Genomic DNA, 252,526 nt, shown 5'->3' on the forward strand with positions numbered 1-252,526 from the left:
GCTCTTTTGCTGTCCGTCCACACCAGGCTGTTTCGGGTGCATCTTCTGTTGACCATCCTTTTTCTCGGATTTCTGCTCGCCCTCCTCACTGGGCTGATCCGGTTGGTTCTTCAGCTTAGCACCTCTCTTTTCAGCCTTCTGCTCGGTGTTTTTCTGCTCACCTTCCTTGCGAGGCTGCTCCGGTTCTTTCTTCTGCTCGATCTTTCCCTTCTCTTCAAGCTCCTCCACGATCTGCTTGACCGCATCCTCAACTTCCCTCATGCTCAACACGCTCCTGCCACCGTCGTTTGTGACCCTTGCTCTAGTTTTGCACCTCAAAACCTCTCTTCCCAACCTCCTGACGATGGGCTCACCGTCCACAGCGCCCTCGTGGACCCTGACTACACCACTTGGACAAAAGACCAAGCACTCGCCGACGCCCATCTGAACAATTTCGTCGAAGAGCTCGGATGAGCTCTTCATGACGCCATCTTCTTCAACACGGGACACCATTCCCTTTTTGGCAGCTCCACCACCAGCCGCCAAGTGTTTGCTCAGGACGTCCATCCACGCCGGGCTGCTGAAACGATGAACGACGGTCAGACTGCAGAGGTCCAGCAGCCGCGTATCGACGCTCGGCTCTTGCGTCGCAATGACGATACGCATGCCCACGTGGCGCTGCAGCCGGATAGCCGCGAGAAGAGATGAGGTGAAGCGGCCGGCGGCTGCAGATGACGCCGTCTCGGAGGACGTCGACATGTACTTGTGGGCTTCGTCTAGGGCGATGACACGGCCGGTAGACGACCCGTGTTCAAGAAACAGCGAGAGCGACAAGTCGAAGAGCGTACAGGCGCTCGAGGGGTCGATGAATGGATCTGACAGATCGACGATGGTGAGAGTGCCGGGCTCGGTGGCGAAAAGGCTTGTGGCGCCCTTGGGAGCACCCATCGCAGGCAAGTACATTAGGCTTTCCAGAAGCTGCAGGCGCAAGTTCAGCGGTCCTCGCTGGTCGGGGGTGAAGCGCTCGGCGTCCAGGATCTGCTTGAACAGTGTGTAATTGAAGCCAGAGCGGCCCTGAGCGGCGGCGCCCATGTCGCGGAGGATGCGGTGAATAACCTACTCATGACACAGGGAGCAGTTAGCAGCAGCCATCATCGACGAGCAAAAGGGATCAGAAACTCGTACCTCCATGTAGAGCGGCACCTTGCCCTCGTGCCCATCAAACGCCATCAAAGTCAGCATCCTTTTGGCGCTCAAATCCGCTTCACTGAGCTTCAAGACGCCAACCTCGACCCTTCCGCCCCGAACCTCCTTGCGATATGCTCTCTCCAGTGCCCAGTAGTTGCTTGGGCTGGCCAAAACCCGCACCTTGATGCCCTGGGACGCGAGATGGGCCGCCTCGCAGATACCGCCGCCGCCACTCCAAGCGTCATAGTGGAAAACGATGGCCTCCAGCGGCTGGGACAGGCGTCCGATGGCGGCGGCGTCGGGCTCGCGAAGAAGACAGCCCTCGAGGATGCACGACAGCGTGTGTGATTTGCCCGAGCCCTGCGAGCCGCAGAGGAAGACGGAGAAAGGAGCGTTGGTGTTCAAGAAGAGCGGTTCAAGATCACTAGCAGGAGGAGCAGCAGCTTCCTCCCCACCGTGGCCATTCGCTTCACCATCGTCGTCGTCGTTGTGGTGGTCGGCAGTCTGTTGTTGCTGGCGACGCGCCGCCACCCTCTCGTGTCCAAGAAGCGCGTATTGCGTGAACGCTGCCGGCGTGCCGGAGAGCGCGCGCCTGACGCTCCAGGAGAAGAGCGGCGCGTTCAGAAGATCTTCGGTCAGTCCGCTGCCGCTCTTGGAGGAGGATGACTCCAGGAGGGTGCGGTAGCGAGCGAGCTCGGCGTCGCTGTTGCGGTGGGTGTGTTTGGGCGGCATTTTTGTCCCGAGAGCCCGTGTCAACAGACTGACAGACGGCCAGGACAGAAAGGGTGGTGCGGGAGGTAGGTTGGAGTGGTGGAGAGTAGGAGAGAGGTCTTCTGAAAGAGAGTTGGCAAGGGACAGAGGTAAGCAGAGTGTCGACGGGGCGACACGACGATCACGGTGAGTGGAAAGACAAACGCGTCTCTAAAGAATCAGGGAGAAGATGCGCGCGGGTCGTGTGTGCCGCCATGCTCATGAACCTTCCATCCATCCAGTCACCTGTCAACGCACTCACCTGCGAGGCTTGCAAGCAAAAGTCATTGCATACACAATCACATCTTCTCCCTATAGCTCTACGAAATTGGTTCAGTGAAGGTTAGTAGTGAGTGCCCAAGACACGTGAATGATCCCTAGATGCTTACATTGCAGAGAAGTTGTCTCCTCCTCCATAGCCCACTCCCTCTCGACTATTATCTTTTGTTCGGGCACTGGTGTGCGCTACGACTTTTGAGTGTTAGGCTTCGCTGCCTTCCCCTAGGCATGGCAACAGACAGAAAGCATTGGAACACCAAACAACAAACAACCTGAAGATAACCCTGTCCAGCCACTTCCTTGGACTTCCCCAAGAAGAGAAAAGGTCGAGAGAGGACTGGAAGGATAACCACGACAGGAAGACAAATATCATCACTGTGTGGACTGGAGTCGTACAAAAATAAGTCGGATAAGAGACATTGTGATTAGATGGGTTGCGTCAACGTTGACGCATCGTGCCACCAGCATTCTGAAGGACTGCAGAAACCACCCTTGCGCACGAGGCTAGACTAGGTATCCTCTGCTCACTGATTGGCCAAGAAAGTAGAAACACAAAATCAAGGGACTAAAGAATCCAAAGAACGGAAAGAAGAGAAGAGAAAGTCCTCCAGCTATTTCAAGCTCCGCGTTTGCATAACTATACTGGTATTGGTATTGGTATCATAATCATCGTGAAAAAAAAGGAGTTCAGACCGTCCCTTTCAATGTAGCCGCGAGCTATTGCAACGGGCATTGGTGTGAAGACATGCCGCGGAAGCTCAGAATACCACTCCCTTCAGCGTGTTCGGCAATTCAGTCCATCGCCCCATCATTATCCAAACACATTACTTCCCTGGTCCATTAAGGCTTGCCATACCCGTTGGTGAGCATCACCAAGGTTGGCGTTTTTTAGGTCCTCCTCACATGACCACTGTGCTTGCGTTCGTCCTCTCCGTCTCCCTCTCCACCTCCGAGATTGGGTACGGCGGCTGTGCTCTGGTATTCTCACTTCCACCGCTCGTGCTCCTTCCCTTTGACCTCAGCGCCGGGTGCAAGTCCGACTCCGTCTCAGTTCCCACGGTGCTGCCACCCTGGACCTGAGAGTAGTCGTCCCTGACCGGGCCACCGTACTCCGACTGTGCTTGCTGTGGGGGTGCTCCTGTGCCTAGCCCGCCGACACCCAAACGGCCGCCGGCCGCCATGCTCATGACTTCTTCCCAACTTGGGCGCCAGGCCCTGAGCTCATCCTCGGCGTCGTTGAGAACTTCGCGGGCGGCGTCGGGCGTGTTTGACGAGGCATAAGGCGGGTGCGACTCGCCGGGTACGATGGGCGAATCGTCAAGAAGATTGATGAGCCGTCGCGCATGCTTGGCCAGGAGCGCTTGCTTTTCGGCGCGTTCGATGACGGCCGCGAAATGTGTCGAATACGCCTCTTTGAACTTTTGGCGAGTCTGTGTCGATGTTAGATGGAAAGTGGGGGAGGGGCAAGCGGTGGACGCACAATGTTGGTGAGTTGCGCCTCGGCCACCAGGGACTGAGCTTCAGCGCGGACCAGCTCTTGCTCTAGCTGTACGATTTTGGTGCTTTGCGGCTCCTTGTACTTGAGTTTGGCAATTTCATCAGACACCTGCCTAACGCGTTAGCACATGTTTCGTTTGCGCCTCAAACACTACGCCTCACTCAATGCTTGAGCCGCGGCACCTTTGCAAACATACCTTCATCTTGTGGTCTCTGCTTGGCTGAACGCTGCTCTCGGTGTTGCGAATCTGCTTCAACACGCCACGGTACTCTTCCAGACCCTGAGTAAACAGGTCTTCTTGCTCCGCAATTTCCGCCATGAGCACGCCCAACTTGTCGCTGATATCTGACACGGCGTCGTCGCTCGTGGCCTCGCCCCACTCGCTCAGCTGTGCAGCAATGCTGGCGCGCTCTCTTCCCGCCGTCTCGTGGGCGCTGATGGCGTGGTTCTCCGACTTGATGAGCTTGTAAAGGCGCTTCGAGAGCTCGGGCTGCTGCATTCCGCGAAGCGACGTGATGGTGAAGCGGTGCTTGGGCAGCGGCTTGGACGAGGGCGTGCCCTCGCTGCCATCCCGGTTTCGCGCAGAGCGAATCGAGAGGGAGCGGTTCCTGGAGCGCATGGGGAGGACGGTGAGCGAGCGGGAACGAGAAGGCGCGCGTGAAAGAAACGCTGGAGGGGGGTTGTAGGGCGGAGGAGGTGGAGGAGGGTGAGGAGGGTACGCGTAAATAGCCATTGCGAAGTAAGAGCGGAAACAAAGTTGGTATGGTGGTGATCGTGCAGGTAGGTAGAGGAAGCGATGGAGCAGGAAGCAGACAAAACAAAAGGCAATGGGAATTCTTTTGGGACGAGAGCAAAGATTGAAGACCAGCTTACATTTTGGAAAGGGCAGGAGTGGGAGCCAACTTTTGTAGGTGACTACAAGCCAGCGGCTAAAGTTGGAAGTGGTTTGAGCGGGCGCTAAAGGAGTTGACGTGCATGCATGAGGTGGGGAGGGATCTCGCAGGTGCCGGGCGCTTAGGCGAAATGGAGCGAGGAAACGTGCAGATGGTCGGAAGATGTTTGCATGGAAAAGGAGAACGAAGAGTCAAAGAAGTGGTCGCAAAGACGGCCGGGAGTTATGGTGTTTTAACATGTTTGATGACAGGTGCGGCGGGGAGGAGCCATTGGCCATGACTTCCCTGTCCTCCGCCTTCAGACGTCATGGCGCCAATCGTCATTGATTTGACCGTCTATTTACAACCATTCGTCCGGACTCAACACCACCATTCCACCTCAGTTCCCTATAACCTGCTCCCGCTTGCCCCTCCTGGCCCTCCCCGCGGTACCTTCTTGTCCAGCCCAAGCGTCTCCAAATCCTTCATTTTGTGGTAATGCGGCGCCACCTCGTTCAGCCACGCGGGGTTCGGGATCGGCATGACATTACGCATGTACTCTTTGCTCGTGAGCACCAGCTCGTAGTAGCACACAAACTTGGGCGGACTGTCGCCAGTCTTGGTCAACACCGAGCTGGGATGCAGATAAGTCGTCATGCCGTTCTTGACCGTCCGGTAGCTGTCGCCGCCGCGTTGCAGCCTCGCTGCGTTGGGGAAGAAGCCTGCCAGCAGAGACTTTAGAATCGGAACGTGGTCGTTGGCTCCGCTGCTCTCGATCGTCACCTCGACGCGGTCGCAAAGCCGGGCGAGCTGGTCGCGCACGTCACGGGCCCGATTGAGTGACTTTTGTTGCAGGAAGTTCTCCTTGGCCCACACGTAGCTAAAGTCAGCATCAACCCACTGGTTCCAGATGTTGAGCAGCGACAAATGGTCGCCTCCCTCCTTCATCGTAAACCGTGCTCGGGCCGAATCGGCATGAATCTTTTGTTGCTTGGGGCGGAAAAAAAGTGCGGCTGACTCGCCCAGCATAGACACAATGCTGAGGACCTCCTCGACACATTTGAGCTGATCTGCTTTGAGGATGGCAGCCGACACCATGGGATCCACGGGGAATTCGGCCATTTGACGACCCCTTTTGGTCAATTCGCCCTTGTCATTCAAAGCCCCCAGTGCATATAGCAGCTCCAATGACCGGATCAGTGTGTCTGCCGGCGGCGCATCCATAAAGTCGAATCCGACCAAGTCGTTTATTCCCAAACTCTTCAGTAGCAGCACAGTACTCGACAGATTTGTCCGTTGGATTTCCGGGGTCGTATTGGCCTCCAGCTCGTTGTAGTAGGCCCACTTGGTGTAAAGTCGGAAACAGTGACCAGGCCCCACTCTACCTGCGCGACCAGCTCTCTGGTTGGCCGACGCCCTGCTGCAAGGCGTAACCACGAGTGACTCCATTCCAGTCCTGGGGTTGTACACATTTTCCTTGACATAGCCAGGGTCAATGACGTAGACAATGCCATCAATCGTAAGTGACGTCTCGGCAATGTTGGTGGCCAATACGACCTTTCTGCACTTTCCTGGCGGCGTGGGTTCAAAGATCTTGGCCTGTTCTTCTTGCGGCAGGTTGGCATAGATGGGACAGATGATGAGTTCTGGCGCTGCCGAGCCCAGTTTGCGCGACGTTTCCGCCAAATCTTCTGCCATTTTTTCGATCTCGTCCTGGCCAGTTAAGAAGACGAGGACGTCTCCTCTTGGCTGGGACATGTGGATTTGGAACACGGTCGTGACGGCTGCTGAGAGGTAATTGGCCTCAGGCTGTGAATCGAGATTAGCAATCATAGTCAAGTAAAGCAAGAGTTTACGTACCTGTGGCGTGTAGTAGACATTGACGGGAAACCGCCTGCCAGGAACGTTGAAGATGGGAGCGTCGTCAAAGTATTCACTAAACTTTTGCGCATCGACCGTAGCCGACGAGATGATGAGCTTCAGTTCCGGCCGAAATCTAGCAATGTCCTTGAGCAGGCCAAATAGAATATCAGTCGCCAACGTGCGCTCGTGCGCCTCGTCAAGGATAATGGCGCTGTAATTCTCCAGACTTGGGTCCGTGAGAAATTCTCGCAGCAGCATACCATCCGTCATGAACTTGACAATCGTGTTCTTGAGGTCTGTGTTGTCCTCGAAACGAATCGAGTAGCCCACCTCCTTTCCCAGCTTGACACCCATTTCCTCGCTCACACGCGCCGCAACCGACATGGCAGCTACACGTCTGGGCTGCGTGCAGGCGACCATCTTCTTTGGCTCGCCGTTCTCACCCTTGGACGTGTAGCCCGCCTCGTGCAGGAATTGCGGAATCTGCGTCGTCTTTCCTGAACCAGTCTCGGCCACCACGACGACACATTGGAATTGCGATATCGCATCCATGAGTTGATCCTTCCAGGAATAGATTGGGAGACTCTTGCGCGTCTCCTCAATCGACTTGGCCTTTGCTTCTGCAGCGGTGATTTGCTTGGCCAGCGCCTGTTGCTCTTTGCTTAGTCTCTGGCCAGGCAGCGCCTGGTCCATGATGAAGTTGATCTTTTGCGAATCGTCAAAGACGTACTCATAATCGCCCTCATTGACGCGCTCGGGACGAGCGATCTGTGCCTTTGCCTTGGCTGTTTGCTCCCTCTCCCACTCCTCTTGCTCTGTGACGAAGCGCTCGCGGCCATACTCGTCGCGGTCGACGTAGCGTTTGTAAAGCGCCTCCTCCTTTTTCTTCCGCGAGATCTTTCCCTTTTCTGTGATGTAGTCTTCAGGGAGAGCGTAGCCGTCGGTATGTTCATCCACACGCAAACGCTCCTCTGCAAGCTGCAGCGTCTCTCTGTTTCTCCTGAACGAGTCGAGCTCCGCTTGTGTCAGCTCGCCCGGAGCAGCCCGACGCTCCTCTTCCTCTTCCTCTGCAACCTGTTTTCGCAACAGAGCAAGCTGCTCTGCCTCTCGCTTCTTCAGGTATTCTTGCCGTGATCGCAGTCTCAAATCGGACAGGGCAGCTTCTCTCGCTTCTGCATCATCGGCCAAGGCTCTCCGCCGCGCAGCATCTTTTTGAGTGCGATCCTCAACGACCTTTTTTGTGGACTTGTCATCCTTTTCCCGCAGCCTCTTCTCGAACGCCTCCCTTTCCCTTCGATCCCTCTCTTCCTCGTCCAACTCTTCTTCCGGCTCGTCTTCGTCTTTGCCTCTTCCGCGCGGCCGAGGACTCGCAGACCCATCGTCCAGGCGGGCCCTCTTTGGGCTTGATCCCTCATATCCGTCCTCTTCTGCTTCTTCCTCTACGAATTCTTCATCGCCCCATCTGCCGTCAAAGTCATTGACGTCCTTGCGCCGCAATTTCTTCGACCGATGCCTGTCCCTATCCCTGTCGCGATCTTCCCGATCACGACTCCGCTCGCGCTTCCGCTCCCTCTTCTCCCTTCGCCTCTCACTCCTCTCTTTATCGTCCCTGGCTGATGGTGCTGGCGGCGGCGGCATCGTCATGGCATCCTCCTCCATATCCAGAAGCGCGTACTTTTTCCGCTGGCTCTTGCCACCACTCTCGCTGTCCTTCGCACCCGCACCGCTCTTCGCCTCGGCGCCGCGCTTCCCCACCTTCGCAAACAGCGCGTCGGCAAAGCCGCGCAAGTCGCCCGCGTCATCGTCCAGGAAGCTGCCCAACTTGTCCGCCAGCGCCGGCGCAGACTTGGCGCTCGAAGCTGTCGCTGCTACAAAGTCGACGACGGTGGGGTCTGAAAGACCGGCCAGCCGCAGCAGGTTGTCGCTGATCCAGACGCGGGTTTCGGCGGGGAGCGACATGGCGGGTGCGTTGGGACGGCGGAGGCAGACTTTGAGAGCTGGTGGCGCGATGGCGTGCGCGAGAAGCAGTCTTGCACGAGGTGGATGGAAATCGGTAGGCGAGCACGCAGTGGCGTTGCTATGTGTGCGGCATGTGAGGATAATCTGTTTCGTGGAGGACTCGTGCGTTGATGGAGTAGAGGACGTTGAAATTGGCTGCGGCTAGGCGCGCTTCGGCGATTGCTTGGCTCTCGTATTGAATCCAGTGGGTTGGTGGGGTGGACGCGGTGTGCGGGGCGTGAGGAAGAAAGTTGGTGTTTGGAGCTGGGATGACCTCTCTTGCCATGATGCAGCCTGCGTAGTACGACCGTGCTGCGCACACACGTGATATTGATTTCCGAATCGGGGAGCATTTGTAAATTGAAGTCTGATCAAGCACTCATGATGTTGCGCAAGTAGAGAAACCCTTGATTTTTTTCTGGCTAGTCTATTTATGCCCTCAGTACCATGCCTCTAAAGTCGCTTGTAAATAGACGGCGCAACCGACGATGCATTGGCTGCTCCAATGCGATATGCAGCTTTGAGCGTCAAGGCGGCATCGTCGGCCTGCTGTTCAGTCTGGGCATGTACATATCCAATGGGATGCTCAGCATCTGCCACTTCGCCCGGAAAAGCCAGCTTCGTAAAGCCAACGGCGGGATCCACAGCGTCCGATGGCCGCTTTCGACCTCCACCAAGAGCAACCACGGCCAGACCAACGGACCTGGTGTCCACCTCATTGACCACACCTTGTTGATCCGCGAAGATTGGCTTTACGACTGGGGCCTTGGGCGCGTAGTACTCGTACTTTGAGGTGAAGTCGGCGGGACCGCCCAGAGCAGTAATCATCTGCTGGAAGCGGTCGAGCGCAGCGCCGCTCTTCCAAGCGTCCAACAGACTCTTGCGAGCCTCTTCCTTGGACGACGCAATGCGTGCCTCGACGAGCGTCTCTTCGGCGATTGCCAGTGTAATCTCCCACAGCCTCTCGCTTCTGACCTCGCCCTTGAGCAATGCCACCGCCTCTTCAACCTCAACAGCGTTGCCTGCACTCCTCGCTAGAGGCTGTCCCATATCCGTGACCAGTGCCCTCGTCCTGACTCCCGCGCCATTGGCAACCAGCACAATGCTTTCTGCCAAGTTCTCCGCCTCTTCCAGCTTCGCCATGAAAGCGCCATTGCCTGTCTTCACATCCATAACTAACACGTCCAAGCCCGCCGCAAGCTTCTTTCCCAGGATACTCGCAGTGATGAGGTCGATTGATTCGACTGTTGCCGTCACGTCCCGAATGGCGTATAGCTTCTTGTCCGCAGGCGCCAGGTCCGCCGTCTGGCCGATGATAGCGCAGCCAACCTCGCGCACGACGTCTCGAAACTTGTCCGGGCTGGGGAAGACGTTGTAACCAGGCACGCTCTCCAGCTTGTCCAGAGTGCCGCCAGTGTGTCCGAGGCCGCGCCCGCTGATCATGGGGACGTAGCAGCCCGTGGCGGCCAACAGCGGTGCCAACGGCAGGCTGATGAAATCGCCAACGCCGCCCGTGCTGTGCTTGTCGACCACCGGGCCTGGCAGCTCCCAGCGCAGCACCTGTCCGCTGTCACGCACGGCTGCTGTGAAGGCAATGCGTTCTTCGAGCGCCATGCCCCGCATGAAAACAGCCATGGCGAAGGCGGCTATCTGTCCCTCGGAAAGCGTGTTGTCGGTGATGCCGGCCACAAAGCGCTGGATGTCGGTACTGCTAAGCGCAAAGCCATCGCGTTTGCGGCGAATCACTTCTTGGGGGAGCCAGGTATCCATGGCGGTGGGATGGGGGGTCGTTCGGAAGGTAGCTTGGAGCTTGGAGCTTCGCAGGACGAAGGAGATATTGTTCAAGGAGAGGAAGATGTGATTGTCACAGGAGGGGAGTGTTCACAAATAAAGTGGTCTGAGAGGCGGTAAGTCGTGTCAGCGTGGTACTTGATCGTGGATGGATCGTTTATGCACCTTGTGGTCTTGGAGCTTCGGAGGAATTCCTGGGGCTGACGCTTCCCCGTGACACATGTCGAGGTCGCTACTGGTCATGAATACGATCGGCAACTACATCCGAGTTATCAATCCTCAGATCCATCGTCGGAGGCTGCCGGAGGTGGCAGAAGGCCATTGTTATGTCATTGTCAGGCAAGGGCTAGCTGTACAAGCTTATATGCAACGGTAAATTGTCGGCACGCGCATCTTTGACCATTTTTGAGAGCATCCATGGTTTCTATAGAGATCATACAACCATGTCAGTTCGAAGAGTTACGCCTGTCACAACTGAATTAGGCACAATTTAAGACTACGAGATGCATTTCAGCAAAATGATTCTATCCACCTACCCCCAAACCTACCCACCATCCAGACTCCAAGGCAAAGACAGGTAAAAACAATCGCCTAGTTCCTCCCCACGGCCAACTTGAACGGGAATGAAGTTCATTGAGAAAAGAAAAATAAGAGAGAAAATTACAAACGGCAAAACACTAAAGCCTTCTACTGGGAGAAGACTCCACAATGGATTCCCAGTGTGAGAGCTATTCGTGTGTTGTGGAGCCCGCAGGAGCCCTCGATGAAAACAGGATCCGGACGCCTCCCTCTTGACCCGTGACCAAAAGACGCATCTTTCGCCCAGAGTGAACGAATGAGCAGGAGTGGAAGCGACAGAAGTGAGAAGGTTTGATAAGAAAAGGCACATGTCGAGACGCGAGCGATGCTCTCCAATGCTGTACAACGCCTCATCACACCAATGAGAGAGGAAGCGAAAAATGAAAGATAGGTTTGCACCTCACAAAACTCTTGAAAGCCCATCGGATCCACTGCCATATCCTCCCTTGGCTGTTCCGAACCAGTTTTGGCCTCTACCGTTTGTTTTATCCCAATCGATTCCCTCCTTCCATCTGACGAAGCTGTGACCATGACCTCCAAAAGAACTTGCAGAGCTTATAAAAGAGATACTAACTTAAAAATCATGGACGAAAATATGTCCTACCTTGACCCCCGTCGTCTCAATCCCCTGTCTTCTGACATCATCTCTCTGATCAATTTGAGGCTCGCTTCGTCTTGCTCAGGGCTCTCGACCTGGCTTAGCGAGCGCTGCTTTGGTTCGCCATTCGCGGTCTTCTTCCCCCCACTACCTGGCGCTGTTTCCACAAACTCCACGACAGCATTACTGCCCCTTCTTTGCCTCGCCGGAGTGGAGATGTTGGGCGTCTTGACGCTGTTTCCGCTGATGCTAGGACTTTTCGCAGGCGCAGGAGTTCTAGAAGAAGTACGACGTGACTTGGGCGGTTGCGATTGGCGGGACGGGACTGCCGTCTCAGAATATCTCTCTACCGGCCTCGATGCGCGCATGGAATGCCGGCGGTCAAGGGGCGAATCGAGTGCAGGGTCGATGGGCATCTCCATCCGTGACTGCTCAGGAGTCACGGAATTGCCGAGCTCCGTCAAGGGCGACGATTGTTGGACACCGTTAGGAGCGTGAGGAGAGACTGGATGAGACGGGCCGGCACCTAGCGCAGAGTGCTGCTCTGTGGAAGCCATTGGTGCCATCGGTGCCATGGGAGCCATGGGAGCCATAGGAGCCATGTGTGTCTCATGAACGTGTTCCGTGGTTGGGAGAGCAACATCTCCCGAGACAGGCGCGTGCACTTCCGAAGTTTCAGGGAGGTCTACGGGGTAGGTACCGTTTACCTGAATTTGATCAACTTCTTCATCGACGGTCCCTTGAGTATAGCTCTCGAGCATTGGATCGATGACACTACTCATGGCATCAAGTGACGGTTGAGGTTCTGGCTGAGTCTCGACAGGAGCATCGACCATCGCAATGTCGGAAGGCTCTTCTGGTCGCAGCTGAGGATACACATCAGGCGCCATCATTCCATGATGATCAGAAGCAAACTCGTGCTCTGGCGGCGGGTACACTCCTGACTGTTCGAAATTGAGACCGCTTTCAAGCCTTGATGTCTTGGGACCGTCAGCCTCATCTCCGCCACTCACACGCCGTCTGCCTCGCGGGACTGGTTGTTCTTGAGCCTTGACTGGATCCACGTTCCCGTTCTCGTCATGGATACAACGTCGCTTTACAAGTCGTCAGTATGTGCACTCTAGGCCACAATGTTGGAAGCTTACCTTGCTCCGCCTGCAGTCTAAGCAAGCCTTGCTTCTCCGCCTGATTTCGGGGATCTCAGTAGAATGAGGAATTTCCGACACGATGGGTGCAGGAAGATGTCCGTTGACATTCTGCGGATGAATTCCATTGAGCGGAGTTGCTGTCTCGGCGCTCAGTGGAACGGGCATCATGACAGGAACGATTGGGGCGCTTGGACGGCGCTCGCTGCTTGCTTTTGTGGCGACGGGGGACATGACCTCATCCTTGTGTTTGCACCTGATCCTTCGCTTGCGGCATGCATCACATGCGATGCGCTTAGGACCAAGCACGGAGGTCTTGGGCGAACTCATGTGCTTAACGGGAGACATGTTTTCGGCGCCGTCGCCCTCCAATGCCTTCGTCCGCAGTCGAGCCGACTGAGCGCGCTCCGGGGCTGCGCGATAGTTCTCGATGAAAGTTTGGCGTTCCAACTGCTTCAGAGCCGCGTTGCTGAGCTTCTTCAACCCCGTTGCTCCAGTATCGGGAAGCTCTGCATCCGGGTGTGCCCATTGAGGGATATCCTCATTGCCTCGCTTCCAAGCTACCCACACGGCAAACGACTTGATAATGTCGATTGGTTTGCCGTGGCCCTTGGGGATTGACTTGGTGACGGCGTTGCGCACTTCTAGAGTGATGCCTTCAACGCAGCCATGCGAAATCATAACAGTCCGGAAAATGTAACTGACAAGATCTGGCAAGCCATCAAGCTCACTTTTGGAGTAGTAGCGAGCGTGGTAATTCTCCGGTCCTGGATCTGAATTATGGCCAAATTTGTCCGGTTCAAAGCAGATGGGGGTGCTGCGAGAGAATTGCTTGCCTTCGCTGAATTGTTGCAACACCGAGGGAGGTAGTGGATCATGCTGGAGGTATTGGAGAACCGTATACCAAAGCACCTTTTGGAAGTGGGGGAACCGGAATTTCCTGGCGATTTTGGTATTCTTTTCCACTTCAGCAACACGGATTTGCATCCCATAATTCAAGCGAGTAAGGAAGTTTCCGCCGATGACGAGGCTGTTCGCGGGCGTCCAAACAGCATGTATCCATCCAGACGGAATCAGCATCGTGTCGCCGGCAGAAAGATCGACCCGGTAGCATTCTTTGGTCTCGTGCGCGAGCCATGTATGATTCTGGGCTGGTGTTTGACACCATGCTTCGTACTTCTTCAAGTGTTGCTTTGTCGGAGGGATGAAGAAAAAGGTCTTCTTTCCCTTGATGATATGGTAAAACACGGACGACCCTCCAAAGTCGATGTGGAAATCGGTGTAGCTGTCGGCAACTGACATCAGACAATAGAATTGGACCTTTGGAAAAATGCCCCTGGCCGCTTCCTCCTGTGGCCAGACCGAGTCTTGCAGATCGAGATCCCGGACAACTTTTGGCCGCCGTACCAAACGTCCGAGTCTGCTGTTAGAAAATTCCAGGCTGATGACATTGCGGACAGGCTTTTCGCCATCTTCCTCGTAGTAATCTGCCCACTTGGCCATGGTCCACTTATTGTCACTACCTTGAGACTTGACGTCAATGACTTCGATCTTTTCCTCGGGGCCGTACAGCTCAGCCACTTTTCGAACAGTAAGACCGGCCGGAATGACCATGTCCAGGAGATCTTGCCCATGATCGGGCGCCATCTCGTATTCCACTCCATCGTAGAATTCATCGTGCCCGTCATTCTCTGCGGCGGAAGTTGCGTCGGTCATCTCGACATCCGCGCCCGGTGGATTAGGTCGTGAGTTCCAACACGCCGGAATGACTATGGGTTCCCTAAACCCACCACTCTTTTCCAAGTATTCCGCGGTGACGAGCTCAGGGCGCATGCGAGCAAAGGTTTCGGGTTGGAAGGTAAAGGTCCCGTCTTTGATCGGTCGGATGTAGTGGTGCTCGTACTCGTCTTCTGAGGTTCGAAGGACGCCCTCGTTTAGGCCAGCGTAATCGACCGCCGTATGTGCACGTTTAGATTTGCGCACGTCTGAACACATTAGCAATTGGCTTTGATGCGCCAAGTCAGGACTTACAGGTCGTTGGACCACAGGTGGGCTTGCAGCTTCGGCAATGGAACTTGTCGATGTCGTTCACTTCCTTTGCGTTTCGAAAGCCCGCGCAGGCAAAATGATACCAATTCTGGCATCCGTTGCACCCAATCCACTGATCATTCTGACCTGGGGACGGACCTCGAGAGAAGTTGCATCCAGCGCAGATTATCTCTTCTTCGACAGGGGCAACGGGCAACTTCGGAGCTGAATCGCAGAGCGCAGCTGGGTCTGGAGATGATGAACCTTTTATGAGCATGCTGTTATCAGGAGGCACGGAAGCTGCTCTGGACATCGACAGCCTTTCCTTGGTGGTATCCGCAGTATCAGGGCCGTGGGAGTCAGGAAAGGAGTTGCGTCGCTTGCCCGTAGTCGTGGTCGTCTGTACCGGGATAGGTCGGTGCGGGATCTCTGGCTCTTGTTTTGGAGGCGGAATCTCTTTTCTTTCCGTAGACGCGCTACCAGGTGGAACCTCGTTGAGACTTTGGGGGGACTGTAGCTGGTCAATACCCTGTTCCTTCGGGGGACTGCCACTAGCTCTGCAGCCTTGTTGGCGGCTTTTGCAGTTTTCTTGTTTGCCCCCTTGTTGCGAGGACCACGCGGCTTTCCCTTGGGCCAGCCTTGATGTGATTTACCCTTCTTTCCTTCGACCGGAGGAGGTTCCTCGACAGAATTGGCTGTGTTGACAAGATCAGGTACGTCTTCTGGTGGAGTATGTGTCTGCATTTTCGGAAGAGCTTGAGAAGTAGGAGTTGCTTCAACGGCATCGACGACTGGATGGTGCGGTTCGGGTTGATAGGTCGTAATGGAATGGCGGTGCGGCCTCGCCTGATGCCCATCAACCAGACCGACATCTTGAAAAGAGCTCTGTATCAGTTGAGCGGGGACCTCGCGCCGTCTCGGTAAGCCGTCTCGGGAAACCTGGTTTTCTGGTGCAGCAATCGATCTCCGAGCACCATGACTCTGGTCTATGCTCCCGCTCCTGAGCGCGACAAGTGCTTGAGCAATGTCAAAGACTTCGGCATTGACGGCCGGCGAAGGGTACGCAGCGTGGACGCCACTGGGTATGGGTTCAACGGAGTTGTAGGACCAGTTGCCGCTCAGGTTGTGGCTAGTTGCAGGTCTTACGGTGCCATGGTATTGTTGAGAGTACCCGGCGTCAGAGCGAGCGCGCTTAGATGGCCGCTCTCCAAGGTCGTTTCCATCAGCATATCCATGATTATAACCCTGGGTAGACCAGTAGCCTTGACCGTCCGATGCCGTGTAGCCGTGGTGCGGGCCGTTGGCAAACGGGCGCGTTGTTGGTCGCGGGGAGGCGTGTGGCTGCAGAGCATTGGTAGCCGGCTGCGCAAAGCCTTGACTCGGTGCCAGCGACGATGCAATGACTGCAAGCTCATCTATGGAGGAGCCGCGAGAGGAGCCGCGATTCTGTCTAGTGTGGGTATGACGCGACGGGTGAGCAGGCCTTTCAATGTTGTTTTGTTCCCTCTCCGGGCCCTTCACTTTTCCTCCCCGACCATTGATGAGAGTAGAGGTATGCCTCGGGGCAGCAGAGGCGACAGCCGTGTATTCGTTGGCGGCGGACAATGGCCCATCTTTGTGTGCGGTGGGGTACGTCGGCGTCAGAGGTTCGACCAGGTGGTGGATTGGAGAAGGTGTCCGCGGGGGTAGAGGGATGTCGGAAGGAGTTTTCTTGAAGCTACGAAGCTTCATTTTGGCGGGAATTGTCGTCTTGGAGGAGAGAAGTTGGGGTGGTTTCGGGGGTGGAGGACCTCCGCAGGTCCGCAACTAAGAGGACCACCACGGCGCGCCGACAGGCAGAGTTGAGCGCAAAAGGTGTAGGACACTCATTCCTGAGTGGAACAGATGAGGATATCGCTCGGCGGATAGCAGACCGCGTGCGTTGTCGAGGGCGTGGACTGCGGAGGTTGGAGGGGAACTCGAAGTTGGTGGTGGGTGAGAAGAGGTACGGAAGCTAGCGCTGGCGGAGTTGTCGACTGTCGACCGCACCGCAAAAGCGCGCCCTCTGAACACAAGACTAACGCATGCGCTGGGCCAACGAAACGGCGACGCAGCCCACAAAGGCGAGACCATTATCACTCTGATTTGCATGCGCATGGTTCGCACTTTCTTGCAAAATCCATAAGATACAGCGTCTGTCCTAGGCTGCCGAACGCGCAGAACGATGATTGTTCGCCGGCAGAGACACGACGACTACTCTTTAGATACATGTGTACAAGGCATTGCCGCGAAGGTAATAGCAATTAATTCTCAATGCGCTCGAGTCTCCTGGGCCGTTGTCGAGTCTCTGCGCGACACCTCAGTCCCGTCGCGAAAGTCGAGGGCGGATTTCCATGTGCCAGAAACGGACTGGAATCTGCGCTGCCGCATCGTCGTGGGTCCTGGTCAAGTCGCGCATCTTGCAATTCCGCTCCATGCATATCCCAGCCCGTACACATCAGCGAAAGACTTGGTCGCTTTGCTCCGATTTGAAAAAATAAATGCATCCCCGGTGCAACCGTGAAAGTCAACATTAAGTTCTTCCGGTTGGAAGTGGAAGCCTTCCCTCCGCCGCCAAGCACCACGTGATGAGCTTGGCACTGGCGTTCGACATCCATCGCTCCGCATCCGTACAACCAACATCCTTTACATCCACCACTCTTCGGAGTACCACCTTTTTCAAGCGCCCATCAACACTCTCACCACTACAACCTTAGCCAAGCTATGAGTCGCGGCGGAAAGCTTGCCCCCGAAGTCAACCGGTTAGCCACTCCTCGTTGCTCTGACTCGCTACTTGCGCGACTCCATCTCCAACCTCAAAACCATGCTAACCATCATGTCCACGCAGAGCTCTCTTCGTGAAAAACCTGAGGTACGAACATACGCTCCCGCGAGACTATTCCAAGCATTTCAATGCTGACCCCCCACTAGCTACAACGTCTCCCCCGAGGAGCTCTTCGACCTGTTCGGCAAGTTCGGTCCTGTTCGGTATGTCGCAATCTCGCTCGCCAGATACCTTCTACAAGTCTTGGACGCATTTCTGACATTGGGGGCAAAGTCAAATTCGCCAGGGAATTGCGAACAACACCAAGGGAACCGCCTTCGTTGTCTATGAGGACGTAATGGACGCCAAGCAAGCTTGCGATAAGCTAAACGGTTTCAACTTTCAGAACCGCTATCTCGTCGGTATGTTGCCTCTAAAGCGACTCTAAAAAGTCCATTACTAACATCGTCATCAGTGCTATACCACCAGCCAGAAAAGATGAACCGAAGAGAAGAGAGCCTCGAGGCTCGCCAGCAAAAGTTAGATGCTGCCAAGCGCGAACACGGTATCGAGTAGCATGAGGCGAGATCCACGGGAACTACTTCTTGCGACAGCCAGACACCCCAGACAATACTTGCGCAGGAACCCGTGGATCTCACGCCTACGAGGACGAACAAGCCCGCGTCTCACACGGTCCGATTCAGCGGCGATGACAACGACTTACGGCACAGCATCTCGACGCTAGCGGCTGTTCTTCGTCGCTCAACTGCTAGCTCGGCATCATCATCTTCTTCTGGCGCATCATCAAGCTCCAGCCGACGACGGTCTGGGGTGCAGCAGCCCCCTGCCAAAAGCAGGAGGGTTACTCGCCACGAGCAGCGGCCCAAACTTTCCAAGCAAGGCTCGGGCTGGGATTCTGCTCACAAGCTTTTTACACGATTTACTTGGTCGGCGTTGATGGGTTCTCATCAGGCTCAGGCGGTTCATGCATGAAAGAGTGTTCATGAACAAGGTCCTCGAATAGCTCTGGTTGATTGATCACAAGGAAAGGGATACGGAGACTTTCGAAACTACGGAATTATTCCCCGGGCTGCTTGCTGATGCTTTCTTTCCTTTGTCGGGAAATGAACTAAGGGCCAGCCCCTTTTGGTTGGCTGCGGCTCTCTCTCTTCTTTCTCCTCTTTTTTTCTACTTTTGTCCGTCAGTCAGCGTACTACTACTACTCTTTGCGAGACCAACAGGAATTCAGACTTGCCACAAAGTACGCGGCACATCAACACACCCCTTTGCTTTTCCCCTTTCTCTGAAGAAGACTGTCATTCTAGCTGCTAGCATCATGGTAGCGTGCGCGTCCTTTGGCGTTGGCGGTTTAGATCAGCGTTGTCGACTGACTGTAGCGTCTACTACTAGCTAGGCAGCAGTCTAGCAGCGAACTAACCAACCATCCGTGTCAGGACGCGGGTCCGCTTGGGTTGCATGCTTGCTCGCTTTTATGCTTGTCTGCGTGCTCGCTTGCGTGCTGCACGGTGTATCTACTGTACGTATACCTCCGGGATCTGTTCAGTTTGTGCTTGCTAACTGCTTTGGGGGAGTCTTGTTTTTTCCAATCTTTCTTCAATCGAGTCACAATCAATGGACGATGTATTTGACAATTACACCTCGTCTGATTCTGTCGTGGACTGCTGAAATGTGATGACTTGGTCGTCGCATCTACGCACCATTCCTTTCGTCTACTCCGCGCTCCTGACCCCCTTTGTCTGCTATTCGCCATGCGAATCGAACTACTACGAAATGTCTCTCTCTCGTCCAGATTATCACGCAGGTATGCGTAGCGGAAACGAGCAGTTTTTGCTGGGGAAGTTGGAGAAGGCCGATATCGGTCGACATGTCTGACTGTAAGAAGCATGCGAGGCCTGGTAGCAAAAGTCGTGGCACATACAGGAGCTTGGCCAAGAGAAAGCAGCACAGTAGAAGCGGCCGTAGAGCAGTAGAAAGTTTTCATGTCAAAAGGTACGTATACAGGGAGCATTCAAGCACCTTCCGCATTTGATGTTGGAATTCCCCAAGTCCTTTGCGTAGAGCTACAGGGAGCAGTCGTCACTACGTGTGCTACGGCTTTTGCTGCCAGAGCTCGTTCCCTTTGTACTTCGCAGTTGCGGCGAGCCGGAAGCAATGGGGAAGTGCAGGCCCATTGAGGCAAGAGCGAGTCGCCCACCCGGTACGGCCAGCCACGCGGCTCTTCAACTCGATCCTTCCTTCTTCATCTCACTCCTCTCCATTCCAACTCCACCAATTCTCAGAGCTCTCTACCACTTGTTCGTACATCAAGATCTTGAACTGTCCCTAAAAAGTGAGTTCCTGCTTGCATACATGAGCCTTTGAGCTGACTGGTCGCAAGGGAGAACGAAAAAATCGGTTCGCTTGATCAGCAACAATTTTCACTTGGGAGACAAAGCCCGGATGAACTCCATCACACCCGCTCCGGAAGACGCCCCCATCGCCCCGGGAGTCAAAGTCCACACGAACTCCAATACGCTCGCTGCCCTCGCGGTGGAAGGCGATGTCCGCGAAAATTTGACAACACCAAGCAACTCATTCGCACATGGATGTGGGGGGCCAGAAAACTCTTAAGATCAGCTACAGGACGGGCCTTCGGAAGGGTATCCGAATCGAGGCAAAGCGCGCCAAAGTTGAAGCCAATACTGCTATACTCCAGCGTCAGCGCGAGCTTGAGCAAGAACTGGATACGCACCGGAAGGATACGACCAAGGCTCTCAATGCCATTGCAATCATGTGCAAGCAGGGAAAAGAGCAGTCCGCCAAGGACCACAAGGAAGTCAAATCCATGCTTCAAGCTCTGGTGAAGGTCATAGCCCCTGCAGCCTCCACTCTGGACGACGCTACTCCCGTCGCGCCGGAAGGCAACATCGCGACAGACACCTCTGCTCCCGTCGCACCGGAGTCCTCTGCTCCCATCGCTGCGGAAGGCGACGTCCGCAAAGATTTGGCCACACCAAGCCCGGTACGGAGCACCTCGCCGAACAAGGAAGCAACCCCCGCCGCATCAAACACGATCGTCCGCTCGGACACCGTCGCCCTCTCAGACATAGCCATCCCCTCCGTTGAGGAGTCCTACTCGCAACCACCAAGATACGTGCCGGACATCATGGAACAAATGGCCCAGCAGATGTTTTCGAACTCCACTCCGTACCGGAACGGCTACCAAACCTTTGGCGACAATGGGATGCTCCCAGGTGGTGGGGCCAGCTATCCAATGACCGGCATGTTTCCAAGTGGGCAGTTCCCTCAAGCAACGTGGCCGCAACAAGCTCCGGCCCCAAGCTTCCAGGCTGGATCAATGGCAGTGCCACTGTCTAGTACAGAACCCAGTGGTCTTCAGTATCCACGCGGAAACCGGGTCGGCGAGGCCCCAGCCCAGCCCAAGCCTTCCGCCCTGGAGAAGCAGAGTGAGGCAGACACAGCGCCCGCCAAGCAGGCACGGAAGCGCCTGCCCCGCTGCAAGGTTGCTAAGTCCATGGCGGACGATTTCAATGTTGTGAAGAGGCAAGGCACGACGACCATCTACACACACAAGACAGAGAGCATCACGCTGGATGCACGGACATTTACCATCCCATACCCTGAAGCCAAAAACCAATACCTGAAGATCAGGAGGGAAGACATGTGGGTGAACGCGAAAGGCCTGAAGAGATTCACCACGGACGCAAAAATCGCCGAAAAGATCGAAGACCTGGTGAACAATTACGCGACGGATTACCTTGGCGAGGCCATAGCACCCGCGAACCCTCTGGTCTACTATATTCCGTGGGATGCTTTCCTTGATATCAAGGCCAGATCAGGGTTCGGAGCGAGCGACCCTAAGATTGATGCGGCCCTTGATATTATCAAACGCTCCCAGGATGAGTGTGATGGAGAATAAGGCAGCCAGAAAACCAACTAAGCCCTCTAACACTCTATCTTCGCCATTGCATCCCACCAGGGTGCCACGTCCTCGACCACTCATCGACGCCTGAGCCTGCCCGTATCCCTCATCATATCTGCTCGCGCCACGCCGCCGACGGGAGTGACTACTCCACTCGGGTGCCATGTCCTCGACCAATCCGCGACACCTGAGCCTGCCCTGCCAGCTGCTACCGCTTCCAGGACGAATGCGAGGGAAAGTGAGGCCTCCAGAGTCTTACACATGGTCCTTCGGGCCGAATATTCGACAAACTCGCCTTTGTGTCCACCTTTCTTCAGTTCTTTGCTCTACATTCCCGTTGTGTGGTCCCGAAAGACGGAGAATCTACAGATCTACAACAGACTGTTCACGATTCTCTTTGCCAACACGGATGGGCAGTACCTCAAAATCAAGAGGGAGGACAGGTCTCTCTCTCAACGTGAAAGACCTGGAAAGATTTACGGAGGGTGTGAAAGTTGCCAACAAAATCGAGGAGACTACCAACAAATATGGGACGGTACCTTGATGGCGAGACCGCGACAGTCCGGCCGGCTTTGGTGAGGAAAACTTCGAGCTCGTAGGATATTGCGGGGGAAATGAAACAGCACGACATCTCAGTCAGCATGAGGTGGTCTGCAGATTCAAGGGTCTGCCAGCTTGCTTTTTGCAGCTATAGCGTTGTCATACCTACTCATCACAAGGTACAATCCAAGGCTGCCTTTGACAAAGCAATGCTGAGCAAAAAAGCCGTGAAACCTACCAATCAATCCCCAAGCCGCACCTGAAGAACTGTTGCACAATGCAACTGCGATCACATAATCTTACACCACGACTCCACCACACACACACACACACACAGCAGGGTCGGCTGTGTCACCCTGCAGCTGTAAACTCTGCTCGTCACCTCTCATTTGCCCCCAAACAACAAAATTGTTGATCACAACCCAAGAAGGTCAATGGATTGCCACTACTCTGCATAGCACCATGCCACACCACGGGCTGCCAATCACCATTGTCTTCTCGGCATCTCGCTGTTCTATGGACTGAGCCCTAAATCAACGTCGCAACTTGTTGCCTACCTGGTTTCCGTGCTTACACTTAAGTCGACTACCTCCCTACTTTTCTGTGATACCTGGCTATGATGGCATTGCATTGAATTCTTCGGCTTCTCTTTTATCGACCTTCTGCTTGGGGATTGATCGACTGTTGTGAGGGATCGATCCGAACCGCATTCGATCCGATCCGATTCAGCTGGTCCATTGTTGCATTCGCCGCCCCCCGAAAAGGCATCTTCCCCCATTCCCCCTCGCACCCCAGCTGAGTGGGCAGATTCGCTTACTGAACCCTCTGACCAACATATCCATCACTTTCGTCCAAGAGCCTCCTTTTGCAGCCTTGTTCGACATTGCCTCTCCACCACCGTTCCTTTCCACGTCCCTGGTTTCCTCGCCGGTTCACCATCTCTCTCCATCCACCATGACCATCTCCACCGACGGCACATGTTGGTATCCAGACGGCAAGACGATACCAGACGACGTGCCCTGCAACACCACGGCCGGGGAAAACGGCGACGCGACGGCGTGCTGCGGCAAAGACGCCCTCTGCATGGCCAACGGCTTGTGTCTCAACTGGGGCATCCTGTCGCGCGGCAGCTGTACGGATAACAGTTGGGGCAAGGGTTGTCCGCAAGTGTGCAAAGACAGTGAGTTTGTTTGGGGTTTTCAGATTTTCCCTCTTCTCTGGGTGTGGTCTCGTTTGGGTCGGCGAGGCGCGGCGGCGAGCCTGAGCTCGTTTGCCGTCGCCCCCTGGATTGACCAGGCGGGAGTGTATCCTGGCCCCCACCCCCGCCTCCCCCTTGCTAGCCCCCCTCTTTCTCCTGCCCCTTCTCTCTTTCATCCATCCCACCTCCCTTCCCGCCCACAACGCGCCCACGAAACCACGCACGCACCATCGACCCCCAACCCCCCTATATACCATCCAACCAACCCAAACGAAGCCCAACCGGCTAACCAGCCCGCCCACTCTTCGCAGCAAAGCAAAGCACAGGCGTGCGCCTCCTCTCCTGCTCGGTCAACAGCAACGACATAACGCGGGACACGTGGGCGTGCGACGGCGACGGCGGCTGCGACGACCCCGGCGCCGCCACGACGACGCTGACGTCCAACGTGCTGGTGCTCGCGCGGCCCACGCAGCTGGCCAGCCTGGCCGCCGACGTGGGCGCCGAGGTTGTCACCACAAGGGGCGCGGGTGCAAGCGGCACTGCGACGGCGGCGGCCACGGCCACGGGCGCCTCCTGTTCGGCCGACGACGGTGGCGGAACATACTCGAGCGGCGACATGGCGGGCGTGGGTCTCGGCGTGGGCGTGCCGTTGCTGCTGGCGCTGTTGGCGGCGATTTGGCTGTGGAGGAGGGAGGCGAGGAGCGCCAGGAAGGGCATGAGGATGGATGGGGTGCAGTGGGGTGGTGGTGGTGGTGGCAGCGGCGGGGGCAATATACAGCTGATGGACCAGCCGCAACCCATGTACGCGCAGCAGAAAGTGTTCCATCATGACCTCCACCAGCAGAGTCCGCAGCAGGTGTATCAGGAGATCGGGACGGATGGGGAGAGGGCTGAGTTGCCTCCGAAATGAGGGGCCCGTTTGAGGGTTTTCAGACTATTTGGCCACACGACTGCTTATGTGATTTAATGAGGAGCATGCGTTGGTGTTCCCCTTCGTGGCAATTTGTGACGCTGATTCCATGAACGGTGCAATGGACTCGACTCACATGTCCAAGATGAACGACGAAAAGAGGTGACAAACCTACTAACTCGATACTTGCATATGAAGTGCCAAAGCATCGCCTAATTAACGTGGAAAATGCGGCAACAGCAAAGAATTAAAACAGCATAACAAGAATCAAGGGGGTCAGACCACTAGACATGGGGAGAAGACCAGGCTGTTTATCGGTTGGCGCATCGCTCTGTTGCTTCATCAGATAAAGGAAAGAAGGGACGAGGAGAAGTGGTTGCAATTGAGTCCACGAGATTGAGAGCAAAGCGCTTAGATATTTGGTTGTTGATCTGGGGAAGCTTGCGCAGGTCAAAATCTGCCAGCCTGCCCTGTCTATTGTTCCGTCTTGTGTTTCTTGCAAAGCTCAACATCTTAGCCAGCCAGCCGAGCTGTCACTTGTCCGTCCTTTAGTCGTCCTGGGGTATAGAAAAAGAAGATGATGAAAACAAAAGACCGCCTGTGCTCCGATATATCATGTGATGCAACACTTTCCCGCCGCCATCCGTCTTCAGAAACTGAAAGGGGAGGTCGCTGCGTTTATAGGTCTGATAATGAAGGGTGAAAAGACGGGGCTCTACGAAGAGCGATGGAGGTGTTGAGACGAAGAGACCCATCCGCCAGTGCAATTCGAACAATGCCAACCAAGCAAGTCAACAAAATTTGGCGGTGTCGATTGAGAATTTCAAATGCCGAAGCTCGCGACTCGAAAATGACCATCATCACTCTCTGTGATACGTCAGTCACCAATAATTCGTGCCAGAAAACAGCAAAAGGAAGCAATGCTAATGTAGGAGACATGGGGGCAATGAATGGCAAGGCAGAAAGGATGTGCATTACGCACCTTGTGGTCGGCAACGCCGGTAAAGGACGATTGAGGTCGACATTCATCGGACGAGAGCGACGTGGTGACTGGAGTTCAATGGCGCGCTGGTGTTGGTACCCGTCGCTCCGTGCTCGGCTGCGGCGACCATGCGCATGTGATGTCTGAGATCCAGGTGCCTGCGCCCGCGAACCACTGCGTGCAGATTGCGGAGTCGCAGGAGAAGTTGTTGCAGTTGTGGTGCGATCCTCCGCTGCAGCTCCGCCATTGTCGTCGCTGCGACCAGCGTCAGACGACAAGCGGCTCTCGCGTCTCCCTTCTCTCTGACTGCCGACTCGACCCATCGAGGCGAAGCTGGACCTCACGCCGGCAACGCCGTTGCGTAGGCGGGAGTTCAGGCGGCGGATGCGCTCCTGGCGGGCCAAGCGGCGGGCTTCGCGCAGATCGTCTTCCCACTCTTGTGCCATGACGAAGAACTCGTGGTCGATTGTCGCCTCTTCGTCGTCTGGTGGGATGTCATGGCGAGGTTGGTGAGGTCGTGTACTCAGCTCGCGCTCTTCTGGCGTCAGGCGGATGCGGCGGTATCTGCGTGGGCCGGGGCCAGAGTAGGGAACGAACTGGAGGTTGGTGTGTTAGTGAGCCTGATACGCTGCAGCGAGACGTTGAGGTGAAGCGCCGTGGTGAATTTGATGTTCGAGTCACCACCTCAATTCGGTTGTTGCACTTACATCGCCGCTGAGGGTGAGGAAGCCAAAGTACCAGAGCAGGACCATCGGGACCATGACAAACAAGTCCCATACGACAATGACCCAGGCGTAGTCGAAAGGGGTGGCTCTTGTTGGGTCGTGCGAAGCAGCAGCGTCATCCATGACAGAGATGGTGTGAACACTAAGATCAAGAAATTGGACAGGCGGAGGAAGAGGTGGGGAAAAGAAGTCGTCTGGCTCGCCCAAGATGGAAGTTGTAAAAGTTGGAAGGCACGGATGCGAACCGCCAGCGCGGTGCAGATGACGAAACTTGACGACCAATCCTACAGAAAATTGACATGTCGAGTGTGAGTGTTAAAAAATTAGAGAAGATTGGAGAATTCCTTGAACCGCTCAATGTGCCCGCCTGACCAAGTAGAATCAGAAACTGGATATTTACAGTACAGACCGAGCGGTGCCCTCCAACGCCGCGCCCGAATTACTTTAACACGGACCATGCATAGACAACGTTTTCTCATATGGGCCATTCAGATAGCCGTCATGCTTATGCTCCATTCTTCTCCCAAGGCAGGCTAAAGGTACCCACCCAGTCCTCAACCTCCTTGCGCAGCTGGATAATGTCTGTGACATTTTCACCCTCGCCAAGGTACTCCTTGAAAGCGTTGACGCTGGTAGGGTTCTTCCGGCCCTTGGATTCGGCACTCTCCTTTGCCTCCTTGTCCAGCTTCTGGGTGATGGTGACGGCGCGGTGCACAATGTCGGCAACGCGGCGGAAGTCGTCAGGACCAAAGCCACGAGTGGTCATGGCTGGAGTTCCCATGCGCAGACCACCAGGCTTCATGGCGGACTTGTCACCGGGGACGGTGTTCTTGTTGCTTGCTACGCCGACAAGCTCCAGCACACGCTCAACACGCGCGCCGTCGACACCCTTGTCCTTGAGGTCAATAAGAACAAGGTGGTTGTCAGTACCACCACTGACAATGTTGTATCCAAGGCCGCCCTTATCCTTGGAGTTTCCGAGCCTCTCAGCCAGCGCCTTGGCGTTGGTGAGCACAGTACGCTGGTACTGCTGGAACTCGGGCGTTTGAGCTTGCTGCAGAGCAACCGCGAGCGCGGTGATGGTGTGGTTGTGCGGGCCTCCCTGGTGACCGGGGAAGACGGAGGCGTTAATAGGGCCCTCCAAGTCCCACTTTTCCTCGACGCCCTTCTTATCAACCCTCCGGACGCCCTTGCGGTAAAAGATCATTGCACCGCGGGGACCGCGAAGAGACTTGTGGGTGGTGGTCGTCACAACATCAGCCTTGGTAAAAGGAGAGGGAATGACACCGGCGGCAACGAGACCAGAAATGTGGGCCATGTCAGCAAACAGGTATGCGCCAGACTTGTCGGCAATGGCGCGGAAGCGCTCGTAGTCGAGGAGCCTGCTGTAGGCCGAGGTACCGGCCACGATGACCTTTGGACGGTACAGCATGGCCAACTCCTCCAGCTTATCGTAGTCAATCAGGCCCGTTTGCTCGTTCAGCCTGTATGGGAGCGTCTCGAAGTACTTGGAAATAGCAGAAATCTTCTTGGAGGGAATTTGGTAGCCGTGGGACAAGTGACCGCCGTGGGGAAGGTCGAGACCCATGATGCGGTCGTGGGTGTTTGCGACGGCAGAGTAGGCATAGAGGTTGGCGGGCGATCCGGAGAGAGCTGCCTCGAGTCAGATGGGAAACCAGCCTCGGAGCCAGACGACCTACGCTGGACGTTGACTCCCCATTCGCTCTCCTTGAGACCAAACGTCTGAAGAGCTCTTTGTTGGCAGAGCTTCTCGGCCTCGTCAATGTGCTCGTTTCCTCCGTAGTAACGTGCGCCAGGGTAACCCTCCGAGTACTTGTCTGCCAGTGGCTCAGTATACGATTGCGCGGCAATTGGAAGTGGCTGTACTTTGCATAACACTTCCCAGAGCATCGAGAACAGCCTGGGAAGTGAAGTTCTCCGAGGGAATGAGGTTAATAAAGTGCTTTTGCCGCCTCTTCTCCTACAACGGGCAACCGGCGTCAGCGTGGCGGGCAGATTTGCGCCGGGAGACTGACCTTTTCGATAATGTCGTAGACTATGGGGTCATTTTCGGAGAGGCCTGTGGAGAGCAGCTGGGCAGGGTCAGCACAATTGCGCATTGTTCAAAAGAGCACCTGTCATGTACCTTGTGCTGGCTGTCGGGAGACACAGCAGCATAGTTGCGGGCGAAGGCGGATTGCAGGCGCCTGGGTGCCGCAGGACGGCGGCAGACGTGAGAAAGAAGGGAACGAGAAGCCCGGGAGCTGCTCGCAAAGGACGACATGATTGTCGGGAGTGGTGGTGAAGTACCTGTAGCGAAGAAGCGCGAGTGGTGCGATATGGATGATGCGCCGGGATCAACTCGACGCGCTGGGTCCTCGGCTCGCGAGCTCCGCTAGCGGTCTTGGCAACAAATATTTTCGGCTGCGCGTCGCCCGCCCCGTCTCTTCTCCTCTTCAACAACTAATTCCTACATGATGAGACGGTATAAGGCACGACACTCATCCGGCTTGCTGGCGTGTGGTGATGTTGACATGTCCCGCACCATTCACCACCTTTCGAGGGGCAATTTGAAACGTCTGATAGGATGCAGTTGTGTCTCTACAGCTCCGATTCAACAACGAAGGGCACGCCGCGACATCGGCTTGGGGGCGAGGCTTGAGCTCAGCGTCCCATGTCTGACGAGAGCTCTTGGCTGTCTGCCTGCCTGCGAGTCAGGATGGATGCGATGGATGGCCATGATCACAGATACAATGAGTACATGTAGCCAGATACAAATGCAATACCACTCACTCCACTCCACTCCACTCCACTCCACTCCACTTCACTCTGGATGCCTATGCTGACTTGAAAAAGACCCGCCGTGATGCAAAGGAACTGTCGGCGCCGCATTGGAGCCTGGAGACGTGGACATGTTGATGGCGGATCTTCAATAGCACTGGACCTCAAGCATCATCAGCACGCAGAATGACATGGCGCGTAACGTAGGTGATGCCTCGACGTTAGGCCGACGTGTGCTTGGGTTGCTCCTTCCCTACGGACTTCTCGCCTGCCTGATGCGCCAGCGCCGGTCATCTTCGCGCCGTGGCAGCGCGAGTGGCACATATGTTGCCATTGCCGCCTCGACCTTTGCCTCAACACCAAACAACCTTCATCTACGTCTCGACAAAATGGCAAACCGCAAGGGCAAGCCGCGTCCTCGCGACTCCGCCGCCCCCAGAGCAAAAAGTGAGGAGCTCGGCGAAGGCGACCTCGCAACCAAGCGCAACCCTCGTACTGGACGGCCTATTCGTGAATCTGCTGGAAAGAGGCAGTCTGACTCTGTCTTTGTCAACTCTCTTGATGCCGTCGACGACGACGAGGATGATCCCTTTTTCTACGGACCCGAGGACAACGAAGGCAACGCGAAGAAGAGAAAGCGCACACCATCGCCTCCGCCTCCGGGCCTGGACAATGTGGCTATCGACGAGTTCAAAAGATATCGCGATGATCCACGAGAACTCGACTCTGCGCGTTCGCCCACGCCCGATCCGACTTTTGAATCGTACCGACCCTTGAGTGTGGATGCAGGCGACAAGCAGCCCGAGCCCGAGACCATCAACGTCACCCTCAACATTCCGCCAGGATTCTCTGGACCGGTCCACCTCAGCATCGACAGGAACATGCTCCACGCAGCCAAGAGGCAGCGCCAGAACTCAGACCAACCGCGCATGAGCCCAAGAGGCAAAACAAGTCCAGCCCAGACCAAGTCAAAGAGCAAAGACGAGGCTTCGGCCGCTCAACCCGCGAAAGAAAACTTGATTCTGAAGCTTCCACCCGAGTTGCGAATCAAAATAATGAAGAATCTGTTTGTCGTCAAGGGAAATACCTGTTTACTCGACACGTCCAACTTTTCGCGTTCCAGCGCCTTCCTTCGGACCTGCAAGAAGATTCATGACGAAGGATGTGAGCTTCTCTATGGATCCAATCACTTTTGGTTTTACCGCAACACCGACCACCGCACTCCACTTTGGTCCAGCACCAAGAAGGAAGTTGGCTACCATGACTTCCGCTTGTGGCTTCACACTATTGGGCCCGTCAACATCGCTGTAAGTCTCTCGTTGCCAGATCTCAGTGTCTTGCTTACCTTTGTAGCGCATCAGGTCCATCAGCCTCTGCTTCATGGATGCCTATCCCTCCGCGAGGGGCATTGGTATGTTCTCCCTCTCCCTTATAACATACTTCTTTCCAAAAGCTGACGCAGCCCAAGAAGAACGCCGCTTTGTTCGAGACGAGCATCTCATTCTGGGCCTGCGCCTGCTCGCCCAGTATGGCGAGCTCCATAATGTCGAACTGAAGTTCATGGGTCGCAGGGCTGTTCCTCGCACCGAGTTCCGCTTCATGGATGCCCTCCGCCGTGTCAAATGCGACGACCTGACGTTCACCTGGGACCATTATTCGATGCGTTACGCCAACCAAGACATCTGCGATGTTCTGAACAGGAACATGGTCCGGTGCAAGCAAGATGCCGAAGACTGAAGCGAATCGGCAACCATCACTCCCGGGCTACCTGCTGGTCGACTTTGACAAGTACCCGCACAACTCCCTCTACACTTTAAAGTGGTCGTCTTTCAGCTACACGACAACGATTCCCGCAGCACAATTACGAAGCATCAGACAGCATCGTGTATGAACAAACACTTTCGGATTCGGCATCAGCATTGCATTTCACAGGCGCTCTGGCCCGATGGACTTTACGGCGACTGGCAGACATGGCTTCTGCGTTGCATTAGGTATGGGAAGCTCTCTTTTTCTTCGACTGACAATTGGTGGAAGAGGCGCAAAAAGGGCGCTCAAAATTCGGTGGGTTCGGATATTAATGCGCTTTGCTTTTCTCCCTTTGCTGCCTCGGGGATAGGGCTTATGCATTGCATTGTATATTAGCGATTTGCTTTTACTGCTGCTGCTCGATACTCTTGCTCCTCCAATGTAGGACTCCATATTCAAAAGCCCGTGGCCTGCGCGTTGCGTGACTTGTGTGGCCTGCTGAGACATGATGGCTACCGGTATTAGCTTCTGTCTTCCGAGCGCAGCAGCGTCAAAGTGATGACACACAACGACGGCCGAGATGGTCCCGCATTATTTTTCCCGTTTAAGACATAAAGGCGGATGAGCACTACCTCTGTGTCTTGATGAAGGCACGAGCCCTCCCCATCCTCTCATATCTTGAGCGCTCGTGCGATGGGCCTTCTGCATGCCATGCGTCGACTCGGGTTGGTCGATTGACACCTTGATGCCTGAAACGAATCGCCGGACGGACGTACGGACGCTGGCTGCCACTCCATGCACCACCGCAATCCGCGCGTGAGCCTCAGGCTTACTTACATGTACTTAGGCTCTCATTCCAATGCCACCCATCAATCCAACCTCACACCTCTCACACCTTCGGCCACTGTCGTCAAGCTGCTGCTTCTCAAATAACTCGCACAGAACGACCCGTTTGCCTCCTCCTCCTCCTCCTCCTCCTTCGAGCATGTGAAGGCATCTGCCGCAAATACCTATGTAGGTAGCGGACCAACAAACGATGTGATAGGCAGGCAGCCAGCCAGCCAGCCAGTCTGCACACAGGCTGAGTACGAGCAAGTACGAAGCGCGACGGACGACGCAGCTGCGTCGCGCACCGCGACGTTCAATGTCATGGCAGCGGGCGGCGCTTTGCTTGTTTGGGGCTAGTGGACGAGTGGTTCGGGGGGTTGATTGGTTGGTGCGAGGGCGGGTGGGAGGGATGTGGTCGTGGTTGTGCGAGGTGTAAGTAGATGTTTTGCGAGGGGATTGAGTACATATGTGGTGGATAGGAGTGGATGGGGAAGGGGAAGGGGAAGAGGGGAGAGGATATCTTGGATGGAGAGGTGTTGAGTGGATGCGCATGGCTTGGGATGGGACTCCTTCTGGATGTCGTTCTGCTCTTGGTTCTCTGGCGGGGGGAGGAGCTACGTCAGGTAAGGTAGTTGGAGAGAGAGCGTTCGGTAAAGGAGGAAGAGAGACTTCTCGCTGCTGCCTGCCTGCGTCCCTCATTGCAATCAATACCAACATGGGCAGCCGACTGGACATCAGCAGAATCTCAGGACAGAAGCGGATGTTGCAGCTCTTGCTCCCTCTCTCCTTCCATCTCTCTCATCACGTCGCTCGTCTTCCGTTTCGCCTGCACTGCACTGCGCCCCCAGTGCCTGGTTCCTAGAATTAGGCATGGAACCGGACAGAGAATGAGAATCACTGACGTAACTTGCGTTGCATCGTGGCTGGCTACAGGTATGGAGAGAGTAGCGCGGCGGGTCGTACCAGGTAGCCTCAGGCACGACGGGCGACGACAGGGAGCAGACACCGACAGCCGATATTGACGAATGTGCTGGCGGCGGCCGGGCACTCGCAGGACGGCAGTTGTGCAGCCGCCGCCAGTGTCAGCATAGATATTGCGCCAGCGCTGGCGCCGTCCGTGTCTCATTAATGAAGAGGGGGTTAAACGCAGGAACTTGTTGGACCTGCGTCGATGGGCTTGGATAAGTGCGTGAAGATGCAGTTGGGCTTCTGAGAGATCAATGTCGCGGCCAACCTAGACAGTTGGTCGGCTACGTAGCTCGAACAGGCTGGTCTGGCCACGACCGGACATCCTTGATGCCTACCTATCTGTGCAAGACATGTCCCCAACATGAGCAGAGCACCATGAACGGGAGCAGCAGCTACTCACGCGACCTCCACCGACTTCAGCACCAACAAACCCGAACTCCGCCCCAATCCCTCTCCCACACGCCTTGGCGCGGTGAAGAGATGACCACGCATCGGCATCCATCCACCAGCAACCAAGCGGGCGGTAGGGGTCCAGGATCGAAATTGCACACGACGGCCGCGGAGCGGCGGCAGGCTGCCGGCTGGCTGGCGTCGACAAGCAGCTTCCCTGCTGATAGCGGGGAAAGATTTTCTTTTTTTCCTACTTGTCAGGCAGACGGGTGCAGAAAACTCTGTGCCTGACCGGTGCCTGGATCCGCGGGGATGATTGCTTTCTTTGCCGGGTTGCGCTGGGATCATTGACTTGTTGCGCGTGCTCAGTAGGGATGCATCTTTCGCGTCGATGAAATTTGCGTTGTGCACAAGGGGGAGTGCGCGATACTCTGTCCTTTCTGGTGGCAGATGGTGCGTGAGATTGAGGGGGGTGGTGGGTTGCAGCCGGTCGAGAACATGTAGTCTCGAGGAGAGAAACTGTGAGGATCAAATGCCGTCGTCCAAGAAAGAAGCTTGATTTGCAAACCTGCGCCGTATTTACACCATCTCTTTACAACCCCTTCCTCTTTTTGAATTCTGCAATCCACTCTTGCGCCCTCGCCTTGGGCACAACATTTACCGTTACCAGCCCATCTACCACCTCAACAGTCCCACCAGCTAGGAGCTTGACCAGGGGCACCTTCTTGCCAGCCTTGATCAAGCCGCCTTTTGCCGTCTCGATGTAGCACTCGGTGTCTACTTGTGTGTACTCTCCAGATTCATCCCACGGCAGGGGCAGGATATATTCCAGATGCTGCCCCACACTGTCTGTCTCGGCGCACGCCTGGATAAAATCACTCTGCGCGTGCAGCGGGTACAGCAATATAACCGGGAACGAGAGGATCGACGAGGGGTCGAGTGGGTCCTGCAGCTTGATCTTGGAATCTCCCATGTCTGGCTGCTCTCCAGTTTCCCGCGTCTTGATGTTCCGCGCCTTGAATGCAAGCCTCATCGCATTCTCCTCGGCTCGTTGTCGTTCCTCGCGCTCGCGCCGTTTGCGCTCCATCTCTTCCAAATGGGCTTTGCGCTTGGCAATCTTTGTGCTGAGGGTCTGGAGGGCGGCATTCTTGGGGTCGATTGCCAGTCCCCGTGAACACGAGTCTTCGGCTTCGGGGATCTTGTCAAGAGCCAGAAGGGCTGTTGCGCTCCGGTACCACGCTTTTACGTTGGAGGGGTTAATGAGGAGAGTCGCTTTGCAGTCATTTATGCAGGAGCGGTAGTTTTCTGTGTGAAATCGTCAGCATTTCAAGGCCACTGCAGGGGCGAGCAATAGCCGACTGACTCATTTCCAAGTTGCACAGTGCCCGGTTGACATAGGATGCCTCCTCGATCGCCTTCTCCTTTCTGGCCTCCTCTTCTGGATCCAGCTCTTGATCTTCTGCCAGGTCCATGTCAGGCTCACCCTCCTCTTGACTCTGCGCCGGCCGGTCTGGTCCATGAAGAACGTCAATTGCCTGCGTGTAAAAGCCACGCGCGTCGCTCCACTGTTTTGCTTTGGCACACTCGTTGCCCTGCTCCCTGAAGTTGCCTGCACATTCGGCCTTGGTGCCTTCGTATGCCATGGCTTTCAAAGCTTCCAGCGCATCATTGCCTCCACCGGCTCCGTCTGTTTCGTCGAGGGAAGTCATGAATAGAGGAGTGCGGTTCAGCTCAGCAAGGACCTCGTCGGCGGTCTTGCCCTGGACCTGCTCCATTGCTGGAGGCTTCGGAGCCGAGGGTTGTGATGAAGTGCCATTGTTGGAGGGTGGTACACCTTTGCCTGCTACGGCGTCGTTGATGAGGGATTCGAGCGAGGGTACATTCGAAGGACCGGGGCCGCTGGGCAGATCTTGGGCGGGGTTCGTCTTATTCGGGGCTGTCTTGTTCAGGTTGAGCGACTCGTCAAAGTCATCGGGGAGCTCTTCGACCTTGCCCATTGTGTTTGTGGAATGTAAAGATGATGTCGGTGGGGCAGCGGATTCGCGGCGGATAAAATTCCTTATCGATAGACCCCAACTTTTCCACGACAGGGATATTCGTCTTGCGGACACTGCTTACCTCAACCACGACTCAGCGAGAGCACAGCATCGGCCTCTCCTCACGACCTGACGACGATCGACGCTGACGCATCTTGAGATGCACGAGAAAATTCCGATGACCGTCACGACATATGCTGTGTGATGGCGGCGAGGGCCGAGAAGGTGATCAACACCAGCACAAGGACGGCAATTCCGCGAGGTCGACATGGATGCTCCCGCACGAGCTTTCGGATGCTCTGTCGCCCTAGGCCGGCCGACAGCTGTCCCGCCTCCAAGACGACCGTTTCCTGTACGTGGCTGACGGCGCGGTTGACGGGCGACGCTATTATGCAACAATGGCTTGCACCAAGTCGAGAATCGCAAGGCGCAACGGCGTTTGAATTATTCAGTCGTCCGGACGTCCTTTTGATAGCACCACGTGGGTGTCGATCATGACGATTGCAATTGCACGCAGGGTCCTCGGGCTGCGCCGCATGCGACATGTTGATGGAGATGGACTTGCCCAGTTGTCCTCCCAGCATTCTGAGAGGGAACGCCAAGCACTACAGCGGAAGGCGCGGCGGACGGAGCGCGTATAGTACGGTACACCTGGATCCTTCCCAGCGGGCCAGCGGCGAGGGACCCGCGTCAGTTCCAGCATACGGAGTGAGATAGTGACAGTGATGTGACAATCACAGGCCGGCGCGCAGTAACAAGTGGAACGGCCGTTGCGGCGTTGCGGAGTCGACTCGCCGTCGCAATAACCACCGTACCGCTGCAGCGGTGTGCCCCAGATTACCAGATGGTCGCGACCCCCTGAGCCGCCATCAGAGCACCAACGCCTCTACCGGTCGGCCGGGCTCGTGGACAGACACGATATCAGGACACGGTGCAACGCGTGTACACGTACAAGTCTAGCCCGAATCCCGAGGCTGCAAGGCCGTCTACGCCCCAACGGCGTGAAGCCATTTTATATTTTGTCCGTTAATTGCTATCCCGGCCTTACCCCTGTCCCCGACCCTCTCTGCTCCCCGGCCGTCCTAGCGCCAACTCCAGCAGCCGGGGTTCATCTGCACCTCGTCTGCATCGTCTCCTGGCCCGCTGCTGCTTGTCGAGCCGTTCGTCTGCTCGTGCCCGTCTTTTCCTCACGGCTTTTGCATGCCATTCTTTAACCCAATCGCCTGCCGTTCTCTCGTTTGGCCTTCTCCACCGTGATTCCCTTCTCTCGCCGCTCCCTCTCCTTTCGTCAGGCCTCTCATTGCGCTTCCCGCCGTATTCGTGTGCGCGAGGAGTCCCTCTCACCACCCACATTGCAGACGATATTTCCCAAGCTGCGGATGACAGCGGACCACAGCAGACCTGTACAACCCGTGCGACATTGGAAACGAGAATCACGCCCTCTTCTTCGTCAGCCGACACGCGCCGCCAGATTCAGATCCATCAGACCCAGGCACTCCCTTTTTTCTAAAAAACAGTAACCGATAACGTCTCTTGGGCTTTCCGTGCTGGTTGTTTCATCTTGCATAACAGGACTCGTCCCGCGCAACGACACAATAAGCTCGCCCTTGAAAAGTATGTACTCTGGCGCTATTGGCCGAGCACAAGATGCCAGGCATTCCTTGCCGCATCGGTCGGATCGGACACGCTAACCTTACGCGCAGTCATGCTTGATGCTCCAGCGCTTCTAACTGCCTGGGATCTCCAGTCTTAGCATCCATCTGGGCGAGCACCAATTGCCCTGGTTTCAAAAGTTTTAGGGCTCCTAGCGCCGCCGCCTAGCCGTTGTCTCAATTCTTTCCACCACATATCATGGCTTCTGGCAACTCCTCCGACCATGAATTCAAAGCGCCGCCGTCGCGCCAAACATCCTCAGAAACAATCTTCATGACCCCACAGCCCTCGTCTCCTGCACGCTCCTCTCGCCATGGAACTCCGTCAACCCCTGGCGATCCAGAATCATCGCCTCCTCCACTTCATTCAGAGTCGTCTCCTGACTCTCTGGGTGATAATTCCTTTTCTTTCGATCCACGTCGCCTGACGCCGACGCTTCAAGCCAATCTCGTTGCCGAAATTCTCAACCTGCGGAGAGAGATAGACTCTAAAAACCGCATCATTGAAGACTTGGAGACAAGCTTGGAATCCTCCCAAAACGAGACTCAAGACTTGCACGAACGTCTGTCTGCCAGCCAGAGCGAGAACCGGGCCGCCAAACGCCATGTCAAGACTCTAGAGTCGGACACTTTTACGACCCTTGAGGAGTTGGCCCATGAGCGAGATGAAGCCAAAGCCGAGACTGAGATGCTCCGAAACAGGCTGGAGGATTCTCGCAGAAAGGCCAAAAACGAGGGAGAAGTGTCAGATCGCACCCAAGATCTTTGGCAAAAGGACAAGGACGCCTGGGATGCAGAAAAGCGGTCTATGGAGCGTCGCATTCATGTAAGCGAAACTCGTTTGAAAGCTGTCTTGGAGGAACTGGCTGCCCAGCAAGCCGCTGCGCAGGAGTGTTTCGAAGCCGAAACGGATGAAAACATTCGGGACAGCGGCTTTGCCATGGAGAGCGATGGAGTCAGTCTTCCATCTCAGAGTCTGTCAAACTCTCCCAAGCGCACGCTCAGCCACAGGAGCAGGCACGAGCGCAACCATAGCGGTGGTAGCATGCGAAGTTTCCGCAGGAACAGAGCATCGGTCTTGACCGTCGGTTCTGAGTTGCAGCAAAAGCTGAGTGGCCCCAGTCTTGCTGACGAATTGGCGCTGGATGAAGAAGACGAAGAAGAAGAGATAGAGGAAGAAGCAGAGAATGACGATGGGCTTGATTCTGAAGACTATTCCGAGAATGAGCTTCGCGCCAGGCGAGCCTTGGAACTGAGGCAATCCCAGCTTCCCGACGGCAAAGCCAGGAAAATGCTCGGACTGGAGACCGACGGCAAGATGGCAACCTCCGAGCATGAGAGCGATACCAAGGAAAACAAACAATCCGCTGAAAATGCGTCCAGTCATCGGCGCAGCCTGGAAAGACCGGCAACTGCAAAATCCAAAGAGGTTCCTCAGCCCAAGCATGACTACGTCGACACGGGCGTGCAACCATCCCCTCCTCCTTCTCCCAAACTTGCTCCCCAAGTCATGGCAGCAGCAAGAAACAGCGGCCATATTGTCAGCGCCATGGTCAATTTGGAAACGAATCAGAGGAAAAAGCCTATCTCAGATCAACATACAGGGTCTGAGATTTCGCATCACAAGACCCGCCCAATGGTTTCTTCTTCATGCCAAACTTTAAACCATCCACCAAGTCCTCCAGAAACACCAACAGTTATGTTTCATCAAAGTCCAGTTGCTTCCTCTCCATCGACAAATTCGCGGCCAAAAATGACGTCGGCATCGACTCAGACCCAAATGAAAGTATCTGAAACGAGCAACCTTGACGTTCCGCCTACTCCGACTCGGGCCCCACCGCCAGCGACCATTTCCGTGCCACAAATAACCATAGAACCACCTGGTTCGTGCCCCACCTCGCCGAGTCGTGCTGTGCTCCCGCCTGGAACAAAAAGTGTCTCTTCGCAGACTACACCAGACATGTTCCCCGATGTTTGCTCACGAGCCATGCAAACCGATCCAATCATGGTGACCAGGCTGGGGAAGCTGCCTGCTCATCTGCTTCCATCCTCGATAGCGTCGTCGTTTACTTCTCCTGATAAGAAAGACTCCACTGAGACCAAGCCAGTCCTCGCCAAGCCATTTGAGGAAAAGGGCAAGAGTCCCTTGCGTGCAACACAGGCGGCGCAGGCGGCACTCAAATCAATGCGACATAAATCGATCGAGGCGACCGAAGACAAGTACCCTGGCCACAATGACGACGGTCCATTGACAACCGAGAGCACTGATGGTATACGCCGGCCATTCAGATCTAGCAGTCTTTTTGCAGGATTCGACGAGGAGGCCATTGCCGATGAGAGCGACGACGATCATCGAAAAGAACCATCGACGTACGACCGGATGATGAAGTACCACCCCCGTCTTGCCAAACCGCCAACTCCTGTGCCCGAAGAGAAGGAACCGCCTTCACGTCCAAGGTCCTCTTGTTCAGCAAAGGTTGAAAAGAGCCCATCGATTCGACGGCAATCTAGCCAGCGTCGGTCTAATATGAGTCCGACTAGAGTTTCTCAGGGACTCGGTGAGTCGAGCAAACTTGCTTCTGCACGGCCTCCTTTCCCCGTGCCTATCCGGTCCAGCTCGAGGAAAGTACCGTTAAGCAGAAGTGAAGGTTCGCAAAGCCCACCCATCCGCAACAATATGCTTGCCAACCGACGTTCGCGCAAGGACTCGACGGCTCGTCAAGACAGCCTACGCAAGGTTCGCTCGGCAGCCGTCATACGAAGAAGCGATCGCTTCCAAGGCAGATCGCCGCCTCCCCCGAAGACCTCCTTAACGTCGCCGACTGGAAGCCAGACCCAGTCGCCAATTGGTCAAGACCGAGTATCGACGCCCAAGCAATCCCGATCCGAGGGCCGTGGCCACAAGAGCCAAAACTCTCGCAGCACACCTGTTCCGGACAGCAAGAGCTCTCCAGACTCCCTGTCCCAATCAATAAGCGTCGTCGATGCTATCGCCATCACCATGGTCGGAGAGTGGATGTGGAAATACGTCCGTGGGCGCAAGTCCTTCGGTGTTGCCGATGCAGTGAGTCCTGATTTCAAGGATGATGGTACTGGAAATGCTGGTATCAACGGTGTCCGGCACAAGCGTTGGGTTTGGATCTCTCCCTACGAAAGATCAATACTGTGGAGTAGCAAGCAGCCTACAAACAACGCGGGCTTGATGGGCAAGCCAGGGCGCAAACGTAAGAGCCTCACCCTGACCCGATGATATTCTACTAACCTCTGCAGTCGTTGTCCAATCGGTTCTTGATGTCAAGGACGACGGTCCGCCTCCGAAGGGCAGTGGATCACAGCCCGTATTCAATCGTTCTATCCTCGTTCTCACTCCAGCTCGCGCTCTCAAGTTCACGGCCATGAGTGCCGAACGTCACTACATCTGGCTCACTGCGCTCTCATTCCTTGCGCACTCTTCACAGTCACTCCCAGACTTGAGCAAACTGCCAACTCCGACACCTCAGCCTCCGGAGCCTAGCAAGAAGAGACTGGGCCCTTTGACAACCCGAAAGAGCAGCAGCTCGATTCGCGCCACCAAGGAGGCCCAAGCTAGCAAACAGCCCAGCCAAACCGAATCCCCTCGTGAAGGTCAAGCAGCTCAGTCTCCCGCATCCGAAGGTTTCAGCCCTCCTGCCATACCACGTTATCACGGCCGGAAGAGAAGCGTTTCCTCTCCACGTCAAACTGCTTTCCGAACCCCTATGCCGCACCACTTCTTTGGCAGAAGCTTTTCTAGCAACCAAGCCTCTGCAAATGTCCCGCCCGTTCCCGCTATTCCAAAGGCGATCCAGTCGAGCACGACTCCTTCAGCTGGCACGAGCGAAGTCCAAAGTCCGACGAGCCCCAACGTCCCTCCATCCGTTCCATCAAGCATCTACAACCCGTCGGCGAGCCGCCGGACTTCAGCTTCGTCCAGCGCTGCAACCCACTCCACCCAGCGACGCGAGTTCTTCGACGCGGTCGCTGGTATGATGAGAATGGAAGCATTTGTGGAAACGCAGAGGAACGATTCCAAACACTCTGATAGCGGATACTCGGACTTGAGGATATCAGCAAGCTCTAGGAACCTCGCTGCCAAACAGATGAGATCCAGCTCAGCTAGCCACAGGGCAGCAAGCATGACCAACAGTCGTGCCCCAACCTCGGCAAGCACACGCAGTCCTACTGTGGAGCATGGAGGCGACTTTTTCAAGGAGTTTTGATTTGCAAGCCGCAGCTCCTTTCACAATTCCACCATCGCCAAACCGGCAGGTTCCTTTGAATCAACGCGCAAATGTTTTACGAGCAACTTAAAGTACGCTCTAGATGGCGATCTTCGATCCAATGATTTATTACGCGGTCGAAACAGTTACAGGTTTTCCAGAAGTCCACGAGGGTCCTTCGTTATCAACTATACAGGCGATGTCTTTCACGCGCACTTTCACCATTAGCGTTCACAGCCTCGGGAACACGAGCAACGGAACACGGCAATCCACATTCGCTTTGATACTAGCCCCTGTTTACTTTTATCGTAACGGCCCAAACCCTGCATTCAAACCCTGCACGCATCATGCTTTGGAACATGCATGTCGCTGTAAAAACGCTCTAAAGGCGTCCACACAAACGCCCAGCAAGGAACGGACGAAACGGTTTATGCGCATCACTTTCGCTGCATTGCGTGTCTTTTCTCCCTCTCCGTCAGGGCTCTTTGATTGGTCACATACTTCTCCGGTTGCGCAACCCGCGCTATTTCTTTTGCCCCTGCTTCGCAAAGCCCCGACGATGGGCTGGCTGCGGTTGACTGCCACATGCATTCATCTTGGACACTCGGCAACTTTGCGCTGCCATTGATCTGTCCGTCGTCATGGATGGGGTCTCTTCACAGTCGTTTTGTAATGTCTGATTCTCCAACAACTCTTCTTCTACTTTAGCTTTCCAAAGGACATTGCGCTCGCTCTCCGACTCTAATTCTTCTTGTATACCCTTTTATTCCTCCATTACTGTACCAGCGTCCAAAACAAAAAGTTATCGCGCTGTGTTTCCTTGCATCAGGCGCATTGGGATTGGTCTTTATCTTCATCGGCCTGCGGGCAACCTTTTCTACATTACAACCACGTCCAGGGTCGTTCTTCGAACAAGAAAAAAAGTCTGGGCGGGGGACATGAGCGGAACTAACTTCCTCTCTTTTTCGATTGAGAACGGGGAGGGCCGCCTAAGAAGTAGAAATACGAATTTTCTCTATAATAATACTTGGACTTCCCGTCCCCCGGCAAGAACGTGTCTCCCAACATACCCCAGGGAACCTGACCTGTCGTCCATCCACGTCTCTGCAAAGTGATGCCTTGGAAGGCGCAAAGCCGTTCGTAGCAGCTAGCCCTAAAGTCAGGCAACGGGTCACCGGCCGGCATTTCGGTTTTTTCGATGCCTTACTCTGCTTCCGCTTTAATGTTGTAGGTAGGTTCCCGGTCGTCCCGGAACGTTTTTCCCTCTCTCCTTCCGAACTGCTTTCGGCAGCACCGCCGAAACTCTGTTGTTCCCGACTGCACTCTGTTATATCAATCTGCGCCTGGACCTGGATTCTTCTTTGTTGATTGCTCGGCATTTGATTTTTGATTTTTTGATCTTTTTTTCTGTTTGCCTTGCACGGAGTTCCCCTTTTCGGACGGCTTGCTTATCCGCCTGACGGTTGTCTGCCGACCGCCATAGGCACGTCCATTTTCTATTCATTCATCCACTGGACAGTCCGCGAGCGCCAATCTTTGCAATCGCACAAAAAGGGCCCACGTCAACTCACGCTCCGTCTCCTGTCCCTCGTCAGCCATGTAGCCCTCGCTCTCTACCTACATATACTCTCCACGGGTCCATCGGAAATCCAACCCCTCGCACAACACCCAAACCACTCTACCTGAGGAGCCGAGCGAGCAAACCCCAGACAACGCAATAATGCAACGCCACGCCACGCTGCGACGCCGTGGCGCCCACGCGCGCGCGCACCTCCCACCCTCTCGCCCATGCGAACGAGAAGCTTCAGACTAAATTCGGCTGCCTGCCGGCCGTCCCGTGGGCGGCGGGCGGACGGGTTGGCAACGGTTTCCGCTCCGTCGCGTCGCGTCGCGTCGCGGTGCGTCAAGCCGAGTCGAGTCGAGTCGAGGCTTTTTGGGGGTGGTTCGAGCGCGCAACGGTCGTGAGCTTGTTGCGTTTGTGGCTTGGTGGTCGCGTGGTGCGTGTCTGTCAGGGTCATTAGGTGGGTAAGTAGGTTCGAGAGACATTTTGCATGGTGCTGGGATAGAGACGAGTGGACGAAAAAGGGGATGATGGTGGTGGTGGTGGTGGTAATAGTACATGGAAGGAGGGGGGTTTGTCGATGGATGGACTCTGTGATAAATCTCACCAGCCGTCGTACGCGTTCTTTGCGTTCTGGAATTTGATTTCCTTGGTCAAAAACATGCTTGCTGTTGAGTGTTCGGTGCCCTGCTGCATCAGGATCGTGTGCGCACGTATCCTTCACCAACGGTTCAAAGCAAGACTTCATAGAAGAAAATGCGTCCAAGCCGGCTCGCCCAGCAAAGCCTCCGACACGACAGGCTAGCAGCTTCAACCACGTACCCGCTGAGTGGCGTGGCAAAGTATCGAGTTGCTGGAAATGTGGCAGGAGCAAAGTGTGGCATCCAGGGGGAAGGAAGGGGGCTGCCAAGCCCAAGGGGACTGGACCGGATCCTACCCCTTTTCTTGCTCTCTTCCTACCAAGATCGCGTTGCAGACAACTCCTCCAACAGCTGTGCTCTGTTAAATCAGCGCGCCCGTCGACTGGTTGACATCCTTGTCGCGAGTTTTCGGTTTACTGATGCCTGCCTGTATGAAGTGCACTAATACTGCTGCTACTGCCACAAAGCAAGCACCAAGACAGCAGGAAAATGGGAGAATCTACAGCACTGCAGAGCATCAGCACAGATACCAAGCGCAAAAGCAGGTCGGACATCAGTCATGACAATGCAAACAACTTCCTCCTCCTGCATCACTCAAGTCACAACCGCTCCCGACCCCCCTGCACTCCAGCCCCGCTTCAACAACATCTTTCATATGCTCGATTACTCCACAAACAAATGCTGTACATCTCGAATGGGCCCTCATCCGCTCTCTCTCCTCAAGATCAGCCAGTTTCCCATGTCGCCGCACTCGTCCATTTGTGTGTGCCTTGATACCTGCTACTCCGCCGTAACAATGACGCGGCAGAGCACCACGTACGCATGTCTGCAGTATTTCATTAACATTGCGGGCCATGCACATCTTTTGGATGCCTTTCAAGAAAAAATTGGAGAATGAGTAGGGAGAGAGATTTGACATTTTACAAACTGCAACGATAACTAGTGCATGCAACAATCAACGCGATTGATACGCGTGATCGAAAAATCTCCCAGCGCCAGTCCTTTGCATGTTTCTATTTTCGAAAAAAGAAGAAGACCGGATCAAGACGAGAAGAGATGGGCATATGTGTGTTCTATCGCCTGCCTGCCTACGCCAACAAGGGAAGCGGGATGGGGGAGGGGAAAACATTTAACCGGAAACGTCGTCATTCGTTTTCGCGCCGTCTCTTCTACACTCCGCTCCCTCTTTCTGCTTGCTTTGCTTCGACGGTCGCCTCGTCCCCATCCAACAGCAGCGCACAGAATAATCGGAAAGAAAAGGACAGCCAGCAGAGCAGGAGCAGCCAAAAACATGCAGGCTGCGCGCTTTGCAAGCAGACGGTGGGCAAATTCAGAGTCTGATTGGCTCAAAATGCATGCATGCTTTCTGTTTTACAAGTAGGTACTCTGGGGGTGGGGGTTGGTGCCTGCTGTGCTTTGGTGCTGCTCTTGGTGCTGAAAATGTGGGCGAAAAAACAATGGATGATGGTAATGATACGATGGACGGCTTTCTCTATCTTAATTACAATTCTCCCCTGCAGCACCAGCCCCTCACTGCTGCTGCTGCTGCTGCTACGACCAGCTCAACCTTCCCCGCTTCTCTATGTCAGGTGGTCTAGTAGTGGATAGCCTTGTCGTACGTGTTGAGCGCCGCCTCCTTGAACTGTAGATGATTGCGTTAGCACTAAACTTGCGATTTGAAATAAAGCAGGAGGTACTTACAGCTTCGCTAAGGGTGGGGTGAGCGTGACACACGCGGGCAACGTCCTCCGACGACGCGCCGTACTCAATGGCAAGGCCGGCCTCGGCAATCATCTCGCCGGCGTTGGGGCCGACAATGTGGACGCCCAGGATGCGGTCCGTCTCCTTGTCGGCCAGGAACTTGACGATGCCCTCGGTGTCGAGGTTGGTCTTGGCGCGCGAGTTTGCCGAGAAGGGGAAGGTGCCGACCTTGTAGTTGATGCCGGCCGACTTGAGTTCGGCCTCGTTCTGGCCAACCCATGCGACCTCCGGGTGCGTGTACATGACCGAGGGGATGACGCCGTAGTTGACGTGGCCGTAGTTCTTGGTGATGTACTCAATGGCGGCGACGGCCTCCTCCTCGGCCTTGTGCGCCAGCATGGGACCAAACGTGCAGTCGCCAATCACCCGGACGTGCGGCAGCTTGGTGCGGTACTCGTGGTCAATGACCAGGCGGCCCCTCTCGTCCGTCTCAATGCCAACGTTCTCGATGCCCAGACCCTGAGTGTAGGGGCGACGACCAATGGCGACGAGGACGACGTCAGCGTCGAGCTGCCGAGCCAGTCAGCAAAAATTCCAAATCTGGGGAAAGTGGAGATGCTCATACCGTCTCCTCCTTGCCACCCTTGGCAGACTCGACGGCGACCTTGACGCCAGAGGCGTGGACGTCACCGCTGGAGACCTTGGTGCCAGTCTTGAACTTGATGCCCTGCTTCTTGAGAATCTTCTCGATGTTCTTGGAGATTTCAGCGTCCATGCCGGGACCGCCAATCTGGCCCAGGAATTCGACGACGGTGACTTCGGCGCCCAGTCTCGACCATACGGAAGCCTACTGCACAGTTACTATTTTGCTTTTTCTCCCCGCAATGCACTTTTTTTTCTCTCCCCCCGGTTGTACCCACCATTTCGAGACCAATGATTCCACCGCCAATGACGACCATCTTGTTGGGAACCTGCTTGAGGGCAATCGCGCCGGTGCTGGTGATGACCTTTTCCTCGTCAATGGTCATGCCGGGGAAGGGCGTGGCCTCGGAGCCGGTGGCAATGATGATGTTCTTGCCGCGCACGGCGGTCTCGCCACCCTCGAGCAGGTTGACCTTGACCGTGTGCTCGTCCTGGAACGCGCCGGTGCCCTTGATGTACTCGACATTGTTCTTCTTGAACAGGAACTCGATGCCCTTGGTCAGGCCCGAGACGGACTGCTCCTTGGCCTTCATCATCTGCTCGAGGTTGAGCTTGACCTCGCCGACCTCAATGCCGCGGTGCTTGCTGTCGTGCAGGATCTGGTGGTAGAGGTGCGAGTTGTTGAGCAGCGACTTTGACGGTATGCAGCCCACGTTCAGACAGGTGCCGCCCAGGGCACCACGCTTCTCGATACAAGCAACCGACAGGCCAGCCTGGCCGGCCTTGATGGCAGCGACGTATCCAGCGACACCTCCTCCGATGATGACGAGGTCCTTTTCGGGCGCCTCGGTGGCATAACCTCGTTTTGACCGGTCGACGAGGAAGAATGTTGAGCTCGTCTGGCGGAAAGCGCTGCGGGGCGCCGCGAGGGGGCGGGCGAACGACCTCGTGGTCGTCTTGGGTATTAAGTGCTTGAACATGGCGGCCGACGAGGGGTGGAATCGGGGCAGGCGGAGGTGGGGGAGAAAAAGAGAGTCAAAGACTGGGTGAGTGACGGCTGACGGGCAGCTTCGGTATGGGCGAAAACGACATGGAGCCTCTCGGAGCATCGGGGCGGGAGCGGCTGTCAGCGCGGACGCGGCAGAATGCGGCCTTGGCACGCTGGGTGATATAACGACGACATGTATGGACAATCCTGGCCCTCCCCACAGCCTCCCCAAACTACATTGTCTATTTCCCTCAGTCCGATTCAGCCTCGATTCGCTGCGTTGCGAGCACCGTGAGCCCGTCAGACGCAACTCCAGCTCCCCACCGAATCGCATCCCGCTCGGCCTTGTTTGCGCCCACCTCTGCCTTGCTCACCACCTTTTTGAAAAAGTACTGCAAGCCCCTCGCCATCTGGGGCGCATCTTTGGAGACCATGACAATGTCGAGCAGTGCCTTTTCGTCTCTGGAACCAGCCTTTTGTGACCGCAAAATCACCGTTGACAGCAAGACTTCGACAAAAGCTTCAGTCTTGGGCCGCAGGTAAGCGAAATTCAGCGTCTGCGGCATTGGTCAGCTTCCGCAACATCGCCACCAAAAAGAAGAACGTACCTTGAGGACCGTGATGGGCTGTCCACCCCCCGCTATCAGTGTGCCAAACATCTTGCCCAGATTGACAATCTTCCTCGTCGTGAGCGTCTCCCCTCCATCCTCCTCGTCAAGATCCATGTCGTCTCCTTCTTCGCCCTCGCCCATGCGCTTGAACAGATCCCATAGGCTAAACTGGAAAGCCTTTTTCAGCTGTTTCTCAGAGCACAGGCGCCTGGCAATCAGGGTGTAGTACGGGTTGTAGGCCTGCTCTGCGCCGGCACAGTGGATCAGAACCTTTGGAATCTCCAGCTCTTGCGACTTTTTCAGCCGAAGCTTCATCAGACGCAGGTGTGCGTCCTTGAAGTCGGACGCGGACATTATGGACATGAAAATGGCACGGCGGATGTCGGTATTCATCCGCTGTTCCTTGGCAAGCTGCAGAAGGTCTGTGGTACCGCTTTCGATGATTTCTTCGGGGTCCACCTTGGCCGACTTTTGCTTCTCCTTGGGCGTCTTGTCTTCGCTGGCATTCTGCTCCGTCTCATTTCGCCAGCTCGCTCCGACCAGCCACCACTTGCCCTTCTTCTCCGTATCCATAATGTCTTTGAGACCAATCCGGAGCGGCTCACTGCCCTTGAGATTGCGGGTATTCAAAGAACCCAGCGTCTTCTTCATGCGTGTGAGGTGCTCGGAAGTAATGGCAGATGCGGCCACACCCGTCTTCATGCGGTTGTTTTTGAGGTTGTTGATGGTCTCGACCATGAACTTTGTGCGGACAGACAGATTCGACTCTCCAGCCTTGGCCACGGCTTTCTGCAGGAGAATGACAATGTCTTTCAGCGCCGAAGGATCATCCTGACGCAGTTGAGGTCCAGACAATCTGACGAGTCGAAGAAGAAGTTCTGTGTTGACTTCTTTCAACTCTTCGAGGAACAAACGAATGTAATCAAACACCAGATTGCTTCCAATGACTTGAAAGTTGTACATTTCGGCCATCAGCGACATGAGGTTGGTCGTTTCTTTGCCGCTAGTCTCGTCGTTGAAGTCGCGGTACTGCTTGTCGAATTCGGAGACGAAGCGCTCAACCAATTGCGCTCCAAAGTCTGTGCCAATAACCTTGTAGACTGCTGCAATGAAACCAGCATGGAGGATAAGAAACGTATCTTGCAAGCTTGTCCGGTCGCAAATCAGCCCCAAGAGGATATCGATGAGTGTGGAGGTGACGTATTGGCGCGGGTTGTTCAGATAGAGCTGCTCGACATCTTTGAGAATGCTGAGCAGATTTGCCTCGGACAGACGGTTGAGTAGACCTTGCGTCTGCCTCCGTAACCGGGTCATCAACTCGGCGTCCGACGTTGGCGGGCCCCGCATCGAGGGTGGTATGTACTTTCCGGCAGGTTTTGCCTCTGCAGGCACGGGAGGAAGATAGGGGTTTTCTCGAACTTTTGGCTGTTCCTCCTCTTCCGACTCTTCGTCGTCGTCGAAATCCTCGGCCCCTTCATCATCCTCAGGTTCTTCGCCATCGGAGTCATCGTCGTCTTCCCCTGAGAAGCCTGCAAAGTCGTCTTCCTCCCCATCCCCTTCTGATTCCTCGCCGTCGTCTTCAGAGTCGCTCAGATCCTCTTCCAGACCATTGTCGAGCTCCTCGCCATCCTCATCCTCCCAACCGTCGTCTTCCGAATCGTCATCACTCACAGACTCCTCGCGGGTCAGAACGCCGGCCTTCCTCCTCTTACTCTTCAGCCACTCGTCATCTGCCGCCGACCTCTTCCTCTTCCCGGTGACAGCAAAGTCCAATTCGTCGTCGATTCCGTCGAGCAGGTCGGCCAACCCGTCCTCTTCAAAGTCCTTCGGCATCTTCTTCTTGCCCTTCAGCCCCAGTTTCTTCTCCAGCGCCGCAATCTCGGCCTCATCCTCGTCGAGCCTCTCCTGGACGCGTTTCGACACCTTTTTCGCGGGCGGCGGGGGCGAGTCGTCGCGCTCTCTCTTGCCCTCCTTCGAGTCTCTGGTTGTCTCTTTTTGCTTGCTGGCCCTCTTCTTGTCCGCCGAAGACTCGGGCTGCCTCAAGCTCGATTTGAGGGGCGTCTGGTCCGCATTTTGCGCCGCCGATTCCGATTTCTTCCTCTTCGGCGGCGGCGGAGAGTCGTCCTCGTCGTCACTTTGCGATTCTTCGGCAGGTCGAGAGAAGCGAGCGCCCCGCGGTTGCTGCGGTGGTGGTCGATGCGGCGGCTGCTTCTTCAGCTGGCGCTCCGCCTTGCGACGGTCTTTGCGGCTCGTCACAGCATTGCGTCGGCGCCCATTGCCATTCGACGAATCTATGCGACGGCGTTAGCGAATTTTCTTTGGCACAGAATGATGTCAACAGGGCACGGCGTACCTCCCAGTTGATCGCGAAGCTCCTTGGGCAATTTCGGACCGCCGTGGTTGCGAGGGCGCATGCTGGAGTTGTGGGAGAGAGACAGAAATTTGGAAGAGGCGGCGGTCCCTCTGCTCGACAACGGCACCGCGCTGCGTTCGGCACGGACCGAGAAGATCCCTGGCGGCCGGCGTTAGGTTGGCCGCTCACCGCCCGCACGACCACCCGGGGTTGCCGCTCGACGTCAGTCCGAAATGCGCTGCTCCCCGTCTCAACATGCTCCAGCGCTAGCTACCAGCACAACTGGCTGCGCTCCTCCCGCCATGGCACAAAATCCGCACATCAGCAACGATGAGGTACGACGACAAACAGATTAGAGAAAAAACTAAAAGGGCAAAGCTGACGGGAGGCGTTTTTGTGTGTCCGCGCAGTTCTTCGACAAACTCACCGACCTCTTCAACTCGCGCCGCGCAAAGGACCACGGCAGCATCTACCTGACGCAGAAGCGCTGTACGTGTGGCCTCGACTGCCTCGTCTCCTCTCCTCTCCCCATCGTCCACCATGAACACGTCTCTGGCAGCCGCCCAACTAACCGACCCCCGCCAACCCAGTAACCTACGACGCGCTCACCTCCTCCTCTTCCACCTCCACCCAAGACGCCGTGCAGCGCGACCCGCTGTGGGACACGCACCCACCATCGCCGCTCCCGGTCATCGTGCGCGCGACGGACGGCAAGTCGAAGCCGCGGCGCGGCGACAAGGTCAAGCTGAGCACGCTGGTGCAGCCCGACGCCCTCGACGCCTTCTACGCCCGCTACGCCGACGTCTGCAAGGCCGGCATGACGGCCCTCAAGCCCCGCGACCGCTCCAAGCGCAAGACCCAGCTCAAGAAGCGCAGGAAGGCTGGTGCCGGTGCCGCGGCGGCGGGGCCCGCCGAGGGTAAGAGTTGAGCGGAGTGTAGGGGATGGTGGGGTGAGGGAAGAGGGAAGGGGAATGCGGGTTTGCGTGGGTCGCCCTCGTCACTGCGTCCAGAATTCGAAGCGGCATCAGCGATGATTTGCTACCGCACGGCAACTTCCAAAAAACCAGCAAAAAGTGAGAGTGGATGATATTTGGGATATGGGAAAGCCACACGAATGAATACCAGCCGAATGGAGTATGCTTGAAGAAGTATGTAGGGGCAGAGTCTCAGGAAAATCAAATACAAAAAGTGACATTTGGGCCAAAATCCCAGTTTTCGTCACCGTTGGTTTGGAGAAGACACTGAAGATGGCGCCTTGAGGCGAAGGGAATCCACAGCAAGAAAAGTACAAGGTAAAAATTTGCAAATGTTCTGATATGCAATGCTTCACTTGGAAGGTGTACGAGTTGTCCGTCCATCCGCAATAACAGCATCTCGCATGTGCCAAGAAAATTTGTCGGACATGGTAAGTACAGTTGTCCGGTGCGTCGTCAACAGCCAGCTTGACAGCATTTGCATTTTTCCTGGCCACATCCAGCTTGTGCTCATGCTCAAAACGTTCTCTCCTTTGCAAAACGCAGGTGAGAACTAAAGAAGAGTCGTGCCGAATCCACCATCGTCATCGTCATCCAACTCGTCATTTTGCTGTTGAGATATATAAATACACGCCCTAGAGGGAAATCCAAGAGGACGGGATGAAGGAGAAAAAGGGGGTGAATACGAAAGGAAAAGAAATGAAAAAGCCGCACCACCTAGCGCCATGCCCGTCACCCGCCGGCCAAATTCCACCATCGCTAATCGTCACCGCAGAAGGAGGAGGAGCAGGAGCAGAGCGTCCTCCAAGCAATCAACTCCCGCACAGCCGACTTTTTTCTCTCTCGAGGTCCCGTATATAAGCAAAAAGGAAGAAAGGCGCCCTTGATCGCGGATGCTAGGCCAAAAAAAGGGAGACAGGGAGAAGTATGAAAAGAAGCAGCCAGTGGCGTCCAAACTTTGGCTTCCCCCTGGACGCGCAGCAGCATGGAGCAAAGATCAGAGTAGAGTGTTGTTGTGTACAGCAGCCGAACAAGGGCCTTTTGAATGGGTATATTTTGAGCAAATTCACCCGTTGCTGGTTCAACCCAGGGATCCTTGCGGTTGGCCTCCGCCGCCGGGCGAGCCCTGTGCCATTTGTTGGTGCTGCTGCTGCAGCGCTTGCAGCTGTTGCTGGCGCGCCATTTGCATTTGATGCTGCTGCTGTTGCTGTTGCGCAGCGGCGGGTCCTTGTCCTTGGGCGCCCTGCGCGGCCGCGGCGCCGCCCATGGCAGGGTTCAGCGGCGCGCCGGTCCAGCCCGGAAACAGAGTCTGCAGTCTCGTGTACATGTCTGCCAGACCGGCGGGAAAGGGCGGCGACGAGGGCGTGCTCATGATGGCGGGGCCGGGGAAGGGATTCGCCTTGCGCTCGTACGTCGTCGCGAGGTAGGATAGGTTGGCTTGGAGGCGCCGCATGACGCTGTGCGGTTGTACCTGTTAGCGCGCGCCGGACGGAGGGGAGTCTTTTTTTTCTTGGTACGACAGAGAAGGAACCAGACTTTGCGGCTACTCACTCGCTCATGTAAATTTTGGTCTCAGGGTCCTTCAGACCGTCGGCCGCCTTTGATCCTTGCTCTTTGACCTTGACGACCTCGAGAAGCAGCTCCTTGTTGATTTCGAGCAGCATGGAAATGCGCTCGTGGTCGCGGGCCTGGGTGCCGGGAGACGAGGGCGGATGTTGGGCGGGTTTGGTGGGCGTCTGAACCTTTTGCTGGGCGGGGGCGCCGTGGGAAGGCAGGCTCACCGGAGCTGCCATTGACTGCGAGTGTTCGGGGTGGGTAGCAGTAGCGGCAGCATACGGCGAGACGTGACGGGGCGGCGAGATGGTGGTCCTGCTGAGATGGGCAAAGGGGGTCTGGAAGGACTGGGAGACTGTTGGGCAGTGAGCGAGTGGACTGCAGTAGTGAGGTGAGACAGGGCAGACGGGAGTCGGGGTTAGGTGAAAAGGTTCCACTCAACTCACCTCGCGGCGACTGCTGCATCATGGAGGCGCCTCCCGGCATGGTCGAGAGGGCGGCGGCGCCATGGAACTGGAAGTGAGCTTGCTGCTGTGGCTGGCCGAGTGCGGGGGTGGACTGGGGTGAGGCGGTGCTTCCTAGCTGAAGGCCGGGCTGGTTGAAAAAGGGCGGCGGATTAAAAGAGTCCATCTGCTGATTCATGCCGGCGCTGCGAGGGCTGCGTCCGGGTGGTGTCAAGCCTTGGGAACGGTAGAGATGAGATCTTCGTTGCCTTTGCGCTAACTATAAACCCTCTCGCCCCGAGAAGGACCGCGTCTGCCTTCAGCCTTCAGCATCTTCCACCACCATCCACCAATTCTCCATCATGGACATGTGTAGGCTTGCAATGGAGCAATACAACAGCTCTACAATTCTCCCCGTACATGACCAGCCAGACAGCAGCCCGCCCATGGCACGCACGCCCCACGGCCAGGGCAACGTGGGCCGGGATCTCGGTGACACGCTTGGCCCACTCCTTGTCTCGTCCTCGGACTCGACCGTCTTTGTTAGATGACTATTATGTACCTACCGACGGCACAAAGGGCACACATGGGTCATTCCTGTCAGCTTTCCATCCAGTCTCCGCATCTCTGCATTTTGATCCACGCTCCGTACTGTACACTCACTGTTCATGCAAGTAACCGCATGCTTGACCGACGTCCTACGACTGTCGACGGTCCGAAGCGAAGTGGAGCATTCCACGCAGCATCCTGGACATGTGTACGGAGTATCCGTAAAGAAATGCTCTTCAAAGCATGAGCTTCGAGGCCTGCGCCAATCATTGCCATCTCTTCAGGTCCTTGACTTGGTCTAAAATGCTGTGCCCTTGTTATGCTCTCGCTTGGCTGACAAGGCCCGAGTGTGCAAGAATTGTCTTTTGTCTGGTTTCACTATTTGAATATGACTGTACATGACTTTGTTCGATTACATAGCTGTGTACACACCCAATGGCTCTTGCTCAAACCAAACTCCATTGTTGCCTGATTGGGGTTGACGTCCCAGCTGGTGACCCTGAGTCAGCCAATCAGCGAAGTGAGACACAACTTCAAACGTAGGACACGGTAAGAAAAGTCGAATGTTGGATCGGCCGGGAATTCAATCCTATCAATTCAACCTTTTGTAGCGGCCTGACGCAAGTTCCCGGCCAAACCACCATGTAAACGTGTGACAGGGCGCTCTCACTACGGCCGGCCAACCAAACCTCCGCCGCAGCGAGAGGAGGAGCCCTGTGCCTGTCCGCCCACGCCGCCCCATCTCCGCTAGGCCCCGGAGCCCCGCTGGGCAGTTAGCTGCGTCGATCTCACTGCATCTCTCAACCGTCACCACAACCACTCGCACAACCGCGCTGCTTTCCAGGACCGCTGCAAACCTCAGTCAGCATTCACGATGGTCCTTTCCTTCATCCTGATCCAGAATCGGCAGTATGATGTTTCCATCCCCCTTGCGCAGCCTTGAAATGATCGATTGACGCCATGCGCACTTTCGCAGGGGCAAGACTCGCCTTGCCAAGTGGTATGCGCCGTATAGTGTACGTGAGCTCTTTGCGCACCGAGGGCTGAGAGATCACCAAGCAGTCAAGCTAACCCGACTCTGATGCGTAGGACGAAGAGAAAGTCAAACTCAAAGGCGAAGTACGTCGTCGACGCAGCCGACCCCCGTCCATGCGACCCTCCGCCCACCACCACAACCACCACCACACAACTCACGATCCAACCATCTAACCAACCGCTCCTCCGTCTCCTCCCTGCAGGTCCACCGCCTGATCGCGCCGCGCGACCAAAAGCACCAGTCCAACTTTGTCGAGTTCCGCAACACGTCCAAGATCGTCTACCGCCGGTACGCGGGCCTCTTCTTCTGCGCCTGCGTCGACATCAACGACAACGAGCTGGCCTACCTCGAGGCCATTCACTTTTTCGTCGAGGTGCTCGACGCCTTTTTCGGCAACGTCTGCGAGCTCGACTTGGTCTTCAACTTTTACAAGGTGCGTCGTCGTCTTGTTGGCAGCCAGGGCGCGGTGGATGATGGAATGAGGTGTTTGTGGGCAAAAAGGGGGAAAGTGATGAGGATGCAACGAGCAGAGAAGGAGGAGAGGAGGAATAGAGGTCCAGGGGCTACGCGAGTTCAAGCTGACGTACAGGCGCAGGTCTACGCCATTCTAGACGAAGTCTTCCTGGCCGGCGAGATTGAAGAGACGAGCAAGCAGGTCGTCTTGACGCGGCTGGAGCATCTGGACAAGTTGGAGTAGTACAGCTCATGGGCGTCTGGGTATGTCGGCTAGCTTTGCATCGTGCGCGGCGTTTGGCGTTGGTCAAGAGGATCGCGGAGATACCTCCTTCCATCGGTTTCAGGGGTAAATTGGCTTTTTGGAGGGAACTTGAGTTCCTCGTGTGCGGAACACTCACACGGGCAAGAATTGTTGACATTGTGTTTTTCCATTTTGGATTGCTCTTTATTCAGCGATCAGTCGAGAGAAAAAAATGAAGCTTTCCCCTTCCATACTCCGGCGCCCACATTTCCAAAGCCACCCACTTCTATCCTCCATCTTCGCTTTTTTCGCAACAAGAAGAAAGAATACCACCAACCACCGGGCCATTCTGCCGACTAACCATAGTTGAAGGGGTTCCTGCACAAGGGACAGCTGCTGCCATTGCTGCTCTTGAACCACTTGAACAAGCAGCTGGAATGGAAGAGGTTCTTGCAGGTCAAGCAGCGCTTGCTGGGCAGCTGCTTGTCGGCGCTGATGATGGAGTAGCAGATGGCGCACTCGGACTGGCCGCGGAGGGCGCCGACGACGTTGCGGCGCCACGCGACGAGGCCGTCGACCAGGTTGCCGTTGCTAAACACCACGACGCCCTGCGCCGCGCGCAGCCAGCTCTGCCACTTGTGCTCCGACACGGCCACCCGGTTGATGCCCTCGACCGTCACTGATGCCAGCGGGTACGTCGCCGGCAGCCGCATCGCCATGGTCATGAATTGCTCGTCCACCTCGTACCCCGCCACCACCTCCTTGGCCCGCCCGTTGACCTTGACCGTCAGCGCCGCGTCGCCGTCGCTCGCGTTGTCCGTCGTCGCCCACGCGCTGACTGCCGCCAGCGCCCCGCCGATGATGTGCGGCGAGATGAAGCGCTCCGTCCATGACTCGACGGCTAGCACCGTCTGCCGCGACTTGCAGTCGATCCACCAGCTCTTGGCCAGCGACGGCAGGTGGTTGAAGACGAGGAAGTACAGGTGCGAGGCGAGGTGGCGCGCGTCGGCCAGCGGCGTGTCGGCTGCGGCTGTGGCCGCGTCGTACGTCGTCACGTCAACCTTTGAAATGTCGGCCGGCTTGCCTTTGCTGTGACCGAGGAACTCGACGAGGAAGTCGAGGAGCGCGGGCACGTGGCCTTCGCTCTGGAGGTGCTCGATGTAGTCGGTCTTGACTTTGTACGACTGTGGGCTGTGTCAGTGGCTCTTCTGAGTTGACACGGGACATGGACTTACCGAGTTGGTGAAGTGGTCGAAGATGAGGAGCCAGCTGAAGAGGTAGCCCCGCAGGCTCAGGGGCATCGCTCGCTGAAAGTCCCACGACGCAATGGCTTCCTTGGGAGGTGCCTCGAGGATCAACGAGAGCAACTCGTCCGGCAATCTTGCAGCCTTCTTGTCAAGCGCCGCGTCGATGGAGATTTGCTCCTGGGCGGCAGGAATGGCTTTGTGGAGGAGGTCAAACGCTGCTTGTTGCACAGAACCCGACTCGGTCAGCAGAAGAGGGTATAGCTAGCGCTCGGGTCAGTAAGGTTGCATAGATACTTTGGGATGGAAACTTGCCTCTGTCGGGTTGTCGACCTGTGTGAGTGGAAGCTGGTTGATTTGCCGGGAGAGAAGCTCATTCACAATCTTGAACGGCTGATGGTGATAGTCGTCCAGGCCTGGAAGAGTCAGCATCAACAGCACAATCCCAGGTTCATTGCTCAACTGACCTTCAGATTGCTTGAGAAGGTTGACGAGACCGTTTGCCGCCGCGTGCTCTTGCGCTTTCCAGGCGTCGACAAGGTCGTCGTTGGGATCCTCGTCAGACTTGAGAGATCTGAGCGTGGCGTAGAGCTTCAGAGAAGCGTGAATGGCAGGCAATGCTCTGAACACTGTTAGCCTCTGGGCTGCAATCACGGAGAAACGAAACTCATACTCCTCAAATCCGAGCTGCGTCTCCTTGAAAGACTCGGCCGATCCCCAAAATGACGTGAGAGACTGCAGAACCTGCTCCCAGTGGTCTCCATAGATATCACTCATCTGAGGAAGCAGAACGACGAGAGCGCGATAAGCTTCTGCCCGCAGTGGAAGACCAAGGGTAGACTCGGGGTCCAGCCATTCAATGACGTGCTTGACAAAGAAAATCAATCTTTGCTTTGCAATCATTTCGACGACACCCTCCTGGTTGTGGATGATGAGGTTCAGAATAGCGAGCAGTCGAAGACCCTCTTGTGAATTTTCGGCAATGTCGTGACCCGTCAACTGTGCCACGAGCTCATTGCAAAGTCGCGAGGCAGAGCCCGAGGCAGCCAAAGGAGCGCTATTGCCAACAAGGAACGCGGCGACCAGGAGAGTCTCGTCGGTCTTCTTGACGGCATTCAAGCTCAACTCCATCTGCGGAGCCTTCTTGCCCTGCCAGCCCTGCAGTGATATGATCTCGGCCGTCACATCGCTGTATGCTACAGCGTTGTAGAAGCCTCGAGGCGACACTTCTTCTGAAGATTTACGGAAGAACTCCAGTGTCGAATGCACAAAGTAGTAAGCCGAAGCTTCGTCTCGAGATGACTTCTCAAGCCAGCTTGTCATGAGCCTCTGGGCATCTGAGATTATTTCCAGAGCATCGTTTTCGGTTTGCGGGTTGTAGCGGCTCCAAATGTTGTTTGATGTTGCTCGGCTAAGATTGTCGTTAGCCAGCAAGATGGTGAGCAAAAGCTGCTCGTAAATCTGGGCACGACGCTCGGCCGGTAGCACATCGAACACAGATGTCTCGTTGAAGAGCTTGACCGTGTAGGCTGCCATGCGCAGAGCAGGAGAGAAGCCGGCGGCATCTCGCGCAACCTTTGGTGGAGACACGTGCTGTTTCCCGACCAGGTAAACGACTCCGCCCAGCTGGTTTGTAATGGCAAAGGTAGGATGAGGGGGAATGGAAAGGAAAGGCTCCAGAGCAGTTTTCCAAGCCGAAAATGACGGGAGCAAGCCTTCAACGAGATCTAAATTTTTCAGATCGGATCCCTGAATCAAATCCTTTCCAAGATCGACGAGCGTGGTTGGGGATACAGAGTTGGCCGAGGCATCGACGAGGCCTCTGGCGATGACGTCTGCAATGGAGTTCTTAAGCGCTCCTCTGCTCTGCTCGTCGGACAATGTTTCCTTCAGGCGTTTCTCCAGAATGGTTGCTTGTTCGGCGACCTCGTCATTTGGATTCTCGGTGATGGAAACTAGCTTCTGTAAAAGTTCGGAGCCTTGTGCTGTGGGAACATATCTCTTGACGAGATCTGGGTTGTATTGGACAATGTTGGACAATCCCTGTAGAGCATATGTTGCCTTGTTCGAAACGGACAGAGATTGAGTCAGGTCGGCTAGCACAGTGTCGACGGTCTCATCTGAGAGCGCAGAAGTCGAGTGCTGCAAGATTCGATTGACAAAATCCCAATTTGTTGAACCCTCGCCTGCCGAGCGGAAGTTTTCCAGGATAAAGGCCTGGAGGTCGGGATTGGCGACTGCCAGCTTGCTCTGTTCTGCTGCTTGAGAGGATAGTAATGACGTTATGGCTTCAAGCTTGACATCTGGCTGGGAAGCATTGATACAGGCTTCTAGTGTGGCGTTCCACGCCTGCCCAAATTCAGGCCTTTCGCTAAACGAGTAGAGAATGGTCGCAAGGTGTGACGACGAGGGCGAAAGGAAAAGCGAGGGAATGCCATTCTTGACAAACGCCAGGAGTGCTTCCTCGAATTCGACATCGTCGGCCAGAAATAGCTTAAAGGTCTGAAGCATCGCTGCTACAATACCGGCAGCGCAGTACGGCTTTCCATTCCTGGAGCTCAACAGATCAAGGGCCTCCTTCAAGAGTTGGCGAGTAGATTCCTTGATGGCACTGCGAACAGAAGGTGGCAAGTCGTAATCCACAATCTTGCCGGTAACGAGAGCCCATCTTTGACCGGCACCCATCACCTCGTTCTGAGATTTTTCAAAATCCTTGGACTGGGCTGGCAAGGATGTCTTCATGTCCTCTATCAGATCTTTGGTGGTCTGTTTCCATGGTTCGAGAATGACGGTAGGCATATTGGGGATGGCCAGAGCTCGACCGACAAGCCCTGGAGCCTGTGGTGCTGGTACAGCCCACACTGCAGTGTCCTGGTTTGGTTTGATGTAGTGGAGAACAAGAGGCAGAACCATTTCTGCAAGTAGTTTCTCTTGCTCTTCAGTCGACAACCGAGCCGATGTAAGAGCAACAATCTTGAAGTAACAGCTGTATGCAGCTGCAAGATTGGCGCGTGGCTCATCTTTGTTTACGATGCCCGCGTGAAGAGCGCCAAGCAATTCGACTGCTTCAGACGAGTTGGATGGCAGCACTTCCTGCGGTAGACTGTCCAGAATCTTTGCCACATTCTCCCAATACTCTTTCGGGCCTCCTTGAGAGCCACGCTTCAGGAATTGCCTTAATCTGCGAGTTACTGGAGACTTCTTTGAGGTGTACTCCTCAGTCCATGTTGTCGGGAACCTAGCCGTTAGCACGACCAGGGTCTCTGTCAGGCCCCAAGACGACCCTGTCTGGTCAGAGTTGAGGGCCTTGCCCAAATACGACTGCGATATGGTGGATAGGTTTGCAGACAAGACGTCTCAACTTGTGTCAGCAAGTAGATGTGGAGACTCCTAGATACGACTCACCTTGCTGCTTGGAAATGCAGGTACGGAGCAACCTATGCACAGCTCTCCTGACGGCTGGATCATTGTAGGATGAAAAGTCCCAAAGCCTGCCATCTTGGATAGCTTCTTCGTAGCTTTCACGCTCCTTTGCCAATTCGTCTGGAGAGAGCTCGGACAGCAGGCTGGCAATGACCGCTAGGCTCGATGCTATGACGCGGTTATACTTGGCTTCGGCATCATCCTTGCTGGTGTTGCGCTCATCGCTGAGCGAATTGACCGACTCCTTGTCTATTACCGTCCGGCAGTATTCTAGTATGTTCTGTTGGAACGCCTTTCGCACGTTGTGCATCTTTTCCGGCGTGGAAAACACAGCCTTGAAGGAAGCTTGCGCAGCCAATGCAACAGACTTGTCATTATCATATAATCCAGCGAGCCATGCGCCCACAATTTTGGGCATGAATTTGGCAATTCTCTTTCCACATGCCGACGCAATCTGGCCTTGGACTGTATGTGCAAGCTGGCGGACTCTTCGAGCGCTGTCTATCGACGTGCGAGGGTACAATTGGACCTGCGCGATTGCAAAACTCAATTACTACTCTATCGTACGTACAGACAGCAGCGGAGAAACGCACCCATGCCTCCAAAACGGCGTCTTCCACTCCGCTGGGTGAAGTGATGTGAGTCTGCAAGTCTTCCAGCGCCTTTGCCTTGGTTGTGCTGTCCTTCTTGGACAAGTTCTTGAATAAGACGACGGTGTTGGCATCTGAGATGGACGAGAGGTCTGGCGGCTCGGACACGTAGGACAGCTGGGAAGCGGAGGATCCAAAGGAAGAGAAGGAGCCAAATCCACCCCCAAACGCGCTGGCTGCAGCACGACTGCTGCTCGCGTGGGACTTGACCTGCCGCTTGCTCATGTCGAAGGTGCCGAGAGGATTGCGGGGGATGGAGCAGAATTGGGTCGTTTCGTGGTGTTGAGATCGTGTCGCGGAGGTGCAAGTTCAGAAGCCGATGACGCAGCGCAAACCAGAAGGCTGCAGCAGCGGGTGGACCCTGCGCGCCAAGGCCTGTCGATCGACGGCTCATCGACGTTCCATTCAAAAGCTCCCGATATAATCATCCACCATCAACGACATTATGTGATGCGCTTGCCCTGGGCGCTCACCACGTCCTCTCCTCCCACTCCATTCTCCAAACATCTTCAACAGTCGCCACCATGAAGTTCAACATTGAGTAAGTCTGCCGAAACCCAAGCTACCCTCTCGACGCCAGCTCACCCTTGACAGCGATCTGCCGGTGCTATTCCCGTACCCGCGCATTTACCCAGAGCAGTACAAGTACATGTGCGATCTGAAGCGCACTCTCGATGCTGGCGGCAACTGCATTCTGGAGATGCCTTCGGGCACGGGCAAGACCATTTCCCTGCTTTCACTCATCATTGCCTACCAGCAGCACCAGCCAGAAAAGCGCAAGCTCATTTACTGCTCGCGTACCATGTCCGAGATTGAAAAGGCTCTGGCTGAGCTCAAGGCTCTGATGAAGTACCGCACGAAGGAGCTTGGTTACGAAGAGGACTTTCGCGGCCTTGGTCTCACCAGCCGCAAGAACCTTTGCCTGCATCCGTCGGTGAAGCGCGAGAAGAACGGCTCCGTAGTCGACGCGAGATGTCGAACCTTGACGGCTGGCTTCGTAAAGGAGAAGAAGGAGCGAGGAGAAGATGTCGATCTCTGCGTCTACCACGAGAACCTGGACTTGCTAGAACCACACAACTTGATTCCTCCGGGAGTCTTTACGCTCGATGACCTATTGAAGTATGGCGAGGAGCACAAGCAATGCCCCTATTTTACGGCCAGGAGAATGATGTCCTTCTGCAACGTCATCATATACTCGTACCATTATTTGCTCGACCCAAAGATAGCAGAGCGCGTGTCGAGAGAGCTCTCCAAAGACTGCATCGTCGTCTTTGACGAAGCCCACAACATTGACAACGTCTGCATTGAATCCCTAAGCATAGACCTTACCGAGGACTCATTACGGAAAGCCACCCGGGGCGCAAACAATCTCGAGCGCAAGATTACTGAGATGAAGTCGACAGATGCTGAAAAGCTTCAGAATGAATATGCCAAACTTGTCGACGGGCTGCGAGAGGCCGACCAGGCGCGTGACGAAGAGGCCTTCATGTCAAATCCGGTGTTACCAGACGACTTGCTGAAAGAGGCAGTGCCTGGCAACATAAGGCGGGCCGAACACTTTGTGTCCTTTTTAAAACGCTTCATCGAGTACCTCAAGACGCGCATGAAGGTGTTGCACGTGGTGGCGGAGACGCCGCCGTCATTTCTCATGCACTTGAAGGAACTGACCTTTATCGAAAAGAAGCCGCTCAGATTCTGCGCAGAAAGATTGACATCTCTTGTCAGAACACTCGAGCTGACCAACATCGAGGACTATCAGCCGCTACAAGAAGTCGCCACTTTTGCAACTCTGGTTGCAACCTACGACACGGGATTCCTCCTCATTCTCGAGCCATACGAAGCCGAAGGCGCCACTGTTCCGAACCCCATCTTCCACTTCACCTGCTTGGACGCGTCAATTGCAATCAAACCAGTCTTTGAGCGCTTCAGCTCCGTCATCATCACGTCGGGAACGATTTCGCCGCTGGACATGTATCCCAAGATGCTCAACTTCCAGACGGTAGTCCAGGAGTCGTACACAATGACGCTGGCGCGCAAGTCCTTCCTCCCCATGATTGTCACGCGCGGCAGCGACCAAGCACCCATCAGCTCTGGATTCCAGGTGCGCAACGACCCCAACGTGGTCCGCAACTACGGGGTGCTGCTGCGCGAGTTTTGCAAGCTGACGCCTGACGGCATCGTCGTCTTCTTCCCGTCGTACCTGTACATGGAGTCGACCATCAGCCAGTGGCAGGGCATGCACATCCTCGACGAGGTCTGGAAGTACAAGCTCATCCTGGTCGAGACGCCCGACGCCCAAGAGACCAGCCTGGCGCTCGAGACGTACCGAACGGCGTGCAACAACGGGCGCGGCGCCGTGCTGCTGTGCGTGGCGCGCGGCAAGGTGTCGGAAGGCATCGACTTTGACCACCACTACGGCCGCACCGTGCTCTGCATCGGAGTGCCGTTCCAGTACACCGAGTCGCGGATCCTCAAAGCGCGGCTCGAGTTCCTCCGCGAGACGTACCGCATCAAGGAAAACGACTTTCTGTCCTTCGACGCGATGCGGCACGCGGCGCAGTGCCTGGGGCGGGTGCTGCGCGGCAAGGACGACTACGGCATCATGGTGCTGGCGGACCGGCGCTTCCAGCGCAAGCGCAACCAGCTGCCCAAGTGGATCAACCAGTACCTGACCGAGGGCGACACCAACATGAGCGTCGACCAGGCCGCCGCCATGGCCCGCAAGTTCCTCCGCGACATGAGCCGCTCCTACGGGCCCCAGCTCCAGGACGGCATCTCCGTCTGGCGCCCCGAGGACTTGCGGCGCCATCAGCAGCAGATGCAGGAGGAAGAGATTCGCATGCTGCAGGGCCGGCCGGACAGGGAGAAGGATGGCGAAGTGGTCATGGGGGAGGCTCCGTACAATGGCAATGGGGCAGCCGATGAGTTTGACGAGGGCGGTGATGCTGATGAACTCATGAAGGATGTCGAGGCCTAGTTGGATTGGCTAAGCCCGTGAGTGTTGAATCGGCTGGGGCAGATGTTGGATATCAGTGTCGGTTGAAGGCACCAACCACATTGGGCAGGAGACATTGCAGTAGTAACCATCAAAACCCGCTTTTGGAAAAACAAAAAGTATCCATTCCATTGCACTCGATGTGACAACTGCACCTGCATCCCGACACGCTCTAAATATTCACCTTCACCATTCAGATCAGAACAAACACACCGCCGCTCATTCACATAACCTCTCACTCAATCGTGTCCCATACTGTCCCATCGTGCAACTCTATCACAAGGTACCTACCTAGAGCATGCAGTCCACCCGTGAAACGACAGAAGAGCAGGGGAACCAGCATCGGCGATCACCTTCCCCCTTTTTAAAATTTTAGCCTCAGCCCTGGGCATCACCAATCAGAAGGGGCTGCGGCTGCTCAGTCTCCCGTCAGCCGCTCCGACTTCCCGCAAGTTTTTCGAAAAACGCATTGCAACAAGAACGTGTTGTGACTTCACTCGTAGCCACGCGTACCTACGTACAAAGGCCATCGTGCCATGGGGTTGGGATGACGAGTATCATTGGCTCGGCTGCTGGCTTGGGGCGTCTGCTTATCAATCCTGGATGGCTGGTCGCGCTTACAACGGATGGGTCGGTGTGCATCAGGAGGCCTCGCGTCCGAGATGATAGTGATGTTTGTTGATCGTTCCAGATGATATGGGATGAAAGTCGCGCGTCAAGAGTTGGCATACGGTTGGGCGACGAGGCGACGAAGAGGCTGAAAATAAAGCACAAGTCTATAAGGTCAAAAGGAGATCAACAAGGAAAACATGTGTGCAAGGAAAAAAAGCTCAAGAGGACAAGCCCAGCAATCTTTGTGATTTGAATCTCGCATGCAAACTGGAAGAGCCCGAAACCCGAATACTCCCGTTCGTCAAAGGCCGGATATGCATCGTAATAAAATACTCGACCCGCCCAAAAGGGGAAGAGGAGAGAAGTGATTTTAGGCACTCCTTTGTACCGAACGTTCATCATGGAGAACCCGACTTCTTGTCCATGCCAACCTGACCTCCCAAGCAAGCAAGCCGTGAAATGAAACCAAGGACACCCTAAGCCATGCTCAAATCACCTAAATGGCGTACTTTCTGGTCCACTCCCGGGCCGTGGCCTCGTAGCGAGCGCGGTCGGTCTTGTAGACGTGTGCGATTTCCGGAACGAGCGGGTCGTCGGGGTTCGGGTCGGTCAGCATGGAGCAGATGGAGAGGAGGACTGGAGAGCGTCAGCAAAATCCCAGAGCAGGTCGACTCGATCCTAGCGTACCCTTGGAGATGGTGAGGGCAGGGCTCCACTGATCCCTCAGGATGTCCAAGCAGATGCTGCCGTTGGAGTTGATGTTGGGGTGGTAGATGCGGGTGGTGAAGTTGACCTTGGGCGGCTTGAAGGGGTAGTCGGTGGGGAAGTGGATGGCAAGGAAGAAGACGCCGCCCGTGTAAGGTGAGTCGCCCTGAGTATGAATGTCAGCCTGGTGTCGCAGAGAGCGAACGTCGAGGCGGCAACTTGGGCGTTTGAGCCCTGGCCCCTTGGCCTTGCCGACCCGAGTTGTGGTGAAGGCGACTTACAGGACCCATGATGGTGGCTTGCCAGTGGAACTATCATCGGACAAGTGTTAGCAGGTGAAGCCGGAGAGGGTGCACTTTGTTTCAAGCCTGTTATGGCCGCCGATGGTGTTGAGGGTGCGGACGGCGAGGCAGGCGACGGAAACGTACCAGGTCATCGCCGATGGGACCGGCAGAGCAAGACGAGGGAGGGTCACTGCAAAGAATCGTCAGTATGGAGTTGGTGGGGTCTTTTGGTCAACGCCGTCTTCATCGTCGGGCACGGAAAGCCCCGCACGCGCAAAGTCGTCATGCGAGCGGCGGTTGACGGGCGGATTTGGGGGGCAGGGCTTGGAGCGACGTACCGACCGAGGTCAGTGAGTTCCTTGTTGATGCGCTTGAGAGCCATGGCGTGTGTGTGTTGTGTAGAGAGGGGTTGGTTAGCGAGAGCAAAGGGCGGAGGTCGTGTGTCGGCGTTGGTTGTTGGATGGAGTTGGATGTCGAGCAGCCGGTGGAGGATGGGTGTGTGAAGATTGCAGGCGTAGCGTACAAGAAGAGGCAGAGAGGGAAGTGGGCTGTGGCACGGGCAATATAACCCTGCCCCGGTTAGCGCTTGTGTGAATCGTGGCTGCCCGAACAGCGCCCGCGGTGACGTAGGGACGACATTTCCTCAATGAGGTCCTTATAAACCACGATAGACTTCATCCAGATCATACAAATTCCCTATTCCATCATCTTTCCCCCTTGCTCCTCATGTCGCCACTCTTCCGCGGGCGCGGCTCGCGGCAAATTCAACGCTTACACAGCAGGTGCTCCAGCCTCAAAGAGGACAACAGCCTCAGCCTCATGCAATATTTGAGTCACCTTGGCCCCACGCCTTCAACATGCATTTCATCCACCTCTCACCAATCTTGTACCATGTCACGTGCCATTCTGCTTCCGGCTATCTGGAAAACCCGTTGGCCTCGGCCCGTACCTGCATCTAGCGTCCGCCACTTGAGGAACAGTCCGCTGTACATGTACCCATTACAAATGCTAAACGAATAACCGCCACCTGGAAATCCCTATGCACTATTTTGGGGCAAACACCATCTATTATTTACAATATATGCTCCAGAGGCTTACAAAAACCAAATTCACAACATCCATTTCCCACGCTACACTGGCCGCACCAACAAATCACTAGCAAAAGGCCTGCAGGCCAGTAATGGCTCTGCCGAGAATGAGTGCTGCACCATGTCAGTCAAGTCGTCGCATCAGCAGCCTTCATACGTACAGTGAATATCACTTTGGCCCTCGTAGGTCTGCGTCACGAAGAGGTTGGCCACGTGTCTGCCGATTCCGTACTCGTCGCTGACTGCATTGCCGCCAAATATCTCTTGCAATCTGTTGTCCTGTCAGCACCTTGATTCCCTTGGCAGCGGCAAAATCTTACATTCTGGCATTCACGAGAGCCCGGTCACAGTTTTGCCGCTTGATCATGGAAATCATTTCGGGCGTCGCCTTGCCCTCGTCCTTCAGCCTACCGACCTGGTGGGCAGCAAGGATGCCATAGGCAGCATCGGTGCACGCATCTGCGAGCTTCTTTTGCACCAGTTGGTACTTGGCAATGGGGTTGCCCTTGAACTGCTTCCGGTCCAAGGCGTAAGTCCTAGCCCTGTTGATGCAGTCCTCGAGGGCCCCCATGGTTCCCCAAGCAATACCGTATCTGGCCGAGTTCAGACAGCTAAAAGGACCCTTCAGTCCCTCGACCTCTGGAAACATGTTGGCCTCTGGCACTGGACAATTATCCATCAGAATCATGCCGGTTATGGACGCCCTGAGCCCGTTCTTGTCGCTGATCTTGGGCGTTTCCAGCGTGCCTGGCGGACACAAGGAACGGTCAACAATGAATCCGCGAATTTTTCCAGTGCTTTCCAACTTTGCCCACACGAGCATGATGTCCGAGATGGGAGAGTTGGTGATCCAAGTCTTGGAACCAGTCAAAGAGAAGTATCCTTTCTTGGTAGGGTGCGGTTTCGCCTTGGTCTCCATCGAACCCGGATCGGAGCCATGGTTTGGCTCAGTAAGACCAAAAGATCCCAAAATCTTTCCCTTGGCCATGCCTGGCAAATACTTTTCCTTCAGCTCTTGCGTGCCAAATTCATCGATGCCCCCCATGACTAGCGAGCTCTGCACCGACATGCCCGACCTGTATCCCGAGTCGACACGTTCGACTGCTCGCGTGATGAGGCCTGAGGCAACATTTCCGACGCCCGCACAGCCATGGCCTTGGATTGTTGCTCCGAGAAGACCGAGCTCTCCCATTTCCTCGAGAATCTTCTTGTCGTAGTTCTCGTTGCGATACGCCTCTGATGATGCATAAGCACAGCAATTGTTGCTACATGATTTGAAACGCACCTAGCACGCGGGGAAGCATGCGCTCTTGACAGTATGACTCTGCAGTCTCTGCAATGGCAAGTTCCTCTTCTGTCAACAGGTTGTTCGCTCCCAATGGATCCTTCCAATCAAATGTGTGGGCATGGCGGCGACTCGATGCCGCGGCCAGAGATGAGGGCTTGAATTGCCTAGCGGCGCGTGTACTGACGGTTCTGAGCATTGTCGGTACAGAAGAGGATATTTGAGGCTGCAGAGTGAAAGTGCGAAGAGTGGACAGTTATTGACGCAAAAGATGATGGCGGTTCGGCAACCCCACACCAATCATTCCTAGCCGTCTCCCGAGGTGTCAAGGAGATACTACAGGGCGCACTCGGGAACAACCGCCGGTCATCGTGGATCCAACTTCCTTGATGCCATTCGGATTCTGACTTTCTGAAGCCGACTTGAAGAATTAATGTTTTTGTTTTCCTCAATACAGGCTTTCCGGTAACAGACCGAGATTCATGACGTAGACGGCCGAACCCTGGCGCTAAACCCGAAACGCGATTGACTAGACGAGCGACGCGTGCCTGGCGCCTGGAGGTTCCTGCGGCGCGACACTGCCCGCGCTTCCTCCACAACTTTCTCTGTCACCAACCTCGCGCTGCCTCACCTCCTTCACCCGTCGCCAAGATGGGTATCAAGAACCTCTTCCAAGTAATCAACGAACACTGCCCGAATGCGGTCAAGACGGGCGAAATTAAAGGCCAATTCGGCCGCAAGGTCGCCATCGACGCTTCCATGAGCATCTACAGCTTCCTGATCGCGGTGCGCTCCGACGGCCAGCAGCTCATGAGCGACACGGGCGAGACCACGTCCCACCTTATGGGCATGTTCTACCGCACTCTCCGCGTGGTCGACAACGGCATTAAGCCCGTCTACGTCTTCGACGGCGCTCCGCCCAAGCTCAAGTCTGGCGAGCTCGCAAAACGTTTTCAAAGAAAGAACGAGGCACACGAGGCGCATGACGAAGCAAAGGAGACGGGTACGGCTGAGGAGGTGGAGAAGTTCTCGCGACGGACCGTGAGGGTGACGCGGGAGCACAATGCCGAGTGCCAGCGCCTGCTCAAGCTCATGGGCGTCCCGTACATTATCGCTCCTACTGAGGCCGAGGCGCAGTGTGCTGTCCTCGCCCGGGCAGGCAAGGTTTACGCTGCAGCATCGGAAGATATGGATACTTTGACATTCAACTCGCCGGTTCTACTGCGACACCTCACCTTTAGCGAGCAGCGCAAGGAGCCGATTCAGGAGATACATCTGGACAAAGTGCTGGAGGGCTTGGAAATGGAGAGGGAGCAGGTATGCCCCGAGATTGACTTGGTTTCTTCCGGCATTCACTGACTTTCGTAGTTCATCGACCTCTGCATTCTCCTCGGCTGCGACTACCTCGACCCCATCAAAGGAATCGGCGCAACCACTGCCCTCAAGCTCATCCGCGAGCACAAGACTCTCGACGGCGTCGTCAAATTCTTCCAAAGCTCGAACAAATACACAGTCCCCGAAGACTGGCCATATGAAGACGCCCGCGCACTGTTCCTCGAGCCCGACGTGCGGTCCGCCGACCACCCCGACTGCGACTTCAAGTGGGACGCGCCCGACGTGGACGGCCTAATCAAGTTTCTGGTCGAGGAGAAGGGCTTCAACGAAGACCGCGTGCGCAGCGGCGCGCAACGTCTGTCCAAGAATCTCAAGACGGCGCAGCAGAGCCGCCTGGAGGGCTTCTTCAAACCCGTCCCTAAGACGGCCGAGGAGCAGGCTAGCCTCAAGAGGAAGCACGAGCAGGCGCTCGAGGAGAAGAAAAAGAAGCAGAAGCAGGCCGCCAAGGAGAAGAAGGACGCAAAGTCCAAGCCGAGAGGAACGGCATAGATGTCTGCGGAGTGATGTTTGCGAGAAAGAAAAAATGGGCAGGGCGAACCAATGGCGTTGTGGGACTCGGATGGTGGCATCTTTTTTCTGGAATTCGCTTTTCGAGAAAGCCGGCAAAGGAATCGGCGTTGCTCAGGTGGCCATTATCGAGCGTGGCTTTTGCTTTTGCTAGAAGCGGTTTGTGTGTTTTCTAAGAGCGGGGGGAGTAGCGGATGGTGCTCCGATTGCAGGAACGCAGAGTGAATGAGGAGGATGTTGCTCATATATCCACCTCCTACATGAAATGAAGACGAATCAGCACCAGCCTTGAGCAGTTCAGAGATGCTAGACTGTAAATCCTTAATGTGTGAAGAGCTCCAAGGGGACTGTGTTCTGGCAATTGTCTAGATTCTCACTCATTGTAGACGCGGGAATTATGAAAGAATCTATTTCCCTACTCCGCCTTTTTAACTTTACACGATCGCTCCTGGAGTCCTTGAGGAGACTCATGTCAACCCTCTGCGTACCTAGTTGGAGCAGAGGCGCCTTTCCCCTTTCGGTTAGTTCTCGAGAGACATCCGACTACACCTCCACCACTTGAGATGCAAGCCCTCCCCCCAGCCTGGCAAAGCTGATCTTCAATTCCGACTTGAATAAGACGTCGGCTAATAGCCAGTCGAGGCTCGTCCCAGCCACTGCCGTCCGCCAGGCAGTCGCCTCCTCTGTGTCTGCCCGGACGTTCCTTCGAGAACCTCTCCAACCTCTCGCCACTTCTTTTAAACACCACACTTCTGCCGCCTAGTGTCTCACATATCTTCCATTGTCGCTTATCTACTGTCTTGCTTCCTCGGGCCTGCTCCTCGCTGCTACGACCAACGACCACCATCGGCAAGCACTCGGCACCCGAAGAGATCGTTGTCGCCGCAAGATGGCCGCAATGCAAAGTTTCCGCGGCAGAACGAACTCGTCTTGGTTGGAAAAGATCCCTGGGCGAATCGCCATGTGTTTGCAGCTCTGGTGAAAAAACGAAAGGTACTGTTATGAGCGCCAACATGTTGGGATTTCCAATATGTTGGAAACCTGAGATGCCAACACCATCCACCTAACTGGTTGGAGTCCCATCCCCAGTCATTGCTCGAGCCCAGCGAGAAGGCGGAAAACTTTGATATCGATGGACCGTTGAGCGGCACAGCCGGTTGGTGAGGGGGGGCAAATGCGTTGGTTTGGCGCCAGGCAGGGGTGTTGGTGGCCCCACCCTTTTGCGTGGCGTACTCGTTGGTGAAGTGGGTGTGGCGCCGAAAATATTCACTTCGACCTGTTGGATGCCTTTTTATTCCCAAATGTAAGCCTTGGCCTCGATATGGATTGGACGTACTTGTCGATAGGACAACAAGCGCGGGTTGTAGTAGGCAACAGGCGTTGCCCATGGCCATCTGTTCCAACATGATTTGAGAAGGACGGATCGGGTTCGCAGGCGGCTGTTGGCTTCACAACTCTGAAGCCGAGCATAAAAGTTTCGGCCTTGACAGAAAGAGCCGTGCATTCGTTCTCTGGTTCACCCAAATCACACACGATGGCAGGCCTTCCTGATTGGTTCCTCTCCAAGAACGTGAGGACCCCGAAAGACCTCGAGAATGAAAAGTCTCGCCTGTCAATCCTGAATCCTCAACAAAAGGCCAAGAAAGATGAAGACGAACCCGACAAAAGCCCATCCTCGGAACTGAACAATGGCGAATTCGAATGTGCTGTCTCGCAGTATCTGTACGAAGAGGCATACGACACCGTGGCGTCGACTTTTGTTCGAAATGCGCAAAATCGTTTGCAGGCACCCCAAGGCAATGTCGTTCTCAACTGCAAGATGGATGGTGGTATGGAGGTTTCCGACGCCTTTGTCCATCATCTCGCCAAGGATCTCGGATCCAGCCTGATCACACTCGAATTTGAGGATCTCCTAGACTTGGGATGGGAACTGGACCACCGCGAGAACAGGTCCACGGGGTGGACGTTGGAAGAAAAGTCTTTGAAGCTGGAATCGCCAGATCGAAAAACACCTCTTGGACCAGCCCATTACTATTTTGCCGTGCGCAGTCATCGAACAGCTTCCAGAGAGGCTTGGAGCCGCTGCTTGAGGGCATTTTCCTCTATTCTTGATTGCTCCAGGGTTGAGGAATCGTCTCGAAAAGCTCCGGTCATGATCCATGTGCGCGATGCGATGCGGGTCATGGAGGAGAGTGAAGGATCCAGGATCCTCGCCAGATTGAGAGACTGCGTGGAAAAGAAACAACAGTCTGGGAAAGCAATTACCATTGTCGCCACCTTGTCGCATCTTGGTACAACAGAAGATGATTGTGACTGCTGGATATGCGACGAAAAAAATATGTACAGCGGCTATGACGAGTCTTCTCGCAAAAGCTACAACAGGTTCGAAAAGTTCAAGCGCAAGATTGGTGCCACGTCGGCGTCGACAATCACCGTTGACGCTCCGCATGTCTCTGGTGTAAAGGAAAAAGGAGACTCGGTCGCACTCGCCAATCTCAATATTCGACATCTAAAGCGGTTTCTACGACTGCGCATTTCCAACTGTTTCGCCGTCGACACTCTGCTTCCAGACGCAGATTGGATGGAGGACTTCGGTCCCGAATCATTTGGGGAATCGATTTGGACGGAGGAAGAGATTGAGAAAGCAGTAGCCCGAATCAAGGGAAGAGCATGGAAAAAGCCCCTGTTGGATCTTGATGATGTTCAAGTCGTTTTGAAGCGTCTTGGAATGCTTCCCAACGACGATCAATCAAGTGGTGGTGAACATGGTGGCGGAGGCCATTTGGACAAAAAGTGGAAGAAGCATTTGGAGGACATAAAGGACACCTGCAACGACCATGAAAATGAACTCATTGATGGTGTGGACACGCTAGGTATGTCAACCGATAGTAACGTTACGTCCGACTGACACAAGCTAGAGGAACTCCATTCCAAGTTCGACGACCTCAAAAAATCACTTGGAATTCCTGACGGCGATAAATCAGGTGGCGGTGAACACGGCGGCGATAAATCAAGTGGTGGTGAACATGGCGGCGGAAGCCATTTGGACAAAGAGTGGAAGAATCGTTTGAAGAATACCTGCAACAAACATGAAATCGAACTTATGAATAGTGTGGTCATGCCAGGTATGTTGACCGATAGTAATGTTACGTCCAACTGACACAAGCCAGAGGATCTCCATTCCAAGTTCGACGACGTCATCATCGATGAAGAAGTCAAGGAAACCATCATATTTTTGACGTCCATGTTCAAATTTCGAGCCGAGACGACATCGCATTTTCTCCTCTCTCAGATCCAGATCAAAGGTGCACTGTTGTACGGACCACCTGGAACCGGCAAGACACACTTCAGCCGTGCCATTGCCAAGGAGAGTGGAGCAAGCATGCTCGCCATTGATGGCGCCCAGATTACGTCGATGGCGGTGGGCGAGACGGAGAAGTACATCAAGGCGGCCTTTACTCTTGCCACCAAGCTTGCTCCCTGCGTCATATTCATCGACGAGGCCGACTCCTTGTTCAGGCGCCGATCATCCGGAGACAAGTCATGGGAGCGCAGTTCCATTACCCAATTCCTGACTTCGATGGATAATATCAGACAGAAGGAGAAGGGAGACGCCCCTTTTGTGCTGGTCGCGACTAACAGGCCAATGGACTTGGACGATGCCTTTCTTCGTCGCTTGCCCCAAAAGGCGATGATAGGCTTGCCCTCGAAAGAATCCAGGTCCAAGATTCTGCGCTTGTTTGTCAAGCAGGACGACTTGGATCCGGAGACCGACATTGACAGTATCGCAGAGCAGACGGACGGGTACTCTGGATCAGACCTTCGCAGCCTCTGCGCCGAGGCAGCCGTGCTCTGGGCCATTGAGCAGCAACAAAACAAAGATGAAAAAGAGGAGAGCCCTGTCAAGGTCAAGCTGACCAACTCTCACTTCGATCGAGCGCTCGAAAACATACGGCCGACGGTTTCCAAACAATCTTTGAGAGAGCTGGAGGAGTTTGACCGACGCTTCAACGCACGATCCCGCAAGGTGAGACCGAAATGAATTCCACCTCTTCCATGCTGATGAATAGACAGCCGAAAAAGACCAAAGACGAAAAGACTGAGACCAGTTATGAGTCTTCTGCGAACCGTAACATCCCCATCGAGACCAGAGCCGAGTTAGTGTTGAGGGCTGTCAACGAGACGCCTTCTGACCCGGATTCGCCTCATTCGGTCGCAGAGTGCATGGATTTTGTGTACGAACCTCTGGAGAAGACGCAGTTTCGAGTTTTGAAAATCCATCCAGGAGCTACGGGAGCTCCTCTCGAAGCAGACTTGGTCCATGCGTCGTTGACAGATGCTCCGCAGTATCAAGCATTGTCATACACGCGGGGATCCCCGGAGCCACCCTTTTACATGAGTTGCAATGGAGTTGAAATGAGAATCACCAAGAGTCTGCACGACGCGCTCTGCAACGCTCGCAAGGAAGGCGAAACCCTCACCATTTGGGCCGATGCCGTTTGCATCAACCAAAAAGACGTCGCGGAAAAGTCGGTGCAAGTTGCGCTGATGCGTGAAATCTACGCCAGAGCGAACGGCCTGTTCATTTGGATAGGACAGCCCGAGGATCCTGACGACGCCAAACTGGTGGCAGAAACCTTTGATGGCCTGGAATCCCTGTTCTTGCGGATTTTGGATGCTGGTGCCTGGCGCATTACGGATTGCCTCTCAGACGAGGGAAAGATCGCCGTCTTCAGCAAAATCAGCGAAGAATTCGGGTGAAATGCCGGCGACTACCTGGAGTCCCTCGAGCCGTGCCAGTGGACGACGTTTTACCAATTCTTCCTCATGCCGTGGTTCACCAGCGTCTGGATATACCAGGAAGTGACTTCGATTCCGAGAGCTTTCGAGGACGAAATTACGCTTGCTTACGGAAATGCGAAGATATCCTGGCCCAGATTTGCCGTCGTCACCAGGGGCTTGATGCTCTCTCAATTGGACATGGCTTCGAAAATGGCAAATTTTCCCGTGGAGCAGTCTCCGACGAGGATTTTCGAACTGATTGAACTGGAAAGGACCTCGCACTGGATAAATTTGAAGCTGCCTGACGAAACCCTTGACGAAGACAGGCTCTGCCAAATGATTGAATACGCCGTGTCCAACCATCTCCGCCCACGCGTAGTCGCCGAATATGACATGGAGGCTTTTGAAAAGGCCACGGACCGGCAGGCTGAGCAGGATCGATACAAGAGCATCGTGTACGGCGCGTTTGAGCGTTGCAAGTCGCCAAGTCACAACACGCCTCCAATCATCTCAAAGTACCGCAACTTTTTCCTCGATGGGCATGTAAACGGGGGGAGGGAGGGAAGACTGTTTCCAAATCTCGACCTTTCACGTCGGCTGTGCAGCACGGACGCGCGGGACAAGCTCTTTGCGTTTTGCGGCATCCTCAACGAAGAGATTGGGAGCGAGTCGAACGAGAGGTTGGCTTCCAATTACAGAAAGTCGGCGGTGGACGTCTTTGTCGACCTGACGCTGTACTTTGTGAAGGAAGAGCTCTGCTTGGACATTTTTGAGCTTCTTCCAGACCAGGTCGAGACTGACGAGAGTCTCAAGATTGAAGGATTGCCCTCTTGGGCCGTCGACCTGACACGGGCGCCAAAAGCCGAGCGCATGCAGCCATCGGCCTCGGTCTCTGCAAGTGGGAGTACTGACTGTGGGTTTTCGTCTCACGCCCTCACCGTGGTTGTCTCGGACGATCGACGCCAGCTCGAGCTGAGTGTGTACATCTTGTCTCGAGTCGAAAGGTTGGTGCCACCGGCACCAGAGAGATCAATCCCGTACAAAGAGATTCTGCAGAGTTTGAGCGAGATGCAGCGTCTTGCAACGGCCGACGGCAACGTCGTCAGTGATCCGCTGGTGTGGGCCAAGGAAGCGACGTACGTCACCGGCGGAACCGTCTACGAGGCATTCTGGCGCACTGCCGCGTGCACCGGTCTCGCCATGGCACCCGTCGGCAGCAAGTTTGCAGACTTCTGGCGGACGTCTTTCGATCAGTGGCACGAGCAAATGTGGCGCACTCGCTACGGGAGCGAAGACGACGAGGGTCCCCGCGAGGAACGTCCGCAGCTGAACTTCGAGGAGCGAAACTTTCACGACGTGGGCTCCAAGCCCTTTTCCGCGCACCGTCAGTTTTGCGTCACGGAGCGCGGATTCATGGGCTGGGTTCCCCAGCGCGCCCGGGTCGGGGATGCTGTTTGCATCGTCCCCGGTGCGCGCATGCCGTATCTGATCAGGCCGACGGGGATTACGGAGCAGTGGGAGCTCGTCGGCCCTGCGTACGTACACGGCGTGATGGAGGGGCTTTTCGATCCAGTGCGTGATTCGACACACCTCTTACCAATTGATTCGACGCTTTCGACAAAAGGTGAGGAAGTTCTTGGGTCTGACGCAGCTTCGAGGATTTGCCTGGTTTAGACGACCCTGTGTGGCCATGCTTGTTGTATGTAGAGTCCGAGGCTTAGTAGCAAAAGTCGTGGCACACGTAGCTACGACTGCTCCCTGTAACTCAACATAAAGGCCTTAGTGAATTCTAACATTCAATGCATAAGACACCTGAATGCTCCCTAGACGCATACTTCTATAGGATAGAGGTTTTCAATGCGTCTGTGGTCGCTCATTTGCATACTCTTTGATTACTTTGGCTTAGTTTCTTTCCTGTGTTTGCCACGACTTTTGCTACCAAGCCTCAGTACTTGTCCTGAGAATTAAGTTGACATTTCTTTTGCGCCCTCCTGTGGCAGTATCAATGTCATCAAATCTCCTTCTTCCCTGCAGTGCCTGCCTGCCCACCGTCACCCACCGCCCACCTCCCTCCTGCCTCATCCACCCGCACCCATCCCAAAAAAGTCAGTCATTATTTGCTCTCGGCAAAAAGAAAGAAACGACAAAAGAGCAAAAAATGACAGCTGTGGGATTCGAACTTATGTCCGAACCTTGACCCGAAGGTAGTAAATATCACCAACCTCTAAACCAGTTGGGACTTTTACTACTCAGCTGCCGTGGAAGTGCTGCGGAATTTGGAAATTATAAACATTGCTACCGTTGCCATCATGGTCCCTCCAGATCCTCCTCTTTCATATCACAGCGTGGGCCCAGCCATATGCATGCCTATGACAAATAGAGAGGAACGACGGAAGTGAACAAGTGGGGCGTTAGCCGTGTGCATGAGACGTTACAGTGAGATAGTAAGAGATGAAAAGGACAGCAGAGGATAAGAGGGAAGGGGAAAGGGAAGAAGGAGGCCGCAGCGAAACCCAGGGCCTAGGTGCGGGTATAGGTGTTGTGAAGAGATGTTGGAGGCAGGGAGGAGGAGGTTCCGTGAGAACGGCCTATGCTGGTTTGCTCTTGGACGATAGGAGGGACTGTGTCGACATCGGTGGTTGGATCCAGGGGAGATAGAGCGTGAGGCTCTCTCTCATATGTCCGCCTGTTTGCCCGCACATGCCTTTCTTTATGCCTCCCCCAAGTCCGAAGAGTTCTCATCTCGTCCCCCCTCCGCTCATGAATAGTGCATCCATATCTTCCTTCAGACCTACGCTCCCTCGTCATCTCGGAGGCAACTCGATTCTCTCACCTTCCGTCCCAATCTCCTGATATGTCTGCTGGTTCTGCAGATAATGCATCTGCTGATACTGCTGCTGCTGCATCATCATCAACATCTGCGGCTGATTCATCATCTGTTGTTGTCCATGACCACCGCCAATGCCAGCATCAGCATACTGCACTCCAGCTCCATTGACCGCCCCCTTCCGACCCCGGCCCACCTCACGCCGCCACAACCACAGTGCCGCCAGAAACGCCAGCAGCAGCGGCACGCCAACGCCGACGCCTACGCCCGCCATCTCCCCGCTCGAAAACGCGCCGTCAGCACCCTCCCGTTGATCCGCTGGACAACTTTCAGTGACCTTCGCGGAGGCAGCTACAGTGGCGCTTCCTGTGCTACTGGCTGAGCTGATGGTGGAGGTGATGGCGGTGGTGACGACCACGGCACCGACGACGGACGCCAGACTGGCCAGCTGCGTGGGCCGGGCCAGGACGAGCGAGTTGGACGTGACGGTGAAGTAGTCGCTGCTGTCGCTGCAGTTGGTGCCGTCGCACGCAAACGTGTTTTGCGTTATGTCGCCGTCGGCGACGCTGCAGGCGAGCACCCGTTCGCCCGTAGTTGGGCTTCCTGGGACGTGTGTCAGTTTACCTTGCTTCGTGGTCGTTGGAGGGGTTTGTCCTTTTCTTTTGGCTCGGAGGTTGGGTGGTGGGTGGGGTCAGGGGTCAGGGGGTTAATATCAGGGGTAATCAAATAAAAGGCAACCAGGGAAAACAGGCACATACGCGTCGTACAATACTGCGCACAGCCCTCGCCCCAGCTGCTGTCGGTGCAGCTGCCGCGCGACAGGATGCCCCAGTCATAACACAGCCCGTTTGCCATGCACAGGGCCTCTGCGCCGCAGCACGCCGTGGCGTCGCCGTTGGCCGCCGCCGTCGTGTTGCACGGCACGTCTGTGGTCACGGTCGAGCCGTCTGGGTACCAGCATGTGCCGTTTGTTGAGATGGTCATGGTGATGGTGGTGGGAGAGGGACGATGAGGAAGGTCGTGAAGAATAAGGTTGTCTCTTTGGATGGATTCCGGTTTGGTTTGAGAAGTTGGATGGCCAGAGAGGATCGACGGCGCGTTGAGTTTGTTCGGCGGCAGCGATGCAACGGGGGTAAATCGTATAGTCGTGTTGAACAACGCTCAAGCAGACGCCGTGAACATGAATGTCGAGTAACCGAATCCAATCCACGCAGAACCAAAAGCAAAACAACAAGCAAGAGCCAAAGTCGAAGCATAAGTCTGAAGCCGACGACGGGCGGCAGGCAGTGATTACTCATTTTACAGTCCACCAGCACAGCGGATCAATTGGACTCTTGGCGTTGGAGATTGGTAGCCCGCGATGTGCCATGGCGTGGTACGGATTGGGGTTCTGCAGACCTGCAGAGCCGGCTGGGCGCCTGGCACAGACGACCCCTGAGCCCGAGCGTCTGGGGCCGGCGGTAGAAAGTTGACCGTCCTGCCTTCGGGGTCGAGGATGGATTGGGGGCGGAAAAGGGTCGTGATAGCAGAATTATTTACAGCTTCGGAGAAAAGGAGAAGGTTCTTATAGCATTAGGGGATCCAAGGCTCAGAAGTGGTGTAACAGACGCCGTGGGGGTATGCGTTTCCTTAGCATAGCATTGAGGTTGGCTCGTTTCCCTGTGGCATCGAAAACTGCTTGATGAAGACATGAGTCGCGGTGGATGGAAAAAATTAGAACGACGTTGGTGGCTGCCGGCAGCAAGCACCTAGCCGGAGGCAGGGGATTGGCGAGCGAGCAGACCCGATTCGCTAAATCAGCCGAACTGCTGCTTCCATAAAAGTGTGGAGAGAAGGAAGGTACGGCATCTGCCGCAAGGGAGGCCGTTCCCGTTCCGTTGACTGTGCAAGCTATGCTCTGTGCTTCTTCCGTTTTCGTCCAGAACACTTCCCACAAGGCCCGGTTGTGCTCGTCCAAAGACAGCCGAATATTAGAGATTAGTCATTACATCCTCCTGCCCTATAGACTTGCGTTGAAGTAGGTACGTACTCCTTATTGCTTCTTCTTGCGTGCGTCACTTTGGAGGCAACTCTGCTCTCTCTCCATCAGTCCCAACCTCATGATAGGGCACCTGCTGCTGGAAGTGTCCATGCGGATACTGCTGCTGCTGGAGCTGCCGCGGTGCCATCTGCTGCGCTCCGCCATACTGCCCTGCACTCACGTCTCCCATCTTCCTACTCCTCCCCACCTCACGCCGCCACAACCACAGCGCCGCCAGCGCAGCCAGCAGCAGTGGAACCCCCACGCCCACTCCCACGCCCGCCATCTCGCCATCCGAGTACCCCGCATCGGCGGCGCACCCCGTCGCGCTGCTCGTGGCGAGCGGCAGGGCAGACGAGCCCGAGACGCCAGACGTGGTCGCGACGACCTCGGCGCCGTAGGACGAGGCCCAGCTGGTGAGCTGCGTCGCCCGCGCCATGCTGAGCGTGTACGATGTCACGGTGAAGGTGTTGACGCCCTCGTCGCAGTTGGACAGGGGGAAGCCGCATGCAAACGTGCTTCCTGTGAGGCTCAGGTTGCAGAGGCGCAGCGGTGCGCCTTCTGCGGGGAGTTCTACGCGGTGGCTGTTGGTTAGCGCGGAGGTGCTTGGGTGTGGAGCGTGGGGTGTTTGGAGACGTCGGGGAGGCTCCAGGCACCAGGGGGTATCTTTGGGTGGCTGGCCGGCCGACCATAACAAGACACAGGGGGAGTCAGGGGGAGCCACCAAGTCGACTTACCTTCTCTGCAATACTGCGTGCACCCATCGCCCCACTCGCTATCCGTGCAGCTCCCGCGTGTCGTGATGCCAGAGTCGAGACAAAGGCCATTGGCAATACAGAGGGACGCGCCGTTGCAGCAGGGTGTCGCCTCGCCGGCAGCCGCCGCCGTGTCGTTGCAGGGCGTGTCAGCCGCGATGGTTGAGCCGTCGGGATACCAGCACGTGCCGTTGGTCGAGATGGTCATGATGAAGGCGACATGTCACTAAGGAGCGTCGAGCGTTGAGGTCAGCTCTGCGTAGGAAAGACTGAGGTCCAGGCGGCGGGTAGGTATTCGTGTGAGCTGATTGTCCGTTGGCCGCGTTCGATGGTTCGATGCGTCCCGGCGACGGCGATACAACGGACGGGTGGATCGACCTGGAGTGGATTCGGGTCTGGTGTGAATGCAGCAATGATCTATGGTTCCTCGGACAGACGTCCCGCATCGAAGGCGTATGAAGCAAAGGAATCAATCCTTGATGTTCGGAGCAAAGCAGGCGACGCGGGAGAGTTGCAGAGGCAGAGCCAGCAGGTATTCAGTTTGTTGCTAGACGCAACCCCGCAAGCAGAGTAACGACAAGCTTTGGTGATTGGCAGCTCTTGTGTGATGTTCCATGACTTTTTCCACTTGTAGCACGGACGACATCCGAGTCCTGGACTCTTCTGGTGGGGGCTACCGGTCGATCATGATGGCGTTTTGGGGGCGGAAAAGAAGGAGAGAATTCTGCCGCTCCACGACTTGAAACCTGCTGGGTTCTGTGTTTTCGGACATGCCAAAAGGCTCATCAGGCGGCCATTCGTGTGCAGTCGTGGATGGAGTGGTTCCTTGTGGCCATAAACTTTGAGTCAAGGTCGACGGCGTTGGTGTTGGTGGAGTCGTACGTGCATTGAAGCAACAACTCGCGGCTATAAGAAGTAGTGCGGACGCACATCGGCTTTTGCGCGTTAGGCGCTCTCTCGGTGCTCCTCTAAATCCGACAACGACCATACAGGCAAATACTAGAAGACTTCAATCACACACATGTCCAACACCGACACAGCATCAACATGTAACAACATGAAGGTCCTTTGCTGCTGCTGATGTCGTCTCTATTAACCGCAGCATCCTGGCCTGGTTTTATCCTCTGGTCCTCTCTTCCCTAGCCCCTGGAACTGGTCTTTCTGCTCTGCTGCTGTTGACCCGTTTGCCGGATTTCCTGTTGCTGCTTCTGGTTTCCATGTCTGTCGGTCTGCTTCCGGCCAATGGCTGCCCTGGGTTCTGGTGTCTCTTGCTTCCGTAGCTGCTCTGGTTCTGGCTCTTTGCTCTCTCTCCTGGTCTGGTAGCCGTTTTCCACGGCTCTCGCGTCTGCCGCTGTCGCTTTTTTGCATCCCCTTGCCGTCAGGCCCGGCTGCTGATTTTGCTCTGGCCCTGGCCCCGGGCCTCGTCTGATCTGCTTCCGGTGTCTGGTCTCTCGTCTCGTCTCGATCTTGCGTCTGGTTCATCTGCCAACCCCCTCAACAGACCAATCTGCCGCCCACCATTTCACTCGCTACTCCGCGCATCATTTTGGAGGCAACTCTGCCCTCTCCCCATCAGTGCCAATCTCATGATAGGGCACCTGCTGCTGCTGATAGTGTGCATGCTGGTACTGTTGCTGGTACTGTTGTTGTTGCTGCATCTGCTGCTGCTCCACCATCTGCCTCACGCCCTTACTCCTGCCCACCTCTCTCCGCCACAGCCAGGCCAACGCAACACACGCCAGCGCCAACGGCACGCCAACGCCCACCCCCACACCAGCCATCTCGCCGCGCGAAAAGGCATCATCAGACGATGCAGCCGAAGAAGAAGCGGTGGCGCCGCCACTGCTCAGCGCCAGGGTCGACGAGGAGCCCGCCGTGGTCGCCACGACGGCGGCGCCGTACGCCGACGCCAGACTGGCCAGCTGCGTCTCGCGCGCCACGCTCAGCGTGTACGACGTGACGCTGAACGTGTTGACGCCCTGCTCGCAGTTGGACAGCGAGTCGCCGCACGCAAAGGTGCTCTTGTCGCTGTCGAGGTCGCAGACGCGCATGCGCGCGCCCTGGGATGTGTTTTCTGCAAGTCGCGCAAGCCGCAAAATGTCAATTGGAAGATTCTTTTTTCGCCATCACAGCGAGCGGCAGGCAGGAGGGGGTGTGTCTCAGAGGAGACCTGACTGCGTTGGCGGTACTCACCGTCCTGGCAATACTGCGTGCATCCCTCTCCCCATGCGCTGTCGGTACAGCTGCCGCGAGAGGTGATGGCCCAATTCAGACACAGGCCATTCGCCATGCAGAGGTGCTGAGAGTTGCAGCAGGGCGTTGCTATACCAGCAGCTGCAGCCGTGTCGTTGCATGGCGAGTCGTATGTTGCAATTGTGACGCCGTCGGGATACCAGCATGTTCCGTTTGTTGAAATGGTCATGGTTGTGGCGGAGTTGTTGCAAGTGGGAGAGAGGAGATGGGCCGCTGTTTGGTCGGGTTGAGAGACTTCCTTTTTTTCTCCCCTTCCAGTTGTCCCCGTCCTAATGGCCAAGTCGAAGGGTCGAGGCTGCAGGTATATAGGTATTCGTTTGAGCTCGTGGCTCAATGGTGTTCGGCGGCGGCGGCGACGCGATTTTTGGAAAGTAGGATTGACTTCGATGTGCTTCAAGCCCCGGGCAATCTCCTCAAACAGACGTCTCGGCAATAGGAGGACTGAGAAATGCGCAATCGATCGGGCAGGCAGAGGGGTAGACTGTTAGGTAGTATGACGGAGAAGAACAAGAAGAAGAGGGAGAGAGTCAAAGCAGCGGCAACGGGGCACAAAGCCAGATAAGCAGACGAGGCTCAGCTTTCCTGGACGCAACCACGCAAGCAAAACATGCAGCGGAGGGACATGACCAAAGATTCGCACTGATCATTGGTACGTAGCCGCCATTGTTGCCCCATGATTTTCAGAGCCCGTCGTCTTGCCGGCAAGTCCGGCGTCGGCCCCGGCGTTAGGGGCGGGGGCCAATCTATACCGTTTAGCGGTGAATCATTGACAATCCTGCCTCTTGGATCGAATGGGTTTGGGGGCTGGATCGCAAAGAGGGAAAGAGTAGCATTACTCAGAAGCTTGGATTTCAGCTCGGGGTGATGGTGGTGCTCGGCATTATTACCCATCACGTTGTCGTCCAGCCAAGCGGCGGGCCAGACTTGCAGTTGGAAACAGGGTCGTTTTTGTGGAAATATCACAGAGCTCTTGGCGCAATGGCCGCCGCTAAAGACGGTCGAAGACGCTGATGAGTGTCGCCGAATATAGACAGGCGAACAGACAGCTGCTGGCGGGTGGTGGGCCGGACCGCACAAGCGAGTTAGCGAACCATTCCTACCGCCAGCCAGGTCACACGGCCTTACATGCAGGCTGGGCAAGACTGAACCGCATGATTTACTGTATAAGCAGTCGTGTCAGCACAAGACATGTTGTACTCCCATTCACGGCCCAGGCTGACACGGAGAACAAGACGAAATGGGGTCAAAGGGACCTACCTGACCCCATCTTTTTCCGCGCAGGCCGCGCGTTTCTGTCTGTGGATAGCTGCTTATTTTTCTCGCCGCTCGCCCATTCAGGTCCGAGAGGAACTCTCTGGTCCCGCCCTGGTGTTGCATTTTTCCCTTTGAATGTAGCGGTAGTGGTAGCTGTGATGCGGAGCGGGAGCGAACCTCTATTGCGAATCAAGCAGCGAATACATGACCAAGCAACGTCATATTCAAGGACGAAGCCGCAGGTGACAATAGAAATAGGTGAAACGCAATTAATTTGCCGCCTTAGAACAGGCGAGTAGTAACTCATCGCCCGTGGTGGGCCAAACACAAACGACTTAAAACACCATCATGTCCAACAACAAGACGCGAAGAGGCTGGCCGGATATCCAAAAACAGACGGCAACAACAAAACAAGTCGAAAAAAAACAACGCCTCGGCCAACATGTGACCCAACGACTGACACTTGACTACTATACCACACTCTTTCAAAAGATCCAGGACGATACGATGGGTGGACGAGAGAGTAATTCTGCGCGCCGACGGACCGCTGCTGCTGCTGCTGCTGCTGCTGCTGGCGGACGCGGTTGTTGGCCGCCGCCGCGACATGTCAAGGTTATGTACATTAGCAATAAGGACACGAGAAGAGAAGAAGCTAGCAGCAACAGATTGCAAGACAGGATAGAAGGCTGTTTGTCCGATGTTTATAGAGCGAAAGATACAAGAAAAAAAAAAAAAAAAAAGGGAGAAAATGAAGCGACGGTCAGGGTTCGTTCGCGAGGTTAAATGACTCTATGAGGTATCGATCGAGTGGCACAAGAGAGGCCAGATGAAAAGGAGATGGGGCGTCGTCGAGGCGGGCGTATATTTCGGGATGATGGAGATGTGTTATGCATACAGAGAAGTAGAGGGGGTAAGAAGAGAGGTGGTTCGTAAATCATGACTGGGCATGATGGGGTGACAGCCAAGGAAAATTTGTACATGTCGGTAGATGTGGACGTATATAGGAGTGGACATCACTCCAGTGCGCGGCTCCTCTTGGTAATCTCCTCGTCGCTCAGCGCAGCCACCCATAGGCACTTGCTGATGACGTCGGAGCGCGCGGGCATGGTGTATTTGCCAGAAGCCTCGAGCAGGCGAAGAAGACTCTTGACGATGGTCGCGCTTGTCTGGTGGCGCTCGAAATTGATCAGAGGACCGCCGTTGCCTTCGCCCAATGTCGCGGGCTTTTGAGCGTTGTAAATCAAGTCGCGCGTGTAGATGCCAACAAAGGGAATGCATCCGTCTTCCAGGCTGGCCATCTCCATCTCAAGACGCAGGTTGTAAAAGTTTTTGACGGGCTGGACGAGATTCTCAAGCTCGCGCAAAGTACGGCGATCGGCAGACGGCACTAGGTCCCACGTACGGTGCAAGCGTGCGCAGTCGCTCGAGAGCAACGCCACGGTGAATTGGTACATCGTAGCGTAGTTCCTTAGACGCCGGGCGTGTGATGCAATGCGGATGTACTTGACGATGGTGCGTACACGCTCCTCGAGGTCCTCGGTAAGCACGCACTGCGAGACTGCCCACTTGACCATGATGTTGAAGCGTGCAATCACAACATCGACACCACGCGGCTCCTGTGTGCGCAAGTACTCCACCCAGTCTCTGATCTGAGGAGACGACTGCTTCCATCGAAGTTCGATCAACTCCTTCCAGTCAATCTCGTCCAGAGCGTCCTTTTCAATGACGGTGAATTGCTCAGCCAGAGTGGCAGAGTCATAAGCCAGAATGAACGGGATGTGCTTAGGGCCACTGGGCTCAGGCTCTTGGCGAGTTTGAGTCGCTTGGGGCTCGTTGACAAAACTGAAGCGTGGATCGTTCCTTGACTCGGACTGGCCGGGCTTGAAAGGAGGCGTGTAGCCCGGCGTAGGCAGTCCTTTATTGAAAGTAGCAAAGTCGATGCTGCTGTGCCCAAACTCGTCGCCAGCATTATCTTTAGGAGGCGTTGGAGGGAAGCGCGAACGCGAAATGTTGTCGTGGGATCCGAGGTCAGCTGGCTGGTCCTCGTAAAAGCTTCTCACACCGTGGCTATGGCGTTGCGAATCAGGTCTGTTTGTCGAAATATCCGAGGAAATATCGTCAAATTCGTCCTCGTAATTCGCAAGGAGTGATCGATGCGCTTTGGCTGATTTTGCGGGCGATTGTGGTGATTGAGGTGATCTCGGCATCGTGCCACCACACGGAATTCGGCGAATACTGTCAGTTTCAACAACATGCTCCATGGAAGAGCCGGCGGAGTCGGCCTTGGCCGACTGCTTCGGTGCACGCCACCTCTCAGGGGCGAGTGGTGCGGGCAACGCCGAATCAGTCGAGTCGTCAGGCCTCGTGGGTTGATAGTACTCGTGGTAGTTTGTTCCACGATCAAGGAGCGGGATGCTCGAGTATGACATGTTCGACTCTTCCGGCTCAGTCTTCTCGCGAAGAGACGTCTGAGAAGTTTGCGGCCCATGTAAGCTTGGTGCCGGGAAAGGATTTTTCAAAGCCGAAACATCAACAAAGCCCTCGGTGTTGATCTGCTCGTGCCGGTGCTGCAGCTTTTCGTGCTTGCTATCGGACGGCTCGCGCGCCCTGGATCGCGATGGTGCTCCAGTCGGGACGTAGACGTCGGTATGACGCGGTGAAACGTGCGAGCTCTTGGGCTCGAACTTGCCCTCGAGCTTTGCCAATGCCGACTCAATGCCACCATCGTCTTCATCATCATCAGGCAACGCCGCCAGTCTCGCCACCTCGGCCTCAAATGAAGGCCTCAGCACTGGCTGGGAGGAATGAGTAGCAACCAAAGACAAGGACTTGTTGCGAAGCGAGTCATCAAGAATCGTGCCAGGGCCTGTGCTCCAAACACCTGCAGATTGAAGTGCGACGGAGTTTCCAACAGAATGGGTAAAGTCTGAAAGCGATCCTGTCGACTGCCTGTCCAAGTCGCAAACATTGTGCACCGCACGGAGGTTGCCGCCAGGTCTTCTGCGAAGCATACGGCCAGGCGGGCGTGGAGGCGGCGTATCCAGGCGAAAGGACCCTCTTCCGGATGCCCCGCCAGGATAAGGACTTGGGGACTGGGAAATGTCGCTCTCGTCCGTTTGTTGCATGACGCTGGCTTGGGACGCAAACCTCCGTAGTTGCAGTTGAGAAGATGACGAGTAGTCTGGGGTGGTCATTGCTGAACGGGAATGCCGAAGAACCGCAGACAAGTTGGCAGAGACGTTGTTGGTGATCATTCCATCTGAGGGCGTCAGCCTATATTGATCGTGGGGAAAGCCTTGCGGTCCAGCAGTTGCTGTAGCGGCCGACATGTCTGCAGGCATGGTAATTGGAGGCAGAGACACGTGGGACCCTCGTTGGAATTCCTCGTCAGAAGTTTGCCGTGGTGTCTCGTATGGCGGAGTCTGCGCGAGGGCGTCGTCAAACTGGTTGGTATCCGGAGCGGCTGTCGAGTCTTCGACCCCTTCTTCAGGAACAGCACTCGAAACGCTCGGTACTGGTGGTCGCTCGGTGTCATCAAAGATCAAAATGGAGCCACTCCTCAACGTGAGTTTGCTGAGGCCCCTTTCCACAGATGGACGGTTGACAGCTTGGCTGCCGGGCCTAGTCTCTCGCGAATCGTCTTGTTCTTCCGGCTCGAGGGTCTGCCGGCGCGAAATTGTTTCGTTTTGTCTTGCCTGTCTTTCCGTCTCCAGTTCCGCTTCTAAAGCCTTCTTGAAGCTCTCGCCTACTTGCTGAAGCAGGGTGTCGATTCTCGTGTGGGGAGCCGTCTTGGTTGGCCGTCTCTTTTGAACACCACCAGCTGGTCCAGTAGAAGCTGCGAGCATGCCTGTCGTGCCAATCGAATCCCTTTGGGTATTCATCGGCGAGCCACCGCCAGCAGAGCCTTGGCGGCTGCTGAGAGCGCGGCGCACGCTTCCAAATATCCGCTTAACACCAGGATTGGGAGTAGTTGGTCTGGGCACGAGATGGGGATCGCGAGGATCAAGCTGGAGTTGCAATTGCGACCTCATTGGCCGCAGCTTGCCCGATGGCCGCATTGTGATGAATGGCGAGTCGGGTTGAAATAGGAGACCTCGGACCAAACTTCCAGGATACTGTATCGCGATAAACTGGCCACCGTGGGAATCGCGAAAAGACATGGCGCTCGGAGCACGCGGTTCTACGGGAACTTCCTGAGCATCTGCACTACGCGCGTGCATGTGTACAGGTCCGCGGGTACCGATGGACGCCGGGAAGGGAGGGCTGAGCATCGAGGTGCGGTTGATGGGAACCGGATGGGGAATACTGGCATGTTGGCCTCGATAGAGCGACTTGAGCGGAATGGAGCAAGACAAGACTTGCAAACTCATCTCGCTAGCTGGTGAGAGCGGGGCATCGAGAGAGCTGTGGGCGTCGTTCGTCTTGCCCCGGACTGGATGATGGGGCATGTTCAGAACCGTCTTCATCCATTCCGCCTGTTTCTCTGCCGTCACCCCATCTCGCGTGCGAGGAGCACCTTCCATTGGCCGGGGCGTAAGGGGTGGTTCCAGTGGTGCCATGAACGCCTGTCTGTCCGAAAGGTCTCCAGGCCGGGGTATCTCATCAGCGGCCCCACCTGGGTGTATCTCATCACTCAGCAGCTCTTTTCCCGTAACGCTGATATTAGTCCAGTAAGAACCGCACGTCCGCCGCCAACATTTTTTCAGCTCGCCAATGATTTTTACATCTCCACCGCCTCCATCCGGACGATTGCTCGTGTCGGTGTACAGCTTGTTGACCAATCGGCAAAAGTGCTGGCGCAACAGAATGCACGGCACAAAGTCTTCGGCAAAATAGTTGAGGATCCAGTGTCGCAAGGCAACAAATGTCCTTACTCGCACAATCCGGCCAAAGTCGTCCTTGCGGTCCACTGCCCACCGCAATCGTGCAATCAAAAAAGAGACCAAGTCTTTTGCATTCAAATAAGATCGAAAGGTAAGGAAAAAGTCGGAGAGCAGCTCGTAATCCAATGAGCTCGGAGAGGTGATGTGCGCCACCAGGCGCGCGGGTGTGGCAGCAACGATGTCGCCAGCCGGCGAATAGCGGACCACGGAAGGATCGTTTGGATTTGCATAAAGGGAATCGTAAACTACAGGGCTGATTGGAGTAGAAGGAGTGTGAGGAGTGGGAGAGGCCGGGGACGTCTGATTCGAGGGCTCAATGAAGGTGTGGGGCCTGTCGAAAAATACGCCCGACTGCGAGGAAAAGTCGGACTCGCGGAGAGAGTTGCGGTTCAGCATTGGGCTCGGTTGCGGAAAAAGTTTGTCGTACGAGGGCGCCTTTCTGGTGAAAATGGAGCCGCGCATGTCGTCTCCGCCAGAATGTCGCGTCTGGATGGAGCTGCGCAAAAAGGCGGTGCCGTGGGTGCTGAAGCGCGGAGTTCCCAGGCGGTAGTTTGGAATTGGGACATCCAGTTGAGGAAATGGGTTGTTGAGTGAGTCGACGCTCTTGGTGCGCTTCAGGCTAGGCCTGTCAATGACGACCTTGAAAGTGTTGGAGTCGAAACTCTGGGAGCGAGAATCATCGACACTGGAAAAGGAATGAGAGCGAATGCGTTGCGAAGGATGGCGCTCGGGGACGGTGGCAGGGACATTGGGGGCAGCGGTGGACCTCAGAGGGTAGGCATAACAAGGCGAGGGCGGAGTGGGAGGAACAGGTGAGTTGGAGGCAGAGTGGAGGACATGTTGGAAGTGTGCGTTGTTGTCAGTATCGGTGGGGACGTTGGCAGGAAAGACAAAAGGCTCGGGGGTGGCTCGTGATCGGGCAGCGGTTGATGGACGTGGAACTGGTCTGTGTCTCGCGTGTCAGTTGTCGGCCCAGAGAATAGGGTGACGAGAGAGTGGAGACGATGATTTTCTACCTCAAGTAGATGATGCCGTTGCTGCCGACGTTGCCCACGGCGAAGCGACCACCAGCGCGGCTCGAGGGGCGCGAATCGGCGTCATTCTGGGTGCGGAGGGACTGGGGGATCGAGGGGGCGCGGTTGCGAGTCTGGTTGATCTCATTTTGGCGACGCTGAAAGGAATCCTGTCTGTTGTGGTGTCTGCGGGCCTCGGACTGGAGCCTTTGCTTTGCGCCAATGGGCCTCTGCGCTGCTGGGATGGTGGGAGATGACGAGTGGACCGGCCAACGAGAGCTGTCCTGGGCAGACACGACCATGGTCATGGTGATTCATGACGCAGAGGGCATGGTGTTGATGTAGAGATGGACGCGGGAAGACGACTGGACCGAGACTTTTGGCGGGCGGCGGTAGGCAAATAGTTAGGGTCGAGAGGTGTAAGGATACATGTGCTATGGGCGGTAGGGTTTGGCTACGGGCAAGACTAGGGAGGCTAGACGACGTCAACCAAGTCTGGACCGGGGGGCACTGGGCTAGCGCAGCATCCTGGGCAGGCCGAAATGAGAACAAGTCGTGGTGAAAGAGGCGACGGTAAATGCCAGAGTTACTGTACATCCACCACTTACTCGACGCTTCCTACCGTGTCTCTCGAGTCGTGATATCAGAGACATTTCTTCCTTTTTTGCTGCAGCTGGCGAAACCCGCAGATATCCAAAGTCATAGAGCTGTCAATGTCTTCTTCCATGGCCGCCGCCCTCGTCGTCTCCCGCTGACGTGCAATTTACCCAAACAGAGGGTCCTTTTCGTGCGGCAGCCATCCTCGTAGCGCCGCGCTTGGCTTTATTCTAATTCTCGCCTTCTCTGTTGTCCTCTATCTCTAAGGTGCGTATCTCTGGCTCGCCGTCGATAGCTTCGGCTCCGTGCGCCATGGAACGACAACACCATGCATGACTGACTCTCATCTGCACTGAACTGCACTCCTGCAAACAAACATCCAACCAACCAGCCGTCGCCTTTGCTGGACTCTTCCCGCCCTCATCAACCCGCGTCCTGTCCGTCTGCCGTCATGTCCACCAACATTTACCACAACCCCTCCGCCCACTCCTGGACCTCGTCATCCCCAAAGTCAGCCGCCGCCGCCGCCGCCGTCGAAGCTTTCCACGCTTCTCTCCCGGACCACAATGTCACGCCGCTGGTGCCGCTACCGCGCGTGGCCAAAGAGCTAGGCCTCGCTCACGTGCTGCTAAAGGATGAATCGAGTCGTTTCGGGCTGCCGGCCTTCAAGATCCTCGGCGCCTCATGGGCCGTCCACCGATCCGTGGCCGCTCGCATCGGCCTCCCGCCCACCGTTTCGCCTGCCGACCTCAGGGCCAAGCTTCACCACCGCTACGGCGGACAACAAAACAACAACACCAAAACACCCATCGCCCGCCTCGTCACCTGCACTGATGGCAATTGGGGCCGCGCCGTCGCCCGCATGGCGCGCCACCTCGCCCTGCCCGTCCGAATTTACGTCCCAAATACCATGGACGCCCCGACGCGCGCCCACATTGCCGACGAGGGCGCAGACGTCCGAGTCGTCCCCAGCGGCGTCCGAGTCGTCCCCAGCGGCGATTACGACGCGTCCATTGCCGCCGCGCGACGCGATGCCGACACCGATGAAGATGCGCTGCTCGTCATGGACACGTCGTGGCCCGGCTATGAAGATGTGCCGGCCTGGGTTGTTGAGGGCTACGCGACCATGCTCAACGAGACGGACCGCCAGCTCGCCGCGCTGCTGCCGGACAGGCCGATTCCGGCGTGCGCAATTGCGTCGGTGGGCGTGGGGTCGTGGGCGCACGCCGTGACGGCCCACTATAAGAGCAAAGAGAAGAAATCAGATTCGACTGGTGGGTGTTCTGTCGTGGCCGTTGAACCCACGACGGCCGCCTGCCTGCAGACGAGCCTGCGCGCCGGCCATATTGTTCCCATCCGCACCAGCAACACCATCATGTGCGGCATGAACTGCGGCACCGTGTCTTCGCTCGCGTGGCCGGTCCTGCGCGACGGCGTCGACACCAGCGTCGTTGTATCCGACCACGAGAGCCATATCGCAACGCGCGACCTGCACGACCTCGGCGTCGCCTGCGGGCCCTGCGGTGCCGCGCCTCTGGCCGCGCTGCGCCGATTGTGTCGAGATGAGCAGGCTGCGAAGACGTTGGGGCTGGGAGAGGACGCCGTCGTGGTGTTGTTTAGTACCGAGGGCGCGAGGCCGTATGAGGTGCCGCGGCCGGAGGACCGTGATGTCGTTGGTGTTTGATGATGTGATGTCATGGAGCTGCTGCAGCTTGATGTAGGTGGTTCAGGTACTCTACATATGCCGTGAGACGTTGGTGGGGAAGCTGCGCGCTGTTTGGCAAGTTGGCAAACACCGCGCATTCCAGACATGTGTGACGAGAGTAGAACCCGGTTTGGCTCTTGAGGATCCATTCCTCGGATCCAAGGCGGAGAGCAAACAAGTTTCAAAAGTTGATCAAGGTAAATCGTTAGGTAGGTCCGGTCTTTAGGCCCATTAGACACACAAACAGGAAGCAGCGATTGAACTCTACAAACACACACATCTTGCCCCACAAGTGATGAAGTGCCCCTTGTCGACAAATATCACAACTTCCGTCATCTTGCATGCATTCCAACAAATCTTCAGCACATCGCTTGCTCTCCACACGTACCTACCTACCTACCTACCTTCCTACCTACCGAGGCTTGGTAGCAAAAAAAAGTCATGGCACCCGTAGCTACGACTACTCCCTGTAACTCAACACAAAGGACTTTGTGAATTCCAACATCAAGTGGTGCGTAAGGCGCTTGAATGCTCCCTAGACGCACGCACGCCTTTCTGAGATGGAGAATTCCCATGCGTCCGTGGTCGCTCGTTTGCATCTCTCTGATCACTTTGACTTGGTTTCTTGCCCGTGTGTGCCACGACTTTGGCTACCAAGCCACGTGCCTGCCTACCTACCTACCTACCTACCTACCTACCACCCGAACGCCACAACAACCCATTCAAACATTCAAACGCCGACGCCCCCCCCCCCCCCAAACACAACCCCTCCTCTCCTCCCCGCCGTCCACCCGAAAAAAAAAAAAAGAAAAAAGAGAGAGAAAATAATCGAAACCGAATTTGCGAAACAGCGGCTGCAAAACTGCCATTAATCCTCATGGAAGCTTTGACCTACCTAGGTAGCCACACCCGCCGCCGCGGCCGCCGCGCTTCCAACGCCTCAGTAAGCGGCGTCGTCCTTGTCATTCACTTGAAGCACCATGAGGAGCTTTCCTTTACGCGGTGAGGTAGTTTGGGGGGGCGCTGGCTGGCTGTGCAGGTGTTTCGCAAATTCTTTGGGTGAGCTCAATAACTAGGACGAGCGTCTGGGTGGAATTGGAGGAGTGCTCGATGAGAGACAGGGAGGATGTAGAGGCTGGATGATCTCAAGAGAGAGAGCTGGCCGGGTATATATACAACCGTTGAAAGTTCGAGTCCACATGCCACAACCAACTCAACTCACACACTCGGCGCATAACACGTTCAGATACCAGCTGTCTATGGGATTTGCGTGTTTCTTTCATTTATGCTCAGAGTACATTTTGCGTTTTCCAGGCCCGGCCTGCCCTGCTGTTCCATCATCTCCGTAAATCCCAATGCTCCTTTCATTCGTTCCAATCCATCCCACCGTCGTTCTTCGTACTACTACTACTACTACACTACTACATGTTGTCTAGATGCAATATGGGATGCATGTCTAATACCATACAACACACAAATGCCTTTTTTGCTTTTGGCTCTTGCTTGCTTGCTGCAACGACAAACGACAACACATGCACCCGTCAATCAATGCGTGCGTGCAAACAAAGCCCGCCGTCTACCCAACCGACAACAACGCAATCATTACCGTTCTCAATGCAGCCCCAAGTCGCCGCTCTCGGCCATGCTCCTCTGGCACGCAGCCAGGATGGACGCCTGGCGCGCAACATCGCCCAGACGGCCAATGACCTTGCGGTTGCCATCGGCAAAACCGTACAGGCCGTAGGGAATGCCGACGTCATCGCAAAAATCCATGACGAGGCGCTGGGCCTGGCGCAGGTTGTGGCGGGGGATGCGGGGGTAGAGGTGGTGGATGGCCTGGAACTGGAGGCCGCCATGAAAAAAATCCAGCCACTCGGGGCAGTCGACGTCCATGGTGGTGCGCAACATCTTCTGCGCGAAGCTCTCGTGCGTCCCCAGGTCCGCCGTGCTCATGGCAAAGTGGGAGAGCGTGATTTGCACGTGGATCGGCATCGTCACCATGTTGGACACGAGGATGAAGGCCAGCCGGTTCCAGTAGCCTGGGATCCCGCAGTACACCACCCGGTACCCGTACCAATACCAAAAGATGATCTGGCCTGCGATTTCGAACCACCGGTGCCACCATGCCGGGCCGCGACGCGGTGCTTGCCCTCCGAGCAGATATTCCCATGACAGGCGGTAGAGGTTGAAGCGGCCGAGAAACAGGATTGGGTAGTAGAGCCAGTGTTGGTACTGGACGAGGAACTTGGCGGCGTCGTCAAACTGGATGATCCTGTCGTAGTATGTCGAGCTGATCGAGTTGAAGAAGCGGTGCGTGATGGCGAAAAAGGGGAGATGCTGAATATCCGGGTCGTGTTCCGCAGAGTTGGTGACGATGTGGTGAACATTGTGGCTGCGCTTCCACCAACCAAGCGACAGTCCACCTAGGAAATCCGCAATGATGATTCCGATTACCGTGTCTATCGTAAAGTCGTGCGTTATGCCCATGTGGCCGGCATCATGGGCGGTAAAGACGAGCTGGTGCCAAAAGCAGCCCAGGAAGAAGGCGCTGGTTCCGTACCAGCCCTTGGACAAGAAGAAAAGGAACGTGGAAAAGAACATGGCATATCTGGTCGCCTCGATCAGATATGACGTGTAGTTGCATTTGTACAGGCCCGCGTCCTGGATTTTCTTGTCCAGCACGCGATATTTGCGGACAATCTCGTCCTGAACCTCGGGCTTCAACGGTGGGTATTGGGCCAAGTCGAGGTTGATCTCTTCCAGCGTCTTTGCGTCGAGGTGCGACATTTTGGGCTTTTCCTCCGTGTCTTCGAGCTCGACCGAGGAAATGGACGTTGCGGAGCTGTGCGCGGTGTGCGGTCTGCGACGCCTTGCGTCATGCTTGCCTTCGGCGGGTTCGAAAATGGGCGACGCATCGGTCGAGCTCTGGCTGGAGTCGTCCACGTCCGTCTCGGGACAGCTGGTGTCGGAGTTGAGGGCGTCGAGCTCGGCCTGGGTGCGAAAGTTGCCACCTTGAATTGGAGGGACAAAGTTGACCCAGCGACCTTGGACGCGGCCAATGACAAAGGCATTCATACGCTGCCTGGCTCCGGCAGAGTGTAGGCTGGTCATGTCAGCACCTAGTTGAGCCGTGGTCCCAAGTGGCACCTACGCTGTGACTTCGTCTGTGGCGTCCCGTCCAACCATGTGCTTGATGGCCTTGTCACCACCTGGATGGTACTTGATCCACGCATCGCACTTGAGGACCTTGCCGTCAACAATAACAATATGCTTTCCGTCGGCGATCAATGCTTCGATTTCGGGTCGAGAGAGCATCTTGTCCTTCCGAGAGGACGCAGGGAGCGGTGAAGACATGGCGGGCGCGGTGAGTGTCGAGCGAATGATGGAGCAGAGCGGCAGGCAGAAATAAAAAGGTCAACGAAAGACGGTAGGCGCAGTTTGAAACGTGTTGTCGGGCATCTCTGTGGCTATGTTGGGAGTTGGGAGCCGGGTGCGCAGTTGTTGTAGGGAAGAGACGTGGATGTTTGAGCCGACGTAAAGAGACGACGGGAAGACCCAGCAGGTGAGCCGTTGGGCCTGGCGTCAGGAGATGGTAGGCAGATGTGGCTGTAACGAAACACAAACGCTCCACCTTGCCGATCCAGTCTCCAGACTGAGGTGCAGTAGAGGAAGACTTGGGGTAGCGTCTTGCGTCGCTCGCCTGATTATTGCTGTCGACTGCACTTGTGGAGAAACATGGCGAGCTCCGTCTCCCGAACGCCGCACTCGTCAATAATCCAACCAGACGAGATGCATTTCGTGTCTTGAGGATGGCGCTTGATATTGAACATAAATTGCCGGAGAAGACCCACTCGCTACTCGACGACGACCGTTGGCTATCCGCTTCCATCACCATCTCCATCTAATCCATCGCCACCTGCCCCTCGCTCGACCCTACAACTCACTCCCGTCTGCCATGGCCTACACCTCACCTCCCACCATCGAAGAACTCGCAAAGGAATGGCTGCGTTTGGACAAGGATGCCTCGACACGTGACGAGATATACAGACTGCTCGTCAATGGTGAAAAAGCAGAACTCGAGCGCCGCCTCAGAAAAAGAATTGCTTTTGGAACCGCCGGACTTAGAGCTTCCATGCAAGCGGGCTTCTCCCGCCTCAACTCCCTGACCATCATCCAGGCCTCCCAGGGCCTCGCCGCCTATCTCTTGGAAAACGTCCAGGGAATCCATCACCGTGGTGTTGTTATTGGACACGACGCCCGCCACAATTCTGAAAAGTTCGCCAAACTCACGGCCGCCGCCTTTGTCGCAAAGGGCATCCGGGTATGGTGGTACGAAGAGACTGTCCACACACCGCTTGTGCCCTTTGGCGTCGGAGAGCTTGGCGCCGCTGCCGGCGTCATGATTACTGCTAGTCACAATCCTGCCCAGGACAACGGCTACAAGGTCTACTGGGGCAATGGCTGCCAAATCATCCCGCCGCACGACGTCGGCATCGCGCGCGCCATCGAGCAGAACCTGGAGCCCGTCACTTGGGATACCTCCGTCGTTGACGAGGGCAGCTTACTCATCGAGGGAGCCTTGGGCCTGGTCAGAGACGCCTACTTTCGCGCCGTGAAGCTGTCTGCGGTGCCTGAAGACGCGCAACTGCCATCCGAAAGGGCGGATCTGAAGTTTGTCTACACGCCCATGCATGGTGTTGGATTGCCGTACATGACGCAGGCGGTCAAGAGCATAGGGTACGAAAACAACATGGTCGTCGTCAAGGAGCAAGCCGAGCCAGACCCCGACTTCCCCACGGTCAAGTTTCCCAATCCAGAAGAAAAAGGAGCCCTGGACCTGGCCAAGCAGACGGCCGACGCGTCCAACATATCGCTCATCATCGCCAGCGACCCGGACGCCGACCGCCTTGCCGTTGCCGAAAAGGTCGACGGCGCCTGGCACCAATTCACGGGAAACCAAGTCGGCGTGCTGCTGGCGTCACACATTCTGTCCACCTACCCGTCCGACCAGCCTCGTTCCAAACTCGCCATGCTCGCCTCGGCTGTGTCGTCGCGCATGCTGGCCGCCATTGCGGCGCGCGAAGGGTTCCATTTCTGCGAGACGCTCACGGGCTTCAAGTGGCTGGGTAACGTGGCGCGCGACCTCGAAGCAGCCGAGTACGACGTGGGCTACGCGTACGAGGAGGCGCTGGGCTACATGATTCCGTCGGTGGTGCATGACAAGGACTCGGTCAGCGCAGCAGTGTCCTTCCTGACGGCGACGGCGCGCTGGCGCAGCCACGAGGGTCTCTCTCCCTTTCAAAAGCTGCAGCAGCTCTACCAAACGTACGGCTTCTTTGAGGACGCGAATACGTACCTCGTCTCGCCCAGCCCGGACACGACGGCCGCCGTCTTCGCCGCCATCCGCGCCCTCGGCGACCCGTACCCGAAGACGCTCGGCGGCAAAAAGGTTCTCAGCTGGCGCGACCTCACCGTCGGCTTCGACTCGGCAACCCCAAACAACGTGCCCACGCTGCCGGTCGACAAGACCAGCCAGATGATCACGGTCGAGCTCGAGGGCGACGTCACCTTTACCGTCCGCGGCAGCGGCACGGAGCCAAAGATCAAGCTCTACATCGAGTGCAAGGCGGCGAGCAGCGCCGAGGCGCAGGCGGGGGCGGATGCCGTGCTCAAGGCGCTGGTGGCCGAGTGGTTCAAGGTGGATGAGTTTGGGCTGAGGTTGGCTTGAACGTGACGATGCGCAAATGACGGATATGATGGATGATTTGTTTCCTTTTTTCTCTTTTTCTTCTACTCATTTCTCAGGCGAATTTGTCGCTGGATCTTTCACGCGAGATGATGCTAGACTTCAACACTGGTAACGTCTACATAGATATGGCATCACAGACTGCATGCATGTACGAGGCAGACAGGCGCTCTTTTGGGAGTTTTTCTTCGTGCTCTCGGCGCGATATTATGGTCAATTCAACAAGTTTCATCAAGCATGCTTCCATCACAATTTCAACTTCTTTTCCCCTCCCGCGTCCCCGACCACCTCGGGACCGTCGTCCATAGACGTTTGAAGTTGTAGAAATTGCCGTTTTTGGCCTTCCAAAAGAGGCAATGTCCAAACAACTTCAAACGTCTAGTTCGTCCCCGGTGGAGTAGGGACGCTTGATTCTGGGGACGCTCTCCCCGATCAGGGAAGGTTCTTGTGGTCCCTGTCCCAAAGAAAATGGGGACGTCCGTCCCAGATTGCACGAGGGTGGGACGACGCTTTCCTGTCCCCAGACCCCATTTCAGATTTCGTGGGAACAGTAGCCGCGGTTCCGATCCCTAGGTGATGGAAGACGATTATGGGGACGGTCGTGATCCTCGTTCTGGGTACGGTGGTCCCAGTACTTCCTGGGACGGGGACAAGACTTCTGCTGCTGCGCGTCCTCGCCTCTTGAGAACGAAATGCTGCTTTGTCCAACCAAAAGATGTCGTATCTTCACAGCTTCATATGTCTAGGTCGTTCAGGAGACGTGATTGTCTATTTGCTGCTTATATTTAAGCTGTGTAGGGCTTGGGCGCTTGCTGCCCACATTCCATTTCTAGTATCCAAGCTCAGTCCCTGCATCTAAGCTCATTTCATGCCCCCAAGCCTGATCCCCAAGCCCAAGCTCAACCCACTGAGTCGAGATGTGTGTGTCTCGGGAGCTTCAGGCGCTGAGCACTCCTATATCGCCTTTGACATGACGTTCCAGTTGCGACCCACTGTAGCAATTAGTTGGTCGCCGCTAAATACATATGGCGCACTTACAGCTCAGCGAAGTCCCAGTCCCGAGTCATGGCGAGCTAAAGGACTGTAGTCCTCTTTCTTGCCTCAGATCGGCATGGTGCCAGATGGACGAGTATCAGCCTGCTTTTCAGCCTGCTCGTCCTCCTCCTCCGAATGGTACGCCGACATCTCCTTGATCTTTGCCTTCTGGATCTGTTCGGCCGTCATATTTTCCCAGCGCTTGTCTTCCTCCGCCTTCTGCTCTTGCGCAGTCTTGAGCCAATCACGCGCCTGCTGAAGTACTCCCTCCAAGTGGCTGACGATGCCGTGGCGGGCCTCTGCGCGGGCGATCTCGAGCATGCGTGTGTAGAGTCGAACGGCCTCTTCACCATGCTCACTGAAAGTCGGTCAGCTCTCGAAAGTCTGTTCATTGCGGTGAGGTAGTTGTGTCTCTTACACTGCGTGGTCGCCAGACTTGGTGAGCAACAAGTTCATATTTGCGCGGTGGTAGTCGCCGAGCCTTGACTCCAGCAGAATCAATCGAGCCATGCGAAAGCCTGTCTCAGTGTTGCCGTTTTGACACTGGCTCCACGCTTCATCGCAGCGAGGTCCAATAGCGCGGTGAAAGTTGGAGTTTGCGCCCGACATACTGTTCAGGTGGGTAAGTTGGTAGGGGAAGAAAGGGTGAGGTGTTTGAGAGGAGCAAGAAGGATGTGAAGCTTCTCGTTGCAGCCAAGGTTATCGAGGCTTAGTAGTGCGGGTGACTGCGCTTGTCTAAGAGCACTACGGTAACTCCAAGGTAGCACCGGGTGATTGAATGCTCCCTGTAGCTATCCTTTCATAAGTTCACAAGTCCAAGTTTCTAGGGAGTAAGGTTCTTGATCACTCTCTGCATACACGCACATGTCTTGACTTCAAAATTTGGGCACTTGAGGTGAAGTCGCCGGACGACGAAGTTCGAGAGCTTCGCCTCAAGGAGCATTCAAGCACACCGCACCGCTTTCGAGTTTTCACGGTACAAGCGAGTTTTTCGTTGCTCCCGCGAATGTCATTCACCAACTGGCAAGTTGATGAAAATAACTCGCGAAAGAGCCTTTGCCTCCGCCTTCCAAAGTCTGAACTACAGCGCTAATAAGGCACCAGGAGCCCTCAACCGTCCGCGCAACCGACATTTTCCCACTGCAACGCGCCTCCCAGAACCTCAAACTCCCCTCCACCATGGACGAAAGTAAACGACACAAACGAGATCGGTCTGACATCTCAACCGCATCCATGTCGGCGCCAATGCCGAAGCGCTCTACGGGCAAAGGCCCTGCTCAGTCTCAGCCGGAGAATTCTTTCGACCGCAACCCAGCTATGGCCTTCAACGCTCAAGATCACATCGAGGCCGCTGACAGATTCGCATCATTCTCTTCTGAGGATGTGCTCTTCAATTCAAACAATTTTGAGCTAGAAACTGCCCTGACGAACATTCAAATCGTCAACTCCCGCATGCCGTCCAATACACAACGAACGACCTCCTCCGACGAGGCTGCATCGGAACAGAAACAAACAGTGCAGTATTTACTGTGTCACGGTCCTCAGGCTGGCATCAATTGGCAGGGAAATGTTGAGCCTATCGGCGTCAGAGAGGAATACTCCCGGTGGTCAATAATGGTTGTCGACGGGGAGAAGACACGCTTCTATGCGCGCCTTTTGCGGAGCGAATACACCAAGGCAGAGGCAACAACGATCGCCAACGTCGTCGCTTCAGTACTGAACTGCTGTCCTCTCTTTACGGAGTGGATCACGAGCGAAAAATCGCCCAGAACAAAGTCAACCTCGCATTTGCTCACCCTCAGCATGTTCGAACGATTTGCCCTGCCGAAACGACCAATCCGAATCATCAGCCCATGCTACGTCGATTCGGAGGAGAAAATCTTACTCCAAGTTGACCTGGTCGATCCCGTCACAAACGAAGTCTGGGAGTATAATGAAGGCTGGCCAGCAAATTGCATGCCCGTCAATGTGCAAGTTGCAGACATCGGAGACGGCTTTCAGATCCGCTCAGGCCAAACTGGCGACAGCTACGTGGGCAAGACCCATGGCTCATTCCCGTCTGTGGTGCCCGACAGACTTGATCAATCAACGCGCAACAAGCTTCAGAATCTTGAAAGAGTGGCCCGTCATCTCTCGTCTCATCTCACCGGACGCATGCTGACGAGCGACGCGGCACTTGCGATTTCAAACTCTGTATTCCGCAGCCTCACTGGCCGCTTCAGGCACAGAGAGGACACAAATAAGAAGGGCTTCGGTGTTAAACGGAGTCGCGAGAATCAATTCACCTTGCTCCGTCCGGACGAAGAGGTGGACAAAGACACGTCGGAACTCCTTCCTGCTTTGAAATTGCGCTCCCTCAGTCGCGGATGGGCTTCATCGGTTGTGGAAACAATGGAAAACGCATGGATTCAGACAGGGGATGTATTCCAGACTTGGACAGTGGGCGCAAAAGCTGCAGACGAGGCGGAGTTTCTGATCGCATGTGGCGAACCCCCACCGATTCCCTGAACTGACGCCGTAGAGAGCGCAAAGATGGAATGGTATCTAGGCGCGAAGTGTGGTGGCAGGAATTTTGCAAGACAGCCAGAAATTCATACCTTGGAGTCAGGGTCTGCCATACTCGCAATGCAAAAATCCAGGTCAAGATACTACACTCTCCGACATTGTGAAAGAGTCACGTGCCAGGTAGACAATCAAACATGATGCGAGACTTGCTGGAAGAAGCCCTTGTGAGAAATTTCTTGAAGCAGTCTTGCGAAGCTCTCCCTTAGTTTGCTTAGTAGGTCAATTAAAGACAACAGATGGGCCGACACTTACACTAGAAGAGCAGGATACTTCAACCTCACATATGCCTTCCGACTCGGTGATGCAAGCATCAATACGGGGATTGATCTTAGACACGGGAAAATGGACAAGATAACAAGCACTCGCGTCCCACATAGCTTAGAGATGAGAAACAAATAGACAGTGACAAGTCACAATTGAGCTTCCAGTGAGGTGATTTCTTCTAGCGAGACAACGTATCTATGATTCTAGGCGAGTTCCGCTTGGTACTGCCCGCCCTACACTCACCAAATAGCAATGCCTGATGCAAATATCACATCACTCTTTGAGGCTTTGACATCAGCATGTCACATGCTTCACGAGCACAGCAAGTGCAAGACTGGAAAGCCAAAGGAAACACCTTGCGATACACTACATACCCTACATACGTACGACCACGTCACCGCAAGTAGGCAAGCACAAAACGACAGCCAGAAGCCTGAGAGGCACCAGCGCAAAGGAAGAGACCGACAGATCAGCCATCCATTGAATCAAAAGAAGAGCAAGAATGACTAAACGAAAAAAGCAGGTGCATTTGGGGAAGGTTGGGGGGAGCGTACACTTCGTTTCGCATTTCGTGATTGGGATTGGGGGTAGGCCGACCTGAAAAGGACAGCGGACAGCAGCGAACAACAACGGTACTTTTCGACCACTTCCGATCCTCGACAACAGCCGCCGATGACATCCTCCGTCAACACGCCGCCTCATCAACTCGTCACTCGTTCACGACATCGACAATCTTCCTCGCCTGTCTCCCGTCCGACGCAACCCTGCCGACAATAGGGTAACAATCATACCGTGCCGATGACCCCCGACACGCACGAGGGCGACAGGGCCGACGTCGAAGCGACGCACTTACAAGCGCGAGAGGTGGGTGACCTCGCTGACCGCGTGGTAGTTGGGCACCTTCATGTCGAGAGCTGCGCCGGTGTAGCCGAGATCCTCGCCAGTGAGAACCGCGCACTTCTCGCCGATGAGGAGGGCAGTCGAGTAGCTGCGATGGGTGTTAGATCGATGTGGTGTGGTTGGAGAGGGAAAAGGGGTCGACAAAAAGGGGTCGAAAAGGGGGTGGTCAGGGGGCATCCATAAGATGACCACCCACGACACAAGGGTTTTAGGAATATAAACTCACGTGTTGCAGCCCACGTTGTCGGGGCAGACGGACAGGTCGGCAACCTTGAGGTTCCTGACACCGTGGACGTTCAGGCGCTCGTCGAGCACGCCATGCTTGACGATGGAGTTTCCACCCTGAAACAAATTGTTAGCTCAGCTTCAAGAGGGATTGATAAGGCCGTTTTACTCGAGGTCCAATTGAGCACGTTCCCAGCGAATGCCAGGTACTTTCGACATGACGCTTCACCCATTCCTCAATGGCAAGCAAGTCCTCCTTGTTGTAAGGCAGATCGCCGCGGATGTTCGCCTTGTTGGAATTGATGTGGTTCGAGGGCGCAACCTTCGCCGCCGGCTCGAGCTTACGGCTCCAGCTGCCGTGGGTAATGTTAGACGACAGGTGGTTGGGACCGGCGTAGGCGTTGGTGGTGTCGAGGTCCATGTCCTTAGCCGAAGCCGGGCTGTCGTACGGGAAGAACGGGTGCATGCTCTGCACCTCTCCGGCGTACGCGTCCATGCGACGGGCCGTCTCACGCGACTTGATATAGCCCCAGACCATGGGGGCCATGTCGCGGCGGTCGTTCATGAAACCCGCATCGAAATCGGGCGTGTCGTATGGGTTGGGCGACACAATGTGAGTAGAGCCGCGCGAGAACGGGTACTCGAGGAAGTGGAACATGGTAAAGAACTTGCCAGGCGGCATGAGCATGTGGTCGCCGTACCCTGTGACCATGTTAGCCGAAGTGAACGAAAAAGGGGTAATTTTGGCAGTGCCATCTTACAGCCGCTGATGACCGAGTAGTGCATGACGGGCTTGTCGGGCTTGTTCTTGAAGTAGCTCTCCCAACCAGACCGGAATTCAGGGAATGGCCAGCTGTCGATCCACCTGAGTTCCTCCTCGGTGGGACGAACCTTGACACCGGCGTCGATACCGTTGGTCGCCATGGGACCGGTGCCGTTGAGGTTCCTTTCACATTGTCAGACTCCCATGTCAACGTTCGAGCGCTTTGAAAATTTACTTACCATTGGTCGATGACCTTCTGCTGGACGATGGGGTCGCCGCGAACAAAGTCATCGAACGACTCGGTGTCGGGCTTAGCCCGGTACGGGGCGAAGGTCAAGTAGTGGTCCTGGAAGTTCAAGCCGACACCGGGCAGGTTGACGATGGGGCGCACGCCAGCCTTGCGGAGCTTCTCGGGGTCACCTATTTCATCCAGTCAATAAAATCGCCTCAGGGCCACGACGCACATGGTAGGCATTACCGATTCCGGAGCGCTGGAGAATCAGCGGCGAGCTAAGAGTGCCGCCAGACACGACGATTTGGCGGCGAGCCTTGTAGAGCTTAGGCTTCTGGTCAGGAGACAGGGGCTTCGTGGGGACAGTCAGGACGCCAGTAGCCTGGTCACCCTCGATGACGACCTTGTCGGCCTTGGTGTTGCAAACGAGGTGCAAGTTGGAGTGGTGGGCCCGGGTCGAGTGAATGTAAGCATGAGCCGAGTCGGATCGACGGCCAGTGTCACTAAACATCATTAGCAGAAGGCACATATACCAAAATGGAAGGAGCATACCGGTTGATCCACTTCAGCCAGTGCTCAGCACCGTGGCCCGTGACGAGGTCCTGGAGGTCGTCGGTCACGGGGATACCCTGCGACTCAGAGGCGCGCAAAAAGTCATGCATGATCGGATACGTGTAGTTGCCAAAAGAAACCTTGATAGGGCCCTCGAAGCCGTGGATGTCGCGGTTTTGGCCTGCTGAGTCAGCCTTGCGCATATCGAGGAATGGTCAAAAATACTCACTGGCGCGCTGGTAAGTCTCATGCTTCCTCATGAGAGGAATGAGTTCCTTTGTAGTCCATCCTTTGGCCTGGAAGTCGTCGTAGTCTAGGCGGTTGTCAGCTTGTAGAACGATGTTGATGTTGGAAAAGATTACCTGAAGCCGAGGCACGAGTATACATCATGAAGTTGATGGAGCTGCCACCACCCAACACGTGGGCAACAGGGACGACAGCGCGACGTCCAGAGAGCCACTCAGAGGGCCGAGACTCGTAGAACGAGGCGGTCTTGCTGTCGAGCTTCATGTTCCTTGGGTAGATACCCGGGCGGTAGACCCTGGCCCACCATTAGCTGGAGACCCTAAATTGAACAACGCAAACGTACCAAGGGTTGTTCAAGTTGCTCTCGCCTGCCTCGATGAGCATCACCTGGAGACTGTGGTCCAGGTTCGCCAGGCGGCCAGCCACCACGCAGCTATTTCCTCGTCAGTCCTCGAACTTCAACCATTTCGACCAACACTTACCCGCAAGAGCCGCCACCGACAACAATGATATCAACCTCGTCCGGAATCGTCATCTTGAAATCTGTCTGATCAAAAAACTCGAGGTACAATGGGAAAATTCACAAATCAAACAGCAGGAGGGCAATTCACAGAATTCGACCCAGGCCTTGGCCTAGAACAGCAGCAGGTGCGGAGCCATATTTATCCCCTTAGGAACCCCGCTCGTTCGATCTTCGGGACGAAGGAAGCAGCGGCCAGCGGCTGACAGAGGTCCAGTATCAACCCTTGCGAGCCCAAGGGTTATCCTCTCAAGGTCCGGATGGTCTGGGTCTGGGGGAGCGCCTGCTTGCTTGCTTGCTGCTTGCGTGGAGAGCCTGTGCCAGGGCCATCCGGAAGTCATTCTAAGCGCCGCACAAGCCCTATCCCCCCGCTCCAGATGCAGGGTTGAAACTGGGACTGGCCGGCATCGTCAAGGTTGGCGGCACGTTATTGGGGAGAGAGCTCCCCTGATGCGTGACTTGCCGCAAGCCGTTTCCCGGGTTTGTGACGTTCCTGTCGAGTTGCTGGTGCCAAGGTCGACTGGGCATGCCTTGTTACACGAGCTCTCAGTGGTCTTTTGCAAAGTCCTCCAGTGGAGCTAGTGTGGAGTTGATATTGGCGTGGATGGGGCATGTCCTGCGCCCCAAGCCACCCGAAGAGCTACCCTGACTGATCAGAGGCAACTACCCCTGTTTAAGCTAGCTTTGCAGGACCCTTAGGCCAGCTTGTGAGCTGTAGGTTCCATTGCCCATCGAAAGACCTTTGAAGAAATCCACCAGCTCTTGCGATTGGAAGACAAGAAGACACAATTGAAACAAGACCAGGTCCAAATTCAAAGAACGTCTCTTACCTTGCAGGTAGAGGGTGCTTCCGTCCCCGCACTCAAAACATGTCAGTACCATGCAGCGGGTACCCGGAATTCCCCACAGACGTCAACCCCCAGTCTCGGGAGACAGGGAGAGCTTCTTGCGGGAAGCGCCTCAGCTTATTTCCCCGCATTACGTTTGCCCGCTTTTCCAATTTTGTACGCCGCGAGGAAAGGACAAGTCGGAAGAAGACGTCTTGACCCACCCAACGCCGCTTAGGATCGGTTTGGCCCGCACCAGAAATTCGCATCAGCAAGACGGCGAGCAACGCCATTCAGCAACTTAAGGTTTTTGGCGGACCCAGCAACGTTGGCCAACCACTGGGGTGTGGTGGCTGGGTGTGGGGTAAAGGCTATTGCTGAGCAAAAACGCGGGGAAGAATCCTGGTCTTTGCAGCTAAATCCATCAACCAACGCTTCTCCTCGACATTCCGGTCTTCTGAACACCAAGCTGGCGAGTCAGCTTAGCTCTTCTGTACACGCGTTTGAACCTCATCTGCCGCCGCAGCAAAACGTCGGACGTGAAGGAAGGGCTTCGTGTTTGAGGAGTGCGAGGAGGTCATCAGGAGTGGTGGGGCAACATCCACGTCACTGGGGAAGGGCCATGCCAATGATCTCGTGATGCAGATGTTGAGCGTACAGAGCGGACACTGGCGGACCCAATTTGTCGCAGGCGTGTGTGCTCCAACAGTTTCGCGTGCTTCTGGGACCTGAATCAGCTCAATTGGTGGAATCTTTCTAGATGCGCGCTTCTTGCCCATGGCACTGCGGATCTCGTTAGTTTTGGTTTGGATATTGATGGGATCCTGCCATAGATGCTGCAGCTACTGCTGCTAGACACCATTTCTGCCAACAGGTGGGCAAACTGCCGTGCTTCTGTACTCTTGGTGTGCAGTCCATGCCTCTGTCTATGCCTCTGTCCACAGCCCTCTGGACCATTCCCTTTACCAGAGAAGAGGACTTTTCGCATAATGTGGATTCAGCTGTCTGAGATGTGCATGCGGGGCCCAGCCGGGCTGCATCCTCATGCTGAAGCTTGTGTGCAACCTTCGAGAAACAGCAATTCGGTGTGACCGGTGGCTCGGTGCAGAACGTCAATCACCGATTGGGCAGTAATAAGGCCCTGAATCGAATGATGGTTGAGCCGAAAATGACGACGCAGTTTCTCCTCTCAGGTGTAGTCGCAAGTATCAGGGCAAACATTCCGCGGATAGTCCATGGACATCAGAGCACAGGCTAATAGATCCGGAAGGATGGCTTGCTACCGTCTCTTGCATCAAGGAATTCCATCTTTTGTTCTACCACTGGATCCAGCAGAGGATTGGAGAATCAGGACTTGAGATGATGGCTGAGATCAGCTACTAGCAACTACCGTGGACGCCGACTTCAACAAAACGCGTTCCTATAATTGAGACGCAGAATGTGTGAATAAGGTCAGTCCTCGATGGTGGCGCAATGCCCAGAAGAGCATATTTCTGGCTAGCGCGGTAAACGAGCGCGAGCGAGTCGTTGTGAATCCGAAGGACCCTTTTGCTGAACAGAACAAGTGCCGCTCACGTGGTTTGATGGTCGGTACCTGACCCGGGGGATCCAAACCACTTCGGACCCTCGTCCAGACCAAAGCACCCTGCATTTTGAGCCGGCGATCCGAACCAGATCTGCTGCTGACCGATAAATTCTTGTCAGATTACCAGTTCAGTCGTCCTTTCCAACTGAGTGCAGATTCGTACCTGGCGGGAAATGCCTTGCTTTCTGCAAGTCATGCAGCATCGTGATGTTGTGAAATCAAACTGACCGCCTCAACGTTAATCAACCCCGGTCACCTGCAGATGCTACCACTGACTCGAGACCGAGAGCGAGCAGTGGAGGGCGGGAAAAGCTTCGCGCTCGCTTATGCAGCATTTCAAAGACAGGAGTCCAGAGCCCGCCTCTCTTCTCTGGAATGATACCGCGTTCGGACTAGGTCGGAGTCTCCAGGCGTATTTTGATGGTGGTGACGACAGAGGCAATTATTGCTTGGAAGAAGTCATGAACGGAGTTCGATGAACTCTACGCATCATTGTGCCATAGTAGGTGGACATCGGATTCTTGTTGAGTGTGCCCCGTTTCGGAGGTCCAAGTGGTGTTGTCCCTCTGGTGTTGCCCCTTTAGGCCAGTTCTCTTGCTCCGAGGCGAAGGAGGAAAGAATTTCCCGTTTGGGACATGCTTGTATATTGATGGCTGGAAGATGTTGAACGGCAGCAAGGCTTGGCTGCTTCTTTCGGTCCCGCTCTATGCCCGCAGAGGCACCCGGATGTTCGGCGAATGGATTTTCCAGATTTGACCACAATGGTCTTCACTAATGCCGAAGGGTGCTGTGCGTTGTGCCGAACTGGGACGGGGCATGAGGCCATGGCAGCCAAGGTAGAAAGGACCGAGGTAGGACTAGCGGGCGACGAATGAAAACACCGACTCCAAAGCTTCATAGTCACCAAGGAAGAGTGCATGGGGTCAGGGAGCATTCATATTCCTCGCAGCCAGAAAGACAGCGCGTGCCATCTCTACAAGCATGATCACGAGGAGCAATCAGGCGCTTCGTGTGTGATGACTTGGAACAAATATCTGGCTGTAGGCATTTCCTTGGCACTTGTCGCCGTCTTAATGGAGTCGGTGGGAAACAAAGCGAAATTGGATCCCCGTAGTATTGGAAAGCGATTGTTCAATATTGTCGGTACGAGGAGACATGATGCACGGCCCACACGGACAAAAAGAAGCTTACTCCGAGTGACTTCGGTTGGCATGCGGGTCGGTTCGCGCCGAAGAGGCTTGAGACGGCAGTGGAGCAGGGCGTCGGCACGGTGGAGATGTTTGATGGTTTTGTAGCGAATGAAGAGAGGTGGTGTTTTCAAGAAAGGGAGTGAAGACCGGCGGACCGAGCTCGGGTAAGGCTGATTGATTGATACGTCACAGCTTGAAACGCTCCGTCAACCGCTTCCGTTGCCGCACGTCCAGTCCATGCGTCCTCTACTCGCCATTCTTTAGCCTCATCTCCGCCCCATTAGTTACTTGTTCTCTATAGCTTCTCTCTCGTTTCAACCTCTCTGGCTATACCTCCTCACATTATTCACGTTGGCCCGAATCCCTGCTTCGTTACTCCATATCCTGCGGCACGGCGTCCCTGGCCTGTCCGCCGACAACCTTGCCAGGTACCCGCAATCGTGGTGGTCAACAAAGCCCCAGGCCCGTGAGGGCCAGCCCGGCCGCATCATGACTGCGCCGGACGCAAAGCCGTCGTCGTCATATCTTTCCGCTGGTATCAACGCCATATCGCCATGGGGCTCCCGCAACCAGACTCCCAAGACCCATCCAGCTCCCGAGGGAGGCGACACTCCACCAGAAATCAACCTGGTCCAACAGCGGGGCGCCGACCACACCGTCAGCAACAGGCATCGACTGAGCCTGTCCAAGTATCCCAAGGACTGCCCGTTGCCTACGGTCCAGTGGTTTCACGCTGTCGATGTAAGCGACTCGTCTGTCGAAACGGTATCAGCACGCTAACACGACATGCTGCATCCAGGTCCCTAAACGCAAAGCGCTACCTTTTGAAGCATCCACGAAGCCAGACAAACCCCAGCAGCCCAAGAAATGGAGTCCGTTTTCTCCGGGAGATTCGCGCGCGATCGAAGCCACCTTCCAGAAGCTTTGCGACGAAGCAGACGCCGCCGCGCGACAGAAACAGCAGTCCCAGACCAGCGATCCCGAAGAAAACATAAAGGAAGAGCCACGGCAATGGCAAATCAAGGAGAGACATGTGCGTTGGGAAAGATCTGAACCAAATGGCGTACTCAAGGCCAAGGTCCCTGTGAATGAGGACTTTCTGTTCGACGTCGACGTCGAAGATAGGGAACTTTCACCTGCATATTGGATAGGCCCCATCTACGAGGTCCGCAGAGGGACATGGTTTTACCAAGGTAGGTATCCTGCAACGTGTGCTAGACTCTCCTAACCAACGAGTGTAGACAGCGCTACTGTCCTCAGGCCATGCGACGAGAATCTTGCTACGCAGCTTGAGGAAGGTTACATCAAGGTCAAGCCCTGGCGCTTTGTCGAGCGATCTCGTTCCGTATCTCATCCGAAATCTCGGCCAACTTCTCTTCAACCTGGCGAAGATCCAAACAAGACGAAGACTGGCGTTTCACGATCTGCATCCATGCATTCTCCAAAAGCCTCTGCTTCAGGCCTCGACAAGGAGATGGAGAATACTGCAAAAGACCACGAGTCAGATGACAATTTATCCACGCAAGAACAGTCCAAGGCGCACAGACTTTTCGGAGCTCACATGAATTCAGTCGTTACCTATCAAGATTCCACAACAGCCTGGCTCTTAACTGACGATTTTCTTTCGCGGATGAGCAGCACCATGTATCAACGATTCGCAGGCGGTGGTCACTTTGCTGGTGTTAAACTAGTCCGTGGTTACATAGATCTGAAGGCAGAAAGAGAAAAGGCCAAGAAGAAGACAACCAAGGACGGCAAGGAGATTGAAACAGAGACCAAGGCTGGTGGCACTGCGAAACAAAACGAGCACGAAAGCGAGCCCTCGTCTGGCAACCAAAGCGACGCCGAAGGCGAAGCACATATTGAAAGTCGCCAAGAATCTCTAGAGCGCCACGTCTCGAACCTGATATCATCGGCTCAGAACGAGGACCCGTCCAAAGAAGAGGAGGAAGTGCGCATGCGAGCAGAAAGGGAGATTCGCGAAGACTACAAGGAGCAAGAAGGCGACGAGCAGGACAGAGAGATTGAGCACTTGCTGCTAGTCACCCACGGCATTGGCCAACGTTTGGGTATGCGGGTTGAATCTGTCAATTTCGTGCATGATGTCAACACGATGCGCAAGACGATGAAATCAGTCTACGCCAGCTCGGCTGATCTTCAAGCGTTGAATGGAGAAGTCGAAAAACAGACCAAGAATTGTCGTGTCCAGGCCCTTCCCATCGTGTGGCGACATCTTCTGGACTTTCCCAAACAGAGCTTGAAGCACAATCGCAAAGAGTTCGATCTAGGCGACGTCAATTCGGCCGAAGACGACGAGTATCCGACCCTCGAAAACATCACCGTCGAAGGAGTGCCGGCAGTGCGAAACCTGATAAGTGACTTGGCGCTGGACATCCTTTTGTATCAGAGTCCGGCGTACAAGGGCCACATCTCCCGCATCGTTGTCCAGGAATGCAATAGAACCTACAAGCTCTTCAAGGAACGGAATCCCAACTTTAAAGGACGGGTCAGTCTTGTTGGACACTCGCTGGGATCTGCCATCATGTTCGACATTCTGTGTCGTCAAAAGGAGGAAAAGACCCATACAGACCGGCACCGGCACCACCGCCGCACTGAAGAGGGCCTTAAGTTGGACTTTGAAGTCGAGGACTTTTATGCGCTCGGGTCTCCCATCGGCCTTTTCCAAATGCTTCGTGGAAAGAGGATCGCCGCACGTGGAATGCGCAACGGATTCCAAAGCCAGAGTCCCTTGGGAAGTACCGACGATCCGTTTGGCGAATCTTCCATGAGTGGAGCTACCATTTCGCAGCAGAACCACTTTGAGATTACAACCTCGTCTCCAAAATGTCAGAGCGTGTTCAATATTTTCCATCCTACCGATCCGATTAGCTACCGACTGGAGCCACTCATTTCTCCCGCCATGTCGATTCTCAAGCCTCAGCCATTGCCTTATACCAAAAGAGGCATATTTGGCGCGCCCGTGGGCCAGGGACTCCAAGGAATCGGCGCCCGCGTAGGGCAAAGTGTGTCCGGTCTCTGGACCAGTCTTAGTTCCGGAATTGCCAGCAGCCTTCTGAACCGCAGCCTCGGCATCACAGCCGACGATGGGTCGAAACAGGGAAACACAGCCGTTCAATCGCGCGTGCCTCTATCCGCAGGTGCTGGGACCAACATTTCGGGCGGCGTCATTTCGTCGACTGCCTCTCCCACAACGGCGGACCCAGAGAGCGCAAACGAAGAGCGGAGGCGCAAGCTTGCGCAGCAGAGTGACGCATCAAAGACCGAGTCCGGTGACGAAGGCCAACACCCGCCAACGCTGATCGACTCGGAAATTGAGACGCTTTACTCGGGGTTCCAAAAGCGGCGGGAGAGCCAAGTAAGTGATGCGGACAAGCGAGAGCTTGGCGAAAATCCAGAGTGGCAAGAGCTCGAGGAGCGGAGCCGAAAATTGAGGCGGGAAGAGGCCAAGGTGAGGGCTTTGAACAGCAACGGCCGAGTCGACTACAGCATCCAAGAGTAAGTTGGAAAGCAGTGGCGAAGTGGTGAGCAGCAGCGGGCTAACAGGCAGCAGGGGCGCGTTTGATATTTCTCTATTGGCCAGCATCGCCAGTCATTTGTCGTACTATGCCGACGAGGACGTCAGCCACTTTATGATTTCGCAGCTGCTTGCACGACACCGGGTGCTCAAGAAAGCCAAGAGCGTGCCCGAGTTCAAGGTGTAGATGGATTGTGCATATGGCGTTTTTGGATTATAGGCGTTGCAGGGCAAGGCAGGGGTTGATTGACAGGCGTTGTTGATGGTGGTCAGCATGGGGCGAGCAACAGTACATAGGATCAACCACACGCGGTACATGGCAGAAACGCCGACGTCAGAGTGGGAAGTGTGCATATACAGCAGTGGATGAAAATAGAAGTGTTGACCTCACAGCCTCGGCGGATGAATTGCCCTGCCTCGTATCAGAACAAGGTCGTCGCAGAGAGCAACAGTACGTAGTCGGTGGGCAAAGTGGGGTCTAGGCTGCCAAGTTCGGGATTGTATACACCAGGCTATGTAGAGTTTTTCTGCGGGAGCCATGGTCTCAGAATGCAGGAACAGATGGCGGCCACGAGGGAGGCGATGTGCCAGCGGATGTGGACCATAGTGCGCACCTGTTGGGCAGCACGAGGCTGAAGAACAAACACATGGTGACATGGCGACGTGTGCGGCGGGAATGGAGTTGGAGTGAAGCGAGCGAAGCGAGACGTCGGAGAGTGACATCACAGCGGCGGTGCTTGCTGTCAAGCCACGGCGGCACATCCTTCCCGGTCGTCTCAGCCTGCCCTACCCCGGGCAGCCAACTACACTTCGTTGTCCCCCCAATTGACATGCTGCTTATCAACCTCGACGACCCTCTGTCCTGTCTCAACTCGTCTTCTGCTCCTCTGCGTCCTCTCCCATCCTCGAGTCGTCGACTGGCGACTGCCCTTCCCCACATCTGGCCGATCAATCGACAGCACTATGCTACAAAAGGCAACCCTGCTCATCGCCCTCCTGGACGCGTACGCACTCGCTGCAGCCGTTCCAGAGCCCACTCGCTATGCCGTACGCCATGGAACGAAGCCGCAGGATCATCAAGCTCCCCTTGCTGCTCCCGACCCGGCAATCACTCCTTCGCCCGCCCTGACCTATCCGACCAGGACCCGAATGCACCGTCGCAACATCATCGACGATGTAAAGAGCGACGTCAAGTCGGTGCTAACCCAGCTGGGCTCCGACATTCCCAGCTATGTCGCCGATGGTATGCGACCTCTTCCAATCTCATTGGCGCTTTGCTGACCCGATTGCCTTTGCAGGCGTCGCCAACTTCTTTCAAGATTTTCCGTCTGGATCGGCGGTTCAGACATCGCTCGGCCTCAGCGACGAGCAACTCGCTGCTCTCCCAACCAATGTGCTGAATATTCCCCCATATGGCAATTGGACCGATCAGGGCTGGAACGTCAGGTTTCACGGCAACGTCTACAAGCAGCCAAACACCACGACCGAAAAGCTCAATGACCTGGCCAACGTCTTTCTCATTGGCACAGACATCCAAGATCTGCCTGCGTCGCAGCAGGACCAGGCGCGGAACCTGACTGCCTCGATTTTCGTCGTCCAGCAGGGTAATGAGACGGTTTCAATGCACCTGGAGCCTGCCCCCGAACAAGGAGCTAGCGGACAGTCGGGTGGAAGCGGTGCAGTGACGCCTTCCGGCGGAGAGCAGAACCTGACTCTGCCGTACAACACGACTGGCGAGGGCGACTTTGACGTTTTCCTTCCAATCGCCAACACAACCGGCGGTCTGCTCGCGGGCAACGAAACCCAAGAGATTCAGCGTCTGAACGTGTACGCCAATGGCAGTGATTTGGGAAATGCTACGGCTTACCTGGTTCCTCCCACGGGTCTTACGGTCATTTCTGATATTGATGATATCCTCCGGGTGACGAAAATTTACCAGCCAAAGGAAGGACTCCTCAATTCGTTCGCCCGCCCGTTCACGCCGTGGCTGAATATGCCGAGCATCTATCAAAACTGGTCGGATTCCTTGCCTAACATGCACTTCCATTACTTGACAACGACCCCAGAACAGGTATGTGCAGTTCTTTGGATGGTTACGGTGTTCGCAAAGGAAATGTCAACTCCAATGCGATGCCGGGTTGCTTCAATATTCCTCGTACACACATCTTGTTTGGACACCAACTCTCTGCCAAGCAACTTTGCGCCAAAACTTGGAGTTGACGTTTCTTTCGTCCCACACTGTGCCGCTTTATACGTGCTAATATAGTCCAGGTTACTCGCAATTACATGGATTTCATATACAAGACCTATCCTGGCGGCTCTTTCGACACTCGGCCCCTCAATTTCAGCGACGTTGACGCCACCCTGTCGATTCGCAAATTTTTGCTCGACAAAATCTTCCAGACCTTCCCGCAGCGCAAATTCATCCTTGTCGCCGACACGTCCAACTCTGACGTCATGAAGGACTACCCCCAGATGGCCAAGCAGTACCCCGGTCAAGTGCAGTGCATTTTCCTGCGCAACACGTCTGCCACCGACGATGACAAGTTCCCCTACGACACATCGGGCTTCAAGGACCTAAACCAGCAGAGCTACATGTTCTTCAAGGTGCCAGATGACTTGACCAATCTCGACATTGCCGGCGGCAAGTGCTACAACAGCACCATTCTGCAAAACGTCACGTTTGGCACGCAAGATGAGCTGCTCGGCATCCATGGCGCGGCAGCTGCTGTGGCGCCGCCCGGAAAGGGCGGCTTGGCGGGGCTGGTTGTCGCTTTGGGAGTTGCCATGTTAATATTGTAGGCTCCGTGCTCCTACACGCTTCCTTTCTTCTTCTCCTCTGGCTCTTTAGGCTGGATCCTTGTTTCGTTTCTTGAGTATTTTTTCCCCCCTGAGCGGGTGCGTTGGGTTTGCAGCTCTTTGGATCTCACGAGTTTCTTTTTCATTCTTATTCTTCGATTCCCCTGTTACGACCTTTTTGGCTACCTGTTCGGGAGAGGTGGTGGTGTTGGGTGGCATTGCGCCTTTGGATCGCAGCCAGGCTTGAAAATTTCTTCATGCTTCCTGTTTATCTGCTTTCTCCCTCTTGCTTTTGCTCCCGTCCGCCGTGGAGTGAAATTTTCAATGTGCAAGACGCGGATGAACAATCGTCATGACGTCTTCTTACCGTCTTGCCTTCCTTTGCTGCTTTCTTTCGCCGACGCAAGCCCCAACCCCTGTTTTTGCCTTCGATATACCTACTGCTGTGTTTTGCTTTTCTCATCTCTCTCCCTACCTACCTGTCCACCTACCAGCCCGCCCGTCCTTGGCAGCGGCTCTTGCTCCGCCAGACTGCGCTGTGTGGTCTGTAGGCTAGGCACCCGCCCGTCAAAATTCCTCTTCTTTCTCGTTCTTGGCATCGGCGTTGGTCGGACATGTCGCGCATTTTTTCTTTTCATCTTTGTTCTTTCTTCCCCGAATGAGGCTTTTTGGTGTGGGATGGCGTGGCGTGGTTTGGATTCGGATCAGCGATGCGAGAAGCACACACACACACACACACACACACACACACACACACACACACACACGAGGAACGAATGACGCGATGAGGAGGAGTTGGACGCAAAGTTTGGGAATAGCGCGAGGAAGAGCGGCGGTTGTTCGTTTGATGCTGGAGGCATGGCTGTGGATACATAGGCAGGTGAAAGGGCAGCAGTCAGTCGCATCGAAAAGCCGATGAGCGTAAAAGATTCATACATCCATATTGTCTCGCTTTTGCGCGAAGGGAAAGAAAGCGAGCAGGGTAGCAGATGGAGAGATGAAGAGACGAAGCGAGGGGATGAGATGGGATCGGTCTCGCTGGATTATTACTATTAGCATAGGATAGGCGGCTGTAGCTTGAGCCGGCAATCAAAGCATTCATCCAATTCAAGGTGGCAGAATATATACTGCGATCAAAGGCAAATCAATCCTACGTGTCTGGTTGGGCGAATGGAAGGCAGTAGTAACCTCGAGTCGTGGTTCCCGTCACCAACGAAGCACCAACAGGGTTGATTGACCACCACAGCTTCACGTCGGTCTGTCTTGTGTTGAAGCAAAGAAGAAAAAGACGAAACAAAGTTGCTTTTGGGGGGAGGAGAAGAAAAATGACCGCGCAGTCACACCTCTCTGATAAAACTGTGCAGCACACAATTCCGACCCGAAGCCCATACATATTCCAGCCAATCCAAAAAAAGAGAAACAACACCAGAACCCCCCCCGGAAGATGGAAATTGAAAAAAGGGCGCCAGCCATGCTCTAGCTCCACCCCCACCCCCGTCTACCTGCCTCCCCTCTATCCCCCCAGATCCACCCCAATCCTACACACGCCCAAGCGCGCAGTTTACGGGTCGACCTTGAACTTCATCCTGACGCCCATGGCCGCCAGCTCGACATCGAGATAGCGCAGGACGCCGGGGACGGCGACGACGGCGACGTCCTCGCCGCCGACCCAGCGGTTGCCGTGGCCGTCCTCCCAGACCTCGCTCTTGGGCTCCCAGCCGTCGGCGCGGCGGGCGCAGCGGCGGCAGCGGACGGCCGCAGCACTCGACGACGAACCGCCCTTGCGCGCGCCGCGGCCGTACGATGCCACCGAGGGCGCGGTCGACAGGAAGGAGCCGCAGGCGCGGCACACGGCGGCCTTGGCGTAGTCGGAGCAGTTAAGCAGGCGGTCCTGCAGGAGGTGCGCCGTGCCGTGGGCGAGGAGGGCGTCGCGCTCCATCTCGCCGACACGGATACCACCGCCCTTCTTGCGGCCCTTGATGGGCTGGCCGGTGAGCTGCTGCACCGGGCCGGTCGTGCGCACCTGGTACTTGTCGTTGACCATGTGGCGCAGGCGCTGGTAGTAGACGACGCCGATATAGATGTCCGCGTGTAATTCTTGCCCCGTGATGCCGCTGTACATGGGCTCGTTGCCGTAGTAGTTGTAGCCCGCCGCCCGCAGCTGGTGCCCGAAGTAGTCGACGGCCGTGTTTTGCTCGTCGAACCGGAACGGCGTCGACTCTTGGGCCAGCCCGTGCAGAGCGCCGGCCTTGCCCGCCAGCGACTCGACAAACATGCCGATGGTCATGCGCGACGGGAAGGCGTGAGGGTTGATGATGACGTCGGGCTGCATGCCCGACTCGCTGAAGGGCATGTCAACCATGGGCCACTTTTGCGACATGACTCCCTTTTGTCCGTGACGAGACGAGAACTTGTCGCCAATGACTGGAGAACGCGGGATGCGGATCTTGATGCTGATGGCCTGGAACGGCTCGTTGCCGTTCTCGGTGCCGATGAGACGGACCTCTTCGATGAATCCGACTTCGTCGTCCTTGTACTTTTCAAACTGCGTCTGAGCATCCCTGTTGACGTAGCTGTTGGAGGCAGTGTCGAGAGAAACGGTGTGGTAGGCCGCAATGATGTCGCCCTTTTGCACCATTCCGCCAACGTGGGGGAGACCGTCGTCGTCGAGCTTCGTCCGCCACTCGGCCTTGATCAATCCGTCGGGCGCGAAACCAAAGAGATGGGTAATGTTCTTGCTGCCCTTGTTCTTTGCGTTCTCGTTCAACTCGACCTTCTTGGTCTTGTAGATGGTACCATGACCAAAGCCGCGCTCGTGCGCAGACTTGTTGATAATCATGGCGTCGTCCATGTCGTATCCAGTGTACGAAATGACGGCGACGACTGCGTTCATTCCGTTCGGGTAATTGTCGAGACCATACGCGTTGTGCAGAGGCGGGCGAACAACCGGCGTCTGGCCAGTCTGTAGCCTGTACGACTTGTTGTCGGTACGGTACGCAGTTGCGGTTCCCGGAGTTCCCATCGACTGTTTACCCATCTGACACTGGTACATGTTGCGAGGAGATTGGTTAAAGTCGGAAAAGGGCGTTTGGTTGGCGACAATGGACAAGATGTTGGTCGGGTCGTACTCTACGTGGGTAGAGTCACCCGAAACGATCTCCGGCTCGGTACAAGCAATGGACATGAATGGTTGCTCAAAGGGGCCGACATAATCCAGCTTATCCAGAGGCAGGTACTTGACTGGTCTGAACATACGTGCCGACTGCGAAAACATGTACACACCAGGGTACTGACCACCGGTGGAGCTGGGGATGTAGCCAATCTCAAGCTCCGTGGGAACTCCGTGACTGCCCTCGACCTTCCAGTACCGGAGAGTGTCGGCAATCAGCTTGGACTGCGCTGGACTGCAAAATCCCAGCAGGCGGCCATCCAACTGCACGACGACACTGTCCTCCAGGGAGGCGGCTGATACGCTGGACACACCGAGTTGCGCTACGAGACCAGGAATGGCGGAAGCGTCGACGTCCGATGTTGCAATCTTGCACTTGTGCGCGAGATGATTTAGCAGACCGCAAGGACCTCCGTCGGGAGTGTGTACAGGGCAGAGGAAGCCCCAGCTCTCCGGCAAAAGCTTTCGGACCGTGGTAGTCTTCAATTCGGCGAAGAAACTACCTCTGTGTACCATGCGGAAGTGCGAAATGAAACGGTAAAAGTTGATCTTTTCTGCAACGACGGTGTAACCCGAGGTCTGCTGAAGATCCAGACCACTGGTACTGACGAGGTTGCCGGTGGAGAGGAAGTACTCCATGCCGTTTCCAATGTTCTCGTTTGTCCGTCTCACGATCCTGCCGATGAATTCCTTGTGGAAGTCTTCGTCCGTAAATGGTCTTGAGCCCTTTTGCCTAGCCCAGTCGGCGGCTGCTCCACGAATGGACATGAGCCAATCCTCAAGCTTCTCCTTGATGATCATGCCATAGAGGAAACCGCCAAGGAGGACTTCTTGGTTCTGAACAGCGTCGGGATTGTCGATTGTGCACACGCCTTCGACGAGAGAGTAGAGCTTCCTAACCATGAAGAGGAGCATCTTGAACTTGTCGGCATCTTGAGCCTCGGTGACATCTGAGGATCCCAAATGCGGCAAAACGATTCTCCTCAGAAATTCGGTACCGGCATCTTCGTCTGTCATGTCGTCGGGGACACCGAGCACGACCTTGAATTTGTTCCCGAGATAGGCTCTCGTCTTTTCCTTGGAATGCACGCCATAGGCCTTGTACGTGCGGAGAAGCAGCTCCACGCGGTCAGTCACAAACTGCTTGTCCGACAGACCTTTCGAGTTGGCCTTGCCAACCAGGTTTTCAAAAATCTCCCTGTCGTTGGTCTCGACCAGTGCCTTGAGAATCATCATGACAGGGATCAAGTACTCGTTTTTTCTCCACGAAAACCGGAAGGTGACGTTTCCATCGCTGAGGTAGTGTAGGACGTTTGTTTGCGAGGTTTGGTCAGGGCGCACCGAGCGAATCTGAACGCCGTACTTTGTGTATGATGGGCCACGGTTTGTAAAGGAAGGTCGGATAATGGCCATGGGGAAATTCCTCTTGCCGACAATGAGCATACGGATAAGCTTTTCGTTGCCGTTGACGATGAAGTAACCACCCAACTCCTCCGTCTCTTCCTTTGCGTCAACCAGCTGGGCTGGGGTCATGTTTTGGAGGTGGCACCTGTTCGACTACTTGGCGTTAGCGACGAATGGCAAGTCAAGTTGCAAGCAAACATACCCTGAGCATGATGGGCACTTGTCCCAGCTCGCGGAGCGACTCGTGCCATTCGCCATTGTTGACACGCCATTCTAACCTAGCCCTCAGCTTTCCTCTGTATGTGCTGTGTCTCTCACGACACTCGGATGGCAAAATGTTGCGGTTCTTGACGGCAAACTTGTTGGACGCGGGCAGCGCAGCTGGTTCCAGAAAGACGTCGCTAATGCGCACGCTCAGACGATTCCGCGGAGCTTGTCGGTCCTCGGGCTTTTGGTATGGGTCGCCGTCGAGAAAGACTTTGGTTCCAATGTCCTTGAGACCCCGGTCGACAATTCCATTCTTTTCGAATATGGCGTTAAATGAGTGAATGTGAGGTTCGATGCTTGCGGCAAGGGCCGGGTATGCGGTATGGTCGGTAGGCGGGTTTTGGAAAAGTTTATGCCTGCGCACAGTGTCGTATTGTGTTGACCAATTTGTGTCGGTCTTGGCCTTTGATCGGTGACGCGAGGGCGCCATTGCGGAGAGGCGCGAGTTGGGAGAAAAAGTAGTGGGAGGTGGGCGGCGCCGAGGTTGAGGGTGGGGGGATATAGCTCGGCGATGTGGTGGAGGACTTTGCAGCTTCAGCGGTAGAGCGACTGTCCTCGGTGAAGCTGGAGCAGCCGTCGAGGGTTGGAGTTGGAGTTGGTGAAAGATGCAGCAGCACTTTTTCAAAATCAACCGCGGCGCCACGGGCACGGACCACCGAGCCGGCCGCGGGAGGCAGATGCATGTTCACTTCTGCCCGTCACGCCCTCAGCCCAGTCTTTTGCAACAGCAGCGCAGGCTCTCCCGGTCGTCCGTCCAGGTCCAACTGTTCGTTTGTCTAGCTGTCTCTTTGGCTAGCTAACCACTGCCGCCCAACACCCAACCCTCCTCGCGCATCCCGCCAAACGGGCCAAAGAGGCAGAGAGCTCAAGCTCAAGCCCCGCACAGCCAGGCCATCCCGGACTCACACGTCGCCTTCGTCCTCGCGCTCCCACCAGCGACGGGCTCTCCCGCACCGCAGCATACCTGACCTACACCTACACTGCTGCCATTTACATCGACAACTCCCAACCATTTCGCCCAAAAGAAAAGACTGTCCCTCCAGACCCTCGACTTCGCCATGGCTGGATTTTTCAGACGCATCTACGATTGGCTGTTGCGCCTGTTTTGGTGAGTTTGCTCGCATCACGTCGTCATGGCCGCCAGCCTTCGGCCCGCCCAGCCTGCTCGGCCTCTCGTCGCCTCGTGCCTCTACGCGGCCGCGGTGCAGTGAGACAGGTTCGATATTGTGCATCGCTGACCATGATTTGCTCGTGTCCCGCAGGGCGACCGAGATGGACATCACCATGATCGGGCTGCAAAATGCTGGCAAGACGTCGCTGCTGAGGGTTCTGGCGGTGAGTACCCAGTTGCCGGGCCGTGCTACTGAGCCATGGTTTCTTTTGTCACAAACTGACGTGAACAGGGCGGCGAGTTCACCATCGAGTGAGTCCCTTCCTTCAGCTGTGTGACGGGACTGGAACGCGTCCATGGCCAAATTTCGGCTGACCGACATTGTGCAGCTCGATTCCCACCGTCGGCTTCAACATGAAGCGAGTCCAAAAGGGCCATGTGACCTTGAAATGGTATGTATTGCAAGGATGTCTCCGAGGGCCGTCATGTGCCTTGCCCAAAACGCGAGCTGTGCCGGTGGAAGCATGAGCATCGGAAGCTGATTCTTTTGGACGCGCATCAGTTGGGACCTTGGAGGCCAACCAAGATTTCGCTCCATGTGGGAGCGGTACTGTCGGGGCGTCAACGCCATCGTGTAGGAATCCCTTTGCATGGTTTCGTGTCCGAGTTGGTCGTGCTCACGGGTCGCAGGTTCATTGTCGATTCTGCCGATAAGGACGCGCTGCCGGTAGCGCGAGAGGAGTTGCATCTCTTGCTCGAGAAGCCCAACTTGGAAGGCATTCCGCTTCTGGTGCTTGGCAACAAGTCGGACCTGCCAGACAAGGTGTCGGTCGACGAGCTGATCGAGGCCATGGACTTGCGCTCGGTGTCGCACCGCGAAGTGAGCTGCTACGGCATCAGCGCCAAAGAGGAGACGAACCTGGACGCGGTGTTGCAGTGGTTGATTGCGCGTGCCAGCAGGTAACGTGAGGGCGCGCGCCTCGCAGTCCGACCTCCATGTCGTTTGCGCATGGGCCGAGCGATTCGGTGATGATCATGACCAACAAGCCATCTACGCGCCTAGCCTACCATCGATACGGCTGTCAGCTTTACCTATACGACATGTGTTAACGAGACACGACGTGACGGAAAGAGAAAGCAAAGGCCAGCAATGGTCGCCCATTTTGATTCTGAATGCTCCTCGAGCGAAAGCGTTTCCTTGTAATTTGTTTCGATTGGAATGGGATTGGAGTGAGGGGCGCTCGATTCGGATGAACAAGGAAGGTGGCAAGTCTTGTAGAATTACACGTCCATATGTCTTTGGAAGAGGGTAGCATGCGAAAGGCATTCCTAGTAGAAGCAGCAACAAGCACTGGCAGGCGGCGGGCGTCGCGGGAGAGGTGATGATTTGCGAACAATGCCAGTGACATGGAAGACAGAGGGCGAGGGCCGAGTTGGTGCGAGATTGAGAGAGGACGAAGAATTATTTCAAGAGGATTGCAGACTGATGTGGAGATATTTGACCAAGCTGCGGTAAGGTAGGCATGCACTGCAACGCGTTGATCCATGATTGGGCAGTTTTGGCCTCGCCCGGCTCTCTAGACTGCGACCCCGGCGCCGCTCCCTCAGCCGCCAACGTCCACGACACCTCCACCACGACATGAACATGTTCACTGAGACACGCGCCAAACACGTCCATCATGCAATCACTCGCAATCAAGTCCCAATCCCAGCCGCATTTACGCGTGCATCTTACCGGAGATTTTGTCAACCACTCGTTCACCACGTCCAATTGCACGACCGTGGCCACTCTGACGCCTCCACCTGTATGCACCCGAATGCGGACGCGGTATAGTCAGCAAGTCATTCAGCCAAGTCTTGAAGCCTGAGGCACTGCCGGAGAGAAGGCCTACCTTATCTTGACCGCGAATCGCCAGGTTGACCGTGCGCCATTACTCCGTCACGAGTCAGCTTGTTGGATTCCATCAAAAACATCCCGCTTAACCACCTCAGCAGCAGCAATTGTCCCCTGGACCAATCAACCACTTGTTACATAGCTTTCGTCATACTGCTCACCGTCGCTCCATCAAATCAACTCTCTTTGCATCATGCAGTTTGCTTGCAAGCCGATGGCCCTGCCCGCTGCCAAATACCCCCATCATGTGCAACGCATGTGTCCAGATTGCCCTGCTCCAAGTTACTTGGACGGCACACCAACATGGAAACTCGCATGCTTCTATCTTGAGAGCAGCGCAATTTCGACTCTTTGACTGATTGACTTGCCACCAACATCCGCGCAATACCTACCACAGAGTCTCTTGAATTTCCAAACTTAGTGGTCGAATTGAACACCTGTGTTTCCTCTGCTCCTATATCTTTTCCTTGCTTTCTTTCAAAATGCTGTCGTGTACGTCTTCCCGCCATCGCCAAGGTCATGTTCAAGGCACAGAGAGAGCAGATTCTACAACGCAGCATATTTCGTCCCTTTGCGGTCAATGTTCTCGACGCCTGGAAAGATGAAAAGGTACGTTTTTGCGGTACTCTAGCCAGCGCCTTGTCTAATGTGACAATCAGGGTTCATGTTCGGTCGATTACAAAACTGATTCCTTCCCTCCTGAATGCATCCCACATTGGATCGAGTATGATGGAGAATTTAGCAGACGTCGCCCTAAAATTGATGTAGAACCAAAAGGCGCCGGGGTCATTAGGCTCTTGCTTTGCGAGACACCGCTGTGGCATCCCCTGTCATTTTCAATGACGAAAGAGCAATTTTGTGCTGTCGACAAGGAATTCGACTTACCTGCAGCCACACTACCATTATTCGAAAGCCGCGGCTCCGTTCACACATGGAGCATCGAGGGAGATCGATTTTGTACGTTCGAGAAGCTTCGCAGGACTCTATGCTAACGCAGCCAGATTTTGTAATGAAAGTCCAACAGCAAAATCCCATCGCCAACTATGGACTCTCATTTTGTCACCGCCTCAAGACAGGCATTACCACTGGAATTCTCTACGGTCAGAATCTCACTTGTCAACAGGAGTGGTACGGCACGGGTTACAGCGGTGCATCCCGAGTGGACGAGTTTCTTCCACAGCTCAAGGAACTGGGTCATCTAATTGATCACCCCCTTCTCCTTCCGATACTTCTTCTGTCATGCGATATACGCCGCGCTCAGCACTTTTGCATGACCGAGATTGAGCCACGACTTCTGCAGGTCGAGGAAGCGTTGCGAGTAACGCGACCGGGCCAAATAATGGGCAAGATCGACACCTTGCTTCACGAAAAGCGAGACGAGGATGGGCAATATACGCCGTTGCCATTCGACGAGGACAAGCCCTACTACCAGAGGAAACCCAAGATGATCAAGCTCATGACTGAAATCAATACCCTTACAACCGAGAGTCTGATCGCCCTCTGTGTGCCGTCGTGGCAGACACGCTTTGCTGAATTCCTTGCGACTTTCTTTGACGAATCGGCCAACATTGACTCTTTTCCACATGAGCACCCTCGTTCAAAGGAAATGAAGGATATGATGAATCACTTTTCGTCGGCTGCCGCCAACAACATGGATTATATGCAGCAGCTAAAATCAAGGATGGAGCTTCAGCTTCAAGTAGTGAGTAAAGCCCCATCATTCAATCTCAACGCCCTGACGAATTCGAAAAGCTGTACCAATTCATGACACAAACCGACAATCATCTTAATGCAACTCTTGCGGCGGCAGCGACGCGTGACAGCTCCGCCATGAAGACGCTCGCCTTTCTTACCGCCTTGTTTCTACCAGGGACATATGTTGCTGTACGTAACCCGCCCCTTGACTTCAATCCCACATCAATCTGACCTTGCAGACTCTGTTTTCGATGGACATGTTCAACTGGGCAGGATCCGACGACTCCGATGGAAATGTGAACAAGACATCAGTAAGCTCGAGCTTCTGGATCTACTGGATTGTGACGGGCATTCTCACCTTTGCCGTCATCGGCGGGTGGCGTCTCTGGTGGAAGAAGGAAAACCGTCAGTACAAGGAGCAGTACAAGACATTTCTGGGTTTCTTTGACAAGAAGAACGACGAGCAGCCCTCTAGCAAGAGCGGACGTGAAAACAACGGCTACCATGCCGCTCGTGAGGAGAGCGAGGACGACGACAACGACGAAGACGATCACCCTGGCGGGATTGGCAAATTGAGAGGCGGTGCCAGCGACAGTCCTGCTACATGGCTGAATCGCGCCGGCCACGCTCTGCGACTAGATCACCTGGGCATGTGGTCGAACAGGAGCGTCGCGGATGGCGGCACGGAGGCAGGGCCTGCGAGCACCCACTCGGATCTTGCAGTCGACGTCGAAGCGGGACTGGAGCGGCCCGCCGCCGACGACGTCGAGATTGACTGCAGTGCCTGGGCCGAAAAGCAGCCTCCCGAGCAGCAGCACTTCTCCATGCGGCAGCCGTCTCCTGAGGAGCGTCATCTCACCATTCCACCCAAAAATGCACGCCGCCGTAGCCGCAATGTCCCAGCGCGCCATCTCAACCATCCCTACTACCCCATTCGCCAGCCAGATCAGCCTGTTGAGTCTCGTAACGTCTCGTGGGGTCAATCCGGAACAGGGCTTGGAAGCGGCGTCAACATTCCGTCTTTGCCTCCCCCTCCTCCTCCGCCGCCGCCTCTACCGCCTCGTCCTTCTCCCGAACCGCTGTCTTCGAGTGTTGGGAACGAAAGTCCCAGCCCCGAGCATGTCGGACACGATGAAAACACGACAAACGCGACCACAGCATTGGAAGGGCGGCCGCAAATCAAACAGTACTGGTCCATCAATCGTCCACCCGGCGGGTCCTTTGATAGACCTCGTCCCCTCCCCACTCCTCCACCAGGAGCAAAACGATGGATGCCTAAGTGTGGCAACGATGACTTCAGCTGGGTCGACAGTCCGGGGATGAAGGAGCGCATGGGTGCTGAGGTTTGGGAGTACATGAAGCTCCTTCAGGAGAGGTATGCAAATTCGCCACAGGGCAGGAGTCTGAAAAATTTCCATGAGTTGTCGAGAAGCCTCCAGCCCTTCATCCAATATTTCGAGCGTTCCGCTCTTGCTGGTCGCTTAGCGGGTCCTGATCCTTGTGGTTCAATGGCAAACGCGTGGAGAGAGTTTGAATCCATGGAACAAAAGAAGAACGAGGCCGAATCGGCGGCGGTCCCGGCAATGTCAGACGAGATGCATCAACGCCAGTCCCAGCTTTCCCAGCCTCCTCACTCGTCGGAGCCGCAGCCGACCAGCTCGCAGTCCCGCGTTCAGCTGGTCTCGGGGCAGGAAAGCACGCCCGATCAGTGGTACGACCAGCAGAGGAGGAAATATTTGCAGTCATCAGAGGATCGAGACGCGCCGAGTCGATCGTCAGCTTGGGAAGGAAATCTCTCCGCTGATATCTCCCCAACCAAACAACTCCCCTCTGGAAGTGAGCCCGTCCTGGGTGAAGCCGTGGCGGACGCCGAGGGCAAAGAGTTCTTGGAGAACGAACCAGTCGACCAGCTGCGCCCCAGGATCCAGGAGGGAAATCCCGACGAATCGGACGAAGAAGAACTGTACTCGCTCCCCCAGCCCGTCGATTCGTCGAGAAGACTCCCTCCACCACCCGCCGCTCTGCCCGCCGGTCCGCTCGTCGTAGTCCCCGGGCAAATCGAACGGCGGGCCTCCCTCATCCTCTCGCCGCATCTGAGCAACGACGCCGGCGTCTGCTCTCCCCGCTTCCCAACATATCAGGAGCCGCTGCTGTTCCCCGACGAAAACAACGCCACCGACAACAACGCAAGTAGTAATGGCCCTGACAGCACCACCTCACCCAAACCTCCACCAAACCTCCCCGACCCCTCCCCCGAAGTCATCCAGCAGCGCCTCTCCCGCCTCTCGACGCACCCGCCCGTCGTCCGCCGGCTGAGCGAGATGGGCCTGCAGGCGCAGAAGCGCGGCGCCAGCGCGGCGCAAGTCAAGCGCTGGAAAGAGTGGCATCTGAGCGGGCTGGCGCGGCAGTGGTGCCGCCTGCAGCAGCGCCAGCAGCACCGCCATCTGCAGCGGGCGAGCGGTGGTGGTGATGGCGCGGTCATGGTGGAAGCAACGGCTGACGAAAGGGTCGGTGGTGATGAGGCTGCTGCTTCGGCGGGCGCGAGCAGCCTGAGAGTCATTTCTCCACTGTCCCCGCTCCCCCCGATTCGCCTGGACGACTCGGACCTCGAGACGTTTGCGGGTCAGAACGACGTTGTCTTTGGTCTGCAAAAGCCGCCGCCGCCACCGCGACAGCAGCAGCTATTCAACATCCCCCAGGAACGGCCGCGTCGTGATCGAGACAAAAGCCTAGACCAGGACTAAGAGCGCATGCGCACGTCGACGCGCCTGCAGATGGACAGACTGCGCGCCATGGCTCGAGAGGCCGAGACCGAAGCCGTAGCAGGGGCCTCCGCCTCCGCCGAGGTCGAGGACAAGACGGAAGCAGCGGAAGCAGCGGAGGAGGAGGCAGACGCGGCGAACGAGCATCCAAGCTCGTTTTCGGGCACTGGTGCTGGTGGGTGGCCTTCTGGCGGTAGTAGTAGTAGTAGTGATGGAGGAGAAACGCCACTCCAACAGACCTCGAGCCGCGCTGCCGCAAGAGTAAACGACGGAAGCGTAGATGAAGACAACGTCGTTGGTGCGAGCAGCGGTTGATGTTTGAGTGATGATGCGAAAAATAGTTTGGCGATGGAGCGACATTCGAATTCGAATACGAGCCGTGCGTCTGAGCGATCTTAGCTGTGTTTTGTTCGCCTCGTCATGGGAGGTGCGCCATGTACATGTGCTTTTGTTGGAATGTGCTTTGCTGCGGTTGACTGAGTGAAGAGGCTCCTTGATAGTTGATACTGCCATGTTTTTGTTTCGTGTTCGTCATATCGGCTGGTCTCGCTAGCATGCGCGAGGCCTTTGACATGAGATGTGATGACGTGCTTGCGTACGTATAAGCAAAGATGCATCATGCCATCATCAATCACACTTGACAAACGAACTCGCAGTGCTCCTCCCTTTTCGTCTTTCTCGTCCGTGTCCGTTGGTACTGTAGACGACAAACCCCCCACCTACCTTCCCCTGAATTAAGCAGACGCCCTCGCAATACAACAGCCTCATCTTCACAGCGGGAGAGGAGAGCGACACAGGTGCTGACGGCTGACGGCTGCTCAATGTCAGTTCGAACATGACCACCACCCACAAGAGGGGTCATTGGAGTTGGGAAAATTGAAGAGTGGTGGATATGCATTTTGTATAGTCTTGCCGCAGACTACTGACGCGGGAGTTAATTGTTGGTTGGTGGTGCAAAAGGGCAAAAAAAAGATTTTTGCGACTTGCGTTTGTTTGCGCAAATGAACCAAGACTGCACTACGGAGAGCAAGCAGTAGGCGTGCATGCCACCCGCCGCCGCCTGGCAAGCAGCAGCAGTCAGTCAGTCCTTGTGTTGTCCGTTCAGATGGGTTTGTGGGAAATTTTGATTTCACAAAGTTTTGCAACGAGTCGATATACGATACCTATGTATTGAGCATCGACTGCTCGAGTACATGTGAGGCTGAACGTGGGACACAGGTGGATGCACAGAATACATAGAATGACAGCAGACTCCCGAAACTTGATTCATGTACTGCTCGCTACTCCATGATTCTTTCTCTACTTCTTTGTCTCGTCGTACATACACATCTCTAACCACACGGGAGAAGTCCCTTTCTCTTGGTAATTGCCTTTATCGTCCACCAACTGCCACTCACTGGAACAGCACGCCTCCTCGCGACGAAATGAAAACCTGAAATAACCTTCAGACTTTTTTGTTTAATGGACACGAAACATGAAGGAGAGAGGAAAGCGACAAGAAGAGACGAGAGGAGGGTATAATGCGTATGCGATGCGGATGTGGAGCGGCGCAGGCAGAAGAGGAGAGGAAGAGGAGCGCGTCTACCCTGCAAATGTGCACGGAAGGTAGGTAGAGAGTTGAAGGGCAGAGTGGAGTGCGTTAGCATACAGTAGATCTTTTCTCCATACATACTTTTGTACGTGACGTCGGCGTTGAGTGAGAGGATCGAGCGCTTCCCTCGAGTAGGACCTCGGTGCGGTGATTGTACCAAACAGGCGAGCCACATGAACCGTATGTCCAACATCGCTATCCCTGCAATGTGATAATACAGTAGTCGATTGAAGCGCGGTAGACGGCCATCTTGCAAACGCAAGTCACCGGGTTTACCGACTTTGGGGGCACGTTGTCCGTTGTCCTTCCTATGATGCCGTCGTTCAAGGCATTGCGAGATGCTCGGAGGACAGCAGAAAAGACGGACGTTGCCACCACGATGCTCAGATCTTCATCTGATGGCTGCGTCTCACTTCTTCCCTGCGCGCTTCGTGATCAGGGCTGCATGGCAAGTGAGTGAAGTTTCCTCAAAATCCGGTAGGACAAAGCTTACTATACATCCGGCGGCAGGGGAATACCATCGAGATTCCTCAAGCGCCTCACCTCCGCGAGGAGCTCATCCGGATCGTTGATAGGCGATTGATTAAGCCCCGGCGGCGGGCGAAGCCACGGCTTGGCTTTGCCATCCACCGAGTCCGCTTTGTACACCTCGTACATCTCAGCTAGCTTGAGGAGCTCCGTCATCATGACCCAGTTCTTGAAGCGCAGCTCCCCTAGCGGAATGCCCGTCGCACTCGTCAGCATCTGCTGGTACTTGACGTCCTCTTGGGGCGGCGGTGCCAGCAGGTCCAATGTGAGCTTGTCGTAGACGACGCGCATGGCTTCTTCGCTGCCGAGGCGCACGCCGTCCATGTCCGTCGGCACCGGATAGTTGTTGAAATTGAGCGCCTTATCCGCGCGGAGCAGCCGGATGGTGTTTTGAATTTTGTCTTTGGCCTCCCTCATGGTATTTTGGACAGTCTCCAAAGGCAAAACTTCGTGGGACTCTTGTTTGCTAGGGTCAAATGCCCAGTCAAGCTGAAACATGATGGAGTCTTGAGCCACTCCCGGGATTCTGCGGCTGGCGGCAGTGTACTCTTCCCAGAAAAACGCCTTGTAATCGGCGTCCCTGCAGGCGACCGCCAAGGCGTAGTATTCTTCATATCCCACAGCGGGCAACGCAGCCTTGAGGTCGCACCAGGCTTCGACAATCAACTCCTTGTGCTGAATTTTGCCGGCGGCGAGTAGTACGTTTCTTTCCAAACTGCCAGCGCTTCCATAGCTTGATGGGCGCATATGCTTCATCTGCTTCATGGCCAGTCCAAGTTCTTTAACATTCATGGTTTTTCCAATTAGATGGATGCGGGACGCGAGTGTGACGACTTGCGGTCGCATTCCAGCCCTATCCATGTCGTCGTAAAGTTCTCTCGCCGTCTGAGCAATCAAGTCAGCCACTTTCTGGCCCTCTGGAGTTCTAGAATAGCTCGAGGGGACCAGGGCCTCCAAGTTCTTCATCAAACTCGTGATGAAATAATGAGTGGCAGGGGCGCCGTAGCCGACAAAGGCATGGAAGATGTCGAGTGTCTTAATGAAGATCTCCGGGCGCTGCTCAAGTGGCACCACTCTCATGAAATCACGAAGCAGGTTTGTTTGAATAACGGCATCTCGTGCTGAAATGGAGTCGGCACCAGACCGACACGCCATCATGAATACTCGATACGACTCCACTGGTGGCCGGAAGGTCCGGATCAAATGTATGAACCGAGCTGGGATCTGAGTAGGCCAAATGCGGAAAGCCGTGTCCAGGGCCAGGTATGCATTTTTCCAGTCGCCCTTCATGAGACGGGCAGTGACGATTCCCTGGAGCAAGTGTGCGGACATGCCCACAAAGTTGGTCGTCCTTTTCCGGTCTGGCAGGATGGCGTTGTGCGAAAGATGGTAGGCTGCAAAGGTTCCGGGAAAGCGCCCCAAACCTTCTTCATACACTGCCTCCATCTCTGCAAGCGTAGCCACACCTTCCTCGGCCATAAATTCAATGTAGCTTCCGTACACTCCTGCGTCTAGTGCACCCTCTACTCCCGAGAGAGTTTTCCAGTATTTTTTGCCCCTGTCAAATTCTTGTGTCTCTTTGCACAAGGAGATGAGGCGCAAGCTTGCGACTGCCGAAGGCCAAATCTTGCCCGCTCGTATGTCCGCGACAAGCTGGTCTGCGAACTCCAAGATGGGCGCCAGGGCTGCGTCTTTTTTATTGTCGCGCAAATTGTTGCGATGGGTGGTTTGAAGCATTTCGGCCAACATTGTTGTGATCCTTTGATCAACAAGACCCTTTTCTACGAAGCCGGGATACTGCTCTGCAACGGTGTATAGTTTTCCAAGGTTGGTTTTGGTTTTTTCTGCCAGTTCCTTGAATTCTAAGAGAGGCTGGAATCAATTAGCAAGCGACATGCAGCATTGAAATATCGCATACAGAGTCCGAGTTTTTGGCAAGCTTTATACGTCGGTATCCTGGCTTCACCATCTTCCTGCCCTTGGAGAGAAAGGCCGTCGGCGATCCAGTTTTGGCAGGATCGGCGTTGCTGTGAGCTGTGCGGAGCTGGAGCGCAGCGTAGGCGCGAGGCATGGCAATGGGCGCACGACGGCATGTTGCCGCGGCGAGCAGTTGGTTTCTTGCCATGACCGTGGAGAGGATTTGGTGGTTGGAAAATGGTGGGCGGCGGTAGCTGGAGCTATGCGGCGGCGGTCCAAGGCGGTGAGGGATTTGGTGGAAGAGGCCACCTGCACCGAGCTCACCACCTTGACTATCCGGAGCCTCTCAAGGGGAATCTCAACTCAGCAACCTCGCCGCCATAACTCGCCATGGCGCTGTCGCTCTTTACCGTCAACGCCATCTTGATCCTCGCCAAGGACGATGCCTCGCGCATCCTCGCAAAATACTACGACGCTCCCCACAAGCCCAGCGGCACCAAGGACAGAAGCTACCCCGGCGCCAACCCTTACCCGAGCATAGAGGGCCAAAAGGCCTTTGAAAAGGGACTGCACGAGCAAACCGCCAGCCAGGCCGACAAGTGCGACATAATTCTATACGACAACCGACTGGTCGTGTTCAAGCAGTGCCAGGACGTCATTTGCTACGTGGTCGGCAACGCCGAGGAGAATGAGATATTGCTCTACAGCGTCGTTCTTGCGCTGAGAGACTCGCTGTACCAAGTCCTCAAGTGAGTCGCCGCTCTGATCGACAAACGCACCAGCTGACCAGGTACAGATCTCCGCCGGACAAGCGCACCATCCTCGAGCACTTTGACATGGTGGCTCTCGCAGTCGATGAGATTGTGGACGACGGCATTATCCTCGAGACAGATCCTCGCACCATTGCGGCGCGTGTGAGCCAACCGCCCGTAGCAGACTTTAGCGCCAAGAACATCGACCTTTCGGAACAGGGCCTCGTCAATGGTTGGAAGTTCGCACGATCGTTCCTCGGCAAGAGTATTGCCAGTCAATTCGGTTAGCTGGGAATAATTGGGGGCAGGGGAAAAGTAGCAATGACGGGGACGGGCCGAGGCCCAGGGTACGGTGTCTACGGATTCAATCAATTGCAATGGGAAATGGGATGCAACAATCATGGGGGCGTAGACAGACTGGAGATGAATGATATCACCTACAACCTAAGTTGTTTGTATCGTTGTTGGTTGGCCATCGCTCTTGGCGTATTGACCACCTGCGATGACGCACATGCACTTTAACAAGCGCAAACCTCGACCCCGCGGCGCGACTCGAAAACACCAATCCACCACTTGCCAACATGAAGCAGAGATTCTCGAGCTTGGATGTCAAAGTCATAGCTCACGAGCTGTCCTCCAGCATTTGCACTCTTCGTGTCGCAAACATTTATGATCTGTCCACCGTACAACCCACTTAGCCCTACGGCTACACCTTCGAGCCACGAGCATCAACACTTTCTGACACAATCTAGCGCATATTCCTCTTCAAATTTCAGAAGCCAAACCACCGCGAACAGCTCCTCGTCGACTCGGGCTTCCGATGCCATCTCACGCAATTCTCGCGGACCACGGCTTCCGCTCCATCCCCCTTCGTCGTCCGCCTGCGCAAATTCCTAAAGACAAGGCGCGTCACCAAGGTCTCCCAAGTCGGCACTGATCGCATCATCGAGCTACAATTCTCCGACGGTCTCTACAGACTCTTTTTGGAATTCTACGCGGGCGGCAACATCGTCTTGACCGACGCCGATTTGAATATCCTGAGTCTGCTGCGTACGGTCGATGAAGGTGCCGAACATGAACGACTGAGGGTCGGGTTGCAGTACAACCTCTGTCTCCGCCAGAACTACAGTGGCATCCCCGAATTGACAAGGGAACGCGTCAAGGAGAGCCTCCAGAAGGCGCTGGAAAAGCAACAAGAGGCACAAGATAAAAAGAGCAAGAAGAACAAACACAAGGATGCGTTGAGAAGGGCATTGGCAAGCACAATTACAGAGCTTCCGCCCATGCTCGTCGACCACGCCTTCCATCTGACGGGCTTTGACGGGCAAACCAAGCCGGAGCTCGTGCTGGAGGACGAAGCCACGCTGGACAGTCTGGTAGGGGCGCTGGAAGAAGCCAAACGAGTTGACGCCGAAATCACTCGCGCAGAGACTGCTCGCGGCTTCATCATTGCCAAGAAACAGGTCGCTGCTCAAGATGGCGCAGAGCAGCCTGAAAAGCTCCTCTACGACGACTTTCATCCCTTCAAGCCCAAGCAGTTTGAGGACGACCCGTCGCTAGCATTTCTCGAGTTTGAGGGCTTCAACAAGACCGTTGACGAATTCTTTTCATCGATTGAAGGCCAGAAGCTGGAATCGCGTCTGCAAGAGAGGGAGCAGGCCGCGCAGCGGAAAATCGAGGCGGCAAAGAAAGAGCATCAAAAACGCATCGGTGGCCTGCAGCAAGTGCAAGAGCTGAATGTCAGAAAAGCCGAGGCCATTCAAGCCAACGTTGATTGGGTCTCTGAGGCAATCGCCGCAGTCAGTTCCTTGATTGAAAAGGGCATGGACTGGGTTGAAATAGCCCGCCTCATCGAGCTTGAGCAGAGCCAGCACAACCCAGTTGCTGAGATGATCAAGTTGCCGCTGAAGCTGCACGAAAATAGTGTCACCCTGCTGCTATCCGAGCCAGGCGTTGAGGAGGACGAGGAGGACTTTGAAGGCAGCGAGACGGAGAGCGAATCGGAAGACGAAACTGCAGCCAAAGAAAAGGAGAGCGCAAAAGCCAAGGCAGTAGACAAGCGGTTGGCGATTGACATCAACCTCGGTCTTTCGCCGTGGGCAAATGCAAAGCTCTACTTTGAACAAAAGAAGACGGCAGCTCAGAAGGAGGAACGAACTCTGCAAGCCTCGGACAAGGCTCTCAAGAGTACCCAGAAGAAGATTGAGAGTGAACTCAAAAAGGGTCTCAACCAAGAAAAGGAGGTTCTGAGGCCTGTCCGGAAGCAGTTTTGGTTTGAAAAGTTCATCTACTTTATCTCCTCTGAGGGTTACCTTGTGCTTGGGTAAGCTTTTTGCAGTCTTTCTCGATGCGGGAGTTAACACATCACAGAGGCAAGGATGCGACGCAGAACGAGATCCTTTATAGGCGACACTTGAAAAAAGGCGACGTCTACGTGCACGCAGATTTGCAAGGCGCAGCGTCTGTCATCATTAAGAACAACCCCGCCACGCCTGACGCACCCATCCCGCCCTCGACCCTCTCGCAAGCTGGAAATCTTTCAGTCGCCACTTCTAGTGCATGGGACTCAAAGGCAGTAATGTCTGCTTGGTGGGTCAATGCCGATCAAGTAAGCAAGACAGCGCCGACTGGAGAGTACCTCACGGCCGGTGGCTTCACTATTCAGGGCAAGAAGAACTTTTTGCCTCCGGCTCAGCTTCTACTTGGTTTTGCCGTCATGTTCCAAATCAGCGAAGAGAGCAAGAAGAATCACGTAAAGCACAGAGTCAATGATGGTCCTGCCCCTTCCCAGCCGTCGGGAAGCATCCAGGAGAATGAGGCAGAAGCGAGCAAGCTTGACGATGACGATGACAGCGATGAAGACTTTCCGGACGCGAAGCTCGAGTCGGCCTCGGAAAACAGCGAAGATGAAAATGAGGCGGAGCAAAGCAAGCCCCAGCAGTCGACCATGGCAGCTGAGGAGACTGATGACGCTGCTGAAGATGCAGCAGACAAGGAAAATCAGAAACCTGAGCCAGAACCTGCCACCAACCAACCCACCGAGGACGCTGCCGGGAAGTCTGGCACAAAGGCACAGGGACAGCAAAAGGAGTCTGGCAAACGCCACCTGTCTGCCCGTGAGCGTCGTCTACTTCGCAAGGGCATCAAGCCCGACGAAATCCCCAAAGCCTCGTCAAGCGGTTCCGAGCAAGGCAGCGACGCCGAAGACGACGCCGCCTCCACCGCACCTCCGCCATCCACAACCACTCAAACCACCAGCAAGGCCTCGCAGGCTCCCCGACCCCGAGGCAAGCGCGGCAAAGCCAAGAAGCAGGCCCAAAAGTACGCCGACCAGGACGAGGAGGACCGCGAGCTGGCCCTCCGTCTCCTGGGTGTGAAAAAGCCTGGCGAAATTCAGGCCGAAGCCAAGCAGAGCAAACAAAGCAAGGAAGAAGACGCAGCGGCGCAAAAAGCCCGCCGCCGCGAGCAGCACCTGCGAGCGCAGGAAAAGGGTCTCGCGGCGGAAGAGAAGCGGCGACAGGCGCTCGAAGGCGCGCTGGGCGAGGACCCCGAGGCCGACGAGGAGGGCGCGCGCGCCGAGACGGCCGTCGACGTCGAAGCCTTCACCGGGCGCCCGCTGCCGGGCGACGAGCTGCTCTGCGCCGTGCCCGTGTGCGCGCCATGGAGCGCGCTCGCGACGTACAAGTACAAGGTGAAGCTGCAGCCGGGCTCGGTCAAGAAGGGCAAGGCGGTCAAGGAGATTCTGGCGCGCTGGGACAATGCGTTCAAGGAGAACCGCTGGATCGACAAGGAGGCGAGGGATGTGGAGAAGATTTGGCCGAGGGAGGTCGAGTGCGTCAGGGCGTGGAAGGAGAGCGAGGTTTATGGCGTTGTGCCCGTGGGTAAGGTCAGGGTTGTGCAGAGTGGAGGAGGGGGAGGTGGTGGTGGAGGAGCCAAAGGTAAGGGAACGAAGAGTGCGAGGGGTGGAAGGGGCAGCAAGAAGCAGAGGTAAATAGAGTCGAGTAAGATGGGCGGAAATATAAAGTAGCAGCTAAAAATAGCTCCTAGACCCTCTAAGATTGTCTATATAGATATAGTAGGGCCTATAACCCCTAAAGGTATAGGAAATTACCTCTACTATATTGTTTTTATTAATTCTTATAGTAGATTTACCTGGGTTTTTCCTTTATTTACTAAAGGAGAAGCCTAGGATTGTAGTAGTCAATAGAACCAAACACGTGCTACAAATACAAAAAAGTAGATATACAGAAACCGACGATCCTGAATGGTTTACTACATAGCATACCAGAGCAATGAAATTGCTTTCAGATATACCCTTCCTGAAAGGCTGAAATTCCCGCTACCTACCTACCTACCTATGCAACGAGCTGCCCCGTAGTCGTCAGAACGGCGACCCCAGTGCGGCTATAACGGCACACCTACACCATGGCCTTGAGTCAGTCCGTCATCATCATCCTCACCATCTGCTTTCTCTCTTCTCAAAATTTCCTCATCTTTGCTTAGAGCTATTTTCATATTCCTGCAACAATCGCCGCACACCAACAACAATGTCGGCCAAATTCTCAATCAAAGCCCTCGACCACATGGTGCTCTACGTAGCCTCCATCGAAGCCAGCGTCGCCTTTTACACGACGCACCTGGGCATGGCGCACACGTCGTTTGCGCCGGCAGGGAAGGCGGGCGAGGTGAGGTATGTGCATCATTTTTTGGAATTTGCTGTTTTTAGGTCCTTTTTATTTTACACCAACACAGCACATAGAGGACGACTTGTTTGCGGCTCTTTTTTTCCGTGGATGAGGGGAGGGAGCTGTGCGTTCGTAAGAAAAGAAACGGAAGGATTAAGTCATTTCTCCCTCCTACTTTTCAGGGTTGCAGCTTTGTTTTCATTTGTCTTTACTGCCTGCTGCTCTATGGCAACTGGAGTTCCGACTTGTTCGCATCATCTCTTTGCACCGCATCTGTCTTCCATCTTTGGACGCGCCACCACACCATTCAAGAGCAAACCACCTCTCCATCCCCGTCCCCCTTCTCAAATCCTCCATCTCCCACCCAACCCCACTAACGCCCCTTGCCACTAGACACGCCCTCACATTCGGCCAGCAAAAAATAAACCTGCACGCCGCCAGCTCGCCCTATGCGCCGCACGCGCGCGCCCCGTTGTCCAGCACGGCGGACTTTTGTCTGCTGACGGACACGCCGGTGCAGGAGGTGGCGGCGGCGTTGCGCGAGGGCGGCGTCGAGTTGTTGCGGTTCGGGCGGGATGGAGAGGGGAGGGAGGCGCAATTGGCCGAAGGGGGGGCTGGAGAGGGGAAGGATGGGGAGGGGGCACAGGTGGTGATGGAGAGGACGGGCGCGAGGGGGAGGCTCAGGAGCGTCTATGTGAGGGATCCGGATGGGAATTTGGTCGAGTAAGTTGCATTCTGAGTTCTGTTGGTGGTGGTGGTGGAGGATGAGCCGCGCTGTATTTGGTGTGCTGACTCGTTGCTGTAGGATCTCGAACTATGTCTGAGGGCCCGGTTGGTTTGGTGCGGAGAAGACGATAGTGGGCGATGAGGCATTGGACCGTTGAATGTGCGTGAAGCCATAGAGGCTGGGCAATGCAATGATTAGATATGTAGTATTTGGGTGAGAGTCCGGCAGCTCGAAGCTCCAGGCTCCATTCAATCGGTGACGTCAACACATCACTGGCTTCCGAAAAAAGTGACCAAGCAGCAGCTCGTTCATTCATTATTTTAGGACTCCCAACACCAGCATTGTAACCGTCCCCACTTCGGAACCCGCCAGGCGCTGCTGTCATGTTTACCCGGAGCGCACTGGGTGGAAGAGCGCGCAGGCAGGGCAGTCCGGGACAACAGGACATCGGATGATTTTGGAGGGTTAGTCCGCGCGAAAGAGACTGTTTGTATGCTTTCCCATTTGCAAACCCGGGACGTACATGAAAACCGTGACCTCTCAGCTTGCCGGGGGAAGAAAAACTCTTTGTTTGACGGAGAAAAAGGGAAAAACAACCCTCATAATTTTTCCCAATTCCGTGTTTGGAACCACGCCAGACGTCCACCGCTACCTCCTTTCCAGTGTGCCATTGCTGAAACCAACACCACAAAAGACCGTCGCCGCTGCAGCCGAAAAGGCCGAAAACGCTTAGGCCTTCTTCTCCTCGTCGTCGGCCGCGAGCGCCAGCCTCTTGGCCGAGACACGCTCCTGTCTCCTCTCGCGAGCGGCCTTGGTCTTGGCGCGCTTGGCGTCCATCTCCTCCTGGAGGATCCTCTCGCGCTGCTTCTCAGCCTTGGCCTTGTGGATCTGCAATGATTGTAAGCGCTCTGTGCTTCGAATCCAGGGCGGTCGTGTGTCAACGTACGTGCTCAACGAGGGCGCGCTTGTGCTTGAAGGTGTTACCCTTGCTGAGGTGGTAGAGCTCGTGGTAGAGGTGCTTGTCGATCTTGCCGCTGGCACGGTACTTGACCAAAAGACGGCGGAGGACACGGAGACGGCGCATCCACAGAATCTGGCTGTAATCCACCACATCAGCGATTGTTCCAAAGCCCCCAAAGTGTTCCAAGTCGAATTTGTTGTCGTTTTTTTCCGTCGGATCCGGGGTCGGCGCCTACCTGGGCATACGAGCGTCCTTGGTACCCTTCCTCTTACCGTAGCCACGGTGGCGACCGATGCGGCGAGCGGCGGTCAGCTCCCTGGCGCGGGCACGGGAGTGCATGGTGACGGGCTTCTTGATGATGAGGCCATCGGAAACCAGCTTGCGGATGGTCTGGCGGGAGTTGGCGTTGGAGATCTCGCTGACCTCGTTGGGGTCAAGCCAGATCTTGCGCTTGCCGCAACCGACGACGGACGCCGCAAGGCGCTTCTGGGTACGGAGGTTGACCCTGTGATGGCTACATGTCAGCGTTTGCTGCTCTCAGAGCTGGTGGTGAGGCCGCTGCGGAGGAGGTGGCGAAGCGAGGCCGAGAAGAGCGCTACAAACGCCCGGGCTGAAGGAAATTCGCGGAGGAACGAGTGCAATTTGCTTCGAGGGCATATCGTCTTCGAGATATCGGGCGGTCCTTACATTTTCGATGATTGTCGTCGGCTGGTCGATGTCCTGATCGTTAGTAGGGTCGCGGTTGTTCAGAGGAGATTTGAAAACTCGGCTAAGATTGGGCTGTGTGTGGGCGAGTCACGTGCGCAGGCGGTCTGTGCTCAAGCGGGCGTTGGTCGACTCCTCGCCTCGACCACTCCATCACTCTGTCTCATTATGTACACGGTCGACTACGGGGAGCGTTCGTTTCTGACTCAGTTCAAACATCCTTTTGCTCATCCTTTCTCGAGGTGTGCTCGTGTGGAAAAGGCCACGTCAATTACCCGTCGACTCGACTAAAATATCTACAGGGACCCTGCTCCTGTCTACCAGCACCAAACCACCAAAAGAAAAAATGATTGGGTATCAGCCTCCCTGCCGCAAATTTATTCTGACAGCTGCTCGTGAAAATATAAATTATTTTGTCATTCGCGACGATGCCTCCTCGCAGCCTCAGCCCCCGGACTTTGAGCTTTTGGGCGGTGATGGCCGTTGTCCCCATGTCGATGTGGACTCCGCGCCCGGTGTGACTTGTGCTCCCTCTCCCGACTTCTACTCCGCCGCGATCTATGCCTGTGCCTTTCTCTGCTATGACTCCTGGTGCGGTGACTGCGATGATGTCGGGGCCTGTGATCACGCGACCTCTTCTTTGAGTCGTCTACAGCGGGCGCATCCAAGCTGAATCCCTCGAGCTCGTCCACATCAGCGTCCTCTCTTCGATGCCGCTCCTTGTGAGAGTGCCTTCGCTTGCGCCGCCGTCTCTCGTCCTCCTCTGCTGCCTTCATTGCCGCCATCTCGCGCTCCCTCTCCGCTGCCCAGCTCTTCCGATCCCGCTCCGCCTTTTTCAGCTGCGTTTGAGCCTTGTTCATAAAGGCCAGTGGGTCGTTGGTAGTCATGCGTGACTTCTCGCGCTGTTTGCGCATTGGGTCTTCCCTGCCCCAGACATCCTTTCCCGCCGCCTCAGCCAATTCCAAGTCCTCTCCTTGCTCGGGCTCTTGTTTCTTCGATGAGTCGGTATACCACGGTTGGCCCGCAACGTTCCTTCCCGCCGCGTTGGAAAACCGCATGGTGTACTGATCCTCGAACTCCTTCTTCTTCTTCGCCTCTTCCGCCTCGCGCTCTGCATTCTTCTCGGCCTTTCTCATGGCGCGTTGATCGATGGGAAAGAGGTTGATGTTGCCAGCGTGATCCGTAAGAGGCGCATCGTCCTGCGTATTTGCAGAGAACCTGACCAGCTGCTCCTGTACATCCTGCCCCTTCTTGGCCACCTCTGCCGCCACGCGAATGTCTCTATCCGTATCGTCCTCGCCGTGCAGTTTGCGCCTCTTGACCACCCCTCGACCATCGTGGCTGCTGCGTTTTGATTCGTTCTTTTCGGAAGACTCGGGGGGCGGCGACGGCGGCTTTTCGCCCCGGAGAATGGCTATCCGTCGTTGCGCATCAAGCTCGTCCAAGCGCCGCTCTTCCTCTTCTTCTCGCGCCTGGGCGGCGGCCTCGTCGCGTCGCACGCGCTCGATGTTTGCGGGGTTGTAGACGTTCCATGACTTTTTTCCTAGCAGGTGGAGCGGCATGGTGGATGTGGGCGGTGGACTTGAGGTCTGAGGAGCCGATCAGGAGGGTGAGGTACGGAGGTTACGATCGAGCTAGCATCGCGTCGTTGCACGTAGTAGGCATTTGGAAAGTAGGAAGCGTGGATTGAAGAAAGACAACGAATGACGAGAATGCGAACGTGCTCAATAATGGCGGGGCGGCATCCCAGTGTCGATCATAGAGCTCCATCCCGGCCTCCAGTCGCGGGGCACCACCGACATCAACACCTCCTCCAGCTCCATCATCCTACACCACCTATTCATCACAGACATCCATCGCCATGGCTCCTCCCACGTCGCTAGTTGCAAGTGTCTCCACACACCACAACTTTTCTCTTGGCTAATAGACCGCGCAGTCCAAGCTCAAAGTGCAGCTTAAGCTCTCTATATCACGGCTGCGGATGGTGCAGCAAAAAGACGTCGCCCTCGCAAAACAATCCCGCCGCTCCATGGCCCAGCTCCTCGAAGTTCGTTTTTGCCTCTAGCTACAACCCTCTACAGACCCGGTTCAAGCTGCCATCCTAACACAAACCTCTCCCCAGCAAGGCAAACTCGAAAGCGCGCGCATCCGAATCGAAAACATAATCCGCAGCGACATCACGACCGAACTGCATGAGATCCTCGAGCTGTACTGCGAACTGCTGCTCGCGCGCTCCCAGCTGCTTGACCCCCCGGCCAACGCCTCGCCCTCGCTCCGCCCCTCGTCTTCCTCCTCGTCCTCAACCTGCGATCCGGGCCTCGAGGAGGCCGTCCGCTCCATCATATACGCCGCGCCGCGCACCGAGGTCAAGGAACTCCACGCCGCCCGCGCCCTGCTGGTCGACAAGTTTGGCAAGGACTTTGCGCTGAGCGCCATGGAGGGCACCGGCGTCGCCGACCGCGTGCTGCGCAAGCTGCGCGTCGAGACGCCCTCGGCGGAGCTCGTCGACGCGTACATGCGCGAAATTGCACGCGCCTACTCCATCAGCATACCGGGGTTCGACGACGAGGACGAGGCGCAAGACGACGGCGGAGCAGACGAGGGCAACGACGACGACGAGCCCTCCGACGGCCACAAGCACAAGGTCCTCGAGGCGCCCCTCGAGACCGAAGACCTTGCAAAAGCGACGCCCCCCAAGAAGCTGGGCCCCGCCAGCCCCCTGCGAGTCGCGCCGCCCAGCCCCAGCTCCGAGAACGTCGCGCCCAAGATCCGGCTGCCGGGCCCGCCCGACCTGAAGCCGGCGCCCAAGACGGCCAAGAAGACGGACGACAGTGCCGGGGGTGATGAGAGCAGCAAAACGAACGGCAAGCAGGATGGCGGGCCTGGTGGCAAGATTCCGGACGTTGACGAGTTGGCCAAACGGTTCGCCGCGTTGAAGCGGTAGCGCGGATGGGGCATGGAGATTGGATACCGGACGCACGCTGTGCTCCTACAAACTTGTTCCATCTAGTCATCGACTGGCGTGCTTGAATTTGAAGCTTTGGCTACATGTAAGCATTTGAGCGACGCTGTTAGCCTTTTTCTTTTCCTCTTCTCCCGAGACAGGTACCGGAGGTGTCGTTGATTTCGACTGACGTAGCGGCGGAAAAATGAAATCCGGTTACTTCCTGAATTCATCTCTCAACCCACCCTCGCTCTGAAATTAATTCACGCATGGTTTTTCAATCCATATCCTCCGCTCAATTTACAATGTGAGGAGCGCCAAGTACAATTGCCCATCCATTAGGAGGACCGGTTGTATCGCAAAAGCCTAGCACACCTGCAAACCTAATACACCCTAATTTTTTACGCAACCAAAAGGTTTTTAGTATTTACATCAGAGTAACAATACCCAACAAGGAAAGAGAAAAAGGCTAGATAGAGAAAGAATAGACATACTTCAAGGAGGAGACAGACATGTTGAACTAGGCACTACTATCCCATCTATCTATACAGGTAGGTTTCCAATCGAAGAAGAAGAAATGCAGTTGAACGAAAATCATCATCACGGCACCGCTACTAGCCTGATATCTTGGCCACGAAGAGAATCTCTCCCTCCCTCCCTCCCTCCCTCCCCACCCCCTGAACCTCCCTAAAGGAAACGCAGCTCTGGGGCGAGGAGGTGTTTGGGTGCTGCTTATTGCAGCTGTCCTGTTTCGAGCTCAAATATTCGGAATCTTTGGGAAACCGGGATCTTTGTGCTATAATCGCTCCCTATACACACGTCTTTTGCGACTTGACCAAATTTGGGGGCACATGAGATGGGGATCAGGTCAACCGCGCCAAATTTGAAAAAAACACTCACGTCCAAGAGCATGACTTGTCACGTGGAGGATTCAAATATCCCGGCCTAGAGTTGCCCGTTCGTTTCTTCGCTTTTGCCGTGTATCGTGCCCCTCGGAGTATGACACGCAAAGGAAAAACAAGTCTAATGACGATGATATGTCTACTATACAAATGCATACAGATGATGAGTCCGAGTGCCTATCCCATGCACGCCCCATGCTCGCTCGCTCGCTCCCCGTTGTTTGTTTTCACTGTCTGGCGCCTGTGGATCGGCGTGTTTTGTGTTGTACCTATGTGTCTGTTCGACAGACCTGCCTGACTGTGCTACCACCGCCGCCTGTGTCAGGACTTGCTACCTGTCTACCTAGCCAGCTACCTACCAGGCCGACAACGTCAGGCTCTCCTCAGTTTTGACCGCTACCGTGCACGCACGCACGCATGCTCGTACCTACCCCATCACCTCGAGCGTGGTAAGCTTCATTGCTGGAGCCTCGACTTGGCGTCTCCTCACGCAACACATACACACCCATACCAACCCACCATAAGCACCCTGCTTCCACTCTCTGCCCCATCAATTTGCCGCAAATCAAAAGCCAGCAACACCTCCACACCAACACCTCTCGGCGCCCTCTCCCTCCTTCTCCACATGCACGAGGACCGAGTCGAGGTGGCGCTGCTTGAGAAACGCCTCTGTCCGCTCCTGGACGTCCGCCGTGTCGGCCGTGCGCGCCGCGACCACGTGCATCACGCCGAGGATCTTTTGGGACACGGCGTGGTCGTGGTCGTGTGTATGGGAGTGGGAGTGAGAGTGGGAATGCACATGGCTGTGGCCATGGTGGTGGTGATGGTCGTGCGACGGCGACGGCGAGTGCGAGTGCGAGTGCGAGTGCGAGTGCGAGTGCGCGTGGTCGGAGCAGTTGGAGACGTTCGAGTGGCTATGAGCGTGGTGGCCGTGAGTGTGGCCATCATGCGAGCCATGGCCATGGTCATGTCCATGCGAATGGCATTCATCTTCATGGTCATGATCGCCATGTCCCCGTTCGTGGGCCGCCCCGATGTCCTCAAGCCAGAACCGCGGCGCCGAGTACGACACCACGCCATTGATGGAATTGATGTCTCTGAGCGTGTCCTTGAGCTGATCCTCCACCTCTTGCGGGTTGCAGAGCAGCAGTCTCATGCCCGCGTTGTAGGTGAGCGGCAACGCGCTGAAGAAGATGAGGAGCGCAATGATGCAAGAGGCCAGCGGGTCCCAGCCATTCCAGCCGTTCCACTTGGTCAGCAGCGTGCTGATGATGACGGCAACCGAGCCCAGCGCGTCGGCGAGAATGTGTAGGAAGATTCCGTGCATGTTTTCGTCGCCATGGTGGTGGTGGTCGTGGCCGCCGTGGGAGTGACCATGAGCGTGCGCGTGGCCCATAGCGAAGAGGCCGACAAAGTTGATGAGGAGTCCGAGAATACTGACTACGAGGAGCTCATCCAACCTTCTAAGTTCATGGCCCTCCCAGAGTCGCTCAAACGCGTCCAGTATGATCTCGAAGCTGACGAGACTGCGACTATTAGAGAGTTTTCAGGCCTGCTTGGGTTGATGACTTACATGAGGAAAATTCCATTTCCAAATCCCGACAGCGTGTCCACTTTGCCGTATCCGTATGGGAACCGAGCGCTCGCAGGCCATTTGCTCATGACCGCTGCAATCAGACCGACCGCCAGTCCAGCGCAATCAAAAAACATGTGGATACTGTCTGTGAGCAGACCCAGAGAGCCCGTCACGAAGCCGTAGAATGCTTGTACGAGCATGAATGCGAGATTGAGACTGAAATAATTAGCTGGAGTAGCAGCAACGAAAACGATTTACTTACCATCCAAAGTATGCGATTCTCCGCGAATCCTTTTCCACCAAGATGCTGTGCACCAGCGAGCCGGGTTCGCATTGTTTGAGGAGTATTCCCGTCAGTCTAGAATGCTTGTCATGTGCGTGGGGTCCATGATGATGGTGGTGATGGTGGGAATGGGAGGTGCTCATATTCAGGCCCTTTTCGAAACGACTGACGCCGTAGGTCAGGAAGAGGAAGCCCAACTCCACCATCTGGGTCACCCAAGAATCAAAGTGATTGAGGAATCCGGCAACTGCACCAACTGCGCAGCCCGCCGCGACGCCAACCTTGTGGGTAGAACGAAGTGCTGAAGGCCGGCCGAAAGAGTAAAGGCAAGCCGCAGCAAAAGAAGCGAGCAACGAAAATACGATGGTCGATCTCGTGAGGGAGGTGTGGCTGGTGAGGTTGGATGTCACCAATGTCAGAGCCATCAACGCTGTTCCAGATAGAAAAGTGGTCGTCACATCTTCAGGGGATGCCACCAATGTAGACGCAGTGACCTGAGGGAGATGGTAGACGGGGGCAGCTTTCTCTGGGCTTTCCACGACAGGCGATAGACCATTGGTCATACCAGAATTCAAAGTAGTCTGGGGCGGAGAGGCAGGGACACTCCAGGTCATTGGGAGAGGTGGTGGCAGGACCAGTATTGACACAGCGAGTGCAAGATAGCCCGTGGCGAGCTGGACTAGGCCTGTGGGGGCACCAAATCCTAAAGCATCGCATAGGATGCCCAGCATAAGGTAGCCAGCCAGTAATCTCTTGTCGCTCAAGAGCCAGCGCAAAGCCGTCACTGGTCTGCGCCTAGGAGCCTCTGCGGCGCAGAGTCCAGACGTGATGGCAGCCAGCAAAACTACCCCTGTCCTGACGCCGCCGAGCTGCGCTGCGGCATAGAATGGCAATCCCACGCCCAGCACTCGAGATGCAATCTGCTGCAATCGACCACCGCTGAATGACTCTTTTCCTAGACGTCCTGAGCCGCCAAAGAGCTTTCGCCTGTCCAAAACTTGTGCGGATGGTCTTGATCTGGCGATCAGAGCTGTGAGAAGCAAGGTGCCGGAAGCCAGGGCGCATGCTTGGAGAATCGCTGGGGCGCGAGAGGAAGATGTAGTTGAAGCTGGGGAGTCATCGGATACTGCTGCTCGTAACCGGTCGACTGGAGAATCTGAATGGGTATCATTTTCGGGGTGGGAACTTGGGGCGCCATAGGCGAATGGCGCCAGCACATAGGGAAGCGGAACGAGCAAGCCAGTCAGGACTTGGGTCAAGGTGTCGTCGGGCCTATTTGGAGTCAGTCGAAGCATATACAAATACAGGGTGAATACTTACAATGGTTCTGCCTGGCGGGGAAATCCATAGTCGTCGACGGCGCGCCTTGTGGGTGGAGAAGCAGGACGACCAAGATCGGACTCGCCGCGCGGCCGGAGCTTCGGACGGCCCATTGGAGGAGCGAGATGGGTCGTGTCAAGCGGGTCGAGGGTTTGTGGAGCGCCGCTGTCGTAGAGAGGTGAAGGAGGGTTTAAAGATCCGTGAGAGCGCGCCTTCTTCAAAGCACCGGGGGCGCTATCGTTCGTGATGGGCCTCGACGACGCAGGGCGTTCGGGAAGCAGAGAGTGACTGTAGTGATGGGCATGACGAGGAAAGTTGTCAAGGGGAAGGGCGTAGGTCTGGCTGTGAGCGGAGGCCATGCGAAAGGCGGGCGCGCGTGAAGAGTGCGAAAAGGCTCGGCGGGCGCGAAGACGTGGTGGTGACCTCTGGAATGGATCTCGCGAGCTGATAAGTCGAGTGCGGACGGACTGCGGAGAAGCAACCAACGTCAGGGCCCTTGAGCTAAGATCAAATGGTGGCTCTGGGGATTAGTGGGCAGGGTTGGTCACCGAGAGGCCATTGTGATAAAGATACAACGGGCGTCGGGTCGGGCTGCAGTGCAGCGTACATTGGTGGTGTTGCTGAAACGCGTCTCGCGGCGACCCTGTGTCCCTGTCATCCGTGGCTCGACCCGTGGCTCCCGCTACTACTACAACACCATTCACCGCTTTCGTCGACAGCGTCCATCTTTTAGTCGGCGAAACCGCCCAGCGACCACGGCTGGCCCACCAAATGTCTCTCGCTCCGCACGCCGGCTGCCTCTCTCCTTCTCCCATTGGCTGCGCGACTTGACCCCGTTTTTCGACAGCCGCCAGCCATCACGTGTCCTCTACTTTACGGTACCTCGTCCGGCCTTTGTCGCCTACCATCTGTCCGGTCTTTCCGATCATCTCTTTTGCCATGGCTTGGATGTTGATTCTTCTTGGCGTCCTCGTCCTCGCTGCAATCACGCTGCTCCTCCTCAGGCCGACTCGGTATTCTAGATCCAAAAATGACGCCAAAAGAATTCAAATCGTTGTTCTTGGAGACATTGGCCGTAGTCCGCGTATGCAGTACCATGCCATGAGTCTGGCCAGGCATGGCTACACGGTTGACATCATTGGCTACAAAGGTCTGCCTTCCGCCTTTGTATACTTGTCTAGAAGCTAAAACAGATTGCAGAATCTGATATACACCCGGCACTCGACTCAGACAGCAAAGTCCACATTGTCCCGATTCCGCCATGGCCCAGAAAGTGGCAAACCGACGACAGGAAGCTGTTTGTCCTCATGGCTCCTCTCAAGGTCATTTGGCAGACTTGGGGTCTGTTTGCGGCCATGTCGTATGAGACCAGTCCGTCGCGATTTGTGTTGGTACAGGTAAGTATTCTGAATCTCGATCTTTGAAGTGGGAGGCATGGCAGCTCCAGCGTGCCCCCAATACCCCTGACAAGCCACCCCTTCCAACTCAGGCTGACTCCTCAGAATCCCCCCTCAATTCCGACTCTGCTCATTGCCCGAGTCGCCTGCATCCTCCGAAACACCACCTTTTGCATTGACTGGCACAATTTCGGCCACTCGATTCTCGCATTGAAACTCGGGCCATCGCATCCCCTCGTTCGCATCTCGCACTTTTACGAGTACTTCGTCACCAAGGATGCTCCCATCAATTTCACTGTCACGGCTGCCATGGCACGTGTTCTCCGGGAAAAGCATGACCGCACGGGCGTCGTCCCCCTCTACGATCGTCCACCCGCACACTTCCAGCCTTGCCCCTCTGCAACTGCTAGGAGCGAAGGCTTCCTCTCTCTTGCCACACAGCAAAGCTGGCCAGTCGACTTTTCGTCTTCCCCCCTCTCGCCCAGAGTCATTGTCTCCTCTACAAGCTGGACTCCCGATGAGGACTTTTCGCTACTGCTTACGGCGCTTTCGTCCTACAGCGCCGCCGCTAAATCAAACTCCCTTCCCCCAATCATTGCAATCATCACCGGCAAAGGTCCACAGAAGGAATACTATCTGAGCAAGATTACTGAGATGCAGGGACATGGCAAGCTCACACACGTTCGCATCCTCACAGCTTGGCTGTCGATCGAGGACTATGCACGCCTGCTGTCATACGCCCACCTGGGCGTGTCACTGCACACAAGCAGCTCCGGCGTTGACTTGCCAATGAAGGTAGTCGATATGTTTGGTGCGGGATTGCCCGTCGTCGGATGGGATCGCTTCGAGGCATGGAGTGAGCTTGTTCAAGAAGGCATGAATGGGAGGGGCTTTGGGAGTGCGGAGGCGCTTGGAGATCTGCTGGTCGAGTTGATGGGCGATGAGAAACAGATGCAAAAGCTCAGAGAGGGCGCAGAAAAAGAGACTCAGCGGAGGTGGAATGATGAGTGGGAGGAAAAGGCTGGGAAAATCTTTGAATAAAACTTGAAATATATTATCACGTCTCTTGGAGACCGACTCCACTTCCAATTCAGGCAAAAGGCCCGTGCATCTCCATGGTCAGCTCGGTTAATTATCGGCTTGACGGGCTCGGCCCACTCCGCCGGGAAATGACGCGCCTCGCGTCTCTCGCGCTCCAAACATTTCAACCCCGTCTGAGGCTGACGTTCTGCCGCCAGTCTGCCTCCACCATGCACGAGGCGATCACTCTCAACGTCTGGCCTTCGACAATTAACTGCTTGAGCTGGTCCCAAGATGGGAACATCGCAGTAGCAGCTGGTGAGACGGTCGAGTTGCTGGTAAATTCACCAACGTTTAATGATTGATCAGCGGCTCACCACACGCAGATTCCCATTTTGCAGTCAGACACCGAGGCCATCCAGTCTGCTCAAAATTGGCATAATGTCCACATCAAAACCAATCTCTTCACCGAAACTGAAGTTCCTACCATCGATCCACTCGGGTTTCGCGCAGTCTCATTTGGAGAAGAGCTCTCGACTAGCGACGTCATCGCGCTGGCTTGGTCGCCGCCTGGTCTTGCAAAACACTCCAAATGCGCCCTCGTCGTATTGACCTCGAATCTGACTCTGTCCCTCTGGGCCTCCGACTCGGACTTTAAGAATGCTCGGAGCTGGAAACGACTTTTGATTTTCAATCATTCCTTGGAGCGACACTGGCAAAAGTTGGATCGTGATGACGAGCATACGGTAGGTGGGCTTGAGTGGGAGGTTCGGCGCAGAACGAGGCGACGCATCAGGTCTTTTGCTTGGAGCCCGCGCGTACGACCCCAGACAGCCTTGAGCCAGTCTGTCAAAGACAGCCAACTGCCCATGAGCGGCTTCTTCCTCGCTGTATGCAATGATGCAAATGATGTCGCGATTCTCAGGGTTCAGTCGCCCTTTGACTTTTTCAGCACGACCATATCTCGTTGGTCAGCCCACGTGGTTGCGCAATGCAGCGTTGGACCGCGAATCAAACTCGAACTAGACCCTCCATTCACACTCTTTGACGAGCACATGGATGAACAGCGCCATGCTTCCAACATTGCGTGGAGCCCTTGGAGTCTTGATGACAGAGACAACGCCGAATCCCTTTTGGCTTACACAACAAACAAATCGATCCACATACGCCGCGTGAGCATGGCTGCATACTCCCACAACATCTCCATCAGTCCAGAGGATGTTTTTGTAGATGACTCTGTGGGCACGAGGACCGCCCACTTTGTCCAATGGGCGCCAAAGATGCAGAACCAGGCAGCACAATTGGTCGTCTTCTCTCAAAAAGGTCTCTTTTGCTATGACATTTTATTCAAAGACCAATTTCGAGTCAACATGTCCAAGCACAATCTCGATGACAGATGGGATATGGTTACCGGTGAGTTGAGAATGTGGCTGATTCATTGACATGTGCGATTGTTTTGTTCTTTCTGACTACTAAATACACGCAGGATGTGCCTTCAACAAGCTCAGCTCTAGAGAGCTCGAGATTCAATTCGTTTCCCAGCTTCCCACCTTTTCGACGCCCACTACGGCATTGAGAATTCCAATCAAAGACGATCATCAGAGCAACCCTTCCCCATTTCTGAGGAGCCTTGCGGAGAGCAAAGCTCTTTTTGGCGCAGAAAACGAACTTGGCGATGCCGTTCTCACCAAAGCTTGGGGCCTTTGCCCTTCGCCTATGGGCGATCTCGTTGCGTCTGCAGTTTCGTTTCATCCAAGCGACATGGTCGAGTACACAATTTCAGCTGCCTCACGCACAGAGATTGGTATCCACCCATTCAGAGACAACCAGGGCGCATTCTCCATGCCTAAGCACGCGGGTGTCTGTCCGATCGATGGTAAGTACTCTGAGCCACCACACGTCCTGCTCTAATCACGACCAGATTTGAGCGCGGAAACAATTCTTTTTAGCGCCAAAAGCTGGCTAGAGGAAAACATGGAAGCACGCGCTGAGGAAAGCAGCGCCCGTCAGACCATCATGGACCAGCTTGCAAAGACTTTGGGCCTTGACGATTCGAGTGCGGCGACTCCTTACGCTGAGTTGGTTCTCTCTGGAGGGAAAAATCTCAGCCTCCAAGACGAACGAAGTCTTGTACAAGAGTTGAGACGGCATATTTATTTGGACCATGACCAAATCCAGAGACGATATGGACGCCTTTTGACTCATTTTTTCAACCCCAAGCAGAGAAACCAGCACGACGACGCGCCGACCATCTTGCATCTCATCAACCAGGTTCTTAGCATGCTCAAAGCGCATTACGTGGACAGCACAACAAGCCAGAAGATTCGGTCAGTATACGCCGAGATGCGAACGTGGCTGGCCGATCCTGAGACCGACAACGCACAAGATGCCGCAGCAACTTCAGAAGCCACGTATGTGGAGCAGTGCGAAATTTGTGACGAGAACATCAAATTCGAGAGTTTTGACTGGGCTAGGTGCTCTCAAGGGCATGAATTTGGTGCGCATCCCAGAGGACGCAGACTCGGTATCATGCTGACATCATGACAGTGCGATGTGCCCTGACATTCCTAGCCATTCAGGCTCCCGGAATCTCCAAGCTCTGCGGAATCTGCGGCAAGCGCTTTCTCAGCGAGCAGCATGTACTCGAGCTGGACACTCTGCTGGATGAGGCGGCAAATGAAAATGATCAATCTCAAGGTATGCATGACCTCCCCCCTGGCGTCGATACGAGCGAGGGTGATGTTATATCCAGACTGAAAAGTAAGGAACAGGGGCAAAGAAGCATGAGCGACGGCCAGTGACGTTGGCTCGCCTCCTTTTTGCGGCTTGCAACGTCTGCACTTACTGCGGAGGGAAATTTGTGGGTTAGATCTGGTTAGGTAGCCTGCGAACAGGTGCCTCAGAGATGATGGGAATGTTGTTCATTCCTGGGGTTCGCCCTTGCAGGACCCAAAATACAGGCGAGCATCAGCCGAGCATTGATGGCAACATTCAACCTTGATTCTCTGTTTTGCATCTTCACAGCCAACTCCTACTCTGTTGTGGCTCAGCGCTCGGTGTTGTTCTCGTTGCTAATACTCTGCCGAGATTGGAGCTGTCGGACGCAGGCCGCGCCAATCGGTACAGATCCATCCCCATGATGAATTACGAACCATTGCGCCTGTCTGGGTCACCGGCCAAATCAACAAAAATCGTCGAAGGCCCTTCCAGTCCGACCAAATCAATCTGCCTCGACATGGATGAGACGTCTCCTATAGAAACGGATTTCCTCGCTGGAACCGGATCCGCGCGACGCACCAACTTTTTCGACGATAGCTCTAGCGATGAGCTTGAGAAGCGAGAATCGTTGAGCCTATCACTCAATGACCCGCGAAAGATGACGCTGACGCCGAAAAGCAACAAAAGCGACAACCTGTCCCGTAAAGAAGCAAACCACCTCGGAGCCTCACCGGACGAGTACAGCCACGTGCGCGGCAGCAACGGCAAGATGAGGGCGGATGCGGAAAGGAGTCCGACGCCGGGTACGAAAATCATGAGTGATTTGCACAGATCTTCTGGTGTTTCCTCCATCCTTGTACCATCAGGCGCAGCGAGCAAAGAGAATCTGCTTGACAAAACCCCGCAACGGCCAAGCCGTCCAGGAACCGGAATGGAAACAAGAGGAGGCTCGACGGGGTACGACAACAACAAGTTCAGAATATCAGGCGTTTTCGAAGATGGCCCGTCCGAAGAATTGCAAACTTTGGACTCGAAAACGGACGACAGAATTCTGGGGGTGCACGCCATTACATTGCAAGCTTTGCTACGAGACGAAGAAGCATTGCAAGCCAGTGCTAGCGCGAGTACTCGCTGCAAGAGCGTCAGTTCAGACTTGGCCGGGCTCAAAACAGATCCTGCTCTCACCACCTCTCGAGCCGACTCGGCCATGCTCACGGGGGCCGTCTCGTCACAGCAGGACTCTTCGCCTCCCCAAGAGAAGAAAAAGGTCCTGCTCATACCTCCACCCATCGACACTACAGGGCAACCAAGGACCAAGCACTCCAAGCCCAAAACACCATACCCCTTTTACCACCGCAAGGGCAACGCTCTCTTCAGACCCAGCCCTCTCTCAGCCCCGGACGACCAGTTTTCATCGGAAACTGAAATCCCATCGCGCCAGGTTATCTTGGAAATTCGGCTGCGCCGTCGTGAAGGCGTCTATGCGCCGCGAGTCTCTCGCATCTCCATCCCGAGCCGCACCCAACTGTCTCGTGATCAAAGCCAACTCAACGAGAAGCAGCCTTCCACTACACCATCGTCTTCATCGTCTTCGCTCACCAAACGGTTGAAAGATGGCACTTCTCCTTCGGGCCCAAGTCATCCTTTCACAACCGACGCTTCTCTCGCCGATGCCCTCCGCACCGAATACGCCCATCTTGCCGGTCCTTGGCCCATTCGCTTTTTCTCTGCACGCACACTGAGTCGCATGGACGTCGTCGTGTCTTCTGTGGCTAGGGCTGCTGCTGGAGGCCCTGAGCATATTGACATGGCGGGCACAGGACTTTTGCGGCTGGTGAGACGGCCGAAGAAGGGCATAAAAGATTCTCACTGGGTCAATTGGTGCGTACGAATTGGAGAAAGGGTGAGAGCAGCGGCAGCCGGCCCAGCAGGACGAAGCTTCAGCGCCATGAGAGTTGTGGATGCAGCCGCAGAGAATGGCTTCAGCACAAATTCCTTACACAACCAGCGGCGCTGGAGCACGGGAACCCCACGCACACCCACGCCAGGCGGCGGGTTCCCGGTTCGCGTGGATGGCATGGGCACACGCAGAACGCCGCCCAGCAGAGCGAGTTCGGGCGTCTTTGCCGGAGGCAGCTCAGCTACGTGGGACGCAGCCGACCACATGGAGGGCAGAGACCGCGACACTCTGCGCTCAAACACCAACTACCGCTACTCGTTTCTGTCGCCGCACAGCAGCACCGCCGTCGACGCGACGCTCTCAGCAGCCGAACGGGGCAGCGGTGGTCCCGACGAATCGTCGCCCAGCCCTGACGACGCCGCCAGCGAAAATCAAATCACGGCGCTCACGGTCGAGTTTATCGAGTCGTGGAGTGGCGTCCGAATTGCCCTCGCCCTGCTGCTTGTCCTGCTGCTCGCGCTGGCCGGCATTGCGCTGTGGACAGTGCTGGGAAAGGGCGTCATGGCCGAGGGTTGGCAGGGACAGGGGGCCAGAGTAGGCACTGGGGTTTTGGTGGGCGGGGTGGTGTTGATGGTGGGCTGGACTTTGGTCGGGGCTTGGGTCGGGGCGAGTTGGTGTGTGATTTAAATTCTTTTGACTTGCTGTGCTTGATGAAGTAAAGGAAATGGCGGGGGGCTTTTGGGCTTTTGCGGGCAGGGGGCATTCTTTCTGTTTGGCGGTGTTGGAGGTTGGTGGGAGCTCTGCTGGTTCAGATGGTTTAATTGTTGGCGTTGTACATTTGGTGAGAAATTGATTTACGTCTTAAGGGCATAATTGGAACATTTCATCGTCAGGGGTTCGTGTATGCTGATGGAGTTTGGAGTCTGGGACGTTGAGGAGACGCTCGCGTTGACCCCTGCAGCGCTTGGCCTTGACGCTCGGGTCTGGCCGTCACGTCCGCCGGCAGCATGCCTCTGAACAGCTAATCCATAAACTCGCATCATCTCGACGACTCCCTCTACACCCTCTCCTCGAGTTCTTGCGCCCCAGAGCATGTCCCATCCGCCGACCCTCGTTTGACCGTCCAGCCTTCGTTCACTGGTCCCCGATCCCGCAGGCCACCTCGCTGCATCCGCATCCGCATCGCACCTTAGTCCCAAAACTTCCGCTCAACACCATGTCCGACTTCTCCATGTATCACGCCCTCGGGGCCCAAGGAGCCGCCTCGAATGGTGCGCAGCAGCCTCAGCAGCCCGCTGCTCAAAAATCCCGTCCGCCCGTTGCACCGAGCCCCGGTGGCTATCAACAGACTGGCTCGTACGCTGGCACCCCCGCGAACCAATACGTCTCGCCACAACCTCCCAGCGCTGGATATGGAACGCCGCAGCAGGACCAGGGATACTTTCCACAACAGCCTGGTTATGAAAATGGACAGGCCGGCGTCGAGGGATTGACACAACAAATGGGAAGCGTGGGACTCGGAGTGGACACGCAGGGCCACGCGCCGACGCGGCCAAAGAAGAAGGACAGGCACGCATATCACCAGATTGAGTCGACGGGGAGCTCGCAGGCCTTCAGCGGCATCCCCCAAGCCGGCGCGGGCACGCCGTCGCAATTCCTGAACCAGGAGCACCCGTACGCAGGCCAGGCCATCACGCCCGCCATGAACCAATTCCCCGCCGCCTCAGGTCAATTTGTGCCCGCAAATCCCTCAACGCCCATGCAGCATGCCGCGCGTGGTGGAGCGCCGCTGAATGGATCCGCCATAGCAGGCTCGTCGCAGGGCAAGGTCGATCCCGAGGCGATACCCAGCGTGCCCAGGTCGCGCGACGTGCCGGCGCACTTTTACCTGGACCACGTGTATCCGACCATGGAGCAGCATCTCCCGCCGCCCGCCGCGATCCCGTTTGTTGCTTTTGACCAGGGCAACTCCAATCCCAAGTTTGCCCGTCTCACGCTCAACAGCATACCATCGTCGCAGGATGCCCTCACTTCGACCGCTCTTCCCCTGGGAATGATATTACAACCGCTAGCGGCGCCGCAAGAAGGAGAGCAACCGGTACCGGTCTTGGACTTTGGAGAGGCAGGACCGCCGCGCTGTCGGAGGTGCAGGGCGTACATCAACCCGTTCATGACCTTTAGGTCGGGAGGAAACAAGTTTGTCTGCAACATGTGCACATTCCCCAATGATGTGGCGCCAGAGTACTTTGCCCCGACAGATCCCTCGGGAGTGCGTGTGGACCGACTGCAGCGACCAGAGTTGACACTCGGCACGGTGGATTTCATGGTTCCGAAAGAGTACTGGTCCAAGGAGCCCGTTGGCCTGCGGTGGTTGTTCCTGATTGATGTCAGCGCAGAGACAGTCAACAAGGGCTTCCTGGACGGATTCTGCGAAGGCATCATGAACGCTCTCTACGGAAGCGAAGGAGAGACAGCAGAGGAGAAGCGGATACCCAAAGGTGCCAAGGTCGGCATTGTGACGTACGACAAGGAGATTCACTTTTACAACCTGAGCCCGAGTCTCGAAAAGGCTCAGATGATGGTCATGCCCGACATTGAGGACCCATTTGTTCCACTGAGCGAGGGCCTTTTTGTCGACCCCGAGGAATCCAAGTCTGTTATTACTGCTCTTCTCACGCAGTTGCCCAACATGTTTGCGCAAATCAAGAACCCTGAGCCGGCACTATTGCCGACCTTGCACGCGGCTCTCGATGCCCTCAAGGCCACGGGAGGCAAGATGGTGTGTTCGCTGGCATCCCTCCCCACTTGGGGACCGGGCAGGTTATTCCTGCGCGATGACGGCAAGGTCCACGGCACAGATGCAGAAAAGAAGCTGTTCAACACGGAGCATCCAGGCTACAAAAAGGTCGCCACCAAAATGGTCGAGAGCGGCATTGGCATCGACTTTTTCATGGCTGCTCCCAGCGGCGGATACCTCGACATTGCGACCATTGGCCACGTCTCTGCCTTTACGGGCGGCGAAGTCTTTTACTTTCCCAACTTCCACGGCCCTCGGGACACGCTCAAGCTTTCCAAAGAAATCAAGCATACCGTCACGCGCGAGACTGGCTACCAGGCCCTGATGAAGGTGCGCTGCTCCAACGGCTTGCAAGTATCCGAGTACCATGGCAACTTTTACCATCACACTTTTGGTGCTGATCTCGAATTTGGCGTCATTGATGCCGACAAGTCGATTGGTGTGCTCTTTAGCTATGATGGCAAGCTGGACACCAAGCTCGACGCCCACTTCCAGAGCGCTCTGTTATACACGACTGCGAGCGGCGAGCGGAGAGTGAGATGTTGCAACTTGGTCGCGAGCGTCAACGAAAACGCCGTCGACACGATGCGCTTCGTCGACCAGGACGCAGTAGTCAGCATCATCGCCAAGCAAGCCGCAGACCGCATGGCAGAGCGTCCACTGAAAGAGATTCGCTCCGCAATCACCGAAAAGACTGTCGACATTCTCGCGGCATACCGCAAAAACTTCTCACATGGCCACCCACCGGGCCAGCTTGTGCTCCCCGAGCATCTCAAAGAGTTTAGCATGTTCACCCTCGGCCTCATCAAGTCGCGCGCCTTCAAGGGCGGCAAGGAGCCCACAGACCGCCGCGTCTACGAGATGCGCATGATCAAGTCCATGGGACCTCTCGAGCTTTCCCTCTTCCTCTACCCTCGCATCTACTCTCTCCACAACCTCGCGCCGGAAGAAGGCTTCCCAACCGACAACGGCCGCCTGCGCATGCCGGCCGGCATACGGGCGTCATTCTCCAAAATCGAAGAAGGCGGCGCGTATCTGGTCGACAACGGGCAGCAAGTGCTGCTGTGGCTGCACGCGGCCGTCTCGCCCAACCTGCTCGAAGACCTGTTCGGCCCCGGCGTTGGCGACCTGCGCCAGCTCGACCCCTTCCTCAACCAACTCCCCGTTCTGGCGACCCACCTCAACGCGCAGGCCCGCAACATGCTCCAGTACCTCGAGCAGGGCCGCGGCTCCAAGGCCGTCACGGTGCAGCTGGCGCGCCAGGGGTTGGATGGCGCCGAGTACGAGTTTGCCCGCTTGCTGTATGAGGACCGCAATGGCGAGGCGCAGAGTTATGTCGACTGGTTGGTCCATGTGCATCGGAACATTCAGCTGGAGGTGAGTTTGTGACGTCCCTTTTCCCCCATCTTTTTTCATTTCTCCCCCGTTTGCGAGCTTCGTCATCTTACACTGTCATCGTCGAAGCTCGCGCCCCACTCGCATTTCCGCTCTTTTTGATGCCGCTGCTGCGTCTGTCCATCTACAAAGCATACATGTGCAGTCGTCATCACCATCATCATCACAATTCCCCCAAACCTTTCCCCTCCTACAGCCACGTCCACCGTAAGTCGCACGCACACGCAAACTTTGCCCAACCAAACGCATCTAACGTTTCTTGCGCAACAGCTCTCGGGCCACCGCAAACGCGACGACTCGGCCTCGGACTCGTCGGGCGTGGCGTCCACCTTTGCCGGCTTGCGCACGCCGTACTGGGGATAGGATCGCATACGGAGTTAGTGAGCGGCTGGCTGTCTGGCTGGCTGGTGGGAAAGGGGGAAGGGAAGTGGGGAAAGAGGAAGGGAAAGCTTGTTGTGTTCTTCGTTGTTGTAATTGCTTTAAAACTTCACATTTGTTCTGTGTTGTCTAAGTTGGGGGCGGTCGGGTGGTGGTGGTGCGTTTGGTCTGGACTGAATGAGAGAAGTGGGAGGGAGGGAGGGAGGGAGGGAGGAGAGAAAGGCAAGGGAAAAGCAAAGTAGCTGGTAGCGTGTGTGTGTGTGTGAGGGATGCAAGCGGGTGGGAGATGTATATCCTTCCTCCCTCCTTCCCTTTCCTTTTCGATTCGAGAAACGGAGACCGAGATTACATACTGTGGACTCGAGAATCAGAGTTCGAGTTGGGGTTGGGATTGTTGGTGCGTTGTTTGAAGGCAAAGAAGGGGCTTGTGGTTGTTGGTGATGTGTGTAAAAATACCCGTATGAATCCGTTTTTGAGTCTACTGTTTAAACTTTTACCTCTCCTGTCGCCTCCGCTACAAGTCAGTTCGAGAGCGTGGAATACTTCCTAGCAGCTAGCTCCCCTACGCAGAAGACAGGGAAACAGGGGGAGGGGGCGGCGCGAAACACGACAGGGGTAGGTCGACCAAGGGCACGTAGTGACATGCACTAGGCAGGGGGGAAAGAGACTTTCGCTTTCTTTTAGTACAACGACGCCCGTGGTCTGCGTCCTCGTGTCGATGATTGGAATGTAATCATTGTTGTTCTTCCCCTTGTATGTATATGTATGCTTAGTTCCCAAACTCATCCTAACCAACAACCAACGCGGTCTTGTCTACAATATCATGACACCCTACCTACCTACCCCCCGCCGACTTGGCATCCATCCCTACCATCCCGACCTACATGACCTACCCCTGACCTATATGTGTGTCCCGTTCTCTGTCAAACTACCGCACTGCCGACACGTCATCTCGTCCCCCCGTTCCCCTGTCCACCTACCCTCCCTCCTGCCTTCCTCCCTGAGCCCACGCGCTGCGCCTCGCTTCGCCTCGATTCGTTTCGCGCCGGACCATTCTTCTATCCGCCCGTGGACAATTATTGTTTTTTAGAGTCGCTCCCGCGCCGCTCCGCTCCGCTGCTGGGTTGAGTGAATAGGTAGGGGCGACCCAACCTAGGGAACCCCCCCCCCTGATCTGATCACCCCTCCCTCGACCTCTCCGCCTGTCCTTCCGTCCGCCGTGAGCTCTCTTGTCGGTTACCTAGTCGTCTTGCATGCACGTACGCTTCAACTCGACTCCATCGCTCGCAGCTCCTCCCCTTCCTCTTTCCACTCGCGTCCGTCGTCTGTCATGCTCCTGTTGCTTCCCCCCCCACCCCCCCCCCCCCCCCTCCAAACGCGGCCCTTTCATCGGCGCTGATCGATAGAACTATGTACTTAGCTTGCGCATGACCACCCGCAGTGTGTGCTGTGCGCGCTCTCTGAGAAGACAGGCCGTAGGTGGCAGCGATGCAACGCTTTTTTTCCTGTGTAATCATTCAACCCAAGTGTCAGTCGTGAGTAAGTACTATTTTCTCTAGCTTTTCGACACCGAACAAACCATCATTTCGGCAACCCGACCGACCAACCTTTGCACCCGGGCAGCAAAGAAAGCTTCCTTGTGCCTCGAGTCCACCTATGCCGGCCGTCGACTGCCGACTGCCGTGCCGACTGCAGGTACAGCACCACACCTACCGTACAGCCGCACCGCTGCCGAAAATTAGCAGCACAGCTTTAACCATACTCAACTCTTCCTGCGCGATGGTTAAGGTAAGGCGGGTGGACGGGCAGACGGCAAAGCGGAGCAGATGCGCGTGATGATGTGGCGGCTGCAGTTTGGCAGGGGTGACGCTGGAGTGGAGGGCAGTAATATATTGTAGTTGGAGGTGTGGCGGTGCTGTGGAGGGGAGGACCGGGCAGGGCAGGGGAGGGCACAGACTACGGACGGGACTAGGTACTGGAGGTATGATTGATGATGGAGGCGACGAGAATAGGAACGTTGGTATTTTTGTGGTTTTGATGGTTTTGATGGGTTTGATTGGGGTGGTGAGGAGGCGAAGGACAGGGAGGAGGAGGAGGAGAATAGTGTTGCAGTGCAGCAGTCCTGCTTCGACAATTCCTCTAAGCGCTATCGCGACATGTGAGAATTGACGGCGCGTGTTGAGAGCAAGCAGGCGCATCACTTGCAATTCGGCAGCATCACCAAAACCACAAGTTCACCCCATCATCAACAGCAAGCACCCACTTCCTCCCGCATCAAGCAGCCTCCCCCTCCCCGCCCCGCACGAATCAGACGCATCGATAGCGGCATCGACCCTACGGCCGCTGATTGGCCACCTCACAAAACGACTCAAAAATGTGAAGCGGTCCAGGTTTCCCGATCGAGATTATTGAGTACGAAGAGGGCTGATCGGCGGCTGTGATTGGGCCGCGCCAGAAACAATTTTTTTTCGCTTGGTTTCAATCGAGTACGATGTTTGGGTGGGGAGGGATACGAAACAAGCGCTTCGCGCCGATGTGACGGGGGGGAGGTTTGGGTTGAGACGTGGAGACAGTATTGTGTGAGGGGGTGGTGATGATGATGATGGGGAAGAGAGTCGGTGGAGGACAACGCGCGTATGTAGCCAAGGTCGCACATGAAGTCAGCGGTGATGATGTGGTTGGTGGCTGGTGGTACCTGGTCTGGCCTCCAGTCCCCTCCTCGTCCGTCGACGATCGAGACGCGGCCAGCAGTCAAAAAGTCGTGGCCATTTGGGGGATTTGCAACGTTCTAGAATTCCAGCATCGATCAAAAATCGATTCTTTTGGTCGCTCGTCTGGAGGACGGAAATGAGAGAGATAATATCGGCTGGGAGATTATTGTGAGTCCTGCTGCTAGTGCTCCCCCATGTCGGCCGTCGGGGAGGACGGGACTCAGGGCAGCATTCCGTCAGGTCGGCGGCTGGGAGGCCCGATGCAGACAGACTGAGCGTGGACCGGTCTGGCCGGCATGTGAAGATTGAGACGGGTGAGTAGTATGGGGAAGGACAGGCTACGAGACTCGATTGCAAAAAAAAGGGCGGGTGAAATATGTTGGAGAGGTGTGCAAGGGATTTCTGAAGATGATGTTTGATAGACGAGGGCTTCGATGGTCTCGTATAGGGTTGTATCTCGAGTGGTGGCTGACTCGCAGCAGAATGTAACCCTGGCGCTGGTGTTGAACAAAAATTGAAACTGACTGACCTGTGACTACGGAGGATTCTGCTGTCAAGACTGCAGTCGTGTTGCACAGAAAGTCAATGTTGAAGATGATGTCGACTTCAGCTGGGGAGAAGAAGATTGGGACGGTGGGTTTCAGCGGGCTCCTGCCGTCGCAGGGCCGTTGAGTCCCTTGATTTGGGCGTGGCGTCGATGGCTTCTTGTCAAGTTCACGTGGCGGATTTAGCCAAGGTTAGCTGCACATGTCTTTGTTCAGACTTCTGGTGATAGGGCTGTCCACAAAGGTCGTCGATCGGAAGCTGATCGCCCGTCTTCTTTTGCTTGGCTTACATAGCCACAAGCACACGAACGGGGTGGAACTCGACTTCGTACGGAGCGGAGAGAAATCAAGCGGCGGTGCAAGCCAGCAATACCGACGATATGGCCAGCTGTTGGTCCCTGGTACAAATACACGCTCAGCTTCAGGGGCAAACCTCCGGGTAGTCTATTTTTGGCGCGGCAGAGTCTGGACCTCTTGACTCTTGTCCTGCATTCCTTAGGACCGCCCACTCCCAGACGCCTGGTCACGGCCAAGCCTGCACGCCGTCGGCCACGTTCTGACCGCGATGCTCTCGACGACGACAATTCTGCAGTTCTTCTCGTATGCCTCTACACATTCTACTGTACAATCAGTCCTCTCCCCCCGTGATCTTCCCTTGGCAGCAATGCTTGGACGACGGCACGAACTGTGGAGCTGATGGGAGTCAATCATCAGCCATTCACAGCTCTGATCCAGACGCCCCGCCCCAGTCAATCCCTGCGTATTACGGCCAACGACGCCCACTCCTTCTGGTAAAGCCGCCGTGCTTGCCGAAGGCGCCTTGAAACTCTGAAACTCGCACTCTGCTCCCCTTCTCTCTAGACCACCAACTTACCATCTCTTCCTTTCCCTCTCTCTCCAAGCCCCCGACCCACGCAGTCGCCAGACTCGTTCCCCTCGTTTGCTTGCTTCTTCCTCGTCCTTTGCCCCATCTCTCCTGCCGACGACATCCCGTACATACCCCTATACACCACCACAACCTCGCCGGCGATCCTAGACCCCCAAGACTAATCCTTTTGCCTCTGGTCCCACCCTCCGCCCAAGACCTGGGCTTCGCCACGACATCATAGCCCGGCTCGTGTGCGACCTCTGCTTCTACTGAGCGTGTCCTGCAAGCTTTAGGACCGCTCGCGCGGCCAACCACTCGTCGACCTCTCTCCTCCCCCATCTCTCGCCAGCATGTGGTCCTCGTTGTTCTTGCTCGGCGCTGCTCTGCCGGCCGCCGTCCTGGCTGGCGACACCATCTCCACCAACGGCTTCAGCACGTGTATGAACAATGCATCCATCCAAGTTACCAAAATGGACGTCACCTACAACCGCAAAACCAACAAGGTCGACTTTAATGTGGCCGGAGAAAGCACCGAGCAGCAAAACGTCACCGCCTCGATAGAAGTCTCGGCCTACGGCAAGGTTGTCTACAGCAAGTCGTTTGACCCTTGCGATAGCGACAATTATGTCGAGAAGCTGTGTCCAGGTCCGTAATTGTAAACATTGATTGCTTTCTTCATCTAACAAGAAGCAGTTCCCAAGGGCACCTTTTCCGCGTCCGGCGAGCAAAATATCCCCAGCAACTACGCCTCCGAAATCCCCGCCATTGCCTTTTCGATTCCCGACCTGGACGGAACCGCCAAGATGGAGCTCAAGCCCAAGGACGGTGGCGACGACCTGGCCTGTATCCAGTCGACCGTTACCAACGGCAAGAGCATGAGCGTGGATGCCGTCACGTACGTCGCTGCTGGTATCGCCGCCGGAGCCCTGGTAATGTCGGGTGTGTCGGCTCTTGGAAGCGCGGGTGCCAGTGCTGGAGCAGGCTCTGCTGGTCCCAGTCCCAAGTTTGGTGAAGTCATGACCTGGTTTCAGTCCATGGCCATGGACGGCATGATGAGCGTCAGCTACCCTTCGATTTACACGAGTTTCTCCAAGAACTTTGGATTCAGCGGTGGCCTGATTCCGTGGGCTCGCATGCAAGATTCCATTGACAGCTTCCGCAAGGCGACTGGCGGAAACTTGACGGCAGCAAACTACCAGTACCTCCGAAACGCAACCCTTGTCCACGAGGATTCGAGCGGAAACATTTACAAGCGCGGTCTCGAGACGCTAGCTCTGTTTGCCCGGGATGTCACGTACAGCGCCAGCAGCAAAACCGACGGCACCAACGACACCACCTCGTCCAACAACTCCAGCTCCAGCAACAGCTCCGATGACAGCGAAGTCATGGAGATTGTCCACGGCATCAAGGGCTACGTTGAAGAGCTCAGCATTCCCTCGGCCAACACGTTCATGACGGTCCTCCTCATTTTCGCCATTGTCATTGCGGCCATTGCCGTGGCCATTTTGCTGTGCAAGGTCATCCTGGAAACCTGGGCCCTGTTTGGAACTTTCCCTCCCAAGCTCAACAACTTCCGGAAGCGTTACTGGTGGCTGCTGGCCAAGACGATTACCAACTTGATTCTGCTGCTCTACGGCGTCTGGGTCCTGTACTGCATCTACCAATTCACCACGGGCGATTCATGGGCTGCCAAGCTCCTGGCAGGATTGACTCTGGCCATTTTTACGCTTGTTCTAGCATTCTTTGCTTGGCAAATTTGGTCCAAGGCCAACCGCTACAAGAAGCTCGAGGGCGACGTTTCTGGCCTGTTCGAGGACAAGGAGACGTGGCGCAAGTACAGTTTCTTTTACGAAAACTACAAAAAGGGCTACTGGTGGCTGTTTGTGCCGACCATTGTCTACTCCTTCGCCAAGGGCTGCGTCCTCGCCGCCGGCGATGGCCACGGCCTCGCCCAGACGGCCGCGCAACTCATCATCGAGTCGCTCATGCTGGTCCTGCTCCTGTGGTCGCGGCCGTACCAGCTCAAGTCGAGCAACGTCATCAACTGCATCATCCAGGTCGTCCGTGTCCTCTCCGTCATTTGCGTTCTTGTCTTTGTCGAGGAGCTGGGCATTGCCCAAACGACAAAGACCATCACCGGCCTCATCCTCATCGTCATGCAGGCGGTGCTCAGCGGCGCCCTCGGCATCCTCATCTTCATCAACACCATCATTGTCTGCATCAAGGAGAACCCCCACCGCAAGAAGAGAAAGGAGCAAGGTACGTCATCCCCCTATTCATCCATCACCAATCTAACACTCCACAGAAAAACTCAACCGCGACCTCGACAACCTCACGCCGCTCGACGCGCGCAACTCGCTCCTCATGGACCCGACCGAGTACAAGGGTGCGCGCCACAGCATCATCGCGCACGCCAAAGGCTACGACCCGGTGCCGATGCAAGAAGGCCTCGCCAAGCCGTCGCCGTACGGCAGCGGCGCGCACACGCGCAGCACCTCGCACGAGAACCTGCTGCACGGGGCGGCGGGCATGGGTGCGGGCGAAAACGGCGACGCCGCCAGCGTCCACAACAGCAGCAGTCGGAGCCGGTCTCCGCCGCGGGAGCGCGCGCCGCGCCTGCCCGACATCGAGAGCGGAGGCGGCATGCAGATGCACAGCTATCGGTGATCTGTTTTCGTGAAGTTTGTTTTTTGAAATTTTTGAAGGAGCGAGAGGAGGAGGGACAGAAGAGGGGACGAGAGGAGCGCAAAATGAATGGGGGCTGATTTGTTGTTGTCTGATACCTTGCCTGCTTACCCACCCACCACCTACCTATCTGCCTGTCCGTCCATCCGCCCACCTGTCTGTCTACCTATCTGTTTGTTCGTTTGTTTGTTAGCCGCTGCGCTGCTTATACCACCTCATTGCATCAATCATCCACTTATGGTACCTCTTCTACATAACATCTCCATCAACCAACGACCGGTCCTCATTACTCATCCTCTTTTCGACTGAATGGAAACAAAGGATGACCATGTATCACATTTCTCTCTCTATTCCCTTTGGAGTGGTTAGATTCCTTCTCATTTGTTTCGGATAGGTTCGGAATTTGGAGCATTTGTGTGTTGTGTTGTCAAGCCATCATTTTCCTTTTTGTCTAATTAACATTTTTTTCCATTTGTCATTGTAAAGCACCATGTTGTCTCGCCTTTTCTTGGTTGTTTTGTTTTTAGATACCTACTACCTACATATCATCACCATCTATCTCATCGGTTGAAAGCAAATCGAATCAAAATGTCTCAAATGCTACAATCTCTCCCGTTCGATTTCATCATGACGACGACTGCCCGACGGCGTGCGTCGTCGCGCCTCTTTGTGTGTTGGCTGTGAGAAGTGACCAACGACTGCGACTCGTCTCTCGAGATCAGCAATCGAGACGGCATGGCGGACCCAGATTGTTTCGTTCTGATGACAACAGCGCATGCAACGAACAGTCTGACCCGTCTTTTCTGCCCGTCTCTCGGTACACACATACGTCTCAGAAGGGGGTACGAGACGGACAGCTTGGTCGACAGACAGGTTTATTCGAGTCATGAGTGCAAAGGGGGAAAAAAAAAGGAGGCAGGCGTCGACTACACACATGTACAAAGATATTCTTCTCTGCAGTTTACAGTGGGCGAGCGAGTGAGTGAGTGCTGTCAGCTCTAGGTAGCGCTGCTGCTGCTGCTGCTGCTGCTGCTGCTGCTGCTGCCGCAACCGACAAAACTCGAGCAAAGCGTGCAAAGCGGGGGGAAGGAAGAGGGGGAAGGGAAGGAAAGAAGAACAGTAAAAAAGGAAGCCGACACGGAAAGAAACACCGAAAGAAGAGGCGACCCAACTACCACCTAGACCAAGTAAGTCTCCGAGTCTCCAAGTCTCCCGAGTCTGTCTCCAAGTCTCTGAGACGTGTGGGCAGGTGGTGGGAATTGTGGTGCTTCTCCTCCATTGCGCTACTACGCTGATGAGAGCGGACATGACGGATGACGGGTGAAGAAGACACGAAGTAAAAAGGACTCGGTGCAGACTCTTGCAGATGGACGAGACGGGTAGTCAGTCACCAAGAGAGGAGGACGAGGAGGAGGAGGGACGCTTACACGCTCGCTCGCTCGCTCGTTCGCTTCGTTGTTGGTCGGCCGAGTAAATTACTCGACCTTGCAGTCAAGTCAGTATGCGTTACAGAATGCCATACGTCTCTCTCCCTCCCTCTCTCTCTCTCGCTCTGTCGAGGTTGGTGGTTGGTCCAGATATGTGGGTGGATGGATGGATGGTTGTTGCATGATGGCAAACGATTTGGGGTGGCGGAACGCCTGCTGGCCTGAGACTGATGGACTGACTGCCATGTCAAGGAGGAGGAGGAGGACGAGGCTGTGGAGAGAGGGGAGTACTGAAGAGAGCAAAAGAGCCAAGGAAGCGCTTTGCCCATTCCATCATACGTACGGCAGCCAGCCAGCCATTCAAGTCCGCACATCCAGGACGAACGGCACGCACGGAGAGGAATGGAAAGATGGATGATGCACCGACTGACCTACGGTAGGTTGAGCGAGTGTTCTTCTTGAGGCGATGGGATGCCGAGGCACACCGATGGAAACCAATCTCTCACCACACGGGCGGCCCTCGCGCCACCAATGAAAACCTCAAAGCAAGCAAGCACGCAGTTTGTAGACACGTTCAAGACAGAGAGACAGGCAGGCGGCGCACATACACACATACAAGGCAAAAGGAAAAATCGGGATATCAGATTCTCGCCTTCCTTGTCCAAAAGCTAAACAAGACACCAGTGCACCCCGCCTCCCACCATTGCTCAAAACCATCCGTCCCATTCATTTCCAGATACATTGGCTCGCTTACTCCATTGCTCCGCAGTTTTTTATCGCCTCCTGTCCTTCGGCTCCGCTCCGACAATACAAATACATACACATCCGGTTGATTGGTAGAGATGATCACAGATACACCGCCCGCCTCCTCTTTTCATTGAGCGTCGACATACAGATGGAATGAGAGGTGAGAACGCCTGTCAGTAAGAGAGAGGAGAGGGAAGGAAAGGAAGGGAAAGATCATGGACCCATAGACGAGTATCCGCAGATACACGTACGTACGTCCATGCGTACGTTTGCTGCGTCAGTCGTTCGTCTCTTGCTCGTCGGTCGTTACCACATACATCTACAGCCAAGGGACTCGAGGGGAAATCAGAGTGTCTTCGTCGGCAAAGCAAAAAAGGAGATGGTCGAAAAGAAAAGAAAGACGGAGAAACCATGTCTTTTCCGAGGACAGAAACGCATGACGCCAGACAGAGAAAAGAAGGAAACGGAAGAAGCTGGGGGTAGGCTCGTGGACTCCTAGAGCTCCCAGGCCAGACTGATCTGCCAACACGGCTGCCGCGTTGGCCGGCCGGCCGGCTCGTTCGTCTTTGGTTGTGGTGTACGCGCAGGGTAGTGGGAGGCAGCAGGGCATCTGTCAGCCTTCAATCCATAGGGTATGATGAGATAGACGTCGCAGAAGAGGTAAGTAGCGACAGTCTCAACGAACAGAGGAAAATTCAAACTGCCGTTCCCGGCAGCGGCGGCGGCATGGCCATTTCTTTTGCCTTTTCGGCTTCGAGTTTGCGGAGGTCCTTGAGACTGAAGTAGCAGACTCGCGTTAGCATTGTGATGGTAAATCTTTCGCCCAAACTTGATGCCAAATCAACGCAGACCACCGTACCTTCGAGCTTTTTTCAGCGGCACCCCGAGGCCGTTCCCAAGCCCATTGAACCACTTCCTCACACCACTGGTGCGTGGTGACATGGGAGGCGCGTCTCTGGCTGTGCCCGTGCTATTGACGCTGGTGGTGCTCTTGCCAGTAAGTATCTTTGGCGTGCTGACGACCTTTTTGGGTTGTTTCGACCTGCGCTGTTGCGGCAGCGCCGTCGTCGTCTCCGGACCGCTCGACGTATTCGGACGGCTCGAGTCGCCGCCGTTTTTGGCGTTGCCCGCCGACGCCGGCCTGTCTGCACCGTTCGACATGCCGCGCTTCCTCATTTCCGGATTGCTCTTGCGCTTCACCACGAAGCTCTTGGCCGTCGGTCTCGCGACGACGCCCCCGACGCCGCCGTTCTCCATCTTGAGCGCTTGCATCTGCACGTCCAGCTGCTCGGCCTCCAGCCCGTCGGTCGACGCGTCGACCAGTTCCAGCCCGTCGTCGCGGCCGCCGTCGTCCTCGTCGACCAGCTCTCCGTCCGCGTTGACCTTGGGCGCGTGTCTCTCCGTGTCCTGGCACACGACGACGAACCAGCCCACCCGCTCGCCCGGCGCAATCTGGTCGCGCAGCTCGGTGAGCGCGGCCCACGCTTCGTTGCCGACGCCCCGGCTCATGACCTCGCCCACCTCGACGCCCAGCCTGACCTCCTCGACCACGTCCGCCACGTATGCGTACGGCTGCACATTGCCGCCCGGCGTCGACAGCGCAATCTCGGGGTCGAATTGCTCGATGAAGCGCAGTTTGGGCAATGCAGAGAGTAGCTGCGGGTGTAGCGTCTTGAGGTTTTCGGCGAGGCACTTGGTCGTGGCGGGCGCCATGAGCCACTCGGCGGCTGCATCGTCGAGGTTTTGCAGGATAATGTGGATGCGGATGAGGTTGCGGGGCCAGCGGAAGCCGTGGAGAAGATATGTAGGCATGTTGGATTCAAGGACTTGTTGTAGCGGCAATAATTTGGAGCGATTGTACTCGTATGTACGTAGTTGTACTGCGCGGACGAGTTGCGCCTGGCGAGGTTGTCCAGCGACAAACCGCCGCAGCGGCGCCGTATTGTGATGCGCTGGGTGGTGGGTACACGAGCGGGTAGATGGCAGCGAGGAGGGCGAGAGCTGGTTGTAATTGTCGCACGGTAGGCCGGGCGTTGGTGTGAAGTGCTTGGTTCGTTGACAAGGCGTCTCAGCGTCCCGTCTGGAGAGGTCGTCGACTGCCCCTCGTTCGGTCCAGTCGTTGGGTGGTGCCGGTGTAACGGCAGGCTGGTCGAGGTGATACAGGGAGGGGTATCGGAGGTGGAGATGGAGCGCGTGCAAAGTACGAGAGTTGGTCAATGATCAATTGAGGGTATCGAGAGATGTCGTCCAAGTGATCGACGAGGGGAGCAGTGAGAGACGGCAAGGGTCCGATTAACCATCCGTAGCTGCAAGGCAGATGGGCGGACCTGACTACCTAACCTATTCCAACTCCAAACCTTTTGGTGCCGGCGCATCCGCCAATGTCAAGCAGCCTCAGGCTGCTCATACTCTAATTGCAATTGGCTGGCATGCCACTACACGCTTCGTCGGGGCAGTATTGACTACTGCTGTTTCCTTTTTGGCCTGCAGCACGCCTGACCTGAGCACCATGGCAATTTTGACCATGACAGAGCGTGCCTGAGGCTGGCTATCCCGGCCAATTCTTGCCTCTACCGCCAGGGGACCACTGCCACGCTGAAAGCAGCGGCAAGGCGTTGCTTGTGCCTGTCCCACTCCTCCTGGTTGGTGTTCCTGAGCTGATGTTGTCGACCGGGACCAGGACCAGACCGTCCCAGGGACGGAAGACGCTGGGCATACGTCAGACGCAATATATCAGCCGGTCTGGTGGTGGATGAATGCGCCACTACGGTTCCATGCAGCTCTTTTTGGCGTCCCGTGATCACTCCCAGTTGGGCATTTATTCACTCTATTCGCAGCAGAACTGGAGAATTGCCTGGTCACTGCACTTGAAAGCAACCCAAGTCTTGGACCACCTACGACACCGTAGCCTTCGTACCACCAGTGTTCCAATTGGCACACCGAGTACGTACGTACAACTACACCGCCTGTCTCCAGACAAAGCTCGCGACTACAAACGCATAAAGACAGTTGGGGATACTCAAACCATGGCACCGAGTCCACGGCATCATGGACCTAGCTAGCCAAGGTTTCTGCTGCGTCAATGCCCCATCAGGCAAGCCGTTGCATCGTGTGTTCTGGCGGCATTCTAGTGTCTCAGGACGCTGCCCTCGCTCGTCGGTTGACGCAACTGGCACTACGACTTTACAGTTTGCTTACCTGTCCGGATGTGGGAGGACTGTGTTCCGTGTACGGAAGAGCGAGTGGAACGGATGGATGAGAAAGCTCGTTTGTGGTGGATTTGGTTCCAATTGCTGTGAGCTCCTCTTGTGACTTTGACAAGGCGCCGATTATGCAGTCCAAGAAACATTCCAAGCACACCGAGCTCCGCTTCAAAAAGGGAATCTGAAGTGTATGCATACCCTTCAAAAACGAGAGCTGTTCAGCAATGCGCAGTCACGCTGACCCTTTCATTAACATTCGCTTCCTCAACTTTGCTCTCAAATGCCTGGTCAAACTTCGCTGACCAAGTGCATCGACGAGACGACGATCGCGTTGCTCAAGAGTTTCTTTGAAACATGACGTCCAATGATTGAAAGATCAATAAATGTGGTATATAGCAAAGAAAACACTCCAAAGAATGCTATATTGTAAAAATTTCAGTCCAAAAATCCACCCATCAAAGCCGACCTTACTCTTTCTCGTCCACCCTCGCATAAATCATCAAGAATGCCACACAACTGGCCTTTGTCTGATTGTAACTCGCACATTCGGCGGCCGCCGCCGGCCAAATCTTCTCCCCCTCGCCCAAGCCCGGCCTCATCGCCCCCTTTTCGACCGCCTCCCTCGCCGCGGCTCCCATCTCGAGCAGGTCCTCGAAGACGTTGACGTGCTCGACCGGGCCGATCCCTAGAATCCAGTTTTCGAACACCTCCATGTCGCCCATGAAGGCCCGGGCACCGGGTGATTCAAGTTGGTTGGTGGATAGGCCGTCGTGCGGGTTGTAAAAGAATGCAGCGGCAAGGGCCGACAGCGTGGTGAAGAAGCAATCTGCGTCTCCGCTGCGGCCGTGGCGGCCGAGGGCTCCAAAGTGCGACTGCAGTCGAGAGTGGTTGTAGAGCTTTTCGTTGATGATGAAGGCCTTGGTCAGCCAGGCAGAAAAGGCAGCCATGAGCTCCGCCGTAGTGCGGCTCGTAGGGATGACATTCAAAACTTCTGGACTCGTCTGGCGAGGGAATTTGGTGGGTCCTAGACGGTCGGGAGATGGGCAGCGACGTTTTTGTGGGAGCTGTAGGGCCGGCTGAATTGAAATGCTACTGCCAGAGAAAACGGGACTCTCGGGGACGAGTAACTCGTGGCTGTTTGCATCCTGGTAGGGAGGAGGTGACGGAAACTTTTCAGGTCGCCCAGGGGCAAAGTCTTTGTCGAATATTGATGGTGGAAAGGATCCAGGAGTCGGCGGAGGTGGTGATGTGTTGTCGTATTGGGGAGGAGCAATTGGATTGAGCGAGAGGCCCAGATCGCATCTATCCCAGTCCATAAACTCTGCACCCTTCCCGTCGTACATCTCCGAAAAATTTAACGGAAAGTCCAGGAGAGAATCCGCCCTATCAAGATGCTGGCAAACCGTCTGGAGGCCAACCCGTGCGTAGTCGCTTGGTTTTATGTACAAGCTAAACTGTGGTGTTCGTGATAGAGATTGAAAGGCAAGTAGGATTTTCCGGGATGTAGAGGTACTTGGACGTAATCGAGTAGCCTTTGAGGTAGGCATGAGGACGTGGCCTAACGCTGCAAGATTGAACTGGGCGCAAAGCACATGGCCGCCATTGGAGAGACCGGCGTCATGGACCCTGGGTGCAATGGCACCAATGTCGGTTGTTCTGAGCTCTTCAAATCTTAGCGGTGGGCTATTCTGTGTACACAATGCCTTGAGGGGCAGCACGAGAAAAAGCTCCCTCCGCTCATCGCGACCAGATGCCCTGAAAGACACATTCATAGAAAAGCGAAGCAAAATCTGCCGCCCATCGAAACCAACTTTGAAGATGAATCCGGAATCGTTCTTATTGATGGGCGACAACGACCCGAGGCTCTGAACACCATCAACACTATCCTCCCACACAGCAAAAACTCGCTCGTTGATGAGATCAAAGAATCCACCGTTCATGATTGCGACACAGTAGGAGACAAGGAAAGCCAAATCCAACGCAAACCAAGCCAAGCGATAATGTCAATGAAATGAAAGTCCAAACCGAGCGTGAGGCACTATATCAGTATATACTTCTCCAATTCCAGGTTGCAACTCTTCTTTACCAAATCGCTGCGTTCGAAATCGGGAGCGAGGCAGCTTCGAGCGCCGTCACGGCTCGACACAGAGAACGGCGCCACACGGATAAGACCACTGAGGGTAGCTACCGCAATGGAAGCCAAACCGCTTCAATAGAATCCGGGGGCAGTTCCAAGTGTCGCGTCGAGACGCGTTTCCGACCGTGGCAACGAACCGGACCGCCGCGGAAATCTCTGGGGGTAGTCAAGGGCGAAACGAGCTTCACTGCCGCAGAGGCACGTCAAGGAGTAATCCAAGACCTTAAAGGTCGATGACCGACTGCCGTTGAGTGCCTTTGGGAGTAGCTTGTGCCAGCGCCAGACCAAACCGCGTCAGAGGACCACGGGGTAGTTCGATGGCCAAGGTCGAAGTGGAACGCGATCGGAAAAGGAGCGACGCGGAGAGGTTGAGATGGGTCGCAGCAGATGGGGGAGCGATGGAGGCGATGGAATAGGGGAGAGTGCGATGGTGTTGTGTAGGCGATGTTGGCGGAGAGGAGGTTGGGAGATGACTCGACAAGTCCTGGCGCTGGCGCCAAGAAACTCTGCTGAGTCATCGCTAGCGTCGAACTAGCGCACGACGGCACGACACCAGACCTCGCTTGTCAACCACCACACGCGGAACCCCAACACCATTCTACGTACCGCTTTGCGCATCTCTAATGCTCGCCCTCTTCCGTCTTTCTGAGATGCAGTTGGAACAAACTGTTTGGAATCAATCATACTAAGTTCTTGCAACTGAGCGACTCGTCCCGCGCTCGCGCTTTCGAAATTTGTAAGCGGATGATTACTCTCGCTTCAAGTCTTCGCTTGATAAGTACACCACAAAAAGCGTTTGTCCTTGATCAATCTACGTTATCAGTAACTCGGTGAACACGGACATGCTTGGTATTTTGACGGAGCTCCCCGAAAACCTTGCTCGGCTGCTACCGGAGGCTTGAATCAAACACTTGAAGTCGCCAAGAAAAAAAAAGCCCAAAGCGCAATCAAGACAAAAAACCCATGGTCGCCAGTGCGTATCTGATGCTTCATCGTCCCCGGACCATCCATGATAATGAGCCTGGGGAGTAATAGCGTTACGGACAAGATAAGAGATAACATGTTTCACATTATAATCCACTCCAGCCCATCTTATTTCATGCGGCGCAGCCAGTCTTTGACGCGGCTTCAAACCAAGTTCGTGATGATGGCACAATCAGCCTTTTGTCGTTGCATCTCAACGCAACCTCTCCTTCGAGTTGCTCTCGGTGGCCGGAATGTGCAAGGTCCGACGAGATGTGGCCCCGCCCTCATATTGACCTGCAACAATTCCCCAACCCCGCACGGTTGAAGCAGCAAACAGTGGACACGCTTTCCTTCTCAAGCCGGAGATCAAGCCGAATTCCCTGCAGACAGTCGATCACCGCCCCAATATAATGGTCGATCCGTACGACAGACTCGCGTCAAGGACACGAACTGAGCCAAAGGGGAAAGTCTTCATTCTGGCTGACGCGACTCCTTGTCAGTGAATGTTGTGGACTCAAGGAGTGCAAGAGCGCCGGCGTTATGCTGGCAGGATGACGGACATCGGAGTTTGGATTCCCACGGACAAACGACTGCGACTGGTCCGTTCCAGAACGGTGCCGATGGCCAACGCTCAGTAACCGAGTACCATGGGCCGACATTGTCCCTTTTGGACCTTTTGTTTCCTTGGTTCCAGACTGTCAGTTGAAAACGAAACCCGTTGGGGCTTAGGTCTCCCGCTGCCAAAGGTACACCATCGTGGACTCCCTGTCAAGAAACTGCTCCAGAACGTCAATCACCCTTGGATCCCCTCGGATTTAGTCTGTGGAGAGGTTCGGTGGAGAAGACGTCGGCCCTGGGGAAGCCGCTCAACATTGACCGGGAATCTCCCGGAGTAGTGGCCTCATGTTTTGCATCCCACATCGCGCAAGGCCCTTGGACCCCAAAGAGAACAGATGAGCAGTTGACGTCGGCGTCTCTCAAAGGGGCAATGGGTGGCCTAGTCGGGCGGAGGGCAAAGAGCAGAGGCCAGATGCCGAATGCGCACCCGAACACCGTCAACTCCCACGTGAGAGGATCAACACGGGCTTTTGAGGCTCGCCGGAGGCGTCACGAGCGCAGATACCCTCCGCGAAGGCGTTAGCCATCTCAGTCCAAGTCGGCAGCATCCGGAACAACACGGGCGGTGACGGTATCGGACCCGAATTCGGGCCCTCCCGCACGGCTTCGGACCGACAAAAGGAACAGGAAAAGCGCCTCGCAGCCCTACGACCACCTCTGATGCGCCACCAAGAGCCAACATTGACTTTACAGCGACCCCCTCTCGCATCACCATGTGTTGAAGGGACCCTGAAAGCAGTGTCTTGCTGGTTTCCCCAGTTCTTGCGCGCATCATGAGATCTTTTGAGATAGCCGTCCCATTAGCGTGGCAATGGGCTCCTAAATGGTGGGTCTGCGCCGTTGAACCTTGCTTTCTTTTACATAACCCAACCGAGCTCAACCAGGGAACCAGCAGAATTCTCACGCAGAGGCCAGTTCTCTACCGGCGCCTTCCCCCAACCAGCTCGAGCTCGATTACGTCTGAAAGATAGCATCACCCAGATAATTAGCCAATTCTGTGGGCAAAACCATCACGGCGGGCCTTTGACGCCCTCCACATTTAACGCCAACTTCCCAGCTGCGAGTACCCCAACTTTACTCACTTTTTCTACCTCTCGAACACGTGTCTGTGGTGTCTTCTGTGGGGCCGGCACTAGTAAGCCCTAGTCGCTTCTCCAGCAGCTCAAAATCCTTGATCCTCTCCTCTCCAACCCCGAAAACGAACAACCAAGAACCGTTGGCAAGATGGAAGCCCCCGCGAAAATTCAGCACCCGGACGACATTACCAAGGAGAAGGACTCGTCCTTCACTCCCGAAACCGACAGCGAAGCGGCGCCCACTTTCAAAGTTGAGGGCGATGTCTCTGGCGACGTTTTTGGTGACGAGGAGAGCGCCGAGGTCAAGTACAAGACCATGGCTTGGTGGCAGGCCGGCATGGGTAGGTTACGAGATACCATGGTGCCAAGTCCTTCATTCGCTGACTTTGGCAGTCATGATTGCCGAGAACATCTCGCTGGGGATTCTCTCGCTTCCGGCCGTCATGGCCAAGATTGGTCTTGGTCCGGGTCTCATCGTTTTGCTGTGCCTCTGCGTCATTACCACCTACTCTGGTTACCTCTACTACGTTTTCAAGATGAAGTTTCCCTTTGTAAGTCTTGGCGGTGTTTTCTCGCGGAGCCGTGGCTGACTTGAGACAGATCAACAACGTTGCAGACGTTGGCGGCGTTCTCTGGGGCCCATGGGGTCAGGAGCTCGTCGGTCTTGCGTACAACATCTTCAACATCTTCTGTATGGCCAGTCACGTTCTCACGTTCATGATTTGCTTCAACGTCATTACCGAGCACGGAACCTGCACCCTCGTTTGGGGAGTCATTGCGGTCATCGTCTTCTTCCTGGTTCTTATTCCCAGGACTTTGAAGAACGTTTCGTACCTGTCCATCGTCTGTAAGTTGACATCGCGTCCCAAAGTTGAACGAATTCTGACCGCCACCCGCAGCCGCACTTAGCATCCTCTGCGCCGTCATCATCACCATGATTGCCCTTGGCATCTCCCCCAAGGATGGCGCCCACATCACTGGATTCATGAAGACTACGTTCCCGGCCGGCATGCTCGAGACTACCAACGTCGTCTTTGCCTTTGCGTGCCACAACTCCTTCCCTGCCTTGATTTCGGAGCTCAAGGACCCCAGGGATTTCCCCAAATCCCTCGCCCTGCTGCAGATTGTCAACACCATTCTGTACGTCATTGTGGCTGTCGTAGTCTACCGCTACGCCGGTATCGACGTCAGCAGCCCTGCGCTCGGTAGCACCGGCCACCTCGTCCGCAAGATTTCCTACGGCATTGCCATTCCCACGGTACGCTTGTCCCAAACCTCAAAACTTTTGGTGCGGCCAAACTAACAGCCTGTAGATCATCATCGCTGGTGTCATTTTCGGCCACTTGTCGTGCAAGTCGTTCTACCTGCGCATCTTCAAGGGCACCAAGTACCTGGGCTCGCGCGGCTTCGTCGCCACGGCCTCGTGGCTCGGCATTGACGCGGCCATCTGCGTCGTCTCGTTCATCATCGCGGCCTCGATCCCCAACTTCAGCAACCTGCTCGGCTTCGTCTCGTCGCTCTTTGCGTCCTTCTTCAGCTACGCTCTCGGCGGCCTCATGTGGATGCACGTGTACAAGGGCGAGTGGTTCAAGGGCGGCCGCAACATTGCCTCGTTCGTCGCCTCCAGCTTTCTCATCCTCATCGGCTGCGCCATCTGCGGTCTCGGTCTCTACGCCTCGGGCAAGGCCATGCACGACCAGTCTGGCGGCTCGAGCTGGAGCTGCGCCGACAACTCGACCTAGATGTTGCCGTTGTTGCTTCTGGGCGTCTGCGTTGGTGATGCGGAGTTGTTTTGGTGTTTTTCTCTTTTAACGAATCCGGAGAAAAAGGGGCAGGCGCTATTTTGTAATGATTTTTATTGCACCAACCCTGGGGGCTATACTGGTTATATACCCGACAAGACCTTTTTAACGAATGTAGATGAAATATGAACTCCAAAAGTTCCTGCATCTGTTGCCTTTATATGCTTGCACGTAACGCGCGTCCTGGGACTTGGAGCCATGGATTCCTCGTTGACCATTACTGACGACTTTGTCACGGTTATTTCGTGCTTGGTGTCCGTTGTGCACTTGTCCAATAGTGGTGACTGTGATCTAGCTGGTTTTGCTGCTGGCGCAATGTACGGGCTGTTAGCGGGACGAGCCGTCCATGCTAGCGTTGTTGCTATTACGAGGTGTTTTGGGTAGCTTGCCTCTGGAGCGCGCGTCATCTCTCCTGTCTTCCTCATCTCTGTCTGCCAATCTGGTTTTGGACATAAAGACGAGGAGCTGACTGATGTCTGCACGTTGCCTTGGGGTGGTTGTTGGACTCAGATCCAACGACACTGTGCTGCAAAACATGTCTTCAAGCTTATCGAAAGCAGTCATGGTGACTGTTTGCACCTCCACATCAAAGACTTCACGTGCCCTGCCACCTAGGTACGGGTAGCTTTCCTCGACTCCCCTTGCTCACCTAACTACGCAACCTGCACGCCACAACACCAGCACTGTTTCATTTACGTACTCGAGTCTTCTGCCCGCACACCTTGCTGCATACCGCCGATTCGTGATCCATTTCCCGACGACCTGACGAGTCGGTTTTTGTCTTCTGGGCTTGCTCAATTACTCACAAATGCCCCGCCATGATGTTGACCTCGAGGCACGACCGCTGCTATGCGGCCACCAAGGATTTTGCGCTTTTGGTCTGGCGTGCCGGTTTCTCCCATTTTTATTTCTTCATCATGAGTCGGGACGGATCGTGCAGCAGACAGGGGCAAAAAAAAAAAAAAAAATTGTGACTGATGGCCAGCCGACGGGATCCAGGCGTGTGAAGTCGTGGGATCAGTCCACCTCAAGACACCCTCACTCGGCAGAGAGAATTTTGCCACCGCGCACCCGACGACCAAGTCCGCGGTGCGAAGAGGGGCCGGCCATCCGTCCAAGGCGGAGCTCGCTCTCGCACAGTCGTCGGTCGTGGTGTTTGCAGTTTGTCAGAGCAAGACGATCCGATCCGCACTGAAGCAAAAAAGACGGTGGTTGTGATGTCGTGAGTGACGTCGGCGCGGTGCGGCTGTGGTTGCCCAAACGGAGACTTGGCCGAGGGCCCGCAATCGAAGGCAAGGCGAGTCGAAGCTCCCGTCCCGTTTGTTCACCCTGTCAACAACCAAACCATCTCAACACCATGGGCAAGTCACGGCAGCTACGAGTACGCAACCAGTGGCCGTGGGTTTCTCGATGTTTGACATGCCGTCCGCGCCTCCGCCGCGCCTCTCTCAATAGACACAATACGCGAGATGGCGCTGCCAGATGCTGCTAGCCGCCACGCCCATCTCATCTGCGGGACCCTTTCTTCTTCGCGCGCGTCGTCATTCGCCGAAGCTCTCCTGGCTTTCCGCATCCCTCGACCTCTCTTCCCGCGGCCGTGGGCTCTGCGTGTCTAGACGGAGCACTGGAGCGATGGCGCTTCGGCTCGCGGCATTCGGTGGTGGCTCGTCGCTACTGGCTGGCTGAAAACACCAGCCTCGCATTCAAGTCCTATTCTTTTTTTCTTCAGCTTGTCTCTGCGCCAGTCTTGGAAATCAAGCGTTCAATATCGCCAAGTCGCTCCTCCATTTGCATTTCTATTGGCTCTCCTGCCGCCGTCGCTTCGTGCTATCATTGCTGTTTGGAATATAAACAGAATCCAGGGTCACAACCGGTTTTGCGTGCCTGGCAGATTTTCCGAATTCGTCCTCTCCCCCAAGCTGACGTGCAGAAGCCTCCGGACGAACCAGCGCGTGCGACGTCATAGGCGCCCTTCACCCTGAGATTCCATTATTGAATGATTATCCGCAATTGACACCAGGAAACCACCCTCGCGGTCCACATTTTGGAGTCCCTTCCTCTCCCTTCTCCACAAAATGCACCGTCTCCACGTCGTCGCGCTCGCGGCAGTTCTGGCATTCGGATCAGCATCGGCGACGCGGTCTTCGAAGCGCGGCCTCGTCTACGTCCCGTCGACAAAGCACCCAGACGACGGCGAAATCTTTGTCGAAAACGGCTCGGATCTGACGTGGTACTACAACTATGGCTACGCCGAGACGGACCTGTACGACAACTCGTCGTTGAACTTTGTGCCCATGCTCTGGGGAGCGACGGACGACGACACTTCGACGACGTTCCTGGACGCGGTGGAAAAGCTGATTGACAATGGCCGCAACATTACGCACGTGCTCGCGTTCAACGAGCCCGACGGAGACCACGCGACGGGCGGCAGCAACGTGCCGGCAGATTTAGCGGCCAGTACGTGGAAGCGACAGATTGAGCCGCTGCGCAAGAAGGGGGTCAAAGTGGGCGCGCCGGCTGTGACGAGCGCACCAACGGGCTTCACCTGGCTGCAAAACTTCTTTACTCAGTGTGCCGGCGACTGCCACCCTGACTTCATTCCTGTGCACTACTACGGCAATTTCGAGGGCCTGGCGAGCCATCTTGGCCAGGTCATGGCAACGTACCCAAATATGTCCGAGGTGTGGGTGACGGAGTTTGCGTTGGCGGACCAGAACCTCAAATCGACGCAGACGTTCTTCAATCAGAGCATCGAGTACCTGGATAGATTGGCGTGAGTACATGGTGGTTTTGACGTAGCTTGGCATTAGACACTGACGCCAGTCTAGCAACATCACGCGGTACTCATACTTTGGGTCTTTTCGCAGCGACGTCAGCAATGTCGGCCCGAACGTCGCCATGTTGAATCAAAAGGGCAAGCTGACGGACATTGGAAGTTGGTATCTCGGGGGCAGTGCGACAAATGTCAAGCCCAAGGGCGCGGCTGGGCGCATTGGCATGTTTGATGGCTGGACGGTCGTTGTCGTATTGGCCGGCCTGTTTCACGCCGGTCTGTTTATGATGTGTTAGCTGATCGGTGAGCTGTGATATTGAGCAAGCGACTGGCGTGAAGAGATAAAGTTCCTGCTGATATCACAATGTTGTAGAGGCTCCGGAGTTTGGGTCGTCGCTTAATCTCATGTACAGCTCCTCTATGTATAGCTGTATGTATTAACGTCTGCGGCACGTTTTCCACCAACAGTCTATGCTGGTCCAAATTCAACAGATCAAGGTCACACACAATTCGCTCGGTTCTCGCACGTAGCATGGCCCGCTCCGCATGAAGTCTCGACAAGCTTCAAACTTTTTCCTCATCAAGCATGTCACGGCGGGCCCTATGAATGCAGCGAAGATTCGACCCGGATTCGACTGCGAGTCATCGTCTCCTTGGCTGCTCTAGCCCATACGGCGCGGATACGAGCGGGCGAGCCTTTGCAAAAGAAAACGCCCCGAAGGTCAATCTCTTGCGCAAGTCAGGCAAGCCCGAAGTTCGGTGCAGCTCGACCGACGCGTCCAATCACGCCCGCGGCCCTCTCAGCTTCCCCATGGGGTATGGGGTAGGGGCGTAACAAGGTTACGGCAACCCCGCATGCAGCCAAGGCCCCGCTCGCGACCGCATCGCAATGATGCGCCGGAGGAATTCGTCAAATCGAGCACTCAGACGAGCGCTGGACGGGCGTGGTCGCTGGAGATGTGCGCTGCTGCTGCCACTTGAGCATGTCGGACGGACGGGAGCGCGATGCAGTTGGCCAGGCGCTTCAGGAAGCTGTCGACGCTGGCCAGCCGCGCGCGCAGAATGACGCTCAAATCCGATGAGCGTCTTGGCGCCGTCGACATGCTCGTCCTGGCGATTTGCTTCTCTCATCCGTCCGGGTGGAGGAGAGGAGTGGTGGCAACAAATGACCAAACGGCCGACTAATGCGGCTATTGTCTATTGCCTTGAATCGCGGGGTAGCATCCAGCAGCAGCCAGCAGCCGCCGCGGCGCCGCAGTCAGTCGCGGCGAAAGAGAAAATAAAAAAGAGTGGGAACAAATCAGGCCCCTGGCGCCAACGACCGGTAGGCACATCCATTGCATCTAGTTGCAGGTGGGTGGTTCCGTGCGTCTGGCTGTCTGCCTCTTCCCTGCGCGCCGCCGCTCTATATCATCCCGGGGCCTGGCCCTTTTGGCTAGCACTGGTGGTCAAGGTCATGCTGTTGACGGTTGTCTGTGTGGCCGATACACGACGCTTCCACTAAACACCATCAACCATGGGTTTCAAGGCGATTGTGCGAAGGAGGACCGCCCTCAAGGCTGGCAACGACACGCCAACCCGGGCCTCTGAGCTTACGGTCCGGGAGTCGTTGATGCCGCTGTTCCTTGTCACGATTCTCTACTTTTTGTGGGTACGTTTGGCGCAAGTCATATTTCTCTTGGATAACGGAAATTCTGACGGGAGACTACCCCAGGGCTTTGCGTACGGCCTCCTCGACACGCTCAACAAGCACTTTCAGAACCAACTCCACATTACTCGGGCCAGGTCTTCCGGCTTGCAAGGTGCTTATTTCGGGTGAGTCAATAATCAGCATTGCTCTTGCTCTCTCGTCCGTTTTCTGATTGTCATGCAGTGCATACCCCCTGGCTTCACTGGGTTTCGCCAACTACACGCTCCGGCGCTATGGCTACAAGGCCACGTTCATGCTGGGCCTGATTCTGTACGGCATCGGGGCTCTCTGCATGTGGCCGGCCGGGCTCAACAAGTCGTTTGGCGGCTTCTGCGGCGCAACCGTCGTTATTGGCAGCGGGCTGGGCTCTCTCGAGACGGCCGCCAACCCCTTCATGGCCGTCTGCGGTCCGCCCAAGTACGCCGAGCTGCGCATCAACCTGGCGCAAGCCGTGCAAGCCGTTGGTACCGTCGTAGGCCCTGTGTTGGGCGCTCATGTCTTCTTCAAGAATACCGGCAACGATGAAAACAGCTTGAAGAGCGTCCAGTGGGTGTATCTGGCCATTGGCGTTTTCGTCTTTGCCCTTGCCGGTGTTTTTTATATTGCCCAGATCCCAGAGGTAAAGCATGCCAAATAGTACGCCGCGTGGTGATGAGTAAAGGCTGACACTTTCAAAAAGGTGACCGATGCTGATATGGCCTTACAAGCTGAAGAAACTCATGCTGGGACGAACGACGAGCCGTTTCGAAAGCAGTACAAGCTGTTCCACGCAGCGGCGGCGCAGTGGTGCTATACGGGTGCTCAGGGTGCGTGTGCCCCCTCTCCTAAAACTACACCATGCTAACCCCCCAACAGTAGCAATCGCCACCTACTTCATCAACTACGTGACGGAAACACGACCGGGCACATCCAACAGCACGGCGGCCAACTTCCTCGCCGTGGCGCAGGGCTGCTTCGCCATCGGGCGGTTCAGCGGGTCGGTGCTGATGCGCTTCGTGCGGCCGCGCATCGTCTTCCTGGCGTACCTGACGGGCGTCGTGGCCTTCAACGCCGCCGCCATCGACACGGTCGGCAACACGGGCCTGGCCATGCTCAACCTGACCCTCTTCTTCGAGTCCGTCTGCTTCCCGACCATCGTCGCCCTGGGCATCCGCGGCCTCGGCCGCCACACCAAGCGCGGCGCCGGCCTCATCATTGCCGGAGTCAGCGGCGGCGCTGCCGTCCCCGCTATGCTGGGCGCTGTTGCGGATAATAAGAATGATACCGGCTTTGCCATGGTCGTCCCGACGTGCTTCATGATTGCCAGTTGGAGCTACGCCATTTGCGTCAACTACGTCCCCGCGTACCGCGACGTGGCGGACAAGATTGGCGAGAGTAGCATCGGGCTCGACGGCGAGGGCGGAGCCGTCAAGGCGAAGGCGCTGGGTGGCGGTGGCGGGGACGAGGAGAGCGGGTTGGGCAAGATGGAGGAGGAGAGGGTTGAGGTTGTGGGTGTGGATTCGGCGGGGAGCAAGTAATGTGGTGGTGCAGTGGTTTGGTGCATGTGTATTTTGTTGGATGTGATTCGACTATTGTTCGGATGGGTGGACTGGACCACCGGCAGACAGATGTGGGCGTTTTGTTCCCCTCCCGTCGTTTTTGGAGAGAGATGGATATATGGGTGTACGAACTGACTTGTTGACTGATTGAAACTTGTCGACGATCGATGAGAGCCACGTAGTGTATGACTGAAACGAATCAAGAAATGGCAAGCGCCGCTCTCAATCGGAGCGACGACGGGTAGAAGAGTCTCTGTCCACTCATCTGTTCATCCGTACATCTATGTGTGAGGTCTCTCTCCAAAATGTTTCACGGCGCTTTCATTGCCCTCTCATCCTTTTCCCGATCCCCAATCCCGTCCATCCGCTTGCTGTGATTCATACACCACGCTTAAGCACACACATGTATCTCAGACGCCGAGGGCGGACTAAGCACTTGTCACTGTGTATCTTCCCATCTTGCTGCTTCGAGCCTGCCTCCCGTCTCTCTCCTGCCTTCCATTTCTTTCTCTTCTAATTCCAAACGCGCCAACACTTCATCAACTCAGCGCCTCCATCACTCCGGACTCCCCCTTTCCACTCCCGTTCCGTCCTATTGAGCAGTCTCTTTCAACTCACGTACCCACACTCACCCATTGCCATCGCATCGCGTCGCCCAACCAAGACGTTTACCTCCCTGACTCCTCACTTCAAACAGAACAGTCGGTCAGCCCTATGGACCGCAGCAGAGCATCCCAGTCCTCAAACCATGGAAGTGCACCCGCACCAGCCGCACGCTGCCGGAAGGGGAAATCGCTTGATCCCGGCCCGCTTCGCGTCAATGGCGGCCGAGTGCGTGTGTGATGTGGAGGATGACGGGTGGACGGATGGATGGATGGATGGAGGGATGGAGGGAGAGGGATGGGTGCGTGGGTGGTCATGGTGCGATTGGCAGGGGCAATTGGTGACGGGTGACTGGTGACTTGCAACTGGCGACTGGCAACTGGCAACTTGCAACTTGCAACTTGCAACTTGCAACTCGCAGCTCGTAACAACGACCAGTTTCCACTCCAAACGGGCGAGCCGCTCGCCCAGCCGCTGCTCGTCCCTTGGTGTACCTCGTCCTCTCAAAACATCCACAGAGAGGGAGAATCAAGAAGGGAAGACGGGAGCGCATTGAGAGTCGATGACTTTCTGTGGCCATGCATGCTTTAGGGATGGACGTCGAATCAATGCCGCCGCTCTCGCCAGACGTAAAAGGGGATGATGATTGCGTTTTGACCCCGTGGGAGGCAATGTGGAAGAACATGATGCTCGAGATCTCTTCTCTTGTGGTTTGTCTTACTCTTTGCCCTTGTTTACTCACGCACATTCTCTCCTTCCTCCTTTCTCCTTTCTCGCTTCTCTTCTCTCTTCTCTGCACCCCAATCCACGCCCGCCGCTCGCTCGCTTGCTCCGCAGCGACGACAAACCGCACCCACCCATAACTAACAAAGCCAGCCAGCTCTCCATCTACATCTAGGCGAATGACTATGTACCCCACAAGCCCACTGCTCAGTCAGTCACTCACTCACCCCTACCTAGCCCACACGCCGCGCTGCCCCCCTGCACACTTCTCGCTGGCGACAGCGCCAAACATGTCTCGATCCAACTATCCATCCATCCACCGCGACGCCCAGCAGCAACAACAGCAGCTCCATCAAGGAAGACAGACAGAGCAACCGACAGTTCTTGCCGCAGACGCGGACGAGCGCTGCCTGACCGACGCACATGCCAGGCTCAAAGCCTGCCAACCTCGCAGCGAGCAGAGCAGACGGCAAGGAGGGCGGCAACGATGCGTGCAGAAGATGGAGGGGTGAAGTGAGCACTGTAATGGAGATGAGATGGCGGATATACCTGATCTAGAGGGATTTGGGGTTGGGATGGGGAGTTTGAGAAGTGGTGGATGGGATTGAGTGATGTGAGATGGATAGACATGGCAGACTTGGGGGGTATCGATGGATGGAGAGGGTGCGTGGTGCGTGCGTGCATGCGGCTCTTTCGTCATTCTCCCATCTTGTTTGTAGGGTCCCCTTCTTCAAGTGCTGTATGCACTACTCCTACCAAAGTCGGACAGAACCGTCAGACGCAAAGTCCAGATCATTTGGAGTCCATGAATAGGCCGTTCCCACTTGCTTGCCTACAGACACAGACCGGACGTGGCGAGCAGACGAGGCGGCCGGAGGTAGGAGGGAGGAGAGAGAGAGAGAGACGAGAAAGAGACAAGCTAGAAGAAAGAAGCGAGCGGCCTGTTGATGTCCAAGGTGCGGCGTTGGGATATGAGATATGTAGGACACCTGCGGGTGGCTTGTCGGTTTGTTCGCAGGGCACATTTGGGCAAGGCGTGCGTGCCGCGAGGGTAGAATGGTACGATGGAGGATGGCGATGTGGGAGTTGGAGTTGCCGGTGAACCTGTTGGAGGGCTGCAGTCGGTCAGTCAGTCGGTTTTACCTACTTCTTCATCCACGAATGGCTGTTAGTATCAATCCAGCACGCACACGACTAGCAGTGGCAGCGGGACCCGTGGTTTTGTGGCGAAGTCGCGTGGACATGATCATTGTTTTTTAATTCCCCTGGTAACCGAAAAGGAAACTCTGCATTTCGCCGGCCAGCAAAAAGAAAAGGGAGCCCTTGTCCATGCACGCACAATCGCCACGTTGTTGTCGTTGCCATTTGATCTCTCTTGAAAAAAGCTCCCCACCGCTGCAGGCCTGATATCACCACTGCCGCATGCAAACGCCACCACCACCGCAGTGGCGGCAGCCGTAGCAGCAGCAAATGTCGACGACCGCTGCAACCATCCCCACAAGTCGTAACCGTAACAACACTCGCGTCGGAATGCTGCCCGCTTACACCTTGAAACCCCTGCTCCTTCTGCGGCCACGGGCACGCTCGAACTTCCTGCCCTTGGACTCGACGTAGGGCTTCTGTGGGGGTGTGTCAGCAGCCATCTCGAAAACTCGCCCAAAACCTTTCCAAATTGTGTCGGTCGTACCTTGTGGGAGTGGGGACCAAAGCCAAAGTGCTTGACGGCCTCACGGGCGTTCTTGGGGCCGCGGAGGAGGAGGGTGTTGGCGCCGGTGGGGGCACGGAGGGCCAGCTCGTCGAGGGTCAGGCACTCGCCGCCGGCAGCAGTGATGCGGGCGCGGGCGGTGGCGGTGAAGCGCAGAGCGGCGATGGACAGCTTGGGGACCTCGAGCAGGCGGTTGTCGTCGGTGACGGTGCCGACAATGACGATGGTCTTGCCCTCGTGGGCCTTGCCAGAGTGCTTGTTGGCAGCCGTTGCGACGATGCGGGAGATGGACATGGGCGGGCGGTTGATGCGCGACATGAACAGACGGCGGAGGACCACCTTGTTGAAGTCCGAATCCGTGCGGCCTGTTTGTGTGGTCAGAATTGGCCCTGGGCTCGTGTGGGTTTCGCGGTTGGCGCCTTCGAGGCTACGTACGGGCAAGGAAACGGTACAGCTTCACCAGGAGCTTAACGTAGACGTTGTCGCTCTTGGGAGCCTTGCGGTGGGTGCTCCGCACATGGTGCCTGTCGAGATCGATACCTGGAGGGCGTCAGCCGTGGTTCAGCAGCTCAGCGCGCCCGGCGCAGCCGTGAGAGAGCGGAGATGGCGACGAGACTGCCATCAAAGCAAAGAAGGGCGAGAGATCACGTACCCATTGTGGCGGCGAGTGTTGTCGATTGTCGTCGGTTGGGGTCGTCTCGTCGGAGTTGGTGTTGCGAGGACAGTGGGAATTTTGCAAGTATGGGACCTGGTCCGAGCGCGTGCGGTCCTTCCTCGCTTAGCGCCCGATCTTGGCAGCCACCCACAGCGCTCTCACCACCATTACACTGCAACAACGTCGAATTCAAACCTGTATGAGCATTTCTTATTTTGTCGCTCTATCCGCGGCATCTTTCTGCCTGCCTCCAAAACGCCCGCTATCTGTGATCCCAGATGCAAAGACCTCTGCACGCCAGTCCTCCACTATACATCCACGCCCAATCCGGTGCCCAAACCTATTCACTCTAAATTTCTACGCTGGTAAACATGTACCGCGGCCTGCCTCTGCCATTGGCAAAAGGCTGCAAATGTGAAGAAAGTGCAAGCGCTCTCTGAAATCAGTGCTTTTGGCGGCATTGTCCGATTTTCAAGGCGTCTTCATGGACAGAATAAAATCTCTCGTCAACTCGAAGCTGAGCCAGCTGCTTGCCATGCTCGGAGCGACTTTGAGAAGATTGGGCGCGATGCCCTTGTAAAGCCCTCGCCAGCCTTCTTGGCTGACAATGGTCTTGAGAGCATCCCAAATCGACTTGTACTGGTAGCCCATGCCACTCATGGTGTTGATTTGGAATCTGCGGCGGAGCACATCGCTGCGACAGTCAGCGGGAGTCGGAGTGACCAAGTAGAACACTCACAAAGGATAGGTGCAAGTCTGGGCGACGGCGCCAGATACTGCACCGGCCGCTAGTTTTCCAAAGACACCCGGATCTTTTTGGCCTTCGGGCGTAAAGAAACCGCGCATCGTTTCGTAAACCATGAAATTCAGCCCCACCTGGATTATATCAGCCACCCGTAGAGCGCAATGGCTACCAGACTCACATATGGCGCAACGCCAGCGACTGTGGGTATTATTCCACGGTAGAGAGCCATGAATCCGCCCTCATTTTTGTACATGGACGCCATCAGTTCCCACATGCCGGGGAGCTGTTTGCTGGCGTCCTTGGCGAGCCCGGCGAATGAGGCGGATTGGATTGATAAGCGTGTGCGGACAATGTCGAGAGGATAGGTGCAGGTGACGGAGGTGATGCCAGCCAAACCGCCGCAAACCAGACGCTGTTGTGGGTTTAGAGGAGCTCCAGGGGTACTTTCGAAAAACTTGTTGGGTCAGCCAAGAAAAATGGTGAAGCATGACAGCCTCTACTCACCCGCTTGTAAAAGTTGAATGCGCCAAACTGAATGGCCGAGTATGGCACAATGCGGATGCAGTTTGTGCCATTCCCGGCCATGAAGCCTCTCCAGCCCTCTTCACGCCACATTTTGCCCAGCGCCCTGCCTATCGTCATTTGATATTCGTTCCTCCCGTGGCTCTGCACCTGGTACAGAATCTTGAGACGTTCGAGCGGCGACACGACGGTTCTCGACACGGCACCGGCCACACCGCCGGCGATAAAGGAGGCGATAACTGGGTGTGCCAGGGTGTCGCGCAGGCGGACGAGGCCCGTCTGCGGCGTTGTCGAAGACATGTTCGACGGCTGGTGTGGGATGAGTGAAAAAGGTCGGGTCGTGGGCGACTCAGAGGCCCCTCACCTTGCTGCTGGGCTCAGTTGTGGCCGGCGAGTTTGACATTTGCGGCGGCGCGGCTCAGAGGCGCAAACTCTGGCGGCGCACGATGCTTCGCCTGCTGGGCCTGCAGCAACACAAAGAGAGGACCTCGTAGCGCGACCAGGATTGCGGCTGGGACGGCGGGAGGTTATCAGCGGCGGATAAACGAGCAGAGCCTGATGCGCAATTGCCTGCGGCGGAGCGGTGGGAGGGCGCTGGCGGTGGGCGAGCGAGGAGAGGAGGTGAGATGGGATTGCGGAGGAGGTCGAGCGGCCATTCAAGGAGGAGGGCAGTGCAGTTGGTGTTGTCTTGTCGGCAGACTTGGGTGTGGAGTGTGGAGTGCTGAGAGTCTGGGGATTCTCGGGTGTCGATGACTGCTTTCGGCTAGGCGGCCGACGGCACCTAGACTGGACTGTGGTTGTTTGCAACGACGGGAGAACAAGGTGGATGGCAGAGGAATTGTTGTCAGGTAGCAGTCGAGTAGATGCCCAGGAGTAGCCCCTGCCCTGCCCAGCGTCTCCTGAAGTACCTCTACCGCAAGTCAGTCACGCAGACAGTCGACCGGCAGTCGCACCACCTGCACCACAACACACCGTCATGTGTCTTTTGCGAGAAGTGCTGCTGCTCCGTCAGAGGCCAAGCGTTGGCACACGCATCTCTGTTCCTTCAACTGCGCCTCACTTTGCTGAGCCAACGTCAACTGTCTCTACCCACTTTTGTCTAGCCATCGCTTGGATCCTATGGCCTGCCGCTTTCAATTGGCTGCAGGCCCCTACGCTCTTTTTCTTCTTCACAGACAGACTCAACAAGAAGACAACTACTAGGATTCATGTCAAACCTGGATCCTCGCCCAAGAGTAGCATGGCAGAAGTAAGCTAACGCAGTGCCTCCGGGCAGGCCAGGATGGACTTGGGTTAGAGTTTCGAATGCCGACTTTGATGTTTGGAAATGTTTGGCGTGAGTAGAGACGATGACGTAGGTAGGTCCATGTTTCCAGGGGATGGTTGAAGAATCTCTTTGACTGCACCACAAGAGTCATCGCCATCAATCTCAGCACCACAGAACCATGGTTACCAAACGCTGTATACCAATGCAGAAATACCTAGCAACTATTGATGCAATGTACATGTAGACAAAACTCCCAAGCGGACCGGTGCGTTATCGCTGGGATCGATAACCGGGCGCATGACTCGTGGCCGCTGCCGCACTGACGGCCTGTCGTCAGTCCGGGGTCGCCAAAAAATCTCCAACCGGCCAAACATCCGTCGCCCAAACACGGCCGCTACCTTGCCTCGCCAAGATATCAAGAAAGGGTGAGTACAGTCATTGAAATTTTATGGTTACCATCTGCAAAAATGATTTGACCAAACGCGGTTGAGTTTCTGGCGCAGTGGGTGACGAAAGAAATTCAACTTGGGCCTCTCTCCAAGTTGTTGCATACTCAGACGCAAGCGCCCGAATGCTCCTTGTAACCACGCATCAAGAGAGAGAATTTCCTCCATGTTCAAAGCATCAGGAGCTTGATCACTCCATGTCTACATGAACTCACGCAGTGACAGAGAGCATCGGAAGCTTTCGTCGCCCACTGTGCGGGCCGCATCTCTTTTGAGTCAACTTGCTCCTTCTCTATATGCGTACCTACTGTATTTAGTCAACCGCTCCTTCCTTCTTTCCAAACATGCTCCCCACATCTCTTTTCTTTTAAAAGATCCTCGTCCCCATCTTTTCCCTCACTGATTCAGCTCCTCAACCTTCTTCCCTCCACAGCTTCTTCTCCTCGTTTCTTCCCTCCACCACGTCTGACCATCAGCAGGCATCATGACCAAGACGGTGGGCGTACTGGGCGGCGGCCAGCTTGGCCGCATGATGGTCGAGCCGGCCAACCGGATCAAGATTCCAATCAACATCCTCGACGCTCCCGGCGCGCCAGCAAAACAAATCAGCTCCCACGCCGGCCACATTGACGGCTCCTTCAAGGACGCTGAGTCGATCAAGAAGCTCGCAAAGACCTGCGACGTCATCACCTTTGAGATTGAGCACATCAACACCAAGGTTCTCGAGGAGCTCGACGGCACCGTCGCCATTGAGCCGCATTGGAGCACGGTGCGCATCATCCAGGACAAGTACGCCCAAAAAGAGCACCTCTCCGCTCATGGCGTCGCCGTCGCCGAGTCGTATAGCCTCGACCATGCTACGGAAGAGGATTTGCGCGCCGTTGGCTCCAAGTACGGCTACCCCTTCATGCTCAAGTCCAAGACGGAGGCGTACGACGGCAAGGGAAACTACCCAGTCAAGAGCGCGGCCGACATCCCCGACGCCCTGAAGCAGCTGGGCAGCCGGCCGCTGTATGCTGAGAAGTGGGCCGAGTTCAAGATGGAGCTGGCCGTCATGGCCGTCAAGACCAAGGACGGCACCATTGCGTACCCGACGACCGAAACCATCCACGAGGACAGCATCTGCAAGCTCACCTACACCCCGGCGCGCGGCGTCTTGCGCGACATTCGCGAACGGGCCGAGGCGCTGGCCAAAAAGGCCGTCGCCACGTTCAAGGGCAAGGGCGTCTTTGGCGTCGAAATGTTCCTGCTCAAGGACGACACGCTGCTCATCAACGAGATCGCGCCGCGTCCGCACAACAGCGGCCACTACACGATTGAAGGCTCGGACGTGTCGCAATTCGAGGCGCACCTACGCGCCATCACGGACGTGCCGCTGGGCCAGGACGACCTGCAACTCTGCAAACCCGCCGCCATCATGCTCAACGTCCTGGGCGGTAGCACCCCCGACAGCCACGTCCAAATCTACAACCTGGCGAAGCAGACGCCGCGCATCCGCATCCACGACTACGGCAAGGCCGAGGCGCGGCCGGGTCGCAAGATGGGCCACTTGACCGTGACGGCGGCGTCCATGAGCGAGGCCGAAGCCCTCATCAACCCGCTCATCGCAGCCGTCGACGCGCAAAAGGGCCGTGAGCCCAGCGTCCCTCAAGAAATCGCGCCGCAGCCCCTCGTCGCCATCATCATGGGCTCCGACAGCGACCTGCCAATCCTCAAGCCCGCGTTCGCCATCCTCGACTCGTTCGGTATCCCCTACGAGACGCGCGTCACGTCTGCTCACCGTACGCCCGACTGGATGTACGAGTTCGTCACGGGCGCCAAAGCGCGCGGTTTCCGCACCATCATCGCCGCGGCAGGCGGCGCGGCGCATCTCCCAGGCATGGCGGCGGCGCTCACAACTCTGCCCGTCGTCGGCATCCCGGTCAAGGCGAGCGTGCTGGACGGCGTCGACAGCCTGTACAGCATCGTGCAGATGCCACGGGGCGAGCCTGTCGCGACGGTTGGCATCAACAACAGCACCAACGCGGCGCTGCTGGCAGCAAGAATCTTGAGCGTCCGCGACGAGAGGGTCGAGGTTTGCTTGGAGCGGTTCTATGGCGAGCATCACGAGGAGGTAATGGCCAAGGACGCCAAGTTGTTGAAGCTGGGACCGATCAAGTACTTGGAGCAGATGGGAAGGTAGATGATGGCAATTGCCTGGTGTATACGCAAGGGGAAAAGGGGGGCAAATTTTCATGTGCAAGGTGGATTAGCTAGTTGAGCTCAAGAATACCTCAATGGATCTCGTCAAGTCTGCCTGAATGCTCCCTGTATGCGTGGATCTTGACTTTGAAATTTCAGCCCTTGAGGTCAACTTACTGAACGACTAAGTCCGAAAACGTGACAACAGGGAGCATTCGAGCGCCCTGGCATCATCGTCTTGGGATTGCCATTTCTTTTGCGACCTACCTACCGTGCGCCACCAGCACACTTACTCTTTCGTCCATGCACCTTGTCCAAGCAAAGCAGCGCACACACGTCGGACGGATTCCATTGAGTGCGTTCGTCAACTCCAAGGCAGAGCCGGGGGGGGGGGGGGGGGGGGGGGGGGGTGCTCGAACGCTCCTTATAGCTATGTAGTATCCTTCATAGCCGCGGGTCCGATTGTCTAAGGCGTGCAGTGGTAAGGTGCGTGAATGCTCTAGTCTGAGCTAGCGCAGGCATTTTCAAGTCAAAAAATTGGTGAGGGCATTGTGATGAAGAAAAGCTTGTTCGACTCGATTCAGATACACATACTCATCAAGCGAGACGGAGCTGCTGTACGACTACTACTACATGTCACGCGGTACGGACGGACGCCAGACGCCAACGACGAGCAAACAAGCAACGAAGAGAAACCCAAATAATCATTGATCCCCCATCTGTCCACCCACCACCCATTCTTTCATTTTTTGTAGCATCAAGACGATCACGAGACGCCCCGCTAGTGGACAAACATGCTGGACGATTCCGCAATCTCGTACTTCTTGAGCGTCTCGATGAGCGACGCGCACTCGGACTTGAAGTCGACGGGCCTGGTGCTCGAGACTTGGTAGCGGACCCTGCGGCAGGTTGTTAGCATGCGTCAAAGTCTGTAGTGAAGGAAAAAGAGACACTTGCCTCTCTTGGTCCTGGAACGTGTCCAGCTTTGCGCGGCAGCGGAACACCCACGTCTTGCACGTGGCGTCGGCGAAGGTCTTGTCGGCCCTGGTGGTGGTCTCGTCGTTCTCCTTCATCTCCACCAGCTCGTTGGCGCTCATGCCCATGATGTCGCGGCCCGACTCGTCGAATCCGCTCAGCCACATCTGGCCAGTGTGGTCGCTGACGTTGATGTTCATAATGTAGCGCCATTCGGGACGCGGGTGCGTGAGGTCGCACTTTTCGCAGCGCCACTGGCCCGGCTCCGTCTCGACCACCTTTTTGTTGCAGCCCTGGCTGGCGCACGCCGGGTAGGCAAACGTCTCGTGCTTGACGTACATGATGGTGGCCTTGAGCGTAAAGTACTCTGCGTCTCCGCTCATGCCGATCCGCTCGTCGTTGATCTGCGCAATCGTCTTGTACTCCTGACGTCTGCTCACCGTGCCGGTTGACTGCTGGTGCGTAATGAAGTTGTCAGAGTTTCCGGAAGCGTCGTACCAGCCCTTGAGCTTGTGGGCCTCGTCGATATCCGGGTCCACGTTCATCGTGCCCGAGGACAGCAGCGAGAGACTGCGGCCTCCAAAGTCGGAGACCTTGACGCCCTTGAAGGCAATGACGGAGTTGGGCGGGACGTCGAACGACTCTGCCGTCTTTCCCCACACGGTCAGCCGAACCGAGTGCATCGTGTCGTCGACAAGCGTGAGTTCGCGCTTCGTAAAGGGCTTGCTTGAAGTCTTGGATATGATTTCATTTGATTCGCCAACTTCCTTCAACACGCCAATCGTGTCGATGGTCGTGTTTGGCTCTACGCTTTGAAGGTTTCCGATGCTGGTAAAGTTGTATCGCACATCTGGAACATTTACCTGGTCCTCGGCCTGAAACGAATTAGCCCAAGTCTCCCACGGTGCCAAGTGTACACACCTTTTCAACAACGCTGTCGTTCTGGAAAGTCAGTTCATAGTCGTTGTTAACGTTGGAAAACTGCTTCTTGGCCAGCTTGACGCTGCAGTTGGAAATGTAGTAGACCTGGCCCTTTTCAAACACATCGTACAACTGGTCACACTGGTCCTTGAAGCCAGTCGCTCGAATCTCGCCGCTCTCGTCGAGAAGATTCACGCTAAAGAGCTTGCCCTCTCCATTCTTGTTGTGCCACGTCTTGACGTCGCTTTTGTAGGTGCATCGAGCCTTGATGGTCCACTTGTGGGCATATGGGGATAGAGCCTCGATTGGGTAGAGAGTGGCAAGGCCAGATGGCGCGGTGGATTGAGTACGGACGGTCGCGGCTGGCGTGGGAAGCTGACCGTTGGACCTGTTGCCGTAAAAGTTGTTGCCAGCAATCTCTGCTGGTTGTGGCTTCTCCTCCCTCTTGACATCGACGGTCGCATCGAGAGGCTTGGGCTGACCGAGCTTGTCGAGCTCGCCGTACTGCTCGAGCACGTCGAGGTCGAGAACAACGAGAATCTTGCGGTCCTTGATGACTTGGGGGTTGAACTGCTTGAGGCGAATGACGGATCCCTTTTTCAAAGATCCTGACGCGATGATGGAGTTGATTTCTGCGTGGTTGTTAGCAAAATACCACGACCAAGAACGCAGGCTTACGCTGTGCCAGCATGCTCTGGATGAAGTTGTCCATGTCGCTCAAGACCACACGATACCTCTCCTCGCCATTCTTGGAGTCCATAGCCTTGATTTGCACGCATTGTAGGATGGGATTTTCGACCTGGTCTGGGCCATCAACGAAGATGGACCGCAGAGCTCCGCGAGTGATGGCGCTTTCGGCTGACATGGCGGCTGCCCGAGTGGATTGAAGCTCGTCGTATAAAAGTCAATCAGACGTGAGCCTTGGATCAGACGCGAGTGGTGGTGGTTGGGCTGGACGTGGGGAGCGAGTTGTTGAAGGTGGCGTACGAATGCAGAGGCAGACGCGCCCGACGCGTAGTCGCGTAAATCGATGAGTCGGCGGAAGGCGCCAAGCCTCCGAGCTTCTGGAATCGGAAGGACCCCGGCATCCGGCCCCCGGCCCTGTCACCCCCGTGCCCGTCACCCGTCCGTCCCCCGCCATCGCACGTCCCTGCGTCATTGCAGGTCACCAACAAGAAGACGTCTCCCGATCACTCCTTGACTGCTTCCAACGACACAATGACGGACCAAGACCTGGCGACCAGAGCGCCTGAAGCTGATGCGCAGGAGGGCTCTGAGCAACCCCAGCCTCCCCTCACTGTAAGGTCATCGAAATGGCAGTATTGACATCGTTGACACTGTTTAGGAACATTGCACTAGCGATCGTCCGACTCGTATGTTGCAGCCCTCTCAAATCTGGGGATGAGCGCTAACAAGCGACAGCTGCCGGAGAGGTTCCCACGGGCGTACGCTTCCGCTGCTCTCTAACCTGTCCAAAACTTACATGCGATAGGAACTCACCAAGTTGAATGGCATAGATGTACGTTGGCAGCATCGTGAGGTTGAGCTTCCTTGACTTATATTTGCACCAGGTCTACATTGCAAAGCCAAGCGACTACCCTCATGCCCCGTCCAAGTTACTGCTCCTCCTTACCGGAGGCACCGGCCTCGCGTCTACCAACAACCAGCTGCAGGCGGACAGGTTTGCCAGAGAAGGCTACCTGGTGGTTATGCCCGATCAGTGAGTCGCAAGAGAGGGACAAAGACAACAACACGAGCTGACCGCTCCAAGGTTCGGCGGCGACATAGCACCCAACACTATCATGCCTGCCGAAGAACAACCATCGTGGGTTGAGCAGATCAAGCTCGCAGCGGCCCAAACCAGCAAGGCCTTTCTCATCGACATGTGGCTGGCACGCCACACTCCCGAAAAGGTGCTCCCACTCCTCCGCAAGGTCATCGAGGGCGCAAAGGAGGAATTCGCAGATGCCATTGCGAACGGCGGCGGCATCTACGGAGCTGGCTACTGCTTTGGCGCACGCTACATCTTGATCCTGGGCGGCAAGCACGCACACCCGGTTGCCGGGGGCCAGGACAGTAAGCCGCAGGATGTGGAGCAGGGGGTGGTCGAGAAGGGGCCGGAAATCAAAGTCGGAGCCGTTGCGCATCGTAAGTGCTCGCGTGTCACACACCCGGCTGCTGATGCTGTGCCACCCATATGCCGCCATGATGCTGACCGATTGCCCCAGCAACCGTCGTGACAAAGGAGGAGCTCGCATCAATCCAGGTTCCTGTCTCGCTCGCTCTTGTGGAGAATGATCCAGTGTTTCCCGACGATGTGGTCAATGCGGGCAAGGAGGCGTTGGAGAAGAACGGTGTCGAGCATGAGATCAAGACGTACGCTGGCGTACCTCACGGTAAGTGCCATCGAATCATGTTTTACTGTCCCGTCATCTGACCCATGTCGCAGGTTTCGCCGTCATTGGTAGCTATGACGACCCGAAGATTTCGACGGAGCAGCAGGTCGCTTTCGAGCAAATGTTGGGATGGCTGCAGGCCCATTGATGATTCGTCGCGAATGATATACCCACCCGAGGACCTATCGGCTGGTCTCTTTGCACTGCTTGGATTCGGATTTCAAATAGCTGGTTTCAATGAAAAAGGGTATAGGCATGACTATACCATGATTCTCCAATGACCTAACCTCCCTTTCAGCGCCTTGTCAAGTAACGCCGTGCCAATTTTCGGAAACTCACTCCAGTGCGCCCGTGAATGAAAAATGAGGCTTTTTCAAGACTCGCCCACAGCTCTGCCCATCATATCAACTCCACGTCGCCCGCCAAAACTCTCTCCCTCACGACGCTCCACCTCACAACCAGCACATCGCCCCTGTTCATGTCGACCTCGGTCTCCTCGTCGACGCCACCGACAGCCACGACGCCGCAATCGCGCAGCACGCGGCAGAAGACGGCGGCGTCTGCGTCGGGCGCGTCGATCATGCTGACGCCGCCGGCGTTGTCGTCGAGGCGCTGCAGCTTCTCGGGGAACTGCGCCAGGAACGACGCGGCGTAGTGCGACGAGAGGAGCGCTTGGTGCTGGGAGAGGTACTGGCGTTCGGGGAGGGAGAGGCGCGAGAGGACCGCGGGCGTGGAGAGCGTGTGGAGGGCGTACTTGTCGATCTGGGTGGATTGTTAGTATTTGGTGCAAGCGAAGAGTACATTGCACACTGGGGGGTTTAAAATTGGATTCTGGCATGTATATACGCACCTTTGCTATCCTGGCGCGCAGAAACGAGCGCACGAGAAACTTGAACCGCTCGAGTTCGGTCTGGTACAAGATGAGGCGGAAGTTGGCCTTGGGGTCCATGTTGCCCGTCTGCTCCTCGACGAGTTCAATCTGCTCGCGGGCGACGACGTCCGTCACGCGTTAGCCAGTTGGTCCGTCGTCGTCATCGTCGTCATCATTGTGAACGCCTGTTGCACAGTTCGACTACGTCTGGCGCCGCTGCCGCTGCGACCTGCGTGCAATGCAGTGGAATGGCTTTGCAGATGGATATGGGATACATATGCCATGTTCCCGTCCGTTCTCTGGGCCGTCAAATCCTTCCCGCCTGCTGCGCTGCGCGAGTGGACTGACATTGACATTTTGCGTCTTGCGCTCGCGCGTGCGTCTGACACGGCCGCCGTCTCTTGCCCGTCGTCTGCTTCTTTCTCGTTTCCCGGGCCATCGTTCATCGTGGGCTTCGTCCGTCGACCCGGTCAGTCCACTCGCGCAGCGTGCAGGCGGGCGCCGAAACGACACGGTCCCTCCAAATAGAAGAGACGGAGACAATGGAAAATGGACTTTTGAGAAGTAGACTCCAAGAAAGGTACGAAAAACGAAAAATGGATTTTAAGAAAACTGGACGTCTGCCAGTTGCCCCAACGCCAACGGCATACACACACGTACGTACCTGAGCCCTCACCCTATCCATGACCCTCTCCATCAGCGCGTCCGGCCACGGCAGCACCTCCGGCGCCACGCGCTCGGCGACCCAGCGGCGCGTCAGTTCCTGCAGGTCTGCCGCGGCCGACGCTGCGTCGCCCACGCCGGCGCCGGCGCCTCTGGTCTGCGCCGCGAAGCTCTGGTCGACGTCGGCGAGGATGTCGTCGATTTCCATTTTTTTCTTCTTTTGCTCTTCTCTTGCTTGTAGTTGTTGATTTCGTTGCGATTGGCGATGACAAGGGCGAGGAGGGAGTGCGGAGCACGTTGGCAGCAGAAGTATGGGGTTGGCGCTAGGAGATGCTGCGTTGGATGGTAGGTGGTGGAGCGGGCCGCTGATGCGAGTCGATGCGATGCGCGAGAGAAGGCAAGGTACGGAGACGGAAGGATTGCGGTCGATGTAGCGCTATGCCAGGTGTGCTGCCGTACGTGCGTATGGAAGTCTACACTTGAGCGATTCGAAGGATGGAGTCTACTCAGAGAGCGACGCGACGGGAGGACGCGCCTTATTGGAGTTCGTGTCTCCGCTCCGCTCCGCTCCTCTCCGTGCGCCCCGCTCCGCCCCGCCTCGTGAAGACTGCCTGGCATCTGAACTTGCACCGCATCCTTGTCCATCGTCTGCATGTATCCTTGCACGCCAGCTGTCGGTACCTGACACCCTGAATAATGCCTGACGACAGGTACAACGGACGGACGGGCTAAGTACCTGATGTGAGTAAACACAGCTACGTGCCTAGCCCCTCTGCCGCTCGTTCAACGGCCATCGACACATGGATCCAAGGAGCTCCCGGGGCCCTGCTGCGCTTGCTCTCCCAACCGATACACTGTTGCGCCAATTCTAATCCATCACCCCTTCTTGGGCACATGTTCTTTGTGCATTATTACACATCCAGCAACCCATTCCCTCCTCTGCCGTGTCTGTCTGCTGCTGTCCAGTCAAGGGTAGCCGGGAAATGCTCGCGTGCAGGACACGAGTTTCTCTCCTCTTTTTTTCTCTTTCTCGAAAAGTCAAGACAGGGCGAGACGATACGGGACGGGAAGAGAGCAGGGGAGCTGGCGGGACGATTTGACTCACTGACTCTCTCCTCTCAGCGACTACCAAGCAGCGCAACTAGCATTTGACTGACTGACTGACCAACCAAGTCTGTAACCAAGAGACGAAACCGTACATACCCTTTCTCCGGTCAACGAATCAACCGACCAACCAACCAACCAACCCGGCACCAAGCAAACGCAAAAACCTGACCACGCGCAGCGTTCGTGTTGCGGGGATGACATGGTGACGGCCGCCGCCGCCGCTGCATCCGCCGCATCGTCTCGTCCATCTCCGTCAATACTTTTCTTTTCCATCCGTCCTCGACCCTCCCTCTTTCCCATCATCCCTCCTCACAGATTCCTCGCCCATCCATGTTTCCATCTACATCCATGCACCGCATCCACAACGTTGACGTCGACGTTGACGTTGACGCCCTTGGAGCAGCGAATCAACAAAATTGCCGCACCACGCGTGCCAATGGAAGCCAATCGACGAAGGGGACGGACGGGCCGACCAAAGCTACACACACACTGCACTCGTCTGTCTCGTGTATCCATGTCTTGTCGTCGTCGTCTTTCCTTTTTTGCTTCTGCAGCCTTTGTTCTATTGATTACTGTTGCATGACAGGACGGAAAACAGTGATGTTGATTGTACCATCTACCCATCGACCTACCACTCTTATCTGTTTTACCTCACTTCTCCCTCCTCGCCACCAGTAGGCAAGTAAGCTGTCTGTCCCTCTCCCCTCTCCCCGCTCCCCACTACTGCCCCTCCGCCTCGTCCCAGCAACCCAGCACCAAACACCACCAAGCATGACCCCCGCGCGCGTCAGGCAGGAGCGGACGGGCCGAAGCCAAACCAAAAAAGCTAAACCTACCTCGAGATTTACGGGGGAGGCCCTTGAACGTGGCGGCGCATCAAGGGACAGAAAGTGGGTGCAAAACCCGGTTGAACGCACAACAGAGAAGGTGCTCATCCCTGCCGTATTTGTGTGCGTGTGTGAGTGAGTGTTGCACAACTTGCTGGGACGGGGTCGTTGTCCTGTACTTATACACATGTCTAGGGACTTGGGGGGGACTTGGGATAGCAACGATGTGTGTGTGTGCATGTGGAGACGTCGCGACTGATCTGACCTGACCAACCAAGTGAGCAATCGCTAGGTCTACTACTAGAATCCCACACGCTTTGCAAACGTTCATCGCGTTCGCTGCATGCATAGATGGATGAGTAAATTATTGATTCATGTGGTAGATGTCATAAGTGAGGTATCATTCACCCTCTCCCTCCTCTCCTCTCCTCTCCTCTCCCTCCATCAACAGTGGTATCAACTCCAACACCAATTCCAACATCATCCGCACAAGCCTTTCTTTGCATCGTCTTCTCTCGCCTCTCCTCTCCTCTCCCCTCCTCTCCGCCTCCACCCTCTTCTCTCTGCCGTAACCGTTCCATGAGTAGGTAATAACTAACAATAGGGAATAAGGTATAAGGTATACTAGATGATGATTAGTAGGAGTAGTAGCGATCGTCTCTCGTCTCGTCTCTTCTCGTCTCGTCTCGCCGTTCCTCTTCCTCCTTTTTCTCGCGCTCCTCCATGTCAAGGAGACAGACTCGTCCAGTCCTCGACACTCCTCGAACCCCCAACCCAACCCAACCCGCACCAACGAACCGACCCCATCCACATTACCATCGACAGGATTAGGAAAAGAGCAAAGCGAGCCGAGGAGCAGCGCGATATCGACAACAAAGGCAAAACCGAGTAAAGTGGTGAGTGAGTGAGAGCAGGTCGGCATGAACGCATGCGAGATAGACAAACAGACGAGCACACACACAACAGCCAGCCAAAAGGGAGGACCAAAGCAACAACGGGAGTGCGGCAGGCAGGCAGGCAGGCCAAGCGAAGCAAAGCGCAAAAAGCAACCCGAAAAAGAAATGCAAGCAATGCAAAAAGAGCAAAAGAAACCATTGAGTGTGTGAGTGTGTGTCTGTCCAACTATGCAAATGCCATGCCATGCCCGTTCCACCTACCTCCCCCCTTTTTTCGGCATCTCACTCTGTTCTCTCAGCCTCCCCTCTCCAGTCAGTCAACCTCGCTTCCCCTCTCCTCCATCTCCCGTCTCCCAATGCCAATGTACGCATGCAAGCCGTTTTATGTGCGTCTCCAAAAACGGCGTCGAAGTAAAGAACCCCCAATATGCCTGCTTGCTTGCTTTTTGCACATGCCGTCGCCGGGCTCGGACGCGGCCTGGGACACGGCTATGTGTGTGATGCAGCCCCAAAGAGAAAATGCAAAAAACTCGCTGATCCGGATGCATTCGTGGTGTGGACAACGGCAGAAGAGGATGAATGCCAGAGGTGGTTGCTGGAGAGGAGGTCGTGTTTCTTGGGACCTATCAAGTCATCGATTGACAAGACGTCTCGTTTCGGTGTATGGTGGTGGTGGTGATGATGATTCTAGAACAAAGCAAATGCTGATGCAGAATGATGATGGAGAAAAGGAAAAAGTGGGGCTGGTTTGCCCAAGGAGTCCAGCTGCCAGTCGTGGTATGTACAGCTCGAGGTCTTGACGCGGCCGCGTGCCAAAGACCGAATGGGTTGTACCCGAAAAGTGATTGTATGAATCAACAAGGAAATGCATCGAGACCAGTGGGGTATGATCCGGTAGAGCGCCCAAGACGCCAGGCGCCAGTCGAAAGGAAGAGGATCATCCCAGACTAGAAGGGCGTATAGTGGAAAGTTGTCCGGGGTGAAATCAAAGCCGTGTTATGAAAGTCGTCCGAAAGAAGTCGAAACCAAAAGGCCGTTTCATAATGAAGCCGTGCAAACGCCGAGCAATGATACAAGGAAAAAAGGTCGGGTCGTGTGTCGCTATGCAGGGGTCGAGAAGGTTAATCAGTAACGCCGTGAAGAGTCCGGATGATGCCATGAAGTCCGACAGAGTTCATTCTTGTCAGTATGATGCCATCCTGCGCGCATGCGCGCGACTACTAGCATTAGAGTCATGCATCGAATCCATCGAAGCCATGGCCGGCCGTGAACGACTAGGGGCTGTCGGGCTGTCTTCCATGTCACAGCCGTGCTCCCCAAATGCAAATGTCTGAGCCCTGCTCAGCTTGACGCGTTGCTTGAGCTTGTGCAAACCTGCCTCGCAGGCACGCTCGTGTTCCTCAGATTCCATACGCAGGTAGTTTTGAGGGAAGCAACGAGGTTTGAACTGTTCATAAAATGACGAATACCCGCCGTGCAAAACGTAGAGCTCGGGATAAGTCAGGCGGGGATAGTTGTCTTCATTAGCATGACGATCGCGGCTCCGAATGAACTCGGCCCTGGAAATTGTGAGCAGGAAGTTCGTTGGCAAGAGGGATCGACTGACATTCGGGGAGCACGCAGCTCTGAATACTCGCAGTGAAAGACGAGAAGAGTCTTGCGGGGAGTGTTGTAGTCCGTGTACGGATCAAACAGCTTGTCGGCAAGCGATTCCCTCTCGCAAAAGTTCACTGCACCATCAATGTGACCTCCTTCGTACTCATATTCGAAGCGACAATCAATGATCAGAGTCTCGTCGTACGTGTCATTATATTGACCGTTGAGCACGTCAATCAAGGTGGAGCAGTTGATACGGGGTAGACTGTTGGGCTCGCCGTTGGATGGCAGAGTTGGCAGCGTGAGCTTCGGCACATCGTCCACGTCCATAATCGACGCCAGTCCACTGCCAACCTCTTTCGAGTCGGTGTTCATGACGTCGCCGGGGCTCTCAAACATGCTCATGGTCCGACGAAACTGCTTCCTTGGCCGGGCCGCACCAGATTTCCTGACGCCAGGCACGGGAGAGCCGTTGCAACGGTTGAACATGGAAGAGTTGAAGGTGGAATGGCGGCCTCCTCGCGAACGTTCCTGGAGGTGGAAGTTGAGCCTTCGGTCTTGCACAGGCGAGGGCTTGAAGCATTGGCTCAGCATGTCCGCGTCTTGGCCAGGGGCGCCGCTGCTGGTATTGAACTGGAACGGCATGGTGGTGTCCTTGGACTGCATATTCACGGTAGTGGACGAAAAGGCTTTGGCACGGGATAAGGAGGGGCGGAGAGGAAAGGTGGGCTTCTTGCGTCTGGGGGCACTGTCAGCGAATCCACCCCGACACAAGGGTGGACAGAGTGCCTTACTCGGGCGCCAACATGGGGCTATCAAGTAGCGGGTTTGGCGGCGGCGAGCACGGGGGATTCATGCCCTGTTCTTGGGGCTCGGGCGTGGGCGACTGCACTGTAACCCGAGCGACTAAGCCGTGGGCGGGCTTGTGCGGGAGTGGCGAGATGTCCATGCTGTCGTTGGTAAAACCTGGGGAAGATGAGGGGATTGGCGGAGTAGTGACGCCTTCCCGCCAGTTGTGGGAAGGTGTGGTCGCGCCTTCTAGGAGAGAGCAAGAGTAAGCGGCAATCTTTCCAAGACAAAAATTTTTTGCACAAAAAGAAGAACTGTCGACCCTTACCCTCTGGCTTGTGGAAGAGATTGGCCGTGAAGAGCGATCGCCTGGGGGTGGGAAGCTGGGGACTGCAATCTGTAAGTACCTAGGCAATCGCATGAAAAGAGACAGATACGGGCCGAACGCACCTCTGGTCAATGGTGAAATTTTGGGCCAGATCCGCGGCAAGGCTCACGGTTGGAGAGGAGCCCCTTGCAGCCTTGGTGTTGAAGTAGTCGGCACCAGACTTCTTCATACTCAGATCCTTGAAATTAAAGCTGTTTGCGCCAAGGGAGCTGAAACGGGGCCGGGTGGACGCAAGGTCGCGTCTGTATCCCCAAGTGCCAGGCGAGGGCGGTGGCTGCATGACAGCCAGCGGTGAAGACTCCATGACTGCTATCCAGCTTGGCCGTGTCCAATTGTCCTAGTTGTGTGTAGTGGTGTGGTGGTAATTCCTGGCGGCTAATGCCTCGGGTATGGATGGAGACGGATCTAAGGAATTGGCCGATTGAGGATGGTGGACGGGATGTACCAGGACGTCGACGAGGGGGAGTTGTAGAAGGCCCGGTCGGAGGACAGTTAGGTAGTATCGGGAGGAGAGGGGCGGGCGAGGACCTAGGTGAAGGTAGGTGTTCGGGCCGGAGAGGAGGAAGAGGAGGTGGTCGACGACGTCGCTGGTCCGGCGGGCGGGATGAGGCAGAGGAGCAGCAGAGCTTTGCCTTCTGGAGGGCGGAGAGAGGCAGGAGCGGGATGGGGGACGGTCGGGAAGAAAAAGGCACGAGGTGGTGGTGAAGAGGTGTTGAAGCAACCCAGCAGCGTTACCAGGGAGATGCTGCTGCGGGGGCCAGGACCGGTTGATCGCTTGCGCTTCAGGAACACAAGAGAGGCAAGCAGGCAAGCAGGCTTTGTTGGTTGAGGCTGGAATTATGATTATGCCGTGGACATGGACAGGGAACAAGGATACCGTCATGTACATGTACACAGACGCCGATCAGGCTATTATCCTGGGTGGATGCAGTGACGATATGATGGGTGTGCATGTTTGCTTGCCAGGGCCCCTGTTGATGATGCACCCAGTTACTGCTGCTACTACTACTCCTCCCTCCTCTGGCTCGTCGCGTGTGAGAAGTCCTTGCAGACGGCGCTGCGGGAGGAACAAAGGAAGAAAGAGTGGGAGAGAAAAAAAGTCAGACGCTGTGAGCCAGACTACCACTGACCAGACCACTCTTCCGACGCCGTTGCCAGGTCAGGCTGCCATGGCCACGGCGCGCACTCTACCTCGTCACGACCATCAAATCGACGCAGCACAGCACACGATCGGTGGTCCAGGGGGGATTTATTCTACGAGGGGGGCTTCTGGCTTCTGCACACAGTGCCCAACGAGTAATTGTAGTCTGTAGTCTTGCGCCCCCGCATTCTTGGTCTAGACGAGAGCATCTGCGTTGCCACGCCCACTGCCTGCGCCCGGAACAACATGAAGACCCGCTGCTACTGCCTCTGCCTTGATTCGGCCTCTCGTCAGCTACGGAACATGTTGCTGCGCGACGCCGTCGCCGTCTTCGATTGGACCACTGCGGAAATGGTCTTTTCCAAAGTCGGCTTCCACTCCATGGCTGCGCGCGCCCACGCCCCACCCGGTGGACGACGCCTCCAGCGTTTCCCTAGCACTCGGCCAGGACGACCGATACGAACCGGGCTCAGCCCTGCTCACGCCCATCCGCCCGCTCAGCCTGGGATCGAGAGATGCACACCCTTTCGGACGTCATCCTGGCCGCTGGCGTGCATAAGGATGCGGAGGTGCTCTCGTGCTTTTTGGAGCTGATGTGGAGGATGTGGTAGGACACGACGACGCCGCTGGTCGACACGTCGTCGCTTGTACATGAGCCCCACGGCAACACATCGATAATATACAAGCTGCTCACGGCAACAAAGGGGGTTAGGTTCATGTTGGTTCCAACGGGTCCGGCGCGGCGGCTTCACCGGCTGGAGAGACCCACCGACGGACGCCAGCATCTCAAAATTCACATCACCAGTTCCAGAATTGCAGGGGCTGCGGAACGAGGTGGCAGCTGGGAGCTAATGTAGCGTCGTCTCTCTGGCGTTGGCCGGCTGCAGCCATCTCACCTCACCCACCGTCGGCGCATGGGATGACGCGCCGGGCCAGAGGTAAACAACACACACTACCGAAAATGCCCATGCTGATAGCCGGGTCCCGTGAGCGCGCGTAGCCCCCTTCCATTCCTTTCCGCTGGCGGGACCCGGCCTTGGCTCCTGTCGTTTTTCTGACAACCTAATAATTTGAGTGAGAACTACCGCAAGTGTCGAGTCCATCTGAGCACACCTGACACCACTCCATCTGTCGAGGGCGAGACATGCGTTTCACACAAAAACGGCTCTGTCGACCAAGGAGCCGTGCGACGATACACCGACACGGCGGCGAATAAGTGACGAGTTTACCTTTTGCTCTTCTAGGAAAAACGTTTGCATCTTCATCTCCGTCGTCCCTGTGCGCCGCGCTTTATGCCGACCGAGCTCACGGCTCACCCCACGTCCACCTCTCGTCATAAAACACCCTGATTTCTCCGTTGATGCGGAACCTGTTGCACACGCGCTTGCTCAGACTCGCCACGGGTCTTTTCTGGAATTCTCATTACTTCTCGTACAGATTTTGCTGGCCGTGCTCCGTCTTTGCGCTTTCTAGACTGCTGCGCGGCTGAGACTCTGAAGGCGGCTGTCGGGACGACCTCGACTCTGTCCGAAGCCACCAAAAATCAATGGTGCTTGGTTGCTGCGGTTGGCCGACTTGTGCGCCCCGGTCGTCTCGTCCACCTGAAGCCGAGATATGTAAGGTGACGTTTACGGCGTTCTCCTGGTCTGAGAGTTGTCGGACCCTGGCTAGCGGCAGAAAGCCTCACCGCCTAACTCTCCGCTCCGCCCCGTCGATCCCGCGGCAAATTTTTTGACGTGCCGAGACTCTGGTCCAAGAGTCGCGTCTGCTTAGTCGCGCTCTAAACATCTCGTTGACTGTCTTAACAAACCCACCACGTCTGCAGCACCAGAACGCGCAGCGTGACATCCTCTGTCTCCCAAGTCGCTTCCCAACAACGCGTCCTTGTCCAACACACCCGCACACGTCCAATCCAAACTACGTCATGGGGCAGAAAAGGAATCTGGACGCCGCTGCTCAAGATGCCTCGACTGGCGCGCAAAAGCGTCGTAGGCAATACACCGAACAAGATGCCAAACTGGCGAGCATGTTGGAGCGATTGGCAGATGAAGCCACGGAAACGCGCCTTGCTGCCGCCAAAGAGCTTGTGCTCATGCTCTCCGATGAACCATCCGCCGATGTTGCTAACAAAGCTTTGACGCGCCTAATCAGGGGACTGTGTAGCCCGCGCAAAGCCGCCCGCTCAGGATTCTTCATCGCCCTCTCAGAAACACTGCGTCAACTCTATGGCCCTTCAAGAAAAGAGATTCCAGACTTTGAGCCAAACCTGCACGGCCTCATCAAGTTGGTGGCCGAGCTCACAAAGACCGAGGGCAGGGCCAGTGGTCAGGTGGGATACCCCAGATGAAACCGAGACCGATGTACTAACCGGTCGCAGGAGAAGAGAGACCATTTGCTTGGTCGCGTGTTCGGATACAAAGCCATCATCCAGTCCTCCATCCTCGTACAACCGACGGCGCCCAAAGAATGCTGGGCAAACGTCTTGGAAGAACTCTACATAATCTCACAGCAAAAGTCATGGGTGCGGGAAGAATGCGCAATGATTTTCTTTGAGGCTGTCAAGGCGATCGCAGCTGAAAATGGTGACGAGAAACTTGTACAGCAGATTGTCGAGGGACTTTGCAAGCACGGCTTGGCAAAGACACCCGAAGGCGTCGCCATCTGGCTGGCTGTGCAATCGGCATTCCCAAAAATGGAGCTTCCCGGAGACGTCTGGCACAAGCAGGATCCGCTCTGCACCAAGGAGAGACAAACGCTGGCCAATGTAATGAAGGAGAACTTTGCCAAGGCAGAGGAGGCTGAGAATGGCAAAAAGGTCAAGTCTGGAAGCTCACAGCCCACGCTCAATTTTGCTTGGGAGGTCGTAATGGTGTCCTTCATGCAGAGACACGGGGCAGGAGACTCGGGTGTGTCCGAATTCTCAAAGTTCTGGACTGACATTGTAGACAGTAAGCCTGGCCTTGGCTCCCACGTGCAGATTGTTTCTAACATTGGACAGACAACCTTTTCTCGGCATCGGCGTCTCCCGAGCAAAAATCCAAAGGGCTGCAGCTCCTTTCAAGAATGCTTGCAAGTGCTCCGCAATGGGCATTGCTCTCCCTATTTTCCCCCAACCTCATGCGATGCATCATCAACCAACGGAATGGCGCAGACCGCTATCTCCACAAACCCGCGCAGGCTCCCTTGGATGAGATGCGCGCCAGAGTCAAGAGGAATCCAGAGGTTGCTGCCCCGATTGTCGAGGGCCTAGTCACAAGACACGGATCGCTCAACTTTGACAAAATCACAAAGACAAAGACTGTCGAGGGCGTGCTTGGCTTTGCTGGTGGATCATCACTCAAGGAGCTGGTTCTCTTCTTCGAGCGTCTGATCTACCGACCCGAGGACGATGAGGACCAAAAGGCGGTAGAGACGCACCGGCGCACCGTTTCTGACATGATGATTTTATTGGTCAGGAGTCGAAACCTTGCGAATCCCATTGGAGATGACGACTGGCTTCGAACGTTGCTCGAGGTCTTCACCAAGCTCGCGTACTTTTCGCCGACTGGATCTTCGCAGACGCACGATATGCCAGTGCCATCGATATCTGATGCTTCGAGGCAGCTGTTCCAAGAACGCGTGACCTCATGCCTTGCTCACCTCCTATCATCAAAACTTGACACCGAGATGATGTATCCCGTGTTCGTCGTAACTGCCATTCAAAAGTTCAGCGCATCCGAGACGCTGTCACTCGCTTTCAAGGCCGACAAGACCATTTCAAAGGCTGTGAAGCAGGCTCACAAGCAACTGAGTGAAGTCTTGGCCAAGGTAAGTCTTGGCGCTGCACGTTGGACAAGTGTGTCAAACTAATTCATACCAGGAAGCGAAAGCCAAGGAGAAAAAGAAGCCGGCGCTGAGGGCGTTCAAGCTCCTCTACTCTTTGACCATGGTCCAAGTGTACAATGGAGATGCTGATGCCGTCATGATTCTTGAAGAACTCTCCGAGTGCTACGGCGCAGCCTTCCAAAAAGGCGAAAAGGATACGAATGCTTTCCAATTGCTAACAGAAGTCATTCTTGGCTTCGCTGCCAGGCCCTCGGTCCTGTTCCGGAAGCTGGCCGAGGAGGTTTTTACAGTCTTTGCGTCGGAGCTCACTCCTGAAGGTCTTCAATCGATGATTGAGATTTTGGAGAAGAAGGAAAGTGCGTCCGGGCAACAAGACTTGTTCGATCAGCAGGGCAGCGACGTCGAGGAGGACGAGGAAGATGAGGAGGATGACGAGGTGGACTCGGATGTGGAGGTGGTGGATGCCGAGGGATCGGATGTGGAGATGGCCGATGATGTGTCAGGAGACGAGTCAGAGAACGACGAGGACTCTGAAGCTGGGGACGAAGAGGGAGATGACGAGGAGCTCCAGAAGTTTGACGCCCTACTCGCCGAGACGCTCAAGACGTCAGTCCCGAACGCCACAGGAGAAGACGAGAACGACTCGGACGACGATGACGCCGACATGGACGATGACGAAATGATGGCCCTGGAGCCCCACCTGACGAAGATCTTCCAAGAGCGGCAAAAAGTAAACAGCAAGAAGAAGGAAAACAAAAACGCAAAAGAAAACATGATCAACTTCAAAAACCGGGTCCTGGATCTGCTGTACATCTACGTCAAACAGCAGCACGCCAACCCGCTTGCCATGGACATCATCATGCCTCTGCTGCAGCTCATGCGGAACACGACCACCAAGCAAATCAGCGAGAAGGCGTTTGGCGTTCTCAGGCAATACTTTGACTCGGCGAAGAAGGGCATGCCAGAACCGCCCGAGACGTCTGTCGTATTGGCCATGCTCAAGGACGTCCACGGCGAGGCGGCCAAGGCCCCCTCGAAGGTCTTTGCTGGGGCCTGCAGCCGCGCAAGTCTCTTTTTGGCAAAGATTCTAGTGACCAAGAAGGACAAGAACTTTGAAAAGATTGTGGACGTCTACGCGGATACCTTGAAAAAGAAGGACGAGGATCCCCAATCCAAGATCCATCCGTTGTTCTTCACCGAGTGGATCCAATGGAGCTTTGCGCCGAGGAAGCAAAAGTAGACTTGAGGAGGGTTGCATGCATTTCTTAGAGAGATAGAGTCGTGAATACTTGGGGTTGAAAAGTGGCGTATTTTGCTGGTGACTAGCTCAAGAGTGTCGAGGAGCATTCTAGAAATACCCTTTTGATAGCAATTGTAGGATCAAAAAAGGCAACTTTTGAGCATCGTGGTCCTCTTAACTAGAATCAAACTGCAGTCAAACGTGATTGGGCAAGGATTACACGACTGGCAGTCGCGTGTGGTAGGTAGCGTCATACCAGTGCTGCCCCGCCGGCCCGCGATTTCGGCAGGCGTCAGCTACTCTCTACCTCTCTCAACCCAAACACTCACCACGATTTGATCAGAAATGGCATGCAAACACGTCGACGCCCCAGGTATCTGCTCTTGACCGCTTGCGCAGCTCATCTACTGACAATGGCAAGAGCTTCGAGCTCCAGGCCCAACGCAGTCTGTTTACCGCGAAGACTGTACACAGTGCTTCGACTCGATTGTGAGCTCGGCTCCACCCTCAATCGCCATCCTACTTCTCCAAACTGACGCGTCTGAATCAGGACGACCCAAGCGGCCTCGACGTCTGCCTGTACTGCTTCAACGGCGGCTGTACTTCCGACCGCAATCACGCGCTGCTCCACCACCAAACGCGCAAACACCCGCTCGTCGTCAACATCAGGCGCACGAGGAAGAAGGTCAAGCGCGATGAGCCCCCGCAAAAGATGTCCAAGCTTGCCATCGCCGCCGAGACGGAAGCGGATCGCTACGATACCACGACGCAGGTCAAGTGCTACGATTGCGGCGTAGACGATGTGGACAAGACGGCGGGCAAGCTTCCCCAGGTCGTGGATGCAGTACTCAAAGCAAACACGTTTGCGAGACAAGAAGAGGTCAAGGCTTGGGAGCAGGAGATGATTCCGTGTGAGCACACGCTGTGCTTGGAACAGGACGCGCCGAGGACGATTGCAAGCCAGGACCTGGGCCACTGCTCCATGTGCGACCTCAAGGAGAACCTCTGGCTCTGCCTTACCTGCGGCAACCTTGGTTGCGGACGCGCACAGTTTGGTGGTATCGGAGGCAACTCGCACGGCTTGGCTCACACCGACACCACTGGCCACCCGGTGGCGGTCAAGCTTGGTTCCTTGACGGCTGACGGCACGGCGGACATTTACTGCTACGCGTGCAACGAGGAGCGCGTGGACCATGAGCTGGTGGCCCACCTGGCAAATTGGGGCATCGACATTGCAAGTCGGCAAAAGACGGAGAAGAGCTTGACGGAGATGCAGATTGAGCAAAACTTGCGGTGGGAGTTTTCGATGCAGACCGAGGACGGCAAGGAGCTCAAGCCCTTGTTTGGACCTGGTTTCACGGGATTGAAGAATCTGGGCAACAGCTGCTACCTTGCCAGCGTCCTGCAAGCACTGTTCGCCATGCCCGAGTTCCAGCAACGCTACTACCACCCTGACGAGAAGCCACCGCAGACAGACGAGCCCGCGCAGGACTTGGAGACGCAACTGCGCAAACTTGCCGATGGACTGCTCTCTGGCCGCTACTCCAAGCCAGACGGCGACGTCATTGTGTCAGAAAACACGCCCGAAGTGCCTCATCAGAAGGGTCTGGCACCTGCAATGCTGAAGCATCTGATTGGCCGTGGACATGCTGAATTCTCTACCATGAGGCAGCAGGACTCGTTTGAGCTTTTGCTCCACCTCCTGAAGCTCGTCACTCGGTCCCAGCATGTGGCCCCGCTAAACGATCCGGTCGACGCTTTCCGCTTTGTCATGGAGCAAAGATTACAGTGTCTCAGCTGCAAAAAGGTCCGCTACAGAACAGACGAGATGGAGAACATTTCAATTCCAGTGCCTATCAAAAGAATTCCCAAGGACGACAAGATGGAGATTACGGATTCGGAGGGCAAGGAAAAAGCAAAGGAGGAGTTTGAGTCGGTCACGCTCAAGGAGTGCCTTGACATTTTCACTGCTGTCGAGGCCGTGGAACTCACCTGCGCAGCCTGCGGCAGCAAGGATGGCTTCACAAAGCAGAACTTGTTCAAGACTTTCCCCGACGTCCTGGCGGTCAACGCGCGCCGCTTTGAGCTTGTCAACTGGGTGCCAACCAAGCTCGACGTGCCCGTAGTCGTTGGCGACGAGACCATCAACTTTGACTCGTACAAGTCTGCTGGGCTGCGGGAGGGCGAAGAGCTGCTGCCAGAAGACGCCGACGCCGACGCAGGCTCATCCAACAAATTCGTTCCCAACGAGACAGCTCTGGCAATGTTGGAAGCCATGGGATTCACGCGCGTCCGTTGCGAAAAGGCGCTGCACGCCACGGGCAACTCGGACCCCGAAGCAGCCTCCAACTGGCTCTTCGGCCACATGGAGGATCCAGACATTGACACGCCGGTGGACCTGGGCGGTGGAAGCAGCGGAGGATCGGGTGCAGCGGCGGCGGACCCGGAGAAGATTGAGTCTCTTGGAGCCATGGGCTTCGGGGCACCGCAGGCACGTCAAGCGCTCAAGGAGACGGGCGGCGACATGGAGCGTGCGGTCGACTGGCTCTTCAACCACCCCGACGCCGCGGGTGATTTTGGCGACGACAGCGGTGCTGCTGCTGATGGCGGAGCGGCGGCGGAAGCGCCCAAAGAGAAGAGAGAGTCGGGCAGCGGGGAGCTGCCGGCAAACTTCCAGCTGCACAGCATCGTGTGTCACAAAGGGAGCTCGATTCACGCGGGGTAAGTGTATTCAGCCCCATGACGTTTTTGCGACATGATGAGCTAACAAAGCGGTCGGTTGATAGGCACTACGTCGCATTCATTCGCAAGCAGATTCCGGGCGACAATGGCGAGGGATCGTCGTGGGTGCTGTTCAACGACGAAAAGGTGGCCAAGGCGGCCGACGTGGACGAGATGAAGAAGTTTGCCTACGTCTACTTTTTCAGGCGCGTTTGAGGTAGGTTACTGGGGTAGAGGCGCAGATGGGGGGGGGGGGGGGGGGGGGGGCATGGCGAGGGCGATGGCGTACTAGGGAGTGTTAAAGCCGAAGGAGCATGAACGGGGACGCGGAACGTCAGAATCGGGGTTTCGGACGTAGGTGTCGCTTGGTTGGTGTGAGATGGACGCTGAGAGAGAGATGGGTTCTACATCGGAGGGTGGAAACGTACCAGAGTAGCAATTCATCAGAGAGCAACAATTCATCATCATCATCAGCGTACATGTAGTATTTCTGCTCCATTTTCGACCGTGTAATTGCAAACGTCCGATTCGGCAGCGCTCAAGTTGTGGTGTTGGGGGTTGTGCACGTTCATAAGGGTCGCCACCTGTGCAGAGGCACTGGCAGGCCGAAGTTATGACTTAATCGCCTTGGCCGAGACCGCCCGCCCACCCGCGCGCCGAGCCCCGTCATCCTCTCTCAAATAATCAAAGGGCACCTTGACCTCGTCGACACCTCTTCAATCCTCAACGACACTTCAACACCACACCTCACCCATTGCCTCTCCATCAACAAAACAACCTGCACTCACCTCGTCCACTCCCAACCAACCTCAGACACCTCACAACACCACCGACACGATGTTCAGAAGAGTCGTCGCCACCGCGCCCGCCGCTGCGGGCAAGCTCGTCTCCAGCGCCGCCGCCAGACCTCAGATTGCCTCGCCGCTGCGGACAGCGCTGCCCGCGACCGGCGCCGTCATCGCTAGGCGCAGCTACCACGAGAAAGATGAGTAGTCCCATCCCCATGGTTTGCTTTGTTGCGTTGCCGCTGCGGTGGTGCGTTGCGGGCGCTGCGTTGCGTTGCGGCAGCACCTCTGGTTCCAAGCTCTTGCCGAATCTTCTTCGCCCCTCAGCACGCTCGCACCTCGCTCGCACGCCGCCAGCCAATCTTCAGCTTCTGCTTCACCCACCCACCCACCTACCTCTCCGTCATTCCAGCGTCGTCGTTCGCTCAACTAACATGCGCAGCACTGCTCGACCACTACAACCGGCCGCGCAACGTGGGCAGCATGGCCAAGAACGACGCCGACGTGGGCACCGGTCTGGTCGGCGCGCCCGCGTGCGGCGACGTCATGAAGCTGCAGATCCGCGTCGACCCGGACTCCAACACCATCAGCGACGTCAAGTTCAAGACGTTTGGGTGCGGCTCGGCCATTGCCAGCTCGTCCTACCTGACCGAGCTCGTCCGCGGCATGACGCTCGAGCAGGCCGCCCGCATCAAGAACACCGAGATTGCAAAGGAGCTGTGTTTGCCGCCTGTCAAGTGTGAGTTTTGTCTTTTCTCCCCCGTTTCTCACCTTTTGTGTGGTGTGGATCGGAGAGGATTGGATTGGATGGGGCTGACGAGGGAAACAGTGCACTGCTCCATGCTCGCCGAGGACGCCATCAAGAGCGCCATCTCAAACTACTACACCAAGAACCCCAAGGCCCGCGCCACGGACCTGGGCGGCACCGGCGCGCCGCTCCCCAAGGTCGAGGTCGAGACCATCACCGAGCCGTCCAAGGCCGCCGCTGCCAATGCGTAAGCGGATCAATCGAAAACAGAAAAGAAAAAAGAAATGCATAAAAATCCTGAAAATTGTCGAAGTCGAGGGGTCGCCGGCGCGGGCGCCCCCGTGAAAAGTCGCGGAGGGTAAATACGTGATGAGAACATGTTTCCTCTTTTCTCTTTTCCTATTCTCTTTACAAGAGCAAGCGCAACGGCAACGGCTCGATTGATCAATCGCTCGGTCACTCGCTGGTGGTGGTGGATATGGCAGTCCAGTCCGCTGTTCTCTCATTTCGAGACGGACATCTACGACAGACGCCCTCCCTTTCCATGTTGTTTTGCGCCTATCATCTCTTTATTCCCCCTCTTTCCTGCCTTTTCTATTTGTTGTACTACCATCACCATCACCACCCTAGGCGCGTCTGTTCTTTTTTTGTTCTGATATTTTTTTGGTATGGACCTCATGGCGTGTGGCGCTGGGAACGACGTCGATTGAGATAGGGTTGCGAATCAAACGATGGATGCGAGTTCGGAAGCAGATTCGAAGGCCGAGGTAGATAGGACGGCTCTCTCTGGCTGGTTATTGGCTGGCTGTTGGCTTTAGTGACGCAATGAAGAAAGTTGAAATCGTGATGCTTGCGCGAGCAGTGTCGAGTGTGCGTGTGTAGCGTTGAGAGATGTCGAAAAAGCCCTAAAAATCAGCAGGTGGGCAGAGCTGGGGATGCAGGCAAGGTAGTGAGCAAAAGCGCTGGCGCGCGGGACCACGGCAAAGGGCGAAAACGCGCAAAACACCAAAAGAAGAGGCAACGAGGGACGAGCATGGTATTTATACGTCTACGAAAGGCAGGGCAGGGCAAGGCAAGCACACCACCGAGCATGGCACCATCTGAGCATCACGCCACCAAGGTGATCCAACATGCTTCTGGGCGTGGGCGGGCGGTGAGGGACTGGGCAGACAGGGTCGGTCGCCGACGGTCGTTGTTAATCTGATGCCAAGACAAGCAAATGGGGAGGAGGATGGGGATATCTGATGGAGGGGTAGCTTTTGGTGTGAAGGTATCTGATTGAGGGGAGGGACCGGGGGTTTAGTGACTTTAGTTATGCCATCTATCTGATATCCAGACAGAGGGAGTTTGGGTGGTGGCAAAAGTACTAGGGTGGAAGGGAGTTATCTGATGCCATGGTGATATACAAAACACCATTTATGGCTATCCACCCATCCATCTATCCATCTATCCATCTACAACTCTTCTTCTGTGGTCACCAGTAAGGTAGGTACGCGATATATACATGTATACTCTTTCTTCTCCTACTCTTTCTCATCCCAATCAACATCATCATCTTTGTCTTGTCCTTCTATTCCACCTACCTCATCAACAACACAAAGCTTACCATGCGGCACATGGTTGCAAAACCAATCCTATCTATACACAACAAAACGTCGATTCATCCGATCTGCCTGTACGGAGTACTACTAACTCTGACCAACTAACCACCAGACCTTCGCGGCCGGCTCCCACCGTCTGCTCACTACCGTTTCACCCCATTACTCTCGTCCTCCTCTGCTGTTCATCTCCCATCATGCATTCTGCCGCTTCTCATCTTCTCATTTCACCCAAACCCCCTCCCTCCCCCTACCCACCAAACCACCAGTCGTACTTCCACATCTCCCTCATCACCACCAACACACCACAAAAAGATCGTCGATCCCCAAGTTCCATAAAACTTTCTCGCCCAATCAAAACAAGCCCCATTACGCCCTTTCGCACTTACCGCCCACGCTTCGGCGCCGGTAACGGGGGTGCCTCGATTTCTGGGAATTTTTTTTATGCAAATATGCAACGCACATGCACTACTGGTCAAAGGTACATGGGGCGTGCATAAAATCCTGGCGTGCATAATAGACACAAAGAGGGAATGATGGGGGAGGAGGGGATTAAGCGAGTGGATGGATGAGACCGAACCGGGCACACCGAGGCCGAGATGTTGAAGACGGCTTTCCGAGTCCGACCTGCTGAGGGAGCAGCAGCGCCAAACCCCGAAGCTTGCACGCAGTCAGAAATAATGAGTCGAACGCTAGCTACATGTAGCTGGCCAGGCTGCTTGTCCGTCACCGTTGAGCGGCGAGTCACCTTTCTCATGCAACGAAGGCTTGCTTCTGCAGTTTGGGATAAATAGAAAGGTATATTTCTACTTTCGAAAGGAAAGAAACAGACAAAAAAGGGGGCAAGACAGTAAGTACCGTAGCAGTTGTTGAACTCGCTCCAATCCGCATGCATCATCATCATCCACCACTACTCAACCAACCGACCGTCTCTGCTTTTTGAGAAGCAAAAGAACAAAAAACAAGTCTCTCCATCACCAACCACCACCACCACCAGCATTTTTCGGCCGTCATCATGCATGCGAGTACAGTAGCCATCTTCGTAACGTCTCAACTCGTTCCAGCATCGAAGAAGAATAAAAAGAAGAGGAAAGATGTTAAGGAAAAGAAATTTCTTCTGCTGCAACAACAGTCCGCTCGCTCAATCGTTCAACCGTGCAGAGCCACTACCAGCTACTCGCTCGCCCAACTCTTTTGGTGATTTTTCGCTTCTTTTTCGTATCATGAGCATGCCACTCAGCCCATGCGCTCCGCCGTCGCCATCAAGCTACCAATGAAAGTAGTGATGAGCCTACTCCTGACGCTGCAAATGTCCTCGGGGACCAGCCAGATGGTGGCGCCCATCTTGCGGGCAATGGAGATGGCGAGCTTGGCGTTGGCGTAGCACTCGTCGGGGGTGCGGCCGGGCGCGACCAGGTCGTAGTCGACGTACGAGCTCTTCATGCCGTTGAGCACGTCGAGCAGGAAGATGCCCTGGCCCAGCGACCCGTCCTTGAAGCTGCGGATCGCGCTCGTCCGGCCGCCCCGCTTGGCCGTGTCGTTGGCCCACTTGACCATGTCCGAGTCGGTCAGGTCGCGCTTGCCCAGCCGCTGCGCCAGGCCCGAAATCGTGTTGATGATGTCGCGGCGCATCAGCTGCCACACCAGGCCGAGCGTGAGCGTGCGCTGGCCGTCGGTGACGTCGGCGCCCTGGATACCCACGAGCGAGAAGCCGAGTTGCTTGCCCAGCTCGACCGCGTAGTTGGTGTTTTCGACCGCCTTGAAGCGCATCATCTCGCCACCGGACGGGGGCAGCTTGTTTACATGTCGCCAGTTGACAGAGCCCGGAATTACCTTGTCGTAGGCCTGGAGCAGGATCCGTCCATCGCGCAGGTCGTCAAAGAAGGACTGGACGTTGGGTTGCACATCCAGCGAGTTGAGCCACAGCGTAAAGACACGGGCTTCACGCTCGCCTTCTGCGTCAAAGTCTTCAATCTCCGCCTTCTCCTCCTCGGTAATGGCGTCCAGGCCGGGGTGCGTGTTGAACAGGTTTGCGACAAAGGCCAGGTTGAGCTTGGGGTTTCCGGCGACGAGCGAGGTGGGCGTCAGGAACTTGCGGCAGTCGAGCCTGTCGGCGTTGTCGAGGACCTGCTCGGCACGCTGGAGGAGGTCGCGCGTCTGCAGGGGCGCGCGGGAGCAAATGTCTGGCTTCAATTGGTTGAGCAGAACCGTGTAGTTTTCGCCATCCTTGACGTCGGTGGAAAAGTTGGAGACGCTGTAATTGTCAGCTAGTTCTTGTCGTGTCGTCACAATCGCTTACGTTCTGTGCCATTTCGCATTCTTCAAGTGGAAGTTGAACCAGCGCAGCAGAATCTGCTCGGGGGGGAGGCGCAGGAACTGCTCAAGCGTCTCGTCCTCCTCCAACAGTCTATACAGCTCGGGGTGGAGCTTAATATCGATCTTGCCCAAAAGACCGCGGCGGATAATCTGCCAAATCAGACCCAGAATCAAATGCTCGCGCACCTCGATAATGTCCTGGCTGCCAATGTTGACGACGGAGCATCCAATACCCTTGGCCGACTCAATCACAATGTTGTTGTTCTCGGTCATGTGGAAGTTGTTCAGACGGGCAATCTTCTTGCCCGGGCGGTTCAGCACACGCTCATCAATCGTGTCCGGAACGCTGTCGTTGATGAGCTTGGCCAGCACCAGACCATCCTTGCACTGGTCAAACATCTCAAACGTGTCGGTGGGAAAGGGGATGCGGTCCCCAATGTCCGGGTCGCCGGCCAGGACGGCATTGATGTGGCGGGTGAACTCGGTGCGCTCATCCTCATTGATGGTATGCGTAACGTTGGCCGAAGAGCCCTGCACTTGGATCCTGCCGCCGCCGAGGCTTCCTTGAGACCTGTGGCCGAGGACAGTGGGAGAGGTGGGCGCTCCGGCGCCGCTCAAACCGCGCGGGCGCGTCGGACCCGTGTGCATGCGCTGCTGGGCGGGTGACGACTGGCGCAGCTTGGAGATGAGCTGCGAGCGTCATGTCAGCCAAAGTCGTGGAAATGGGAGGAGGAGCCATACGTCGACATAGTCTTCGAGCTCGACGCGCCGCGAGCTGTCCAGCTCGACCTCCTTCAGCGCCTGTCTGACGACATCGTAGGGTTGCCTTTCGGCAGTCTGGGTAGCCTTGATGACAGTCGCCTCATCCAGGTAGCCCTTGTCTTCAACGTCGAGCTTGCGGAAGGCGTCGCTCAGGGAGTAGATTTCGGACTGGTCGAACTGGGGGTACTTGCGCTGCAGCTTGAGGACGTTCATGGTGGAGGTGGGGGGAGAGTGTCGGGATGGAAGGGTGGGTGTCGAAGTATTTGGCCAGTACGTCTGCCTGGCAGTGGATATGAATTGACTTGGCAGAGTGAGCAATGAAGTTGGTGACGTGAGCAAGAGGGAGACAAGAGTTGGGCATGCGCGTTGGGCGTAGTTTCAAGCCGAGTGGACTGGACCCGGCGCTCCCTGACGTATCCGCATCGCTCGCGGGGCTGAGCAGCTCCAGCTGCCGCCGGTTTGCCGCCGACACTTCTCTCTCGCTGCCACGTCTCGAAGAGGGCACATTCTAGAAGAACTGAAATCTACACTATCGTCTCTCTCAAGACAATTACTCTTCCAGATGCAGAATCACATTTTCATCAATGAATTATCCGCCAAGACCAGCACAATGCAGTCAACGCCACGACTGTACCTGCGCCACACGAGTCGTCATCTACAGGCAGCAGAATTACACAGGTACAACCAAGAACCATTACTTCAGCATCTCCACTGCCAATTCAACCTCAAGCACCTGTCGTCTCAGCAAAGCCATGCGGCGGAGAAGGCGGTTGAGGTTTCCTGAGCCAAGCACACCGTCTGTGCTGCTACCGGTCATTTCCCTTTGATTACTGGGGCCAAGTTGGTGTAGAAAGCTCCTGAAGAATTTCAATTGGTCACTGTTTGTACATCATGGGAATGTCCTTTGGAAAAAGTAATGAACAAACCCAACGCCTGATCCATATGCTTTGCTTTTGAGAACCCCCTCTCGAACGCTTTTGTCCAGCCGCGAATGCTTTGCTCCTGATCCTTTTTGCAAACCTTGAGAAGACTCCTGGAATGAAACTTTTGGACGCCGCTTAATGCCCTGAATGATCTTTACCGTAGATGAAGATACCATAAAACGCCTTGTTATGCCGTCGAACGAGAACCCCTTGCAACTCCATTCATGCTGAGCGCCCTTGAATGCTCCTGTCTTCACTCAGTCGCGAAACGCCATCTCAATCCTCGAGATGCTTCCTGGCCAATTGTTTGACTTTGCATGTTGCGACGCCACCTGATGCTTTGTCGGCGCTCGGACGGGGATTCCTCGTTCGATTCATTGGAGCTTGGCTGGGGCGATGAGAGAGCTGAAGACAATTGGGAAGAAACAACGTCTCCCAGGCCAGTCTCTTCTTTGAATCTGCCCTTGCCTTTTAAAACTTTGGGTGGCTCATCGTCCGAACTCGTTAGGTCAATTACTTCTGGCGGAAATCCTCTGGCGGCAGGTGAAGCCTCGCTTTTTATCTCCTTTGATGGCGACCTGAGCTTGTCGTTGGACGCTGTAGCGTACTGCTCACTTTCTTCCGCTGTGTCGTCAGAGAGATCAATAATATTATTGACCTTGTTGCTGCCGGAAGCCGTCTGCTTCTGAGGCACGGAATCGTCTTCGACCTCCGTCGTATCGCCACTGAGTGAGATGATTGTCAACTCCCTTTGTGCTGTGCTCTTCTTGTCCTCTTTTGTCTTATTTCTCTCGTGTTGCGTCGGCCTCGTGGAGGGTCCGGCCATGCGTGTTGTAGTTTGAATTGTCGTCTCTTGCGAGATTCGTACTGTATCCTGTGTATATTGCCCCGAACGGGTCTGCTGCGACGTCGAGCTCCTCTTGACCGACGTCTTCTCGACAGTCTTCTTCCGGATCGACATAATCACATCAGAATTTTGCGCTGGGGCAGGAGGAGCTTCGCGTTTGGTTGTAGAGGGCTCGCCAGGATGACAGCTGATCGATCTACCAGCGCTCGTTGTTGGAATACACGTTCTGGGGATGTCGTTTTCCGCGTTCGCGAGCCACGATTCCCGCAAAGTCATGCCCAAAGCTAGCGCGACTGTGCGTGCGACACTGTTTCCAACAATGGCCCACTGCTGCCTGGGCGTGCCGATGAGGACCTCGTGATCGGGAAAACTCTGCGCACGACGCGCTTCAAGAATCGTAAGCACTCTGTGCTGCTTCCAGTGTAGAATGCATCCGTTGTTGGCGTCATGTTGATTCGTCGTTGTCGAGATGGTCCATGTCAAATTGTCGCCATTGATGCGGCGGTAGGCATTGGAACCAGGCTCCTTTTGCTTGTCTGAGCATGTGCTAAAGCACCATTCTTGAAAGTGCTCTGGCATCTTTTTATCCTCGATGGCGCGCATGATGGATGAGTCTGGTGGGTACGTAGGGATATAGTGGATGATCTCGCGATATTTCACCGGTTCCAAAGAAACGGTTCGATGGTCCGGGTGAGAGAGACAGACCTGCAGTCTGCCGTCCCCAATCCATGGCAGATCATCCATCGCTTCAGATGCCGATACAAACTTGAATGGGGTGGGCCCAAATGTTCGCTCCCCAAACTTGGTGCTGTCAGCTGAAGATCTGCCGAGAGACCTTTGTTTCATATGAGGCGGATGCGAGTGGGTTCGCTGAGGAGAGTGCTGGGGGACCAATCCAGGCGCGGATATCAAGATGAAAACCCTCGACCTACCCTGTGGACTGCCATGAGACCAAGCATCAATCAGCGACGTTGAGACCTGGTAGCCCATCCCAACAAAGCAGCAGAGTAACGGTTGGAAGACAGGACTGTTTTTCATGGCCACCACGTTCTCCAGGATTGCGTATTTTGGACGGTAGAAATCGATATACGCCGCCACTGACGCGACCATGGAGATGTTGCGGAGAGATCTGTCGCTTTGTTTGCAGTTATTCAGCGCCGAGAAGCCCTGGCAAGGACTGCCGGCAGCAATAAAGTCGATGTCGTTGACGCTCGCAATTTTGTGGTGGTCTCCATGACCACTCATGGCTTCTGCGAGGTATTTGTTGACGCATCCCTCGTCTACTAAACCTTCTTTACCAGGAGGCTCATTCGCGCGGTACGAGGCCACCGCGTTGCTGTTCCAATCAATGGCATAGGCCATGTGGACAGCTCCTCCCTCTGCAATCCCGCGGCCAAAATTGCCCCCTCCGCAGAAAAGGTCAAGTCCTTTCAGGGGCGTCTTGACTGGATCTTCATACGGATTCCAACCTTGGTTGAGTCCCGCTGGTGGAGCTTCCAAAGTTTCCCAAGAGTACTGACCATTGCGGATATGGGACCGGATATACCAGAAGTTCCCGGCACCATCTCGATTGTACGGCACAGGGATTTTGTGGGCAGTGTCATGGCCTTCCTTAAACCAGCGAACATGGCATCGTGTTTGCGAAGTCAAGATGACGGTGAGCGGCACTTTGGCGAATTCATAGGTCCAAACAAGCTCATTTGGTCTGGCCATGCAGTCGTGAAGATCCAGTTTCCTTCTGAGGAGCCTGCGGACTGTAACAGTGGTATGGCCGAATTCGTGTATGACAACAGGGTCCAAAATCTGGGGTTCAGACTGCTGTCGTCTGGTTGATCTTTTGGACTCGTTTTCAGAGGATTCCCAATCTTGAGACCCATGCTCCGACCAGCACTCAGGCCGCGGCACCAAGACCACATCTCCGGGCTTGTGCTTTTGCATGGCTTCTTCTAGATCGGTCTTTCTGTTGTAGCAAATGCATTGAAAGTCGGAATCCTTCAAAGTAACGAAAGCGTGTTCAGCCTTGACGTATTTTTGGCGGATGAAGAATTCGAAGTCTTTCTTGGAATCCTTGGAGCCTGTCATGAAATGTGCCGCGACCTTGTAAGCAATATGCTCTATCCTTACGGGCGAGTCGTCGTGGCCGCAATTGCAATGATCTGACATGAACAATTCGTTGCCGTAGGGATACCTCGCAGAGAGAATCGTATGTTGTGGCTCCTAGAGCCACAGAATGTTGAATCGGTCTCCTCGGCGATCGCGCCTAACATCTTGAACGTAGCCGTACCATATTTCGGCACCATCTTTCCATGATGACTCTTCGTCGGCCCAAATCGCAACGCAATCCCCTTTTTCGATCTTGGTCTTGGTCTTGACTGTAGTCCGCTTGTTACACTCAGCAGTTTTCTGGGCCTTGTCCGCATTGGTGAAACCCATCATGCTCTTGCGATGCTCAGCGCAGTCATTTAGCACCTCCACAGCGGTCTTCTGGGTCATAAATTTTTGAATATCCGGCAATTGTGAGAAGTTCCGCCAGACAAATGGCGTAACGACTGTCCCAATCTCTTCTTCAGCAGAGAACCTTTTGTTGACCTTTTCTGAGGAGCAGGTCTGATCGATGATGTTGATTTCTTGCCACAAAGGCTCGTTGCACAAGGTCTCGTTCACCGATGAGCATTCTTTCCAAAGAAAATCTGCTTGCGCCACGATTGCCTTACGGAAATCTTTTCCTTGAAGCTTTGACAGCCAATTTTGCACAGGTCCTGGAGCCTGAAGGTTGTACCGCTCCCCTAGCCATTTGTGGAAATCAAGACGAAAATCTGCCAGCTTGGTATTTTCTCGTTCGTCCATAAAGGCTATTACGTGCTTGGCAAGGTCGGCGACCCAGAGAAAAGCCTCATGATACCTCTTGTACTCTGAAGATGGCGATCCTTCAAGATGGTACCAGATTTTTGTCCCAGCGAAGCACCGTGACTGTATCGAGATGTGATCCGCCGCGCTTAGTACATCTGGATCATAGGCATCGATCGCCAGCGTTTCGAAAGGAACCCCTCGGACGTACTTGGTGCCACAATCTGTGGACACCAGGGCATCAAAGAGGAGGGATTGACATGATGACCGATAGCCCATAACGACGTGAAGAGGCTCCATTTCCAGACTGTGGTCTCCATGTTTCCGGTCTGTGTTTTGTGGGCGGTAGATACAGAAATCCGAGATAGGGACCATGAGATAATCCGAGTCACATTTCTGCTGGAGCAGTTCCTCCCTCAATTGCCTTTCGTGCGTCGGTGGCTTGGGAGGATGCGATCCCTCATATTGAGATTTTGGGTATATCAATGGCCGGTTGCGTACCTCCACATGGGGTCTAATTGGGGTTGCATAGCCTGAGCCCCGTTGGGGAACCGTAGTCAGAGGAGTACTGGTGCCTGTGCCGGAATTTGGTGTAGAGGACCCGACAATGGTTGAAGCGGCAGCGTGAAGTTCGTCATGCGTGGATCCGGCGAAGGTGGAGTTGTCCAATTTTTGACGTTTCACAAGCGGCTTATCATCGACATCGATTTGCCAGGCTTTGTCAAGGTCGGCTGGCTTCATGGTAAGTGATGGTGGAATTTTGAGTTAAGGTTGTTAGGAGTGGTGCCGCTTGAGAACGTAAGGGCAAGATCATACCATCGGTAAGCAACTCTGGCATTGTGACACGCGCTGAACGGCCCGATAGTGAAGTTGTGGATTCTTGAAGGTGCAAGTAGCGAGCAATAAGGCGGAGCAATGGAGTTGGACATAGGTAAACAACGCGGGAGCATCAAAGTTACTGAGAGTGAGGTGAACCCCACGTCGCGTACGCGGGTGCGACGCGTTTTCAAAGCTTGAAGCCGGGTTGCCGCTGAATGGACTGCCGAGCTTCCGTCATGCCGATAGTGTACCAGGCGCAAGTTGAAGTGCGCTCACGCTGCCCGGGGAGTGGGACAATGGCCGCTGATGAAGAAAGTTTCCTGGTCCAGATCTCTCACGACTTTGGCCAGAGCTGGGCTTGGAGCTCCTGCCCACCGTGGATGGTTCTCGTCGGCGCGCGCCATGATTTGACCACAAAATGGACGAGGTCTTGATGACAATCTAACAAGCGTAAGAGGCCCTCACGAACATACAGGAAGACACCATCAGCACCAAAGCATCGTGTGTTGCGGTGCAGGTGGTGCCAGCAGGAAGAGCTCCGAGAGCTTCTCTCCTGAAGCGGTTAGCGTCCTTTGACTAGGGCTTGATATTTCGCCCGCCTCCGTCATGACTAAACTCCAACAACACCACCAACATCATTTGCACACACGCCATGTCGGGTCGAAGGGACTTTTTGAACCAGCCTGCGCCAGAAAACTACGTCGCTGGTCTCGGCCGTGGTGCCACCGGCTTTACCACTCGTTCCGACTTGGGTCCTGCGCGCGAAGGCCCGTCGGAAGAGCAGATCAAGGAAGCGCTCGCAAAACGCGCAGCTCAGCTCGGCCAAGCGCCACCCACCGCATACGGCGCCCAGGCGAAAGAAGAGGACGAAGACGACGAGCGATTCCAAGACCCGGAAAATGAAGTCGGCTTGTTCGCCGGCGGCACATACGATCGCGACGATGACGAGGCCGACAGGATATACCAAGAGGTGGACGACCGCATGGATAGGAGGAGAAAAGCACGAAGGTTAGTCACCCGCTCCCTATTCCCCTGCAGTCCTGGGGCATTTCGTTTATCATACTTGCATGGACAGGCTACCGACACCTTGAATCCGTTTAGGGAGGCTCGCGAACTGGCGGAGCGCGAAGAATACGAACGAAACAACCCCAAGATCCAGCAACAATTTGCCGACCTGAAACGCGCACTGAGCAGCGTCAGCGAGGAGGAATGGGCGAGTCTGCCAGAGGTCGGAGACTTGACGCGCAAGAACCGGAGGGAAAAGCAAAATATGAAGCAGAGGTTCTACGCTGTCCCCGATAGTGTCATCGCATCGGCACGCGACTCGGCCCAGCTGGAAACCAGCATACCATCAGGCGAGGCGGAGAACGCAGACGGCACAATGACCAACTTTGCGGATATTGGAGCTGCCCGTGAAAAGGTGCTGCAAGTCCGTTTAGACCAGGCTACTCAACAATCCGGGACCGAGACGGCAGTCGGAGGCACATCTTCCAGTATTGACCCCAAAGGATACCTCACGAGTCTATCCAAGTCGGAAATCCAGTCAGGAGAAGTCAACGTGGGAGACATCAAGCGCGTGCGGGAGCTATTGGAGTCTGTCATCAAGACCAATCCTAAGCATGGCCCTGGATGGATTGCAGCGGCACGTCTTGAAGAGGTTGCTGGAAGGATTGTCGCTGCAAGAAACACCATTGCAAGGGGTTGCGAGCACTGTCCCAAGTCGGTCGACTGTTGGCTGGAAAACATTCGTCTGAACGACAACCATAACGCCAAGGTTATTGCGGCCAACGCCATCAAGAACAACATTACATCCGCACGTCTCTGGCAAGCGGCCGCAGACTTGGAGACTGATCTGAGGGCGAAAAAGAGAGTCTTGCGGCAAGCACTGGACGCCGTTCCCCAGAGTGTTGACTTGTGGAAGTCTGCCATTGCGTTGGAAGAGGACCCTGCAGACGCACGGCTGATGCTTGCCAAGGCAACCGAAATCATACCCCTCTCAATAGAGCTGTGGCTCGCTCTCGCGCGCTTGGAGACTCCAGAAAACGCTCAAGTTGTGCTCAACAAGGCTCGCAAAGCCGTCCCAACCAGCCATGAGATTTGGCGGGCTGCGGCTGTTTTGCAAGAACAGTTGGGCAAGACAGACATGGTCTTCAAGGTCATGGAGCGTGGAATCAAGTCGCTGGCAAAGGAGTCGGCCATGCTCAAGCGCGAAGAATGGATTACCGAGGCCGAAAAGTGCGAAGATGACGGCATGGTCATCTCCTGCCAGGCGCTCATCAAAGAAACTCTAAGCTGGGGTCTGGACGAGGACGACGACCGAAAGGAAATCTTCATGGAGGACGCCCGCGGCAGCATTGCTCGGGGCAAATACGAAACCGCGCGCGCCATCTATGCCTACGCTCTCCGAATCTTCCCGACCTCCAAGTCAATCTGGACCGCAGCTGTGCAGCTTGAGCGCAACCATGGCACCAAAGAAGGACTTTGGAACTTGCTCGAGAAAGCCGTCGAGGCTTGCCCTGCCGCCCAAGAACTCTGGCTTCTGTTTGTCCGCGAGCGTGAGCAGGCAGGCCAGATTGACGAGGCTCGCGATGTCATTTCACGCGCGTTCAGACAAAATCCTGGCAACGAGGACATTTGGCTGGCCGCCGTCAAAATGGAGGCAGACCACGGCAACCACGACAAGGCTCGGGAACTGCTCAATGTTGCGCGTCGCGAAGCAGGAACAAACCGTGTGTGGTACCGGTCCGTGGCGTATGAACGCCAGCTTAGAAACCTTGAAGCAGCACTTGACCTGGCCACCCAAGGCCTGCAGCTTTTCCCCAAGGAGCCCAAGCTGCATATGCAAAAGGGCCAAATTTACGAGCAGCTATCCAAAATTCCACAGGCCCGCGAGGCCTACACCACGGGTACGCGCCACTGCCAACAGTCTGTACCCCTCTACCTCCTTCTCTCGCGGCTTGAAGAGCGCGCTGGTGCCGTTGTCAAGGCTCGATCTGTCCTTGACCGCGCGCGTCTTTATTGCAAGAAGAATCCCCAGATCTGGACCGAATCGGTGCGCCTCGAGCGCCGCGCTGGCAACATGTCGGCCGCCCAGACCATCATGGCACAAGCCTTGCAGGAGGTGCCCAACAGCGGCCTCTTGTGGGCCGAGAAGATCTGGCACCTCGAGCCACGCACGCAGCGCAAGCCTCGCAGTCTGGAGGCAATCAAAAAGGTCGACAACGACCCGGTGCTCTTTGTGTGCGTGGCGCGCATCTTCTGGGGCGAGCGGCGTCTCGAAAAGGCTGCGAATTGGTTCGAAAAGGCCATTGTCCTCGACGCTGACCTAGGCGACACGTGGGCGTGGTATTATCGCTTCTTGTGCCAGCATGGCACCGATGAGAAGAGGGAGGAGGTTGTCAACAAGTGCGTGCTTAGTGAGCCCAGGCATGGCGAGGTGTGGCAGAGCGTCTCCAAGGACCCGGCGAACGTGGGCAAGGGCGTGGAGGAAGTGCTGAAGATGGTGGCGGAAAAGTTGGAGGGGTGAATGTCCGGTCTGGGATAGGATACTTTTGGTAGACTGCTGAGGGGAGTTTTGAAGCCACTCAAAAAGGGCATTGGTAGGTAGCAGGTAGAGCCTCGATTATCAAGGCTCGAAAGGGATTCCATCCATTCTTCAAATGAACATGGATTCACACTGACACCCACCAGTCATCTCTATTGCGAGATATAGACTCCCAGTGCCAGTCTTTGAGCAAATTTGCTGGTTACTGTGACCCTCATCATCCACCAGATCCAACTCTCTTGGTACATGCGGCTTCCACTCGCGGCTTTGACTCTGCTTCTTTGCTTATTTGAGTGCAAATATTTTACCCGGCAACGCCGCGATATGCCCTTGCACGTAGCAAGTCACTGACGAGGTGTTGGACAAGCACCACCACCACCATTCACCTTCACATTCACTTCTAGAGTCTGCCTCCCAGCTCCTCTCCCTCCAGTCCTCTCCATCGACTGAGCTCTGATCTCCAAAAACACGTCAACATCAAACCTCGACGTCTCAACATCTGCCGCCAAACCTCTTGGTCCAGCCGCTTCCACGACCAGCCTTCAACCCTCTCTCCGCTGCGTCGGCCAACAAACATCCTCAAACACAAAACTCACCACATCACTGTCCACCAAACAACCAGCCAACATGTTGTTCCAGACGGAAGAGCAAGCAGTAAGTCCCAGATCACACACTCACCCTCCATCTCCATCCCTCCACCACCACCAACCCACCTAACACCCAACGCTACCCACAGCTCTCCTTCCTCACCTCCCACTCCACCTCCTACCACCTCACCCTCTTCGCCCCCGCCGCCACACGCATCTACGCCATCGACGGGCTCCTCTTCTCGTTCCTGCTGGAGCGCGGGCTCCCCTTCGCCGTCGCCGCCGACGTGCCGCTCCTCTCGCCGCGCGTCAAGCTGGACCAGCTGACGCGCCTGGTTGATGCTGCGCACGCCTACCAGCGCAAGCACCGCAGCCTCGCCCGCTTTGTTGCCGCTGTGGGCGGTTTGGATGGGGATTTGCTGAGTGTCCTCAAGAGGGTTGTACGCGGTGAGGAGGAGGAGTTTGGTGGCGAGGTCGAGGCGGTTGCGAAGGTGTGCTTTGCGGCCATGGAGCGCGAGCGCGACAACACCAACACCAACACCACCAACAAAAACAAACCCGCCGCCCCCGCCGCCGCCTGGACCCTGCCCGAACTGCTCGCCGCGCTCAACGACGAACTCTCCACCTTCTGGGCCAACGAGAAAAAACGCGCCGAGCAGCTCAACAACCCGCCGGGCTTCAGCCGCCAGGCCAAGTTCGACCTGCAAGCGATTTTCGACGAGGAAGACCGCGCCGAGGCGGAGGCGCAGGAGGCGAAGAGGAGGGCGGAGGAGCAGCGGCAGCAGGAGTGGGTGAGGGAGCAGATGAGGATTTGTGCGCAGGAGGAGAGGGAGAGGGAGAGGCAGAGGCAGGAGCAGGAGCAGTGGAGGAGATTTTGCGAGATGGAGCGGCAGGGCGAGTTGGGACCGACGAGTCCGTTTGGACAGTGGTTGCTGCGGGAGCAGCAGCAAGGACGGGTGGGCCAGGGACAGATGATGCAGATGCAGATGCAGCAAGGACAGATGGGTCAGATGGGTCAGCAGGGTCAGTTCGGACAGTTGCAGCAGCAGCAGCAGCAAGGACAGATGGTCCAGGGACAGATGGGTATGAGACAGCAGGGAATGGGCCAGATGGGCATGGGTCAGGGACACGGACAGCAGCGCGGTGGTGGTTGAGTGCTTGAGAGAGGACTTCTTGGCCTGGGGGGTTGACAGGACGACACCTCACGGCACCGACCTGCCTACATAGCTACGCAAGTACAAGTACAAGTACAAGTACATGGCGGCGGCGCTTCTCACAGAGAGCTATTGTGGTTGATCAGTCCGTCCAGTCCAGAGCCATCCAATGAGGAGGAGGGCTTTTTCAAAAAGATAATCAAGGCCGCGCAGTGCGCATCACTACACACCTAGCAAATAGCTATGAATGCCACTACCAACCAACCCCAACCCGAACCCCCCCCCTACTGGCGACATTTTTGCCCCCCATACTGTGCACACGTCTTTTCTTCCACTGACCTGCGGAGATGGCATCGCACTCCCCTCGCTCGGTCCACCACGCCACGTCGAGGCGAGGCCGGCTTACTCGGACAGGAAGGCGGACGCGTGGGCGGGTCGGACTCGGCGGCCAGGTTGTGCAACAGTGGGTTGGAGGGAGGGTGCTATGTGCTGACGACGGTGGAGAATTTTTGCAACCACGATGGGAGGGGAGGATAGAGAGGAGAGAGAGGAAAGGCGGCGTTTGTTTGGCCGACGTACTGCGCATGGGATAGGTAGGTAGGTAGGAGATAACCATGCAGAGCCAGTGCAGGCCATAGGTGAGTGTGTGAAAGAAAAGAAAGGAGGGACCCGATGGTTTGGTTTGTGTGGTTCTCGTGTTTCTTTGGCACACATGAGATGGATGCCGAGCTTACCAGTACAAGCAAGATATTGGATGGGCACGACTCGACGAATACACTGGACACAGACAGACGAATAATCGGATGCCTGGATGGTCAGTCGTATCACACAACCCGCGCACCACCACCACCATCATCTCGCGCACAACACCGCCTGCTGAGCTGGCTATCTGTCGAGCATGTCTGGGTTGGTCGACCACCGGCCTGTATGGCCATCTATCTGACATACCATGATAGCAGCGTCTCGCAAAGGATTCGGTGCGCCAGTAGTCCTCGAGCAGCCGTCCGTTCGTTGCGCGTCTTCTCAACGGTAGTGGATGTTGCGTGGGGGGCTTTGGAGCACGGGGCGCCGAATCAGCGGGTGCGAGTGGCACTGCGCCAACACCGCGGCACCGTTGGATAGGGTCGTGGATGACGGCAAGGGTGAGGAGGGAAACCGAGGGAGAAGATGGAGGGGAGGGAGCTTTGGTGTTTTGCGAACACTGAGGAGGGGTGTTGAGCAGGTTGTAGACGCGCCAGCTGGGCTGAGATGCATGGCAGCATAGTGGGTGACGAAAGAAATTGCTAATCCGGGAATCTCTATCGCCAAGTTAAAACACATAGAGACATGGAGTCCTCAAGCGCTTGATGCGTTCAACATGGAGAGAATTTCTCTCTTAATGGGTAGTCACAGGGAGCATTCAAGCGCTTGCGTCTAAAGGTGATGAGACGACTTGAAGCTCGGCCTGGGTTGAATTTCTTTCCTCACCTACTGTGGCAGAAGAAAACGCGAGAGAGGACGGACGGTGAGATGGAGACGACCCATGACCCCTGACTGCCTACATGCAACTACAGACTGAGTGGCTGTGTAGGAAGAGATGTTGCGCAAGGGAACCTTGATTCTAGAAGCGAGATGATGTCGGAATTGGGGGAAAAATGAAATACCAGAAGAATATTGACAAAAAAGAAACTTGAACGAAATGGTCTGCCGAACCCACAACCCAGACGCAAGCGTGCGCGGGTGCGCCCCTTGCGTGCTTGGTTCTGCTCAACCCGGGGCAAGAACGAAGGCAACGTTCCAGATAAGCACGGTCGTGCAGAGGGCGGCGTGCTTGGGACGAAAAGCAGGGCAGACGGCGAGACATGCAGGCAGGCAGACAAGCAGGCTCCTCGGTCTGGGGAGAGAGCTAGACCAGAGGTTGCGCAGTGTGATCTGACGGGGGGCGATGGCCGGGCCGAGGAAGGGAACGAGGGAAGGATGGATGGGATGGCAAAAAAGGTTGGACAGAAACAACGCAAGTCACCAAGACGCAAAAGTGCCTAGCCGAGAAAAGCGTGAAACGTGGGAAAGGGGGGGGGGGGGGGAGCGGGAGGCAGCACATTGTACTGCGCAGCGGGAAGAATCAAGGTAACAGCCGCAGCAGCAAGTGTCGAAGAACAGAGGGCGAAGAAGTGTGGGGAAGGGGGCTGTGGAGAAGGGACGAGGAAATGTGGAGAGAGACTGTTTCGACGGTGTGAAGAGAAACAGGGCGAGACTACTCTGAACACGGTGAGCAGTGAGCCAGTGGAACGCAGCGGTCGACGGGGTTGCCTCGTCGGGCATGGCGCGCGTCGTTCCCCGCGTTTTTCTTTTTTTTCTCTCCTGGTTCTTCCCCAGACCGTTACAGGTTCAAGCATTCGGGCTCGGCCGGATCGGGCAGAGTGCGTCCATCTCGATCTGCACTTGGGGGCCCGGATGGTTTAGGTTGGTCGGCGCGGACGGTCAGCATTCTTCGCATCCAAGTCGAGTCGGTGGGTGCCGGAGGCGGATGAAAAATGCTCTTCCCCAGACAAGACGCGGTCCAGGTCCAGGTCCAGGTTCGATAGATACCCCAGACGTGATTCCACACCGATAGCGGACGGGGCGGGGATGCGGAACATGTAGGTAGTGCAGCATGCAATGTACAAGTCTAGCCAGTTGGTTTGGACATGGGCCAACGTTGGTGCAGGGCCGTGGCGTCTGGCGTCTGGCGGTCTGCACGCAGTGTGTGCTGGTCAAAGTACATGGTGGTAGTGGAAGAAAAGAAAATGGAATGAAACATGACAGAGTTTCAAGCAGACGAGGAACAACGGCGTCGAGACTGGACGGCCCGTCACGACCGGATGTGGATGGACAGGGAGGAGCGTGGCAGGGCTGAAAGGTCAAAAGGTGAATCGGAAACACATGCAGCCAACCATTCTTCCCCACATTCCATTGGCCAACGTCGACCGCATGGAATGCTGCAACCACCACCACGCCCAATATAATTATTGCTCTCCTCTCGCGCCCTTTTCCTCTCCTCTCCCTCTCTCACCGCACCATCTCACCCAAGATTCAGACCATCGAGCACTGGCCTGCTTGTAGTCTCCAACCCTCCAACCTTTTACCCATCCAGCCGTCCGCGACATATCCAGTCCTCCATCTCGTCGCTTGAAACCATCCTCTACACTCGTCTCGTCCTAGCGCTGCTGACCTGTAAGCTCCATCTCGCCTGCTCGCTGCCCAAATTCTGACTACTGACGAATTCATGCAGTCTAAACTACCACACTCGATCCAGATAAAGCCTTTGACCTGCATTACTTGCTCCATTCTCAACCTCTCCAGCACCACCAACTTCTACGGAACCCATCACTCCACCAAAAATGGCCACCCCCTCAACCTACCCCTTGGTCCAACCCTTCACCAACTCCCCCTCCACATCATCTACGACCACCAACTCCCCCCACGCCACGCGCCCACGTCCCACGCCCCTCCACACACCCTCTTCATCCTCGTCGACGTCTCCATCTCCTCACCGCTCATCGTCGTCGCAATACCTGCGCTCGCGCCTCAGCCTCTTCACGCACTCGACGCTGGGCCACGACGTAGCCGCCGCGCTCAAGGCCAGCGGCCCCGTCGACGACGCAGGCGTCGGCCGCTCCGCCAAAGCTGCCGCCCTGCGCGACGCTCCCATCGAGGCGCCCCCGCCTAGCCCCGTCGACTTTGCCATGTGGGGCTTTGGCCGCGGCGGCGAGCCGAGGAGCGGCAGTGAGAGTGGTGCGTGTTAGAGTGCTCCCTCGCTCCGAGTCTCTGTGATGGGAGAGGGGAGACGAGATGGGGACGGTGTACAGAGGAAGAAGAGCATGAGGCATTACTCCTTCGTTCGTCCGACTGGTTCCCCCTGGTCGCCAGTCTTGCGCGTTCGTTGAACCAACCCTTTCCAACTATACCAACATATACGACACTGAAACCGAAACCGAAATCGGGGAAAAACATTGTCCAAAAGCCATACGTTGAAAACTTGAACATACCACGGCATCATCAAATCAATCAACTCATCATCCTCGGCGCGTCAGTTTGGCTCGACTGTGCTCACTCGTCGGGCCACAGTGGCGTCTCATCGCCAACACACACATCTCCCTCGCTCCGACTACCTCGATCGATACCTTTAACCAACCGCCAAACCGTTCGCCGTCATTGGCAGGCTGGGTACAGGTATCCGGCCCCACCACCACCACCACCAACAACAACGTCAGCAATAGCCAGTGCGCAATCACACATCATCCGCTGTCTCTACCAGCTTGGCTTGGCTCGTCGTCTCATCCATCTATCCACCCCACATTTTGCAACCCCACCCCCCCTTTCCCTTTCCTTCGAATATAAATAAATCATTCACTTCTTCTTCTTCTCCTTTGCCATGTCGGATTTCTTCTTTGACTTCAGGAGGGTGCATACCAGGAACACTACTTCGGTCATTGGGTCGGGCATGCAAGAGGGCATCATCTTTCGCTACCTACTTTTTTATTTTCTACTATATATAATCCCATCGTTTTGGATATTCGTGTGGGCTAGGCGAAGGGACAAAGCGGAAAGGAAGCAGATTGTTTGTGGATAAGATGTATCGGCCAACGGCATTCATTGGCGGATGAGAAGAGATGAGAGAAGGGGACGAGAAAAATGGATGGTGGTGCAAGCTGTTTGTTGGCACGAATGAGAAAAAGTACAAAAAGCACAAACCAAATGAGATTTCTTGCTGACAGTCGCGTCACCATCCTGCCCATGCGTTTTCTATTGACGTACTCGTCTTGTGTTCGAACGATTTGAAAAGTCAATGTGTGTACTACACAGGGAGGAGCATTCACGCACCTTGACACTGAAAGACATGGATGTTTGAGCTCGCAGCTGTGAAGGATACCTACCTCCTACGTAGCTGCAGAGAGCGGTCGAGCACTTACTCGGGCACCCGGGGGCGCCTCAGAGACCGAGACGGCGAATGCGCTACGTTCCCTACATGTACCTGATGGAACATATACATCCGACGTGTATGCATTACCATGACTTGGTCAACAACGTGCTCACTCAGTGCTAGTAGGTCGGTCGCAACAAGACTGACAATCCCAAGGGGGTGCCAGGGCGCTCGAATACTCCCTGTCGTCATGTTCGAGGACTTGGTCGTTTGTTGGTGCGTGGACCCCATGTGCTCCGTCCGGGCGCTCGACTCGATCAACCTACCAACCACCTTTTCAAAGTCTTCATCTTTAACATGTCAGCTGAAATATGGGTCTATGCCTAGCGGCATGTATATCTGCTAGCCCCGGGAGCCCTGACGGATTTCCCCTTTGGCAAATGCGCCGAAAGCTTGAGTCGAAGCCAGAAAGGACAGCAACAACCAATCGCACCAAACAGAGATGGCAAAACATAAAGCGGCAAACTCGGCCAAAAACCAGCATGGCAACTGTAACTCGCACCACACGCATTAGTGCTGCTGCCTGGTGTGGTGCCTGGTTGAGTGTGTGCAGATCCAACTTCGATAAGGAACATCCCCCCAGTTGGCAACAAGTGTCTTCTGGGTAAGAGTTGGTCCCCCGGGTTCGATCTGCTGCGCAGTTGTTATTTTTTTGTTTTGCGGTTCTTTCCAACCCCCCACCCCCCCTTTTTTTTTTTTTTTTTTGCTGCGCTCGCTGGTCTGGAGGCGTGAGGTGTGCCAGTTCACCTTCCTTGCGAGCCCTTGAAGGAAACAGCACTTCAATCCACCTCATGCGTCCTCAAAGTAGACGCGCTCGCAAGTATGCTGAGAAGTGTGCTGTGATTTGAGTCGTTGGGTCTGGCTGGTGTTCTGTCAAGTAGTGGGTGGGCGTCTAGAATGATATCTTGATTATTTTTTTTTTCTGGGGGGGGGGGGTTTTATGCGGCAAAGGATTGGGAGATGCAATGGTATTGCACTACTGGAGGTACTTTACATGCCTGACTACCTACATACCTTTTGGTGTACTTTCCTTCCTCTTCCCACCCAGTTTTTCCAAAGGGCGGATGCAGAGCCAAAGGAGGGATATGGGGTGAACGGAGCACGAGAGCAAACATGAAAACAAAACAAGGTGTTGAAGAGGATATATTGCTCTGTCAGGTCAGTGTCATGCGAGCACACGTGGATTTGGGTTGATGTTGTACAGATGCATGTGTGTCATGATAGCGGGGGATCGATTGAAACGGCGAAATATCTGCCTGCTGTTCTCCTGATAGATGGAGGGAGAGAGCTCTGCTTTAATGGCTGGCTGTCTGGCTGGTCTGACTTGCCTGTTCCCTTTCTTCCTTTCTTTCTCTCCCCTCAAATGCATCGGCCTCCGTCCACGGGTAGGTTGACGCTGTACGCAGTCAGTCAGTCAGTTCATCAGCATCTCCGCGCCCCCCCCCAACAAGTCCAAGAATAAAAGGCCAGGAGAAAAAACAAAAGACATCAAAAACTCACCCCGTAACAAAGCCCGCCTCCTCGCCCGCCAACCACACACACGCACCAACCACATCCTCCACCCTCCCAATGCGGCCAAGCGGGATCCCCTGCGCCAGCTTGGCCCGACTCTCCTCACTATCAGGCCCGACAAACGTCTCAAACAGACTCGTCGGCGTAATGAGCGGCAGCACAGCATTGACGCGTATGCCCAACGGCCCGAGTTCGGCAGCCAGCCCTTTCGTCGCATTGGACACGGCGCCCTTGGACGCGTTGTACCAGACGAGCTCAGGCCGCGGGCGCTGGCTGCCCGTGCTGCTGATGTTGATGATGGCAAAGGGGCTGTTTTTCTCTTTGGTGGTAGAGGAAGAGGGGGGAAGAGACTTGACAGCCCGCGCAAACGCATTGCACCCCAAATACACACTCTTGACGTTGACCGCCATGACGCGGTCGAACTCGTCCTCGGTCACGTCGAGCGTCGGCTTGTGCGCGTACGACGTGCCGGCATTGTTAACCAGCACATCGACGCGGCCGTGCTGGGCCACCGCCGCCGCGACGGCCGCGTCCCAATCCGCCGCTTTGGTCACGTCGAGCGCGTGGTAGGTCAGGTGCGTGGGATTGCTGGCGACGACGGCTTCGCCGCCCGCCGCGTTGATGTCGCACACGAGGACGTGGGCGCCTTCGGCGGCGAAGGCGCGAGAGATGGCTGCCCCGAAGCCGGATGAGCCGCCTGGGGAGCGGATTAGTGGTGTGTTGTGGTGAAGAGGGAGAGGGAGAGGGGAAGATGGACGTGATGCTGGACAGGCTGACCTGTGACGATGGCTACTTTGCCGTCCAAACGTCCCATGGCGGATGCTATCTTTCAGGTCCTAGAGTGCTCTTTCAGTCGACAATTGAAGCTCTTCCAGTGCACCAGGCCGCTCAACCCAGAGTCCAAGTATCGTGTTCAAGTACGCGCAGACAGAAAGATTCCAGTCCCAATAATGACCAGCCTGCAAGCCCGCCCACTTCTGCACGTCAGCTTCGCTCGTCCCCTTCCCCGCTAAAACTCGTCGTCTCCAGCCCAGTCGTCGAGTGGAGGGGTAGGTACCAGCCTAGGTACCACAACAACGTCATCCGCAGCACCCACAAATCTCGTGGCCTATTTCCCGCCGCAAAACAAACCCAACCCGCGGCATCAACAAAACCGCCAAAGCATTCCCCCGCATGGCCCCTCATCCTTGTACTCGAAGTTCGCTTAGCGACCGAGGCCTGGTAGCAAAAGTCGTGGCACACGTAACTACGACTGCTCCCTGTAACTCGACGCAAAGGACTTGGTAAATTCTGATATCAAGTGCGTAAGGCGCTTGAATGCTCCCTGTATACGTACCTTTTAACATGGAAACTTTCTGCTGCTCTACGGCCGCTTCTACTTTGTTGCTTTCTTGTGGTCAAGCTCCTATGTGTGCCACAACTTTTGCTACCAGGCCTCGGTCCCGCCTTTTCCCCGCAGGTTTCGGGAAAGGTTGGCAGCTCCTCCGCACCAGCGCGCGTACTGATTGGTCGCTTTCGCCCGGATGCTCCAAGGGTGGGTTGGTGCGGGAGCGTGGCACGCATGCCGCAGTTGGCCTTGGTTAGCTCGACTGAATGATGGGTGTAGGGAGAACCAGGCTCTCGAAACACCTGCCTACCTGGCAGACACACTACTGGAACGAAAAACTTCGTCTACGACAACCATAAGTATTTTGAACAACGCAGGAGAATTCGAGGACGGATCACAGGTGAGCATCTACAGCAGCACTATTGCAAACTACAGCTGGCTGTGCCACACTTTTTCTTTTCGGCTCCAACCTGAAGAGAGAGAGAAGAAGCAGGGTAGTCGACGACCAGGCAGGGCTGCTGCCGCAGATGCCTTCCTAGTCACCTTTTCATATATTAAACGCTTGCCGTCGCGCCACGCTATCCTCGTACATTGCAGACTGACACGTATAAAGCAGACAGACCATGGCCTACGAGCTCCCGTTCACAGTACGTAGACCGCTTCGCTTTTCTCCCGTCTTTGACTGCCACACGGCAATGTTGCCAAAAAACTGGCGGCAGCGCGTCTCCTCGCGCCTTTAATCATTGAGCGCTGACTGACGTCGCGCTAAAGCTCAAAAACCCGGCGCTGCTCCAGAGCCAGTCGTACGTCCACGGCAAATGGACAGACGCGCAGTCCGGCAAGACGTTTGAAGTCGTCGGTCAGTTCAATCCACTCCCCTTTTTTCTCGTTTGTTCTTTTGAAAGATTTGGTCCCCCAAAAGATTACCTTTTTCCCAAGGCCTTTTCGAACGCCTCTTCATGGTTTGTCGTAGCCACCAGCGTGCTGAGAAGCTCGTCACACAACATTCGCGCATGAACGGGGTTCCCATTTCCTATTTCCTTGTCTCTTTTGTTCGTTCGAAGCTCTCGCGACTGACTCCTCGCGCGTCGTCCTCGCGCCCCCCCAACAGACCCCGGCACCGGCAAAGCGTGGGCATCATGTCCCGCCAACTCGGCCGCCGACGTCGACGCGGCAGTGCAATCATCGCACGCCTGCTTCGAAAGCTACCGCAAGCTGACGCCGCGCGCGCGCGCCAAGCTGCTGCTCAAGTGGGACAGCTTGATTCACGAGAATTATGACGACCTGGCCACGCTGCTGACGTACGAGACGGGCAAGCCGCTTGCCGAGGCGTACGGCGAGCTCGACTACAGCACCGGCTTCACCTGGTGGTTTGCGGGCGAGGCCGAGCGGATTCAGGGAACGGTTTTTGTGCCCGCCGCCCCGAATAGGCGCGTTTTTACCGTCAAGCAGCCGCTCGGCGTCGCCGTGGCGCTGGTGCCGTGGAATTTTCCTGTTGGTGAGTAAGCGTCCGGCCGGTTTGTTCTGTGAGTCTGGAAAGCAGGCAGCTGAGCATCGTCAATACTAGCCATGGTGTTGCGCAAAGTGGGCGCGGCGCTCGCAGCAGGCTGTACCATGATTGTCAAGCCCAGCCCGGAAACGCCCATCACCTGCCTCGCGCTGGCGCACCTGGCAACCGAAGCAGGCTTCCCTCCTGGAGCCTTCAACGTCTTGACGACAGACATGGCCACGACGCCGGCGCTGAGCGAGGCGCTGACACGGCACGCGCTGGTGAAGAAGGTGACGTTCACGGGGAGCACGCGCGTGGGCAAAATCGTCGCCCGCAACGCCGCCGACGGCCTCAAGAAGGTGACGCTCGAGCTGGGCGGCAACTGCCCCGTCCTGGTGTTTGACGACGCGTCGCTCGATCAAGTCATGGCGCAGCTCGTGCCGCTCAAGTGGCGCCACGCCGGCCAGGCGTGCATCACTGCGAATCGGATATACGTCCAGAACGGCATCTTTGATGCTTTTGTCGAGCGCTTCGCGGCCGAGACGGCCAAGCTTCGCGTCGGCCACGGCGCCGCCGACGGCACGACCATGGGGCCCGTCACGACTCCGCGCGGGCTCGAAAAGGCCGAGTCGATAGTCGCGGACGCGCGCGCAAAAGGCGCGGCGATTGTGACGGGCGGCAAGCGCGTCGAGGGCAAGGAGGGAGGCTACTTTTTCGAGCCGACAATCATCACAGGCGTGACGCCCGACATGGAGGCGTCGTGCGAGGAGAACTTCTCGCCCATTGCGTCCATTTGCAGATTCGAGACCGAGGACGAAGCCGTGGCGGCGGCCAACGCGACGAGCATGGGGCTGGCGAGCTACGCCTTTACCAAGAATGTCGATCGCATGTGGCGCATGCTCGAGAACTTGGAGGCCGGCATGATTGGCATGAATACTGGTGAGTCGTCTCGTTGCAGATGCCCGGACACGGCTGACCTTGGGATAGGCAATTCTTCAGCCGCCGAGTCGCCGTTTGGCGGGATGAAGGAGTCGGGTTACGGAAAGGAGTCGGGGAAGGACGTTGCGGTTAACGAATACCTCGTGACCAAGACGGGCACCTTTACCCTTGAGGGCCAGTACTGAGCATCCGTCGAAGCCGTGGTGACGCGAATGGATATGGATGAGGTTAGTGATGTGACAGCAGATTGTACAATGAGAGGAATCTTCCAGGACTTTGCTCTTGTGTCTCCTGTGGAGTCTCAATCCAGTGGTCGAGTTGAGATCCAAACGCCTAACGCAGGTCAGCAACCCTCGATGCAGCACGCATTAGCAATCAACAGTCTTGTGAGACTTGCGACGATAGCGCAGGCTTGCATGGTGTTGAAGTGGACAGGCATGTAGCGGGTAAGATCCTTCGCCGAAGGTCCGTCTTTCCGAGCCGGCATGCCGACCACCAGGGTGGTGGTTCGTCTCGAGCTTCTGGCAAGCATGCATGCACGCCGATCTGACGACTGACAGGGACCAGCTCAAGACCCATGGGCCTCACCGGTTTCCCCAAATGGGCGCAGGCGCAACAGTGACAGGGGCGCAAAGTTCATGCGATGTTGAGGCGGGACGTGTCGAATTGCCCATTGCTGCGTTGGGAGAAATGGCCGGCAACGGCGAGGGAAAAGATGGAAATGGAGCAGACGCAGGGCAGCAGATCTCTTCGGACAAGCTTTAGCGAAGATGCGCCACGTGGATGCGCGGTGATGATGGCGGCCTGCGTGTGGTGGGCTGGACGGATAGGGGGCCCATGACGTGGGATTTTGCTCTCCCCTGAGAAACCCATTGAGGCCAGATGCAGCGCCGGAGACAAATGAGACCACGGCTTATGTCCGGAGAGACAGCAACTCGAATTGTAGATGGATGTTTGGAGAGTTGTTGACGGGAGGACGGAAGTTCCGCAGAGGCCGTTGCGGAAATAAGAAACGGCCTTTTGGCTTGTGGTAGCACGCGGCGGGGGTCAGCTTAACCTCTCAACCTCTACCGAAAGGCTTCGAAGACGACAGCTACACACGCCAGCTTACACGATGATGATGCGAAAAGGAGCGCTGCAAGTCTTTGCCCTTCTCGGGTTTGGATAACGGCAACCCTTCCCAGTCCAAGTGCGTCAGTCACTGGTCCCCACCATTCCCACCGCATGGACATTTCCGAACACTGCCCGCCAGCATGGGATAAAAAGACCTCGGACTACTACGCCACGCCCCTGCCATCACCACTTTCTTCATTCACTCTACTACCACCACCCTCACTCTATCATCACAATGGCCTCCAACCCCCCCGGCAAGTGCTGCACCGTCGGTGTCAAGCACGAAGGCGCTGCCCAGGGCAAGCTTGAGCAGGTCGGCGGCAGTACGTCAGGGCAATTGATTGCCACTCCTCCCTTTCAGTCCCCCTCTAACGCCCTCTCGCAGTCGAGTCGTACGTCGCCTACCCCGCCGACAAGAGCACCGAGAACGCCATTGTCATCTTGACCGACGTCTTTGGCCACGAATTCATCAACTCGCAGCTGTAAGCCCAACCATCACCACCACCACCATCACGACGACCGCCGCGCCGCAACAGCTCCACCCACCTCCAAGAAAACGACCCCTCTAACACCCTCTCCCAGCATCGCCGACCAATACGCTGCCAACGGCTACTACGTCGTCGTGCCCGACCTCTTCAACAAGGACACGGTGCCGCTGAACATGGCGGGCTTCGACTTCATGGGGTGGCTGCAGAATCACCTGGTGCCCAACGTCGAGCCCATCGTGAGCGCCGTCGTCAAGGCTTTGCGCGCCGACAAGGGCGCCAAGCGCGTCGGCGGCGTCGGCTACTGCTTTGGCGCAAAGTACGTCGTGCGCGCCCTGGCGCCCGGCAACATCGACGTCGGCTACGTCGCCCACCCCTCGTTCGTCGACGCCGACGAGCTGAGGGCTATCAAGGGCCCCCTCAGCATCGCTGCTGCTGGTATGTCGTCCTTCTCCATTTTCCCTTCAAAATTCCCCCTCCTTACCCCTTATCGTGCTTCCTTATCAATTGAGACCTGAACCCCCCGAAACTGACGTCATTTGTAGAAACCGACGACATCTTCCCCGCGGCCAAGCGCCGCGAGTCCGAGGACATCCTCGTCGACATCAAGGCGACGTACCAGATGAGCCTGTTCTCGGGCGTCGAGCACGGCTTCGCGGTGCGCGGCGACGTGTCCAAGAAGCACGTGCGCTACGCAAAGGAGCAGGCCTTTTACCAGGCCGTCGCTTGGTTCGACGAGCACCTCAAGGCTTAGATGGTGGAAAGAAAGGAGGGAGAGCGAGAAAGGGGGGGATAGAGATAGAGGAATGGGTAGAGAGAGAAAGAGCATCATCCAAAGCATCTAGCCTGTCATGAAAGCCGAAAACAAGTAAACAAAAAAAAGAAAAATTGCAAATCATCTTGCCTGCTTTTGTCCACACACCGTGATGTCCAGCGGCGCGCTCAGAGTCAGAGTCGCTGCACTTACATCACCCACCTACCCTACCCCTCTACCTCTCCGCAATCACCAAGAACGTCACTAGCAAGCCACATGCCCCAGCAACGGATGAATCTGCGAAAAATCTGTTGTCCCTTTTTGCCTCAGCTCCTAATACCTGTGAAGAGTACGAACGCAATCAAGCGCATACGCTTCGCATGACCCGATGCCTTGCCTTTCCTTTCCCTTCATCATCATGGCCCATCCATCCACTCCAAAGCCAAGGTACCTAGGTACTTCCCGCCTACCCGCCTGTCTCCCTCTGCCCCTCCGACGCGGACTTACTGCATCGCATCGGCCATCCCAGTCGATACAGCGACGGAGAAGAGGCAGAAGGGGAAAAAAGGCAGGGTGAGGCGACTACCTCCCGCGCAAAGCGACCTGCCTGCCTGCCAGCCTGCCAGCAATCCCGAAAACAGTCTCTCTCAAAAAAGCCATTTGACGCCATCCATCCATCCGCCCACCCATTCCATCCCAAAGAGTGCGCCACGCGAACCTGACCTGAACCTGAACCACCAGGAAAAGAAAAGAAAAGGCTTCATTTCACCCCGCTAACCGCCGAAAATGCAAATTTGGGAAAAGAGAAAACGCAGACTGACTCCAGAAGAGTGATGATGGGAAGAAGAGGGGAAAGGGAGAGTGGATTGGGGAGATGATGGCATTACTGGTAGAGGACGGAGATGTGATCGATTTTTGCGTTCATGTAGACGCGCAGGATCATTCGGACGACCAACTCTGCCACAGTGTTCCAGTGCTTGATGGACAGCACCACCACCAGGCCCGTCGGAGCGCAAGCATGCTCAGCAGAAAGACACAGTTGGAACCCCATCCAACCAACGATAATTCGAGATCAAGCCAGGTAGCGGTAAGCGGGGGGCTGGGCGTCCTCGATGCGCTCGAGAAACTCGCGCTCAATCAGCGCCTCGATGCGCTTCTTGATCATGTTGATGTCGGGCTTGAACTGGTTGGTGAGCTGGCTGACCGTCTCGGAGACGAGCTGCGAGTGCGGGAGCTCCTTGCGTTGCCTGGGATGTTTGTCAGCATATACAGCAGAGACAGGTGGGGGAAAACGTACTTCATGATGCGCACCACAGCCGCCTCGATGCAGTAGCGGCGCTCGTCGTTGTTCTTGTCCTCGGTCTCACGGCGCTCCCTGTCGCCTTCGACCTTGTTGCCCGCCGTCACGACGCCAATCTTGAGTTTGTGGAACTTGCCCACGAAGCCGGCGTTGAACAGGAACCTGTCCGTCGGCTTGACGTCCTTGCTCATGGGCTCCTTGATGAGCACGCGCGTCTTTGGTGCGACGGCCAAAGATTGCAGATTGCGGACAAGGTCGTGAGCGGGAATGTTGGTCTTGGCCTGAATCTCTTCAAAGGTCAGAGCCTCGCCTTCGGCCACGTCGTTGAAGAGCATCAGGATGATCATGGCATAGGTTGACACATTGATTTCGTGTTTGCGCTCCCGGAAGCCTTCCTTTGAAGGGACCTTGGGGAATGTGGCTCTAATGTCGGCCGAACCCATGCTACCAAGCCAGGTAAGAGTGCGGCCCGAGTGACGTCCGCCATAGAAGATCTCAAACTTCTTCTTCATCTCCTCGACTTCTTGTGGATAGATGCATTTGTTCTTTTGTCCATTGTCGTTGTTGTCGCCATGACCTGACATGGACTCCAGAGGCCAGGTCATGCTGGTGAGGATGTTGACTGAAAGCTCGACCCGCCTAGAGTCAGCATTTTCGACGCTGGTTACGGCGCTCTTGAAGGCGTTTGTAAGTTCTTCCGAAATGGCCATATCCTTGAACATGGCCTCCAGCTTGGTCGTAAAGTTGTTTCCAAGCTCAATCTTCATTCGCGAAATCATTTGCTTTTCGACTTCGTTGCTCAGAGACTTGCTCATGAGCAGACGCCTGCAGAGATGCTTCTTGTAGTAGCGCTCAAACAAGTCCTTGTCGACAATGTATCGTAGGAGAACGATGGCCTTTTCCAAGACGACATCAACTTCAGACTCCGTCTTGCCCTTGATGCCTTTCTTCATGTTCTCATCGATGAAGAGCGAGATGTATTCCGAGCTCCTTGGGAACGAGGATGAGTTGATGAACTCGGTGAAACTCTTGGTCAAGGCCGATTGCATTGCTTGGTCCGACTTGAAGGAGTGTCTCCAGATGGCGTCAAATCTGTCCTTGAGGACCAGCACATCTTCGACCCACTTGATGGCCGCCACGGTCGCCGTGTTTGCACTCTTCTCCGCGGGCTTCTTCCCCTTGTCGGCTTCCCCGTTCTCGGCTGGCGCTGGTGCAGGAGGGGCCTGAGCTGCTGCTATCGCAGCCTTGTTGATTTCTGAGCCTAGCTCAACCACCTGCTTCTGTATCGCGTTGACAAGCTCCGTCTTTTTCGAGTCGACTCGGGCATTGAGATCGTAGACCAGCCCAAGATCGTCCAACCTCTCGTTGGCAATCATGAACTTGACTCCGCTGTCTGACTGGATGAGGTCGCGAATTCTATTCGCAATGAGCTCGTCCTCGACAACCTTTTCAATCTTTTGAGTTGACGTCTCCGAAAGGGTGGACTTGCAGCGGTCAACCTCTTCGCGGATCCTTCTACTTGTGTGCCGGCAATAGCCACCGGCATCCGATTCACGCAAGAGCTTTTCGCTCTCGGCCTTGTAGAACTTGTGACTGGCCTCGAGATATGTAGGCTCGAAAGAGGTCACATAGAGGCGCTGGTTGATGTCTTCGGACATGCCCTCAAACAAGCTCTCGAGCATATATGTGCATGACTTGATGAGGTGCTTGTCAATGACATCTCCGGTCCTTTCCATATGTATTTGGTCGAGGATGATTTGCGTAATAATCTCCATCAGCGTCTCGCCGTCATCCTGCACATTGGGCGGCGACCGCAAGATGTGGTCCCGGAAAAGCTGTAACGAAGTCGTGTAGATGGACGGTTTCCTGTTGTCCTGGCAGAAGACGCGTTCCTGTTGTGGTCCCCATGTCAGCGCGAATGTAAGACGCAGAGGTTGTCAAACCCACCATGTACATCAAGACATCCGTCAGCATGGTCATGCATAGCTGATAGTCCTGCCATTGCTCTCTGACGCCCCTCAGGAACTTCTCCTCCAGCAGTCGGCGCTCATTTGTCGTAGTTTGACTCTGGGAACTGCCGCCGTTCAAACTCAGCAGAAGGCTGCTGGAGATGAAGCTCGAGGCACCAGCCTTGACTTCGTTCCTCAACCAATCCTTCTCAAAGTCTAGCACCCGGTTGTACAGCTCTTGGCCTTTCTTCTTAAGAATGACGCGATACGTGTGCCGGTACAAGGCCTCATAGGAAAGGTCCGACGCGTTCTTGGTGTGGATCTGGCGAATGGCGGAAGCAATGGTGGCCCAAGTCGTGTCAAAGTCAACATCACTTCCGGTTATGCCCTAAAGTGACCCCAAAGTTAGCACCAATCCGGATCTAGAGTTCTTGCTCCCTTAACCAGAGCTTGCCGGCGGGCAAGTCAGATCGGAGGTCCGGCGGAGGCAGGTGGTCCACAACCCACCAACGGGACATGGCTCGGAAAAACGTACCCTTCGCGGCGGTCTAATCTTGTTCCTCTGCTGCTGCATTCTACCGCTGTACATGTTGACTCTAGCAGCGCCCTCAGTGTGGCCCAGAATGTGATGCGTGTGAGGTTCCGGGTGTAGCTAGCTCTCGGCACGGGACGCGGACGTTGGTGGGCTGTTGCTGAGCTCCAAGATTGAGTGGTAGGAGGCAGGCGAGCGAGAAGACGGCGAAGAGAAGGCGTTGGAGTTGATCAGGAGCGATCGGCAGGCACACGCATCGTTGAGCGCACGCGAATCGAGGTGACAGACGCGTAGTTGAAGGTGAAAGTCCGAAGGATGGGTGGAAATGGAATAGAAGCTCAGGTAGTGGCGGCTTCCGAAGAGGTGCCGTTGGTGAACCCTGGGCCTGCACGGTATGACGACGAGGGAAGATCATCCAGTCCACACAAAACCTCTTCGTCTTCACCTTCGCTCCGTCACTTGATATAGCTGTCTCACCAACCTCGCACAAGTCCAAAAGCATGTCCTCACCTCGCGCTCTCCTCCGCCTTTGTTCACGCCAAGCGAAACTCTTCTCAGCACCTCGCTCCGCCGCTGCGCCGGCCCGCCGCGTTCATACAGCTAGCCGCCATCAAAGCCAATTGCGCCAACACCAAGCATTCCTCCCCCAGATCCACCACCGCCGCGCCTTTTCTTGCACCTGTGCGCCCCGCGACTCCAAAGACAATCCAAATGCTCCCCCGGTCCATGTTGGAGCCAAACCAGACGTGGATCCAGAAGTTCCCGCCTACAACTTGACCTTCACCTGCAGAGTCTGCACTACGCGCTCCGCTCATCGCATAACCAAGCAAGGCTACCATGAAGGCACCGTCCTCGTTTCGTGTCCCGGCTGCAAGAACAGACATTTAATATCAGACCACCTTAAGGTAAGTTGCGCTGTATCCCAATGCCCGTCTGGCACGGCACCCACTGACTTCTCCGCAGGTCTTCCAAGATCAGTCCGTTTCGCTCGAAGATATCCTCAAACAAGCTTCTGAAGGTCGAAGGGAGGGCGTGTCTCTCAAACGCGGTGCGCTCAGCTCAGATGGCGACCTCGAGCTGTGGGACGACGGCACCGCAACACCGCGCAAGGACGCGTTAAAGCCAGAGGCTCGGACTCCGACCGAACCTAATAACGAGCCCTATGGTTCATCGTTTGCCAAAAACAACGCGTCGGCGGAGAATTCTGAGAATAAGAAATGAGGCGGGAAAACAAGATGGCGCAGCATGAGGCAGGGTCTGTTTTAGATTGGGCGTTTGGAGTTGCTGTGAGGAATCAATGCAGCAAGCAGGAAAATATGTGCATTAGATACCTGCGAAACCGCTGGACTGTGTATATCTGCGGTCTGGGCGGCGAACCCAACTCTCCATCTACCCACTCCGCTGTGTACAAGACTTTGACATTGTGTTGTACTCTTCCATCTTCCATACCCGTCTTCATGGTAAGAAAATTACGTGAGAATGCGAGGCCTCCAAGTCGATTGCTCCTTGGTTGATATTTTGCTCTTCGGAATGTTTGCCACCGACGGTCATGTCTTTCAAGTTGATTGCCTGGACATTCAGACCCGCCATCCTGCCATGGGGAATAGCACTGGATTTTGGGCCTGACTGCCCGATGCCAATCTTGAGGACCGTGAGTGAAGACAGGAAGCGGGTGTTTTGGTGCGGGTCCTCTTTGCCTGCGCCTTTTCGGGAGCCGATTCGCGGTCCAAAATCAGAGCTGTCGCCTCAGAGTGATTTGCGGCGGTGGTGTGCTTTTAGTGTGTCCATATCCAAACGCAAAACACCTCAAGTTGGCCCCGAATGATTCAACAAGCCAGCAGAAGCCTCCTTCTCAAGACTGAGCTTCATCTCAAGGTGCGAGTAAAAATTCGGCGACCGGCAAAACTCGGCATACAGCGCATCTCTTATTTTGTGGCGCTGCAATGGCCCTTGGCCCCTGAACTTGACAGAAGTGCCATGCTTGGCAAGACTGCTCAAAAAGTCCGTGTCGGAAAAGTTTGGGTACTGCAGGTTGCCTCCAGGCGACTTGACCGTCGAAGCCATGCCTGTGGCGAGGTATCGGAGGATTGGAGAGAGAAATTGTGCAGTCAGCTCGGCAAAGTGTCGCCGTATCAGAGGGCCGACTGTGTCTGGTATTGGTTGGTTGGCGCGGAGGTTGTTGTCGAGGTCTTGAAGAAAGGCTCGGTCCGGCTTTAGATGTTTCTTCAAGTCCAAGTTGGACGGGATCCCTCCTGGTATGTCGAAGCCGGGGGGACAGGCAAGCTGAGACCGGTACAGCTTGATAGGCACGGGTCCGTTGGATCTTTGGAGGTACACAACATATGGCGTGGAACTCCGGGCAGCTTCTGCCGCGTTTAAGATCCGCTTGAGCAAGAAGGGGTTAGTGATGCCGACGATGAAGTGCCGAGATGTGCCACCGTTGAAACCTGCAACACAAAATTCGGATTGCATCGTTACGTAGGGCTTGACGTCGCCAGCGTAGGGAATCGGTTTGATCAAGTCAACGAGCCCAGACACAACCTGGCTGCAGAGCTGTGGGCTTTTGGCAATGACGACGATGTTTTCGCACAGAAGCATCTTTTCGAAAACCGTGTAGAGCTCCGAAAGCGACGGAAAGAAGGATATGAGATTGGCCCAGGAGGTGACGGGTTGATGTGCGTAAATTGGTTCAGATATGCTCTCCGCATGGCGAACGTGCGCAGAAACGAGCCCTTGAAGTGGGAAACCCTGATGAGGAGCACTAAAAGATTGGTCAACAGAGGGCCATCATGGTCTGAAAGAAGGTCCTACATTTCGAGCACAAGTAAGGACCCAAGGAATGGGAGTTCAAGTCGGCCAACTGACGGCGGGGGCCATGACGAAATCTGAGAACAGGCAACTTCGAATGTTGTCGGATCACAAAGGATACCACCAGCGGTCATGAGCTGGAGGACCCTGGTGAAGAAAGCCGGAAAGTTGTGGTTAGAGACAAGAACTAAGCTCTTTTGGTTGAAACGTCGTTTGGTATTACGATCGAACTCTTGGCGGAAGACACAGTTGCAGTAGAAGCTATTTGGACTCCCGTGAGGTGAACAGGGAGAGCTGAGAAGGATGTCAGGTGAGCGGTTGCGGATGGTGAACTGAAAGTTCAAATCTTCGCCCATTTCGGGATTTTGCTGTTCTGGGAAACTGTGGGAGCGTTAGGATTTCTTCGGGAGAAATTGTGGAATCAAAGATAGCATGAAGACTTTTGGAGATCAAGGAAATAGTGGGAGTAAGTCTACCTGTTGAAGCATATTGCGGTCAAATCCGCTTGGGAGAAAGCCGTATCGGGAGGATATACGAAGAGAACTTCGGGACCCAGATCCACGTTGAAGTCGCAAACGACACTGGAGCGGTCAGCCGGAACAAAGAGGAGGAGGGAAGAGATATCTACAAGGCAATAGCCCAGTGGCGGAAAGTGGAGAGAGAAAATGGCTGAGAAGTGCTGCGCTTGCGGTGGTGAATCATGTGCTTCAGCTTGTCCATGGTGTTTACAGTGCCCTGACTCGGGCCCCTTTACCGGATGGGAAAAGGTCAACGGACAGGCAGGGCGATCCGGGGGAGATTTAAGGTTAAGTGAAAGCGAAGAGGGAGCATTACGGACGGACGGTGGAGCAGGTGGCAGGGTGAGATGTGACTTGAGACGACAAGATGCAGATGCAGCACCTTTGGTGCAGGAGGTCAGGTCCAGGGCCGGGGATCGAGCTGCGCGCGACAAAGCCATGGCAAGCCGGGGGTTCTGGACGGGAGAATAGACGTGGCCGGTGGGGCCCATGTTTTACGAGCATCTCTGGCAACGACATTTTGGCCGAGCTCGTCTAGCTTCACGTCACGATTGGGCCCGCCAGACCTACTACAGCTCCTCCGGTCCAGCATTCACGGCATGTAGCTGTGTCCTTGGTTTTGCTTCTTGTTTGCGCGCCCCGAACAGATGCTGTGAACGCCCCACGACTCCATCTTCTGGCGCGCTCAGAAGATTGACGCCCAACCTGGATTGCTCTCAGTCACCTGTTCTCCTCCTGCCCGCTTGCCGCCTTCCCCACACCGAAACCACGGCAAGCGCAATGCCCTTTGGCACCACCGCGCCCTAAAGCCATGGAGATCAATATTCAAAAGGCCCTCAACGACAAACTTTACGACAAACGCAAGGCCGGTGCTCTGGAGTACGTCTTTTCGCCCTCGGCGCCCTCAATCTGCTGCCCGCCGCCGGAGCTCCCACCACTCGATGCTGACCTCTCCCAACAGACTTGAAGCCCAGGTCCGAGAATCGCTTGCCGTAAAAGACTATGACAAGATAGCAAAAATCGTCCACCAGCTATGTCACGATTACGCATATGCCGTCCACCAGCCGCACGCTAGAAACGGAGGTTTGATAGGCCTAGCTGCCGCTTCCATAGCGCTAGGCTCTGTAAGCATACATTTGTTTCCCTTTGCCCTTCTCACCTGCTAATGGTCATGAAGGATGTCGCTAGATATCTGGAAGAAATCGTCCCTCCCGTTCTCGCCTGCTTCTCCGACCAAGATGCCCGCGTCCGATACTACGCTTGCGAGAGCATGTACAACATTGCCAAGGTTGCAAAAGGGGAAATACTGTTGTACTTCAACGAGGTGTTTGACGCGCTTTGCAAGGTATGGTCACGTCACGTACCTTGAGCATATATGGTCGCGGCTGACAGGCGCTAGCTTGCTGCGGATTCCGAGGCTTCGGTCAAGAACGGTGCGGAATTGCTCGACCGCCTGATCAAAGACATCGTCTCCGAGTCGGCTGCCTCGTACGTGTCGATCCTGCACCAACCAGAGGATGCCGTCGACGACGACTCTGCACTGGGAGAATCTGGGACACCGTCTATTGATGTGCCCATTGCCTTTTCGCTACCCAAATTCATACCTCTGCTCCAAGAGCGCATCAACGTCTTGAACCCATTCACCCGCACATTTTTGGTTTCTTGGATCACCTTGCTCGACTCAATACCGGACCTAGAGTTGGTCACCTACCTACCCTCCTTCCTCGGTGGCCTCCTCAAGTTTCTCAGCGATCCGAATCAGGACGTTCACACTGCGACACAGACTGCGCTGGAGAGGTTCTTGTCCGAGATCAAAAAGATTGCACGTATAAAGCGAGGTCTGGCAGAAAGCAGAAAAAGTCAGGGCGACGAAGGCAAGAAGAGTTCCAGATCCAGCATTCGGAGCGCGCGGAGCATCCAAAGCTCGCACGACTTGGAAGCGGACAACGAAAAGATTCAAGGCATGGACGATGAGGATCAAAGATCTGCGACGGAAGAGACAGAGTCGACGACCATGAATGATCGCGCATCTGGTTTGACGGACGGAGATTGGATACCCGGCCAAGATGTCCAGGTAGACCACGCAAAGATTATCGATACACTGGTCACGTTCCTCAGTGAATCTCCAGGTGAGACTGATTTCTCATGGGCTTGAACCATACTGACACGCCGCAGAGGAGGAGATTCAACTCACGGCGCTCCGATGGATCGACAGCTTCTTTGAAATTTGTCCCGAAGACATTTTGCAAGTCATTCCGCGCCTGCTGTCTCATGTGCTACCCGCCATGGCGAGCGAGGTGGAGCAAGTCCGGTTGGCCGCCAACCGCGTCAACAACTCACTCATGGACTACATCATGTCCTTGCCCGACGAGGCCAAACCCGCCCAACAGCAAATCACCGCAGGACCAGCCAAGGATTCGACGGCAGCGGAACGCCGTGACTCGAATTTTGGCGTCAAAGCCGGGAGGTCTTCGACTCGGGAATCCACAGTGGACCTCAAGGCTGCCGAAGCAAAAGCGCAAGAACCAAAGGGCGTGCCGACCGTCTCTATAATACCAGATCCTAACGACGAAACTTCACCAGAGCCCCATCCAGGTGCCGACTTGGACTATGAGGTGGCTGTCAATGCCTTGACCTTGCAATTTCTCAACGAACACGAGGCAACAAGGGTTGCTGCTCTCTCATGGCTCATAATGCTCCACAAAAAGGCCCCAAGAAAGGTAATGTGCACGACTGGTTGCGTCCGCACACTTCTAACTGTCCTAGATCTTGGCGATAAACGATGCCACCTTTCCGGCCTTGCTCAAAACTTTGTCGGATCCTGCCGAGTCTGTCGTCACGAGAGACCTCTTGTTGCTGTCGCAAATCTCCAAGAACAGTGACGACTCTTACTTTACCTCTTTCATGGTAGCACTGTTGAGTCTCTTTGCTACGGACCGCCGACTCCTGGAGACGCGCGGCAACCTCATCATTCGCCAACTATGTCTTTCGCTCAGCGCTGAAAGGATATACAGAACCCTTGCCGATTGCTTGGAAAAGGATGACGACGTCGAGTTTGCCAGTATCATGGTTCAAAACTTGAACAACAACCTCATCACAGCGCCCGAGCTTGCAGATTTGCGCAAACGTCTTCGCAATCTCGAAACTCGTGACGGCCAGACGCTCTTTGTCACGCTATTCCGATCCTGGTGCCACAACGCTGTCGCCACCTTTTCTCTCTGCTTGCTCGCCCAAGCCTATGAGCAGGCTTACCACTTGCTCCAAATCTTTGGAGAGCTAGAGATGACTGTCAACATGCTCATCCAAATCGACAAGCTTGTTCAGCTGCTCGAATCCCCCGTCTTCACCTACCTGCGTCTCCAACTTCTCGAACCCGAAAAGAACCCCCATCTCTACAAATGTCTCTACGGTGTCCTCATGCTCTTGCCTCAGTCATCAGCCTTTGCAGCGCTCAAGAACCGCCTCAACAGCGTCAGCGCCATTGGCTATCTCCACATAGCCCCCCGCACGTAAGTTTTCGCACACCCTCTCCGTGACACAGCGCTCACGTCTTCGTTTAGTGCCCCTACTCCTACCACATCATCATTCGAGCGGCCCAACCGCCTAAAGTCCCGCGAAGAAGGCGGCATCAAATGGGTAGAGCTTCTCGACAAATTCAAACAAGTCCAGGAGCGTGCCCGCCGTGCTAAACGCGATGCCGTTCTTGGTCCTGCTGGCACTGCAGACGCTACCGATTCCGCCATGTCTCGAAATGGCACTGGTGCCTCTTCAAACACTGTCGTCGGCGGTGGAGCACTGCATGCGGGCCACGATGGGGCTGCGGACAGAGACAAGAAGCTCCCACCGCGCCCAGCACAGCAGCGCCCAAACTCGGCGGGCGGCGCGCGTCCCACCGTTAGTCCGGAGCAGAATCCCGGGCCAGTCAAGGGTCACCAGAAGAGCAAGAGCAGTTTGAGCCAGCTGGGGCGGTTTGCTGCTAGGGGTGCGGGGAAGAAGAAGTGAAGCGAGCAGTTACTTCGATAACGCTCTTCGGCCTTTGCCACTAATTCTTGGAGCTGGCAGGCAGGTCTTTGGCTACAGGTGGCAGGTTCACGCATGGCTGTTCCAGATCATCGAGGTATAGCCTATGCGATACTCACCTTCGACGCTCTTCGCCCCCATGACTGAGCTTTGTGCTGATGCCAATGAACTTTCCTTTGTTCCATCCCCTCAGCTAGTCTTGAAATCCTCGCCATCTTCTCTTCTTCTCGGCCCATCACAAAACACTGGCACATGGGAGGCATAGGAGCAGTCAGCCGCCCGGCAATCTACACACAACCCGCACAGTACATACATACTTATCCACCACAACTCAAGAAGGACGGGCAGGCAGCAGGGCGTCCAGATACCTTGTACGCGCATATACACACTTCATCATTCTCTGGAAGGTGCTTTTCGGTCAGGTTCTTCATCCTTGGTTGGGTCTGTCGGTGTTGGTGGTCATTAGCTTTGTCGTTGATAATGAGTATTGCTGTCCGTTGGTTGACCTCGATTGAGTCTGTCTATCTTTTACTGCAAATGCCATGATTCCGCGCGTCTAAATATCAAAAGTGAGTCGGCAAGCCCAGATTCTCGCTCACGGTCCGCCAACCTCCAACTAATCCTCATAACCCTCCTCCCTCCCCTCATCATACGCATCCTCAACGCCATCACCAAACCGCTCCACCTCGCCCACGCCCTCGCCAACCCACTCGGCCGCGTCCTCGACGCCCTCCTCGACGTCTCCCGGCACGTCCTCGACGTCCGGCACCGCGTCGTCCCACTTGCGCTCCGTCCACTCGCCCGCCTCCTCGGCGCCTCTCTCCACGTCGTCCGGAAACTCCTCCACGTCCTCCACCGCGTCGTCGACCTGCCGCTCCGTCCACTCCTCGGCCTCGTCCGCGCCCCGCTCCACCTCGCCGACGCCCTCGCCCACGAACTCGGCCGTTGAGTCGACGCCGCGCTCGACGTTGTCTGGGAATTCTTCGACGTCGCGCACCGCGTCGTCGTACTGCCGTTCGGTCCACTCGCCCGCCTCGTCGGCCTGCCGCTCCGTCCAGTCGCCCGCGCGCTCCGCCCCGCGCTCCACGTCGCCGACGCCCTCGCCCACGAACTCGGCCGTTGAGTCGACGCCGCGCTCCATTGCGTCGGGCATGTCGGAGACGTCGCGCTCCAGGCGCGCTTTGTCGGCGTCCCAGTCTTGCGCTGTGCGTGCGGCGTTAGCTGGGTGAGATGAATTTGTGGGGGAAGGCCCGTATGGATGGTGGAGAAATATACGGTTGAGGGGAAAGGAAGGGAGAGAGAGAGAGAGAAAGAGAGGGGAAAATACCGATCTCGTCGCCCTCATGCATCAGCAGCGCGCCGCCCGCCGCGCCCGCCGCCGCGCCCATGGCCCCGTACATCAGGCCCGAGTGGCCACCAGATTCATCCTCCACCACTACCTCGCGCGGCCGCTCCTCATACCCCCCTCCATATCCCCCTCCATACCCAGGCGCGCCCCCCTGATAGCCCCCGTACCCATCCCCGGGATACTCAAAGGTGCGCTCGCCGTTGGCCTCGTTGACGTAGAGCCAGCGGCCGGCGGCGGGGTCCCAGCGCGCGATCCAGGGGGCGAAGAGGCGAGGGGGCGGGCCGGGCGGGTCGGGGGCGTAGCCGTAGGATGGTTCGGGAGGGGGAGGGGGGTTGGCAGCCGAGGAAGAGGAGTGCTGCGAGTGGGTGAGGTCCGAGAGGGCTTCGGATGCGAGGTCCCCGAGGAAGCCCATGGTGGATTGCTGGTGGTGGTGCTGGGGTGGTGAGGATGGAAGATAGTAGGTAGGGGGTTGTG

At 55.7% G+C, this 252,526-nt stretch overlaps 93 protein-coding genes across 93 annotated transcripts in view; 48 read left to right on the forward strand and 45 right to left on the reverse strand.

Moving 5' to 3' along the window:
* Positions 1 to 261: 261 nt before the first annotated feature.
* Positions 262 to 1,578, reverse strand: BKA78DRAFT_226559 (uncharacterized protein; the record flags this gene model as incomplete). Its single annotated transcript, XM_066883691.1, has 2 exons — positions 262 to 1,095; positions 1,165 to 1,578. Coding segments are annotated over 2 exons (1,248 nt in total), but the record flags the coding sequence as incomplete, so codon positions are not given.
* A 1,748-nt stretch (positions 1,579 to 3,326) lies between these two features.
* On the reverse strand, positions 3,327 to 4,211 carry BKA78DRAFT_238061 (Eisosome component PIL1/LSP1; the record flags this gene model as incomplete). The annotated part of the gene is made up of 3 exons (XM_066883882.1): positions 3,327 to 3,626; positions 3,677 to 3,802; positions 3,891 to 4,211. Coding segments are annotated over 3 exons (747 nt in total), but the record flags the coding sequence as incomplete, so codon positions are not given.
* Positions 4,212 to 8,823: 4,612 nt separating this feature from the next.
* On the reverse strand, positions 8,824 to 10,384 carry BKA78DRAFT_325638 (thymidine phosphorylase). The gene has a single exon (XM_066889377.1). It carries the CDS (start codon positions 10,195 to 10,197, stop codon positions 8,881 to 8,883), a length of 1,317 nt encoding a protein of 438 aa, XP_066739974.1. The 5' UTR covers positions 10,198 to 10,384; the 3' UTR covers positions 8,824 to 8,880.
* An 868-nt stretch (positions 10,385 to 11,252) lies between these two features.
* BKA78DRAFT_44936 (uncharacterized protein) lies at positions 11,253 to 15,212 on the reverse strand. Its single transcript, XM_066893206.1, has 3 exons — positions 14,572 to 15,212; positions 12,541 to 14,525; positions 11,253 to 12,489 (listed from the first exon to the last, which is right to left on the reverse strand). Exons 1-3 carry the CDS (start codon positions 14,879 to 14,881, stop codon positions 11,398 to 11,400), a joined length of 3,387 nt encoding a protein of 1,128 aa, XP_066739975.1. The 5' UTR covers positions 14,882 to 15,212; the 3' UTR covers positions 11,253 to 11,397.
* A 2,098-nt stretch (positions 15,213 to 17,310) lies between these two features.
* Positions 17,311 to 17,926, forward strand: BKA78DRAFT_333696 (pre-mRNA branch site protein p14; the record flags this gene model as incomplete). The annotated part of the gene is made up of 5 exons (XM_066890114.1): positions 17,311 to 17,348; positions 17,435 to 17,458; positions 17,518 to 17,574; positions 17,645 to 17,772; positions 17,826 to 17,926. 5 exons carry the CDS (start codon positions 17,311 to 17,313, stop codon positions 17,924 to 17,926), a joined length of 348 nt encoding a protein of 115 aa, XP_066739976.1.
* Positions 17,927 to 18,603: 677 nt separating this feature from the next.
* Positions 18,604 to 19,665, reverse strand: BKA78DRAFT_44991 (uncharacterized protein). Its single transcript, XM_066893207.1, has one exon. It carries the CDS (start codon positions 19,377 to 19,379, stop codon positions 18,801 to 18,803), a length of 579 nt encoding a protein of 192 aa, XP_066739977.1. The 5' UTR covers positions 19,380 to 19,665; the 3' UTR covers positions 18,604 to 18,800.
* Positions 19,666 to 20,359: 694 nt separating this feature from the next.
* BKA78DRAFT_325646 (uncharacterized protein) lies at positions 20,360 to 21,487 on the forward strand. Its single transcript, XM_066889378.1, has one exon. The coding sequence runs from the start codon at positions 20,517 to 20,519 to the stop codon at positions 21,288 to 21,290; it is 774 nt and encodes a 257-aa protein (XP_066739978.1). The 5' UTR covers positions 20,360 to 20,516; the 3' UTR covers positions 21,291 to 21,487.
* A 975-nt stretch (positions 21,488 to 22,462) lies between these two features.
* BKA78DRAFT_45011 (uncharacterized protein) lies at positions 22,463 to 23,468 on the forward strand. Its single transcript, XM_066893208.1, has 2 exons — positions 22,463 to 22,599; positions 22,664 to 23,468. The coding sequence occupies exon 2, from the start codon at positions 22,788 to 22,790 to the stop codon at positions 23,397 to 23,399; it is 612 nt and encodes a 203-aa protein (XP_066739979.1). The 5' UTR covers positions 22,463 to 22,599; positions 22,664 to 22,787; the 3' UTR covers positions 23,400 to 23,468.
* Positions 23,469 to 24,661: 1,193 nt separating this feature from the next.
* BKA78DRAFT_45030 (uncharacterized protein) lies at positions 24,662 to 25,962 on the reverse strand. The gene is made up of 3 exons (XM_066893209.1): positions 25,631 to 25,962; positions 24,924 to 25,519; positions 24,662 to 24,808 (listed from the first exon to the last, which is right to left on the reverse strand). Exons 1-3 carry the CDS (start codon positions 25,769 to 25,771, stop codon positions 24,802 to 24,804), a joined length of 744 nt encoding a protein of 247 aa, XP_066739980.1. The 5' UTR covers positions 25,772 to 25,962; the 3' UTR covers positions 24,662 to 24,801.
* Positions 25,963 to 26,153: 191 nt separating this feature from the next.
* Positions 26,154 to 27,974, reverse strand: BKA78DRAFT_383227 (serine hydroxymethyltransferase-domain-containing protein; the record flags this gene model as incomplete). Its single annotated transcript, XM_066893059.1, has 5 exons — positions 27,795 to 27,974; positions 27,685 to 27,741; positions 27,536 to 27,629; positions 27,349 to 27,486; positions 26,154 to 27,301 (listed from the first exon to the last, which is right to left on the reverse strand). The coding sequence occupies exons 1-5, from the start codon at positions 27,930 to 27,932 to the stop codon at positions 26,154 to 26,156; spliced, it is 1,575 nt and encodes a 524-aa protein (XP_066739981.1). The 5' UTR covers positions 27,933 to 27,974.
* An 844-nt stretch (positions 27,975 to 28,818) lies between these two features.
* Positions 28,819 to 30,166, forward strand: BKA78DRAFT_356720 (uncharacterized protein; the record flags this gene model as incomplete). The annotated part of the gene is made up of 3 exons (XM_066892105.1): positions 28,819 to 29,736; positions 29,783 to 29,840; positions 29,898 to 30,166. The coding sequence occupies 3 exons, from the start codon at positions 28,819 to 28,821 to the stop codon at positions 30,164 to 30,166; spliced, it is 1,245 nt and encodes a 414-aa protein (XP_066739982.1).
* A 2,788-nt stretch (positions 30,167 to 32,954) lies between these two features.
* Positions 32,955 to 34,359, reverse strand: BKA78DRAFT_258116 (uncharacterized protein; the record flags this gene model as incomplete). The annotated part of the gene is made up of 2 exons (XM_066885255.1): positions 32,955 to 33,667; positions 33,726 to 34,359. 2 exons carry the CDS (start codon positions 34,357 to 34,359, stop codon positions 32,955 to 32,957), a joined length of 1,347 nt encoding a protein of 448 aa, XP_066739983.1.
* Positions 34,360 to 36,249: 1,890 nt separating this feature from the next.
* Positions 36,250 to 40,288, forward strand: BKA78DRAFT_356722 (meiotic cell cortex C-terminal pleckstrin homology-domain-containing protein; the record flags this gene model as incomplete). Its single annotated transcript, XM_066892106.1, has 2 exons — positions 36,250 to 39,274; positions 39,321 to 40,288. 2 exons carry the CDS (start codon positions 36,250 to 36,252, stop codon positions 40,286 to 40,288), a joined length of 3,993 nt encoding a protein of 1,330 aa, XP_066739984.1.
* On the forward strand, positions 40,226 to 41,071 carry BKA78DRAFT_45118 (uncharacterized protein). Its single transcript, XM_066893211.1, has one exon. It carries the CDS (start codon positions 40,392 to 40,394, stop codon positions 40,914 to 40,916), a length of 525 nt encoding a protein of 174 aa, XP_066739985.1. The 5' UTR covers positions 40,226 to 40,391; the 3' UTR covers positions 40,917 to 41,071.
* A 3,013-nt stretch (positions 41,072 to 44,084) lies between these two features.
* BKA78DRAFT_333699 (uncharacterized protein) lies at positions 44,085 to 48,846 on the reverse strand (the record flags this gene model as incomplete). The annotated part of the gene is made up of 8 exons (XM_066890115.1): positions 44,085 to 44,132; positions 44,192 to 44,761; positions 44,817 to 45,038; positions 45,112 to 45,901; positions 46,146 to 46,378; positions 46,430 to 48,028; positions 48,104 to 48,672; positions 48,786 to 48,846. The coding sequence occupies 8 exons, from the start codon at positions 48,844 to 48,846 to the stop codon at positions 44,085 to 44,087; spliced, it is 4,092 nt and encodes a 1,363-aa protein (XP_066739986.1).
* Positions 48,847 to 49,168: 322 nt separating this feature from the next.
* On the forward strand, positions 49,169 to 49,713 carry BKA78DRAFT_257182 (signal recognition particle 14kD protein-domain-containing protein; the record flags this gene model as incomplete). The annotated part of the gene is made up of 2 exons (XM_066885162.1): positions 49,169 to 49,274; positions 49,376 to 49,713. Coding segments are annotated over 2 exons (444 nt in total), but the record flags the coding sequence as incomplete, so codon positions are not given.
* An 865-nt stretch (positions 49,714 to 50,578) lies between these two features.
* Positions 50,579 to 52,065, reverse strand: BKA78DRAFT_45186 (uncharacterized protein). Its single transcript, XM_066893212.1, has 3 exons — positions 51,760 to 52,065; positions 51,311 to 51,668; positions 50,579 to 51,216 (listed from the first exon to the last, which is right to left on the reverse strand). The coding sequence occupies exons 1-3, from the start codon at positions 51,953 to 51,955 to the stop codon at positions 50,841 to 50,843; spliced, it is 930 nt and encodes a 309-aa protein (XP_066739988.1). The 5' UTR covers positions 51,956 to 52,065; the 3' UTR covers positions 50,579 to 50,840.
* An 849-nt stretch (positions 52,066 to 52,914) lies between these two features.
* On the forward strand, positions 52,915 to 54,215 carry BKA78DRAFT_325683 (AP-2 complex subunit sigma). The gene is made up of 5 exons (XM_066889379.1): positions 52,915 to 53,214; positions 53,282 to 53,321; positions 53,395 to 53,424; positions 53,544 to 53,774; positions 53,937 to 54,215. Exons 1-5 carry the CDS (start codon positions 53,180 to 53,182, stop codon positions 54,036 to 54,038), a joined length of 438 nt encoding a protein of 145 aa, XP_066739989.1. The 5' UTR covers positions 52,915 to 53,179; the 3' UTR covers positions 54,039 to 54,215.
* Positions 54,216 to 54,217: 2 nt separating this feature from the next.
* BKA78DRAFT_288932 (RING zinc finger protein-like protein) lies at positions 54,218 to 59,663 on the reverse strand. The gene is made up of 7 exons (XM_066885754.1): positions 59,299 to 59,663; positions 58,688 to 59,234; positions 55,956 to 58,638; positions 55,750 to 55,904; positions 55,580 to 55,698; positions 55,274 to 55,546; positions 54,218 to 55,222 (listed from the first exon to the last, which is right to left on the reverse strand). Exons 1-7 carry the CDS (start codon positions 59,578 to 59,580, stop codon positions 54,395 to 54,397), a joined length of 4,887 nt encoding a protein of 1,628 aa, XP_066739990.1. The 5' UTR covers positions 59,581 to 59,663; the 3' UTR covers positions 54,218 to 54,394.
* A 117-nt stretch (positions 59,664 to 59,780) lies between these two features.
* On the forward strand, positions 59,781 to 62,468 carry BKA78DRAFT_288936 (uncharacterized protein). Its single transcript, XM_066885755.1, has 2 exons — positions 59,781 to 59,896; positions 59,950 to 62,468. Exons 1-2 carry the CDS (start codon positions 59,880 to 59,882, stop codon positions 62,330 to 62,332), a joined length of 2,400 nt encoding a protein of 799 aa, XP_066739991.1. The 5' UTR covers positions 59,781 to 59,879; the 3' UTR covers positions 62,333 to 62,468.
* Positions 62,469 to 63,458: 990 nt separating this feature from the next.
* Positions 63,459 to 64,333, reverse strand: BKA78DRAFT_356730 (ubiquitin-conjugating enzyme/RWD-like protein; the record flags this gene model as incomplete). Its single annotated transcript, XM_066892107.1, has 5 exons — positions 63,459 to 63,598; positions 63,650 to 63,833; positions 63,949 to 63,978; positions 64,096 to 64,141; positions 64,290 to 64,333. The coding sequence occupies 5 exons, from the start codon at positions 64,331 to 64,333 to the stop codon at positions 63,459 to 63,461; spliced, it is 444 nt and encodes a 147-aa protein (XP_066739992.1).
* A 773-nt stretch (positions 64,334 to 65,106) lies between these two features.
* On the reverse strand, positions 65,107 to 66,523 carry BKA78DRAFT_299587 (acyl-CoA dehydrogenase/oxidase; the record flags this gene model as incomplete). Its single annotated transcript, XM_066887074.1, has 4 exons — positions 65,107 to 65,153; positions 65,201 to 65,310; positions 65,360 to 66,275; positions 66,325 to 66,523. 4 exons carry the CDS (start codon positions 66,521 to 66,523, stop codon positions 65,107 to 65,109), a joined length of 1,272 nt encoding a protein of 423 aa, XP_066739993.1.
* Positions 66,524 to 66,749: 226 nt separating this feature from the next.
* Positions 66,750 to 68,620, forward strand: BKA78DRAFT_45492 (flap endonuclease 1). The gene is made up of 2 exons (XM_066893215.1): positions 66,750 to 67,641; positions 67,693 to 68,620. The coding sequence occupies exons 1-2, from the start codon at positions 66,976 to 66,978 to the stop codon at positions 68,206 to 68,208; spliced, it is 1,182 nt and encodes a 393-aa protein (XP_066739994.1). The 5' UTR covers positions 66,750 to 66,975; the 3' UTR covers positions 68,209 to 68,620.
* A 93-nt stretch (positions 68,621 to 68,713) lies between these two features.
* On the reverse strand, positions 68,714 to 69,630 carry BKA78DRAFT_325705 (uncharacterized protein). Its single transcript, XM_066889380.1, has one exon. The coding sequence runs from the start codon at positions 69,618 to 69,620 to the stop codon at positions 69,054 to 69,056; it is 567 nt and encodes a 188-aa protein (XP_066739995.1). The 5' UTR covers positions 69,621 to 69,630; the 3' UTR covers positions 68,714 to 69,053.
* A 47-nt stretch (positions 69,631 to 69,677) lies between these two features.
* BKA78DRAFT_288946 (P-loop containing nucleoside triphosphate hydrolase protein) lies at positions 69,678 to 72,268 on the forward strand (the record flags this gene model as incomplete). Its single annotated transcript, XM_066885756.1, has 3 exons — positions 69,678 to 71,099; positions 71,145 to 71,351; positions 71,397 to 72,268. Exons 1-3 carry the CDS (start codon positions 69,761 to 69,763, stop codon positions 72,266 to 72,268), a joined length of 2,418 nt encoding a protein of 805 aa, XP_066739996.1. The 5' UTR covers positions 69,678 to 69,760.
* Positions 72,269 to 72,477: 209 nt separating this feature from the next.
* BKA78DRAFT_237594 (heterokaryon incompatibility protein-domain-containing protein) lies at positions 72,478 to 72,822 on the forward strand (the record flags this gene model as incomplete). The annotated part of the gene is made up of 1 exon (XM_066883872.1): positions 72,478 to 72,822. A coding segment is annotated over one exon (345 nt), but the record flags the coding sequence as incomplete, so codon positions are not given.
* A 2,990-nt stretch (positions 72,823 to 75,812) lies between these two features.
* Positions 75,813 to 76,819, reverse strand: BKA78DRAFT_356735 (uncharacterized protein; the record flags this gene model as incomplete). Its single annotated transcript, XM_066892108.1, has 2 exons — positions 75,813 to 76,438; positions 76,594 to 76,819. 2 exons carry the CDS (start codon positions 76,817 to 76,819, stop codon positions 75,813 to 75,815), a joined length of 852 nt encoding a protein of 283 aa, XP_066739998.1.
* An 802-nt stretch (positions 76,820 to 77,621) lies between these two features.
* Positions 77,622 to 78,605, forward strand: BKA78DRAFT_45542 (uncharacterized protein). The gene has a single exon (XM_066893216.1). The coding sequence runs from the start codon at positions 77,935 to 77,937 to the stop codon at positions 78,448 to 78,450; it is 516 nt and encodes a 171-aa protein (XP_066739999.1). The 5' UTR covers positions 77,622 to 77,934; the 3' UTR covers positions 78,451 to 78,605.
* Positions 78,606 to 79,874: 1,269 nt separating this feature from the next.
* Positions 79,875 to 81,452, reverse strand: BKA78DRAFT_45551 (uncharacterized protein). Its single transcript, XM_066893217.1, has 2 exons — positions 80,804 to 81,452; positions 79,875 to 80,684 (listed from the first exon to the last, which is right to left on the reverse strand). The coding sequence occupies exons 1-2, from the start codon at positions 81,030 to 81,032 to the stop codon at positions 80,152 to 80,154; spliced, it is 762 nt and encodes a 253-aa protein (XP_066740000.1). The 5' UTR covers positions 81,033 to 81,452; the 3' UTR covers positions 79,875 to 80,151.
* A 1,678-nt stretch (positions 81,453 to 83,130) lies between these two features.
* On the reverse strand, positions 83,131 to 88,321 carry BKA78DRAFT_356738 (uncharacterized protein; the record flags this gene model as incomplete). The annotated part of the gene is made up of 2 exons (XM_066892109.1): positions 83,131 to 87,946; positions 88,017 to 88,321. 2 exons carry the CDS (start codon positions 88,319 to 88,321, stop codon positions 83,131 to 83,133), a joined length of 5,121 nt encoding a protein of 1,706 aa, XP_066740001.1.
* Positions 88,322 to 88,603: 282 nt separating this feature from the next.
* BKA78DRAFT_325715 (tryptophan synthase beta subunit-like PLP-dependent enzyme) lies at positions 88,604 to 90,586 on the forward strand. Its single transcript, XM_066889381.1, has one exon. It carries the CDS (start codon positions 89,062 to 89,064, stop codon positions 90,292 to 90,294), a length of 1,233 nt encoding a protein of 410 aa, XP_066740002.1. The 5' UTR covers positions 88,604 to 89,061; the 3' UTR covers positions 90,295 to 90,586.
* Positions 90,587 to 91,926: 1,340 nt separating this feature from the next.
* BKA78DRAFT_333707 (putative fatty acid desaturase) lies at positions 91,927 to 93,669 on the reverse strand (the record flags this gene model as incomplete). The annotated part of the gene is made up of 2 exons (XM_066890116.1): positions 91,927 to 93,418; positions 93,467 to 93,669. 2 exons carry the CDS (start codon positions 93,667 to 93,669, stop codon positions 91,927 to 91,929), a joined length of 1,695 nt encoding a protein of 564 aa, XP_066740003.1.
* A 601-nt stretch (positions 93,670 to 94,270) lies between these two features.
* On the forward strand, positions 94,271 to 96,043 carry BKA78DRAFT_258040 (uncharacterized protein; the record flags this gene model as incomplete). The annotated part of the gene is made up of 1 exon (XM_066885243.1): positions 94,271 to 96,043. The coding sequence occupies one exon, from the start codon at positions 94,271 to 94,273 to the stop codon at positions 96,041 to 96,043; it is 1,773 nt and encodes a 590-aa protein (XP_066740004.1).
* Positions 96,044 to 97,162: 1,119 nt separating this feature from the next.
* BKA78DRAFT_299597 (uncharacterized protein) lies at positions 97,163 to 97,705 on the reverse strand (the record flags this gene model as incomplete). The annotated part of the gene is made up of 2 exons (XM_066887075.1): positions 97,163 to 97,454; positions 97,515 to 97,705. The coding sequence occupies 2 exons, from the start codon at positions 97,703 to 97,705 to the stop codon at positions 97,163 to 97,165; spliced, it is 483 nt and encodes a 160-aa protein (XP_066740005.1).
* Positions 97,706 to 98,275: 570 nt separating this feature from the next.
* On the forward strand, positions 98,276 to 99,604 carry BKA78DRAFT_299598 (uncharacterized protein; the record flags this gene model as incomplete). The annotated part of the gene is made up of 1 exon (XM_066887076.1): positions 98,276 to 99,604. The coding sequence occupies one exon, from the start codon at positions 98,276 to 98,278 to the stop codon at positions 99,602 to 99,604; it is 1,329 nt and encodes a 442-aa protein (XP_066740006.1).
* Positions 99,605 to 100,267: 663 nt separating this feature from the next.
* BKA78DRAFT_325718 (uncharacterized protein) lies at positions 100,268 to 101,018 on the reverse strand. Its single transcript, XM_066889382.1, has one exon. It carries the CDS (start codon positions 100,625 to 100,627, stop codon positions 100,301 to 100,303), a length of 327 nt encoding a protein of 108 aa, XP_066740007.1. The 5' UTR covers positions 100,628 to 101,018; the 3' UTR covers positions 100,268 to 100,300.
* On the reverse strand, positions 100,775 to 103,378 carry BKA78DRAFT_257279 (alcohol oxidase; the record flags this gene model as incomplete). Its single annotated transcript, XM_066885170.1, has 11 exons — positions 100,775 to 100,913; positions 101,052 to 101,167; positions 101,220 to 101,752; positions 101,812 to 101,996; positions 102,053 to 102,233; positions 102,292 to 102,548; positions 102,598 to 102,778; positions 102,827 to 102,910; positions 102,960 to 103,138; positions 103,187 to 103,276; positions 103,326 to 103,378. The coding sequence occupies 11 exons, from the start codon at positions 103,376 to 103,378 to the stop codon at positions 100,775 to 100,777; spliced, it is 1,998 nt and encodes a 665-aa protein (XP_066740008.1).
* Positions 103,379 to 104,100: 722 nt separating this feature from the next.
* On the reverse strand, positions 104,101 to 104,577 carry BKA78DRAFT_45632 (uncharacterized protein). The gene has a single exon (XM_066893218.1). The coding sequence runs from the start codon at positions 104,481 to 104,483 to the stop codon at positions 104,226 to 104,228; it is 258 nt and encodes an 85-aa protein (XP_066740009.1). The 5' UTR covers positions 104,484 to 104,577; the 3' UTR covers positions 104,101 to 104,225.
* A 2,616-nt stretch (positions 104,578 to 107,193) lies between these two features.
* On the forward strand, positions 107,194 to 110,686 carry BKA78DRAFT_45644 (DDHD domain-containing protein). The gene is made up of 3 exons (XM_066893219.1): positions 107,194 to 107,706; positions 107,765 to 108,158; positions 108,207 to 110,686. The coding sequence occupies exons 1-3, from the start codon at positions 107,455 to 107,457 to the stop codon at positions 110,483 to 110,485; spliced, it is 2,925 nt and encodes a 974-aa protein (XP_066740010.1). The 5' UTR covers positions 107,194 to 107,454; the 3' UTR covers positions 110,486 to 110,686.
* A 777-nt stretch (positions 110,687 to 111,463) lies between these two features.
* On the forward strand, positions 111,464 to 113,302 carry BKA78DRAFT_257592 (uncharacterized protein; the record flags this gene model as incomplete). Its single annotated transcript, XM_066885201.1, has 3 exons — positions 111,464 to 111,743; positions 111,799 to 112,571; positions 112,772 to 113,302. The coding sequence occupies 3 exons, from the start codon at positions 111,464 to 111,466 to the stop codon at positions 113,300 to 113,302; spliced, it is 1,584 nt and encodes a 527-aa protein (XP_066740011.1).
* Positions 113,303 to 114,424: 1,122 nt separating this feature from the next.
* BKA78DRAFT_325728 (uncharacterized protein) lies at positions 114,425 to 114,802 on the reverse strand. The gene has a single exon (XM_066889383.1). The coding sequence runs from the start codon at positions 114,690 to 114,692 to the stop codon at positions 114,450 to 114,452; it is 243 nt and encodes an 80-aa protein (XP_066740012.1). The 5' UTR covers positions 114,693 to 114,802; the 3' UTR covers positions 114,425 to 114,449.
* Position 114,803: 1 nt separating this feature from the next.
* BKA78DRAFT_347176 (putative DNA-directed RNA polymerase I subunit beta) lies at positions 114,804 to 118,720 on the reverse strand. The gene is made up of 2 exons (XM_066890555.1): positions 118,075 to 118,720; positions 114,804 to 118,025 (listed from the first exon to the last, which is right to left on the reverse strand). Exons 1-2 carry the CDS (start codon positions 118,567 to 118,569, stop codon positions 114,861 to 114,863), a joined length of 3,660 nt encoding a protein of 1,219 aa, XP_066740013.1. The 5' UTR covers positions 118,570 to 118,720; the 3' UTR covers positions 114,804 to 114,860.
* Positions 118,721 to 119,197: 477 nt separating this feature from the next.
* Positions 119,198 to 120,214, forward strand: BKA78DRAFT_333713 (ADP-ribosylation factor family protein; the record flags this gene model as incomplete). The annotated part of the gene is made up of 6 exons (XM_066890118.1): positions 119,198 to 119,247; positions 119,402 to 119,474; positions 119,543 to 119,562; positions 119,640 to 119,702; positions 119,813 to 119,884; positions 119,941 to 120,214. 6 exons carry the CDS (start codon positions 119,198 to 119,200, stop codon positions 120,212 to 120,214), a joined length of 552 nt encoding a protein of 183 aa, XP_066740014.1.
* Positions 120,215 to 121,983: 1,769 nt separating this feature from the next.
* BKA78DRAFT_356750 (uncharacterized protein) lies at positions 121,984 to 125,583 on the forward strand (the record flags this gene model as incomplete). The annotated part of the gene is made up of 4 exons (XM_066892110.1): positions 121,984 to 122,101; positions 122,146 to 122,846; positions 122,897 to 123,028; positions 123,079 to 125,583. The coding sequence occupies 4 exons, from the start codon at positions 121,984 to 121,986 to the stop codon at positions 125,581 to 125,583; spliced, it is 3,456 nt and encodes a 1,151-aa protein (XP_066740015.1).
* Positions 125,584 to 127,575: 1,992 nt separating this feature from the next.
* BKA78DRAFT_356752 (uncharacterized protein) lies at positions 127,576 to 129,791 on the reverse strand (the record flags this gene model as incomplete). The annotated part of the gene is made up of 3 exons (XM_066892111.1): positions 127,576 to 127,633; positions 127,686 to 129,592; positions 129,639 to 129,791. The coding sequence occupies 3 exons, from the start codon at positions 129,789 to 129,791 to the stop codon at positions 127,576 to 127,578; spliced, it is 2,118 nt and encodes a 705-aa protein (XP_066740016.1).
* A 182-nt stretch (positions 129,792 to 129,973) lies between these two features.
* Positions 129,974 to 130,917, forward strand: BKA78DRAFT_325744 (coatomer subunit zeta). Its single transcript, XM_066889384.1, has 2 exons — positions 129,974 to 130,386; positions 130,434 to 130,917. The coding sequence occupies exons 1-2, from the start codon at positions 130,028 to 130,030 to the stop codon at positions 130,675 to 130,677; spliced, it is 603 nt and encodes a 200-aa protein (XP_066740017.1). The 5' UTR covers positions 129,974 to 130,027; the 3' UTR covers positions 130,678 to 130,917.
* A 38-nt stretch (positions 130,918 to 130,955) lies between these two features.
* Positions 130,956 to 134,380, forward strand: BKA78DRAFT_362042 (uncharacterized protein; the record flags this gene model as incomplete). Its single annotated transcript, XM_066892454.1, has 3 exons — positions 130,956 to 131,072; positions 131,142 to 132,712; positions 132,760 to 134,380. Exons 1-3 carry the CDS (start codon positions 130,971 to 130,973, stop codon positions 134,378 to 134,380), a joined length of 3,294 nt encoding a protein of 1,097 aa, XP_066740018.1. The 5' UTR covers positions 130,956 to 130,970.
* A 556-nt stretch (positions 134,381 to 134,936) lies between these two features.
* BKA78DRAFT_257995 (Glyoxalase/Bleomycin resistance protein/Dihydroxybiphenyl dioxygenase) lies at positions 134,937 to 135,801 on the forward strand (the record flags this gene model as incomplete). The annotated part of the gene is made up of 3 exons (XM_066885235.1): positions 134,937 to 135,079; positions 135,468 to 135,624; positions 135,697 to 135,801. The coding sequence occupies 3 exons, from the start codon at positions 134,937 to 134,939 to the stop codon at positions 135,799 to 135,801; spliced, it is 405 nt and encodes a 134-aa protein (XP_066740019.1).
* Positions 135,802 to 136,530: 729 nt separating this feature from the next.
* Positions 136,531 to 137,419, reverse strand: BKA78DRAFT_333715 (60S ribosomal protein eL19; the record flags this gene model as incomplete). Its single annotated transcript, XM_066890119.1, has 4 exons — positions 136,531 to 136,689; positions 136,748 to 136,898; positions 136,998 to 137,293; positions 137,366 to 137,419. The coding sequence occupies 4 exons, from the start codon at positions 137,417 to 137,419 to the stop codon at positions 136,531 to 136,533; spliced, it is 660 nt and encodes a 219-aa protein (XP_066740020.1).
* Positions 137,420 to 137,649: 230 nt separating this feature from the next.
* BKA78DRAFT_325756 (uncharacterized protein) lies at positions 137,650 to 139,187 on the reverse strand. The gene has a single exon (XM_066889385.1). The coding sequence runs from the start codon at positions 139,027 to 139,029 to the stop codon at positions 137,884 to 137,886; it is 1,146 nt and encodes a 381-aa protein (XP_066740021.1). The 5' UTR covers positions 139,030 to 139,187; the 3' UTR covers positions 137,650 to 137,883.
* Positions 139,188 to 139,272: 85 nt separating this feature from the next.
* On the forward strand, positions 139,273 to 140,442 carry BKA78DRAFT_45817 (regulator of Vps4 activity in the MVB pathway-domain-containing protein). The gene is made up of 3 exons (XM_066893220.1): positions 139,273 to 139,352; positions 139,404 to 139,514; positions 139,590 to 140,442. Exons 1-3 carry the CDS (start codon positions 139,329 to 139,331, stop codon positions 140,409 to 140,411), a joined length of 957 nt encoding a protein of 318 aa, XP_066740022.1. The 5' UTR covers positions 139,273 to 139,328; the 3' UTR covers positions 140,412 to 140,442.
* Positions 140,443 to 141,792: 1,350 nt separating this feature from the next.
* Positions 141,793 to 145,170, reverse strand: BKA78DRAFT_45845 (cation efflux family-domain-containing protein). The gene is made up of 4 exons (XM_066893221.1): positions 144,493 to 145,170; positions 143,152 to 144,444; positions 142,887 to 143,105; positions 141,793 to 142,830 (listed from the first exon to the last, which is right to left on the reverse strand). The coding sequence occupies exons 1-4, from the start codon at positions 144,849 to 144,851 to the stop codon at positions 141,879 to 141,881; spliced, it is 2,823 nt and encodes a 940-aa protein (XP_066740023.1). The 5' UTR covers positions 144,852 to 145,170; the 3' UTR covers positions 141,793 to 141,878.
* A 261-nt stretch (positions 145,171 to 145,431) lies between these two features.
* On the forward strand, positions 145,432 to 146,930 carry BKA78DRAFT_333719 (putative beta-1,4-mannosyltransferase; the record flags this gene model as incomplete). The annotated part of the gene is made up of 3 exons (XM_066890120.1): positions 145,432 to 145,642; positions 145,693 to 145,889; positions 145,995 to 146,930. 3 exons carry the CDS (start codon positions 145,432 to 145,434, stop codon positions 146,928 to 146,930), a joined length of 1,344 nt encoding a protein of 447 aa, XP_066740024.1.
* Positions 146,931 to 147,139: 209 nt separating this feature from the next.
* On the forward strand, positions 147,140 to 149,710 carry BKA78DRAFT_257224 (transcription factor IIIC subunit delta N-term-domain-containing protein; the record flags this gene model as incomplete). The annotated part of the gene is made up of 5 exons (XM_066885165.1): positions 147,140 to 147,247; positions 147,296 to 148,322; positions 148,396 to 148,767; positions 148,831 to 149,406; positions 149,457 to 149,710. The coding sequence occupies 5 exons, from the start codon at positions 147,140 to 147,142 to the stop codon at positions 149,708 to 149,710; spliced, it is 2,337 nt and encodes a 778-aa protein (XP_066740025.1).
* Positions 149,711 to 149,786: 76 nt separating this feature from the next.
* BKA78DRAFT_45874 (uncharacterized protein) lies at positions 149,787 to 152,414 on the forward strand. The gene has a single exon (XM_066893222.1). The coding sequence runs from the start codon at positions 150,046 to 150,048 to the stop codon at positions 152,212 to 152,214; it is 2,169 nt and encodes a 722-aa protein (XP_066740026.1). The 5' UTR covers positions 149,787 to 150,045; the 3' UTR covers positions 152,215 to 152,414.
* A 133-nt stretch (positions 152,415 to 152,547) lies between these two features.
* BKA78DRAFT_325770 (uncharacterized protein) lies at positions 152,548 to 156,284 on the forward strand. The gene is made up of 2 exons (XM_066889386.1): positions 152,548 to 155,701; positions 155,990 to 156,284. The coding sequence occupies exons 1-2, from the start codon at positions 152,744 to 152,746 to the stop codon at positions 156,080 to 156,082; spliced, it is 3,051 nt and encodes a 1,016-aa protein (XP_066740027.1). The 5' UTR covers positions 152,548 to 152,743; the 3' UTR covers positions 156,083 to 156,284.
* Positions 156,285 to 157,710: 1,426 nt separating this feature from the next.
* BKA78DRAFT_45916 (uncharacterized protein) lies at positions 157,711 to 158,523 on the reverse strand. The gene has a single exon (XM_066893223.1). The coding sequence runs from the start codon at positions 158,293 to 158,295 to the stop codon at positions 157,807 to 157,809; it is 489 nt and encodes a 162-aa protein (XP_066740028.1). The 5' UTR covers positions 158,296 to 158,523; the 3' UTR covers positions 157,711 to 157,806.
* A 2,057-nt stretch (positions 158,524 to 160,580) lies between these two features.
* On the forward strand, positions 160,581 to 162,591 carry BKA78DRAFT_231624 (uncharacterized protein; the record flags this gene model as incomplete). The annotated part of the gene is made up of 3 exons (XM_066883779.1): positions 160,581 to 160,866; positions 160,915 to 162,480; positions 162,527 to 162,591. Coding segments are annotated over 3 exons (1,917 nt in total), but the record flags the coding sequence as incomplete, so codon positions are not given.
* Positions 162,592 to 163,495: 904 nt separating this feature from the next.
* BKA78DRAFT_325780 (uncharacterized protein) lies at positions 163,496 to 163,864 on the reverse strand. Its single transcript, XM_066889387.1, has one exon. The coding sequence runs from the start codon at positions 163,840 to 163,842 to the stop codon at positions 163,507 to 163,509; it is 336 nt and encodes a 111-aa protein (XP_066740030.1). The 5' UTR covers positions 163,843 to 163,864; the 3' UTR covers positions 163,496 to 163,506.
* A 2,581-nt stretch (positions 163,865 to 166,445) lies between these two features.
* On the reverse strand, positions 166,446 to 166,892 carry BKA78DRAFT_237423 (uncharacterized protein; the record flags this gene model as incomplete). The annotated part of the gene is made up of 1 exon (XM_066883869.1): positions 166,446 to 166,892. A coding segment is annotated over one exon (447 nt), but the record flags the coding sequence as incomplete, so codon positions are not given.
* A 1,858-nt stretch (positions 166,893 to 168,750) lies between these two features.
* BKA78DRAFT_299618 (uncharacterized protein) lies at positions 168,751 to 170,223 on the reverse strand (the record flags this gene model as incomplete). The annotated part of the gene is made up of 1 exon (XM_066887077.1): positions 168,751 to 170,223. The coding sequence occupies one exon, from the start codon at positions 170,221 to 170,223 to the stop codon at positions 168,751 to 168,753; it is 1,473 nt and encodes a 490-aa protein (XP_066740032.1).
* A 2,195-nt stretch (positions 170,224 to 172,418) lies between these two features.
* On the reverse strand, positions 172,419 to 172,865 carry BKA78DRAFT_325789 (uncharacterized protein). The gene has a single exon (XM_066889388.1). The coding sequence runs from the start codon at positions 172,777 to 172,779 to the stop codon at positions 172,462 to 172,464; it is 318 nt and encodes a 105-aa protein (XP_066740033.1). The 5' UTR covers positions 172,780 to 172,865; the 3' UTR covers positions 172,419 to 172,461.
* On the forward strand, positions 172,850 to 175,017 carry BKA78DRAFT_325791 (amino acid transporter). The gene is made up of 5 exons (XM_066889389.1): positions 172,850 to 173,421; positions 173,474 to 173,631; positions 173,681 to 173,927; positions 173,980 to 174,338; positions 174,394 to 175,017. Exons 1-5 carry the CDS (start codon positions 173,229 to 173,231, stop codon positions 174,820 to 174,822), a joined length of 1,386 nt encoding a protein of 461 aa, XP_066740034.1. The 5' UTR covers positions 172,850 to 173,228; the 3' UTR covers positions 174,823 to 175,017.
* Positions 175,018 to 176,957: 1,940 nt separating this feature from the next.
* BKA78DRAFT_333740 (uncharacterized protein) lies at positions 176,958 to 177,969 on the forward strand (the record flags this gene model as incomplete). The annotated part of the gene is made up of 3 exons (XM_066890126.1): positions 176,958 to 177,655; positions 177,711 to 177,897; positions 177,952 to 177,969. 3 exons carry the CDS (start codon positions 176,958 to 176,960, stop codon positions 177,967 to 177,969), a joined length of 903 nt encoding a protein of 300 aa, XP_066740035.1.
* A 1,202-nt stretch (positions 177,970 to 179,171) lies between these two features.
* BKA78DRAFT_333724 (major facilitator superfamily domain-containing protein) lies at positions 179,172 to 180,862 on the forward strand (the record flags this gene model as incomplete). The annotated part of the gene is made up of 5 exons (XM_066890122.1): positions 179,172 to 179,306; positions 179,370 to 179,470; positions 179,529 to 179,964; positions 180,025 to 180,151; positions 180,201 to 180,862. The coding sequence occupies 5 exons, from the start codon at positions 179,172 to 179,174 to the stop codon at positions 180,860 to 180,862; spliced, it is 1,461 nt and encodes a 486-aa protein (XP_066740036.1).
* Positions 180,863 to 183,750: 2,888 nt separating this feature from the next.
* BKA78DRAFT_333725 (mitochondrial carrier domain-containing protein) lies at positions 183,751 to 186,136 on the reverse strand (the record flags this gene model as incomplete). Its single annotated transcript, XM_066890123.1, has 7 exons — positions 183,751 to 183,828; positions 183,897 to 184,279; positions 184,350 to 184,438; positions 185,060 to 185,263; positions 185,309 to 185,445; positions 185,493 to 185,768; positions 185,819 to 186,136. The coding sequence occupies 7 exons, from the start codon at positions 186,134 to 186,136 to the stop codon at positions 183,751 to 183,753; spliced, it is 1,485 nt and encodes a 494-aa protein (XP_066740037.1).
* A 1,897-nt stretch (positions 186,137 to 188,033) lies between these two features.
* Positions 188,034 to 189,731, forward strand: BKA78DRAFT_356769 (uncharacterized protein; the record flags this gene model as incomplete). The annotated part of the gene is made up of 1 exon (XM_066892112.1): positions 188,034 to 189,731. The coding sequence occupies one exon, from the start codon at positions 188,034 to 188,036 to the stop codon at positions 189,729 to 189,731; it is 1,698 nt and encodes a 565-aa protein (XP_066740038.1).
* Positions 189,732 to 190,251: 520 nt separating this feature from the next.
* On the reverse strand, positions 190,252 to 192,609 carry BKA78DRAFT_347199 (replication protein A 70 kDa DNA-binding subunit). The gene is made up of 4 exons (XM_066890556.1): positions 192,305 to 192,609; positions 191,627 to 192,258; positions 190,688 to 191,580; positions 190,252 to 190,629 (listed from the first exon to the last, which is right to left on the reverse strand). Exons 1-4 carry the CDS (start codon positions 192,489 to 192,491, stop codon positions 190,512 to 190,514), a joined length of 1,830 nt encoding a protein of 609 aa, XP_066740039.1. The 5' UTR covers positions 192,492 to 192,609; the 3' UTR covers positions 190,252 to 190,511.
* Positions 192,610 to 192,767: 158 nt separating this feature from the next.
* BKA78DRAFT_325822 (Alpha/Beta hydrolase protein) lies at positions 192,768 to 194,272 on the forward strand. The gene is made up of 8 exons (XM_066889390.1): positions 192,768 to 192,925; positions 192,972 to 192,999; positions 193,049 to 193,071; positions 193,119 to 193,145; positions 193,198 to 193,346; positions 193,398 to 193,774; positions 193,855 to 194,022; positions 194,076 to 194,272. Exons 1-8 carry the CDS (start codon positions 192,845 to 192,847, stop codon positions 194,168 to 194,170), a joined length of 948 nt encoding a protein of 315 aa, XP_066740040.1. The 5' UTR covers positions 192,768 to 192,844; the 3' UTR covers positions 194,171 to 194,272.
* Position 194,273: 1 nt separating this feature from the next.
* BKA78DRAFT_273698 (uncharacterized protein) lies at positions 194,274 to 195,725 on the reverse strand. Its single transcript, XM_066885544.1, has 3 exons — positions 195,558 to 195,725; positions 194,873 to 195,001; positions 194,274 to 194,784 (listed from the first exon to the last, which is right to left on the reverse strand). Exons 1-3 carry the CDS (start codon positions 195,588 to 195,590, stop codon positions 194,422 to 194,424), a joined length of 525 nt encoding a protein of 174 aa, XP_066740041.1. The 5' UTR covers positions 195,591 to 195,725; the 3' UTR covers positions 194,274 to 194,421.
* Positions 195,726 to 198,244: 2,519 nt separating this feature from the next.
* Positions 198,245 to 199,377, forward strand: BKA78DRAFT_46288 (uncharacterized protein). Its single transcript, XM_066893225.1, has one exon. The coding sequence runs from the start codon at positions 198,419 to 198,421 to the stop codon at positions 199,184 to 199,186; it is 768 nt and encodes a 255-aa protein (XP_066740042.1). The 5' UTR covers positions 198,245 to 198,418; the 3' UTR covers positions 199,187 to 199,377.
* BKA78DRAFT_46292 (uncharacterized protein) lies at positions 199,378 to 201,575 on the reverse strand. Its single transcript, XM_066893226.1, has 5 exons — positions 201,222 to 201,575; positions 201,100 to 201,161; positions 200,777 to 201,017; positions 199,993 to 200,721; positions 199,378 to 199,945 (listed from the first exon to the last, which is right to left on the reverse strand). Exons 1-5 carry the CDS (start codon positions 201,461 to 201,463, stop codon positions 199,570 to 199,572), a joined length of 1,650 nt encoding a protein of 549 aa, XP_066740043.1. The 5' UTR covers positions 201,464 to 201,575; the 3' UTR covers positions 199,378 to 199,569.
* Positions 201,576 to 203,952: 2,377 nt separating this feature from the next.
* BKA78DRAFT_325833 (DNA polymerase V) lies at positions 203,953 to 207,531 on the forward strand. The gene is made up of 4 exons (XM_066889391.1): positions 203,953 to 204,629; positions 204,678 to 205,248; positions 205,299 to 206,107; positions 206,160 to 207,531. Exons 1-4 carry the CDS (start codon positions 204,225 to 204,227, stop codon positions 207,363 to 207,365), a joined length of 2,991 nt encoding a protein of 996 aa, XP_066740044.1. The 5' UTR covers positions 203,953 to 204,224; the 3' UTR covers positions 207,366 to 207,531.
* A 158-nt stretch (positions 207,532 to 207,689) lies between these two features.
* Positions 207,690 to 210,317, forward strand: BKA78DRAFT_289035 (ubiquitin carboxyl-terminal hydrolase 14). Its single transcript, XM_066885758.1, has 4 exons — positions 207,690 to 207,738; positions 207,787 to 207,854; positions 207,916 to 210,086; positions 210,152 to 210,317. Exons 1-4 carry the CDS (start codon positions 207,711 to 207,713, stop codon positions 210,300 to 210,302), a joined length of 2,418 nt encoding a protein of 805 aa, XP_066740045.1. The 5' UTR covers positions 207,690 to 207,710; the 3' UTR covers positions 210,303 to 210,317.
* A 606-nt stretch (positions 210,318 to 210,923) lies between these two features.
* Positions 210,924 to 211,870, forward strand: BKA78DRAFT_257220 (NifU-like N terminal domain-containing protein; the record flags this gene model as incomplete). Its single annotated transcript, XM_066885164.1, has 4 exons — positions 210,924 to 211,075; positions 211,155 to 211,162; positions 211,314 to 211,610; positions 211,701 to 211,870. 4 exons carry the CDS (start codon positions 210,924 to 210,926, stop codon positions 211,868 to 211,870), a joined length of 627 nt encoding a protein of 208 aa, XP_066740046.1.
* Positions 211,871 to 211,984: 114 nt separating this feature from the next.
* On the forward strand, positions 211,985 to 212,433 carry BKA78DRAFT_46327 (uncharacterized protein). The gene has a single exon (XM_066893228.1). It carries the CDS (start codon positions 212,098 to 212,100, stop codon positions 212,332 to 212,334), a length of 237 nt encoding a protein of 78 aa, XP_066740047.1. The 5' UTR covers positions 211,985 to 212,097; the 3' UTR covers positions 212,335 to 212,433.
* Positions 212,434 to 212,917: 484 nt separating this feature from the next.
* Positions 212,918 to 213,912, forward strand: BKA78DRAFT_46316 (uncharacterized protein). Its single transcript, XM_066893227.1, has one exon. The coding sequence runs from the start codon at positions 213,124 to 213,126 to the stop codon at positions 213,715 to 213,717; it is 594 nt and encodes a 197-aa protein (XP_066740048.1). The 5' UTR covers positions 212,918 to 213,123; the 3' UTR covers positions 213,718 to 213,912.
* A 541-nt stretch (positions 213,913 to 214,453) lies between these two features.
* On the reverse strand, positions 214,454 to 216,508 carry BKA78DRAFT_257277 (plastin-3; the record flags this gene model as incomplete). Its single annotated transcript, XM_066885169.1, has 3 exons — positions 214,454 to 215,471; positions 215,517 to 216,223; positions 216,275 to 216,508. 3 exons carry the CDS (start codon positions 216,506 to 216,508, stop codon positions 214,454 to 214,456), a joined length of 1,959 nt encoding a protein of 652 aa, XP_066740049.1.
* Positions 216,509 to 217,471: 963 nt separating this feature from the next.
* BKA78DRAFT_356778 (uncharacterized protein) lies at positions 217,472 to 218,668 on the reverse strand (the record flags this gene model as incomplete). Its single annotated transcript, XM_066892113.1, has 1 exon — positions 217,472 to 218,668. The coding sequence occupies one exon, from the start codon at positions 218,666 to 218,668 to the stop codon at positions 217,472 to 217,474; it is 1,197 nt and encodes a 398-aa protein (XP_066740050.1).
* A 145-nt stretch (positions 218,669 to 218,813) lies between these two features.
* BKA78DRAFT_383284 (S-adenosyl-L-methionine-dependent methyltransferase) lies at positions 218,814 to 220,147 on the reverse strand (the record flags this gene model as incomplete). Its single annotated transcript, XM_066893060.1, has 2 exons — positions 218,814 to 218,866; positions 218,998 to 220,147. 2 exons carry the CDS (start codon positions 220,145 to 220,147, stop codon positions 218,814 to 218,816), a joined length of 1,203 nt encoding a protein of 400 aa, XP_066740051.1.
* BKA78DRAFT_383285 (uncharacterized protein) lies at positions 220,133 to 221,653 on the reverse strand (the record flags this gene model as incomplete). The annotated part of the gene is made up of 1 exon (XM_066893061.1): positions 220,133 to 221,653. One exon carries the CDS (start codon positions 221,651 to 221,653, stop codon positions 220,283 to 220,285), a length of 1,371 nt encoding a protein of 456 aa, XP_066740052.1. The 3' UTR covers positions 220,133 to 220,282.
* A 730-nt stretch (positions 221,654 to 222,383) lies between these two features.
* Positions 222,384 to 225,257, forward strand: BKA78DRAFT_333736 (pre-mRNA splicing factor; the record flags this gene model as incomplete). The annotated part of the gene is made up of 2 exons (XM_066890125.1): positions 222,384 to 222,739; positions 222,833 to 225,257. The coding sequence occupies 2 exons, from the start codon at positions 222,384 to 222,386 to the stop codon at positions 225,255 to 225,257; spliced, it is 2,781 nt and encodes a 926-aa protein (XP_066740053.1).
* Positions 225,258 to 225,902: 645 nt separating this feature from the next.
* BKA78DRAFT_299636 (uncharacterized protein) lies at positions 225,903 to 227,016 on the forward strand (the record flags this gene model as incomplete). The annotated part of the gene is made up of 2 exons (XM_066887078.1): positions 225,903 to 225,929; positions 226,012 to 227,016. 2 exons carry the CDS (start codon positions 225,903 to 225,905, stop codon positions 227,014 to 227,016), a joined length of 1,032 nt encoding a protein of 343 aa, XP_066740054.1.
* Positions 227,017 to 230,375: 3,359 nt separating this feature from the next.
* Positions 230,376 to 230,780, forward strand: BKA78DRAFT_299637 (uncharacterized protein; the record flags this gene model as incomplete). The annotated part of the gene is made up of 1 exon (XM_066887079.1): positions 230,376 to 230,780. The coding sequence occupies one exon, from the start codon at positions 230,376 to 230,378 to the stop codon at positions 230,778 to 230,780; it is 405 nt and encodes a 134-aa protein (XP_066740055.1).
* Positions 230,781 to 233,089: 2,309 nt separating this feature from the next.
* Positions 233,090 to 234,490, reverse strand: BKA78DRAFT_46442 (oxidoreductase ucpA). Its single transcript, XM_066893229.1, has 3 exons — positions 234,248 to 234,490; positions 233,459 to 234,167; positions 233,090 to 233,354 (listed from the first exon to the last, which is right to left on the reverse strand). Exons 1-3 carry the CDS (start codon positions 234,282 to 234,284, stop codon positions 233,318 to 233,320), a joined length of 783 nt encoding a protein of 260 aa, XP_066740056.1. The 5' UTR covers positions 234,285 to 234,490; the 3' UTR covers positions 233,090 to 233,317.
* Positions 234,491 to 235,196: 706 nt separating this feature from the next.
* Positions 235,197 to 237,729, forward strand: BKA78DRAFT_325860 (Aldehyde/histidinol dehydrogenase). Its single transcript, XM_066889392.1, has 4 exons — positions 235,197 to 235,444; positions 235,569 to 235,656; positions 235,909 to 236,295; positions 236,365 to 237,729. Exons 1-4 carry the CDS (start codon positions 235,421 to 235,423, stop codon positions 237,408 to 237,410), a joined length of 1,545 nt encoding a protein of 514 aa, XP_066740057.1. The 5' UTR covers positions 235,197 to 235,420; the 3' UTR covers positions 237,411 to 237,729.
* An 844-nt stretch (positions 237,730 to 238,573) lies between these two features.
* BKA78DRAFT_257714 (dienelactone hydrolase) lies at positions 238,574 to 239,577 on the forward strand (the record flags this gene model as incomplete). The annotated part of the gene is made up of 4 exons (XM_066885212.1): positions 238,574 to 238,661; positions 238,724 to 238,820; positions 238,921 to 239,261; positions 239,369 to 239,577. The coding sequence occupies 4 exons, from the start codon at positions 238,574 to 238,576 to the stop codon at positions 239,575 to 239,577; spliced, it is 735 nt and encodes a 244-aa protein (XP_066740058.1).
* A 1,072-nt stretch (positions 239,578 to 240,649) lies between these two features.
* On the reverse strand, positions 240,650 to 243,415 carry BKA78DRAFT_356787 (Cullin; the record flags this gene model as incomplete). The annotated part of the gene is made up of 4 exons (XM_066892114.1): positions 240,650 to 240,824; positions 240,875 to 242,769; positions 242,825 to 243,214; positions 243,362 to 243,415. The coding sequence occupies 4 exons, from the start codon at positions 243,413 to 243,415 to the stop codon at positions 240,650 to 240,652; spliced, it is 2,514 nt and encodes an 837-aa protein (XP_066740059.1).
* Positions 243,416 to 243,858: 443 nt separating this feature from the next.
* On the forward strand, positions 243,859 to 244,579 carry BKA78DRAFT_299642 (DNL zinc finger-domain-containing protein; the record flags this gene model as incomplete). The annotated part of the gene is made up of 2 exons (XM_066887080.1): positions 243,859 to 244,263; positions 244,322 to 244,579. 2 exons carry the CDS (start codon positions 243,859 to 243,861, stop codon positions 244,577 to 244,579), a joined length of 663 nt encoding a protein of 220 aa, XP_066740060.1.
* A 439-nt stretch (positions 244,580 to 245,018) lies between these two features.
* BKA78DRAFT_46498 (uncharacterized protein) lies at positions 245,019 to 247,072 on the reverse strand. The gene is made up of 4 exons (XM_066893231.1): positions 246,795 to 247,072; positions 246,643 to 246,747; positions 246,170 to 246,547; positions 245,019 to 246,119 (listed from the first exon to the last, which is right to left on the reverse strand). The coding sequence occupies exons 1-4, from the start codon at positions 246,884 to 246,886 to the stop codon at positions 245,165 to 245,167; spliced, it is 1,530 nt and encodes a 509-aa protein (XP_066740061.1). The 5' UTR covers positions 246,887 to 247,072; the 3' UTR covers positions 245,019 to 245,164.
* A 198-nt stretch (positions 247,073 to 247,270) lies between these two features.
* Positions 247,271 to 250,821, forward strand: BKA78DRAFT_46560 (vacuolar protein 14 C-terminal Fig4p binding-domain-containing protein). Its single transcript, XM_066893232.1, has 7 exons — positions 247,271 to 247,563; positions 247,646 to 247,808; positions 247,862 to 248,029; positions 248,084 to 248,813; positions 248,860 to 249,404; positions 249,451 to 250,193; positions 250,245 to 250,821. The coding sequence occupies exons 1-7, from the start codon at positions 247,496 to 247,498 to the stop codon at positions 250,684 to 250,686; spliced, it is 2,859 nt and encodes a 952-aa protein (XP_066740062.1). The 5' UTR covers positions 247,271 to 247,495; the 3' UTR covers positions 250,687 to 250,821.
* A 499-nt stretch (positions 250,822 to 251,320) lies between these two features.
* Positions 251,321 to 252,464, reverse strand: BKA78DRAFT_356791 (uncharacterized protein; the record flags this gene model as incomplete). The annotated part of the gene is made up of 2 exons (XM_066892115.1): positions 251,321 to 251,907; positions 252,032 to 252,464. 2 exons carry the CDS (start codon positions 252,462 to 252,464, stop codon positions 251,321 to 251,323), a joined length of 1,020 nt encoding a protein of 339 aa, XP_066740063.1.
* The window catches only part of BKA78DRAFT_325874 (uncharacterized protein), a 1,042-nt gene continuing 841 nt past the window's right edge, over positions 252,326 to 252,526 (forward strand). Inside the window, exon 1 of the mRNA XM_066889393.1 lies at positions 252,326 to 252,526. This exon is cut by the window's right edge and continues 841 nt beyond it. The gene's annotated coding sequence lies outside the window, so the exon portion shown is untranslated.

Source organism: Phyllosticta capitalensis, assembly GCF_038381095.1.
Source record: "Phyllosticta capitalensis strain CBS 128856 chromosome Unknown BKA78scaffold_11, whole genome shotgun sequence".
Lineage (NCBI taxonomy): Eukaryota > Fungi > Ascomycota > Dothideomycetes > Botryosphaeriales > Phyllostictaceae > Phyllosticta > Phyllosticta capitalensis.

Coding starts and splice junctions, on each gene's coding strand:
- BKA78DRAFT_45874 (XM_066893222.1), top strand. CDS start 150,046: ATGATGAATTACGAACCATTGCGCCTGTCTGGGTCACCGGCCAAATCA.
- BKA78DRAFT_46288 (XM_066893225.1), top strand. CDS start 198,419: ATGCGAGATAGACAAACAGACGAGCACACACACAACAGCCAGCCAAAA.
- BKA78DRAFT_325833 (XM_066889391.1), top strand. CDS start 204,225: ATGGGGCAGAAAAGGAATCTGGACGCCGCTGCTCAAGATGCCTCGACT. Junction 205,249..205,298: donor CTGGACTGACATTGTAGACA/GTAAGCCTGGCC, acceptor AACATTGGACAG/ACAACCTTTTCTCGGCATCG. Junction 206,108..206,159: donor TGAGTGAAGTCTTGGCCAAG/GTAAGTCTTGGC, acceptor AATTCATACCAG/GAAGCGAAAGCCAAGGAGAA.
- BKA78DRAFT_45492 (XM_066893215.1), top strand. CDS start 66,976: ATGGGTATCAAGAACCTCTTCCAAGTAATCAACGAACACTGCCCGAAT. Junction 67,642..67,692: donor TGGAAATGGAGAGGGAGCAG/GTATGCCCCGAG, acceptor TGACTTTCGTAG/TTCATCGACCTCTGCATTCT.
- BKA78DRAFT_325683 (XM_066889379.1), top strand. CDS start 53,180: ATGGTCCTTTCCTTCATCCTGATCCAGAATCGGCA. Junction 53,322..53,394: donor AGTGGTATGCGCCGTATAGT/GTACGTGAGCTC, acceptor TCTGATGCGTAG/GACGAAGAGAAAGTCAAACT. Junction 53,775..53,936: donor TGGTCTTCAACTTTTACAAG/GTGCGTCGTCGT, acceptor GTACAGGCGCAG/GTCTACGCCATTCTAGACGA.
- BKA78DRAFT_325770 (XM_066889386.1), top strand. CDS start 152,744: ATGTCCGACTTCTCCATGTATCACGCCCTCGGGGCCCAAGGAGCCGCC. Junction 155,702..155,989: donor ATCGGAACATTCAGCTGGAG/GTGAGTTTGTGA, acceptor CTTGCGCAACAG/CTCTCGGGCCACCGCAAACG.
- BKA78DRAFT_44991 (XM_066893207.1), bottom strand. CDS start 19,379: ATGCTCCCTGTATACGTACCTTTTGACATGAAAACTTTCTACTGCTCT.
- BKA78DRAFT_273698 (XM_066885544.1), bottom strand. CDS start 195,590: ATGGAGAGGGTCATGGATAGGGTGAGGGCTCAG. Junction 195,002..195,557: donor TGGATAGGGTGAGGGCTCAG/GTACGTACGTGT, acceptor GCCCGCGAGCAG/ATTGAACTCGTCGAGGAGCA. Junction 194,785..194,872: donor TGCGCGCCAGGATAGCAAAG/GTGCGTATATAC, acceptor CAATCCACCCAG/ATCGACAAGTACGCCCTCCA.
- BKA78DRAFT_46560 (XM_066893232.1), top strand. CDS start 247,496: ATGGAGATCAATATTCAAAAGGCCCTCAACGACAAACTTTACGACAAA. Junction 248,814..248,859: donor GTTCCTCAGTGAATCTCCAG/GTGAGACTGATT, acceptor GACACGCCGCAG/AGGAGGAGATTCAACTCACG. Junction 250,194..250,244: donor CTCCACATAGCCCCCCGCAC/GTAAGTTTTCGC, acceptor GTCTTCGTTTAG/TGCCCCTACTCCTACCACAT.
- BKA78DRAFT_288932 (XM_066885754.1), bottom strand. CDS start 59,580: ATGAGCAAGCGGCAGGTCAAGTCCCACGCGAGCAGCAGTCGTGCTGCA. Junction 55,905..55,955: donor ACGCAGCTCGGATTTGAGGA/GTATGAGTTTCG, acceptor AACAGTGTTCAG/AGCATTGCCTGCCATTCACG. Junction 55,223..55,273: donor TCGACCACTTCACCAACTCG/GTAAGTCCATGT, acceptor CACAGCCCACAG/TCGTACAAAGTCAAGACCGA.
- BKA78DRAFT_325718 (XM_066889382.1), bottom strand. CDS start 100,627: ATGAGGCGGCGTGTTGACGGAGGATGTCATCGGCGGCTGTTGTCGAGG.
- BKA78DRAFT_45817 (XM_066893220.1), top strand. CDS start 139,329: ATGGCTCCTCCCACGTCGCTAGTT. Junction 139,353..139,403: donor CTCCTCCCACGTCGCTAGTT/GCAAGTGTCTCC, acceptor TAGACCGCGCAG/TCCAAGCTCAAAGTGCAGCT. Junction 139,515..139,589: donor CCATGGCCCAGCTCCTCGAA/GTTCGTTTTTGC, acceptor ACCTCTCCCCAG/CAAGGCAAACTCGAAAGCGC.
- BKA78DRAFT_325638 (XM_066889377.1), bottom strand. CDS start 10,197: ATGGATACCTGGCTCCCCCAAGAAGTGATTCGCCGCAAACGCGATGGC.
- BKA78DRAFT_45011 (XM_066893208.1), top strand. CDS start 22,788: ATGACCATCTCCACCGACGGCACATGTTGGTATCCAGACGGCAAGACG.
- BKA78DRAFT_325715 (XM_066889381.1), top strand. CDS start 89,062: ATGTCCACCAACATTTACCACAACCCCTCCGCCCACTCCTGGACCTCG.
- BKA78DRAFT_325791 (XM_066889389.1), top strand. CDS start 173,229: ATGGAAGCCCCCGCGAAAATTCAGCACCCGGACGACATTACCAAGGAG. Junction 173,928..173,979: donor TTCGTACCTGTCCATCGTCT/GTAAGTTGACAT, acceptor CGCCACCCGCAG/CCGCACTTAGCATCCTCTGC. Junction 174,339..174,393: donor ACGGCATTGCCATTCCCACG/GTACGCTTGTCC, acceptor AACAGCCTGTAG/ATCATCATCGCTGGTGTCAT.
- BKA78DRAFT_325728 (XM_066889383.1), bottom strand. CDS start 114,692: ATGTATGGGCTTCGGGTCGGAATTGTGTGCTGCACAGTTTTATCAGAG.
- BKA78DRAFT_46327 (XM_066893228.1), top strand. CDS start 212,098: ATGGCAGTCCAGTCCGCTGTTCTCTCATTTCGAGACGGACATCTACGA.
- BKA78DRAFT_325860 (XM_066889392.1), top strand. CDS start 235,421: ATGGCCTACGAGCTCCCGTTCACA. Junction 235,445..235,568: donor CCTACGAGCTCCCGTTCACA/GTACGTAGACCG, acceptor GTCGCGCTAAAG/CTCAAAAACCCGGCGCTGCT. Junction 236,296..236,364: donor GCCGTGGAATTTTCCTGTTG/GTGAGTAAGCGT, acceptor CGTCAATACTAG/CCATGGTGTTGCGCAAAGTG.
- BKA78DRAFT_46292 (XM_066893226.1), bottom strand. CDS start 201,463: ATGGAGTCTTCACCGCTGGCTGTCATGCAGCCACCGCCCTCGCCTGGC. Junction 201,162..201,221: donor AATTTCACCATTGACCAGAG/GTGCGTTCGGCC, acceptor TACAGATTGCAG/TCCCCAGCTTCCCACCCCCA. Junction 199,946..199,992: donor GAGCTGCGTGCTCCCCGAAT/GTCAGTCGATCC, acceptor CACAATTTCCAG/GGCCGAGTTCATTCGGAGCC.
- BKA78DRAFT_45186 (XM_066893212.1), bottom strand. CDS start 51,955: ATGAATCAGCAGATGGACTCTTTTAATCCGCCGCCCTTTTTCAACCAG. Junction 51,669..51,759: donor GATGCAGCAGTCGCCGCGAG/GTGAGTTGAGTG, acceptor ACTGCCCAACAG/TCTCCCAGTCCTTCCAGACC. Junction 51,217..51,310: donor ACCAAAATTTACATGAGCGA/GTGAGTAGCCGC, acceptor ACAACCGCACAG/CGTCATGCGGCGCCTCCAAG.
- BKA78DRAFT_347199 (XM_066890556.1), bottom strand. CDS start 192,491: ATGTCAGCCGAAAGCGCCATCACTCGCGGAGCTCTGCGGTCCATCTTC. Junction 192,259..192,304: donor CCAGAGCATGCTGGCACAGC/GTAAGCCTGCGT, acceptor ACAACCACGCAG/AAATCAACTCCATCATCGCG. Junction 191,581..191,626: donor ACGACAGCGTTGTTGAAAAG/GTGTGTACACTT, acceptor AATTCGTTTCAG/GCCGAGGACCAGGTAAATGT.
- BKA78DRAFT_347176 (XM_066890555.1), bottom strand. CDS start 118,569: ATGGCGCCCTCGCGTCACCGATCAAAGGCCAAGACCGACACAAATTGG. Junction 118,026..118,074: donor AAGTGCCCATCATGCTCAGG/GTATGTTTGCTT, acceptor AACGCCAAGTAG/TCGAACAGGTGCCACCTCCA.
- BKA78DRAFT_46316 (XM_066893227.1), top strand. CDS start 213,124: ATGTATACTCTTTCTTCTCCTACTCTTTCTCATCCCAATCAACATCAT.
- BKA78DRAFT_45551 (XM_066893217.1), bottom strand. CDS start 81,032: ATGACCATTTCAACAAACGGAACATGCTGGTATCCCGACGGCGTCACA. Junction 80,685..80,803: donor CACGCAGTATTGCCAGGACG/GTGAGTACCGCC, acceptor CGCGACTTGCAG/AAAACACATCCCAGGGCGCG.
- BKA78DRAFT_325646 (XM_066889378.1), top strand. CDS start 20,517: ATGGAACAAATGGCCCAGCAGATGTTTTCGAACTCCACTCCGTACCGG.
- BKA78DRAFT_46442 (XM_066893229.1), bottom strand. CDS start 234,284: ATGGGACGTTTGGACGGCAAAGTAGCCATCGTCACAG. Junction 234,168..234,247: donor CAAAGTAGCCATCGTCACAG/GTCAGCCTGTCC, acceptor TCCGCTCCCCAG/GCGGCTCATCCGGCTTCGGG. Junction 233,355..233,458: donor GAGGCGGGCTTTGTTACGGG/GTGAGTTTTTGA, acceptor GACTGCGTACAG/CGTCAACCTACCCGTGGACG.
- BKA78DRAFT_45118 (XM_066893211.1), top strand. CDS start 40,392: ATGGCGATCTTCGATCCAATGATTTATTACGCGGTCGAAACAGTTACA.
- BKA78DRAFT_45030 (XM_066893209.1), bottom strand. CDS start 25,771: ATGGATGACGCTGCTGCTTCGCACGACCCAACAAGAGCCACCCCTTTC. Junction 25,520..25,630: donor TCCTCACCCTCAGCGGCGAT/GTAAGTGCAACA, acceptor ACCAACCTCCAG/TTCGTTCCCTACTCTGGCCC.
- BKA78DRAFT_46498 (XM_066893231.1), bottom strand. CDS start 246,886: ATGGACAAGCTGAAGCACATGATTCACCACCGCAAGCGCAGCACTTCT. Junction 246,548..246,642: donor ACCGCAATATGCTTCAACAG/GTAGACTTACTC, acceptor ACGCTCCCACAG/TTTCCCAGAACAGCAAAATC. Junction 246,120..246,169: donor TCCTTACTTGTGCTCGAAAT/GTAGGACCTTCT, acceptor CCAATCTTTTAG/TGCTCCTCATCAGGGTTTCC.
- BKA78DRAFT_45916 (XM_066893223.1), bottom strand. CDS start 158,295: ATGCGCCTGCTTGCTCTCAACACGCGCCGTCAATTCTCACATGTCGCG.
- BKA78DRAFT_325744 (XM_066889384.1), top strand. CDS start 130,028: ATGGCGCTGTCGCTCTTTACCGTCAACGCCATCTTGATCCTCGCCAAG. Junction 130,387..130,433: donor TCGCTGTACCAAGTCCTCAA/GTGAGTCGCCGC, acceptor GACCAGGTACAG/ATCTCCGCCGGACAAGCGCA.
- BKA78DRAFT_325705 (XM_066889380.1), bottom strand. CDS start 69,620: ATGGCCATGGGCAACGCCTGTTGCCTACTACAACCCGCGCTTGTTGTC.
- BKA78DRAFT_45845 (XM_066893221.1), bottom strand. CDS start 144,851: ATGGCCTCCGCTCACAGCCAGACCTACGCCCTTCCCCTTGACAACTTT. Junction 144,445..144,492: donor CCCCGCCAGGCAGAACCATT/GTAAGTATTCAC, acceptor GACTCCAAATAG/GCCCGACGACACCTTGACCC. Junction 143,106..143,151: donor AGAATCGCATACTTTGGATG/GTAAGTAAATCG, acceptor TAATTATTTCAG/TCTCAATCTCGCATTCATGC.
- BKA78DRAFT_325756 (XM_066889385.1), bottom strand. CDS start 139,029: ATGCCGCTCCACCTGCTAGGAAAAAAGTCATGGAACGTCTACAACCCC.
- BKA78DRAFT_44936 (XM_066893206.1), bottom strand. CDS start 14,881: ATGTCCAGAGCAGCTTCCGTGCCTCCTGATAACAGCATGCTCATAAAA. Junction 14,526..14,571: donor CACCTGTGGTCCAACGACCT/GTAAGTCCTGAC, acceptor TAATGTGTTCAG/ACGTGCGCAAATCTAAACGT. Junction 12,490..12,540: donor TAGACTGCAGGCGGAGCAAG/GTAAGCTTCCAA, acceptor CGACTTGTAAAG/CGACGTTGTATCCATGACGA.
- BKA78DRAFT_325789 (XM_066889388.1), bottom strand. CDS start 172,779: ATGATGCGCGCAAGAACTGGGGAAACCAGCAAGACACTGCTTTCAGGG.
- BKA78DRAFT_289035 (XM_066885758.1), top strand. CDS start 207,711: ATGGCATGCAAACACGTCGACGCCCCAG. Junction 207,855..207,915: donor CACAGTGCTTCGACTCGATT/GTGAGCTCGGCT, acceptor CGTCTGAATCAG/GACGACCCAAGCGGCCTCGA. Junction 210,087..210,151: donor GGGAGCTCGATTCACGCGGG/GTAAGTGTATTC, acceptor GTCGGTTGATAG/GCACTACGTCGCATTCATTC.
- BKA78DRAFT_45542 (XM_066893216.1), top strand. CDS start 77,935: ATGATAGGGCACCTGCTGCTGGAAGTGTCCATGCGGATACTGCTGCTG.
- BKA78DRAFT_325822 (XM_066889390.1), top strand. CDS start 192,845: ATGACGGACCAAGACCTGGCGACCAGAGCGCCTGAAGCTGATGCGCAG. Junction 193,072..193,118: donor CCGGAGAGGTTCCCACGGGC/GTACGCTTCCGC, acceptor TACATGCGATAG/GAACTCACCAAGTTGAATGG. Junction 193,146..193,197: donor CCAAGTTGAATGGCATAGAT/GTACGTTGGCAG, acceptor TATTTGCACCAG/GTCTACATTGCAAAGCCAAG.
- BKA78DRAFT_45644 (XM_066893219.1), top strand. CDS start 107,455: ATGACTGCGCCGGACGCAAAGCCGTCGTCGTCATATCTTTCCGCTGGT. Junction 107,707..107,764: donor AGTGGTTTCACGCTGTCGAT/GTAAGCGACTCG, acceptor TGCTGCATCCAG/GTCCCTAAACGCAAAGCGCT. Junction 108,159..108,206: donor AGGGACATGGTTTTACCAAG/GTAGGTATCCTG, acceptor CAACGAGTGTAG/ACAGCGCTACTGTCCTCAGG.
- BKA78DRAFT_45632 (XM_066893218.1), bottom strand. CDS start 104,483: ATGGCGTTGCTCGCCGTCTTGCTGATGCGAATTTCTGGTGCGGGCCAA.
- BKA78DRAFT_325780 (XM_066889387.1), bottom strand. CDS start 163,842: ATGTGTGTAGTCGACGCCTGCCTCCTTTTTTTTTCCCCCTTTGCACTC.